Genomic DNA, 288,358 nt, shown 5'->3' with positions numbered 1-288,358 from the left:
CTACCTAGCAGAGGAGGAGATTTTAAACGTCTAGTGAGATTGAGAGAAGCCTTCTGGATTTTCAAATTGAACACCAGGCATCCTAATGGCCTGAATATGAAAAAAGAGCTCTTGTATTTCTATTGACCAATGGTCTCTTTTTGCATCATATTACCTTTTACACTGCAATTGAGAGTACTAGCGGGAGCGGGGAGAGGGAAAGAGCCTATGTCAGATATAGCAGTGGAACACTGTCACATATGGATCCATGCATGGATGCGTTTTTATATAGCTGGTGTGGTGTTCTACTGCTATCATGACATTTGATACTCTACCTTAATTTTATTATGTATACTGTTTTTATTGATGTTATATTTCACGTTTGATTTAATTGACAAACTGATGACTATATGTGGATGCATAAATTATCAATGCATATTGTAAAACACATGAGCACTGCTACATCTGGAAAATAAGAGGTTAAAGTGTGCTTTGCCTCCTCTGCTCCCCCGCCCTGCAGGTGGGGGGCAGTGAGTAATTACTCTACAAACCAACATAAAACCACCAGAGATAACACAGCTCATTGTTACGACTAAGAACTATTGTTCGAAACGCGTCAAAGTTGCTACACTTGTGGGTGGATGTCCTGTCTAAACTGTCTACTGCCTGAATAAAAGACGAAGATTTTAGCTACCAAAATCGTGAGTGCTGGAATTTTGTTGTGTTTCATACTAAAGATATACAGGCTCACCAGCCTTTTCCGTGCACGCAGGTGTTTGGATAATTGGGTTGAGCTGGACTTTTCTTTGTGCATATTCACAAAATTCCACACCTCCTGGCGCCACTTAGGCCACCAGAACCGACGAGACACTAATTCAGAGGTTGCCTTACTACCTGGGTGTCCTGCCAGTGTGGAGTTATGGTGTTCTTTTAGTATCTCCAGGCGTAAATTTTCTGGCACAAACAGTTTACCCGAGGGGCAGGAGGCCGGGGCGTCCCCCTGAGCTTCCAACACCCTCCCCTCTAAACCTGAGTGTAATGCAGAGACCACCACCCCCTTTTGCAAAATGGGCTCTGGTACATCAACATCACCCCCTGCAGGAAAACTTCGAGACAATGCATCCGCCTTAGTATTTTTTGCCCCCGGGCGATAGGTTATTACAAAATTAAACCTAGTAAAAAATAACGACCACCGAGCCTGTCTAGGGGTGAGACGTTTAGCAGACTCCAGATATAATAAGTTTTTGTGATCAGTAATCACCGTGACGGGATGAACCGCCCCCTCCAAAAAATGACGCCACTCCTCAAAGGCCAACTTAATAGCCAAAAGTTCCCTGTTGCCAATATCATAGTTCCTTTCTGCAGTAGACAATTTCTTCGAAAAGAAAGCACACGGACGCCATTCACCAGGGGACGGGCCCTGAGATAGTACCGCTCCCACCCCCTCCTCTGATGCGTCAACCTCTACAATAAAAGGAAGCAAGACATCTGGCTGTACGAGAATAGGGGCCGAGGTGAATCTCTCCTTCAGAGATGCAAAGGCAGTTTTGGAAAAATCGGATCCCTTTCGGGTCATGTCCGTCAGTGGTTTGACCACCAAGGAATAGTTCTTTATAAACTTTCTATAAAAATTGGCAAACCCCAGGAAGCGTTGCAATGCCTTCAGGTTCTCAGGCAGATCCCAGTCCATAATCGCCCGGACTTTCTCTGGATCCATGCGGAAACCTGAATCTGACAACACATACCCCAGAAATGGCAGTTCTTTTACGGCGAACACACATTTCTCTAATTTAGCAAACAATTTGTTGGCCCTTAATATCTGCAGCACTTGTCTCACATGGATCTTATGTGTATCCAGATCCGGGGAATAGACCAGGATGTCATCAAGATATATCAGAACAAATCTCCCAATAAGGTGACTAAAAATATCGTTAACAAAATGTTGGAACACCGCAGGCGCATTAGTAAGACCAAATGGCATGACCAGATTTTCATAATGCCCTTCCGGAGTATTAAAAGCCGTCTTCCACTCATCCCCCTCTTTGATGCAAACCAGGTTATAGGCTCCTCTGAGATCCATTTTGGAGAACCATTTAGCACCAGCAACCTGATTAAAGAGGTCGGGAATGAGAGGAAGAGGATAGGGATCTCGGATAGTTATCCGGTTTATTTCCCGGAAATCCAGGCAAGGACGCAGGCCCCCATCTTTCTTTTTAACGAAAAAGAACCCTGCAGCCACGGGTGAAGAAGAGGGTCTGATGTGTCCCTTAGCCAAACTTTCCGAAATATAATCTTGCATAGCCTTCCTCTCCGGGCCGGAAAGATTGTATAACCGGGTTTTAGGTAGTTTTGCCCCAGGTAATAGATTAATCGGGCAATCATATGGACGATGAGGTGGTAACCCCTGACAACCCTTCTCAGAGAACACATCCATAAAATCTGACAGAAAGGCAGGTAAAGATGTTACAGAGAGTGTATAGCACCTACTACTCAAGCAGTTGTCCTTACAATGTTCACTCCACTCTACAATCTCCCCGGCCTGCCAATCCACCACTGGATTGTGAGTCACCAGCCAGGGAAGCCCCAATACCATAGGAGCCGGAAGACCGTCCAGGACATAACAAGAGATATGCTCTTTATGGAGGTCCCCTACCTGCAGATGGATAATATGGATGATCTGAGTTAACTTTCTCTGAGTAAGAGGGGAGGAGTCGATGGCAAAAACAGGAATAGTTCTGCGTACCGGTTCCGGAGTAAAACCCAGACCCTGAGCAAACCGTGAATCCACCAAGTTGACCCCCGCCCCACTGTCCAAAAAGACGGAACAGATCTCAGTCTTATTGCCCGCCTCAACGGTAGAGGACAACAAAAACTGAGACATGCGTATGGAGGAAACGAATACACCCAGACTGTTATCCTCCGCACAATCTGGGGACTCTAGTTTTCCGGCGGCTCCTTTGTTTGTGGTCTCTTGGGTTCTGAGGGACATACCTTTACAAAATGACCCCTCCCCCCACAACGAAAACAAACCTCTGACCTACGGCGGACCTTAGGAGGATTCACCCGTCTAGTGGCTCCCCCTATTTGCATTGGTTCGACTGGATCATAACAAACCGATCCCTGCCCTATAGAGGCCTCCGTAAAATTTAATAGTCTCTCCCTGAGTCGTCTGTCGATTCTTATGGACAGAAACAAACAAGCAAACAATCTACAGCAGAGATAGACTTATCCAGTCACGAGCAGAGAAGGCGATCCCAATAACGACAGTCCACGCCAGACAAGAGCTCCACAGCAATACCGTCAAACGATCTCCTTCAAAGGTCAGAATAGCACTGGAAGTAAGGACTATATCTGGCAATGACTGCAAGTGAAACCGAAACTAATATAGTAGCTGGGAGGGGCAGACAGGACTCACCTGAGAAGGATGCCTACAAACTCCCAGTCAGGACAAAAAGGTTCACAAGGCAAAACCCGGATGACATACCCTGAACCACGGAGCAAACTCACAAGCTATCGCGAGTAGCAAGTCGCTGCGACCTACTCCTCCCAGACCTGTCTGGACCAGTCACAGTCGTGACAGCCTTCTTGTTTTCTGGCGACGACATCTCTTAGGTGGTGATACTTTATTCTTAAAATGTGGCAGGACTATGGCGTCGCGGACGTGCTTTCTTTTCTGTGTTTTTTTGCGAATTTGCACAACGCCGGAGCCTTCCTGCGTTTGAGCAGGCCTATTTATTTGATCCATAAAGGCAGTCGATGCCGTAGCGACAACATCTTTAGCTATATTCCTAGCGGCCATTTTTACGCGCGTTTTTTTCAAGTTCTACGCCTTTTCTGAATAGGGGAACGACTCGTCGGAACAAACCACGAAATAAACCTACATAAATTAGTCGCCGTGAAACCCTTCCAAACCATAACCGGCTTGCGTTATGTAATAATGCGTATATGCCTCCGGGTCGCCATACACTCTCTGAGACAACATTTTAATACGTCGTCGCAGCGCGAGGTCTAAAGTGTAATCGTACGATAGTTTTACCGTATTTGAATTTAACGGGTTTAGCTTGATCCGTGAGTATCGAAATTGTAACTGTATCAAAGTATCTCTTGCAGAGAGGTATATAGTCCGGTCTGTTATACTTTTGCGTGACTATTTCGGTATTTTTACCGCCTAATTCCACAGTTCTTAAAAGCTGAATGTAACTATTGCCGATAAGTTGATGTTGAATGATGTCGGTACAAACAAACATTGTATAAAATCCGGCTTTAATATCGGGATGAATTTTTCTCTTTATAGGTAAAGAATCATTATCTTTTGTTGGAGCTAAATCAGCGTCCACGAAGCGCTCTAAAACAGGTAAACCAGAGTCATTGTAGCACAAAACGATGTGCTCAGAGTCTACATTCTTGATCAAGCGATCGCGCAAATAACCCTGAAGGCCCAATATATTGCCCAATCTTTCACAAGGCATGAACGTGTATAAGCGCGATTTCGTTACATAAACGGTTCTGTCAATATCGTCGTATCTTAACCGCAATTGATCAGGCGGCATTTTTATAGATTCAAGTTTGTTATTAATTGCTTTGATCAGTTCGTGCATATTAGGGTAATAACCCAATTTAACAAAATACTCTCTGAGCGGTTCGTCGCGACACGCGATGTAGAATACGCCATCTCCGGGACCGAAGGTTTCCCATGTATGGGGGTACTGAATCTCCACTAAAGCCACTTCATAAGGGCCTTGAAGATGAACGGCTTTTTTCTAATTTAGTGGTGTAATCGGCAATGGTATTTTCGGGGTAAAGTTTGGTCGAGGCGTTGCAGGGCAGCGTGATAAAAAACTATCCGTCTTCCATAGTTTACACGCTCGTCAACTGTTTTTCAGACACCCAAGAGTTAAACTTTTCGTGGTATCTGACCCACTTTACCAAATACAACGTTTCTCCCCTAACCTTCTTCTTTTTCACGATTTTTTCTATCCGATAAACGCGTCTCTTATCGAGGGGTACTTTTTGGACCTCTTCAGGGTAGAACGAGCCTTCAATGAGCTCGTCAGCCAGATCTTTCAACTTATAAAGGGTCTGAGTCCCCTAGTGTTTACAGCGTAAATGGTAAATATCTCGTCCGTATAGGTTTGATCATACCCCTTCGCGAACGTTCCCTTATAGCGAACAATTCTGATGTGATCACCTATTTTTAACAACGGTTTATCTTTTTTAATAGCGGCGTAATGTCCGTAGATATTTCTCCAAATGGTTAAAGAGTTTTCTTTCGTCACATCAACGGGTCGACACCTTATGGTTCTGTGATACGCGCGATTATAACTATATACCAGGTCTTGTAACTTGTCGATGTATCTGTACGTGTTTTGTTCTCTAAGATAACGCCACATTCTGGTTTTCAGAGTTCTATTAAAACGCTCAACTAACAACGCCTTAACTGCGTTTGAAGTAAATAAATGATGTATTTTATAGGCGTCACAAAGCCGTCTCATAGGCTTGTTTATATACTCACGACCCCGATCAGTCTGTAGTTTCCTAGGGGTCTGGCCGCTTAACTTAAATATCTGCTCAAAAGCCGCCGACACTGTCACCCCGGATTTATTGGTAAGTCCGGATACCCAAGCGTGATTTCGAAAGAATATCGACGACTGTCAACAAGTATTTTACACCGTTATTTTCTTTAGAAAAATCTATCATTGACACAAGATTGGCCTGCCATTGATCATCTATATCAGAAACCATAACTCTGTTTCTTCTAAATTATTTTTTTAACAGGTCTGTACAGCGTGTAAGTATCCTCGTTGCGCAACCAATTTTTTACAGCTTCTTCTCTTATTCCAAATTTTCTCTGAATAAGGGCTATACGCCGCCATAAGAGCCGACAGTACTGTTTTCTCAATATCGCGGCAATACCCGTCATTTTAGCAACGTTTTTAAGCAGCGTCTATCAATCAATGCGACCCAACTGTTTATGCGATTTTAACTAATCAAGATAGTGGATTTATTGTAAAAAGAAAAAAGCAGACTACATTTTATTTAAAAATAGTTTATGTAAAACGAATAAAAACATTACAAGACGTTGCGTACAAACACATTTTTTATACATTCAAAGTAAAAAAATGTATGCAAAACAAATAAAAACATTATAATGCGTTACATACAAATACATTTTATATACATTCAAAGTAAAAAAATGTACGTTAACCACGGCGTCTGTGACAACGGAGACGCTCTTTTTAGGTAAAAAATTCCCCCACGTTATTGGCGATGTTACAAACAACGGCTGCCTAAAAGGAGTACGAGGTGCATCAAAGGGTTCTGCCCGACGAACCTCTTTTTCAAATTATCGAAAAGTTCTCTCGTTCTGTATTACCGATAACGGTTGACGGAATGTTCAGCTCTGCGATAGTTTCCATAAAACTATTTCAACCGTGAGGCGCTTTAGACACGATTTGGCTCTGCGTAGCTGTGCGAATCAGGTTGATAATGTTGGAACCGGGTATAGCTTGATCTTTGTAAATGAATTCGCCCCTAGAGTTTCAGTACCACTTGTCACCTGAGCGCCAGAGTTTGTTCAACAAAAGTTCAGAATTTTTTCTATAACGTATATTATCATTGTCGAGTATCTCTTTAGTATCGGGGTTGATTGAGGCATCATTTGTCAATCGCTGTTGATCGGGCTGCGGCTGTGTAATCAGAGTTAAGGTTGACATTTCTTTACCGGACTGTTTGTTGAGCATCAAGTATCTCTGTAACACGGTAGTGTAGCTCTTCATTTTTTCATCATCTGAAAGGTCATTTCTGTGTAGTATTTTGCCAATTTCATTGTCTAAACGCCGTATGGCGGTTTGACGTATGTCATTTGTTTCTACAACGTTTTTTTAAGCCGGTCCAATACGCTTTTGGAAACCAGGAACATTTTCTCAGCATACTGCATTATGAACCACCAGCTGTGTTGGCTATCAAGCTAGTGATTAAAGGTATTGCAAAACCGAGCAGCGCTCCTATAAAACCGCCGCTCTGGTTCACAACGTGCTTCTTTCCTTTAATGGGGTACTTTTTATCGCTTAATTTCATTATAGCCGCACACCATCTTTTCAGTATATTTTTTTGCAGCTCTTTAAGAGGTATCTTTCCTTTAAGGATATTGAGAGCGATCTCATTATTAGCAGCTATTAAATCATTACTGGCGTTACATAATACTGATTTTCGGGTCTTCAGATTTGTTTTGACTAGCACTTTTAAAAGCTCCCAATTACGTTGGATTCTGTTCGACATCTTTGCAGGTGCAGCGACACTACCGTGAATAACCGTAGAGGTGTGAAACAGTGCATTTTAGAGCTTCTTTTTGCACACATAAGCCATGGAAGATCTGGCGGGAACAAACCAGTTCTAAGTCGTAGTTCCTCAAGCGTGTCAGATCTTAAATCTATGAGTAAATAGCCAAAGGCTTGTGTGTAGCATCTTCAAAAGCTTCTAAAAAGAAACGTGTTTTACCGGGGTACATTTGCCGCGCCAACGTAATAATCTGTAATTTATCACGAGGGTTCTTAAAAAGGACCATGTATTTAGTGTTTAAATTTATTGTTTCGGCTTTTCTTACCCTGACAAAAAACGTTTTGAACGAGATACATAATGCTCAAGTTTTTGTGGTGTACGTATTTGGTGAATGCGTTTTGCATTTCAAGATTGCCAAATTTACCTTGTCCGGCGGGAATAGATCAGCGTCTGTAAAAATTTAGCAGTATTCCCTCGATAAGCCTGATATTTGTAAACAAACGGGTTAGTTCATTGTACAATTTCTGCCAACAAGCGTAAAACCAAATGACGTTATCAGGTTTGTGCGACATTAACGTATCCGCTTGTATTAACAAACGTTTAACAAAAAAAACTCTTTCCGGAATTTGAGGGGCCTGCTAAAATAGATGAAAAAGGGTGTTGAAATTGAGCTGCCATGCTTAATAGCCGAAAGGTAGCGTTGTAAAGTTGTCAGTCAGACGTCTCTTTGTGTAGACGCACTTTTGCGTTTTACGTAACGGTCTTGTCTCTACGGTCAAACATTTTCTGTTTCTGAAAATTTAGTTTTGCTCGATACCTGTTTTCTGCGTCTCGGGATCGGAGTTACGTGAGTAGTCCAGTACTAGGTCTTTTAAACTGTCAAAATTAACAAGTCGGGTATTAGCGACGTTGAGTGTTATACCCTTAACCTTTTATACAGTTTTACCGTTGTTGAATTTGTAACCGTACATCTTTGGACCTGCGGATACAAACTCGGTAATGTACGTGTCGTCAGGTATTTCGCTAGTTAGATCGCCGAGAAAATCACCCAGGGGAGGCGTCCAATCACCGACTCTACTTATGAATATGACGAAGTCTGTGTCGTGGTAAAGACAACATTCTTGCAGTCTGTCTAGAAGATTGTATAATTCGAGTCTGGCATAGGCGGTTGTAAAACAGGCAATAAAAATGTTTGTGTTTTTGTTGAGGGTGTAACGTTCTTTTACATAGCGCCAATTGACCACGGCCGTCTCTTCATTGATTAAATTAACCTCAGAGAGGTCGTAATACGGTACAAAAGCTAATTTTAAAAGCTCGTCCGTGACTATACTGGTACGCGGCAAATTAGAACGCTGCCCAAACTTCCCCCACAAAGAGTTTAGGAAGAGTTTTGAAATTTGTCTTTTTGCAGGATTTACAGCTATTTTATCAGGGGGCAAGCGAACACCTTTTTTTTTTAAAATGCCTCTATGTACGCTGTTTTTTCTGAATCAGTTTTACACCAGCTGGGATAGCCGGAAGCCTCCTGTTTATCTCTGAGGTGTAGCTTGATGTACGGCGCAAACAGCTCGTCTGTTGTGTTCGGGAAATGCCAGATCTTGTAGATCTCTGCGATCCTGTAACCTTTTTCAATGGCTAAAATTAGTTCTACTGTGCACCATGTACCGGTCAGGGAACGTTCTTTGTCTGTATGTTCGCAAATGTCTTTCTGGCAATTCAGGGCGCATGTGTAGCATAGCGGAAACATTAGTTTTTTATTTAGTTTTACGGGCAGGACCGGAAAAAATTTATCTCTGGGCGGGTATACTTTAACTTTGGCAATACCAAAGTATTTTTTGACATACCCAAAATGTTCATAAATTATTTCTGGGTGTCCTACGGGGTATGTCCTAGTTTTATTAACAAAAAGATACAGGGCTGTACCTTGTGATAAAGTTTAATGGCGTTAGTGCGGCCTCCGTAAAGCGAGTCACGAGGGTCCAAAGGTATTGGGAATTTCATTTTAATCATAAAGTTTTTGACCCCCTCATCACTCGTGATCATTTCGTTCCACTCGTGTTCCCACAGAACGGGAACCGTAAATCCCTGCCTCTGTAGTTGGCTTTTTCTGACTAGGAAAGATTGCGATCATTGCGATCGTGTTCGTTATAGCACCCGGGGCAACCGTGATAAAAACATCCCTGGAATTCAAAAACGGTTTGTTTACCATTCGCAATCGCATAACCGTCCAAAAAGTATTTACCAACTTTTTTTTCACCACTCTTTAAGGCGTGTTGTATGGAAATACCCTCAGTGTGTTCAATGTACATGAGCCACTGTATAACGGGTGTTGAGAATCGTTTCTGGGTCTTGTGGTAAATATCTGCAGGGACTATCGCTATGGTATTTTCGGGAAGAAATTTAAACCGATACATAACCATACACACTGACGCCAACGTGATAAATTGAAATGGGTCGATAAATTTAGTGACTGTTCTGTATTTCTTTTCACGTTTAAAGTATTGCGTCACTTTTTTTTCAGTCATGGCCATAATCTTGTCCCTGTAACATTCACAAGCCCTTCTCAAGACCTCAACATCCTGCTTACAGTAAGCTCTTAGCTCTTCTGAAAATTAAAGGTGTCATTTTTATGTTCTTCGTACCACACCATGAATTCTTTTTTCTCGCCAGGCATCATATAATCACAGCCGTAAAACCGCGCATCCGGGACGACGCCTATGTAATTTTGTATTGAAAAAATGCGGGAAGTGACCCTTGATGCCTGAAAAGCCCATAGCTTCGGGCATCTTAGTGAGCTTCATCGGTATGAAATTCAACGAATCTAAATTTTAAATCAGTCAGGGTAACGCACATTAACCGGCCGCCTTGGTTTATAATGTCATTTTTAAGTTTTTCGTTGATCAGCTCCTGTATAACAAAATAAGCGTCGTAACGACCGGCATTATGCGCTATGAACGTGTAGCCGGAAAAATCTCTGTCGATAATAAAGCGTACAAAATCGCACGTACAGGATTTACCGCTAAATTGCCAGGAATTAGGGCTGTATAATGTAGTCGCGAAAATGTAATTGGGTATATGTATGCCTGTTTCTTGCATGTACTCAAAGTCGTAAAAGATGCACTTGTCAGTCGCTTGCTTGGGGTTGTAAGGCTGCATGTAACAGACGTGGTCGTCAAATTTGCCAACCAGTCCGCTGCAGGCGCTGCATTTTAGACCGCTACACTTGTGCTCAGCGCCCCAGTCTATATATCTGTAACAAAAACCGAAAAAAGTTTTTTCTTACAAAACGCATTATCACTAAGTGATAGGTTTCTATGCGTTTCAAAGCACGTCCCTGAACGACAAAGCACCATGTCGTCGGATCAACGCAATCCGTCCGCTGACATGCTTTGCAAAACTGTATACAGCTGTGTTGGTGTTTATTGTTGTATACAGAGCAGCACGGACGCATAAATATTTGGCTCCGATAAAAGCTTTTAGATTTTTAATGCCGTAATAATGATTTTCATGATGCAGTATATAAACCGTCTTTTCTTTAGCGGTGTTGCCTGTATGATAATAACGCCACTGGCCCCTATTGTGATACAAAACTTTAATTGTTATGTTTAAATATTTTTCAAACTCAATAATTTCGCTAAAAGATACCAAACGCCCTTCAGGTATTTGTAAATCGCGATGCAGTTGTTGGGCTTTCGCTAACAACACGGCGTCGCTCAAAGCGGCCCCCTCCAAAATAGCGTAAACACTAGCGGCCAGACAAACGTTATTATCAGAATTGTTAAAGTCATATAAATGTTACTTTTTGCGTTCAATAATACGGCTATACGCTATGCCCCCCAAACGCCTTCGGGCACCACTGCGACAGTCCCTGACAATGATGACGACACGTTTAAGTGAATTACCGGCTATGCACTCCACGTTGCTCTGTAAAGCGTTAGCAATATTGTTCAAAAATGTTTCGGCGCTAAATTTATCTCTAGAATATCTATTTGAAAAAACGGAGTCCAACGTTGTGGCGAAACCAACCTCGCCACTGGGTGCTGAAGAAGCCTGGTTACCAGCCTCTTGCCCCAGGATTATGGGCCCTCTCATCAGCCCATGCTAAACTTAAACCCCATGGCGATTTGACTGTGTTTGTGGCATCTGAGCGCTGTTCGGATATTGAGCGCTCAGATCCAAGCCATCTGGGGATAAGTTGAATGTGGGGGTTCTGTTCAGTTTGATAGGAGTTATGTATTTTTGTGTAGTTTTGCTGTTGTGAATAGAGGTATTTTCTGTACCTAGTTGGCTTATCACACCCAGTTAAGCTAATTATCTCACACAGCCTAAGGCCTCTTTCACACTACGTTTTTTTTTTTCCGTTTTGCGGGCCGTTTTTTGCGTTCCGTATACGGTCCGTATACGGAACCATTCATTTCAATGGTTCCGCAAAAAAACCTGAATGTACTCTGTATGCATTCCGTTTCCATATTTCCGTTCCGTTGAAAGATAGAACATGTCCTATATTTGGCTGCAAATCACATTCCGTGGCTCCATTAAAGTCAATGGGTCCGCAAAAAAAACGGAACACATACGGAAATGCATCCGTATGTCTTCCGTATCCGTTCCGTTTTTTGCGGAACCATCTATTGAAAATGTTATGCCCAGCCCAATTTTCTCTATGTAATTACTGTATACTGTATATGCCATACGGAAAAGCAGAACGGAAAAACGGAACCGAAACGGAAAAACAACGGAAACAAAAAAACAGAACAACGGATCCGTGAAAAACGGAACGCAAAACACTGAAATCGACATACTGTAGTGTGAAAGAGGCCTAACTCTGTAAAAACTGGTTTTGGGAAGAAAAGCCATGCTTCCTTTGTTCACAAAGGACTTTTACAAACTTTTGAACCCCTGGTCTAATTCGTGCCATTTTGGGATATGTTAAATGTCTGTGTTTACTGTAATGTTGTGACATTGTATATTTAAAAAGTGATGTCTGCCCTATTGTCCCCACGTGTGTATTGGCGATTTCCCTTTGTCCTGAGAGATAATTGAATTACTCCTCGGTTGTCTCCAGGACAGAAGAAGTTTTGTTTAAAAACGATGTATCCTCCTGCTTGTGATAATTACATCAACCCATTGTGTAAGTTAATTGTATCACAGGCAGAGGGGAGGATTTTGTGTGGGAGTGTTTTACTGTATTGTACGTGTTTATTGGTTGTTTTTACAAAACCCTGTGGGTGGTACTAGTGTGTAACAATGTTATATAAGAACAATAAACACACAGCTCTGGCTGACCACTGCTTGACCCTCAACACGGAGCCTCGTCTCGTTCTTGGGGGGATTCACTGTATGCTGTTAGAGGCTGATTGCTAGGAGTGTAAGGCCTCTTTCACACTTGCGTTGTCCGGATCCGTCGTGCACTCCATTTGCCGGAGGTGCCCGCCGGATCCGTAACAACGCAAGTGAACTGAAAGCATTTCAAAATGCGTTCAGTGTTACTATGGCACCCAGGACGCTATTAAAGTCCTGGCTGCCATAGTAGTAGTGGGGAGCAGGAGAGCAGTATACTTACAGTCCGTGCGGCTCCCGGGGCGCTCCAGAATGACGTCAGAGCGCCCCATGCGCATGGATGCCGTGATCCATGCGATCACGTCATCCATGCGCGTGGGGCGCCCTGACGTCACTTTGAAGCGCCCTGGGAGCCACACGGACGGTAAGTATACTGCTCCCCCGCTCCCCACTACACTTTACTATGGCAAACAGGACTTTAGCGTCCTGGCAGCCATGGTAACCATTCAGAAAAAGCTTAAGGCCGGATCCGGATTAATGCTTTTGAATGGGCATTAATTCCGGATCCGGCCTTGCAGCAAGTGTTCAGGATTTTTGACCGGAGCAAAAAGCGCAGCATGCTGCGGTATTTTCTCCGGCCAAAAAAACTTTCCGTTCCGGAACTGAAGACATCCTGATGCATCCTGAACGGATTTCTCTCCATTCAGAATGCATTGGGATAATCGTGATCAGGATTCTTCCGGCATAGAGCCCCGACGACGGAACTCTATGCCGGAAAAGAACAACGCAAGTGTGAAAGAGCCCTAAGCCGCTTGGGTGCGGTTCCTATTCGTCTGCTAGCAGCTATTCGTGAGGTTCCGTTCGGGAGTTTGGAGTATTCCCTTGTATGCCGTTACAAACGTCTCGCCACCGTCTTAGCGCAGTTGGATATAATCACCCAGCTCGGCGGCCTGTAAAACTCTATCTAGCAAAGATTGTATAGCTGCGTGTATAGCATCAAGAGCATCGACAAATGAACGAATGGCTTCGAGGTTAGCGAATCTAAAATATTCTGTGTACATGGTACTGTTAAAATTCACTAAGTCGCGCTGTTGATGGAATACACGTTCTAGATAAACGGTTCTAACATTGTGGGGATCAGGGGGTTCGTCTGTGACGACTGTGTTACCGGGCATTTTGTCAGATTGCGAGTCGCTGCCTCGAGAACGATTTGTTTGGTCATTTGAACGCCTGTTCGTTTGTGTGCTTTTGGCTGAATGTGCGCTGCTTGCGATACCTTGTTACGCAGGCGTCGTCTTTTTAACCTAACTATTTTAGAGCGTTTAACCGCAAAGTACATTTTTATAGCCCGTTTGAACTTTCTAGCTCTAACGCTTACAGATGTTTTTGCGCTTTTAAAAGGCCATCCCTCGCCAACCATGTCTAGTCAGTACCTGCCTAACATCTCTTTTTCAATAGCGTCAAGTTGAGTAATCAGTCTACCGTATTTGCCGTGCGTAGCGTGTATTTTCAGCGCAGTAATTTTGTTGGGTCTGTTAAACGCTAAAGAGAAAGAGTCTTTAACGCAACATTCGAAATACCTCGCTACGCATAACATTTGTCGTTGCATATTGAGGGAGAACTCGTCGTACGTATTCTCGTCCCAACAAATGCAAGAACAAGCATGAGGTGTGTGTGCCTGTTGGTCGTCGTGCGTCTGTCCTAGTTCAGTCTGTTGTACGTCATAGGGCGAATCTGGCATGTCAAATGTGATGCGCCTTTTAAAAAACGTTGCACCTTGTGTGTCGAATGCCGGCGATATGTCGCAAAAATCTGTAACATCATTTACCACTCTGCGGAACCGGCTGTGGGGTTGTTAGAATTTCCGAAATCGGCGTTAACAGTTCCGGCTGCTTTGCGCTTGTTTGTCATTTCTCTTTAACAGAACAAAATTTTGCGCTTTCTTTTCTTTTGGCTAAAATTTAAAAGATATAACATTAAGCTCTAACTATTAAGAATTTCAAACATAGTAATTAAGTTATATTAGTGCGCCGTGATATCTTAACTCACGCGCATTAGGGCATTGGATAATCGGTATCGCCGGATCTTCATTCCGCCAACTGTCGCGGGCGCTGGTGCATGGTTCTGGCGCTTCTGTGGCCCAAGTATTTCTAATGACATTTGCATCACTACAGGGAGTCTGAAGAACTTAAATGACAAGATTCGAATAAACATTAATGTTTATACACGTTTAAAGCTATAGACGTTGTTATTTCAGAGGTAGTCAGAGAACCTTACCGATCGTGTTCGATTTCTTTGACCGCGCTCTGGAAACACCGGTAGCGTCCATTTTTCTTTTCAACGCTGCCATTTTAGAAAAGCGTATTAGGATTATAGATAATGCTTAAAATTTGAATACATCGACAATACGGGTTACGCCTTACTCTGTTTGTTGTAAATCATCGTCCGTGAGATCCGTTAGATCATGAAAAGTATACATTTTTCTTTTCAGCGCTGCGATTTTAAAAAGAGTATTAGAAATATAGACAGTGTTTAAAAATAGAGTACATCAACAATGTGGACCGCTACTTTCTCTGATTGGGGCGCTTGCACCGCTGTTTTATGGCACCCGGCGTTGGTGTACATAGATCGATAATAGCTGGCGGTTCATTCTCTTTTAGCTTGTCAGAATTGTTGGTGGTACTACCTGCCGCGCTTGAATACTTTGTATTTTCTCCACCGGTAACGCCATTCAAGGTTCTTAGAATGTTATCAATGTGCTCGTCTATAATAAACATATATGAAATATAACAAGCACCGCTATAAACTATGTATATATATAATAAAAGATTATAACGGTTACGCTTACCGGCCTGTTGCAGCAACGTAGTCATGTAGTCGTCGTCGTCGTCGATTGAAATATGTTGCTGCGCTAACGCCGGACCGCATGCGTCGTCATCTGAAATCATTCGCGGACAGCCGTCGCTGATGAACGATTCATAAAAGTCTTCCTCCACTATAAGCATTTGAGCATTGGGGATGATATCATCGCCCCATAAAGTATCTTGGTAAGCTGACATCTAAAAACAATTTGAATATTGTAAATGATTGTATAAATAACAAAAATAATATACGGTCCAAATAAATGTGTGGTATATAGCGGTGCAATAATCGTTGTGAAATAAACAAAATTATACATGTATATAAAAATAGTCGGGCGTTATAAGCAGTTAATACGCCCATATAGCTATTACATATTACAACCATTTTTCAGACTGTGTTAGATAGATAAAGTGGATAGATAGATAGATAGATAGATAGATAGATAGATAGATAGATAGATAGATACAGTAGATGGAAAGTTCTATAGATAGGCTAGATAGATACATAGATAAATGCATGACACGACCCAACGTAATAATCGCTGAGAAATTTGTCAAATGTTGCGTGTTATATTGCATCAATAAAGAATTTAAAACAGGCATGTTAAAAATAGTAAAAAAGAAGGGTCATATGGCGATACTCTTACCTTGAAATAAGTTTTCTTGCAGAGCCTCAATGTCAAATGATTACGCCCTGTTGTGCTCTGTCCACATGTATATATACAGATCCTGCCTGATCCTAGGTGGTGGCGGTGATACAGCCAATCACGATCATTTTGTTTCGTGAAAAGAGATGCTATAAAAATATGGATAGATACAGCTTAGTGTTTGCCGCAGCTGTTGCGGCGATGCCAATAGTTTTTGTGTTAACTCTCCTATAAACAGATCCCGAGAAAATTAACACCTCTCAGGTTGTCACAGCTGCGACCTGAAACTCATGTGTGGGGTCTTGTAGGAAATGAAAAGTTTGATGTTAGGATGTATGGACCGTGAGTTTCAGGTGCTATAGACAGATCCCGAGAAAATTAACACATCTCAGGTTGTCACAGCTGCGACCTGAAACTCATGTGTGTGGTCTTGTAGGAAATGAAAAGTTTCATTTGGACCGTGATTTTCAGGTAAGTCATTTCAGGTTTTTATTTCAAATTCAGTGTGTTGACTCAGCTGTCCAGTGTCGTGGGAGTTAAATTACACTCAGGCACTCACAGGGAGTTAAATTACACTCAGGCACTCACAATGGAGTTAAATTGAACTTACTTTTCATAGATATACATACACTGTAAGCTGTATATGAAAGGCTGCAGTTATAAGAGCGCTTTTAATTTACATGGTATAGCATTATAATTAAATTAATAAAACATTTTAAAATTATAGGCTGCAGTTATAAGAGCGCTTTTAATTTACATAGTATAGCATTATAATAAAATTAATAAAACTTTTTAAAATGATTGAAATTTTGTCATCCTTGATTTTTTTATCGTTGCTATTATAATTAAAAGACGCCCTGCCGTGTAGTATACGTCTTTTGGACATGTCCAGGCATGCCAATATATAAAAGGCATATCAAAATGAAATCAAAGTGATATCAAATCACAAAATGACATAAAAGTGGTATAAAACTGTATCAAAATGTTATAAATGGGATAAAATGTGTTAATAAAAGATTATCATTTGATAAGGACTTATAAAGTGACATAAAAAGCTTATCATTTGATATAAAATTTATATAAAAACCATATAAAATGATATGAAAATCATATCAAAGTGGGAGTCATTTAGGCGTGGTTTGGGGTGGCGAGGGGAGAGAAATGGGCGGATCTGGGTGGGGTTAGGGCATTTCTGGGAGGGGTTATGGTGTGAAAAGGGGGCGGGGCACCTGTCACTTTGAGTTTGACGAGACATGTCCCACTATACTACTATCATATGCTTGTTTAAATATTAATATTAGCTACAGCAACAACTTTCGGAATTGAACATATTCTTCTCAAACTTTATCACAGGAAGCTCCATTTGGGATTTTCTTCATTTTTTCATTTTATTTATATTTTGATTCTATTTATTGTATATATACATTTCTTTAAATTATTTCCGCTTTGCGTTTTCAGCAGATTTTTTTAACCTATATATCAGAATAAATGGATTTTATTAATTACCGTATATACCGGCGTATAAGACGACTTTTGAGCCCTAGAAAATATTTTCTAGAGTGGGGGGTCGTCTTATACGCCGGGTATGGCGGGCGCTGCAGTCCCGGGATGCCCGAATCAGGGCCGGCCTTTGGGGTGTGCGGGCTGTGCGGCCGACAGCTCGCAATGTAATATGCGGCAGGCGAGGCGGTACTTGTGTTCTCCCTCGGGGCGGGACCCCCGCCCCCTCCATCTCCCCCTCCCCTGTATTTAGCAGGGGGCGCCCGGCGCCCGTTGCGGTTTAAAAAAAAAAAGTTGCTTACCGTATATAAGTTCGGGCGGCCGGCGGCGCCCCTCATGCTGCGCCGCCTGAGCGGCTGAGGCTGAGCGCTTGCCGCTCTAAAGAATCCTGCCTGCGCCTGCTGTGTGCTGTTAATGTAGCGTGGCCGAGCTCTGTTCGATCCGCGGTACAGGAGCTTTTGTTTCCTGTACCCGTCCGGACTGACAGGAAGTGCTCACTTAGTGAGCACTTCCTGTCAGTCCAGCCGGGTACAGGAAACAAATGCTCCTGTACCGCGGATCGAACAGAGCTCGGCCACGCTACACTAGAGGTGGAGGTGGGAGTAGAATGAGAGTGACAAGGGGGGAGGAAATAATGAGAGTGAAAAGGGGGGAGGGGGGAGGAAATAATGAGAGTGAAAAGGGGGGAGGGGGGAGGAAATAATGAGAGTGACAAGGGGGGAGGGGGGAGGAAATAATGAGAGTGACAAGGGGGGAGGGGGGGGGAAATAATGAGAGTGACAAGGGGGGAGGGAGGGGAAATAATGAGAGTGACAAGGGGGGGGGTGGAATAATGAGAGTGACAAGGGAGGGGGGGTGGAATAATGAGAGTGACAAGGGAGAGGGGGGGAATAATGAGAGTGACAAGGGAGAGGGGGGGAATAATGAGAGTGACAAGGGAGGGGGGGTGGAATAATGAGAGTGACAAGGGAGAGGGGGGAATAATGAGAGTGACAAGGGAGGGGGGTGGAATAATGAGAGTGACAAGGGAGGGGGGGGGGAATAATGAGAGTGACAAGGGAGAGGGGGGGGAATAATGAGAGTGACAAGGGAAGGGGGGAAAGAGAGTGACAAGGGAGGGAGGGGGGGAAGAGAGTGACAATGGAGTCCCCAGAGCCAGACTGCAGCCAGAGTGTCACAACTAGACAGCTGAGAAGCTCTGACAGGAGCTTTCCAGATCCTCCTCCTTGAGTTTCTTTGTTTTGGTTAAGTTCCTAATCTCGTTAGTCTATCTCAGCTGTCATGCAGTTGGACTGATTGCTTCCCTTTAAGTTCCTCCCCATGATGCATTAGGTTGCAGCTTATACAACTTCCTGGAGTGTGTGCGCATGCTGTTTCTATTCCTCAGTCCTCTGCAAGATAAGTGCTGTTCCTTTATTTGTGATTTTCTGTCTGCTGGATTTTCAGGTGACCCTGACTCCCTCCGTGTCTTGTGTAGGGAGCCGGTGGTCGTGTCCCCTCACTATTGTAGGGTCTTCAGGTATTAGATAGCCGAGGTACGTGGATATGCGCCCATCCACCTTTGGGGTGTTCGCATAGGCTGAGCAATTAGGGAGAGTGGCAGGTCTCATGTAGGGGTCTCCCTTTTGTTCCTTAGTTGTGGATCCAGTGAGTCATTAATTGTATTGCATTGTCTTGTTTCCTGTACACCATCCGTGACATTATAAGCTGCCAAAACCGTCTCAAGCATGGATCCGGTTTAACTTTTGGCTGATCGCTTCCAGGGTCTTTCATTGGAGGTAGCTGATCTCCGTAAGACTTTTTCTCAGTTTCAAGTGACCGGTTCAGCTTGCGTTCATGGAGTTTGTTCTGAGCCTAAGATCTCGCTCCCGGATTCGTTCTCCGGGGGTAGTGAGTATTTTGTGCGTTTTAGAGAGGCTTGCAAACTCCATTTTCGCCTTCTTCCCCATTTCTCTGGTGATGAAGAACGGAGAGTGGGGATCATTATATCGCTGCTCAGGGGTAACGCTCAATCCTGGGCCTTTTCGCTGCCGGAGGGGGCACGGCCCCTCCGTTCAGTGGATGAATTCTTTTTAGCCCTGGGTCAGATATATGATGATCCGGATCGTATTGCTCTGGCTGAGTCTAGACTACGTCTGTTATGCCAGGGTAAACAATCCGCAGAGATATACTGCTCAGAATTTCGGAGATGGGCAGCTGATACTGGTTGGAATGATGCTGCACTCCGAAGTCAATTTTGCCATGGTCTTTCAGAGGGATTGAAAGATGCATTTGCCTTTCATGAGAGACCTACCTCCTTGGATTCTGCTATGTCTCAGGCCGTTCGTATTGACAGGCGTCTTAGAGAGAGAGGAGAGATCTCTCCTTCCTGTCATACTCAGTCCCGGGACAGTGCAGCGGTCTCATTCTGTGCGCAGGGGTCTCAGTCGCTGTCAGCCCCTTCTGAGCAGGAGCCCATGCAGCTGGGGTTGATTGCCTCTGACAATAGAAGATTCAGCCCGCATGGGAGGGTTTGTTTTTGTTGTGGAGGTATAAATCATTTGGCAAATGTTTGTCCCTCTAGGAGATTCAGGCAGTCTTCTGGGAATAATAAACAAACAAAAAGGAAAAAATCTTTTAAAAATGTTCCGTCTGTTACTATTGGCAGGGTTGAGGCGGAAATTGAAGGTTTTCCGTTTGCTTGTAGTTCCCGTTTTGTCCTGCCTGCTAGGGTGGCGCTAGAGAGCAAGAGCATTTTTTGTGGATAGTGGAGCAGCTGTCAATCTCATTGATAATCAATTTGCAATAACTCATGGTTTCCAGGTATGCACTTTGGGAAAGGATATTCCTGTTTTTGCTATTGATTCAGCTCCACTTTCTCAGAAATCATTAAAGGGCATAGTTCACAATATTCGTTTAATTGTGAGTGATGCTCATGTTGAGGATGTGTCATGTTTCGTCCTTAGCGGTTTGCCTACTCCTCTAGTGTTGGGGCTACCCTGGCTCACTAAACACAACCCCACCATTGATTGGCAAGCGAGGCAAAAAATGGTTGGAGTGACTTTTGCAGAGAGAATTGCCTCATGACATCTGTTTCTGAGGTTTCTACTAAGACTGTACCACCTTTCCTCTCTGAATTTTCGGATGTCTTCTCTGAGAGTGGAGTTCAGGATTTGCCCCCGCACAGGGAGTATGATTGCCCTATTAATCTCATCCCAGGCGCCAAACTGCCTAAATCTCGTTTATACAATCTTTCCCAACCTGAGAGGGTCGCTATGCGTGCTTATATCTCTGAGAGTCTGAGAAAAGGACACATACGACCCTCGAAGTCACCTGTTGCCGCTGGTTTTTTCTTTGTTAAGAAAAAAGATGGTTCTTTAAGACCTTGTCTGGATTTCAGGGAGCTGAACAGTATCACTATTCGTGACCCTTATCCGCTTCCTCTGATCCCGGACCTGTTTAACCAGGTTGTTGGGGCTAAAGTCTTTTCCAAATTAGACCTAAGAGGGGCATACAACCTGGTCAGGGTCAGAGAAGGAGACGAATGGAAGACGGCTTTCAATACCCCTGAGGGCCATTTTGAGAATTTGGTTATGCCTTTTGGTTTGATGAATGCCCCAGCCGTTTTTCAGCATTTCGTGAACAGCATTTTTTATCATTTAATGGGAAAATTTGTATTAGTGTATTTGGATGACATTTAGATTTTTTCTCCTGATTTCAAGACTCATAAGGAACACTTACGCCAGGTCTTGCTCATCCTGCGGGAGAATAAATTATACGCGAAACTGGAAAAATGTGTGTTTGCGGTTCCAGAAATTCAATTTCTGGGGTTTCTTCTCTCCGCTTCTGGTTTTCGCATGGACCCCGAGAAGGTCCGCGCTGTGCTTGAGTGGGAGCTTCCTGAGAATCAGAAGGCGCTGATGCGTTTTTTGGGCTTTGCCAATTATTACAGGAAATTTATTTTGAATTATTCCTCTGTTGTTGAACCACTCACTGATATGACCAGAAAGGGGGTAGATTTTTCTTCCTGGTCGGTAGAGGCGTGTAAGGCCTTTTCTAATATCAAGGAGAGTTTTGCTTCCGCTCCCATCCTGGTACAACCTGATATTTCGTTACCCTTCATAGTTGAGGTTGATGCTTCTGAGGTAGGGGTGGGTGCGGTCTTGTCTCAGGGTTCCTCTCCTGCCAAATGGCAACCATGTGCCTTTTTCTCGAAGAAACTCTCCTCCGCAGAGAGAAATTATGATGTGGGAGATAGGGAATTGTTGGCCATCAAGTTGGCTTTTGAGGAATGGCGCCATTGGCTAGAGGGAGCCAGACACCCTATTACCGTGTTTACTGACCATAAAAATCTCGCCTACTTGGAGTCAGCCAAGCGTCTGAACCCGAGACAGGCCAGATGGTCTTTGTTCTTTTCAAGGTTTAATTTTGTTGTCACGTTCCGCCCTGGGGTTAAGAATGTGAAGGCAGATGCCCTGTCACGTTGTTTTCCGGGAGGTGGGAATTTTGAAGACCCGGGTCCCATTTTGGCTGAAGGTGTGGTGGTCTCTGCTCTTTTTCCTGAATTGGAGGCAGAGGTGCAGGCAGCCCAGTCAGAGGCTCCTGATCTTTGTCCTCCTGGGAGGTTGTTTGTGCCTTTCGCTTTGAGACACAAGATTTTTAAGGAACACCACGATACGGTCCTTGCTGGGCACCCGGGGGCAAGAGCCACACTGGATCTCATCGCTCGGAGATTCTGGTGGCCTGCGCTTCGTAAGTCGGTTGAGGGTTTTGTGGCAGCTTGCGAGACTTGCGCTCGTGCCAAAGTCCCTCCTTCACGGCCATCAGGTCCTCTCCTTCCCTTACCCATTCCTTCCCATCCTTGGACACATCTGTCCATGGACTTCATAACGGACTTGCCTCGTTCCTCGGGGAAGACTGTGATTCTGATGGTGGTGGACCGTTTTAGCAAAATGGTGCATTTCATCCCTTTTCCTGGTTTGCCCAATGCTAAGACGCTGGCGCAGGCATTTATTGACCACATTGTCAAATTGCATGGTATTCCTTCAGACATAGTCTCTGATAGGGGCACACAGTTTGTTTCCAGATTCTGGAAGGCTTTCTGTTCTCGCTTGGGGGTTCGGTTGTCATTCTCTTCTGCTTTCCACCCGCAGTCGAATGGCCAGACAGAGCGCATCAATCAGAATCTGGAGACATATCTGCGCTGTTTTGTGTCGGAGAATCAGGAGGATTGGTGTTCTTTTTTGCCCCTTGCTGAGTTTGCTTTAAATAACCGTCGTCAGGAGTCCTCTGATAAGTCACCATTTTTTGGTGCATATGGGTTTCATCCGCAGTTTGGGACTTTCTCGGGAGAGGGGTCTTCTGGTTTACCTGATAAGGACAGATTCTCCTCGTCTTTGTCATCTATTTGGCAAAAGATTCAGGATAATCCAAAGAGCATGAGTGAGAGATATAAGTGTGTGGCAGATAAGAGACGTGTGCCTGGTCCGGACCTGAATGTTGGTGATCTGGTGTGGTTGTCTACCAAGAATATCAAATTGAAGGTTCCCTCCTGGAAGTTGGGTCCTAGGTTTATTGGGCCTTACAAGATCCTGTCTGTCATCAATCCTGTTGCCTACCGTCTTGATCTTCCTCAGACTTGGAAGATCCATAATGTTTTTCATAAGTCCTTATTGAAGCCTTATGTTCAACCTATTGTACCCTCGCCTTTGCCTCCTCCTCCGATTATGGTTGATGGAAATCTTGAATTTCAGGTCTCTAGGATTGTGGATTCTCGTCTTGTCCGCGGTTCCCTCCAGTACCTCATTCATTGGGAGGGTTATGGTCCTGAGGAGAGGATGTGGGTCCCAGTGACGGACATTAAGGCCACTCGTCTCATCAGGGATTTCCATAGGTCCCATCCTGAGAAGGTGGGCCCTGAGTGTCCGGAGTCCACTCGTAGAGGGAGGGGTACTGTCACAACTAGACAGCTGAGAAGCTCTGACAGGAGCTTTCCAGATCCTCCTCCTTGAGTTTCTTTGTTTTGGTTAAGTTCCTCATCTCGTTAGTCTATCTCAGCTGTCATGCAGTTGGACTGATTGCTTCCCTTTAAGTTCCTCCCCATGATGCATTAGGTTGCAGCTTATACAACTTCCTGGAGTGTGTGCGCATGCTGTTTCTATTCCTCAGTCCTCTGCAAGATAAGTGCTGTTCCTTTATTTGTGATTTTCTGTCTGCTGGATTTTCAGGTGACCCTGACTCCCTCCGTGTCTTATGTAGGGAGCCGGTGGTCATGTCCCCTCACTATTGTAGGGTCTTCAGGTATTAGATAGCCGAGGTACGTGGATATGCGCCCATCCACCTTTGGGGTGTTCGCATAGGCTGAGCAATTAGGGAGAGTGGCAGGTCTCATGTAGGGGTCTCCCTTTTGTTCCTTAGTTGGGGATCCAGTGAGTCATTAATTGTATTGCATTGTCTTGTTTCCTGTACACCATCCGTGACACATAGTCCAGATCATCTTATTGTCCTGGTGGTAAGTAGACAATGCAATATGTTTATTATTTAATTGTTTAGTTATTAATACTACATTGGAAACAAATTTTCTCAGCTGGACACCGGCCGAGCCTCACCAGCGGTTAGGGTAGGGAAAAAGCACTGGCCCGTACGTAATTTTTCCCTTCCCTAACCGCTGGTGAGGCTCCCGGTGCATGCGCAGTGTCGCCCGGTGTTCAGCTGAGAACATCCATCCGATCACTGCGCCTGCGCATTGGCCCATAGTTTTTCCCTACCCTAACCGCCGGCGAGGCTCCTGGCCCATGCGCACTCTGCTGTGAAATTTCCCTAACCTGTCGTTGTGCGCCTGCGCGGCGCTGCACACCTCCTCACGTCATGTCCGGTGCGACCGGAAGTGACGAGGGTAGGGAAATCTCACGAAGTAGGGAAGTATAACATTACACCGGCCTTTGGGGTGTGTGGGCTGGTAACTACTTGGTTGGATAGTCAGACAGCCTATGCCATGATGCCAGCAACAAGCAGTGTTTTTATTTTTTTTGGGGGGGGGGCGCCACAAGGTTAGCTCGCACAGGGCGCCTGAACACCTAAGGCCGGCCCTGGCCCAAATTATCAACAGAGAGAGCCCGGGCTATTGCCTTGTATCCCCAGCAGCTGAGAGCTGCGATGTAACCCACGGCATATGCCCCCCCTGCGCTGTACCTTGTATACCGCCCCCTGCTCTGTACCTTGCATGCCTCCCCCTGCTCTGTACCTTGTATGCTCCTTGTACCGCCATCCTCCCGGCCGCTCGCATCTCGCTCCTGCGCATGTGCGAGATCTCCGTGCGGCGTATCTAAGTGCGGCGCAGATGTGCATATGTGAATGTGAATATGAAGAATAACATAACAAAAACATGTTCAGGGTATAGGTGGCACATGTTTAGGGTCTGGGAGGCAGGGAGGGAGGACAAGGAAGGTGGTTTTTACATGTTTGATGACAAACAGCATGTCATACTTATTTGAATTAAAATTACCATATTGAAATCAGATCTAATGCTTTTTAAATTTTTCTTTGGTGTGTGTTGAAAAAGGGGTAGTCTTATACGGCGAGTATATCCCAAACTCTATATTTTCAGTGTAAATGTTGGGGGTCGTCTTATACGCCCAGTCGTCTTATACGCCGGCATATACGGTACTTAAATTATATATGTTGGACCAGATGCTGAGTGCCTGCCTACTGTTTTCTATATAGAAAAACCTTCTGATACACACTTGCATTTACTATGCCATGTAGCTGTATGAGAGGTCCATCTCCTGCTGCAGAAAACATTCCCCAAACCATGACACTTCCTCCTCCACCTTTCACTGACTTCTTTACACACTCTGGGTTCAGTCTTTCCCCAGTTTGTCGACGAACATAATGTTTCCCATCAGACCCAAATAAATTAAACTTGCTTTTATCACTAAAATGAACTCTGGACCACTTCTCCTCTGTCCACACAACATGCTCCTCGGCAAAGGTGAGTCTAGCCTTTTGATTTTTTCTGCTAATGAGAGGTTTGGTCACTGCAGAGTGGGCTTTCAGTTAAAATGCTCTTAAACGTCGAGACAATGTATGACGAGATAGATCCTTGCCCTGTTCAGTGCTGCACTGGCGAACAATTCCAGCTGCAGTGTTGAAACGATTACCCATGGAGATTCTCTGCATTATCCTGTCCTCTCTTGCATTTGTCTTTCGAGGGCGACCAGCCTTCTGGGTGGACTTGAATGAGTTTGTGATGTTGTAAAGATGCAATATTCTAGAAATCACAGACTTGGAACAACCAACTTCTCTTGCTATGGCTGATAGGGTCACCCCTTTGGCCTTCATCTGGACAACCTGCTGCCGGAGGGTTTCAGTCACTTTGGAACGGCACATTATTTTGGCAAAGTCAGTGAAAACTGGAAAGTTAGACTGCCAGTTACATAGGGTTTGTCAGATCATTAAGGAAATTAGCACCAGTTGCCAGATTAACACCAATAACTTGCAGGTATCTGAAAGTGTTCTCTAATTTTGATCAATGTTCTTTTTCAATTATCTCATTTACATTTTAATTCTGTGCCTTAGAATAAATACAATTTATGAAATAATCTTAAAATACAGCTATTTTACTCATGTTAGGATATATTCACATAGGACTACACTATGACCTTGACATTTCGGAAATTGTGTGTTGTTCTCTAATTTTGATCGCCACTGTGTGTATATATATATATACACTCACCTAAAGAATTATTAGGAACACCATACTAATACGGCGTTGGACCCCCTTTTGCCTTCAGAACTGCCTTAATTCTACGTGGCATTGATTCAACAAGGTGCTGATAGCATTCTTTAGAAATGTTGGCCCATATTGATAGGATAGCATCTTGCAGTTGATGGAGATTTGAGGGATGCACATCCAGGGCACGAAGCTCCCGTTCCACCACATCCCAAAGATGCTATATTGGGTTGAGATCTGGTGACTGTGGGGGCCATTTTAGTACAGTGAACTCATTGTCATGTTCAAGAAACCAATTTGAAATGAATCGAGCTTTGTGACATGGTGCATTATCCTGCTGGAAGTAGCCATCAGAGGATGCATACATGTTCTCATTCTGTTTACGCCAAATTCGGACTCTACCATTTGAATGTCTCAACAGAAATCGAGACTCATCAGACCAGGCAACATTTTCCAGTCTTCAACAGTCCAATTTTGGTGAGCTCGTGCAAATTGTAGCCTCTTTTTCCTATTTGTAGTGGAGATGAGTGGTACCCGGTGGGGTTTTCTGCTGTTGTAGCCCATCCGCCTCAAGGTTGTGCATGTTGTGGCTTAACAAATGCTTTGCTGCATACCTCGGTGGTAACGAGTGGTTATTTCAGTCAACGTTGCTCTTCTATCAGTTTGAATCAGTCGGCCCATTCTCCTCTGACCTCTAGCATCCACAAGGCATTTTCGCCCACAGGACTGCTGCATACTGGATGTTTTTCCCTTTTCACACCATTCTTTGTAAACCCTAGAAATGGTTGTGCGTGAAAATCCCAGTAACTGAGCAGATTGTGAAATACTCAGACCGGCCCGTCTGGCACCAACAACCATGCCACGCTCAAAATTGCTTATATCACCTTTCTTTCCCATTCTGACATTCAGTTTGGAGTTCAGGAGATTGTCTTGACCAGGACCACCCCCCTAAATGCATTGAAGCAACTGCCATGTGATTGGTTGACTAGATAATTGCATTAATGAGAAATAGAAGAGGTGTTCCTAATAATTCTTTAGGTGAGTGTATATAGTTGAGAAACACACATTTGTATACTTGTCTCACTCACATATCATCTCTATCTCTTTTGGGACAAATCAAAACAGCATACTTAAAATGAACCGAATCTTGCCTGGTTCGCTCATCTCTACCCAGTTCCAGCTTCCAACTGCCACTAGCTGCAGCAGACAGGACATGCCCTCTAAGGCCTCTTTCACACGGGCGTTGCGGGAAAATGTGCGGGTGCGTTGCGGGAACACATTTTTCCGCGCGAGTGCAAAACATTGTAATGCGTTTTGCACGCGCGTGAGAAAAATCGCGCATGTTTGGTACCCAAACCCGAACTTCTTCACAGAAATTCGGGCTTGGGATCGGTGTTCTGTAAATAGTATTATTTTCCCTTATAACATGGTTATGAGGGAAAATAATAAGCTGAAAATAGCGCTGGAGGGGTTAAAAAAATATAAAAAAATGTTTAACTCACCTTAGTCCACTTGATAGCGCAGCTGGCATCTGCTTCTGTCTCCTTTCTTTAGGACCTGGGTAAAGGACCTTTGATGACGTCACGCCGGTCATCACATGGTATGTCACATGATCTTTTACCATGGTGACTCACCATGGTAAAAGATCATGTGACGTACCATGTGATGACCAGAGTGATGTCATCAAAGGTTCTGTAACTGTATTTAATGCTCACCATAGGTCCTTCAACAAAGGAGACACAAGGAGATGCCGGGCTGCGCGAGCAAGTGGATTAAGGTGAGTTAAATTTTTTTATTTTTTTTTTAACCCCTCCAGCGCTATTGTACTATGCATTTTGTATTCAGAATGCTATTATTTTCCCTTATAACCATGTTATAAGGGAAAATAATAATGATCGGGTCTCCATCCCGATCGTCTCCTAGCAACCGTGCGTGAAAATCGCACTGCATCCGCACTTGCTTGCGGATGCTTGCGATTTTCACGCAACCCCAATCACTTCTATGGGGCCTGCGTTGCGTGAAAAACGCAGAATATAGAACATGCTGCGATTTTCACGCAACGCATAAGTGATGCGTGAAAATCACCGCTCATGTGAACAGCCCCATAGAAATGAATGGGTCGGTATTCAGTGCGGGTGCAATGCGTTCAACTCACGCATCGCATCCGCGCGGAATACTCGCCCGTGTGAAAGGGGCCTAAGAAAGAACACAACCCTTAAGCTGCCAGCTTGAAATAAATCTAGCAGAACTATTGGAGCAATGAATGGGGAGATAGATCTCTGGATCTATTTGAGGTACAGGGCTGGTTCTATCTTTGTCATTAAAGGGTTTCTGTCACCCCACAAAACTCTTTTTTTTTTTTTTGGATAGTTATATTCCTTATAGCGCGATATAGGAGAATATAATAGTCTTACTTACTTTCATGCGGCTGATTCTTTAGAAAACGAAGTTTTATAATATGCAAATCAGGGCTCTACCAGCAAGTAGGGCGTCTACTTGCTGGTAGCCGCAGCAGAAATCCGCCCCCTCCTCTTGTTGATTGACAGGGCCAGCCGTGATCTCCTCCTCCGGCCGGCCCTGTCAGTATTTCAAAAATCGCGCGCCTCTGGTCATTCGGCGCAGGCGCTCTGAGATGAGGAGGCTCGTCTCCTCAGCACTCCCTCAGTGCGCCTGCGCCGATGACGTCTTCTCTTTCGGTGCACTGAGGGAGTGCTGAGGAGACGAGCCTCCTCATCTCAGAGCGCCTGCGCCGAATTTAAATTTAAATTTGCAGACTGGACCATTGTTCCTCAACGGTGGAGCTTCATCATAATGAGTAGGTCAATAATAATGTGCTTTTTTTATTTTTCCCTAGCGCAAAGAGTTTCATATCGGCCTCCAGCTTTTGGTAAGTAATTCTTACATAAAGCCTCTCAGCACCATACAACTGCCAAGACTTTGATATATTTATACACAGGATTACTATATAAAATGTACATATCCCTTAAACAAGTTGTGAAGTTAAGTTCTGTAATTGACTAAAGGGATTGTTCAGCTTTGGAGCCAACAACCCCTTTGGTCCAGAACTGTGTACCTGAAACCCCTGAACATAAGAAAAGGAAGACTCACCTGTCTGCGGTCCTGCTGCTGCTCCATTTTGGGCCACTTCTGGTCTTGACAGGACCAGAAAGCAGCTGTGTCCTGTGACCATTGTGGCCAATCACAGGCCTCAGTGGCCCTAGAAGCTTGAATGGTACATCACTACTGTGACTTAGTGTTGAAGCCACTGTGACCTCTGAGGCCTGTGACCGCTTGGTCCTGGTCCTATAGGGATCGGAAGCAACCAGGAACAGACTAGCGGTGGTGGGACCATGGACAGGTGAGTCTTCTTTTTTTTATATTTTTTGGCTTTAGGGGCACAGGTCTGCACCAAATGGGTTGTCAGATCCAAGGTTTGGCAACCCCTTTAAAACTGGCTATATGATATATGAAATACTGTAGTGTAAGTGTTCTTAAAGAAATAAATTCCCTTAATAAATATGGTTGTTAAAGGGGTTCTACGGGACATATCTTTCTTTTATTTAGTCCAATTTTTTTTCAAGAGTGGGCTTCGCAATATAATGTTTGTCGTGTGTGTGACACTGTTGCATTGGGTTGGACTTGGGTACCTCTGCAGTGTTTGCATGAAGTGCCACTTTTTTATTATTGCATTGTACTTATTTTAAAGGGGTTGCCCCATGAAAAATATTCTACAGTTTTAAAACCAGCACCTGGATCTGAATTATTTAGTAATTCCATGTAATTAAAAATTTAGTATAGTCACTGAGTTATTCAATAAAATATATCCGTATAGCACCACCTGCTCTTTTTTTTATTTATTTCTTTGACCTGCTCACTGAGATGTCCGCACATGCTCATTTTCATCCTTCAACTGCCTCCTGAGCTGTGATAGGGAGAGCTGAGACACGCCCCTTAGCTGTGATAGGGAGAGCTGAGACACGCCCCCTTAGCTCCAGCAGGACAGACACTCCCCCTGAACTGCCAGCTTGATATAAATTGAGCAGAGTAATGAATGTGGAGATCTCTGGATCCATGTGAGGTACAGGGCTGGTTCTAGCTTTGTTAGAAAGGTATTATCATGGACTATATGATGTCTGATTTTAATATTTTTACATTATTCGTGGGACTACCCCTTTAAGCTAAAAATATTTTTTTCTATTGGTCTTTATTAAAAATATGGCTTCCTTTTTTGTGTACATAGCTGAGATGCTGTAGTAGCAGCCTGTGGATTTTTAGTCTTTTCCGTCATCTGGGGAGCAGACGGACTCCTTATTTCTGTACTCTGCCCTTATAAAAACTCATTATAGCTCAGTTCTTATCTTAGGGTACTTTCACACTTGCGGCAGAGGATTTCGGCAGGCAGTTCAGTCGGCAATCCTGACGCAAACGGATGGCATTTGTCAAACGGATCCGGATCCGTCTCTCCGGTGTCATCCGGAAAAACGGATCTGGTATTTATTTTTACATTTCTAAAGGTCTGCGCATGCGAAGACCAGGAAACCGGATCCATTTTGCCGGAACACTTAATGCTCGATCCAGCACTAATACATTTCAATGGTCCGGCATTCCGATAAGTGTTCAGGATTTTTGGCTGGAGAGAAAACTGCAGCATGGTGCAGTATTTTCTCCGGCCAAAAAACGCAAGATGGACTGAACTGATGCATCCTGATGCATACTGAACGGAATGCTCTCCATTCATAATACATTAGGATAAAACTGATACGTTTTTTTCCGGTATTGAGCTCCTGCGACGGAACTCAACACCGGAAAAGAAAAACGCTAGTGTGAAAGTACCCTAACTGATAAGAATATGGTTTAAATTAAATAAATATGTAAATATATTTTTGACGCTTTAGATGCCATGATCTCACTTGATCACGGCATCTAAAGGATTTAATTACCGCAATCTGCATTATGTTCGGCGCCGGTAGCGAAAGGGTTAAAGACCTTTTGGGGGACATATTGTGTGGCAAAAGTACAAGAAAAAAATAAAAAGGAAAAAGTGCAAAATAAAATTGTTCACTGTCTTATTTTTTCTCTTTTAAAAATAAGTAATAAAGTGATTATTAGAAAAAAAATATATACAAAATAAATAAAATACAGATAAAAGGAAAAAAGGAAAATGTGCAAAATAAAAAAGTCTGTGTCCAAGGTCTTTTTTTTTTTTTTTAGCAGAAATCTATTTTAAAAGAAAGAAAAAATAATAAAATACATAAAAGAAAAAAAACACCCACACCAACCAAAACCATCACAACTATCACCCAATTCATGTGAAACTATACATGTTATATAATAAAACGATACAACACAAAATAGGTAACTAATTATAAAAATTTGCATATTTAAAGAATGAGCTATAGTTTGAAAAAAAATGACTTAAATTTTTTTTTGTACAGTTTCCCCCCCCCCCTAATAAAACTAAAAAATATATTAAAAAGCACAGTGTCATGTAATAAAAAGCTGCAAAAGTTATTTTGGTAGTCCAACAAATAAAAAAGTTACAAATGTTTGAACCATATGCGCTAAATCACAAAAAAGTGACTGGTCAGTAAGGCCTTTTCAGGCCCGGTCATTAAAGGGTTAACCAATAAGTGCTTTCCCCACTAGTAAGGCCTCATACACAATGCTGCGCATTTTGCGGAACGGAGCATAGTATGTGGATAGCACACGGAGTGCTGTCTGCATCTTTTGTGGCCCCATTAAAGCGAATGGGTCTGCATCCAAGCCACAAAAAAAGCGGCTCGGATGCGGACCAAAACAACGGTCGTGTGCATGAGCCCTTAGGGAAAGTGCTTACTGGGTATTTCAAGGCAACTACAGTATATTGGGGGGCAGGAGGCGGTAAGAACCAGTGAGCGCCGTCCTCTGCGGTGAATGAAAGCACTCAATTTTGAATAGAAGGCAGGAAAGAAATGTCGCTACTTAAAGGGGTTTCCCAGTAAAAATGATTTTTTGACAAGTTACTGTAACATGGTCCCTGAAACTTAAGGTTCATAGTTTCCTGCTCCACGTTGCTCCCACTATCTCCATCTTCCAGTCCGGAGCACCTCTCCAGCAAATGACTGACTTCCGCTGTGAAGCGCTTCTTGTGGCCACATAATCGCTGAATCCAGTCATTGGCTGGAGCGGAGCAAGTGACTATGCCCATATCCAACCAGATGTAAACAGGGTCGGGATCGGAAGATGGGGAGAGCGGCAGGGAGCAGGAAAGTATGAATCTTCTGTTTCAGGGCCATGCTGCAGGAACGTGTTAAAAATCATTTTTTACCGGGAAATATCTAAGTTCCTATTACACTCCACGATATTCGGGACAATAACTGGGAACAAGTGTACAGATATATGCTCATTCCTGATATCTGGTCGGCTGATTTACATGTTATATCAGGATGAAAGGTGTACGATAATTTCATGATTTTCCTATTCCATGTTGTAAAGTCATGATTTTATTAAAGACACGGAGGCGAGTATTGCATCAACTCTCTTTACTGTTACCATAGCAGCAAAGAATGAACAGTCAATCACAAGAAGAAAAACCATAGTAACCAAACTCCTCCCACCATCCCAGTATATAATGGCTCAGCCCCTGGGATCATCCTCTTTCTTTGTACAGCTGCTCCGAACTGTAAATCTTCCAAAACTAGCCATCTTGGACCGAAACTCTTGACCACGCAGACAGGATAACACCTTCAACAGAAAGGAAAACGAACCTTGACGGCGTAGTAACACGGGACCTGTTCTTGGAACCAAATCTGGAAACAAATCGTCGTCTCAACCTGTGGAATCGAAACACACGGCAGCGATAGAATCAAAAGGTAAAGGAATGCACCAAACAGAATTAAACTATAATTCACTAAATAACTGAGATGAAAGAGAGACGAGGATACATAATACAATCCGAACATCCTACAATCTAAGTTAGGGAGGGTAGGGTGGGCAATACTCGCCTCCGTGTCTTTAATAAAATCATGACTTTACGTCATGGAATAGGAAAATCATGAAATTTTATGACAAGACACAGAGGCTCCTATTGCAAGTTTAAAGCTGAGAAACAACAGAAGTAAATGCATGTGACATGGGACGGAAATAAAATTCCCGAAACGTGGATACCCTGGACCAATCCGCTAAGCGCATTACATCTTCCAAACGGGCTCCAGAAACCGACATGGACGTAGCGGAAGCACTACGAACCGAATGGGCCGTAAAGGTATTAGTATCAATGCCTGCCAGACCCAGAATCTCTTTAACCCAGCGTGACAAGGTGACACTGGAGACGGGGGCATAAGGTCTCCGAAAAGATATAAATAAATGCGGAAATTCTGGAGAACGCAGAGCCAAAGTACGGGACTCGTACTCCTGTAAGCAAGCAACTGGGCAAAGTTGCGGGAGCTGCCGGAAGGAAGGGTAGGATACCAAACGGATGCCTGTTTTAGTACGCCTGGAGATGTTAAATTGGACACCTTCCGGAATAAATGACCGCGCATCGTAGTCTAGGGCGCGAACATCCGAAACCCTCTTACAAGAAATGAGACATAACAAAGTTACTAATTTCGCCGATAATTGGCGTAGGGACAGTTGAGCATTAGGAGACCAAGAGGATAAGAAATCTAACACCAATTCCACATCCCAAGTTGTAGAAAAACGAGGTCTGGGAGGACGAGATAGACGAGAGCCTTTAAGCAAGCGACACACCAAAGGATGTTGGCCCACCGGGTATCCCTCAACACCCTCGTGTCTAGAGAAAATCGCTGACCTATAAAGGTTAATCGTGCGATAGGCCTTACCTGAATCATAAAGGGAAGACAAAAAGGACAAGACAGAAGCTACAGGGGCACGAAAGGGATCCAGAGAGTGTCCTCCGCACCAACGAGCCCAAGCGTCCCAGGCGGAACGATAAGCCCGTCTGGTTCCGGGGGCCCATGCGCTCTCCAGTAGGAAAATAGTCGTGTTTGAAACTCCAGACAGTGAGCTGGGACACCCGAGATCCTGCAAGCTAGCAGTCGGAGGAGACCTGCTTGTAGAAGGGGATGGGATTCCCCCGTCGGACTCCGCAGGAGGGAGAGTTGGTCCGGAAGGAGAAGCGGGAAATCCACCAATAGCTCCAGAACCAGCGGGAACCAAGACTGTGACCTCCATAGGGGTAGGACCAAGATGAGTTCCGCTGCTTGGTATTGAACCTGTAGGAGAACTCGAGGGATCAGAGCAAATGGGGGAAAAGCGTACATTAACGCTCCTCCCCAGTGTTGCAGGAACGCGTCCACTGCTTCCGCCAGAGGATCTGGACGCCAGCTGAAGAATCTGGGAAGCTGGGTATTCAAACGGTTCGCGAATAAATCCACAGAGGGGGAACCCCACCGAGATGACAAACCTAGGAATATCCTCTCGTCTAACTTCCAATCGCTGGAATCCGAAATGTATAGTGAATTCCAGTCCGCTAACACATTGTGAAGGCCCGGGAGGTGTTCTGCAATCACCACGATACCCCTGTTGAGACAGAACTCCCAAAAGTCTTTCGCCAGGTAGGTCAGGACTGATGAGCGTGTGCCTCCCATACCGTTGACGTAACGGACCGCGGAGACATTGTCCATCCGCAGCCTGATACAGGTTGTGACCGTGTCGTTGGCGAAACTGCGAATCGCCAAAGACCCTGCCAGCAGTTCCAGACCATTGATATGGAGACGAGCCTCCTCGGGGGACCAGGGGCCTCCTGTGGATACCCCATTGCAGTGCGCTCCCCAGCCGTGCAAGCTGGCGTCCGACTCTATCACCAGATCCGGAAGAGGGCCGAATAGGGCTTTGCCATTCCAGACCGATAGGTTCTGGATCCACCATTGAATCTCGTCCTTCGTCTCCTTGTCCAGAATGATCATGTCGGAATAGGCGGCTCCTGCCTGGAGGTGGGCAATCTTGAGTCGCTGGAGGGCCCTGTAATGCAAGGGGGCAGAAAAATGGCTTGTATGGACGATGCCAGAAGTCCTATTAGTCGTGCCAAGTGCCGTAGAGACAATTGCGGTCGAAGCAGAGCATGGCGCAGCTCCTTGCGAATCGACCGGACTTTGGATAGGGGAAGATGAAGGGTCAGGGAAGAGGAGTCTATCCTGAACCCCAGAAATTCTATCGAATTATCTGGTGTGAGGCACGATTTCTCCTGGTTTATGATAAAACCCAGCCCTGAGAGAAGGTTGATGGACATGGAAAGATGTCTGAGGAGAAGGGACGGGGTTTGTGCCATGATAAGAATATCGTCTAGATAAATTATCATGCGTACACCCCTGCTGCGGAGCCAAGCAACAACCGGTTTCATTACCTTGGTGAAGCACCAAGGGGCGGAGGACAGGCCGAAAGGTAGGCAGGTGAACCGCCAGACTTGATCTCTCCAAAGGAAACGGAGTAGATCCCTGGATGCAGGGGCCACTGGGACTGTGAGATACGCATCTTTTAGGTCTAGTTTGACCATCCAGTCGCTGGCCAGGAGCATGTCCCTTAAAAGATGGATGTCCTCCATCTTGAAGTGACGATACTGAACTAACGCGTTGAGGGGTTTCAAATTGATGACTGGGCGCATCTGACCTCCTTTTTTGTGTACTAGAAACATATTGCTGATCACACCAGTGGTGTGAGTCGTGACACGTTCTATTGCCTGTTTGTGGAATAACTCCATAAGTTCCCTGTGAAGGTGTAATTGGAGAGCACCGGTTAGGTGAATAGGGTGGGGAGAAGGCAAGAGGTCTGGGGGGGCTACCAAGTCTATTGTGAAACCTCTGACGGTGTTCAGAACCCACCGGTCTGAGGTAATCGCGGACCAAGCATGGAAAAAGAGACGGAGTCTGCCTCCGACACAATCTGTTGAAGAAGACAACCTGAGAGCGGGATGGAGACTTACCGACTGGACGGCGAAAGGAGGGTGCTCCTCGATAACCTCTGGAACGTCCTGGTGTACCCCGGGAGGGGAAAAAGGAAGGTTGGTGTCTGGGGTCTTGAAGGGAGGATCTGTAATTAAAGGAGCCTCTCCCCGTGCCGCGGGGATGGAAGTTAGAGCGGCCGGACAGTCGGCCCCTAGAGCTGCCAGCCCTGTTGGAAAAAACGGTTATTAAATACTCTTTTCATTGAGGACTGAGCTTTGTCAAGAGCCGTGAAAGCTCTGACATATCTGCCCAATTCTTTTATAAATGAATCCCCGAATAGGAGACCCTGCGCATCTTTACCCGCCTCAGACAGGGCAAGGTTGGAGAGTTTTGGCTCCACCTTAATCAGAATGGCCTTCCGCCTCTCTATGGCCAACGAGGTGTTTACGTTACCCGTAATACAAATGGCCCTCTGAATCCATCCCCCTAATTCAATGGGGTCCACGGATGTACCTTCTGCTTTGGCGGACTCCGCCATGTCAAATATCCTGGCAAGTGGGCCTGTAATATCCAGGAGTTTATCCTGGACAGCTCTCAGAGCCGAATCTAACCCTTTTTTGGGGTTAAACCCCGTCTTTGACAGGAATTGGACCATTTTAGGATCCACTGTCGGCGTCTCACACACCTTGTGGGGAATGAGAGGACGTAGGCACTCTGCTCGCAATTTGTTGCGTGACTCTTTACTTAACGGGGTGCGGATCTTAGATTCCAGATATTGCACTACATGAGTAGCTGGGAGCCATTCTGCAGAGCGGGGGTGATGGAGCTCATCAGGGTTAAATAATGGATCGCCCAGGGGATCAATCAAAAGATTGTCCCGAGTGGGGTGCCCTTCTGGTATAGCAGCCGTTGCCGTAGTGGGGACTGGGTTAGGCAAAAGGTCAAGAGGATCAAGAATCACATCCTCAAGTTCCTCATTAGAGTCATAATTGGACTCGTTCTGAGCCTCCTCTATGGATTCTTTATCAGAATCAGACAATGGCTCAGGTAAGGTCCTGGCCGTCTTCCAAGCGCGATGGCGTTCTGCCTGTCGCGAGCAGGCTCTTTTACGCGGGACAACCGCGTGATCATATGATGGCTCACCATCAGTCATAGAGGTTCTGGAGGCTGAGGGCAAGTTAGTATCAACCCCTGCATTCTGGGCAGACTGAGAGCATAAGACCTGGGAAATAGACTGTGACAGGGCAGAGGACATAGATTCCATGGCTGCCCTGATCGCATTAGAAATAGATTGTTGTAAAACGGCATTCTGCCTATCCTGTGAGGAAGTTTCTATGCGGTTGTCTACAGCAGGAGGAGTTGTAGGGACAGAGGGGTCACCCTGTCTAGGGGTCGAACTAGCACTGCGGCGGGACATAATGGGTAAAGTGGCAGGAGTAATTTACCCCAGACCACCAGAAGCTGCAGCAGAAAAAACGACCTAGGAAAGAAAGAAAGAAAGGCAATGAGGGCCTGAAGATGTAAATAAGCGCAAGTATAGGCGCATGAGGGGAGAACTTACCGAAAGAAAACCGGCGACAGGAGACTCCAGAAGGGTGCCGTGCAGTGCTGAGGAGATGGTGCCGAGATGTCGCGAGATCTCGGTGAAAACGGCGGCAAAGAGCGCTAAATCCCGCGGGATCGCGGGGAGAGAATGAGGGAGTACCAAGATGGCGGCCGAAGTCTCGCGATAGCGGGAGTTCGGCCGGCAGAGAACGGAGAGCAAGGGGAGACGAATAGAGGGCCTAAGGGGGACCGGAGCGTCCGGTGAGTAGAAACAAGGCGGCGAATAGATGTGGGGAGCTACCCCCAGGTATGCTGGCCGATATAGGGATGAAAGTAGGTTAAAACAATGCAATACAAAATATGACCGAAATTAACCCATGGGAGAAACGGGATAACGGTACGATAATAATAGGGAATTAACCCTGAGGGAAAATAAGCAAAATCACAATGCAAGAAAAAAAACATATGATAGCAAGGATACTCATCTGCCATTGCAGCAGCAAAGAAAGAGGATGATCCCAGGGGCTGAGCCATTATATACTGGGATGGTGGGAGGAGTTTGGTTACTATGGTTTTTCTTCTTGTGATTGACTGTTCATTCTTTGCTGCTATGGTAACAGTAAAGAGAGTTGATGCAATAGGAGCCTCCGTGTCTTGTCATAAAATCGTCAGCACATCTCCCTGTGTAATCCGGAATGTACTGCCGATAATCAAGAGAACTGAATGAGGGAGGAATTACTGTGGTAGTGATCATTCTCCCCATTCACTTTGCATCGGACTGTGTAATAGGCTGGTGCAAATGAACACTGATTAACTTTTTTCTTTCTTTTTGCGGCCCCTTGAAATAGAACAATGTGACCATGCGGCCCACAGACCAAAAAAGGTTGGGCACCTCTGCTTTAAAGGAACACTATGTGTGATGTGTGTAGATTTTTAGGTCACTTTTTCACAATGCACAACACATGGAAAATAAAGTTTTAGCTGGAATGCAGATTCTGGCAAAAATAAATTATGAAATATCACTGCATGCAGTGGTGGTTCATCCGAGAAAATGCCAGTATTCACCACATTATAGGAAGGGCCGCATCCACCAGGAGGAGAGATGAGATGGCCAACCCATGCAGAATTACTGTATATTGTTTCACGGTAACAAATAGTGGAAAAGATCTGTGCAGCCATAATCCTTTCCATTTAACACCTGCAGTGTTCCTAACCATCATCATCATCATTTGTAACAGTGATGCCCAACCTACAGCCCGCGGGCCAAATGCGGCCCGCGAAGCCGTGTCATGCGGCCCGCGCAGTGACCGGACTTTATCAGCGCAGGGCGCGCTGCGAACGGCACAGGCAGCAAAGCGATGCTGCCTGTGCCTGCAATCTCCCCGCCCAGCACCACCTCCTAGCTAAATTATTCACTGCACTTGCCTCTGTGAAATTGAAGAGAAGCGCCGTAATCTCGCACAGGCGCACTGGCAGAGGCATCAAAGTGCGCATGCACCGTCTTCCTGGCCTCTGCCAGTGCGCCTGTGCGAGATAACGGCGCTTCTCTTCAATTTCACAGAGGCAAGTGCAGTGAATAAATTAGCTAGGAAGCGGCTCTGGGTGGGGGGGGGGGAATATCTGTGGATGACACTGAGGGGGGGGATCTGTGGATGACACTGAGGGGGGGATCTGTGGAGGACACTGAAGGGGGGATATCTGTGGAGGACACTGAAGGGGGGATCTGTGGAGGACACTGAAGGGGGGATCTGTGGAGGACACTGAAGGGGGGATCTGTGGAGGACACTGAGGGGGGGGATCTGTGAAATACACTGAAGGGGGGATCTGAGGAGGACACTGAAGGGGGGGGATCTGTGGAGGACACTGAAGGGGGGGATCTGTGGAGGACACTGAAGGGGGGGATCTGTGGACGACACTTAGGGGGATGTTGGGGTGGGAGGTCCTGGAGGGGTGTTTAGGTGGGAGCTCTGGAAGGGGTGGGAGGTCCGATAGGTATGTGGGGGTGGGAGATTGTCACAAGCAGACAGCTGAGAGGCTCTGACAGGAGCCGTTCAGATCCTCCCCCTTGAGTTTCTTTGTTTTGGTTTCTGTTCCTCACCTCGTTAGGCTATCTCAGCTGTCATGCAGTCAGACTCATTACCTCCCTTTATATTCTCCCCCATAAGGTAGTTGGGTGTGGCTGATACTACTTCCTGGAATGAGTGTGCATGCTGACTTCAGCTCCCAGCTACCAGTTCTCAGTCGTCTTCAGATAAGTGCTGTTTTGTATTTATGATTTTCTGTTGTCTGGATCCAGGTGACACTGACTCCCTCCGTGTCTGTGTAGGGAGCCGGTGGTCGTGTCCCCTCACTATTGTAGGGCCTTCAGGTTAAGATAGCCGAGGTACGTGGATATGCGCCCATTCACCTTTAGAGTGGTCGCATAGGCTGAGCATTAAGGGAGAGCGGCAGGTCGATTGCAGGGGTCTCCCTTTATGTTCCTTAGTTGTGGATCCAGTGAGTCATCATTTGTTATTTGTATCATCTTGTTTCCTGTACACCATCCGTGACATTATCAGCCACCAAAACCGTCTCAAGCATGGATCCGGTTTCACTTTTGGCTGAACGCTTCCAGGGTCTTTCATTGGAGGTAGCTGATCTCCGTAAGACTTTTTCTCAGTTTCAAGTGACCGGTTCAGCTTGCGTTCATGGAGTTTGTGCTGAGCCTAAGATTTCGCTCCCGGATACGTTTTCCGGGGGTAGTGAGAATTTTGTACGTTTTAGAGAGGCTTGCAAACTCCATTTTCGCCTTCTTCCCCATTCTTCCGGTGATGAAGAACGGAGGGTGGGGATCATTATATCGCTGCTCAGGGGTAATGCTCAGTCCTGGGCCTTTTCCCTGCCGGAGGGGGCACAACCCCTCCGTTCAGTGGATGAATTCTTTTTAGCCCTGGGTCAGATATATGATGATCCGGATCGTATTGCTCTGGCTGAGTCTAGACTACGTCTGTTATGCCAGGGTAAACAATCCGCAGAGATATACTGCTCAGAATTTCGGAGATGGGCAGCAGATACGGGTTGGAATGATGCTGCACTCCGAAGTCAATTTTGCTATGGTCTTTCTGAGGGATTGAAAGATGCATTTGCCTTTCATGAAAGACCTACCTCCTTGAATTCTGCTATGTCTCAGGCTGTTCGTATTGACAGGCGTCTTAGAGAAAGAGGAGAGATTTCTCCTTCTTGTCATGCTCAGTCCCGGGACAGTGCACCGGTGTCATTCTGTGCACAGGGGTCTCAGTCGCTGTCAGCCCCTTCTGAGCAGGAGCCCATGCAGCTGGGGTTGATTGCCTCTGACAATAGAGGATTCAGCCCGCAGGGGAGGGTTTGCTTTTGTTGTGGAGGTATAAATCATCTGGCAAATGTTTGTCCCTCTAGGAGATTCAGGCAGTTTTCTGGGAGTAATAAAGAGACAAAAAGGAGGAAATCTTTTAAGAATATTCCGTCTGTTACTATTGGCAGGGTTGAGGCGGAAATTGAAGAATTGTCTTTTGCTTGTAGTTCCCGTTTTGTCCTGCCTGCTAGGGTGGCGCTAGAGAGCAAGAGCATTTTTTGTGAGATTTTTGTGGATAGTGGAGCAGCTGTCAACCTCATTGATAACCAATTTGCAATAACTCATGGTTTCCAGGTTTGCACTTTGCGAAAAAATATTCCTGTTTTTTCTATTGATTCAGCTCCACTTTCTCAGAAATCATTAAAGGGCATAGTTCACAATATCCGTTTAATTGTGAATGATACTCATGTTGAGGATGTGTCATGTTTCGTCCTTAGCGGTTTGCCTACTCCTCTAGTGTTGGGGCTACCCTGGCTCTCTAAACATAACCCCACCATTGATTGGCCAGCGAGGCAAATAAATGGTTGGAGTGACTTTTGCAGAGAGAATTGCCTCATAACATCTATTTCTGAGGTTTCTACTAAAACTGTACCACCTTTCCTCTCTGAATTTTTGGATGTTTTCTCTGAGAATGGAGTTCAGGATTTGCCTCCGCACAGGGAGTATGATTGCCCTATTGATCTCATCCCAGGTGCCAAGCTGCCTAAATCTCGTTTATACAATCTTTCCCAACCTGAGAGGGTCGCGATGCGTGCTTATATCTCTGAGAGTCTGAGAAAAGGACACATACGACCCTCAAAGTCACCTGTTGCCGCTGGTTTTTTCTTTGTTAAGAAAAAAGATGGTTCTTTAAGACCTTGTCTGGATTTCAGGGAGCTGAACAGTATCACTATTCGTGATCCGTATCCGCTTCCTTTAATCCCAGATTTGTTTAACCAGGTTGTTGGGGCTAAAGTCTTTTCCAAATTAGACCTAAGAGGGGCATACAACCTGGTTAGGGTCAGAGAAGGAGACGAATGGAAGACGGCTTTCAATACCCCTGAGGGCCATTTTGAGAATTTAGTTATGCCTTTTGGTTTGATGAATGCCCCAGCCGTTTTTCAGCATTTCGTTAACAGCATTTTTTATCATTTAATGGGAAAATTTGTATTAGTGTATTTGGATGACATTTTGATTTTTTCTCCTGATTTCAAAACTCATAAGGAACACTTATGTCAGGTCTTACTCATCCTGCGGGAGAATAAATTATACGCGAAACTGGAAAAATGTGTGTTTGCGGTTCCAGAGATCCAATTTCTGGGGTTTCTTGTCTCCGCTTCTGGTTTTCGCATGGACCCCGAGAAGGTCCGTGCTGTGCTTGAGTGGGAGCTTCCTGAGAATCAGAAGGCGCTGATGCGTTTTTTGGGCTTTGCTAATTATTACAGGAAATTTATTTTGAATTATTCCTCTGTTGTTAAACCACTCACGGATATGACCAGAAAGGGGGTAGATTTTTCTTCCTGGTCGGTAGAGGCGCGTAAGGCCTTTTCTGATATCAAGGAGAGTTTTGCTTCCGCTCCCATCCTAGTACAACCTGATGTTTCCTTACCCTTCATAGTTGAGGTTGATGCTTCTGAGGTGGGGGTGGGGGCGGTCTTGTCTCAGGGTTCCTCTCCTGCCAAATGGCAACCGTGTGCCTTTTTCTCAAAGAAGCTCTCCTCCGCAGAGAGAAATTATGATGTGGGAGATAGGGAATTGTTGGCCATCAAGTTGGCTTTTGAGGAATGGCGCCATTGGCTAGAGGGAGCCAGACACCCTATTACCGTGTTTACTGACCATAAAATCTGGCCTACTTGGAGTCAGCCAAGCGTCTGAACCCGAGACAGGCCAGATGGTCTTTGTTCTTTTCAAGGTTTAATTTTGTTGTTACGTTCCGCCCTGGGGTTAAGAATGTGAAGGCAGATGCCCTGTCACGTTGTTTCCCAGGAGGTGGGAATTTTGAAGACCCGGGTCCCATTTTAGCTGAAGGTGTGGTGGTCTCTGCTCTTTTTCCTGAATTGGAGGCAGAGGTGCAGGCAGCCCAGTCAGAAGCTCCTGATCTTTGTCCTCCTGGGAGGTTGTTTGTGCCTCTCGCTTTGAGACACAAGATTTTTAAAGAACACCATGATACGGTCCTTGCTGGGCACCCGGGGACAAGAGCCACACTGGATCTCATTGCTCGGAGATTCTGGTGGCCTGCGCTTCGTAAGTCAGTTGAGGGTTTTGTGGCAGCTTGCGAGACTTGCGCTCGTGCCAAGGTCCCTCACTCACGGCCATCAGGTCCTCTCCTTCCTTTGCCCATTCCTTCCCGTCCTTGGACACATCTGTCCATGGACTTCATAACGGACTTGCCTCGTTCCTCGGGGAAGTCTGTGATTCTGGTGGTGGTGGACCGTTTTAGCAAAATGGTGCACTTTATCCCTTTTCCCGGTTTGCCCAATGCTAAGACGCTGGCGCAGGCATTTGTTGACCACATTGTCAATTGCATGGGATTCCTTCTGACATAGTCTCTGATAGGGGCACGCAGTTTGTTTCCAGATTCTGGAAGGCTTTCTGTTCTCGCTTGGGGGTTCGCTTGTCATTCTCTTCTGCTTTCCATCCGCAGTCGAATGGCCAGACAGAGCGTGTCAATCAGAATCTGGAGACATATCTGCGCTGTTTTGTGGCGGAGAATCAGGAGGATTGGTGTTCGTTTTTGTCCCTTGCTGAGTTTGCTTTAAATAACCGTCGTCAGGAGTCCTCTGATAAGTCACCATTTTTTGGTGCATATGGGTTTCATCCGCAGTTTGGGACTTTCTCTGGAGAGGGCTCTTCTGGTTTGCCTGATGAGGACAGATTCTCCTCGTCTTTGTCATCTATTTGGCAAAATATTCAGGATAATCTAAAGAATATGAGTGAGAGATATAAGCGTGTGGCGGATAAGAGACGTATGCCTGGTCCGGACCTGAATGTTGGTGATTTGGTGTGGCTGTCTACCAAGAATATCAAATTGAAGGTTCCCTCCTGGAAGTTGGGTCCTAGGTTTATTGGGCCTTACAAGATCCTGTCTGTCATCAATCCTGTTGCCTACCGTCTTGATCTTCCTCAGACTTGGAAGATCCATAATGTTTTCCATAAGTCCTTATTGAAACCTTATGTTCAACCTATTGTACCTTCTCCTTTGCCTCCTCCTCCGATTATGGTTGATGGGAATCTTGAATTTCAGGTCTCTAGGATTGTGGATTCTCGTCTTGTCCGCGGTTCCCTCCAGTACCTCGTTCATTGGGAGGGTTATGGTCCTGAGGAGAGGATGTGGCTCCCAGTGACGGACATTAAGGCCTCTCGCCTCATCAGGGCTTTCCATAGGTCCCATCCTGAGAAGGTGGGCCCTGAGTGTCCGGAGTCCACTCCTAGAGGGAGGGGTACTGTCACAAGCAGACAGCTGAGAGGCTCTGACAGGAGCCGTTCAGATCCTCCCCCTTGAGTTTCTTTGTTTTGGTTTCTGTTCCTCACCTCGTTAGGCTATCTCAGCTGTCATGCAGTCAGACTCATTACCTCCCTTTATATTCTCCCCCATAAGGTAGTTGGGTGTGGCTGATACTACTTCCTGGAATGAGTGTGCATGCTGACTTCAGCTCCCAGCTCCCAGCTACCAGTTCTCAGTTCACAGTCGTCTTCAGATAAGTGCTGTTTTGTATTTATGATTTTCTGTTGTCTGGATCCAGGTGACCCTGACTCCCTCCGTGTCTGTGTAGGGAGCCGGTGGTCGTGTCCCCTCACTATTGTAGGGCCTTCAGGTTAAGATAGCCGAGGTACGTGGATATGCGCCCATTCACCTTTAGAGTGGTCGCATAGGCTGAGCATTAAGGGAGAGCGGCAGGTCGATTGCAGGGGTCTCCCTTTATGTTCCTTAGTTGTGGATCCAGTGAGTCATCATTTGTTATTTGTATCATCTTGTTTCCTGTACACCATCCGTGACATTGATCCGGGATGGGGGGGCCCATAATTTTTTTTGCTATGGGGCCCAGTCATTTCTAGCTACGCCCCCGATTGTTAAGATTGGGCGGGCACTGGAGCGATAGAGCGCTCTGCTGTAGGAGAAGCCGGCGGGAGATGAAAGGAGGAGGGGCCAGCTCCTGGTGGTGTCGGGCACACAGCACAAGCATGGCGGTCGAGGATCTGACTGAAGCCTAAAGACCAGACATCAAGGTAGACCTGCAGAAGAAGGTGACAGCGCAGTATGTGATGTATACATGTGTGTAATGTATGTAGTGCAGTGTGTGATAATCACATACTGCAATACATACATTACACACATGTATACATCACATGTCTCCTCACAGTAATAATGCCAAGATATGTGCCCTCTTCACAGACTTAATGCTCACACATTCACACATGCCCCCTCACAGTAGTTATGCCCAGATATATGCCCCCTCACAGTAATAATGCCAAGATATGTGCCCATTTTACAGATGTAATGCTCACACATGCCCCCTCACAGTAGTTATGCCCAGATATGTGCCCCCTCACAGTAGTTATGCCCATATATGTGACCTCTTCACAGTAGTTATGCCCTGATATGTGCCCTCCTCACAGTAGTTATGCCCTGATATGTGACCTCCTCACAGTAGTTATGCCCAGATATCTGCCCCCTTACAGTAGTTATGCCCAGATATGTGCCCCCTCACAGTAGTTATGCCAGATATGTGCCCTCTTCACAGTAGTAATGCTCACTCGTGCCCCCTCACAGTAGTTATGCCCTGATATGTACCCTCCTCACAGCTCACAGTAGTTATACCCTGATATGTGCCCCCTCACAGTAGTTATGCCAGATATGTGCCCTCTTCACAGTAGTAATGCTCACACGTGCCCCCTATTCTCTTCAATATATTTATTATTGATCTTGTAGAAGGCTTGCATAGTAAAATAAATTTTTTTGCAGATGACACTAAACTGTGCAAAGTAATTAACACGGAAGAGGACAATATACTGCTACAGAGGGATCTGGATAGATTGGAGGCTTGGGCAGATAAGTGGCAGATGAGGTTTAACACTGACAAATGTAAGGTTATGCACATGGGAAGGAGTAATGCAAGTCACCCGTACATACTAAATGGTAAAACACTGGGTAACACTGACATGGAAAAGGACCTCAGAATTTTAGTAAACAGCAAACTAAGCTGTAAAAACCAGTGTCAGGCAGCTGCTGCCAAGGCCAATAAGATAATGGGTTGCATCAGAAGGGGCATAGATGCCCGTGATGAGAACACAGTCCTACCACTTTACAAATCACTAGTCAGACCACACATGGAGTACTGTGTACAGTTCTGGGCTCCTGTGAACAAGGCAGACATAGCAGAGCTGGAGAGGGTTCAGAGGAGGGCAACTAAAGTAATAACTGGAATGGGTGGACTACAGTACCCTGAAAGATTATCAAAATTAGGGTTATTCACTTAGAAAAAAGACGACTGAGGGGAGATCTAATTAATATGTATAAATATATCAGGGGTCAGTACAGAGATCTCTCCCATCATCTATTTATCCCCAGGACTGTGACTGTAACGAGGGGACATCCTCTGCGTCTGGGGAAAAGAAGGTTTGTACACAAACATAGAAGAGGATTCTTTACGGTAAGAGCAGTGAGACTATGGAACTCTCTGCCTGAGGAGGTGGTGATGGTGAGTACAATAAAGGAATTCAAGAGGGGCCTGGTGTCACAGCCTCGGTGTTGTGTGTGTTACACATTGCCGTGCATGCCGGTTGCCTGGGGCAATGCATTCATGTCGGTTTGTATGTGCCTTTCTCCCCTTCTCCTGGTTCCTCCCCTGTTTGGTGCTGGAGGGGTTAACTACCTTGCTAGGTGGGGTCACTAGGTGCTTCTTATACCTGTGGCTTTAGGTCAGGAGTCAGTTGTACTCCAGCCTTGGTGTGTGCTGGAGTTATGCTCCTTGTCTGGATGTTCCATCTTCCAGTGTGAGGGCCCCCTAGTGGAACATCGATGTCTCCAGCGATGTCTTCCTTATGTCTCTTCCATTTTCCCTACCTTACCGGTTGTTATGTTTGGTGTGGGTTTATGTCCAGGGTGTGGTGTCTTGTTGTTGTTACATGTCTGGTCAGTTGATGTTTTATGTCCGGCATGTATGCAAGTCGTACCCTGTTTGTTGTGCCTCCGGAAGGGGGCTCCATGGTTTCCCAGAGGGGTGAACCAAAAGTCAAGTCTGTGAGCTGTTGCTGGAGAGCTGGTTCCTGTGTGTCAGTACGTACTGCATCCGTTTGGTGTTTGGATTGCAGTACGTGTATATGGGTTCCAGTTTACCTTGGTGTGGTCTTCTGTTGTGCCATCCAGCAGCTGCGGCAGGTACGGTAAGTTACCATGCCTTCCTGGGTTCTTGGTTCAGTGGTTATCCCCGCCACTGGATACTTACCTGCCGTACCACTTGGCTTCCTCTCCTTGCTGTTAGGCCTGCAGAGACTCCTGCTCTTCCATGTCTTGGAAGAACAGGTCGTCTCTCCCCTGCTCTTATGTGACCGGATTATCAGGGCGACTCAGGGTCCTAGGTATCCTGGGTATGAGCCGTCCTACCATCCAGGTCTGCTCAAACGGTGAGGAGTTAGGGCGAGGATTAGGGATGCTTTAGGAGGTGACCTGATCCCGGCGTCCTGGCTTAGCTGCTTCCCCGCTTGCCTAATATCTTAGGTGGAGAGTTTCCCCCACTCCCCACCGTGACACCTGGATGTATTTCTGGAGTGTAATAATATTACAGGCTATAGCTACTAGAGAGGGGTCGTTGATCCAGGGAGTTATTCTGATTGCCTGATTGGAGTTGGGAAGGAATTTTTTTCCCCTTAAGTGGAGAAAATTGGCTTCTACCTCACAGGGGTTTTCTTTTGCCTTCCTCTGGATCAACTTGCAGAATAACAGGCCGAACTGGATGGACAAATGTCTTTTTTTGGCCATATATACTATGTTACTTGAAAAAGGATTTAAAAAAAAAAAAAAAGGTGCATCTGTCAGCAGATTTGTACCTATGACACTGGCTGACCTGTTACATGTGCGCTTGGCAGCTGAAGGCGTCTGTGTTGGTCCCATATACTGTACATATGTGCCCGCATTGCTGAGAAAAGTGATGTTTTAATATATGCAAATGAGCTTCTAGGAGCAATGGGGGCGTTGGCATTACACCTAGAGCCTCAGCTCTCCATGCAAATGCCGCACCCTCTGCACTGTGATTGACGGGACCAGACAAGTGTTAACCCTGACTTGTCCATACAATGCTGCTGTGTACACAAATACAGTAAATGAGAACATTTTACTTGAACATTTAACTTGACATTAGAATACCTTTCTGGGGTACTGCATCCCATATATATATATATATATATATATATATATATATATAAAAACAACCATAATGGAAAGGGAACACAATTTAAAAAAGTATTTAAGTTGCATTTTGTGCTATTAAAATAATTTAAAAAGTGAAAATCTGAATCCTTTCCAAACTTTTTTTTACACTTTTCCCAGTGTAACAGTATTAAAAATACAAAAATAAAAATCCCTTAAAATTAAAGCCCCATGTAACAAAGATGCAAAAACTGTTTGAATAACTGAACTGAAAAACTGCTATTGCTTTCAATTTCACATGTACTAAAAATAAAACCAAAATGTGTCTGGTCTTGAACTGGTAAATGAATCATATACATAGATATTTCCATATAAAATTACAAAAATCCACATGCTAAATTAGTTTATCCTCAAAAGAGCAGTCAAATTGGTTGTTTCGCAAAGCCGCTGAGTCAGGCTCTACATTACAGTGATGTTGCTATAAACCATGTAATATATTTTTGACCTAGTGAAGCAAACACGTTCCACTCATGTACATGAAATGCAATCAATCTTTATCTCTTTTGCAAATATTTTAAATATACTGAGATTTCCTAATAGTTTAGGGTCAAAGTAAAATAGTGTTTTCTCTGCGGGAGCAATATATTGTCACGACCATGGTCATGGCCGTGACTTCTGGAACCGCATGCAGTTGCCTGCGGTCTTGTCTTGTTGTCAATCACAGGTGAAGGCTGTAGTATGTTGCCTCTGGCAACATAATGTATGTGGCAGTATAGCAGCCTGAGCTGGTGCTAGGCAGCTTGCTGTAAAGTGCATGCGGTTGCAACAGGCAACCTGTCCTTGTATGTATGCACTTTGTATGTCTGGTGTGCACGAGGTTTATATAGGTGTGCACTGTGACACTTCCCTTCACGTGTGGCTGCCCGTGGCAACGTGTTTTGTGTACATGTGGTGGCAGTGTCTCGGCCTTCTGGCTGACTCCCAGGACATGGTTGCCACGCATGTCGTTGCCTGCGGTAACAGCTGCAGTGTGCTTGTTTATTGCGCACTTCCCCTTTAAGTAGCTTTTTCCCTTACCTGGTGTAGGAAGGGTTAACTTCCTTCTTTGTGTGAACACTGGGTGTGACTGTGTGTTGGTGTGGCTACATGGGCTATAAAGCCTCAGTTAAGATCAGAAGTCTGAGGGGTACTCCTGCCTTGTTTGTAAGCTGGAGTCATCCTCCTGGTCTTCTACCATCTGCCAGTGAGGGCCACCCTTGTGGTCATAAATGTTTATATGTGATGTTAAGTTGATGTTGGTTTCCTTTCATGTTTAATGCAGCTATGGATCTGGGTTCCTGTGTGTGTATGTGTGTTTGCTGTGTCCATTTATGTATGGTCTGGACATCAGCTTGTGAGCATGGGACCCAGTCAGCAAGGCTGTGGCAGGTAGGTTTGAACTAGAGTTGTTCTCCTGCCATATCCATAGGTCTGTTTATGTACCCCATCTCCTTGCAGCTTGGCCACTTTAGACTCCTGTTTCTCCGCGTCCAGGAGGAACGGGCTGTCTACCCAGCTCCTAGCTCAGGGATCTGCGGAGGGTTAGTAGGGATCCGAGGTTCTGGAGCATGAGCCCTCCTACCATCAAGGTCGGCTCATGCAGCTAGGAGTCAGGGTCAGATTAGGGATGCGATAGGAGGTGACCTGCTCCCTTATTCTGTGGTCCTGGCCAAGTAGCGACCTACCATCTCCTGGCATCGCACGGCTGAGGGTTTCCCCCATCCTCAGCCGTGACATATATGGCTGCAGGAGAGGCGTATACATGAAAAATCTGTAGCACGGCTTCTCACCCATCATGTCCCATTTATTATATAATTATAATAATTTGAAAAATTAAAGATTACTTCAAGTATAAAAAGTGGTGTTTCCTATGGCAACCAATAAGAATTCTTTTGGTTGGATACCACACGTTTGATCGGATAATACTGATATTTCTATGCGCTGTTTTTCATCCTATGGCAGGCGGCAGGGTTGCCAACCGTCCAGAAATTTCTGGACAATCCGTAAATATAAACAACTTTTTTTCTAGAGTCCGTGAAAAAAAAAAAAAAAAGATGTTTCCGTAATGTTTTTGATGCTGGTGGTACTTGAGTACCGTAGTTTCTTTTAATGGTAATTATCATTTTACAGCACACAGTACATGCTGGTAATCAGTTCTTATCAGTATATTGAGCGATAGTCAGGTGTAAATCTTTATCATTCATTATGGTTTTCTAGTTTGTTCATAAAAAATGTCCGTGAGTTTTGCAGAGTTTGGCCTCATGCACACGGCCGTATGTATTTTGCGGTCCCCAAAAAATACAGATGATATCTGTGTGCATTCCGTATTTTGCGGAACGGAACAGCTAGCCCCTAATAGAACAGTACTATCCTTGTCCGTAATGCAGAAAATAATAATAGGACATTTTGTATTTTTTTGCGGAACGAACATACGGAAACGGAATGCACACTGAGTACTTTAATTTTTTTTGCGGACCCATTGAAATGAATGGTTCCGCATATAGTACGCAAAAAAAAAACCGGAACTGACGCGGAAAGAAAATACGTTCGTGTCCATGAGGCCTTTTCCAGAAAAAAAAAGAAAAATTCTGGTTGGCAACAATGGCCAGCGGCTGTCTGTTGTCACCAGCAGCGATTGTCAACATTTTCACCATTACCCCCTGTCATTGTACAATGTAGACTGTATGGTAAATCTGTGGGGTGTTGCTCTGCATGCATTATTACATGGTACTCAATCCAGCCCTAGTTCAGTCCATATTCCCTCTGAGTCAAATATCCCTGGGATTGTACAATCCATACCAGGGGCAGACACAGACAGCAGAGGGCCCCTGTGCAAGGAATGTACCTGCCCCCCCCCCACTTACTGTGCTGTTCCTTTCATATTGAATTTCTGCACTGTATTATTTCTTGTTTTACCTATGTTGTTTAAGTCTATTGTTCTCTGCTGCCATCTGCTGGCCGGAATTTGTATGCTGCACGCCTCGTTCGTTGTCTATAAAGTTTATCTCTGGGCGTGGTTTTAGCAGCCTTGGGCCTGGTCACTTCCTGTAGCCTTTTTCAGTGCTGCATTCTTTGTGACTGGAGACACACACCTTGGCTTGTGAAGGCATCAGTTTTTGACCAGCAGTTGCCTCAGCAGTTAGCATCAGGAAAGACATCCACATCACAGCATCTACTGCATTCCTGTATTCCATCACCGTATGTCACTGCTCTGGATCAAATAAACCCACGTTTGATTGCATCCTCATGTCTACGTCTGGATCCATCTAACCTGAGCATCTGCCGGTCCGGTCTGCTCCACTGCTTGGATACGAAGGTAGGACAGTCACAAAGCCATTACCAGTTACACCTTCACTCGCCTTCATGTGGGGACAGAACAGTCAAAAACTGCCTTAAAGCCTTATACCCCAGTCAATATCCGTCTGAATGTCCAACGCCGGCTACAGGTTCCCTCAGAGCCCAGTGCCACACTCAGGAACCTCCCCTGCAACAGGCCCAATCCCAGCAAATCTGCCCAGCAACAGTGCATGTCCCATAAGCCCAAGGGGAAGCACGGCGTGTCCGCAGTAGATATACTCTCGCCTGGAAGTCCTCCACCACTCGCCAAGCCACTTTCTACATCCTACGTTAACCCTTGCTCGCATGATATAAGAATTGTTCACGCACGCAGGGCCTCCCTTAAACCAAAACCCCGCAATCCACTAAAAGGACTTTGGGAAACTCATCAGGGTGCCTCATCTGAGCCGCACTGCAATTTTCAGCCCCCAATTCAAAAGTTCATTTTCTTAAAGAGACAGCGCACCTTAAATCAAAATGGCCGAAAAGGACCTCGTACAGTTCCCCAGTGATGAAACAAAGCAAATGCAACCTGATACTGATCATTATGAAGAGCTGGAGGTAGAACCCACACTTCCAGCAGACCAAGTCACGCGACCAAGGCGCTCTCTCAAACCAACTATAAAGATCACAGAAAATTATCACACCAGGAAAGATGAGCTATGTGACAACCTGGAAGAGCTATGGGAATGAGTTTCCAGGACTTAAGTCCTCCTCAGGCGATGCCACCAGCTTACAAGTTACCGTCGGGCGGCTGAACGCAGCCCATGAAAGATACAAGAGACTGTCCACAAGGTATATAACCTTTCTAAAAGACTCTAATATAGAAGAAGCCCCGTCAGAATTCTGCAAGGCAGAATCAATAGACAGACAAAGAGACGCCATGGTGCTGGACGCTAAAGATAAAGTGGAACTCCGCATCTCTCATTTGCAAGAAACCAGATCACACAGATCGCATTCATCCAAACATTCCTCGCGGTCCTACAGATCATCATGCTCTAGAAGCTCCGCCCTGAGCGACAGATTACTAGAGGCCCGCATAAATGCAGAGCAATCCAAAGTGAGGCGTTCCTTCACCGAAAAAGAAGTCCTTGCGAGGGCAGAAGCAGAAGCCAAGAGGGCAGAAGCAGAGGCTCGAATGAAGATCCTTGAATCAGAGAGGGAAGAGGAAATCGCATTAGCAAAAGTAAGACTACTTGAGCAAGCATTGAGCCAAGGCCTTGATTCAGTCTGCTTGCCACCAGAGGAGATAGACGATCCAGTTGACCGCACCAGCGACTACGTACTGAAACGGTTATCTGCACCACCCCCAGTGTGCAGTACGGTCCAAGCCAACAACACTGAAACCTCCAAGTCAGCTCTACCTGCAGTGCCAGCGATACCCACAGCACCCGAGCAATCCAATAACAGTCACTCAGACGCGCCCTCTCAAGGGCAGTTATTACAGCAAGATGGCTACCAGGTGTTTCCTGGCCTACCTCCACAGCTCAAGCAGCAGTCATCAGAATCTACAGAGGCTAGACCACAGCTCAACCCTGCAGCAACATCATTCTACCCGGAAGCATCTCACCCTTTCACGCCACGCAGCCTATACGCCCCAGGGGCATCACAAGTTGTCATGGCAACAAGCAGTGAGAAATCAGATATGTCTGAGTTTGCCAGGTTTATGGTGAGCAGAGAGCTAATTAACACCAGTCTCTCAAAATTTGATGACCATGCGGAGAGCTACAGAGCCTGGAAGGCAACCTTCAAAGCCGCCATCGCCAACCTCAACCTAACCGCAGAGCAGGAGCTCGACCTCTTGATCAAATGGCTGGGCCCAGGCTCCACAAATCGCATCAAGAGCCTTAGAACTGTCTATGTGGGACAAGCAGAAGCAGGTCTCGCTGCAGCCTGGCAGAGACTCGAACACACATTTGGCAGTGGAGAAGCAATAGAGAAGGCACTATTCAGGAGACTGCAGAACGTCCCCAAGATCAGTCTCAAGGATGTCCACAAGCTTCAGGATTTAAGTGATTTGCTCATGGAACTGGAGCTCGCCAAAAGAGACCCTCGTCTGTCCGGGCTGTGCTACCTGGATACAGCCCATGGGGTGAACCCAATTGTCGTGAAGTTACCATACAGCCTGCAAGAGAAGTGGGCGGCATCAGTCTCAAGGTACAAAAGAGTGCATGACGTCACTTTTCCTCCATTCATTCATTTCTGTAGGTTCATCGATGAACAGTCCCAGATGAGGAATGACCCCAGCCTCGACTTCCTGGAGTTCAATACTACAGCTTCAGTGACACCATCATCAAGGTATGAAAGTATTGTGCATAAACACAGAGACTTTAAGAGCAGCGTGAATGTTAGAAAGACTAACCTACCATCATCTGCAGTACCCACTGGTAGACAGTACACTACCTCAACAGGAGACAAGGCCTTCAATCGTGAATGTCCCATTCATAAAAAACGAGGATTTAGATCCAAAACCATACAGGAGCGCAAGAAAGTCCTCACCGAGCTTGGGGTATGTTTCAGGTGCTGCGCTTCATTGGAGCACATGGCTAAGGACTGTAAATCCATTATCAAATGTGAGGAGTGTCATAGTGATAGACATGCCTCAGCTATGCACCCAACTCCACTCACAAGGGATTCACCTGCCGCTGTCACCACCAGTCCTGCTCAAAGTCATGGCGGGGAGCCCCAGAACCACGCTAACACAGCCACTGCTGTTTCCTGCTCATGCTTGGACGTATGTGGGGAGGGCCAAAGTGAGAAATGTTGTGCCCGCATATGCCTAATAAAGGTCTACCCGAAGGGGCTACCAGAAAAGGCAGTAAAAATGTATGCCATCATTGACGACCAAAGCAACCGCTCCCTAGCAGGACCTAAATTCTTTGAAGCCTTTGGAATAAAGGGACCGTCAGAACCCTACATCTTAAACACCTGCTCGGGTCGCATAGAGACTAGCGGCAGGAGGGCACAAGGATTCATCGCTTGTTCCGTCAGTGGAAATACGGAAATACCTCTACCGACGCTGATCGAATGCGATCAAATACCCAACCATAGGGATGAAATTCCTACCCCGGAAGCTGCATTTCACCATCCACACCTAAGGCACCTAGCCAACGTTATCCCACCTATGGACAACAACGCCGAGATTCTACTCCTGCTTGGCAGAGACAATCTAAGGGTACACAAGGTGCGTCAACAGTGTAATGGTCCCGACTATGCACCATACGCCCAGAGACTGGACTTGGGATGGGTAGTCATAGGAAATGTATGCTTGGATCAGCCAAAAATCCACTCATTCAAAACGTACGTGCGTGGAGATGGACGCACAACTTGCATTAAGCCTTGTCCTCATCACTATGAGGTGAAAGAGAAGCCTCCAGACCTCATACAACCACCTGACGACATTCCTCCCTTTGCCGACAACTTGGGAAGATTAGTCTTTCATACCAGCAAGGACGATGATAAAGTAGCTTTGTCAGTAGAGGACAGAGAATTTATCAAGATAATGGACAATGAGTTCCTTAAAGACGAAACCAATCACTGGGTTTTTCCATTACCCTTCCGAGCTACCAGGGTGAGACTCCCGAACAATAGGGAACAAGCTCTGTCTAGATTTAACTCTCTTCAGCGTACCATGAACAGTAAGCCTGAGATGAGAGAACACATCGTTGCCTTTATCGACAAAATATTCCGCAACAACCATGCAGAACCAGCTCCATCCTTAGGGAAGAATGACGAGTGCTGGTACTTGCCTTCATTTGGAGTGTATCACCCACGGAAACCTAATCAAATTAGGGTCGTTTTCGACTCAAGTGCCAAACATCAAGATGTATCTCTTAATGATGTCCTTCTCACAGGTCCTAATCTGACGAATAACCTAGTTGGAGTGCTGATGAGGTTCAGAAAAGAGCTCGTTGCCATCACCGCTGACATTGAACAGATGTTCCACTGTTTCGTAGTGAGAGAGGACCACCGGAATTTCCTCAGGTTTCTGTGGTACAAGAATAACGACACCAACGCAGAGATGGCAGAATATCGAATGAGGGTACACGTATTTGGAAACAGCCCTTCACCTGCCGTGGCAACTTACGGCCTTCGGCGAACTGCATTAGAGGGAGAATCAGAGTACGGTAAAGACGCCAGAGACTTTGTAGAAAAGGACTTCTACGTAGACGATGGACTCAAATCACTACCTACTGAAGAAGCGGCTATCGATCTGCTCAAAAGGACTCAAAGTATGTTGTACCAAGCTAAACTTAGACTACACAAAATTGCTTCAAACAGCCTGGCCGTTATGAGGGCCTTCGAATCAGGCGATCATGCACCAGGATTCAAGGACATTAACTTGGGACTGGACAGTCCACCTGTGCAGAGGAGCTTGGGCCTCAGATGGGATCTCTCGGCTGAGTCCTTCGGTTTTCAGATAAGTTGTGCAGACAAGCCATTCACAAAACGAGGCGTCCTATCAGTGGTAAACAGCCTATTTGATCCGCTGGGATTTGTAGCGCCCATCACCATACAAGGTAAATCTCTACTGAGACAGTTTTCTGAAACAGTCAAGGATTGGGATACCCCACTTCCCTCCGAGAAAGAGCAAAAATGGGAAGCCTGGAAGCGATCCTTGTGTGCCTTGGATGAGATCCATATCCCGAGATGCTATATTAAAACCTCACTTTCCTCTAGCATAAAGAAAGAACTCCACGTGTTTTTGGACGCCTCCACGGAGGCCATCGCAGCGGTTTCCTATCTGAAAGTCACAGGACCCAACAACCAAAATCACGTTGGATTCGTCTTTGGTAAGGCTAAGTTAGCCCCCAAGCCCGATCATACTATTCCCAGACTGGAACTTTGTGGGACTGTGTTGGCAGTGGAGATCGCGGATTTCATACAACAAGAACTGGGTGTCAACATAGCTGAAGTCCAGTATTACACCGACAGTAAGGTCGTTTTAGGTTACATCCACAATCGGACCAAGCGATTCTATGTGTACGTTAGTAACCGCATAGAGAGAATCGGGAGGTCCTCCAAACCTGAGCAATGGCACTATGTACCATCCGAACTTAATCCAGCAGATCACGCCACTAGGCCTATGTCTATAGGTTCCTTTATTAACTCTACTTGGCTTACAGGTTCAGAGTTTCTGCCTGAAGAGGCGGACGAATGTGTACAGGAAGTTTTCAGCATCCAGGATCCGGATAATGATCCAGAAATCCGCGCTGAAGTTAGTGCATTAGTCACTGGAACAAAGCAAACCGCCAGCTTCGGTTGTCAGCGCTTTGAACGTTTCTCCAGTTGGATGAGACCCATCGAGAACGTCCCTGATGGGTGAACAGGACTGTATCTAGCTTCGCAGATCTCCATTCCAAGTTGGAAAACAGGACTAATCTATGTTTGCATTCTAACATGTTTTTCTTTTACAGGTTGTTTATATTTTATGGACATTCGTCATAGTGAAATCCCCTAAGTGAATTTCAGACGGGGAGTGTGCTGTTCCTTTCATATTGAATTCCTGCACTGCATTATTATTTCTTCTTTACCTATGTTGTTTAAGTCTATTGTTCTCTGCTGCCATCTGCTGGCCGGAATTTGTATGCTGCACGCCTCGTTCGTTGTCTATAAAGTTTTATCTTTGGGCGTGGTTTTAGCAGCCTTGGGCCTGGTCACTTCCTGTAGCCTTTTTCAGTGCTGCATCCTTTGTGACTGGAGACACACACCTTGGCTTGTGAAGGCATCAGTTTTTGACCAGCAGTTAGCCTCAGGAAAGACATCCACATCACAGCATCTACTGCATTCCTGTATTCCATCACCGTATGTCACTGCTCTGGATCAAATAAACCCACGTTTGATTGCATCCTCATGTCTACGTCTGGATCCATCTAACCTGAGCATCTGCCGGTCCGGTCTGCTCCACTGCTTGGATACGAAGGTAGGACAGTCACAAAGCCATTATCAGTTACACCTTCATTCGCCTTCATGTGGGGACAGAACACAAATATAAACATATACCTGCAAATAAAAAACATCTTGTTAATATGGGTCAATATGTGTGTGTGTGTGTGTGTGTGTGTGTGTATATGTATATATATATATATATATATATATATATATATATATATATATTTTCATACTAGGTCATGACTCTAACTCTGCCCAAAGCATAACTATACACACCCAGTCCCCTTAGGACCCCCACATAGTAATTATTCCCACTTTGTACCTGCACATAGTTGTAATGCCCACACTGTGCCCCTTCACAGTAGCTATGTCCAGATGTGCCCCCTTTACAGTAGTTATGCCCAGAGATTCCCACTTCACAGCAGTTATGCCCAGATATGCGCCCCCTTCACAGCAGTTATGCCCAGATCTGTGCCCATTTCACAGTAGCTATGCCCAGATATATGTCCCCTTCACAGTAGTTATGCCTAGATATGTGCCCCCTTCACAGAAGCTATGCCCATATTAGGGCTGAAACTATTAGTCAAATTAATCGATTAACTCAACATAAAAAATCCTCGATGATCCGTTTGTGCCATGGGACCACGAAGTGTGAGTGAAGAGCTTCCTATTACTCACACTACGTGGTCACTCGTCTGCCCGCCCAGTGCTGCACTGGATACTAACATACACACATCGTCAGGACATTTTAGTTCACTGGCGCTGCGGCTGGGCACTGATGGCTAGGAGGGGGAGTGGGGGAACTGATGGCAGTGGGGGGAGCTGGTGGCATTGGAGGGGGAGCTGATGGCACTGAGAGGGGAAGTAACTGATGACATAAGGAAGCTGGTGGCATTGGAGGGGGAACTGATGGCACAAGGGAGGGGAACTGATGGCACAAGGGCGGGGGAACTGATGCTACTGGGGGGGAGCTGATGGCACGGTAAGGAGACTGATGACAGGGGGGGCTGATGAGTTTTTATAGAAAACTTTCTTTTAATAGTTGGATTAATCGGTAGAATACTTGATTACTAAAATAATCGATAGCTGAAGCCCTAGCCCAGAGATGTTCCCCCTCACAGTAGTTATACCCAGAGATGTTCCCCCTCACAGTAGTTATACCCAGAGATGTTCCCCCTCACAGTAGTTATACCCAGAGATGTTCCCCCTCACAGTAGTTATACCCAGAGATGTTCCCCCTCACAGTAGTTATACCCAGAGATGTTCCCACTCACAGTAGTTATGCCCAGATATGTGCCCCCTCGCAGTAGTTATGCCAAGATATTTGCCCTCTTCACAGCACTTATGCCCAGATATGCGCCCCTTCACAGCAGTTATGCCCAGATCTGTGCCCTCTTCACAGTAGTTATGCCCAGATATGTGCCCCCTTCACAGTAGTTATGCCCAAATATGTGCTCCTTCACAGTAGTTATGCCCAAATATGTGCCCCCCTCACAGTAGTTATGCCCAGATATGTGCGCCCTCACAGTAGTTATGTCCAGATATGGGCCCACTTCACAGTAGTTATGTCCAGATATGGGCCCACTTCACAGTAGTTATGTCCAGATATGGGCCCACTTCACAGTAGTTATGTCCAGATATTGTCCCCCCCTTCACAGTAGCAGTGTGATGTCTGACACTACATTGTGCTTCTGCTGTGGAGCCAGGGCAATATTTCGTTTTTATGCTGCCCTAGGCACTTTAGTGCCGGCTTCCTCCCCCCACTGAAGTCCATATTTTTTACATAGCTGATGCTCCCTAGGCTTTCAGCTATTCCTCAGGACTCCCTCATACGCTTGCACAATTAAAGGGCTGACGTGTTACATGTGCACTTGGCAACTGAAGGCATCTGTGTTGGTCCTATGTTCATATGTGCCCGCATTACTGAGAAAAATGATATTTTATTATATGCAAACAGGGGCGTTATCATTACTCCTAGAGGCTCTGCTCTTTCTGTAACTGCCGCGCTCCCTGTACTTTGACATGGCCAGTTGTGATAACATTTTCACTGCTAGGCCCTGTCAAAGTACGTTGAAAAGAAGATAAAGGAGGGTGGTGGAGCGCCAGGAAGAAGTCAGAGGAATAGATGCTGTGGGAACTAGATCAGTCAGAGGGAGGACTCCCTGGTGGTGAGATAGAGACCCAAATTGTTAGACAGTTGTTAAACACCCACTATAGAGTGATAGGTGCCAAATAACCAAGTACTGTCAGGGGTTAGGTTAAATACACAAGATAAAATCAAATCACTTCCAGGAATAATGCCAGATAAAATCAAAGTATGTCCGTGTGCGCAGACTCAAACGGATCCATACACACTACAATAGGTACTCGCTTCACCAGGGAGGGGGGCGCAAGATAAGCTCAAGACACTTGAGTAAACTCCCTCGCCGAGATCGCATGTAGATTTAAACTCCTTGGTGTCCTCCAAACAGATGACCCGATGGACTCTTAAGATATAGCAAGGTAGTTCTTTATTAAAGGTAAGCTCAACGCGTTTCGGGGTATCAAACCCCCTTCATCAGGAGCAGAGTATAAAGACAACAGTACACTGTGAGTTCTATAAGTACTATAATCAATTAATGGGAGAAATTTGTATCACATGATAAGACATGCACTTCCGGTGACATGACACCGGAACCGGAAGTGCGTTTGCGCATCTAAAAATATATTGGAAAGTACACATCAAATTACTTAAAGAGACCCTCTCTTAGTTGGAACAAAGCGAAATGACGAAATTAAACGATAAAATTAAACTTAGGATCACTCTCTGGGTTAACTTATGATCGCTCTCTGGGATGTAGGCCCTGCTCCCCTGTCACATGCCCGGAGGCCCGGCGGTGCACTCAATCCGTACAGCGATCTCGGCCACCCGACCGGAAGTCAGGGCATGCGTTCGAGAGGTGCAGGAGGGGTATTATTATATATATATATATATATATATATATATACAGTACAGACCAAAAGTTTGGACACACCTTCTCATTCAAAGAGTTTTCTTTATTTTCATGACTATGAAAATTGTAGCTTCACACTGAAGGCATCAAAACTATGAATTAACACATGTGGAATTATATACATAACAAACAAGTGTGAAACAACTGAAAATATGTCAGATTCTAGGTTCTTCAAAGTAGCCACCTTTTGCTTTGATTACTGCTTTGCACACTCTTCGCATTCTCTTGATGAGCTTCAAGAGGTAGTCCCCTGAAATGGTTTTCACTTCACAGGTGTGCCCTGTCAGGTTTAATAAGTGGGATTTCTTGCCTTATAAATGGGGTTGGGACCATCAGTTGCGTTGAGGAGAAGTCAGGTGGATACACAGCTGATAGTCCTACTGAATAGACTGTTAGAATTTGTATTATGGCAAGAAAAAAAGCTGCTAATTAAAGAAAAACGAGTGGCCATCATTACTTTTAGAAATGAAGGTCAGTCAGCCGAAAAATTGGGAAAACTTTGAAAGTAAGGACTATTTGACCATGAAGGAGAGTGATGGGGTGCTGCGCCAGATGACCTGGCCTCCACAGTCACCGGACCTGAACCCAATCGAGATGGTTTGAGGTGAGCTGGACTGCAGAGTGAAGGCAAAAGGGCCAACAAGTGCTAAGCATCTCTGGGAACTCCTTCAAGACTGTTGGAAGACCATTTCAGGTGACTACCTCTTGAAGCTCATCAAGAGAATGCCAAGAGTGTGCAAAGCAGTAATCAAAGCAAAAGGTGGCTACTTTGAAGAACCTAGAATATGACATATTTTCAGTTGTTTCACACTTGTTTGTTATGTATATAATTCCACATGTGTTAATTCATAGTTTTGATGCCTTCATAGTCATGAAAATAAAGAAAACTCTTTGAATGAGAAGGTGTGTCCAAACTTTTGGTCTGTACTGTATATATATATATATATATATATATATATATATATATATATGTCTATCCTGTTACTGGTTGAATGGGATAGTACAGTCGTGGCCAAAAGTTTTGAGAATTACATAAATATTGGAAATTGGAAAAGTTGCTGCTTAAGTTTTTATAATAGCAATTTGCATATACTCCAGAATGTTATGAAGAGTGATCAGATGAATTGCATTGTCCTTCTTTGCCATGAAAATTAACTTAATCCCAAAAAAACCTTTCCACTGCATTTCATTGCTGTCATTAAAGGACCTGCTGAGATCATTTCAGCATCGTGCCATAAGGCAAAAGTGATAACTAAGTGGCTCGGGGACCAAAACGTTGACATTTTGGGTCCATGGCCTGGAAACTCCCCAGATCTTAATCCCATTGAGAACTTGTGTACAATCCTCAAGAGGCGGGCGGACAAACAAAAACCCACTAATCCTGACAAACTCCAAGAAGTGATTATGAAAGAATGGGTTGCTATCAGTCAGGAATTGGCCCAGAAGTTGATTGAGAGCATGCCCAGTCGAATTGCAGAGGTCCTGAAAAAGAAGGGCCAACACTGCAAATACTGACTCTTTGCATAAATGTCATGTAATTGTCGATAAAAGCCTTTGAAACGTATGAAGTGCGTGTAATTATACTACAAAGAAAAAATGTGGGGGATTCAGTCAGCACAACCCTGTATGCAGGTGCACATCGCTATGGCGAAATACATATACAAACGCAAAATACAAATGCAATAGCACTCTGCAACCAGCATTCTGCCCTGCCTCCATGCTGGATGAGGCATTGGTGTACATTTTGGCCAAAGCGTAATAAGCCACTCACCACGTCAAGGTCGCCTCTATGGAGTGGTCCCTAACACTAGTTCCTACCTGTTTATGGGCCATGACAGCCACATAAAGTCCAGGGAATGCAGGTGCAGCATGCACGCCAAACACACTCTGCTTTTAACCCCGTCCGGTGCCATTACAGCTTTCATCGGATTCAGGGATGCAAGTACCAACATGCATGCTGAGCCCACTATATACTTCTCCTGGAGCCAAATGGCTACTGGTAGGTTCTATATAAGCAGACTCAGTTTTATACTGACTTTAAAACCAGCCTCCAGGACAGATTGACTGGTCAGGTGTGCATGACTGCATGGAGATCGCCACGCCTCCAATATATACTACAAAGAAAAAATGTGGGGGATTCAGTCAGCACAACCCTGCTAAAAATACAAACGCAAAATACAAATGCAATAGCACTCTGCAACCAGCATTCTGCCCTGCAGAGTGCTATTGCATTTGTATTTTGTGTTTGTATATGTATTTCGCCATAGCGATGTGCACCTGCATATAGGGTTGTGCTGACTGAATCCCCCACATTTTTTCTTTGTAGTATATATTGGAGGCGTGGCGATCTCCATGCAGTCATGTTGCATGTTGGTACCTGCATCCCGGCGGGGGAGGTACAAGTACAGGTGTTATGTGCTTAGCCTATACTCCCCTCCCCGGTAAAGTCCTTTACCAGTGCTTATTTTATGCTCATAAAGGTGATACACTGAGATTTGTTGATCTACACCAAGTGGAGTATATTTAAATACATTCCATGTATCCTATTATGGATTTTTAGATATGATTTTATACTACAATTACTAATTTTTACTGTCTATTTGTCACTTAGAGACTTTTTATTCACTTTCTGGTACACTTTTACCTTACTACTCAATTAAGAGTTAATTTTGTTCACCACTCTGGCATTGGACGATAAATAAATACTGCAGACCGGTGTCTGGCCCTCTGGCGCCCCCACTGTGCTCCCAGGATATACCTGCAACAGCACTGTAAGTGCCTTTCTTATCTCCTATGGAGTATAGGCAGCAGATCCCCCCCCCCCCAAGGTGACCAGGTTACCCTGGCAGAGGAATGGAGGTAAATAATAATAATAAAATAAAACACCTCAGATGTCACTGGGAAGGGCTCTCTGGGCCGCCCCTGGTCCATACCATTGACACGCTCCTCTTGCATTACCGAGCGTGTCCTGTAGAGGTCACTGTGTTCTCTAGTCCTACAGTGGTAAAGTTCATGCTGTTCTAGCTGTTGGTTTCCGGTCTCCGTTTTCCGGTTGCTTGGTTACCGTGACGCTGCCGGAAGTTGTGGTGAAGAGTGGGGCTCCACGGTTCTACGGGGATGCCGTAAATAGTAAACGAGATGGATGAGGACAAGTTGCGGCCGGGTCTGGACGCTTATAGGATAGTACGAGTTGTGGGCAAGGGGAGCTATGGGGAGGTCAGCCTGGCCTCACACCGAGCAGAGGGGAAGCAGGTAATACGGGGGTAACGGGTCCTGCCATGTAATGTACACAGCTGTGCAGCCTGTATCACTGTGCAATCCTATTCTACTGTTCTATATAGAATCTACACTATTTGTATACCCACAGTGTGTGTGTGTGTATATATATATATACTACAACATCGTCTCACTGCTACATTGCTGATGATCTGCACCTACCAAGTGAGAAGGACCACAGTAAAGTTCATGCTGGGAAATGTAGTTCTCATCAGCTGGAGATCCACAGGTTGGAGACCTCTGCAGTGTCATAGTATACTGTTTATTAAAGTTTGATCTCTGAGCAGGGGCTGCGCTTGCGGCTCCATGGTGTATAAGCATGTCTCCCATTGAAGGTGTAGGTGCAGGTCAGGCGCTGTTCACATTTGTGTTACTCTCTAACCTGCTCTGTTGGTTGATGTAAAAAAAGTAGATAAATATTTCTGTTCTTAGCCATTTACTTTAGTTTAATTTTTGGTTATTACCATCAGGTATCTACTGTGATTTCTGTGACACAAGTGTGAACATCCCAGAGAGAGCTTCTCGGAGATTTAGTCAGGGGCCACAACGCCAAAGCTCGCTGTGTAGCAATGCAACCAATCAAGTGAATGGGGTTGCAGCATGACTCCTAGATTGCCCCAACCCTAGAGTCACCAAAAATCCGTTCAGTTCAGTGGCTGCCCCGCTACACAACCATTCTTAGGCCTCTTTCACACGAGCGTTGGTGTCCGGTGCCCATGCTGTGGACCGCAAATTGAGGTCCGCAGTGCACAGGCACCTTCCGTGGGGCAGGCGCATGGGGATCGCAGACCTATTTACTTGAATGGGTCCGCGATCCGTGCGTTCCGCAAAAAGATTGAACATGCTCTATCTTTTTGCAGTGCGGAGGCACGGAACAGAACCCCAGAAAGCACTCCGTAGTCTTCCGTTCCGTGCTTCTGTTCCGCATCTCCGGATTTGCAAACCCATTGAAATGAATGGGTCCGCATCCGTGATGTGGAATGACAACAGAACGGTGCCCATATATTGCGGATCGGGCACGGGACACCAACGGTCTTGTGCATGAGCCCTTAGGCTACTTTCCCATCTGCGATTTCCCTTTCCGCTATTAAGATTCTATGGGGACAAAACTGAATGAAACAGAGAGAACCAGAATGTATTCCGTTCCATTTGGTTGCGTCCCCATCGCAGACGGAATAACGCAGCAAGCAGCATTTTTCTGTCTGCGATGTGTTGCGGAGGGATCCATTTTCTCTGACACAATAGAAAACTGATCCGGAGTTCATGACGGATCCGTCTTGGGTATGTTAAAGATAATACAATCGGATCTGTTCATAACGGATGCAGACGGTTGTATTATCAGTAACAGAAGCGTTTTTGCGGATCCATGATGGACTCAGTAAAAACTCTGGTGTGAAAGTAGCCATAGCCTTAAAGGGGTTTTCAGTAATAATTACTTTTTATCAAATGCCCTCATCCTGCCTCCTGATACAAAAACGTAGTAAACTGCTCCCCGCCGCTCCAGCCCTCAGTACTGCCCCGCTGTGTCCATGTCCGATCCCTGGAGTGTTTACAAGTGTGGCTGCTTGTTGCCACATCACCCCTGAAGCCATTTATCGGCTGCAGTGGAGCATGTGACCACGTCCATAGTGGTCCGGATGTAAATACTACGGGGACCGGAACATGGACACAGCGGAGGCAGAGCGGCGGGAAGCAGGTAAGCATGAATTTTCAGATTCAGGAGGCAAGCATTAGATAAAAAGTAATTATTACCAGAAAATCCCTTTAAATGTATTCTGGCAGAATTCTGAAGTTGCTCCTAAGCATTTACCAGCAGATGGCTCTCTGTCTTATTAATAGTGAATTATGAGAAGGTGTGTCGCCAGATGCCGAGGATTGTCAAATGTCATATAGCAAATTCAGAAAGGGTACGACCACACGGCGTGAGCGTATGACATAAAAAAGCACCCCATCTTCTAAAATGAACTATAGGGGAAAAACATTGGGGGGGGGGGGGGATTTACCGTATGTATTTTGCGGTCCGCAAAAAATACGGATGACGTCCGTGCGCATTCCATATTTTGCGGAACGGAACAGCTGGCCCCTAATAGAACAGAGCTATCCTTGTCAATAATAGGACATGTTCTATTTTTTTGCGGGAAGGAAATACAGATGTACGGAAACGGAATGCACGCGGAGTAACTTCTGTTTGAAGTTGAAATGAATGGTTCCATATACGGTCCGCAAGGAAGAAAAAAAAAGGAACAGGCACGGAAAGAAAATACGTTCATGTGCATGAACCCTAAGGCTTAGTTCACACCATCTGAGATCCGTTATTTTAGACGGGAAATTCAGTCTAAAATAACAGATCTCAGACGGAAGTAGCTAAAACGGATGCCAAATGTGCGTAACTGAGCAGAATGGATGCTTGAAATACAGGATCCGTTTTTTGTTTGTTTCTGTTCTTCTGACAGATCAGAGGAATAGACGGTGATGTGAACGCTCCATGAGCCAGCTTTCCGTTGTATCACTTTTGATAAATCTTCCCCATTGAGTGTCAAGTTGTTCAAAATGTGTGCACTTGATGACAGCGGTCCCTCAAGTTACAATATTAATTGGTTCCAGGACGACCATTGTATGTTGAGTAATCGGTTCCAAAGCCCCAAAATGTCATCCAAGATAAGAGAAAATAGGGAGATAACTGATAAATAAAGCAAGGAATAGCTGCTACATCTAATACATCTGTTTTACCTTTGGGCTGAGTCTGAGACATTGTGTGTTGAGTCTGGTTTCAACTTACGATGGGTCAGAAAAGACCATTGTATCCTGAGGCCATTGTATCCTGAGGGATCACTGTATTAGGTGCTTCTGTTTCTGTGACAGATGGTGGTGACGCTTGTGACAATCCAATCCTGCGAGGGTTGTCATTCAGCCTTTAGACAATACAGCTGGGATAGAAGCCAGGCCACCGTCCTGCTGCAGATTCACCACGTGTGGTCTGGGAAGGTTGGCTACCAACTCCTTTTATTAGCGCTGTAGTGATGATCCCTTTTCCTCCAGTTTTTCCAGCTGGGATTTATACCTCACGTGCAAAATCCTAAGGTTTACTTCTCACAAGCGACACGGAATGAGTCGGGGTCTGTTCAGGGAAAAATGGCTGGTTTTGCATCTAAGTTTAATCATTTTTGTCTGCAATTGCATTTAGTGTTTCAGTTCAATTGCATGAAGAAAAACGGAAGAATAACAATCTACGTTGCGTCCAGGTGCCTTCAGTTTTTCACGCGAGTCCCATTCACTTCTGTGGAGCCAGGGCTGTGTGAAAAATGCACAATATAGAAGATGCTGCGTTTTTTTTTTTTTTTTCCCTAAACGCAGAGATGATGCGTGAAAAACGACGCTCATGTGCACAGACCCATTGAAATAAATGGTATGTGTTCACTATTGCACCCTGACAGAAAACTCGCTTGTGTGAAATTAGCCCATGCTCCTATAGTTTATTCCCTGCTTGTATGATGTCTCATACACCAAGCACCATCTCCCCCTCCTTGAAGTACAGGACCTCACCCATCACATACCACTTTTCTCCACTGCTTACTGTTCTCCCCCTCCATCTCTGTCTAAAGAGAGATTGTGTTTCACATGCTGGGCAGCAGATACTGAAGTCTTCACTGAGTAGGGGAACAACTAACCAGTCAGGGAGTGATAATAACAGTAATAGATGGCCCAGCAACAAGCCCCGCCCATGCAACAAGCCCCACCCTTGCCGAGCGGCAGCTCCGATCCTCTCCCTATCTGATGCGGCATGAATGTTCTAATGCGCATGCGTGGGTGCCGGCGTGCGCGCTCCTGAGCAACAGACCGGCTCAGAGATGCGACAGAGGAGCGGGCCGTATCCTTTGGATACAGGATACAACTGTGGCACTACATAAACAGAATAATTAGAACATGGGTGAGTTTTTTTTAATGACATTAAATTAGAAAAATGACGGAGGGCATCAGTTGGATCATATGAGATATGATCTTAAAGATGAGAATACCCCTTTAAGACAGCTGTACACACCAGCAATGTCTGTGAGGGAAGATCAGTCGCGAAACCCAGACAGCATCAAAATAAAGGCACAGCACATATCTGGGGCAGATGACGAAAATGAAATATAAAACCTTCTGAGCTACGGTAGCATCATCTTGGGGAGCGTTTGAAAACACATAGAGTGCGTTCAGAAAGTCTTCAGACCCTTTCACTTTTTTCACATTTTGTTATCTTGCGACCTTGTGCTAAAATAAAAAAAAGTTTACATTTTCCACCATCATTATGCAAGCAGTGCCCCATAATGAGTGAAGACAGAATGTTAGAAATCTTTGCTAATTTATTGAAAAGGGAAAAACTAAAATTTTGCATTGAAATACCGAATTTTTCGCACTATAAGACGCACCTAGGTTATAGAGGATAATAAGAAAACAATATTTCCCATTACGCCTCGGGTCAGACCAGCAATCAGACCTCAGATCAGACCCCCAATTACTCAGATCAGCCCCCCATGTCATTCATCAGCGCAAATAAAATAAAGAAAAAAATTACTTACCAAAATGGAAGCGCTTCATTAGTATTTTGCCACTTTGGGCGAAAAAAACTGCGTCTTATGGGGCGAAAAAATACGGTAAGTATTCACACCCTTTACTCAGGACTTAGGGCTGTTTCACATGAGAGTGTGCAGTGCGGGAATCGCACTCCTTGTGTGAGTGTGATCCGCCGGTCTGTACACTGCTCGTCTTGCAGGAGCGCATGGCATTCTACTGCTTTATAGTGCTGTGTGCCTCTGCATGACCTTATTACTACAGAATCATAGTGACATAAAGATGTCGGTATGATTCTGTAGCAATAAGGTCATGCAGAGGCACACAGCATTTTAAAGTATTATAATGTCATGCGTTCCTGAAAGACGAGCAGTGTCCAGAACGGAGGATCGCGCTAAGGGCTCATGCTCACGAACATATATTTTTTTTTCCGTGTCTGTTCTGTTTTTGTGTGTCCTGTATGCAGAACCATTCATTTCTATGGGACAGCTCCTTCCTATTCAATTGAACAGGAAGGAGCTGTCCCATAGAAGTGAATGGGGACACCATACTTGTAATTACACCTACTCACCACTACAATTGCTGCGTCGAGCAAGTAAACAGCAGAGACGGTAGCACTACTTTCTCATTGGACCCCCGCTGATCTGATATTGATGACCTATCCAGAGGATAGGTCATAAATAGTGCAGGGTTTCGCTCTGGTAGATAGGGTAAGCGGAGCAGTACAGAGGCAAAAGACAACTTCTTAACGCAAAACTTCAGTGTTTATTCACACTTGAGGCAAATGCACAAAACAATGCTTTACTTTGCAGTCTTGGTGTTTACTTCACACAAATTGTAAAGTTCATATAAGACAAGTCACCTTGGTGTCAGTTCTGCCTCCAGCAGTCCACGGCAGGCTTTAGAAAGCCTGTTTCCTCGGCCCATGGGTCTCAACCCTCCAGCCTGGCACCGAGCCTCAGATCCCAACACAGAGATCCTGCTGCTGAGCCCAGCTGCCTATTTAAGGACAGCCAGGTGCTGCAAATAAACCTGGACTGGCAATTTAAATCCAGTCCGGTATTTGACCTCACCTGGCTGCAAATTAGCCCAGCAGCACACGCTGGGAGGAAAATACCTGTTTTAACAGACCATTCCCCTCACTGTGTCACAGTAGTAAAAAGTGGACAACCCCTTTAAGAATATCTGTGTTTTGCTCCATTCAGCTTTCCCTCAACCCTGACCAGTCTCCCTGTCCCAGTCGCTGTAGAACACCCCCACAGGATGATGCTGCCACCTACTTACTTCACTGTAGGGATGGTATTGATCTTATTTCTCATATGTTTTACTGAGGAGAGGCTTCTTTCTCGCGTCTCGCCACTCTACTATAAAACCTAGATTGGTGGAGTGCTGCAGTGATTGTTGAGGTTCTAGAAGATTCTCCATTCTACACACAGGATCTTTGGAGCTCATTGGGTTCTTGATCACCTCTGTTACCAAGTCTCTTCTTCCCAGATTGCGTAGTTTGATGGGGCAGCCACTTCTAGGAAGAATCCTGGTTCTTCCATACTTCTTCCACATAAGATGTATGGAGGCCACTCTTACTTTCAGTGCAACAGAATATTTTCTGCAGATCTGTGCATCCACAAAATCCTGTCTCTGAGCTCTACAGGCAGTTCCTATTCATGGATTGGTTTTTGCTGTGATATGCATTGTCAGCTTTGAGACCTTATATAAACAGGGCTGTGTCTTTCCAAATAATGCCCAATCAACTGAAGTTACCACAGGTGGACTCCAATTAAGGTGTAGAAACATCTCAAAGATTATGAAGAAAAAATTGGAGGCCCCCAGGGCTAAATTTCAAGTGTCATAGCAAATTGTCTGAATAATTATGTCCATGTGAAATTTTAGTTTTTGCCTTTTTCATAAATGAACAAAAAATTCTAAAATTATTTTTTCACATTCTCACTATGGGGTATTGAGTGCACATTGATAAGGTAAAAACATTTATTTTTATTTATTTTTTAATTTTAGTACAAGGCCGCAACATAAAATGTGAAAAAAAGTGAATACTTTCTGAATGCACTGTAGGTACTTTTCTGTATTCTGTATAATTGCATAAAACCCCTTTCACTTTTTAGATTTCTTTTTACACATGTATAATTTGTTTTGTTCTAATTCAGTATGTGATTAAGAAACTGAGTCTCCGCAACGCTCCTCGCAGAGAACGGAAAGCAGCAGAGCAAGAGGCCCAGCTACTCTCTCAGCTGAAACACCCGAACATTGTGGCATATAAGGAATCCTGGGAGGGTGAAGATGGCCTGCTGTATATTGTCATGGGCTTCTGTGAAGGTGGAGACTTGTACCATAAACTTAAGGAGCAAAAGGGCAAACTTCTTCCAGAAAGCCAAGTAGTGGAGTGGTTTGTACAGATTTCCATGGCACTGCAGGTACAGTAATAAAAAGTTTGGGTATTTTCTGAACAGTACTTTATTGATTCTTTCTCCTGTTCTGTCAGGGCCAACTCCAAGGGCACATAGTCCATTGGGTGACGGAGTGAACCCCTATCCTTGGCTTTACCAGCATAGATTATGTTTACTCATTCCATAATCGCCGCCCTTATCCCATTGTCCTCTGAAATCTGCCCAGGCTTGCTTGTGGCTGATGCTCGGCCTAGCCATAATGACGATTCCTGGCCGTACTGTAGCTATGCAGAATTTGGAATGCGTCTGGAAGCATGTCGCAGGATCCTTTTCAGGACTGTGACACACGAGTCACAATAAATCCAGCAGTGCTTTATGAGTCGGCCTAGCCATAATGACGGGAGGGAGGAATCTGGCAACTATAGGCCAGTAAGCCTGACATCAATAGTGGGGAAATTAATGGAAACCATACTTAAGGAGAGGATTGTGGAACATCTAAAATCCCATGGATTGAAAGATGAAAACCAGCCTGGGTTTACTTCAGGGAGATCATGTCAAACTAATCTTATTGATTTTTTTGATTGGGTGACTAAAATAATAGATGGCGGAGGTGCAGTAGACATCGCTTATCTAGACTTTAGTAAGGCTTTCGATACTGTCCCACACAGAAGGCTTATCAATAAATTGCAGTCTTTGGGCTTGGACTCCCATATTGTTGAATGGATTAGGCAGTGGCTGAGGGACAGGCAACAGAGTTGTAGTCAATGGAGTATATTCAGACCAAGGTTTTGTTACCAGTGGGGTACCTCAGGGATCTGTTCTGGGACCCATATTGTTTAATATCTTTATCAGCGAAATTGCAGAAGGCCTCGATGGTAAGGTGTGTCTTTTTGCTGATGACACAAAGATTTGTAACAGGGTTGATGTTCCTGGAGGGATACACCAAATGGAAAAGGATTTAGGAAAACTAGAGGAATGGTCAAAAATCCGGCAACTAAAATTTAATGTGGATAAGTGCAAAATAATGCACCTGGGGCATAAAAACCCAAGAGCAGAATATAAAATCAGTGATACAGTCCTAACCTCAGTATCTGAGGAAAGGGATTTAGGGGGTCATTATTTCAGAAGACTTAAAGGTAGGCAGACAATGTCATAGAGCAGCAGGAAATGCTAGCAGAATGCTTGGGTGTATAGGGAGAGGCATTACCAGTAGAAAGAGGGAGGTGCTCATGCCGCTCTACAGAGCACTAGTGAGACCTCATTTGGAGTATTGTGCTCAGTACTGGAGACCATATCTCCAGAAGGATATTGATACTTTGGAGAGAGTTCAGAGAAGAGCTACTAAACTAGTACATGGATTGCAGGATAAAACTTACCAGGAAAGATTAAAGGACCTTAACATGTATAGCTTGGAAGAAAGACGAGACAGAGGGGATATGATAGAAACTTTTAAATACATAAAGGGAATCAACAAGGTAAAAGAGGAGAGAATATTTAAAAGAAGAAAAACTGCTACAAGAGGACATAGTTTTAAATTAGAGGGGCAAAGATTTAAAAGTAATATCAGGAAGTATTACTTTACTGAGAGAGTAGTGGATGCATGGAACAGCCTTCCTGCAGAAGTGGTAGCTGCAAATACAGTGGAGGAGTTTAAGCATGCATGGGATAGGCATAAGGCCATCCTTCATATAAGATAGGGCCAGGGGCTATCGATAGTATTTAGTATATTGGGCAGATTAGATGGGCCAAATGATTCTTATCTGCCGACACATTCTATGTTTCTATGAGTCCGGTGTTGCAGTTTCAGCCAATGTACAAGTCACACTGCGGCCCCTTTTCATTCCTATGGCAGCCCCGCCACACTGCGATTTTTGGTCACACGAAAGGTGTCTCAATCAAAATCTCAATGTAGATGTACCCCAACTCTGAATGTATGATGTGCATGGTTCCAGTGGATACAGCTTTTTCATGCAATGTCCTTATCGTCTACCTTTTTAACTTTTATTTAATTATCTTTTTACAGTATTTGCACGATTTACACATTATGCATCGTGACTTGAAAACGCAGAATATATTCCTGACCAAATCAAACATCATCAAAGTAGGAGACCTGGGGATTGCACGAGTCCTGGAAAGCCAGTATGATATGGCCAGCACTCTTATTGGGACCCCTTACTACATGAGTCCAGAGCTGTTTTCCAATAAACCGTACAATTATAAGGTATGGCCCCACTTGGGACACTATGGCCCTGATGTATCAACAGGGGACAATTTGTAGTTTGTCTTCACATTTGTCTACACTGCGTGCAGAATTATTAGGCAAATGAGTATTTTGACCACATCATCCTCTTTATGCATGTTGTCTTACTCCAAGCTGTATAGGCTCGAAAGCCTACTACCAATTAAGCATATTAGGTGATGTGCATCTCTGTAATGAGAAGGGGTGTGGTCTAATGACATCAACACCCTATATTAGGTGTGCATAATTATTAGGCAACTTCCTTTCCTTTGGCAAAATGGGTCAAAAGAAGGACTTGACAGGCTCAGAAAAGTCAAAAATAGAGAGATATCTTGCAGAGGGATGCAGCACTCTTAAAATTGCAAAGCTTCTGAAGCGTGATCATCGAACAATCAAGCGTTTCATTCAAAATAGTCAACAGGGTCGCAAGAAGCGTGTGGAAAAACCAAGGCGCAAAATAACTGCCCATGAACTGAGAAAAGTCAAGCGTGCAGCTGCCAAGATGCCACTTGCCACCAGTTTGGCCATATTTCAGAGCTGCAACATCACTGGAGTGCCCAAAAGCACAAGGTGTGCAATACTCAGAGACATGGCCAAGGTAAGAAAGGCTGAAAGACGACCACCACTGAACAAGACACACAAGCTGAAACGTCAAGACTGGGCCAAGAAATATCTCAAGACTGATTTTTCTAAGGTTTTATGGACTGATGAAATGAGAGTGAGTCTTGATGGGCCAGATGGATGGGCCCGTGGCTGGATTGGTAAAGGGCAGAGAGCTCCAGTCCAACTCAGACGCCAGCAAGGTGGAGGTGGAGTACTGGTTTGTACTGGTATCATCAAAGATGAGCTTGTGGGGCCTTTTCGGGTTGAGGATGGAGTCAAGCTCAACTCCCAGTCCTACTGCCAGTTTCTGGAAGACACCTTCTTCAAGCAGTGGTACAGGAAGAAGTCTGCATCCTTCAAGAAAAACATGATTTTCATGCAGGACAATGCTCCATCACACGCGTCCAAGTACTCCACAGCGTGGCTGGCAAGAAAGGGTATAAAAGAAGAAAATCTAATGACATGGCCTCCTTGTTCACCTGATCTGAACCCCATTGAGAACCTGTGGTCCATCATCAAATGTGAGATTTACAAGGAGGGAAAACAGTACACCTCTCTGAACAGTGTCTGGGAGGCTGTGGTTGCTGCTGCACGCAATGTTGATGGTGAACAGATCAAAACACTGACAGAATCCATGGATGGCAGGCTTTTGAGTGTCCTTGCAAAGAAAGGTGGCTATATTGGTCACTGATTTGTTTTTGTTTTTGAATGTCAGAAATGTATATTTGTGAATGTTGAGATGTTATATTGGTTTCACTGGTAAAAATAAATAATTGAAATGGGTATATATTTGTTTTTTGTTAAGTTGCCTAATAATTATGCACAGTAATAGTCACCTGCACACCAGATATCCCCCTAAAATAGCTAAAACTAAAAACAAACTAAAAACTACTTCCAAAAATATTCAGCTTTGATATTAATGAGTTTTTTTGGTTCATTGAGAACATGGTTGTTGTTCAATAATAAAATTAATCCTCAAAAATACAACTTGCCTAATAATTCTGCACTCCCTGTTTTTGTGTAAAGGTAATAGGCAGGATGCTGAATCTCCTTAAAGAGACCAGTCCTGTATGGAGATTTACTGGAACTACTCCAGGGTAAGGAGACTTGGCAATGCTCTATGGCAGGCATCCTCAACCTGCGGCCCTCCAGCTGTTGTAAAACTACAACTCCCACAATGCCCTGCTGTAGGCTGATACCTGTAGGCAGTCTGGGCATGCTGGGAGTCGTAGTTTTGCAACAGCTGGAGGGCCGCAGTTTGAGGATGCCTTCTCTATGGTAAAAGAATATGCAAAGAGGTATCTCAATTCACTGAGATTTTATAATATAGAACACCAAACAACAAAAATAAGTCACTGGGAATGTCAGACTATTCAGACCATGGGGTGTCCCAGTGCGTGTCCCCCATTGAAGATCTCCTCAGGGGACCACAATAAACATGACAGGCATGTTATAATCCTAGTTCGAATTGATGATAAAATAAACTAGACAAAGAAATGCTCCACAGATGAGCAGTCCCAGGATGGGTGGTCAAATGATCAGGGCAATCGGTACGTCCCTTGCATCCAGGTCAAGATAAATCCTCCAAATACTTCCAGATGGGGAGATTGGTTCTTAGGTCCTCTGGTATGAATCCGATGTTTTAAGATACAGGGAGGGCGCTGGTATTATAAGTCTGCATCTTATGTTGGAGATTATGGGTTATAATTATGTCCTGTTTTTGTGGATGGTCATGAATCAGTCAAAGCACTTTTTTGACTCTACATTTGTGGCTGTGGACGATATTTATCGTAGGGGACCTTCACCCCCCTTACCTGTTATTAATTATAGTCGTGACTATTGTATGTATCAATGGTCTACATTTCCAGTGACTTCTTTTGCAAAGAGGTATCTCCAAAAAAAAGAGAACCATCTCGCTATCGTCACCTCTAGGAAACGGCTCCTTGTGAGTGAAAATCCGACTTTCCACCAAGCCTTGGAATATTCCCTTGTCATGTTTCAAGGCTTGATGGAAAGTCGGATTTTGACTCCTAAGTAGCCACTTCCAAGAGGTGGTGCTAGCAAGATGGTTCTCTTCCTACCTCTTTGCATGTACAGGTAATAGTCTATACGCCAGGTTTATAAATGGAGAAGTAGAGAGCAGTTGAGTTTTTGAGAATTTCCTTATGGTGAATAAGATCAAAAACCATCTTGCTCCATATGAATTCCCAAAAAACGGCTGGATTTTTGAAGTTGAATTAGCAGGAGAAAAAAAATAACGTTGGCCCAGCGCACGCTATTGATAAATGTATCCTAAAATGAAAAGAACAGAATAGTCATAGTTTACTCCAAAATAAAGACAAAATCAGTTTGATAAATGAGGGCCTATATTTTATTTCTATTACTTTTTTCCCCTGTAATGAAACCGTATTTTTCTTGTACATAGTATTTTTATGGATGTGTTTCTATGGTCATAGTGTGCCTGGAACCAGGTTACCTCTTGTTGCTTCTGACAGCCTTTAGACAGTAGTAATGAATGCCTCTTAACTCTATGATCTTGCAGTCTGATGTGTGGGCCCTGGGATGCTGTGTGTACGAGATGGCGACTCTAAAGCACGCCTTCAATGCCAAGGACATGAACTCTTTAGTGTATCGGATCATCGAAGGAAAGGTAACTTCTAGTACTGTGCTTAAATTTACACTATTTTGTTAATTTATCATATATACAGTGGATATAAATAGTCTACACACCACTGTTAAAATGTCAGATTTCTGTGATGTAAAAAAAATTGGACAAAGATAAATCCTTTCAAAACTTTTTCCACCTTTAGTGTGACCTATAAACTGTACCACTCAATAGAAAAACAAACTGAAATATAAAAATAAAATAATATAGTTGCATAAGTGGGCACACCCTTAAACTAATACTTTGTTGAAGCACCTTTTGATTTTATTACAGCACTCAGTCTTTTTGAGTCTACATCTTGACTTGGCAAGATTTGCCCGCTCTTCTTGGCAAAAACACTCCAAATCTGTCAGATTGCGAGGGCATCTCCTGTGCACAGCCCTCTTCAGATCACCCCACAGATTTTCAATCGGATTCAGGTCTGGGCTCTGACTGGGCCATTCCAAAACTTTAATCTTCTTCTGGTGAAGCCATTCCTTTGTTGATTTGGATGTATGCTTTGGGTCGTTGTCATGCTGAAAGATGAAGTTCCTCTTCATGTTCAGCTTTCTAGCAGAAGCCTGAAGGTTTTGTGCCAATATTGACTGGTATTTGGAACTGTTCATAATTCACTCTAGCTTAACTAAGGCCCCAGTTCCAGCTGAAGAAAAACAGCCCCTCGGCATGATGCTGCCACCGCCATGCTTCACTGTGGGTATAGTGTTCTTTTGGTGATGTGCAGTGTTGTTTTTGCGCCCAACATATCTTTTGGAATTATGGCCAAAAAGTTCAACCTTGGTTTCATCAGACCATAACACCTTTTCCCACATGCTTTTGGGAGACTTCAGATGTGTTTTTGCAAAGTGTAGCCTGGCTTGGATGTTTTTCTTCGTAAGAAAAGGCTTTCATCTTGCCACTCTACCCCATAGCCCAGACATATGAAGAATACGGGAGATTGTTGTCACATGTACCACACAGCCAGTACTTGCCAGATATTCCTGCAGCTCCTTTAATGTTGCTGTAGGCCTCTTGGTAGCCTCCCAGTCCAGTTTTCTTCTCGTCTTTTCATCAATTTTGGAGGGAGATTCAGTTCTTGGTAATGTCACTGTTGTGCCATATTTTCTCCACTTGATGATGACGGTCTTCACTGTGTTCCATGGTAGATCTAATGCCTTGGAAATTATTTTGTACCCTTCTCCTGACTGATACATTTTAACAATGAGATCCCTCTGATGCTTTGGACGCTCTCTGTGGACCATGGCTTTTGCTGTGGGATGCGACTAAGAAAATTTCAGGAAAGACCAAGTAGAGCAGCTTAACTTTATCTGGGGTTAATCAGAGGCACATTAAATGATGGCCGGTGTATGCTGACTCCTATTTAACATGATTTTGAATGTGATTGCTTAATACTGGACACAGCTACATCCCCAGTTATAAGAGGGTGTGCACACTTATGCAACCACATTATTTTAGTTTTTTTGTTTTCTTCCCTCCACCTAAAATATTTCAGTTTGGTTTTTCAATTGAGTTGTACAGTTTATAGGTCACATTAAAGGTGGAAAAAATTCTGAAATGATTTATCTTTGTCTCATTTTTTTACATCACAGAAACCTGACATTTTAACAGGGGTATGTACACTTTTTATATCCACTGTGTGTGTGTGTGTGTGTGTGTGTGTGTGTGTGTGTGTATATATATATATATATATATATATATATATATATATATATATATATCCTATAGATAGGCTGCACATATAGTGCTTACATCAAAGTCATGAACATTGTGCCATTTGTACGGATGAAAAAGTTGAGAGCAAAAATGCTATTTTAAAGGGATTTTCTGAGATGCCGCGGCCTTCTCTCAGCTCACCAAGCACAATGCAGTACATTTTATAGCGGCTGTGCTTGGTATCGCAGCTCAGCTCCATTGAAGTGAGCTGCGCCTAGGCCATGTGACCGATGAAAGTGACATCACATGGCCTAAGGAAAGCTGCGTGCCTTCTTAAACTGCTGATCGGGTGTCCAGAGGATAGGTCATCAGTTAATAAATCTCAGAAAACCCCTTTAGTGTCCCAGTGGCCCCCTCAGTTGCCTGACAGTGGCACAAGTAGCCTACTACTTAAAACATAGCTGGCTTTCCCATGTCAGCCCCATAAATCTGCATACTTAGATTAACTGAGTTTAAGTGTTTACTGCCAAGGCTACTTTCAGACCTCTGGTTTGAATTCCGGCAGGCTGTTCCAGCAGAGAACAGCCTGACTGAATTCTCCAGGAATGGCACTGCCAGATGTGGACAGAATGTCCGCTGGCCCCATTAAGAACCGGCCTGAGCGGCCATGCCGGAGATTCACATTGTGGATGTATCTTGCCACGGTCAGCAAGTTACGCCTGGTGTATATATCAGCCGTGTAGCACTGTTATCTTTTTCTCCTTACTTTCCAGCTGCCTCCAATGCCTAAAGATTACAGTAATGAACTGAGGGATTTGATTGGAACAATGCTGAGTCGACAGCCGGAAAAGAGACCAACAGTAAGGCAGATACTAAGAAAGCAATTCATCAAGCAGCACATTTCTCTGTTCTTACAGAAATCAAAACAGTAAGTAATAATGTGTATTGTACTAATCTTAATTTATGTCACAAGGTGTGAGGAATATGGATTATTGTTCAATGTCAGCCATGTTCCCACACCAGTCATCTGCTGTCAGATAGCAGAGGTAATAAACTCCACAGCGGGGCCCTGCTTCAAAGCCCAGCCAAATGGCAGAGAACTTCTTGCAGGCCACCTTTGTTTACAATTTCTCACCTCCATTCAGCCAGCCAGGAACCCAGCTAATGGAACAGGAAAAAAACTCTCTGCAGGGGTCTAGGCCATTCCCCAGTTCAATGAACATTATAAGACATCATGGAACCGGCGATTCATAAGGAATTAATGAATCACCCGCCCATCACAGACATAAACCAGAATACATATTTTTGTCCCTGTGGCCACGATGAACAGGCCCATGTAACGGTACCATGCTTGGACTCTACTGGTAGCCGGAACCCAGGCAGACCCATTGGTCCCAGAACCACCTCCCTGCGACATTCTGGTTTGGAGCCATGAGCCTTAACCGGTTTTGTGGCTCATTTGCTGCGAGCCCCAGCAGAGGGGGAGTGGACCCCTCCCAGAGGCTGGGAGGGGCCGGCTACAGGTTAAAAGGCTTGTTCCAGCAAGCGGGCGTGTCTTTTCTCTGAAGGGAGGTCACATCGTGCAACCAGCTGACATCCCTGCTTCCCATGTGAATACAGCTAAGAACTTATCACAACCCAAAGAACTCATATACCTGGTAAACTGACCTTTTTGTTTTGCATAGCCCTGTTTGTACCACGCCATCTGTATTTACCACTCAGACCACTGTATATATTTTCTGTGTATATTGTGTTATGTCTAGTGACCGCTTAAGGCAATTAAATATATAATTTAATCTTGTGCTGTTCTGGTATCTCGATCACGAATCCCCACGTCCGTGTTTCGGCCTAGTTATACGCTACTGCGGGTTGGTTTCTTATCATATATAATCCTGTTAGCAGACCGGGCTTATATCAAACAAGAAACTGGTGTCAGTATACTCGGGGTGAGGAAGCGCTGTTTCACTGGGGCAGTGAAAAGGCTCCCTCAGCTTGTTGCCTCTCTGTGTCCGTGTGGACAGGAAGAGTCTGTGAACACTGTACCAAGCTGACCTTACCTGCTCCTCAGGGACGGCGTAACGTCACGCCTTGGTAACCAGTGACTATGCCGTATCTCGCTGGCTCTAGGTAGTTGACATCCAACGTCAGTCGGGGTACGGTATTCGTCACACAACGTCCCACACATCTGGTGCTAATGGCTTGTAATATACTGAGGACAGACCCAAACTGCATGGGGTAGTAGAGAGCTGGCAGAGTGGCTGCATGCTTATTCTTGTGAGCTGTCATACAGATGAGTCTGCTTTAATACCTAATGGAAATAGGATAATTATGTGGCGGCTCTGCACCTTTTTTCAGTCCTCTTGTCTCCTAGCCTAAAGGCGCATTTAGACTCCACCAATGAGCAGACGATTGTCATGAAAGAAGCTTTCCTTCCTGATAATTGCCTGCTCGTTAGTGGAAGTGAAGAGCTGCATTTACATGCAGCGATCACCACCAAAGTATGAGAACGAGCGATGACTACTGCTATCGCTTGTCCTCATATAGCTGCATGGTTTCTGGCAGCGGAGTGCGGTTTAGACATCACATCTGAGACTCTTCCGACACATACACATCAGGCGTTCTCTCCCGCATATATTTCCAACTGAAGGTTCTGACATGTTCCACTGTTTAGCCATACAGTGGCATACAGTGCCTTGAAGAAGTATTCATACCCGTTCAACGTTTCCAATTTTTTTCACATTACACGTACAAACTTTAAAGGCATCTGTCAGCAGATTTGTACCTATGACACTGGCTGACCTGTTGCGTTTGCATTTGGCAGCTGAAGGCATCTGTGTTGGTCCCATGTTCATATGTGCCTGCATTAATGAGATAAATTATGTTTTAATATATGCAAATGAGCCTCTAGCCGCAAAAGTGGTGTCACCTTTACTCCTTGAGTTATCCGCACAGCCTCTAGGTGTAACGGCAACGCCCTTGTTGCTCCTAGAGTCTCATTTGCATATATTAAAACATAATTTTTCTCAGCAATGTGGACTGTAGAGGGAAGTGCCAGAATTAACACACACAAAAAAATATATATATATACAGTACAGACCAAAAGTTTGGACACACCGCATTTCTTTATTTTCATGACTATGAAAATTGTAGGTTCACACTGAAGGCATCAAAACTATGAATTAACACATGTGGTATTATATACATAACAAACAAGTGTGAAAAAACTGAAAATAAGTCATATTCTAGGTTCTTCAAAGTAGCCACCTTTTGCTTTGATTACTGCTTTGCACACTCTTGGCATTCTCTTGATGAGCTTCAAGAGGTAGTCCCCTGATATGGTTTTCACTTCACAGGTGTGCCCTGTCAGGTTTAATAAGTGGGATTTCTTGCCTTATAAATGGGGTTGGGACCATCAGTTGCGTTGAGGAGAAGTCAGGTGGATACACAGCTTATAGTCCTACTGAATAGACTGTTAGAATTTGTATTATGGCAAGAAAAAAGCTGCTAATTAAAAAAAAACGAGTGGCCATCATTACTTTTAGAAATGAAGGTCAGTCAGTCAGCCGAAAAATTGGGAAAACTTTGAAAGTAAGGGCTATTTGACCATGAAGGAGAGTGATGGGGTGCTGCGCCAGATGACCTGGCCTCCACAGTCACCGCACCCGAACCCAATCGAGATGGTTTGGGATGAGCTGGACCGCAGAATGAAGACAAAAGGGCCAACAAGTGCTAAGCATCTCTGGGAACTCCTTCAAGACTGTTGGAAGACCATTTCAGGGGACTACCTCTTGAAGCTCATCCAGAGAATGCCAAGAGTGTGCAAAGCAGTAATCAAAGCAAAAGGTGGCTACTTTGAAGAACCTAGAATATGACATATTTTCAGTTGTTTCACACTTGTTCGTTATGTATATAATTCCACATGTGTTAATTCATAGTTTTGATGCCTTCATAGTCATGAAAATAAAGAAAACTCTTTGAATGAGAAGGTGTGTCCAAACTTTTGGTCTGTACTGTATATCTCTATCTCTCTATCTCCAGAGATGTGTATATTACATATATACACACCAGAATGCACGCCAGCAGGAGAGAGATGCCGCCCGGACAACTGGACAAATGTGTCCAGTTTCGGGCACATCAAAGGCAGTGGATCAAAGAGATCCTCTGCCTGGAATGCCACACACCTTGGGCACTGTAATTCATAACCCTTTCCTTACCCTATATCCCACTGCCACCAATGCTCCAGACCCCCTTCCCACTGCCACCAATTAACCCTTTACCATACCCTGCATTAACCTCACAGTGCCCTGAATTTACAACCTACATTGCCATACCACTGCATTTCCCTGCCATCCCTGATTTAACTCCTGAAAGTTAGCGATAGGTCGGAGGGAACAGTCATAGAGTGTATGTGTATGTTTAGCAAAATTTTGGGGTGGAATTATAGTGGAGATTGTGTTTTGTGTAGTTAGATTTATTATAGTGTATATTGTATTGCTGTGTGCTTCTATACACTGCGTGCAGAATTATTAGGCAAATGAGTATTTTGACCACATCATCCTCTTTATGCATGTTGTCTTACTCCAAGCTGTATAGGCTCGAAAGCCTACTACCAATTAAGCATATTAGGTGATGTGCATCTCTGTAATGAGAAGGGGTGTGGTCTAATGACATCAACACCCTATATTAGGTGTGCATAATTATTAGGCAACTTCCTTTCCTTTGGCAAAATGGGTCAAAAGAAGGACTTGACAGGCTCAGAAAAGTCAAAAATAGTGAGATATCTTGCAGAGGGATGCAGCACTCTTAAAATTGCAAAGCTTCTGAAGCGTGATCATCGAACAATCAAGCGTTTCATTCAAAATAGTCAACAGGGTCGCAAGAAGCGTGTGGAAAAACCAAGGCGCAAAATAACTGCCCATGAACTGAGAAAAGTCAAGCGTGCAGCTGCCAAGATGCCACTTGCCACCAGTTTGGCCATATTTCAGAGCTGCAACATCACTGGAGTGCCCAAAAGACATGGCCAAGGTAAGAAAGGCTGAAAGACGACAACCACTGAACAAGACACACAAGCTGAAACGTCAAGACTGGGCCAAGAAATATCTCAAGACTGATTTTTCTAAGGTTTTATGGACTGATGAAATGAGAGTGAGTCTTGATGGGCGAGATGGATGGGCCCGTGGCTGGATTGGTAAAGGGCAGAGAGCTCCAGTCCGACTCAGACGCCAGCAAGGTGGAGGTGGAGTACTGGTTTGGGCTGGTATCATCAAAGATGAGCTTGTGGGGCCTTTTCGGGTTGAGGATGGAGTCAAGCTCAACTCCCAGTCCTACTGCCAGTTTCTGGAAGACACCTTCTTCAAGCAGTGGTACAGGAAGAAGTCTGCATCCTTCAAGAAAAACATGATTTTCATGCAGGACAATGCTCCATCACACGCGTCCAAGTACTCCACAGCGTGGCTGGCAAGAAAGGGTATAAAAGAAGAAAATCTAATGACATGGCCTCCTTGTTCACCTGATCTGAACCCCATTGAGAACCTGTGGTCCATCATCAAATGTGAGATTTAAGGAGGGAAAACAGTACACCTCTCTGAACAGTGTCTGGGAGGCTGTGGTTGCTGCTGCACGCAATGTTGATGGTGAACAGATCAAAACACTGACAGAATCCATGGATGGCAGGCTTTTGAGTGTCCTTGCAAAGAAAGGTGGCTATATTGGTCACTGATTTGTTTTTGTTTTGTTTTTGAATGTCAGAAATGTATATTTGTGAATGTTGAGATGTTATATTGGTTTCACTGGTAAAAATAAATAATTGAAATGGGTATATATTTGTTTTTTGTTAAGTTGCCTAATAATTATGCACAGTAATAGTCACCTGCACACACAGATATCCCCCTAAAATAGCTAAAACTAAAAACAAACTAAAAACTACTTCCAAAAATATTCAACTTTGATATTAATGAGTTTTTTGGGTTCATTGAGAACATGGTTGTTGTTCAATAAAAAAATTAATCCTCAAAAATACAATTTGCCTAATAATTCTGCACTCCCTGTATATATGTGTGTGTGTGGCAAAAAATCATATTTTACATTGTTGGATCTTAACAAGGTTCCAAGTAGAGCTTCAACATGCAACAAGAAGAAATGAGAGTGAGACAAAACATTTTTTGAGCATTCAATTAATTGAAAATAACGATTAAACTGAAACAGGCTGTTTTTCAGCTGATCCAAATTTTAGGACCACATGCCTTTAAAAGGCCAAATCTGTGCAAAGATGTGGATTCATTGTCATTTTCTGTCAGGTAGTCACACGTTGTGATGGCAAAGGCAAAAAAACTCTCCCTTTTTTAACGTGGTTGGGTTGTTGAACTGCATAAGCAGGGTCTCTCACAGCGCGCCATTGCTGCTGAGGTGGGACGCAGTAAGACAGTCATTTGAAATTTCTTAAATGTTCCTGAGGGTTATGGAACAAAAAAGTCAAGTAGAAGACCCAAAAAAATTTCATCAGCGCTGAGCCGGAGAATCCAATTGGCTGTCCGTCAAGACACTGGACGATCCTCGACCCAAATTAAGGCCCTTACTGGTGCTGACTGACGGCATCTGAGACTGAAGGGCTTCAAAAACAAAAAACGTCTTCAAAGACCTCGTCTCCTTGAACGCCACAGAACTGCTCGTTTGGACTTTGCAAGAGAGCACCAAACATGGGACATTCAAAGGTGGAAGAAAGTTTTATTCTCTGATGAGAAAAAATTTAACCTTGATGGTCCTGATAGTTTCCAACGTTACTGGCATGACAAGCAGATCCCACCTGAGATGTTTTCTACGCGCCACAGTGGAGGGGGCGCCATAATGGTCTGGGGTGCTTTTTCCTTCAGTGGAACAATGGAGCTTCAGGAAGTGCAGGGGGCGTCAAATGGCCGCTGGCTATGTCCAGATGTTGCAGAGAGCATTCCTCATGACTGAGGGCCCTCGTCTGTGTGGTAACGACTGGGTTTTTCAACAGGACAACGCTACAGTACACAATGCCCGCAGGACAAGGGACTTCTTCCAGGAGAATAACAACACTCTTTTGGCCCATCCTGCGTGTTCCCCTGATCTAAATCCAATTGAGAACCTTTGGGGATGGATGGCAAGGGAAGTTTACAAAAATGGACAGCAGTTCCAGACAGTAGATGGCCTTCGTGTGGCCGTCTTCACCACTTGGAGAAATGTTCCCACTCACCTCATGGAAATGCTTGCATCAAGCATGCCGAAACGAATTTTTGAAGTGATAAACAATAACGGCGGAGCTACTCATTACTGAGTTCATGGTTGGAAGTTGGATTTCTGTTTTTTTTTTTTTTTTTTTTTTTTTTTTTTTTGGAGGTGTGGTCCTGTGTGTGTATGTATGTATGTATGTATGTGTGTGTGTATATGTGTGTGTGTGTATATATATATATATATATATATATATATATATATATAAAATATTATTGTGGTGATGTGCACAGTAAAGTGCATGGTAGAGATATGGTGAAGGTGGTGTATCTCACCCGTTTTTCAGTTTAGCTGGGTGAGAACTGAAATCCAGAAATGATATGGCTTCAGCAAGACATAGTTGCTGGAGCTGTTTTTTATTTAACGTTGTATGGGCAGGATTTCTTTGGACTTGGAGAAAGGTTGGTAGTGGGAGTCTTCCAGTCCACCCCCTAGTCCATTACAGGTTCCCTGGCTCCAGGTGAGGCCAGCTGGGTTAATCAAGCTGGGATAAGTCAACCCTCTGTGTATGAGTCTGGGGGAGAGGAAGTGACCCTACAGAGAGGGACGCCTGAGAGGCTTGTGTGGTCACAGCCAGGTGGGTTGGTAGACCGTATGGCTTAGTGAAGCCGGATCTCTCCCCTGGACTTGTGTTTGGTGAGCTGACCTGCTAAGGGTTGGAACCTGAGACCCTGTGTATAAACTGTGCTTTAGAGGTGAGTCAGGGAGAAGACCTCTGTATTAGATAGTGCCTAGACGGGCAGGTGTTTATTTCATTATGTTTATAATTGTGCTGGTGCTGAAGTGCCAAAATAAAGCACCATTTGGACTTGAACCCTGTTGTCAGAGGAGAAGTCTGTGATTGCGACCCCCTATGAAAGAGCGATCCCTTACAAAATAAATATAGCAGAAATAATTGACTATCGGACTTGTTCTTGTTGTAATAAATATAGTTTATTGTTATATACAGTTTTCAGTCTTTTGTCGTCACCGTTATACAGCGCACGCAGTTCAGGAAAAAGGCAGAGAAACGGGTAGAAAGAGCAAATAGGCGGAGTTAACAGTAGCAGGTTTACGCCTATTCATTAATATTAATTATTAATATTAACCACCTCCGGACCGCCTAACGCAGGATCGCGTTCCGGAGGTGGCAGCCCTGCGCAGAGTCACGCATATATGCGTCATCTCGCGATGGCCGAGATTTCCTGTGAACGCGCGCACACAGGCGCGCGCGCTCACAGGAACGGAAGGTAAGAGAGTTGATCTCCAGCCTGCCAGCGGCGATCGTTCGCTGGCAGGCTGGAGATGTGTTTTTTTTAACCCCTAACAGGTATATTAGACGCTGTTTTGATAACAGCGTCTAATATACCTGCTACCTGGTCCTCTGGTGGTCCCCTTTGTTTGGATCGACCACCAGAGGACACAGGTAGCTCAGTAAAGTAGCACCAAGCACCACTACACTACACTACACCCCCCCCCCGTCACTTATTAACCCCTTATTAGCCCCTGATCACCCCATATAGACTCCCTGATCACCCCCCTGTCATTGATTACCCCCCTGTCATTGATCAACCCCCTGTAAAGTTCCATTCAGACGTCCGCATGATTTTTACGGATCCACTGATAGATGGATCGGATCCGCAAAACGCATCCGGACGTCTGAATGAAGCCTTACAGGGGCATGATCAATGACTATGGTTATCACCCCATATAGACTCCCTGATCACCCCCCTGTCATTGATTACCCCCCTGTAAAGCTCCATTCAGATGTCCGCATGATTTTTACAGATGCACTGATAGATGGATCCGATCCGCAAAACGCATCCGGACGTCTGAATGAAGCCTTACAGGGGCATGATCAATGACTGTGGTGATCACCCCATATAGACTCCCTGATCACCCCCCTGTAAAGCTCCATTCAGATGTCCGCATGATTTTTACGGATGCACTGATAGATGGATCCGATCCGCAAAACGCATCCGGACGTCTGAATGAAGCCTTACAGGGGCATGATCAATGACTGTGGTGATCACCCCATATAGACTCCCTGATCACCCCCCTGTAAAGCTCCATTCAGATGTCCGCATGATTTTTACGGATGCACTGATAGATGGATCCGATCCGCAAAACGCATCCGGACGTCTGAATGAAGCCTTACAGGGGCATGATCAATGACTGTGGTGATCACCCCATATAGACTCCCTGATCACCCCCCTGTAAAGCTCCATTCAGATGTCCGCATGATTTTTACGGATGCACTGATAGATGGATCCGATCCGCAAAACGCATCCGGACGTCTGAATGAAGCCTTACAGGGGCATGATCAATGACTGTGGTGATCACCCCATATAGACTCCCTGATCACCCCCCTGTAAAGCTCCATTCAGACGTCCGCATGATTTTTACGGATGCACTGATAGATGGATCCGATCCGCAAAACGCATCCGGACGTCTGAATGAAGCCTTACAGGGGCATGATCAATGACTGTGGTGATCACCCCCCTGTCATTGATTACCCCCCTGTAAAGCTCCATTCAGATGTCCGCATGATTTTTACGGATGCACTGATAGATGGATCGGATCCGCAAAACGCATCCGGACGTCTGAATGAAGCCTTACAGGGGCATGATCAATGACTGTGGTGATCACCCCATATAGACTCCCTGATCACCCCCCTGTCATTGATCACCCCCCCTGTCATTGATCACCCCCCCTGTCATTGATCACCCCCCTGTCATTGATCACCCCCCCTGTCATTGATCACCCCCCCTGTCATTGATCACCCCCCCTGTCATTGATCACCCCCCCTGTCATTGATCACCCCCCCTGTCATTGATCACCCCCCCTGTCATTGATCACCCCCCCTGTCATTGATCACCCCCCTGTCATTGATCACCACCCCTGTCATTGATCACTCCCCTGTCATTGATCACTCTCTGTAAGGCTCCATTCAGAAATTTTTTTGGCCCAAGTTAGCGGAATTTTTTTTGTTTTTTCTTACAAAGTCTCATATTCCACTAACTTGTGTCAAAAAATAAAATCTCACATGAACTCACCATACCCCTCACGGAATCCAAATGCGTAAAATTTTTTAGACATTTATATTCCAGACTTCTTCTCACGCTTTAGGGCCCCTAGAATGCCAGGGCAGTATAAATACCCCACATGTGACCCCATTTCGGAAAGAAGACACCCCCAGGTATTCCGTGAGGGGCATATTGAGTCCATGAAAGATTTAAATTTTTGTCCCAAGTTAGCGGAACGGGAGACTTTGTGAGAAAAAAATTAAAAATATCAATTTCCGCTAACTTGTGCCAAAAAAAAAAAATTTCTATGAACTCGCCATGCCCCTCATTGAATACCTTGGGGTGTCTTATTTCCAAAATGGGGTCACATGTGGGGTATTTATACTGCCCTGGCATTCTAGGGGCCCCAAAGCGTGAGAAGAAGTCTGGTATCCAAATGTCTAAAAATGCCCCCCTAAAAGGAATTTGGGCACCTTTGCGCATCTAGGCTGCAAAAAAGTGTCACACATCTGGTATCGCCGTACTCAGGAGAAGTTGGGGAATGTGTTTTGGGGTGTCATTTTACATATACCCATGCTGGGTGAGAGAAATATCTTGGTCAAATGCCAACTTTGTATAAAAAAATGGGAAAAGTTGTCTTTTGCCAAGATATTTCTCTCACCCAGCAAGGGTATATGTAAAATGACACCCCAAAACACATTCCCCAACTTCTCCTGAATACGGCGATACCACATGTGTGACACTTTTTTGCAGCCTAGGTGGGCAAAGGGGCCCATATTCCAAAGAGCACCTTTAGGATTTCACAGGTCATTTACCTACTTACCACACATTAGGGCCCCTGGAAAATGCCAGGGCAGTATAACTACCCCACAAGTGACCCCATTTTGGAAAGAAGACACCCCAAGGTATTCCGTGAGGGGCATGGCGAGTTCCTAGAATTTTTTTTTTTTTGTCACAAGTTAGTGGAAAATGATGATTTTTTTTTTTTTTTTTTTTTTTTTCATACAAAGTCTCATATTCCACTAACTTGTGACAAAAAATAAAAACTTCCATGAACTCACTATGCCCATCAGCGAATACCTTGTGGTCTCTTCTTTCCAAAATGGGGTCACTTGTGGGGTAGTTATACTGCCCTGGCATTCTAGGGGCCCAAATGTGTGGTAAGGAGTTTGAAATCAAATTCTGTAAAAAATGACCAGTGAAATCCGAAAGGTGCTCTTTGGAATATGGGCCCCTTTGCCCACCTAGGCTGCAAAAAAGTGTCACACATCTGGTATCTCCGTACTCAGGAGAAGGTGGGGAATGTGTTTTGGGGTGTCATTTTACATATACCCATGCTGGGTGAGAGAAATATCTTGGCAAAAGACAACTTTTCCCATTTTTTTATACAAAGTTGGCATTTGACCAAGATATTTATCTCACCCAGCATGGGTATATGTAAAAAGACACCCCAAAACACATTCCCCACCTTCTCCTGAGTACGGAGATACCAGATGTGTGACACTTGTTTGCAGCCTAGGTGGGCAAAGGGGCCCATATTCCAATGAGCACCTTTCGGATTTCACAGGTCATTTATTACAGAATTTGATTTTAAACTCCTTACCACACATTTGGGCCCCTAGAATGCCAGGGCAGTATAACTATCCCACAAGTGACCCCATTTTGGAAAGAAGAGACCCCAAGGTATTTCGTGATGGGCATAGTGAGTTCATAGAAGTTTTTATTTTTTGTCACAAGTTAGTGGAATATGAGACTTTGTAAGAAAAAAAAAAAAAAAAAAAAAATCATCATTTTCCGCTAACTTGTGACAAAAAATAAAAAGTTCTATGAACTCACTATGCCCATCAGCGAATACCTTAGGGTGTGTACTTTCCGAAATGGGGTCATTTGTGGGGTGTTTGTACTGTCTGGCCATTGTAGAACCTCAGGAAACATGACAGGTGCTCAGAAAGTCAGAGCTGCTTCAAAAAGCGGAAATTCACATTTTTGTACCATAGTTTGTAAACGCTATAACTTTTACCCAAACCATTTTTTTTTTACCCAAACATTTTTTTTTTATCAAAGACATGTAGAACTATAAATTTAGAGCAAAATTTCTCTATGGATCTCGTGTTTTTTTTGCAAAATTTTACAACTGAAAGTGAAAAATGTCATTTTTTTGCAAAAAAATCGTTAAATTTCGATTAATAACAAAAAAAGTAAAAATGTCAGCAGCAATGAAATACCACCAAATGAAAGCTCTATTAGTGAGAAGAAAAGGAGGTAAAATTCATTTGGGTGGTAAGTTGCATGACCGAGCAATAAATGGTGAAAGTAGTGTAGGTCAGAAGTGTAAAAAGTGGCCTGGTCTTTCAAGGTGTTTAAGCACTGGGGGCTGAAGTGGTTAAATCCCAAATAAAAAAAAATTAGATTTCCTTTAACATGGATATATACGAACATGAGACCAACACAGATGCCTTCAGCTACCAAGCACACATGTAAAAGGTCAGCCAGTTCCATAGGTATAAATCTGCTTTTATATGATAGACCAACTTAAAGTAACAAGTATGTGTGAAGTGAAAATAAAATTATACGTGTTTAATAAATAAAAATCTGAAAAGTGTGGCGTGCACTTGTCTTTAGCCCCTTGTACTCTGATACCACTAAATAAAATCCAGTGTGACCAATTGCCTTCAGAAGTCACCTAATTAGTAAGTAGAGTCCACCTGTGTGTAATTTATTCTCAGTATAACTACAGCTGTTCTGTGAAGGCCTCAGATGTTTGTTAGAGAACATAAGTGAACAAACAGCATCACGAAAACCAAGGAACACACCAGACAGGTCAAGGAAAAAGTTGTGGAGAAGTGTAAAGCAGGGTTAGGTTATAAAAAAAATAATAAATAAAAAAAATCTCAAACTCTGAACATGTCACGGAGCACTGTTCAATCCATAATCCTAAAATGGAAGGAGTATGGCACAAACCTACCAAGACATGCCTGTCCAACGAAACGGATAAAAAAAAATAATGGCTGCATGCACATATAAGCAGTAAAGCTGAGAAATGGGGATCATTCTAAATTAAAGTGGTATTATACCTACTATAAATGGATCAATGGAAGCTCTTAGTGCACATTTTGATCAAACTTGTGTCTGGCCCATCTACCAAGCGTCAAGATGGCTTCCGCAGACAGGTCCCTATCACTAATATACCGCCTCTCTTGGACTTATCCAAGTCCACATTTTTAGGGCAGTGTAGGAACCAGTTACATTTATACTTTGCTCAGAAGCCCCAGGCAGATGAGCGTTTGCTCAGTCTAAAAAAGGTGCTACCCTCAATAAATACTACAAGAAGATTTAGACTAGCACATTCTTATTCATAGTCATAGGTGCATATCCATAAAGCAAACATAGTTTTATCAACTATGTTTGCTTTATGGATATGCACCTATGACTATGAATAAGAATTTGCCAGTCAAAATTTTCTTGTAGTGTCTAATGAAACTGACAGGCCAGGCAAGGAGAGCACTAATTAGAGAAGCAGCCAAGAGACCCCTGGTTATTCTGGAGCAACTGCAGAGATCCACAGCTTAGGTAGGAGAATCTGTCCACAGGACAACTATTAGTCGTGTACTCCACAAATCAGTTTTTTTATGGAAGAGTGGCAGGAAGAAAGCCATTTTTGGAAGCAAGCCATAAGAAGTCCCATTTGCAGTTTTCCACAAGCCATATAGGGGGCACAGCAAACGTGTGGAAGAAGGTACTGTGGTCAGATGAGACCAAAGGTAACCTTTTTGGCCTAAATGCAAAATACTATGTGTGGCGGAAAACTAGGACTGCACATCACCTTGAACACACCATCTCCACCGTGAAACATGGTGGTGGCTGCATCATGCTGTGGGGATGCTTTTCTTCAGCAGGGACAGGGAAGTTGGTCAGAATTGACGGGAAGCTGGATGGAGCTAAATACAGGACAATCCTGGAGGAAAACCTGGTAGTGACTGGGGCGGATGTTCACCTTCCAGCAAGACAACGCCCCAAAACATACAGCTACAATGGAATGGTTTAGAGCAAAGCATATTCATTTACTAGAATGGCCCAGTCAAAGTCCAGACCTGAATCCCATTGAGAATCTATTGCAAGATTTGAAAATTGCTGTCCACAGACGCTCTCCATACAATATGACGGAACTTGAGCTATTTTGCAAAGAAGAATGGGCAAAAAATTTCAGCCTCTAGGTGTAGAGACATACCCCAAAAGACCTGCAGCTGTAATGCAGTGAAAGGTGGTCCTACAAAGTATTGACTCAGGGGGGCTGAATACAAATGCACGCCACACTTTCCAGATTTTTATTTATAAAAAATGTTAAAACCATGCATCATTATCTTTTCACTTCCCACATACTTGCTACTTTGTGTTTGGTCTATCACATAAAATACATTTAAGGCTACTTTCACACTTGCGGCAGTGTGATCCGGAAAGCAGTTCAGTCGTTGGAACTTTCTGCCGGATCCGCCGATCCGCATGTGACTAAAAGCATTTGTGAGACGCATCCGGATGCGGATCCGTCTCACAAATGCATTGCAAGAACGGATCCATCTCTCCGCTTGTCATGTGGACAGACTGATCCGTCTTGTATCTTTTTTCACATTTTACCGGTCTGTGCACTCGCAGACCGGAAGGACGGATCCGGCACTAATACATTCCTAGGGGGGAAAAATGCCGGATCCGGCATTCAGGCAAGTCTTCAGGTTTTTTTTTGCCGGAGATAAAACCTTAGCATGCTACAGTTTTCTCTTTTGCCTGATCAGTCAAAACGACTGAACTGAAGACGTCCTGATGCATCCTGAACAGATCCATTCAGAATGCATGGGGATATGCCTGATCAGTTCTTTTCCGGTATAGAGCCCCTGTGACAGAACTCTATGCCGGAAAAGAAAAATGCTAGTGTGAAAGTACCCTAAGTTTGTGGGTGTACCGTGGAAAAGTTCAAGGGGTATGAATACTTTCAATGCACTATATAAAGCTTTTCTGAACAGTAAAAAAAATAAAAATAGAAAATATATATGCTGATGCCACAGTCTCCCATTGGGTAAGTAGGAACCTATGGATGTGTTTGGCTTACGCGACAGGACCTTTCCTAGTACATTCCTTGAATGTATGTGAACAGAGCCTTAGTCTGTGGTTCATGAAGTTGGAAGATCAGGAAGAACATTCACATAAGTCATATGAAACAGGTTTGCCCTTTTTATGTTTTTTTTTAAGAAAACAAGTTAAACGGCGGAAAAAAGTTGAAGATTCCCGCCATAATAGTGTCTCGAAAGACGACCTGGATGAGCCAGAAGTCCAAGCAGAAAAATCTCCTGATGGCAGAAAAAAGCATAAAGTGGTAAAAATATTAGCTATTTATTTGTATGCGCTTGCATGCGGCATCATTTGGTTTAAAAAATAAAGGAGATTTTTTTAATTTTTTTTCCTAACTCTGTCGTTTTAGAAAAATGAATCTCTGCTTCTTTATTAGTTTGTCTATCTTTTCATTTGTATTCTGTTCCATTGCTCGTTATATTAAAAAGAAAATGCATACAATGTTAGAGGTTGTGTCACCTCACACTTTTGTAGCATATCGCTAGGGTATGCCACCAATGCCAGATAGCTGTAAGCCCCACCACTAGGACCCTCACCTATCTGTAGAATGTGGCCCGCAAAGTAAACGAGAGCCAGGGGTGGATTGGCCATAAACCCTACAGGGAAATTCCCCAGTGGGCCGATGCCCAGGGGGCCACTCAAGCCCTCTTGATGGCCGCAGGCCAGGTACATAATGATCTGATGCTCAACGGCCACAGGTGCCCTCATGAAGTCAATTGTATTACCGTCCTCATGACGGTTGAATACTGTGGTTGGTGTGGCAGTATTTTGTGCTGCACTACAGTATTGCCGGCCCTGCCTACTTCACTTGGCCCTGCCTACTTGTTTTGTCCTGTCTTCTGTCTTTTTGGACCCGCCTACAACATGGGGCGACTTTTTTTTTTTTTTTTTTTTTTCCAGGGCCACTTTAAGTTCCCAATCCGCCCCTGACGAGAGCGCACCACACATGCGCAGCATACTTTCCATTCATTTCTATGAGAGTTCTGAAATTCCCATAGTAATAAATGGAGGGCATACCACGCAATCGCGGACACCACTCCATTCACTTTTATGGGACTGTGAAATAGTCGAGCCAACGCTTGACTATTTTCGGAATTCGCATAGAAATGAATGGAGGGCGGCCAGGCACGAGTGGTGTGCTCTTGTTCACTTTGCGCTCTCTGTTGTAGAGATAGGTGCAGGTCCCAATGTCTGAGGTGAGATAACACCTTTATGGCTACGACTACACAGCATATTTGCTTGTGGTCCTACAGATTCCATTTCATCACAGAGCATAATGTAAAGGGAACCTGTCAGTAGGTTTGAGGCCATTAAGTGTGCAGTGAAATGAGTTACTGTCCTTAGCTTAATCTGTGCAATGCTCATGCGCCCGTTGTTGCTGGGCTAAAGTCCCAAACTCCGTTTTTAAGTTCTTCCGCACCCTAATGCCACAGATGATTTTCACATAGACATTTTGGAAAGCTAAATGATGTGCTAGTGGTTTAGTGACCTCAAACCTACTGACGGGTTCCATTTCAAGGGTAGAAAAAAGGCTGTGATTCTTTTCTAGAAACAACACTTCTTCTCTTTATTGGATGTGCCCGCAGTACCAGATATAGACCATGACAGATCCTTATTTTTTTTTTTTTTTTATAACTTGGACTACCCCTTTAATGTGTCAATGAATAAAGGGGGCAAGTGGCTTACCGACTAGAACTTAAAGGAGTTCTTTTCCATTAACAACCTTTATCACCTATCCTCAGCAGTGGCCTACATAAAGAAGTAAGGGCCCCATAGCAAGGATCAAACCAGGCCCCCCACACAGGACAGAAGGGTTTCTGCCTAAACCCTTTTCAATGACCCTTGGGCCATTTTTCCACCGCCTCATTTGCTAAAAATTGTTCCTTTAGAGAGTAGAGTCCTGACCAAGTTTTCTCCTACAGTAGAAGAGGAGATAATCCCAACCAAAACTGGGCCCCCTATTACCTTTGGCCCCATAGCAGTCGCATGGTCTGCCGTTATGGTAGTTACGCCCCTGATCCTCAGTATATGTGATCTCTGAGACCCCATCAATCACGAGAATAAGTGGTCTCCGAGTCCCCTCTGTGAATGAAGCAGTAGTGCGCATACTTGATTAATTGACTATAATGGGACCTGCCGGGGATCTGGCCTATTACTGGAATTAGTGCCGGGATTTGGCCAGACCAAAACTGCTGCAAGCACTGGTTTTTGTCTGGCCGAATCCTGGCACTAATGCCTGAAATAAGCCAGATCCTCACCAGGTTACAATATAATCAATGGCGCCTGGAGGTGCTCCAGCCCTTTCCGGCTATGTTGGATACGATGAGCTCCAGCAGGCTGTTCCTCTGCAGTAAGATCTTAAAGCTAACGTGGAACTAACCTTACCTGTTTGGTGGTAGTCCTGACACCATATAGGCTCTGAATGTATATAGATACTGCGTAAACCAGGAAAATGGTAACATAAAACGTGTAACCAAATAGCGTCTTGCCCTGGTATGAAGTAAGAGATCCTTATCAGGTGCCTTGCTAAACCAGGCAATATTTCTGTCAAGGGCAATAATTCAATTTTATTTTCTTAATATTTAGGGGGTACTCTCTCTACTTGAGGAGAGAGCGCCTTAATCGTCATGAGGAGACTTATAGGCCATACCTGCTCCTCTGGAATTCTGGGAAGAAAGGGATGCAAATGAGCTCTTAACAAGCTCTGCCTCTGATTCCACCAGATGTAAGGTCGCTACTATCCTATAAGTCACTGTTCAACCCTTTAACTAGGCCTTGAGACATGACTCGGATATTAAATAAGCCAGCACCTCATCTGCAGACAGCTGTTTTGGGGTGATTTCCCCTCATCAGTGCAGAGCAGAGAGTACTGGCTTAACTGGGTGAAAGGTCAGGATTTGGGGGGTACTATCTCTTCTTGGGGAGCCAGCGCCTTAATTGGCATGAGGAGACTTATAGGCCATATGTGCTCCTCTGGAATTCTGGGAAGAAAGGCATGCAAATGAGCTCTTAACTAGCTTTTTTGTTTCTTTTTATTTTATTTATTTTTTCTTTCTTTTTTTATTTTCTTAATACAAACTACTTGTATAAACATAAGGCCTTTTTAATGCACCGTTGTTAATTTCCTACCCAGAATAAAGGAAAAAGCCCAGTAAAGACGAAAGCAAGCTGTATTCCTCCAGTGGTTCCTGACCTCCCGCACATGAACAATACAGCAGCTTCTATTTCAACTCTCAGCAAGGTGGATATCAGTATCCTGCCCAATGACAAAAGAGCAGCATGTGATGAGCATTTGATACCCGCGCTCCAGAATGATTGCATGCCAGGTAAAATGACACCAAGCAGTCCAGAAGAGAAGAATATCAAAGAAAAACCGAATCCAGCGTTAAACTCCAACATGGAAGATAAAATGTTGCCAGTAGCATCTCCTGCTAGCATGGAGGATGAAGAAGACACCATTAAACTTTTGCAGCCAGTGATCACAGATGACCAACAGACAAACCAGGTAGGGTATATAATAATTACTTCCATGCTTTGTCATGTATATTTATACAATTGTAGAATAGAATATTTCATATTTTAATGAGGGTAATGAAAACTTGGTCTTAAATTGTCTAACAGTCCATCAAATTATCACCCTTTGTAAAAAAAAAAAAAAAAAAATGTAATTTGTAGCTAAATTGTAAAACCTCCATCTTTTCAGAGGACACATATAGATGTTGGAATTTCACATTTTTTTTTATTTTAAATTTTTATTTTAGTGTATTTATTTAAAGCATCTTTCTAATTCCATTCTAGTGCACTTTCGTTGGTAATGTAAACTTTCAGCAGGAGCAGTGAGATTTTTATAAAAGGGGATACGCTTTAAATGTGTAATCGGACGTTTTTTAAATAGCCTGTTAAATGCTTTTTTTTCTTATTTCCTTTTAGGAATGTTTGGATTCTACAGAAAAACTCCTTGAGGCATTTGTACCTGTTACAGAACCCGTACGTATAACTTACATGTTTTTATATAAAAAAAAAAATTTGACCAATATTGTAATGTAGAGATGTAGATTAAAATTGTTTTTTGGCACAATTTGCACCAAAAAAGTGGTGTACGTGTTTTGCATTTATGATTTATTTTAGATGCTTTTCTAACTTTTTTTTTTTTTTTACACCTTGTCCAACAAGGGACATGGCTTTGCAAGAAGTGGTTGTGGCTTAACAAGAAAGGGGTGTGTGACCTAAACGTGTTGGCACATTTTTGGAGTAAAACTAAGCAAACTTATAGGTGGCATAATCTTAGACCAGACAATCAGATCATGTAACAGAGTTATCATCCAGCATCAACCACTATGATAAATGTGGTGCAGTTTAAACCTGTCTAATAAGTTTACACTGTCTTACTAGTTTTAGTATTGTATTAAAGTTTTCTGGACTACCACCAATCAGCAAAACAGATGGGCAATGGCGCTCACGTGACATTCCTGTGCTGGGTTCCTGCCGTGGCTGCTGCTACGCCCTTTGTTCTGTTGATCATTGGCGGCCCTGGGGTGCAATCCTTAGAATAGGTCATCAACGAAAAATCCCAGAAACCCTCTTTAAAATTATCTTTTATTGTAACAAGTTTCTGGTGACATAATTTATAAACCATTTTCTTGTTTTGGTGCAGGATGGAGTAGTGGCAAAAATTGAAATACAGCCCCATAATTCCGTATCTGAGCCATCTTTATCCAGACATCGAAGACACAAGATCAGAGAAGATATGTCCTCACACTATGAGCAGGTGAAGATTGTGTACAGATTACGGGTATTGCTTTTAGTTAACAATTTATTAATAATCTCCCTATCATTAGACGAGACCATGATGGCTAGTACTGAATTTGCATCTCTGAAAATTTGTAGTTAAATGACGGCATCCATCATTTTCGACCCGATTTGCAAGTTCAAATTCAAAGCTACACTTTATATTATAGAACGAGAACCATAATCTGTAACGTCATTATTAGCAAAGAGAGCTATAGCACATGTATAAAGTACATTTAAAAATCGGAGCATCCCATAACATTTATGGACCCCCCTCCCCTCAATAAGACAAAACTAAGGGTGGAGGGGTTGATAGTCTAGTGTAGTGATAGAGTTAAAGGGACAGTTTCACTTCAGCAAATGTTTTTTATCATGTAAGGAAAGTTAATACAAGGCACTTGCTAATGTATTGTGATTGTCCATATTGCCTGCTTTGTTGGCTTAATTCATTTTTCCATCACATTATACACTGCTCGTTTCCAAGGTTTACGACCACCCTGTAATCCAGCAGCGGTGGCCGTGCTTGTACACTTTAGGAAACAGTGCCAGCCTCTGGTGGCCAGAACCGTGACAGTGCACATAGACACCCATGGGCAACAGCTCCCATACAGGCCACCTCATATCTGCAATGCAGAGGTGGCAGTAACAAGAAGTGTATAATGCAATAGAAAAATGAATTAAGCCAGCAAAGGAGGCAATATGGACAATCGCAATGCATTAGTAAGAGCCTTGTATTAACTTTCTCTACATGATAAATGGCATTTGCCTAAGTGAGAGAACCCCCCCTTAATATATTTGGTGGTCTAGAGCATAAAAAGGGGTTAATGCCAAAATTCATAGAGGTCAAATGTGGTAAGGAGGTTTATTTTATTTTTTTATTAAGGAATAATATTTCCATACAAAATGAAACCTCAAAATTAATCATTTCCAATTTTTTCCCTTATACCTTATCCCCCCACCCCCGAGGCGGAATTGAGAAATTGAAAAGGTGAGGCAGGAATCATTAAGATTTCCATTCTCCCCATATCTTAAGCCATTTATCCTCAGCGTTTCTTTGCTTTTAATCTTGTTAACGAGGGTTTAGCCATGTATCTATGCTTGGAGCATTAGATGAAAACCGAGCCTGTGCAATCAAAAGTCTTGCCAGAAACATTATCTTTAGCAAAATGATCCTTTTATGTTCATGGCACCCAACTTTGGAAAGATCATTCAACATCCAGGACTCTACCATAAATTGAATCGCCACTTTCAATTTTTGAGTGGTATAATTGTGTACTGTACCTCCAGTACTTTTGTAATTCTATACAGGTCCAAAACATATGTAAATGATCAGCCTCAGGTGTATTACATCGTGGGCAAGTAGACGTGTTACTTAAACACCATTTATTAAGCCAGAAAGGTGTAATATAATTTCTGTGTAAAATATTAAATTGAACCAGTGTATGATTGAAATTCTAAGAAGCTAATGCTACATTCCCTAGTATATTATCCCAATCAGCCGGTTGAATCATTGGACAGTCCCTTCTCCAGGCTTTTTGCCCAGGGAACTGGGAATTAATAAATCGTGCTTTAAGTAAATATTTTTAGCATTAAGAAATCTTAACCCTCTGTGCCACCTTTACTATCAAATTATGCAAACACATGGAAGTAGCAATATCAAAAACATTTTTTCTTTTATACTAGAAAGGTCAGTCTAGTGGTAAGAATCCGTGAGAGCTTCACATCAGTGTTAAGTAGAGAAATCGGCCTATATGAGCCCATATCTAAGGGAACTTTACCTTTTTTTTTTTTTTTTTTATTGATTTTGGAAGACTGCCATCCTCTATTGCCTCAATAAATACCTTCAAAAGACGGGGAAAGACCACCTCCCTATATTTACGATAGAATTCATATGGGAGTCCATCAGATTCCAGAGAAGAGTTTCCCACACAAGCCTTCAAGGCGGCTTCTAGCTCTTGCAAGGAGAGGTCCGCATCTCTCCGATTCTCTTTGGATATCCGTAAGGACTGGAAGAGATATAGAGTCCAAATATGAATCAATCGTTTCATCTGGAACACTATTTTCTGATTTATATAATTCCAGAAAAAAATGCTTCTCTAATGGATTCCTGATCTCAAATCATTATGCCTTTAGGAGAGCGAATGCTAACTTTATCTTTTTTGGGATCCTGACTGGAAATTACCATAGCCAGTATTTTCCCTGGGCGATCTGATTCAGAAAAATATTTCTGTCCCTTTTTAAAAAAAAAAAAAAAAAAAAAGCCTTTGCTGAGCCTTATCCAAGAGAGTGTCAGAAAAAGCCTGACTTGTCCTCTGCATATTTTCACTGGTTTGTTCTGTATTGTTGATGGAAAAGTCCTCCATAGCGGCCGCCGCTGCTTCTTGAAGCTCTCTCTCTTTCTTGACATAACTCTTTCTTAAAGGGACACTGACAGGCCCAATAAGCATATTTAGGTATATATATGACAGTACAGGTCTTCTAAAGTGTATTAAAAGCATATAAGTATACCCCCTGTCCACCTTATAAATACAGTAAACTGAAGTTTTATAACCTGGTTGAATCGTCTTCATTCTGCCCAAGGGGCGGCGTTTCATCTCCACTTCTGCCCAGCCAGCCGCCCCAACTGCCGTTTTGAAGCGCCGCCCAGCTCATCAATATTCACTTCGCTGGGCGGCTACTACTGTCCCCGACGCAAGATCCGGCGCATGCCCAATACAGTCCTATGGGCATCGGCCTCCGGCTCATCTTCAGCGCATGCGCCTGTCACCTTCACTGGCCGGGATCACATCGCGCCTGCGTTCAGTCTGCATCTTAGAGGCCGCTACAGCCTCTGCGTTATGCGCATGCGCCGGGCACTGTTCAGAGCAGCGCTAGTGCTGCTCTCTTACACCTCAGAAGGGGTTAATACTAGTGCTGAAGATGAGACGGAGGCCGATGCCCATAGGACTGTATTGGGCATGCGCCAGATCTTGTGAAGTCGGGGACAGTAGTAGCCGCCCAGCGAAGTGAATATTGATGAGCTGGGCGGCGCTTCAAAACGGCAGTTGGGGCGGCTGGCTGGGCAGAAGTGGAGATGAAACGCCGCCCCTTGGGCAGAATGAAGACGATTCAACCAGGTTATAAAACTTCAGTTTACTGTAGTTATAAGGTGGACAGGGGGGATATTTAGATGCTTTTAATACACTTTATAAGACCTGTACTGTCATATATATACCTAAATATGCTATTGGGCCTGTCAGTGTCCCTTTAAGTTGGAGATATTGCTGAGAAACACCCCCCTCATATAGGCCTTAAATGCATCCCATACCAAATGGGTCCTTCCTGAATTATAATTGGTATCCCAAAAGAATTCTATCTCTTGTTTAATCAATTCATGGTTGTCTATTATAGAGATCCAATGGGGATTTAATCTGAACATAGGCCTAACACTATATTTTGTTATGGACCAAACATAATTCAATTACGAGAGGTAGATGGTCGGATAGAGACCTAGCTTCGTATTTCATACATTTTATATATTTCAAATAGTTTTTATTTATCAAAGCTAGATCTATCCTAGACATCGACCTCCCAGATTTACTAACACAAGAATATACTTGCTTCCCCTTCCCTAAGTATCCCCAAATGTCCACAAAGCCAGATTCCTGGCAAAAGCGGAACAAAGGAGAACCTTGGCGCGCTACATACGTATCTCTCTGAAGAAACCCTATCCTTTTCTGGATCAATAACACAATTAAAGTCCCCCATCACAATGACTGGGCATTCAGGACACCGATCCATAAAGGTTAATAAACAGTTAAAGGGAGTCTGTCACCAGATTGTGACCTTATAGACCGCTTACATAGCGCTCTAGCATAGCAGTCTATGATTCTAATGGTACCTTTGATGTTTGCTTGTGAAGTTCCCCCAAGGAAAAAACTGACTTTTATTCATATGTAAATTAGGGCTCGCAAGTGCCCAGGGTGGCGTTCACCTCGTTGGAGCCCAGGCTGTTCTGCCTCTTTTCGTCATATCCCCGCCCCAGCCTCTTCCTCTGCCCGCCCCGCTCTTCCTTTGCGTCCTCCTTCTCTGCAGCGAGATCCCGCACCTGCACTATCCATTGCTTGGCCGGGGCATGCGCACTGCGATGCCCATTGTGGGCACGGCATCGCAGTAGCTACTACGCATGCGCCGGCCAACGGCGAGAAACAGTGGCGAGGAGGCGGACCAGAGACACCCACAATGGGCATCGCAGTGCGCATGCCCCGGCCAAGCAATGGATAGCGCAGGTGCGGGATCTCACTGCAGAGAAGGAGGACTTCACAAGCAAACATCAAAGGTACCATTAGAATCATAGACTGCTATGCTAGAGCGCTATGTAAGCGGTCTATAAGGTCACAATCTGGTGACAGACTCCCTTTAAGTACATGAGGAGAAGAAGGGGGAGGAATATAAATAAAAGCCAAAATACATATTTTTCCATATAAATTACCATGAAGAAAAACAAATCTCCCCTGCTTATCGATGGAGGAGGCCCGGCAGACAAAATCAATCCCTTTATGAATTACCGTAATACTGTTACTCCTCTTGAATAACTAGTAAAGGTGGAGTGATAAGTCTGAGAAGCCAATCCCCCACCGAGTCGAGGGATCTCCCCCTCGGTAAAGTGGGTCTCTACTAAACTAACAATCGCTGGAAGATATCTCCGAACCCGGTCATTAACTGCCTGTCTTTTTAATTTATTACCAAGCCCCTGAACATTCCAGGTTAGAATTCTAACCGACATCAATTAACAAGAGAAACAAGAGCAAGACACAATTCCTACCTCTTCCCCTCCAACCAGGTAGACGCATCGCAACCCACCACTCAATTTATAACCCCCCCCCCCCCCCCCCCGACTCTTGATCCGCCACCGTCTTGGACAGATCTCTCAACTAAGACCACCTCCCCTCACTTCCCCCTCACCCGCCACAATGAGAAAAAGAAAAAAAAGTTCAGATGTTATTCTGATCAAGCCAGTCCACCACAAGGCCAGGAGCATCAAAAAAATGAGTCTCATTGTTAAAAATTATCCCCAGTTTGGCCGGGTATACAAATGAATATTTAATATTCTTTTGACAAAGTCGTCTCTTAACCTCGATGTAGCTACGTCTTTTATCTTGAATGTCCTTGGAAAAATCTGGAAAAAAAGCTATTCTAGTCTATTTCCATTATAAAAAATGGGATGGCACTCCCTTGCCCTTCTAAGGATCATGTCCCTATCTCGTGAGACGAGTATCTTCACAAGAAGCATCCGCAATTGCCTTCCAGGAATTGGTTTACCCCCTGGTACTCGATAGGCCCTTTCCACAAAAAATAATGGAGAAAAATGCTCCTTTCCAAACTTCTCCAAGATTAAATTCTGAATCATATCACAGGGATTATCCCCTTCCATACCTTCTGGAAGGCCAGTTTATTTTCACATTGCTTTGCCTAGACCTGTCTTCGAGATCCACCATCTTTTTTTTAAGGTTATTACCCTCTGATCTCAAAGTAGGGATTTTCATTTAAAATATTTTAACTTCCTTCTCCAGGACCTCTACAGATTTTTCTATGGTAGTTACTCTGTTATGTATTCTAGAGACATCATCTCTTATAGGGAGCACATCGGTCCGGATCACCCCAAGTTGAGTTGAAAGATCTTTTATTAACTCTCCATTTTTTTTTGACCACACTTAAAATTTCATTACGTGGTGACATTTCATCTTTAGACATGGCTTTTAAATCATCTCTCTCCACCCAACCTCCTGAATATCATGATCCGGTACTTCTGCCCTTCTAGCTCCATCCTTTTTTTTTTTTCTACATCTGAGTCGTGTAGCCCTTTTTGTCCTGCTCTTATAATTACAAGCTTTGGGAACTTCAAGAATTGTTCAATTTTAGCAGTTTCTGTAAATTTCTGACCAATTTTGGCGGATGTATATTCGGCAGAACGTCCATTTTGCTTAGGGGCCATTTTCCTTCTTTTTCTTTTTCCTCCTCTTTTTTTCCTTTTTTGTGTGACAAAGACATGTTCAGCTTCTTTTATGTTGTCCTGCTCTGATCATACAGACCATTGCTGGGTGGGGGATAGATATGATCATGTGGCTATGATTTAACACCCACAGAGAGCTTTGCAAGCCCTCTGCCAATCATTAAGAAACCGTCAAGAAACTGGCGCACGCTTTGGGAGAAGGTTTGTGACGCACAGTAGCTGTACTGCCTAATGGGGACAGTGGTTATTTTCTGTGAAATTGACTTTAATATTTGTGTTGGTGAGAGAGAAATTCAGATCTTGCCACTGGGTAAGGGTATAATCTCAGTGAATACAACGGGGCAGATTTACAAAACGGTCAAATTTGTAGACCATGTAAACTTAGGCTAGACAGTCTAAAACTGTGCCAGATATACAGTATCCCAAAAATCTGGTTCATCATTAGACTGTCTAGTCTGAGTTCACACCACCTATTTACTTTACACAAAATTTTGGCACATTTTTGACACGTATTGTCACATATTGCGCCACACGCCTTTCCAAAAGGACACACTGCTTTTCATATTTTGATTGGTAAATCTCCCCCACTGTGTGCAGCATTGTGCAATATGTTAGTGCATAAATAAATGATCAGATATCAATGTGTTTCTAGTCTCCTGTGGTTTGTCCAAGACCTCTACCTTCTCCTCCAGCCATACAACAACGAGCTGCCAATAGGAAGGGCACTTCAGCAGAATCCGGCGGTGGTTCAAAACCTGACATTGTGCTATCTCAGGTACCTAATGAAACTGCCCAGATTTTCTACAGGGCATCACTGCAAGGTCATGAAAATTGGTGGTCATAAACTTTGGTCTGTCCACGGCTAAACTGTCTTTCTTTTTACTATTACAAAGGATCATCGACCTTTATCAGCAAGAGAAAGACGACGGCTAAAACAGTCCCAAGAAGAAGTATCGCTATCTGGTGAGAAATCTGTATACCATACAGGCTTATATGTAGGAACTAGGAATGAGCCAACGTGTGTTTTCAAGTAGGGACTTGACCATAACGAAATTCTTAGATAACCCGGACCTTGTATGCCGAACTTCCAACACGAGTTCACTCATCCCTAGTAGGGCCAAATTTTGATCTGCACAAAACAGTGACTTCCGTAGCAGTTAATGTATAACTGGTATTTTATAACATTTTTGACATATCAGACGTTTTGATTGCTGACGGTCAGGGTGCTGAGACTCCCACAAAAACAAAAAGCACAAGTGCTCAGCAGAGATCATTGTATTGCGTACAACCCCCCTGTTTATCGAACAGCAATATTCTGTTAAAATGCATGAAATTTCATGGATGACACAAGCAGAGGCACAGGATATGTTCTATGGAGTAGACACTCATTGGGTGCCAACATCATCCACCAGTATCTGCCTGCCCCACTCAACACTGCAGCACCAGAGAGAAGACCAGGTAAGTATTGATTTGTATCTTCTATACCACCTTGAATCTTGTAGCCAAGTTCTTGAAGCCAACAGTACTCTTTATGTGTAAACTACAGGGATGTTTTACATTGATCTTTAGAGGATTGGTGGCCCAGTTCTCTTACCCAGGGAGATGGAAAACCAGGGGCGTTGGTTCTGGAGTCATTTTCTTTGTCCCTTTTCTCCTTGGTGAGAATAAATCCGTACACCACAGATATAGCATGTTGAGCAGAGGAAGCCATACATATTTGTCAAAAGGGGTTAACTTGCTGTGCAGTTGTGTCTCGGGTGTCAGTGATGAAATGAAGCTGAGTAATTAGAAATAATGGAACCATGTTTCCAGGGATTGGGAAAATAGCTCTCTGATGTCTGAAAGAGGGTGTAAACCGCAAGGGTTCAACACATCCTTTATCTTGTATATAGAGCCTCTGATGGGATTCCGGAGAGGTAGATCCTAGAGACCTGGAGGTGAGGATTTCCTGACAATGGGGTGAGGGGACCAGGGGACTTTATCAACCGCGTCTTAGGAGCAAAACTGTTCCAGGCCTTCAGTAAGCATGCCAGGAAAGGGGAGACCTCCAAGTTGGACCTATTGGTGGAGATAGGAAGCCAGAAGACCCCTGTGATTAGGGCTGGGGCAAGTTTATGCTCAATCTCAACCCATAGTTTTGAAGAACGATCCTGTAGAAGGTCTAACATGCAGTTACATATCACCGCTCCATAGTAAAGAATTACGTTAGGAAGTACCGTTCCCCCTGAAAGTTTGAAGCAAGCCAGCAACTTATAACCCAATCTTGGGCAGGTCTGTTTTCATATGAAGTGGCTAATCTCTTGAGGTGTAGGAAATATGCTTGGGGTACCTCCCAAGGAATAGTCTGGAACAAATATAAGGACATTAAAGGGAACCTGTCACCGGGATTTTGTGTATAGAGCTGAGGACACGGGTTGCTAGATGGCCGCTAGCACATCCGCAATACCCAGTCCCCATAGCTCTGTGTGCTTTTATTGTGTAAAAAAAACGATTTGATACAGATGCAAATTAACCTGAGATGAGTCCTGTACGTGAGATGAGTCAGGGACAGGACTCATCTCAGGTTAATTTGCATATGTATCAAATCGTTTTTTTACACAATAAAAGCACACAGAGCTATGGGAACTGGGTATTCCGGATGTGCTAGCGGCCATCTAGCAACCCATGTACTCATCTTTATACACAAAATCCAGGTGACAGGTTCCCTTTAATTCTACTAAATCACAATTGAAGGTTGTCCCGTTTTTGAAGATCAACCTCAATGGAATGTAGCAAAGGTTTGTAATGCCCATTTAATGTATTTGGTAGCCCGTCTGAATAGGAAAGCCCCTCTCAGACTATCAACCTCTCGTTTGGGTAAGGTGACATTTAGTATTTTAGATTTCTGGACATTAACCTTAAAGTTACTTATCTTACCAAATTTTTCAAACTGGGGGAGAACCGTAGGAAGGCCTATTCTAGGCGCCAAGAGATGAATGAGATGATTGTCCGCAAATAAGGAAAGTTTATGTTCCATTTCCCCAACCAAAATTCCCTGTGTTGAGGGGTTACACATGAGGGCACGGCTATTTTGTCCTGTTGCGATTGGGAAATGGTTCCTCCTAACCTGTGCTGCCGAGTAAGGGTAAAGAGCTAAAATCTATTCCCTCATGCACGTACCTAGTCCGAGAAATCCCCATTGAACCTGATCAAAGGCTTTTTCTGCGTCGACAGTGCTGTTCTTGTGTGACAGGCCAAAGCAATTAGGCCATTGGATTTTAGGTTGTTGTCGCAAGCTTCTCGACCTGGAACAAAGCCCACCTGCACTCTGTGTATACAGCCAGGTATAAGCGGTGGCAGTCTATGGACTATAGATTTGGTAAATAGCATTATGTTCAGGTTGAGTAGTAAAATGGGCCTATAGTCGAAAGCTACTCTATAAACGCCAAATATAATTCAAAGCAAAACTTTCACTGTTACACTACTTGATATTTTTTTTTACTATTAGAAGCCTAAATTAAAGGGGTTGTTTTACTTTAGCAAGTGGCATTTATCATGTAGAGAAAGTTAATACAAGGCACTTACTAAATTATTGTGATTGTCCATATTGCCTGCTCTACTGGCTGGATTCATTTTTCCATCACATTATGCACTGCTCGTATCCATGGTTATAACCACCCTGCAATCCAGCAGTGGTGGTCGTGCTTGTACACTATAGGAAAAAGCATCAGCCTCTCTGGTGGCCGGGACCATGGGAATGCACATGGGCTGGTGCCTTTTTTATAGCGTGCAAGCACGACCACCGCTGATGGACTACAGGGTGGTCGTAACCATGGATACGAGCAGTGTATAATGTGATGGAAAAATGAATCCAGCCAGCAAAGGAAGCAATATGGACAATCGCAATACATTAGTAAGTGCCTTGTATTAACTTCATCAAATAGCATTTATTATGTAGATAAAGAGAGACAACCCCTTTAAATAGGATCAAAACAAAACCGTCAAAGACAAATGAATTCTTTGCTTCTTTCTCAAGCACCATCCGTCAGTATGGGCTCTGTGCAAGCTGTTAACAGAGGGCAAGCAATACATCCTGCCTGTCAGTCATTGCCAAGTTTACATGAGGTGAGTTATGCCTTCCTACAATTGATTTAGAATGAATATTACAACATGGCGAATAGGAGACGTTATGAGTTTTAGATTTGCCAAAGTTACTGTAAATCTTCAAATGTTTGCGATTTGCTACATAAGTATTATTGTCTGTTTTCTTAAAGGGATTTTCAGTGATTTTAAAGGGGTTGGTCCATCTTATATAATGGAGGCATATATCTAGGACATACCCCCCAATGTCTGATATGTGCGGGTCCCACCTCTGGGACCTGTACCTACCTCTAGAACGGAGCCCGCATAGTGAAGGAGAGTGGGCCGCAAATATACGGGGGCGCCCTCCATTCATTTCTATGGGAGCCCTGGCTTGGCTATTTCTTTTAACCCCAATAGAAGCAATTGCAATGGTGGCTGAGCTTGCGCGGTGCGCTTCCCATTCATTTCTATGGGACTTCCTAAAATAACCGAGCGGCAGTCCCATAGGAATGAATGGAGGGTGGCCTCACATGCGCAGTCCACTCTTCTTCGCTTTGCAGGCTCTGTTCTATAGACAGGTGCGGGTCCTAGAGGTGGGACCTGCACCTATCAGACATTAGGGGCACATTCTAGCCATATGCCCCTAATGTATAAGATGGGCCAATCCCTTTAATATTGATGACCTTTGCTTAGGGTAGGTCATCAGTATCTGGTGGGAATTTGACACCTGGCACCCCCGCCGATGGGGTGGCTGTGGCGCTCTAGTCAGTGCTGCCGTCTCCTCACAGAGTGCCAAGCACAGCACCGTACATTGTTTAGGGGTTGTGCTTGGTATTTCAGCTCGTGCCTAGTCACTTGGCCGTGTGACTGATGAACGTGATTAATTATAATGACAAACAGAAGGATCCCTCAGGAGGTTGCCACGCTATATAAAGTTTGCAAAATAGGGTTAAATGGTCACTTGGACCTTAGCGTGACTTTGCAGCCTCTCTGACTAATAAATAGTAAAATAAATCTTTATTAATCACGATATTAAAAAACATAATACTTCTTGGGAACTTAATATTTAAAACTCTCAGGAATTGTGGAATCAGGGAAATCAATGACACTTCTAGTTATATGTATGTTCTCATATCGGACTTGTCCGAACATAGAGGGTTAACCACCCCCTGAGTCTCCAAATTCTCCAGATCTGTGTGTATATTTCACTCACTACATTGCATATCCCATTGCGGGATCTCTGCCTTCCATTCCTGACCTAAAAGCTAGAATCCTGTATCCCTACATGTTTTGCCAATAGATTCGGCGTCTTCAGGGGATACTATACAGGCCTGTCAATAAAAACTGGTGCACTAGAAACAGCGGGGCACATTTACTGTTGAAGATGCACCAGAATTTTGGAACATTTTGTGCCATACTAGTGGCGCGCGTGACTTGCATCACATTTATTAGCCGCTTTAGACATTGTTCCCTTACTTGTCTGACAAGGGAACTGGCTTAGCAGAAAAGGGTGTAGCTTTATGGGAAAGGGCGTGGCCTAGGCCTAAGCCAACTTAAAGGTGGTGTAAAGTTATACTAGACGGTCTCAAAAGGCAGCAGATTTATCATTCAGCATCTAGAGGAATCGCTGGGACCATTTTTTATGTGGTAGAGGAAAACAGGAGGAGTTAGCAGGAGCTGAGTGCAATGCACTTCTGGGAGAGGCAGCTGCTTAATGGTCACATTGGACAAACTGCTGCCTGACTGCAGACACTGCAGAGACCAAAACTGCAGAGAGGTGAGTAAAGAAGCTAAAAAGAGTGAAAATTACACTGGAGAGTAGTGTGTTTTGCATTGATATAGTTAAAATAACTCCAGATGTTTTTTTATTTATTTTTTAATTCGGAGGAGATTCTATGGGGGATATATATCAAGACTGGCATTCCCATAGGCAAGTCTTGATCCCCCTGGACTAAGATGCGCCTGATTTATTAAGAGGCAGATGCCAGTTTCTGGCACAAGTTATAGTAAATCCAGTGGGCTGCTCCAAGTCCCGCCCTCCCTCTAAGCCACACCCTTTTTTATCACCACTTCAGTTAAGTCTCAAACATGGCCTGCACCATCATTTTTTACACCACAGGTGTAATTTTGTTATGATAAGTAGATAAAAAGTTAAATGATGCACATTTTTGTTTTTTAAACAAGCAAATTTTAGATGAACGTCATGTTATTTCTTGTACACCTCTTTTTTGGTATACTAACCAAAGCATGTTCTTATCATAAAGGAAAGGCATCATTCTGCACATGGCTTTTCTGCTGAGGATGATCTAAGCTCTTCCACCAATTCCACCAAGTCTGAAGGAGAATGTAAAGAGAGGTAATTACCGAACAGTGTAGGATCTGTGATCACACACAATGAGCTCATGATGTTAAGAGAGGTCTTGTACCTAAAATGAAAACTTTTTCTTGTCATATTTATTAGCAATAAATCAGAAGTTACCGCAGTAGACAAAGTTTGATACTTAGGTTTGCATACGTTATACAGCCATATTGAATGTAACTTTTGAATTTAGGGGGTCATTTATGAATCTGAAATATGCCTACATTAGGCATATTTCAGGCGCAGATTGCGGCGCAATGGAACCTGCGACTTTGTCCTGCTCACGCCAGGTCTGAAAAGTGGACATGGCGGGGATAGGCCAGCAGATCCGTCTCATTTACCATTTTCTATGCCTGTTTTAGGCATAGAAAAAGGTCTAAATGTAAGACAGCTAGGAAGCGGTCTTACTTTTTTTAGAAGCAGCGGTGGATCTGCCGAAGTTATGAAGAGGCCTGCGCCTCTTCATGACTCCGGCGGATCCACCGCCAGCTTAGGGGTTTATTAGGACTGGTGTCTAAAACGCCGGTCTTAATAAATGTGCCCCTTAGTTTCATGGAAACCAAAGGTAAAATTGGCACTCTCTTGTTTATTGAACATAATGCTAATATGCGACCTCTACTACCCTGTGTAGTTCTTGTGCCGATTTTCAGCGACAGTGCTACAGCTGATTGGTGTGGGATGTCGGACCCAGAGGTCAGCAAGAAAAGGTATGTCCTGAGGTTAGGCCATCACTTAGTAAAGGGTTAGACAACCCCTCTATAGTTCAAAAGTGACAACAAATATGGCTGCTGCAACAACAAAGTGCTGTCATCGCTAAATTTAACAATAAACATATAAAATTACAAAACTTTGGGGAGGATTCTAATGATTTACTTAGAAATCTTTTGGAAGAATGATCTCCAGGGTACTTGAAAACCTTTGAAAAATAATGCTTCTATGTAGATGAAAATGCACAAAGGCACACATAGGGCATTACCCAAATAAACAAAATAAGGAATGCACAAATGGCTATGCTCACCTTGCTACATTGTGCTGGGAGCACGACGTCCTTAAAGGGGTAGTCTCACTTGGCACATTTATGGCAAATTCACAGGATATGCCTTAAATATCCGATAGGTGCAGGTCCCACCTTTGGGACCACTTCTTTTTCAAGAACTGGGCCAGTCACTCTCAGCCAGAAATAGAGAAGAGGGAATGCATGTGTGGCTCACTCTATTTACTTTAGTAGCACTTCCGAAAATAGCCGAGCACTCTGGACATTTATGGCCTATCCTGTGGACATGTCATTAAAGGGCATCTGTCAGCAGATTTGTCCCTCTGACACTGGCTGACCTGTTACATGTGCACTTGGCAGCTGAAGGCATCTGTGTTGGTCCCATGTTCATATGTGCCCTCATTAATGAGATATTTGCATATATTAAAACATCATTTGAGCCTATAGGAGCAACAGGGGCGTTGCCATTACTCCTAGATGCTCTGCTCTCTCTGCAACTGCTGCGCCCTCTCCACTTTGACAGGGCCTGGCAGTGAAAAGATCATCACCTGGCCCTGTCAATGAAAGTGGAGAGGACGCTGCAGAGAGAGCTGAGCCTCTAGGTGTAATGGCAACTGGGGCTAATTTGCATCTATTAAAACTTAATTTTCAGCAATGCGGGCACATATGAAGATGGGACCAACACAGATGCCTTTAGCTGCCAAGTGCACATGTAACAGGTCAGCCAGTGTCATAGGGACAAATCTGCTGACAGATGTCCTTTGATGTTCCAGCTGCGACTACCCCTTTAATAGAGTAGTAGTAATGACTGAAGCCTTGCGTCCAACAGACAACACTTGGTATCCAGTGATGAAGAAAATGTACGTATAGAACAAAAAAAGGACTTTGCCAGGCATTGCTGAGGATCTGGAGACACATTTATCAAGTCTTCTACACCAGTTTTGTGGCCTAAAAATGTCACAAGTGATGCGTGCGGCATTTGGCGATCTCGCCACTTTAGGAAGTGGAGTGAAAAGTAGGTCAGGATTTCAGATTAGTCTCACTTATTATGTGCGATTACCGGTATTTTTTTTTATGGTCGTATCTCCACACCAGACAACCCCCTAGTGTACTTTTACAGACATAGGCGTACACAACATTGCAGATGCGCCAAATATATTATTACTGTGCACCATTTCATAAATGTCGTGCAACCTCACAAAGCAAAGACAGACTTAAAACTAACACCAAAACCACCGCAAATGATAAATTTGCCCGTGTCTTTAAATATTTATTCCACATTGGAATAAATATTTAAAGACAGTGTTCTCCAGATCCTCTTACTTTGGGAGCTCCTGACCAAGTCCATGTTTGTTACATCCGTACATGGTCGTGAAGAATAATGTTCAGAGAACTACAGTTTTTGTGATCTTACAGTAAAAAAAAAAAAAAAATGGATGCTTTTTTTTTTTCAAAGGGGTTGTCTCACTTCGGCAAGTGGCATTTATCATACAGAGAAAGTTAATACAATATTAAGAGAAATACCACTGCACACTCAAGGTTTACATGCAAATAAAAAAAATCTTTTATTATGGCATATCCTCCGTATGGTATATAGGCAAGTGAGAGAAGAATGCCTGCTATTTTTATGTGACTGTAAATCTTGATGTTTCGATCAAATCCAGACCTTGGTCACAAAAGTCACTAATGAAAAAGGAAACAAAAAGACAGACATTAGTTGTGAGGCAAAAAGGAAATAACATATAACATGATTGGTTACTAATGTATTGTGATTGTCCATATTGCTTCCTTTGCTGGCTGGATTCATTTTTCCATCTCATTATACACTGCTCGTATCCAGGGGTACGACCACCCTGCAATCCAGCAACGGTGGCCGTGCTTGCACACTATAGGAAAAAGCACTAGCCTCTGTGCGCACCCGCAGTCCTGGCCACCAGAGAGGCCGGCGGTTTTCCTATAGTGTGCACGCACGACTGCCACTGATGGATTGCAGGGTGGTCGTAACCATAGAAATGAGCAGTGTATAATGTGATGGAAAAATGAATCCAGCCAGCAAAGGAGACAATATGGAAAACAACAATACATTAGTAGGTGCCTTGTATTGGCTTCCTCTGCATAATAAATGCCATTTGCTGAAGTGAGACAACCCCTTTAAGCAGATAATGTCGTATATCCTTGTACTTCCTTTGAACGTAATTATACCTTTTGCCTCCAGGGCATATTTTAGGGCATAGTTGACTGATATTCGCCATTTTTTTTTATCCAATGTCATTAATGTACCATTAATATTTATCTATGATCTGTGACTTCGTAGCAGAGCTTTTTACCCACATTTTGCTATACATTTTATTTTCATATACTTTATTGGCCAGTTTCTTCAAATGTTTCTGTTGTGTAATATCATGCACCAGATATTCTGAAGTCTAGCTTATTTTATCATGACGTGTAGTGATATATGTGGAGTCGTGATTTTTCATCCCCTTAGGCCTCTTGCACACGAACATATTTTCTTTCCGTGTCTGTTACGTTTTTTGTTTGCGGACCGTATGCGGAACCATTCACTTCAATGGGTCCGCAAAAAAAAAAATGGAAGTGACTCTGTGTGCATTCCGTTTCCGTATTTCCGTTCTGCAAAAAAATAGAACATGTCCTATTATTGTCCGCATTACGGACAAGGATAGTACTGTTCTATGAAGGGCCAGCTGTTCCGTTCTCGCAAAATACAGAATGCACACAGATGTCATTGTTTTTTTTGCGGATCTGTTTTTTACGGACCATGTGCAAGAGGCCTTAGATGAGGAAAATTTGCTTTTACCTAATGGGGTTTTTTGTGTTCCCCTGGATCAACATCCAAGTATACTATACTATGCTGTACTGGATTTTTTTTTTTTTTTCAGCCGTACAAATTGTTACATACACCTTTAATAGCTGTCGGCTGAATGCTTGGCCAACAGCTATTCCTCTCAATCCCCCATCATACACAGGTATGCTCAGTTCAGCCAAGCATGCACGTGTTCTCAATTAATTGCAGCTTAACTTCCTATGAAAACAAAGCGTCTGTCATATTGAAATTCAACATGCCTGATCCTTTTGTTAACTGACATCATCTGTGGTGGAGGGTTGGCACACCTCCATACACGAAAGTTGTCCTGTTCCGCTGAAATCAGTGGGTTTGTATCTGTATGGCCACGATCTGTCACGTTTCAGTAAGGGAGGGAAAACCATCCCGAACGTAGGAGGGAAAGGGGTGAGGGGAAAAGGCCTGGAAACTAGGGAAAGGAGCTGGTCACTTCCTAGAGAAACCCTAGTCAAAGTCCAGACTGACTGCAAATATGAACTAACCCTAGAGGTAGGTGAGTTCATACACAGGAACCTAAAGTCCTAATTCACCCTGTAGGACCCTGGAACTAATGTCAGGACAAGAGACAACTTGTTCTTCCAAACGGTAGGACGAACAGGAGTCTCCCTCAGGCCTAAACACATATGACAGGGAAAAGAGTAAAACAAGATAACCCAAACAATCAACAAAAGAGGAAGAAGACACTTATTTTCAAATAGCAATGGAAGCACAGGAACTCCGCCGAGATCCAAACACCAGCAATCCAAAACCAGACTGAAGCTATAAACCGCACAGCATGGTGGGAGAAGCCACAATACATAGGGAAGTATAAATGACCACATAAGCAACACCTGAGGCATGGGTTGTAGCCATCACCAGAAACAACACAGACACGAATTGATCCATAAGGAACCTGTCAGATCAAACCACGTGTTGCCAGTCTCGCTGATCTCCTGGCACCTGTCTCAGGAACGTCCGTGACACGATCACTATGTTACAATGATTTCTCTAAAATGCTGCAGTACTTTTGGAAAAAAAACTGGAATTTGGGCGCTATGAACCTGGTCGCAGGTTCTATTTAACCACTTCCCGCTACGCTAACGCCGAAAGGCGTCATTGCTGCAGCGCTCCCAGGCTACACTAACGCTGATTGGCGTCATCTCGCGTGAGCCGAGATTTTCATGTGAACGCGCGCACACAGGCGCGTGCGTTCACAGGATCGGAAGGTAAGCGAGTGGAGTCGCTGTAGATGCGATTTTTTTTTAACCCCTAACAGGTATATTAGACGCTGTTTTGATAACCGCGTCTAATATACCTGCTACCTGGTCCTCTGGTGGTCCCTTTTGCTTGGATCGACCACCAGAGGACACAGGCAGCTCAGTAATAAGTAGCACCAAACACCACTACACTACACCCCCCCCCCTGTCACTTATTAACCCCTGATCACCCCATATAGACTCCCTGATCACCCCCCTGTCATTGATCACCCCCCTGTCATTGATCACCCCCTTGTAAGGCTCCATTCAGACGTCCGTATGATTTTTACGGATCCACTGATACATGGATCGGATCCGCAAAACACATACGGACGTCTGAATGGAGCCTTACAGGGGGGTGATCAATGACGGGGGTGATCACCCCATATAGACTCCCTGATCACCCCCCTGTCATTGATCACCCCCAGTCATTGATCACCCCCCTGTAAGGCTCCATTCAGACGTCCTTATGATTTTTACGGATCCACTGATACATGGATCGGATCCGCAAAACACATACGGACATCTGAATGGAGCCTTACAGGGGGGTGATCAATGACAGGGGGGTGATCACCCCATATAGACTCCCTGATCACCCCCCTGTCATTGATCACCCCCAGTCATTGATCACCCCCCTGTAAGGTTCCATTCAGACGTCCGTATGTTTTTTACGGATCCACGGATACATGGATCGGATCCGCAAAACACATACGGACATCTGAATGGAGCCTTACAGGGGGGTGATCAATGACAGGGGGCTGATCACCCCCCTGTCATTGATCACCCCCCTGTCATTGATCACCCCCCTGTAAGGCTCCATTCAGATGTCCGTATGTGTTTTGCGGATCCGATCCATGTATCCGTGGATCCGTAAAAAACATACGGACGTCTGAATGTAGCCTTACAGGGGGGTGATCAATGACAGGAGGGGTGATCACCCCATATAGACTCCCTGATCACCCCCCTGTCATTGATCACCCCCCTGTAAGGCTCCATTCAGACATTTTTTTGGCCCAAGTTAGCGGAATTTTTTATTTTATTTTTTTCTTACAAAGTCTCATATTCCACTAACTTGTGTCAAAAAATAAAATCTCACATGAACTCACCATACCCCTCACGGAATCCAAATGCGTAAAATTTTTTAGACATTTATATTCCAGACTTCTCACGCTTTAGGGCCCCTAAAATGCCAGGGCAGTATAAATACCCCACATGTGACCCCATTTCGGAAAGTAGACACCCCAAGGTATTCGCTGAGGGGCATATTGAGTCCATGAAAGATTGCAATTTTTGTCCCAAGTTAGCGGAAAGGGAGACTTTGTGAGAAAAAAAATAAAATAAAAAATTTCCGCTAACTTGTGGCAAAAAAATAAAATTTCTATGAACTCGCCATGCCCCTCATTGAATACCTTGGGGTGTCTTCTTTCCAAAATGGGGTCACATGTGGGGTATTTATACTGCCCTGGCATTTTAGGGGCCCTAAAGCGTGAGAAGAAGTCTGGGATCCAAATGTCTAAAAATGCCCTCCTAAAAGGAATGTGGGCCCCTTTGCGCATCTAGGCTGCAAAAAAGTGTCACACATCTGGTATTGCCGTACTCAGGAGAAGTTGGGGAATGTGTTTTGGGATATAATTTTACATATACCTATGCTGGGTGAGATAAATATCTTGGTCAAATGCCAACTTTGTATAAAAAAATTGGAAAAGTTGTCTTTTGCCAAGATATTTCTCTCACCCAGCATGAGTATATGTAAAAAGACACCCCAAAACACATTGCCCAACTTCTCCTGAGTACGGCAATACCACATGTGTGACACTTTTTTGCAGCCTAGGTGGGCAAAGGGGCCCACATTCCAAAGAGCACCTTTCGGATTTCACCGGCCATTTTTTACAGATTTTGATTTCAAACTACTTTGCACGCATTTGGGCCCCTAAAATGCCAGGGCAGTATAACTACCCCACAAGTGACCCCATTTTGGAAAGAAGACACCCCTAGGTATTTCGTGATGGGCATAGTGAGTTCATGGAAGTTTTTATTTTTTGTCACAAGTTAGTGGAATATGAGACTTTGTAAGAAAAAATAAAAAATAAAAAGAAATCATCATTTTCCGCTAACTTGTGACAAAAAATAAAAAATTCTAGGAACTCGCCATGCCCCTCACGGAATACCTTGGGGTGTCTTATTTCCAAAATGGGGTCACTTGTGGGGTAGTTATACTGCCCTGGCATTCTAGGGGCCCTAATGTGTGGTAAGTAGTTTGAAATCAAAATGTGTAAAAAATAACCTGTGAAATCCTAAAGGTGCTCTTTGGAATGTGGGCCCCTTTGCCCACCTAGGCTGCAAAAAAGTGTCACACATGTGGTAATGCCGTACTCAGGAGAAGTTGGGGAATGTGTTTTGGGATATAATTTTACATATACCTATGCTGGGTGAGATAAATATCTTGGTCAAATGCCAACTTTGTATAAAAAAATTGGAAAAGTTGTCTTTTGCCAAGATATTTCTCTCACCCAGCATGAGTATATGTAAAAAGACACCCCAAAACACATTGCCCAACTTCTCCTGAGTACGGCAATACCACATGTGTGACACGTTTTTGCAGCCTAGGTGGGCAAAGGGGCCCACATTCCAAAGAGCACCTTTCGGATTTCACCGGCCATTTTTTACAGATTTTGATTTCAAACTACTTCGCACGCATTTGTACGTATAACTACCCCACAAGTGACCCCATTTTGGAAAGAAGACACCCTAAGGTATTTCGTGATGGGCATAGTGAGTTCATGGAAGTTTTTATTTCTGTCACAAGTTAGTGGAATATGAGACTTTGTAAGAAAAAAATTATAAAAATCATCATTTTCCGCTAACTTGTGACAAAAAATAAAAAGTTCTATGAACTCACTATGCCCATCAGCGAATACCTTAGGGTGTCTACTTTCCGAAATGGGGTCATTTGTGGGGTGTTTGTACTGTCTGGCCATTGTAGAACCTCAGGAAACATGACAGGTGCTCAGAAAGTCAGAGCTGCTTCAAAAAGCGGAAATTCACATTTTTGTACCATAGTTTGTAAACGCTATAACTTTTACCCAAACCATTTTTTTTTTTTACCCAAACATTTTTTTTTTATCAAAGACATGTAGAACAATAAATTTAGAGAAAAATTTATATATGGATGTCGTTTTTTTTGCAAAATTTTACAACTGAAAGTGAAAAATTTCATTTTTTTGCAAAAAAAATCGGTAAATTTTGATTAATAACAAAAAATGTAAAAATGTCAGCAGCAATGAAATACCACCAAATGAAAGCTCTATTAGTGAGAAGAAAAGGAGGTAAAATTCATTTGGGTGGTAAGTTGCATGACCGAGCAATAAACCGCTAAAGTTGTGGAGTGCCGATTTGTAAAAAAGGGCCTGGTCACTAGGGGAGTATAAACCTGTGGTCCTTAAGTGTTTAAGGGGTTTACTTGCCCTGTCCAACATATTCAAGCATTGACTTGAAATAGTTGCAAAAGAACAGGTCTTGTTTTAACTGTAAAACATTTTTTTTCTCAGAAAATACTCAGACTCTGGAGAAATGAACGATCTTGTAAATCTGATGACACAGACGTTGCACATGGAGAAAGACGACGGTCAAATGCCACAAGCTGCTTGTAAAGAATTCCGACTCAACAAAAGATACCGAGATACATTAATGTTACATAAAAGAACATCTGAGGAGCAAGAAGATATCTGCTTTCAAGACTTGGCGTTAGGTGGGCATATTCCTAATGATTGGCTAAATTATTCATATGGTGTACGACATATACGACGTAACACTGTCAACCACTAAACACAATAGGGTACGACAGGAAAGAGACATGAAGACGCTTTTAGGGTGCATTCACATGATCGTTAGTATTTTGCAGTCCTCGAAATGCAGATCCGCAAAAAATACAGATGACATCCATGTTGCATCCATTTTTTTTTTTGTAACAATGCCTATTCTTGTCTAGAAAATAGAAAAGAATCGGACTTGTTCTATCTTTTATTTTTGTAGGACTGCAGAACAGACATACATGGTGTGCTGTCCCCATTGAAATGAACCGGTCCGCATCCAATCCCCAAAAATTGCGTATCGGATGTGGAGCAAAAATACGGACGTGTGAATGGGGCCTTTGGCTGTGGACTAAAACTTCTGAAAAGTCTTCCAAAGGACTCATGCACACGACCGTTGCCTGGGTCCGCAAACAGCGGGTCCGCAATACCCGGGCACCGGCCGCGTGCACCCCGCATCACAGATGCGGACCCATTCAATGTGCGGTTTCTCTCTGTGCCTCCCCACCGCAAAAAAAATAGAACATGTTCTATTTTTTGGCGGTGTGGACAGATCACGGACATATTCAAGTTGAATGGTCTGGATCCATCTGTGGAATACGCATGGATGTTGCCCATGCACTGGGGACGCATGGTTAGGCATGGTTGGATAGCTTACCAGCAGAAACCAAACCTACATGGATCAGCTCAAGATTTAGGAGAAGCCGCAGTGAGACACCCATGACTGAACCAGTCTCCAGCAAAATTACATCTCCCAGCATTTCTTGACAGCCTGCGGATATCCGAGTGAGCTGGGAGTTGTAGTTTTGCAATAACTGAAGAGCCACAGGTTGGGGACCATGGCACTACGGCTGTACATTGGGTGCACCGCATGCAAAGGAGGTTACATGTGCCTACAGATATAGTAAATCAGACTCCAGTGTCCAAAGCTGTGGGACAGATTAAGCAGGTTTAAAGCAGCGTTTCATATTTCAAGGGCTCATTCAGACGTCCGTATTCTGTCCGCAAAAAAGCAGATCAGTTTTTTTGCGGACAGTTCAGCATGTCCGCAAAAAAAAACGGATTGCAATCCGTAGACTATAATAGGGCCATGTCCTGATTTTTCACTGACAAGTATAGGACATGTTTCATTTTTTTGCTGAGCCGTGCAATGGAAGAAAAGGGCCCCATAGAACTGAATGGGACAGCATCTAATCCGCAAAAAAACGGATCTGCATTTTTGCGAACAGCATACGGCCGTCTGAATGAGCCTCATTTAATAATGGCACCTAAGCCAGTTCTCCTTTGTACCAGTTTGATAAATGACCCCCATTGTTTTGCTCTTTTGCTCAGATAATTTAACAGTCCCAGAAAAATTCCGCAGAATGATAGAAGCTTTGAGGACTGATGTTGTGCAGGGACTGGGAATTAAAGTTCTGGAGGCAGTGTACAACGTCATGGATGAGGACGATGATTATCTAAAAGAGGTAAGTGATCGGATTTCTGCGTAGCAACATAAGCTGCATCCTTATCCGTGTCACAGGATTTGCCCTCGGTAATGGGACATGATAGCTTGGTGTCCTTATAATATCACATGGTAACACCCCAACTTAGAAACCGGTGAATGTCCAACCTGAAGTATCAAAATTATGTAGATCCAAAATGAAGTGCTGATTAGTTTCTTAACATGCCGCTATATCTTTTTACAGTAGGCTTAGGGTGCTTTCACACTTGCGGCAGAGAATTCCGGCAGGATCCGGCAATCTGGACGCAAACGGATGGCATTTGTCAGACGGATCTGGATGCGGATCCGTCTGACAAATGCATTGAAATAAAAAATGTTTGCATTTTGAAAGATCTGCGCATGCGCAGACTGGAAAGCCGGATCCGTTTTGCCGGAACACTTAATGCCGGATGCGGCACTAACACACTTCAATGTAAATTAATGCCGGATCCGGCATTCCAGAAAGTGATCAGCATTTTTGGCCGGAGATAAAACTGCAGCATGCTGCGGTATTTTCTCCGTCCAAAAAAACGTAAGAGGGACTGAACTGATGCATCCTGAGCGGATTGCTCTCCATTCAGAATGCATTAGCATAAAACTGATCAGTTTTTTTCCGGTATTGAGCCCCTGTGACGGAACTCAACACCGGAAAAAAAAACGCTAGTGTTAAAGTACCCTTATCTGAAACAAAGCTCCAAAACCCCTGCACAGGCATAGATAAAAAATAGTTATAAAAAGATGGAGCTGACAAGCTTACTGCATACTGTTATACACTGAACTCCATAAGGCTAGGTTCACATATGTGGCGCATTTTCAGTTTTTCTGTTGCAGTATAGAAACGAAAAAAAAAAAAAAAAAAGGAAGCGTTGGATCTGGCATATGCCAAACACCGCGTTGGACCCCATTAATGATAAGGGGGTCCATCAGGTTTCTGCAGCCTCTTCATTGTATGCCAGGCACAGCGCCGTACTCAGTCCCGTTTACTTGAATTTGACTGAGCTGCAAAAAGGCCATGAGACCTATGGATATGATGTAAGAGGTGCTTGGTCGAGCGACATGGGCCCTTCCAACGCTTATCTGCAGGGGTGTTGGGAATTGGACTCCCACTGATCAGATACTGTGGGGGCTCGACACTCGGATGGCGCCATCCATTGGATAGTGGGTGTGCTTGGTATTGCAGTTCAGCCGCATTCGCTTAAATAGGACTGAGCTGCGCCTAGGTCATGCGACTAAGGCCTCTTTCACACTACCGTTTTTTGTTTTTTTTCGTTTTGCGGGACGTTTTTTGCGTTCCGTATACGGTCCGTATACGGAACCATTCATTTTAATGGTTCCGCGAAAAAACCCGGAATGTACTCCGTATGCTTTCCGTATTTCCGTTCCGTTGAAAGATAGAACATGTCCTATTATTGCCCTCAAATCACGTTCCGTGGCTCCATTCAAGTCAATGGGTCCGCAAAAAAAACGGAACACATACGGAAATGCATCCGTATGTCTTCCGTATCCGTTCCGTTTTTGCGGAACCATCTATTGAAAATGTTATGCCCAGCCCAATTTTTTCTATGTACTTACTGTATACTGTATATGCCATACGGAAAAACGAAACGGAAACAAAAAAAAACTGAACAACGGATCCGTGAAAAACAGACCGCAAAACACTGAAATAGCCATACGGTCGTGTGAAAGAGGCCTAATGAAGGTGACATCACTGGCCTAGGGAGAGGCCACAGCACTGGGAACTCAAGCTGCTATCTGACGTCATCTGGAGCATATTATACAAGGCTGAAGCAGCTATACTATAGTGAACTGAGTGCACGAAAATGAAAGAGGACTTGTCGGCTCTGCTGACATGCCTATTCTAATCTTAGGACCCTGCATTGTATCGTCCCTCTGCTATTCCTCCTGGAAGTTTCTAAATAGACAGCAGGCAGTTATGTACGTAGTAAGGTAATGATTGGACTATGTCAGTGTGTTAGGACATGTCCAGCCATGAATGTATTCTTGCATTTTAAAGAGGAATAACAGAGGAGCAGCACTGCAAAGTGTTCTACGGAAAGATGAAACATTATTTGTACTTTCTCAGGCCTCATGCACACGGCCGTTGTGCGGCCGTTCCGTGCCTTGGGGGCCGCAATTTGCGGTCCCCAATGCACGGGTAACGGCCGTGCAACGGCCGGGACGGATTGAGACCGATTTCAACTTGAATGGGTCCGTGATCCGTCTGCGCCGCAAAAAAATAGAACATGTTCTATTTTTTTGCGGTGCGGAGGCACGGAGAGAAACACCACGGAAGCACCACGGAGTGCTTCCGTGCCTCCGTTCCGCACCGCAGCTCCGGATTGGGTCCGCATCTGTGATGCGGGGGGCACACGCACGTGTGCATGAGGCCTAAATCAGACATGCCAGGAGAGCTGTGAAACAGGTTGGAGCAGCCAGTTTCACATGATTGCAAGGAATTTTATTTCACATACTGAGGCCTAAAAAAGTTTGGTTCTGCCCTTCTTTAAAGGCGACTTGATCTGCTTTGTGATCCTCCGTTTCTGCTCCTCTATCCACTTCTAAATGCTTGTCTTTTTTTCCCTTCCAGTTGCAGTTACAGAAACTCCTGGGAGAGAAGTACAGCAACTACAACCTGAAAGTTCGGCAACTTAAGTTTTTTGAAGAGAATTCAAAATTTTAAATGACCATACGTTTTGACACTTTTTTTTTTTTTCAAGAGGTCATTTCCTCCCTGTGTTGAGGGAATATATAAATGGCAATATATTTTAATATTGTCAGATTTATACAGAATTTGTTGGATGGCCGCAGAGCTTTTTTATGAAGATTTGTAATGGACTGTGAAGTGCATGCTGCGATTGCACGCTTATTTGACTCAACCTATCAATGTCTGTGTTTTTTTTATATTAAAATCAATGTAACCCACTATGTACCTGTATTTACTACCGGTTACATCTGCATTTTCTGTAACATTGATCATCTGTGATGTACTATATGGCAGTAAATGATTACTAATGTACAAAGTCGTCCTGGATGTCTAATAAGTGAATTGTGCCATCTGTAATAACAGCCTGTGAGTATATAACACTTTCATGGTTTACCCAGCTATACCGATATGCATTGCCCATTGGTTAGTCCACTGCTCAGATGGATCACTTAGGCCTCATGCACATGACTGTGTCTGTATTGCAGTCTGCAGACCACGCATCTGCAAAATGCGGATACCATCTGAGGACATTCTGCAATTGTCACACTCCCATCACCAGAAATGGCTGTTTTTGTCCGCAAAACGGATGCAGATAGCGCTAGCATGACATCAGTGTGCTGTCTGATTTTTTTTTTCTGCAGATGACCGTCCAAACCGCCAAAAATAAGGATCAGATGTGGATCCTAAATATGGTCACGTGCATTAGGCTTAATAGTCTGTTCACATCCTGTAAAAATAGCGCTGTACGCAATGCTATTTTTCTGTCAAATGTGACAAACCCTCTAACACATGCTGTGAATCTGCCATCACTGCTTTCTCCAGCACAGAGGTAATCACTGATTTAGGCCTCATGCACACGACCGTTGTGTGTGTCCGTTGTTCCGTTTTCCGTGATTTTCTGCGGACCCATTGACTTTCAATAGGTCCGTTGAAAACTCTGAAAATGCACCGTTTGTCATCCGCGTCCGTGATCCGTGTTTCCAGTCCGTCAAAAAAATATGACCTGTCCTATTTTTTTGACGGACAACGGTTCGCGGACCCATTCAAGTCATTGGGTCCGTGAAAAAACACAGAGGCACACAAGATTGTCATCCGCGTCCGTGATCTGTGTCCGTTTTTTTCCTATCATTTTCAAGGCAAACTTGACTTTTTTCACTTTTCATGTCTGGTGATCCTCCAAAAATCAAGGAAGACACACAGAAAAAAAAACGGACACGGATCACGGAACAACGGAACCCCGTTTTGCGGACCGTCAAAAAATACTGTCGTGTGCATGAGGCCTTAAAGGGATTGTCTGGGTTAAAGGGAACCTGTCACCGGGATTTTGTGTATAGAACTGAGGACATGGGTTTCTAGATCGCCGCTAGTACATCCGCAATACCCAGTCCCCATAGCTCTGTGTGCTTTTATTGTGTAAAAAAACGATTTGATACAGATGCAAATTAACCTGAGATGAGTCCAGCGTGAAGGAGCCCAGTACCGCCCCGCATCCTCAGAATCTCCTCCTTGCTCCCCGACATCAGAAAGCTAGAGCGCCATAATCTCGCGATGCGCGAGCTAACGCATGTGCAGTTTGTTCCCTTAAGCTGATGCCAGCACAGGGAAGCAACACTATGCCGACACTGCGCATGCGCTAGCTCGCGCATTGCGAGATTACGGCGCTCTAGCTTTCTGACGTCGGGGAGCAAGGAGGAGATTCTGAGGATGCGGGGCGGTGCTGGGATCCTTCACGCTGGACCCATCTCACTTACAGGACTCATCTCGGGTTAATTTGCATATGGATCAAATCAGATCAAATTTTTTTACGCAATAAAAGCACACAGAGCTATGGGGACTGGGTATTGCGGATCTGCTAGCGGCGATCTAGCAACCCATGTCCTCAGCTCTATACACAAAATCCCGGTGACAGGTTCCCTTTAAAGGAGAAGTTGCTAAAGAGGTAAGGAGTAAATGTGTTTTAATGGTAAACTGTACAACTTCTACTTAAAGGGAACCTGTCAACCTGGAATTGCTGTGCAACTTATGTGCGGCATGTTATAGAGCAGGAGGAGCTGAGCAGATTGATATATAGTTTTGTGGGAAATTGTTCAGTAGAACTTGTCATTTAATTAAAATTCCTCTTTTCATTCTGAACTTAGAAGTCCAGCGGGCTGTCCTACTTATTGACCCCCTCTGTGACTGTGCATAGAGGAAGCAGTCAGTCCCTGAGAAGGACCGACCACTGGACTCCTAAGCCCAGAATGAACAGAGTTTAAAATGAAAAAAATTACAAGTTATACTGAATATTTTCCGACAAACCTAGATATCCTTCTGCTCAGCTCCTCCTGCTCTATAGCAGGTTTCCTGCAGACTGGGCTGCATGTTCAATGTGGCAGGTTCCCTTTAAATAGACTTACAGGTACACCCACCAATCACCGTGGAAAAGATGGAGCATTTTCTATTATGGTTGCCGCTATGTGCGGTCCGCAAATTGAGAAATGCACATGGCCGGTATCCATGTTTTGCGGATTCGCAATGCACTATGGCCGTAAAGCTGTCTTAGTTGCCTATAGCAATCAATCAGAGCGCAGATTTCATTTCCCTAAGGGCTCTAAAAAATTTTTAAAAAGAATTAAAGCTGAGCTCTGATTGGCTGCTCTGGGCCCTGATAAATATAAACTTCTACACATAGAAAATGCATAATTTTTGTAGCAATTTCCACTGTCTGTCAAAATGTGCGACTCGTGTAAAACGGGGCAGGGACCTCAGCGGCTTGTCACATTTACCAATATGTGCACCAGAAATCTACGCCAGCTCCTTGCCGGCATAGATTTCATTCTCTGGTGAATGGACCTGCTGAAAAAGTAACAACATTTTTAAGAGGCCACGCCATGTTTTTTTATTTAGACTGACATAAGAAATACCAGCTGTAATAAATTTCCCCAAAGAACTGGACTTTCTTTCTAGGCCACACTGATTAGACAAGATGGTGAATGAGACTTTAGCTTATTATTTAACACCCTATTTTTTGTTACTTCATCTCCACTTTTCAAAAGCCGTAAGTTTTAAATTTTCCGACAACATAGCTGTGTGAAGGCTGGTTATATAGTAATAGTTTAGCACTGAGCGGGAAGGGGTTAAAGTCCAACTGTGCATTTGATGAGTTGCCTTTGGTGTAGCATAGGTACATTTTTGTGACATATTTGCAAGGAACTATCACTTTCTTTGCAGAATCGTATTCATTTTGTCTTTTGGTATTCAAGAGAACTGCATAGAGATGCAATTAACATCTCAGTATGATAGGAAAAAAAAAAGAAAAAAAATATGATAGAAAAAAAATTAAATCTATGCAACGTACTCCATTCAGTAGGGGGATATGCACTAGAAACAGTACAGATGGGATACCTTCTTGGCGCAAACACAACTTCAATGGATGTTGGTAAAACTCTTCTTTTATTTTGATATTAGATAATAAGCGACAACGCGTTTCGGAGTAATTATACCCCTTTCTCAAGTCTGTGGGGTCCGTGCTGATGCAGCAGTTTGGATCATCCATATGTGAGAAACTACCTTCTCTGCATCAGCATGGACCCCACAGACTTGAGAAAGGGGTATAATTACTCCGAAACGCGTTGCCGCTTATCCAATATCAAAATAAATAAAAAAGTTTTACCAACATCCATTGAAGTCGTGTTTGCGCCAAGAAGGTACCCCATCTGTACTGTTTCTAGTACATATCCCCCTACTGAATCTCACATCACTCCCCTGGAGTACCGGTTACTCCACTCATGAGGATTGAGAAGTACCGGCAGCACCGACCTACCGCCAACACGAGTATTGTGCCCTTTAGATGCACAACAATTAGCAACCACCCCTTTTTTGTTTTCTTCTTTTTAATCTACTACTCCATGAGCGCCTCTCCCTTTCTCGCCACACGTACCATCAATTCAAAAGTGGTAAGTGTCCGAATTATGACTGATATACTTGCCAAGGAAAAGATCACCAGCTCAGCCCAGAATGGCACCTCAGCTTTAGGGTCCATACACATGTCCGTAGAATGAGTCCGGATTTCGTTCCGCAGCGTTGCGGAACGAATCCGGACCTACTCATTCTCTATGGGGCCGGAGCGCGGCCCCCGAAAAAAATAGAACATGTTCTGTTCTGTTTTCCGCAATTGCGGACAAGGATAGGCAGTAGTATGGGGGTGCCGGCCAGGTGTATTGAGGATCTGCAATACACTACGGATGTGTGAATGGAGTCGGACCCTAAGACAGACCCTAGCTCAAAGAACAAATTAAATGTAACAGGCCAAAAGAACAACAAAGTGTAAATGTAAAACAAATGACAGCTCAGCTTCTTTATTGGACATGTAGACAATACCCGGAACACAAACCCTATAAGCACAATGTTCTGCTTAGCAGAAAACATATCAGTTCAAGTTCATTCTCCATAGGTGGTCCTCTGAATTGGTGGTGATGGCCTTAGGGGGGCAGTTATTTGTGCTTCTTGGATTTCTTATCCTGCTGTTTCTTGTCATCTGTAGCAGAGTCCTGGACGGGCAGCCACTTTAATGGATGGCGGCGATACATTGGCCATGGAGGCAGAGTTAACTGGGATAGAGACAAGAAAGAAGGATTGTGGTCAATGAGGACAATATTTCGCTGATTTTCAATCCATGAACATCCATGCTGCTCCACATGCAAGATGTAATCTATGCACACCGAGATCTAGATATATCATCAGTTAAGGTCCCATCCTTATAGACAGTCATCTGCCTCTATTCCAAATTCTCTTTAAGTGCACAAGGAATTAGAGACGGAGGAGGCCTGATGTGTAAGATGGAAAATACATACTGTATTTCCTGCACCATGACACTTTATATCCTTCGAAAGTGGAGAGAAAATGGCAGTGCGTCTTATGAAGCGAATACTAAAGCGCGCTTCTATTATGGAAGCGCTCAATAGTACAGTAGGACCAGGGAGCAGTGAATACAGCGCTCCTGGTCTTCTCCGGGCACCGCATTGTGCTGTGTCCTGACAGCGCCAGGAAGTTGTGCGCAGACTGCACAATGACATGATGCTGTGCACCGTCAGATCTCAGCGCTGCAGGAAAAGCGTGCTGGATCTCTCGAGTGGCGCATTTTGTATGATGTGAGGTCTGCTTTAGATTGGGAGTGTGATCTGAAGAAATATATTTATTTTTTCCTCCTTTAAAATCTAGGTGCGTCTTATAGTCCAGGTGCAACTTATAGTGCCGGAAATACGGTAATCCATTTATACAACAATTATAAAATCAAGGTAACCTACCAAGCAAGACACAGCAAAGCCTGCAATTACTATGTACACTGTCCAGCCAAACTGCTCAATCACATAGCCGTAAAGGAAGCCGATCACCTGGAAGACACAAAAGGGCAGTCAAAATTTTGGTTACATACCACTGTTGCAGCCTGTTTTCGCCATTTTTACCATTACCTTAATTCCTTTTTCAGTGAAGATAATTAGTGTAGTTGAGCAACTTTAATAATATTAAAATACATAAAATAAGCTATATTCATTTATTTTGTACTGATCCCAAGTTACACCCTGTATCATACCCCAGGGCTGTATTCAGAATTCCACTAGTCGATGGAAACAGTCAAGTTAGCTTAAAGGGATTCTGTCACCTTGTTTTAGGCTATAGAGATGCGGACATGCACGGCTAGATCGCCGCTAGCATGTCCGCAATATACCTGTCCTATAGGGCTGTGTGCTTTTGTTTAGGTAAAAAAATGATTTTAGAGATATGTAAATGAGCCTTGTAAGGTGCCCAAGGGGCTGTACTAACCTTCCTGGTGCCCAGCCATGCCCGCCTGTGAAGGAGCCCAGCACCGCCTATGTCCTCCGAATCTCTTCCTTTCTTCACAGCTAGATTGCCGTAATCTTGCGATGCGCGAGTTCGTGCATGCGCAGTGCCGGTATAGTGTTCCTTCCCTATGCTGGCATCAGCCTCAGGGAAAGAACTGCGCATGCGCGAGCTCCCGGCAATCTAGCTGTGAAGAAAGGAGGAGATTCGGAGGACATAGGCGGTGCTGGGGTCCTTCACAGGGGGGCGTGGCTGGGCTCCAAGAAGGTTCGTACAGCCCCTTGGGCTCCTTACCAGGGTCATTTACATATCTCTAAAATCATTTTTTAAACTAAATAAAAGCACACAGCCCTATAGGACCGGGATATATTGCGGACATGCTAGCGGCGATCTAGACGTGCATGTCCGCATCTCTATAACCTAAAACGAGGTGACAGAATCTCTTTAACTAAGATTCTATAATAATGGTGGAAAAATGAGTGACTGCACTTTCCAGAACACATCACTTGAACCCACTCTGTGCAGACCCTGAAACGGCAGAGGGGGGAGATTTCAGCTCTGAAGCCTGTAAAATTGCAGCTCTGGGCTCTAGCTGTGAAAAAGGCTCAGCCAGCCATGCAGACTCTGCAAACCACTGCAGCTCACTTCACGTTCCTTAGATCTTGTGAACACGACTGTGTCCGTATCTCAGTATGAAAGAAACTGATCTTTCCATGTGCATTCTGTATTTTTCTCACTCCCATCATTAGAGAGGGCTAATCTCAATCGCAATATGACATGCCTTATCTGCGGAACAGAAAGCAGGATCTACCAAAAACAGTGATGTGTGCACGTCCCCATAGAAATGATCAGGTCAACATGCTATGCACAAAAATGTGGATCGCACACAAATGAAAAAATACTGTTGTGTGCATGAAGCTTTAAAGGTTTTTCGTTATAACTATAAGCCTAATTACTAAACTACTTAAAAGTGTGTGTTTTATGGAAAAAGGCAATTTTAGGTAGGCCTCCCCTGCACGATAATCGTGCTTTGTGAAAGTAGTTATAATTTTTTTTTTTTATTGGTCTTTATTAAAAATGTTGAGCCCCTTTCTCGGTACAGCCTTGAGATTCTCTAGTAGCATGCTCTGTATTTTTACTGTGTACCATCAGGCAGCTCAGCTGATGGCTCCTCACCTCCTAAACACTCATTATAGCTCAATTCTTATCTTACTGATAAGAATGTGGCTTAAATAAGCGTTAATATGACCTTTTAGTAATAAAGGTTATTAGATGACCGGCACAAAGTGAAAGTACCAGTCACACATCTAAACAGTTTACCCTTTGTGACAGAACGGCTGAATATTTTTAATAAAGACCAATTGAACAAATTATTTTTAGTCCCAAATGAGTAAAATGCAATCATGAAAAAAAATTGTCTCTAAAAGGTGTACATAGCCTTTAAGTAGAGAAGACATGTCACTGTGCTAAAAGACTACACTGCCCATCATCCATGTCTCCTCTCATCTATCTTGGCTTGTTCTTCCTCCTCACTCCCCTCCCCGTGAATGTCAGCCGTCTCTGACCGCGTCAGAAATGTCATGGTTACAACATGCGCTAGATCAGGGGCTTGGGGACCATTTCTATGCGCTTGCTGGAGGTTTCCTTAAAATAGTGTTGTCTTGTAATACTTACGGCAGAAAATAGGATTATTCCTTGAAATATCTGTTCAGCAAGTTTTTGACCTTTATAGTCCTGTGAAGGGAAAGAATTTAGGAAAATATTATGTAAAACATGTCACAAAGTACACACTCTGTTGGGTATTAGGGGCTATTCACACTGCGCACAGGGGATGTTGCAGGACTTCCTGATGGATGCCTGCGAGCCATAGCATTTTCTAGGCATACCGCGGTATATGTTCCCATGGGTTTTCCTGTTAATAAAGTATAGTTCTGCAGGATGCCTCTGGTATAGACGGCAGACTACTCTATTCCATACCCTAGAAAAAAATACAAAAAAACACTGGGGCACATTTATTAAGACCGGCGTTTTAGTTGCCGGTCTTAATAAGCCCTATACCTGGCGGTGGTTCTGCCGGAGTTATGATGAGGCACCGGCCTCTACTTAACTTCGGCGCATACAGCGGCAGCTTTCTTGCCGCCTTACATTTAGACCATTTTCTAGGCCTAAGGCTCCATTCACACATCCGTAATAATGGGTCCGCAATTTGCGGAACGGGTGCGGACCCATTCATTCTCTATGGGGACGGAATGGATGCGGACAGAGCGGGTCTGGACAAAAATAGAACATGTCCTATTCTTGTCCGCAATGGCGGACAAGAATAGGCATTTCTATGGGGGGGGGTGCCGGCCGGGTGTATTTTCGGATCCACAATGCACTATGGACGTGTGAATGGACCCTAAACCATGGGTAGAAAATTATGAATGAGACATGTCTTATCTTTTGCGAGCCATGGAGCAGGAAGCCCACAGAAGTGCATCCGCGTGTTTCCATGGGTTTCGTGGTCCGTGCCCCTGCACCGCAAAAGATAGGACATGTCCTATCTTTGGCCGTATCTTGCGGATCGTGGACCCATTCAAGTCAAAGGGTCCGCAGCGCAATGCGGAGTTCACGCTGCCAGTGTCTGCGTTTTGCTGTCCCCAACACAGGCACAACTACATCACGGTCACGTGAATGTAGCCTAAATCTTTTTACGGGGCCCTCCAAGCCTGTTTTTGTACATATGGTTTTATTTGTTAGGCCTCAGTCACACAGCCGTGTCCGTATCTCTGTCTGCAAAGAATATTTAACAAATCCACAAAATACGGTTACTATCTGTGTGCATTCCTCGTGGACCAGAACCGCCAAAAACCAAATTGCGAGCAAAGTCCCATAGAAATGAAGGGGTCAGTGTAAATCCGCAAAAAAAAAGAAAGAAAAAGTACACGGATGCAACATACGGAGATGTGCATGAGGCCTTAGCAGATGTTTGGTCATGTAATGGGGGCATCATTGTGTGTTTCCTATGGGTTAGTGCTATATACATTGTGTACATAGGGGCTGGTATTCTGGCCACCATCACTTCAGGAGCTAGCCCTGCGCCGTGTATACTCTATATCCCATCTATAAGGAGTGCACAGTGCAGGGTCCTCCCTCCAGCCCCCCGGGCATCCGTCAGGAGCCGCTCACCATCTGCGTAGGGATAGAGGAGAATATATCCAACATGATGACAGCTGAACGGTTCCCTTCCACACACAGGACTCCAATCCGGAAACACAAGACCACCGAGCAGCGTCACCCCAAGCAAGGACCCTTAGGTGACCCTGGCACCGCCTGACAGGAAGGACGCGGCTTGGCGCTCAACAATTTGGCGCACAGTAGTTTACCAGCGGAAGGCTGCCATTAATATAAACACAAGTAAATGGTGCTATAATCCAGGCTCCGATATCATACAGGCTCTCTCAACCTGGCCGAAGGGTCCTTCGGCAGCGCCATGTTTTTTTAGGGCAAATCTTCTTAAAAGGACTATTTGTTCACTGGCCCGCGCCGAAGAATGAATTAGGAGTCTGCACCGCATTCTATTTTAAACCTTATTTTTTTTGGTCAGAAGAATGTGAAATAGTTTAACGCTCTTATTAGAAAAAGAGAGAGCCCACAACCAAGATGGCGACCGGCGGCTCAGAGCGTTCCAAAGCGGTCATGTGGTGCCGCGTTCTAGTCACGTGACGGGGCAGAGGGGCGTGGAAGTGCTGCTGGTATATTGTTGATGTTGAGTTGGCAATTCGGCTGCGTGTAGTTTAGTATTGGGAGGCGGGTCCTGAGTGCTGCGGCCGCTGCACTGTATGTATGCATGTACTATGTCATGTGTGTGCATGCACGTTCATACGTGTCTGCGTCATGTCTCCTTTTCCAATTAGTGTTTGTTTCTTCCTTTCCCGTTATCTACTAATTTGACTAACCAGGGCTCTCATTAACTGAATGACCATTCACATGCCAGTAATTCATCGAACCGTGGGTTGCAATGATAATTGGTCCTTCTGTGTTGATGAGTAGTTTGGTTCCGTTCAATGTATAACTACAGATGTAGCAGTGTTGGGGCCGTTAGACGTGGCGGAGCCGGAGCAGTTAGACGTAGCAAAGCTGTAGCCGTTAGACGTGGTGGAGCTGTAGCCGTTAGACGTGGCGGCGCTGTAGCCGTGGCAGCGCTGGAGCCGTTAGACGTGGCGGAGCTGGAGCCGTTAGACGTGGCGGCGCTGTAGCCGTTAGACGTGGCGGAGCTGTTAGATGTAGCGGAGTCTGTTGGCCTTGTGGTATCCCGATGTGGTGTTTTCTGTGGTTTAGCAGGGATGGAGGGTAACAAACAACCATCAGATTATATGTATAAAGTTTATTATTATATTCCTAGCAGCGATCACTCTGACTTAATCTGCACAATAATGATTGACACGATGATTGGTCGTCATTAATAAAGCGTTGACTAATCTCCCATGTAGAGAGCCGGTTGTTCCACATGTGACATATGGTGTGTCGTCTGTGCTTGGAGATTATGGGGAGATTTTTCAAAACTGGTATAAAGGAAAATTGATTAAGTTGCCCAAAGCAACCATTCAGATTCCACCTTTCATTTTGCAAAGTAGCTCTGAAAAATTAACGGTGGATTCTGATTGGTTGCTATGGGCAACTAAGCCAGTTCTACTTCACACCAGATTCGATCAATCTCCCCACATGTGTACTGGAGATTGCCCAATGTAGATACAAGGTTATTCAGGGACAAACTCGGCTCTGCTGTGCCTGTATTCCATCAGGCAGAACCTTTTCTGTCCTGTGCTGACCTGTCAGGTACAACATGATGCTGTTCCTTGCAGGCGGCGTGTTGGAGAGCAGGAGGATATGAATTTATCGATTTAGAGTTTCTTGGGAGAAGATCCAATATAAGGCCTCTTTCACATGTCAGTGAATGGAGGACGTGTGCTGTAAGGTCTCCGCCGATCGCTCACGTATCCATTGACTTTAACGTGTGTATTCACACATCAGTCGTTTACTATGGGTCCACCATGGCAGCACAACCTGTTTTGTCCGTGATTACAGATCCCTTTATGCACATTATAGTCTATGGGTCCGTGAAAACCACTGACAACGTGGATGCGATCCGTGGATTTCACAGATTGTTGCTTGAATATGCTTTGGAAATTAAAGGGCTTCGGTCAGCAGTTTTGTCCCTATGACACTGGCTGACCCGTTACATGTGCACTTGGCAGGTGAAGACATCTGTGTTGGCCCCATGTTCATATGTGCCCGCATTACTGAGAAAAATGATGTTTTATTATATGCAAATGAGCCTCTAGGAGCAATGGGGGCGTTGCCATTACACCTAGAGGCTCTGTTCTCTCTGCAACTGCCGCTCCCTCTACACTTTGACAGGAGCAGGTGTGATGACGTTTTCACTGCCTGCTCCTGTCAGTCAAAGTGGAGAGGGCCTGACTGTTCCAGAGAGAGCTGAGCCTCTAGGTGTAACAGTAACGCCCCCATTGCTCCTAGAGGCTCATTTTCATGTATTAAAACATCACTTCTCTCAGTAATGCGGGCACATATGAACATGGAACTAACACAGACGCCTTCAGCTGCCAAGCGCACATGTAACAGGTCAGCCAGTGTCATAGGTACAAATCTGCTGACAGATGCCCTTTAATTTTCAGCCTAGCATTGTCCACGGAATTTGGATGACACAAAAAATGGTCACATGGATCCTTGATGGGTGAACCGCTCCACATCTTGTCACGGACGTGTGAAAGAGGCCTAACGTGTATTTTCTGATAGAAGTCCTTGCTCGCTCTGTGACTGGCTGTCCTACTTAGTGATTGACCAGTATCTCAGCTGTAAAGATGCTGAAATTAATCGATAATTTAGGATTATGCTTTTCCACCTTCCCATTGTCACTTTTGAATAGAACAATTGATTGTGTGTGGTCCCTCTGTTATCCCTCCTATAAAAGTATTGAAAGGGGAAGTGTTTTAGTTGAGTTTTTCCCTATCCAGGTCGACACGGTCAGGGTTAGACAGTGTCAGGCTGTGTACGGACACATCCCATTGATAAGAGAAGTGCTTATATACATTTCCAGGAGGAATAAGAAGGGGATGACAATGCAGAGTCCTAGAAAGAAAATGCTTCAGTATTGTATTTGTGTAGGGAATGAAAGTATTTACTAAGAATCAGATCCTTTCTCTTTTACATAAGCTTCTCTAGCCCTGTGGCTGTCACATATTGGAAAGCTAATCCCGACTGACCCGTTTTCTCTTCTTACAGATTGGAAAACTTGCCATAGAGGAGCCAAGAGAGACAATCCAAAATGACCTGCCGCAAAGGTGAGACCCCAGGCCTGTGGTGACTGAGTAGTTCTGGTACCAGTACATGTGTAGTGGATGGAGCTGGTCCCAGCCAAAGGAAACTATTGGCTCTTCTTGCATATTCATAACCAATGCGTGATCCTTGTTTCCCCAAATAATAATTCGGTTATTGGTGAATATGTGTCACCAGTGGAAGGTACCAGCAATGACTCAATCTATGGCCTAGGTTCAGCTGCAAAGGCACAAAACGTGTTCAGATTTAAACAGAATTCTTGATAAAGGTGGAATCACGCTGGGGGCCATTTACAAAGGCCGGTGTCTTATACGGGACTTTGATTCCCCCCTGCTCTGCTGGATGATGCGGCTAATTTATTACAAGGAGCAAGCCTCGTCATAAACCAGGCGCATCCGCCGGCAGTCCTTGCACCTGGAGTAAAAAGTACTTCACCGCCTGAGGGGAGTCGTTTTCACCCACATTTTACATAATCATAAATGTTAGTGAATTTGCCAGGGTTGTGGAACCCGGCCTGGATACACCCCCGCTACTCCCCAGTGGTCAGGACGGCCTAAATATTGTTGTGCGGGTGTCAAAAAGTCGCTTGCATTTTTTACACCGAATTGGCATACCTAAATGACCCCCACTGTGGTGTATGGTTTGTAACCTCACAAGACTAGAGGATGATGCCGGAGCTGCAATAACCTCAGAACAGGCCATCATTAGGCGCTTATTTTATAAAAAGTGTTTCTCGCCCAATTCCTTGGGGGACACAGAAGACCTTGGGTATAGCTCATCTCCATAGGAGGCGTGACACTAAGTGAAGGCTGTTAAGCCCCTCCTCCACAGCTATACCCTCAGCCTGGAGAGAGAGACTGCCATTTTTTTGCTTGGTGTCCAAGGAGGCAAGACACTCCCTGCTCTGCAGAGCTGTCTTTTCTCTTTCATTTTTTCAATTTTATTTATTTTATGTTATTTTTTCTGCTTTTCACAGGGACAACAGAGACGCCTGGACCTCTCTGTTTCTCCCGGGGTCGAGCTGCGCCAGTGGCGGCTATCCGCACTGCTGCCTCCCCCACTGAAGAAAAGGAGGACCAGGGCAGCCCAGCTCCCCTGCATCCCGCCAGCGCAAGGGTCGCCCACACGCCAAGCCCCTCTCCAGCTTCCTGCCACTTCGGTGCCAGTGGCTGAAGGGAAGACCTTGCTGGAGTGGACAGAGGGTGACGACATCTGGATGGTGAGAGTGGCTGTTCCAGCCCTGCTCCTGCTCCCCACCACCTTCCCTCTCTCTCTCTCCCCACTCCCCCTCCTGCACCGAGGCCTGCACCCCTTACTATCAGGATGCAAATTGTTCTGGGACTACAGGCTGCTTGCACTCCTTCGGGGGGGGGGGGCGATATGCAGGGGGGACGAGGGGACGAACCGGTGGCGTTGGGCAGAATTCTACAATGGTACAAGGGGATAGTGCTCCTTGACCGTGCTTAATTCGTCGCAGGGACTGCTGCGGCGGCCCCAGAATGCGCCGGTAGGCTTGCCTGCCTCGGCGCTAGGACCGAGCACCCCTTATATGCCGGTCGGCAGCGCGACGGATGCTCAGGGATCGCGGCGGCGCACTTGTGCCGGTGCGGTCGGTACCTTGCGCCGCTTACCGCTCCAGTTTCGTGGGATACAGGGGGCAGAAGGGTTGAAATCGGCGCCATTACGGTGCCACAGGCCGTCAATTCCGGCCTTATGTATATATTTAAATCGCGCGAAAGATACTGAGGGGGGCGGAGCTTTGCTTCCAGCTCTTCTCTTATCCCGCCTCCCGATCATCCCAAGTGCCCAGCAATCTCTGCTGCCGCTCCTAACCTGAGGAGGGATCGCGCTTGTGCTCCTGTTCTGCTCCGGTGCCTGCTGCCTGCGGTATGCTGTTGGTCTGGTAGGACTGTTAACCCCTTTCTAGTGCCAGCAGCCCCTAGTCTGGAAGGCCATACCATACTTTCTAGCCAACATGTCTGATCCCTCAGGGGCCTCTAGACCCTGGTACCAGGCCTGTACCGCCTGTAATGCACCCTTTCCACAGGGGCAATCAGACCCACATTGCGCTGCATGCCAGGTCCCAATACAGGGTCCGCCACTTGTTGTGCCGCCCCCTGTCCTCTTAGATCCTCCTGAATGGGCTAAATCCCTCTCCCTGGCCGCGGAAAGCCTCACTAATGTCGTGGGCCGCCTTGCGAATGCACAGCCTACCACGCAGCCGGATACGCCCCCTGCTGTACCCTCCGGCTCCGCTACTTCGGCCGACCCGTGTGAGTCCCTCGCTCCCAGCGACGCCTCCAGGGCCCGGCACCCCCAGAAGTGGTCCAGGGCGGAATGCGTGTCATCCTCGGATGCTTCCCTGTCACCTCCAAGGGTACGGTCTCAGTCGGGCCCCTCCTCCTCACAGGACATGCCCTCAGAGGATTGGGATATGGACTCGGCCTTACCGTCCAAGCTGGCCTCTGCTGTGGGCCATCTCATTACCAGCATTCGTGATACTTTTAAAATTTACAATGATCCTCCCAGCTCTGACAAGGCCGGTGTGTCGTTTTTCCGCCTCAAGCAGGCGTCCACAGTATTCCCTCTCTATGCCGACTTCTCGTCGGTAGTCTCTAAGGCTTGGTCTCGCCCTGATGCCCGCTTTACCCCCCCTAAGAAGTTGGATATCTGTTATCCCTTCCCGGCGGATTGCATCTCCACTCCGCCTCAGGTTGACCCTCCTGTTGACCCCCGCTTGTCTAAAAGCACGGCCATTCCTGTGGTGGACGGCTCCTCTTTTCAGTCCGCTGAGGACCGGCGCATGGAATCAATTACTAAGGGCATATTTGCCGCCTCCGGTTCAGCCCTCAGGCCGGTTTTTGCTTCCGCCTGGGCCGGAAAAGCTGTTTCAGAATGGGCCTCACAGCTGGATCAGGAACTTGATTCAGACGTCTCCATTCAGGACCTCCGTGCTTTGGCCCAACTCGTTGTTCAGGCAGGGAAATTTATTTGTGAGGCCTCCCTTGATGCAGGTGCCCTCATGGCACGTTCATCTGCCCTGGCCGTTTCGGCTAGAAGGGAACTTTGGCTAAAGGTTTGGACGGCGGATGCCACTTCCAAACGGTCTCTTGCTGGCCTTCCCTTCGCGGGTTCTCGCTTATTCGGGACCCGCCTGGATGAAATCATTTCCGAAGCCACGGGCGGGAAGAGCACCCATCTTCCCCAGCCTAGGACCAAGAGCGCCATTCGAGGCCGTCCTGGTTTTTCTCGCTTTAGGTCCTCCCGCAGGGCTTCCACTTCTCGATCCGCGTCTGGTCCGTCATCTAATTCTTCCCGGGATAGGCGTAAGAAGCCTTTTTTTCGGACTCGGCCCTCCTGGCGTAAGTCCCAGCCTACTCGCCCTCCCTCGGCCAAGCAGAACCCCGCCTGAAGGTGCGCCCCCACGCACCCGGGTGGGGGGACGACTCCTCCTGTTCAGGGACATCTGGCAGGCGCACGTCTCCGACGCCTGGGCCCTCGAAGTTGTATCTTCCGGGTACAAACTCGAATTTGTGTCCCTCCCCCCAGTTCGCTTCTTTCGCTCCCGTGTCCCGAGGGATCCCCAAAGTGCGGCCGACTTCTCCGAAGCCATTCGCATTCTTCTGGAAAAAGGAGTGATCACTCCTGTTCCTCTAGAGGACCGATTCAGGGGGTTCTATTCGAACCTTTTTGTGGTCCCCAAAAAGGAAGGTTCGGTAAGACCCATTTTGGACCTCAAGCTGTTGAACTGTTTCCTCCGTCTTCGGCGGTTCCGGATGGAGTCCCTCAGATCAGTGGTGGCCTCTCTGAAAAAAGGGGAGTTTCTGTCGTCTATCGACATCCAGGATGCTTACCTACACGTCCCGATCGCTCGGTGTTACCAGTGTTTCCTTCGCTTTACGGTGGGGAATGACCATTACCAATTTGTCGCCCTCCCCTTCGGCCTGGCGACGGCTCCTCGGGTGTTCACCAAGGTCCTTGCCCCTGTCCTGGCCTTGCTCCGCTCCAGGGGCGTTTTTCTGCTTCCCTACTTGGACGATTTGCTCATCAAGGCGCCCTCCTTTTCGCTGACGTCCACCAGCGTGAACCTCACGCTGCAAACCTTGGAGCGGTTCGGGTGGATAATCAACCTTCCCAAGTCCTCGCTTATCCCGTCCAGGCAACTCATCTTTCTGGGGATGCTTCTGGATACAGAAGCGGCGGAGGTTCGGCTCCCACCGGAGAAGCGCCTGCTCCTTCACCAGTCGGTTCGGACCCTGCTTCTCCATTGCTGTCCGTCCTTCCGGCTCAGCATGCGGGTATTAGGACACATGGTGTCCTGTTTCGAAGCGATTCCCTTCGCGCAGTATCACTCCCGCATCTTCCAGATGGCAATTCTATCTGCCTGGGACAAGTCCTAGGAGAGTCTGGATCGGTCCTCCCTTCTCTGGTGGTTACGGACTCCCCTCCAGGGAAAATCCTTTCTGCCAATGACCTGGTTGGTGGTTACCACCGATGCCAGTCTGCAGGGTTGGGGGGGGGGGGGGGTGTTTCCTCCCCAGTCCGTTCAGGGCACTTGGTCTCCATCGGAGTCCAAACTGCCGATAAACATTCTGGAACTGAGGGCGATTCTCCTATCGCTCCGGCATTGGACTCCCCTGCTTCGGGGTCATCCCGTTCGTGTCCAGTCGGACAATGCCACGGCTGTGGCGTATATAAATCATCAAGGGGGCATTCGCAGCGCAGCGGCTATGCGAGAGGTGTCTCGCATCCTCCACTGGGCGGAGAGTCATGTTCCGGCCCTGTCAGCCATTTACATTCCGGGGGTGGACAACTGGGCGGCGGACTTCCTTAGCCGGACGACGATCGACCCGGGCGAGTGGTCTCTGCACCCCGACGTGTTCGAGTCCATTTGCCGCCGTTGGGGCTGTCCGGACTTGGATCTCATGGCCTCCAGACTCAACCACAAGCTCCCCACCTTCCTGTCCAGGTCCAAGGACCCAAGGGCGTACGGAATTCTCCCTCCTCTACATTTTTCCGCCCCTCCCTCTTCTACCACGGGTTCTCCGGAAGATTGCGGCAGAGGGCATGCCTACAGTTCTGATAGCCCCGGATTGGCCTCGACGGCTTTGGTACGCCGACCTAATGCTGCTCCTGGGAGACGCGCCTTGGCCGCTGCCTCTAAGAGAAGACCTCCTCTCTCAAGGGCCGATCTTCCACCAGCATTTAGGGTCACTATGTTTAACGGCATGGCTATTGAGACCGCAGTTTTAACGCAACGGGGGTTTTCTGCGGATGTGGTTCGTACCATGATCCGCGCACGAAAGCCGGCCTCGTCCAGGATTTATTACCGAACCTGGCGGGCCTACCTGTTTTTTTTGCGAAACCCTGGATGTTCATCCTCTTAGTTTTTCCCTTCCCACGGTCTTGTCCTTCTTGCAGTCTGGTCTGGACCTGGGTCTCAGTTCGTTAAAGGGTCAGATCTCGGTGCTTTCCATCCTCTTCCAGCGTCCTCTGGCTCCTCTCGGTCCTGTCAAGACCTTTCTCCAGGGAGTCGCTCACTCTGTCCCCCCGTATCGCACTCCCATTCCACCCTGGGACATTAATGTGGTGCTTGCGGCTCTCCAGTCTGCCCCCTTTGAGCCCTTGCGGAAGGTTTCTCTTCGTCTTTTGTCCTGCCAGGTCATTTTCCTTGTGGCCATCACGTCCCTTCGGGTCCCTCGGCGGGTGTCTGAATTGGCGGCACTTTCTTGCACGGAACCCCTTTTGGTCTTCCACCAGGATAAGGTGGTTCTCCGTCTGGTACCTGACTTCCTTCCGAAGGTGGTATCCGCTTTTCACCTCAATGAGGACATCGTCCTCCCTTCCCTTTGTCCGTTCCCTTCTCATCCTCGAGAACGGGAGCTTTACCGCCTGGATGTTGTTAGGGCCTTGAGGATTTACCTGGAAGTCACTGGTCCCTTTCGGCGCACGGACTCTCTCTTTGTGGTTCCGGAAGGTCCGCGCAAGGGGTTGGCGGCGTCCAGGGTGCTTCTTGCCCGCTTCATCAAGATGGCTATTGCTGAAGCTTACCGCACCAAGGGCAAGGAGACGCCCTTTGGTATTACCGCTTATTCTACCAGAGCGGTTGGTGCCTCTTGGGCTCAGAGGCATCAGGCTTCGGCTGAACAACTGTGTAAGGCGGCCACCTGGTCTTGCTTGCACACTTTCACCAAGTTCTACAGGGTGAACACCTATGCATCGGCGGATGCTGCTTTGGGCCGCCTGGTCTTGCAGGCGGCGGTTTCTTGATTTTTCCGGTGGTTTTCATCTTGGGCTGTGGTCCCTCCCCTCTTGGACTGCTTTTGAACGTCCCAAGGTTTCCTGTGTCCCCCAAGGAATTGGGCGAGAAAACAAGATTTTTGTATAACTTACCAGTAAAATCTCTTTCTCGCTCTTCCTTGGGGGACACAGCACCCACCCATTGTTTTGGTTTGCCGTTACGGTTTGGTTGCTCCTGTCGGGTAGTTGACTTTGGTTTTACATGGTTGGCCATTGCCTTTATTTCACTACTTGGGCACGCAACTGGTAGTCTCTCTCTCCAGGCTGGGGGTATAGCTGCTGGAGGAGGGTCTTAACAGTTTTCACTTAGTGTCACGCCTCCTAGAGAGCTGAGCTATACCAAGGTCTCCTGTGTCCCCCAAGGAAGAGCGAGAAAGAGATTTTACTGGTAAGTTATACAAAAATCTTGTTTTTGCTCAGATTTACTAAGCTTAAAGGGGTTTTCTGACACTTCATATCCCCGCTCATCTGTGTGAACGTGTCTGATGTACTCGCTGTTTCAAAGTGATGTGGATCCTCTGACCTTTTTGCTGGTCCCATTACCTGCCCCTCTGGAAAATCTTCACTTCCGCTGACATTACATTCCTTTCTGGAATGGACGGGAACGTCATTTCTGGGACCGTCACAGGACGGTGCGGTGGATGAGGCTACAATTTTGTGGACAGAATCCTCCCTCATCTGTGGACACATGTGCACCACAGACTGACTGCGTTAATGCCGGAGCCGATAGAGGCGGGGGGGATTCCATCCACAGGATTACGCCCCATCCACCGCACCACCCCTGTCCTGGTCCCGCCAATGACATTCCTATCCATTCCAGGGACAAGGTAAGAAAATGGATGGGACGTTGGTAGAAGGGAAGATTTTTCCGGTAAGACAGGTCACGTAACCGATTCAGAAAGCATCAAATCCACAGCATGTTGAAATTGTGAGTACATTAGAATTTTTTTTTTTTTAAATGTCATGCCATTGCTGAATAAAATACTTACACCTGTAACTTCATGCCTTTCAGTGAATATAGTGATTATAGTGTTGGCGGCCGTGATCTTCCTCCTCATTCTCCATCATAATCTGCTGGGTCTGAGCGATATACTGAAAAGGCAAAGTTCAGGTAAGAGGAATTTTTTAGAAACATCACTGAATTCATGTTTTTTTTCCTGGGATTATTGACTCTCTGTTCCATACTTCTCTGGATTTGTCTAATCGTGTGTGCCAGTCTGTATGCTCTTTGCTGTGGGTTCATTTTACTACGTGTGGTCTTTATTACTTTTCTAGATTTCGGCCTTGTAGGATTTCAGAGGATTGATTTCCTCCCAGAAGCTCCAGACGAGAAAAAAATAGCAGAGGTCCCTGTAGTTATCACTGCCGTAGAAAGTAGACTCGGAGGGGTCATTGCTGCAATCAACAGTATTTCCAGTAATACACAGTCCACTGTCACTTTCTACATTGTGACCATGAATGATACCAAGGAACATCTCAGGTACACCTATCACCACTGGGTAGATCGGGCCAGGCTGTGTGAGCCATTGATTAAATGTTTTATATCAGGGATCAGCAACCTCTGGCACTCCATCTTTTCAGAAACTACAACTCCTAGAATGCTTCATTTACTTCTATGGGGTTTAGAAGAACAGCCAAATATTGTTGCTTGCTGGGAGTTGTAGTTTCACAGGAAGCTGGAGTGCCGGAGGTTGCTGATCCCCATTTTATATGTATGAGAAATGGTGGCCTTCTCCCTGACAAAGCTTAAAGAGGACCTGTCACAATTACTTGTATTCTTCATGGGTTAACCATTCTGGAACACCTTTCCGCTCTGATCCTGGAAGAAAGAGGCCAAACGCACCAAGAAGGTCGGCGTTGTGGGTAAATATGGGACCCGTTTATGGTGCTTCCCTAAGGAAGGTGGTCAATAAAATTAAAACTAGCCTACATGTTCCTCCTGTGGCAAGACCAAGATGAAGAAGTAGGCTGTTGGAATCTGGCATTGTGGTTCTTGCATGGAAGTCTTAGCAAGAGAAGCCTGGACCTATAGCACCACGGTAAAGTCTGCCATCAGAAGACTGGAGGAGCTGAAAGATCAGTAGATCAATCCTTCCTGTGGAATCTGCTCTTCATCTTTCTCTGGGCTTTTCTTTCTTCAAGAAATGTCTAGGAAAATGGGGAAAAAAAACTATTTTGGAGCATCTGTGGAGTTTGACACTGGCAGCATTGATTGCACAGTGTCACCCCCCCCAAGTGGTAACACACAGCTGAACTTTCATTCCAAACTGCTAGCAATTCATTCATAATTTCTAGCAGGAATAATAAAGGGATGTCACATTCTAGTGTCCTAAGAATAGATGCTTTTAAAATTGTTATTACATGGGGATTGCAATTAGAAACTACAACAGACATGTTAGGAGAGGTAACGGGTCCGCTTCAAAACCCCACCTAAGACTAAAAGGTCACATACTAGTGAATCAGAAGTTTGAGCAGCTTGGTAACTAGTTATCTTATTCTTCCTCCAGGACCTGGCTTAGTGACCCTAAGCTTAAAAATGTCAAGTATAAAATTCTGGACTTCGATCCTCGGGTCCTTGAGGGGAAAATCCGAGCGGAAGAGCGCGCCAAACCTGTACGTAAATGTGGATTATTTTATAGTGTGTATGAAAACCTTGTCTGAGATCACCACTTGTATTCTTGTCTCTTTAGTTAACATTTGCAAGATTTTACCTTCCTGCTTTGGTCCCTGGGGTAGAGAAAATCATATATCTGGATGATGACGTAATTGTTCAAGGTATTTTTTTTATATCTTTTTTTACAATTTGATATATGTAAAGGACAATGCTTTCCTCTAGTTACAGCTCATATGAGGAGGTGTTATATACTGAGTTTTTCTAGCCACCAGAAAATGTATATTGACCGTATTAGTGCAAGGCACAGCGCTGCCCTCCAGCAGTAGCATGCCGATAAAAGTCTAGAAAATATCTTGGAAGAAATATTTTCTTACACACAAGCTGCAGGTTGCAATTATATACGGTTAATGTGTTTTAAAATTGTTTCCCGTAGGTGACATTGTGGAACTCTACAAGACCCCTCTAAAAGTGGGACATGCAGCTGCATTCTCTGAGGATTGTGATTCAGTCACCACGAAATACTTGGTCAGAGGAGCCGGCAGTCAGGTATGATGAAACTTTGTAACCATGCACCGATCACTGCTGCATGATGAGCCATTCAGTATAATAGACCAGCCATGCGGCTGGAGACAGCCCCTTAAAGGGCACCGGTCAGTAGATTTGTACCTATGACACTGGCTGACCTGTTACATGTGCACTTGGCAGCTGAAGGCATCCGTGTTGGTCCCATGTTCAGATGTGCCCGCATTACTGAGAAAAGTGATGTTTTAATATATGCAAATGAGCCTCTAGGAGCAACGGGGGCGTTACCTTTACACCTAGAGGCTCCGCTCCTTCTCCACTTTGATTGACAGGGCCAGAGAGGACAGACAGATTGTGGTAACGTGGGGCTGTGGAAATGGAGACTGCATACTAGTGCTGCTGTTCATCAGCCACATCCCCACCTCTCTGTACTTCATGTCTCCTCATGAACTCCATTCCTACAGAGATTCAGCTGAGGATCTTATCTGTATTCAGGACCATAATCCCTGACATGTAGAGCAGAGAGGAGGACGAGGCAGCTCTTTAGCTCAGTGTTGAGAAGTAACTTGTCCTGCTGGGTGATTAGAACAGGTTTTGTGTGTACTAATAGGACGCGGCCATTTTATTTCTCCTAATGATTGCTCCCCTGACAAAACAAGTCATTGTGGATGAAAGGTATTTGGGAATATATTTATAATAAAGTATTATTTAAGTATTTTCATTTTCTTCATTCCTGGAGAACCCCTTTAAAGAAGTTGTACGTTATATTCAGGTGCTGCTTGATCTAGCATAAAACCAACGTGCAGCTTTCTAATATCTACTCTATTGCTGACACACTTGCGTGTCTAAGGCCTCTTTCACACAAGTGATATGGAACCTGTCAGTCTGCTCAGTGAAAAATGGATGATTTTGCATAAAAATTGAATCAGTTTTGCCCGCGATTGCATTCCATCTTTCCATTTTTTTTTCACCCAGGTTGTAACAGTTTCTTTTTATTTATTTATTTATTTATTTAATATTTTTTTAAATGGATGTGAAGGAAAACTGAAGAGTAGGGTATGTTCACACGAACATACTGCAAAATTCAACATTAACTTTTTTCAGCGTGTTTTATTTATTATTTTTTTCTTCAGTTCAAAACTGCATTTTCTTCAGCTCATGTCTTCTGCTTCAGATTTTCGCAAAAAACAGCACAAAGAATGCACGGACACATAAAGCATTTATTTTTATTTTATTTTTTTGTAATTTAAGCTTTCCATTCATTTCAATGGGCGATTGAACGTAGATTCCGCCCCAAGATAGGGTTGCTGCTTTTTCTTCTTCTTCCACTTAGAAAAAAAAAAGCTCTGCTTCCCCTTCTAATGAATGGGAGGGTGTTTTGAGTCAGAAACGCACCCAAGAACTCTGTGCGAACTGACTCTAAGGGCTCATTCACACGACCAGGGTTTTGTTCCGCATCCGAGCCGCATTTTTTTTTGCGGCTCGGGTGCGGACCCATTCACTTCAATGGGGCCGCAAAAGATGCAGACAGCACTCAGTGTGCTGTCCGCATCTGTTGCTCTGTTCCGTAGCCCCGTAAAAATGATGAGTCATTTCCTATTCTTGATATATGAAAGGGAGCTCGTCTGCACTTGGTTCGTGCGGTGAGCGGATGGACACAAGGCGCAATTCACAACCCAATTGAGGATACAAAGTATTTTTTATTTTTTGTTTAGTAATGACGACGCGTTTCGGGGTACGCAGGACCCCTTTATCAAGTCTGTATCCTTGTCACCGTAGGCTGCACGTGCAGAAGCGCTACCATATGAGGACACCCACTGGCCGCATCTTCAAGCTGTGCGGACCGCCATACCCTTTAAAAGGGATTTCCAACAGGAGTGCTCCCCATTAAGCCTACGGTGACAAGGATACAGACTTGATAAAGGGGTCCTGCGTACCCCGAAACGCGTTGTCTTTACTAAATAAAAAATGCTTTGTATCCTCAATTGGGTTGTGAATTGCGCCTTGTGTCCATCCGCTCACCGCACGAACCAAGTGCAGACGAGCTCCCTTTCATATATCCCAATACGCACCAAAGCGGCGGCTTTGCTCCCGCCCATGGTCAACTTGGACGATATTCGGCTGCACCAACCCAGATCACCCCTACGATTTTAACTCTACCGGAACAGTGCAACTAAACCAAGGTGAGTAGCAATCACTCACCCTGGTTAGGAGTAAGTAATAACATATCTTGTCCACCACCACCTATAAGCGCCTTCTCCCCTTTCTTTTTGGGCATTTAATCATTTCCTATTCTTGTCTGTTTTGCGGACAAGAATGGGCATTTCTACAATGGGCCTCCTGTTCCGTTCCGCAAATTGCGGAAGGCACACGGGCGGCATCCATGTTTTGCGGACCGCAAAACACGGCCCGGTTGTGTGAACAAGCCCTAACACACAGCATCTCCTAGAAACCATCCTTGAAAAACTGACTTCAGACTGCACATTGATGACATCCATGAATGGACCCGTTTTGGAAGAAAAATGGATGACCATAGAACAGGCCCTGATTTTTTTAATTTTTTTTTTTTTAACAGACAGGCGGTCAGTGAAAAACAAAGCGCATGTGAACATACCCATTGAAATGAGTGGGTCAGTCTGGATGCTGTGCATTGCAAAAACATAATGGATGCAAACCGCGCTTCTGTGATATAAGCCTAAGAAGTGCGGTGTCCACACAGCATGTGTAAGGGAGTGTCTGACAGCACTTGTGCTCTCTTACCCCCTTCTCTAATGCAGAATCGACCCCCTTCCAGCCTACGATGCAGTATAGTGCAGGACATCCCTATGAAAAGGTCTTGTTATTGCAAAATGATTGACATGAGAACATGAGCATATAAAGTTATAATGTTCCAAGCCTCAGAACATTCTCCAACATTTCTGGGTAAAGAAGGATCAGGCATGTGGGATTTCAACCTGCCCGATCCTATGTTCCCACAGGAGATCTGCTGATGCCAGAGGGCTCTGACAGTGGCGTCATCCACTAACCCCTTTGAAAGAACTTTAGGAGAAATGATTTGTCAGTAAAGTCTGTCTTGTGTTAGAGAAGAGACGCTGACGCCTGCTTATCTTTATATTTTACAGTATAACTACATAGGATATTTTGACTACAAGAAGGAAGCCATCAAGAAGCTGGGCATGAAAGCTAGTACCTGCTCCTTTAATCCAGGTGTTTTTGTAGCCAATCTAACTGAATGGAAGCAACAGAATATTACCAGGCAGCTTGAAAAATGGATGGAGTTAGACATGGCGTAAGTATTGTAGGTGCTTCAGTGTAGGCATCTTATTTATGTTACTTTTAAGGCCTGTTCACACTGCAGAGAGTTATCGTTAAATTGTAACTGTTTTACGTGGAAAAAATGTGGAACTGGGCCCTCCCAAGGTATCCGGACCATAAAGAATTTATTAACACATAAAATAAATAAATAAAAAGTATCAATATGCGCAACCTATGTTATACATTGACATCCTAATATAAAACAAAACTAATCAGCAAAAATTGATAATGTATAAGAATGTATAAAATATAAAAGCAATATCAAAGTCCAGTAGATATAATAATGAGATAAATGACGTATGGGCTCCAATAGTGAATAATCCCAAGTATAAATAATAGCAGAAAAAATGTCTTGGGATAAGGCCAATGAGTTATCCTGGTATGATACCACAAAAGGAGGTCCTGTATGCCACAGTAGAAACCATATATGCAGACAGAGGTAGCGGCGTCCCGCTCTATGCAATTACCAGCGGCGTCCAACTGGAATACTTCAACTGTAATCGTTATGAAAGCCTGCCGGAGAAGATTGGAACGGTCTTACCGTATCACTTTTTGTCCCAAAATCGCTCAACTGGATGGTCCTGTACCTGTAGAGACCAATGCTCACGAGCATTGTTCGTCCTCACTCTCCCTCGCTGCCAGTTGTTTAACACAGGCAGCTAGACTCTCTCTTGTGTTGCCGGTCTTACGCTGTATAATTCAAACTCCCATTTGCGCAGCGGACGATATCTTTGTATAAATCCAGCAGGCTATTTATATATATATATATATATATATATATATATATATTATACACAGTTGCAAGAAAAAGTATGTGAACCCTTTGGAATGATATGGATTTCTGCACAAATTGCTCATAAAATGTGATCTGATCTTCATCTAAGTCACAACAATAGACAATCACAGTCTGCTTAAACTAATAAAACACAAAGAATTAAATGTTACCATGTTTTTATTGAACACACCATGTAAACATTCACAGTGCAGGTGGAAAAAGTATGTGAACCCCTAGACTAATGACATCTCCAAGAGCTAATTAGAGTGAGGTGTCAGCCAACTGGAGTCCAATCAATGAGATGAGATTGGAGGTGTTGGTTACAGCTGCCCTGCCCTTTAAAAAACACACACCAGTTCTGGGTTTGCTTTTCACAAGAAGCATTGCCTGATGTGAATGATGCCTCGCACAAAAGAGCTCTCAGAAGACCTACGATTAAGAATTGTTGACTTGCATAAAGCTGGAAAGGGTTATAAAAGTATCTCCAAAAGCCTTGCTGTTCATCAGTCCACGGTAAGACAAATTGTCTATAAATGGAGAAAGTTCAGCACTGCTGCTACTCTCCCTAGGAGTGGCCGTCCTGTAAAGATGACTGCAAGAGCACAGCGCAGACTGCTCAATGAGGTGAAGAAGAATCCTAGAGTGTCAGCTAAAGACTTACAAAAGTCTCTGGCATATGCTAACATCTCTGTTAGCGAATCTACGATACGTAAAACACTAAACAAGAATGGATTTCATGAGATGAACCCACTGCTGTCCAAAATAAACATTGCTGCACGTTTACAGTTTGCACAAGAGCACCTGGATGTTCCACAGCAGTACTGGCAAAATATTCTGTGGACAGATGAAACCAAAGTTTAGTTGTTCGGAAGAAACACACAACACTGTGTGTGGAGAAAAAGAGGCACAGCATCCCAACTGTGAAGTATGGTGGTGGGGGCATCATGGTTTTGGGCTGCTTTGCTGCGTCAGGGCCTGGACGGATTGCTATCATCGAAGGAAAAATGAATTCCCAAGTTTATCAAGACATTTTGCAGGAGAACTTAAGGCCATCTGTCCACCAGCTTAAGCTCAACAGAAGATGGGTGTTGCAACAGGACAACGACCCAAAGCATAGAAATAAATCAACAACAGAATGGCTTAAACAGAAGAAAATACGCCTTCTGGAGTGGCCCAGTCAGAGTCCTGACCTCAACCCGATTTGAGATGCTGTGCCATGACCTCAAGAAAGCGATTCACACCAGACATCCCAAGAATATTGCTGAACTGAAACAGTTCTGTAAAGAGGAATGGTCAAGAATTACTCCTGACCGTTGTGCACGTCTGATCTGCAACTACAGGAAACGTTTGGTTGAAGTTATTGCTGCCAAAGGAGGTTCAACCAGTTATTAAATCCAAGGGTTCACATACTTTTTCCATCTGCACTGTGAATGTTTACATGGTGTGTTCAATAAAAACATGGTAACATTTAATTCTTTGTGTGTTATTAGTTTAAGCAGAATGTGATTGTCTATTGTTGTGACTTAGATGAAGATCAGATCACATTTTATGACCAATTTGTCCATAAATCCATATCATTCCAAGGGGTTCACATACTTTTTCTTGCAACTGTGTGTGTGTGTGTATATATCTATATATATCGGGTGGTCACAAAACTTGGGGGTCCTAGCTAGATGTGTTTTCGGGGTATCCAGTCACTCCTTCCTCAGTAGCTGACAGACCCCTCAAAGAATCCTTTCTTTTATAGTATGTAAGCTACCCCAAAACCCAAAATGGATTTTGGGCAAATAGCCTGTCCTTCCACTTATTTCTCCGGGCTTCACAATCTTAGATATTGCTCATAATGCTCATAAACCTTATTTAAAATAGTCACCCCATACTAAAATATCACATAGGAAGAATTGTTCCAGATGTATACCCTACACATGTAGAGGCACTTATAACTCTATTTTCATATAGTACAAGACTACTGGTTGCCTACTCTTGACATGTGTATACTGGATTATGGCATTAAAATATAACTTTTATTGATCACTTATCAAATCTTAAAAATATCTATCTAACCTACTATTAAAACTATCTAATAGAACCTCTAGTGTGCTATATTGCTTACTAGCTGTGCTATTATTATAGTAGCCTGGTAGCGGCGCGCTTGCTCCAGTCACTACTTGTTTGTTTTTAACGGCGTCTAGATTTGTCACATGCAGAGGTCTATACAGTCTAAAACCTTATACACTGCCCCCCGCCATGTTTCGCCATGTACATGGCGTCTTCAGGGGCACGGGCAGTCTAGGTCGGGGGGCAGTGTATAAGGTTTTAGACTGTATAGACCTCTGCATGTGACAAATCTAGACGCCGTTAAAAACAAACAAGTAGTGACTGGAGCAAGCGCGCCGCTACCAGGCTACTATAATAATAGCAAAGCTAGTAAGCAATATAGCACACTAGAGGTTCTATTAGATAGTTTTAATAGTAGGTTAGATAGATATATTTAAGATTTAATAAGTGATCAATAAAAGTTATATTTTAATGCCATAATCCAGTATACACATGTCAAGAGTAGGCAACCAGTAGTCTTGTACTATATGAAAATAGAATCACATAGGAAGTACACCTCATAAAAATTACACCTCATAAAAATATATATTCAAAGTATATATATCAAAAATAAAATGAACGCAACTCTCTAAATACAAATCCTCCTATACATCTATTTATAAGTGTCCACTAATTCTATACCACTCAAAATCGCATCAGAACCCATGCGGTATTGATGCGGTTCCGTTGCGATTCTTCCTATATCCACTGCAGACACCAGTACTATATCCATTAATATATTACATTGTAAAATGGAGAAATAATCGTTCCCTTACGTCCTACCAGCAGCACATATGGGGGTTAACTGCCCCCCGTGGACTGGTAGGACCGGCGGAATTTTTAATGAGCCCAAAGAATAACCAATGAAAGAACTCCAGCTCCCCTAAAGGGAGGGGTTCGCCCCCCAGCACACCGTGTTTTTTTCTGTCCTTTGGACAGGTGGCCATGGATTTCCCTTGTGACACATCCCAGCTACAGCTAAAGTTGGCAGCCAAGACAATGGCTCTGGTGTCAGCTGCTAGGAGACCTCTATGGCTAAAGCCCTGAAATGCGGATAACGCATCCAAATATAATCTCTGTGGGCTCCCCTTCGAACCGGACCGCTTATTCGGTTCGGAACTGGACACCATCATGGAGGGACTCTCCGATAAAAAGGGAAAGAGTCTCCCCCCAACAACCCTTTCGGGCCCGGGGCAGGCAAGATCGCGGAGGCAGATCCAGACAGCAGGCCAGGCGTAGAGATTGGTGGGGGGCAGTCTGGAAGATTTTCCAGACACTCCCGTAAACCCACCAAGGAGGCAAAACCCTCCTGACTATGGGCCTCTCAGAGGCTCTTGGTTAAACCCTGCTACCCCTGTCGTTACGCCTCTGGATTTTCCCGTACCCCTCCCTCAGCTCCCTGTAGGGGGTCGTCTTTTCCATTTCCAGCACGTATGGGCCCAGGAAATCTTAAATCCCTGAGGGCAAAGCATAGTGGCTATTGGCTATCTAATAGACCTCGTTTCTCTCCCCCCAGAAAGATTCGTTGCCACTCGAAGTTTCCTGCCGGACAGACAGAAGATCCTAGAATCTTATATTCAGGACTACATTTCCAAGGGAGCCCTGGAGGAGGTACCGGCAGGGGAGAAGGGTCTAGGGATATATTCTCCAGTATTCCTGGTACCCAAGAAAACAGGAGATCTCCGGATGATCATAGATTTGAGACTCCTCAATCGATTTGTAAGGAGAACCAGGTTCCGGATGGAAACCATAAGGTCAGTCAGCCACATCCTCAGTCCTGGGGACGTGATGGCTACTCTGGACCTCAAGGATGCTTACCTCCACATCCCGATCCATCCTTCCTCTCGGAAATTTCTCAGGATCGCGGTCCAGATTTCAGGGGTGCGCAGGGATTTTCAATTTGCCGCTCTCCCCTTCGGAATATCTTCTGCCCCTCTTATCTTCACCAAGGTGGTAGTGTCGGTGGTGGCAGCTCTGAGACTCCAGGGACTGACCATTGTTCCCTACCTGGACGATTGGCTTATTCTAGCCTCTTCGGTCCCTATACTTACTCATCATCTTCATGTCGCAATTTCATTTCTGCTCTGCCTCGGCTGGATCATCAACTGGCAGAAGTCGAACGTGAGCCCTTCGACTTCAATCCATTATTAAGGATTCGTGGTCACCTCTCTGGAGATGTCCCTCCAGTTGACTCCAGAAAGAGGAGCACGGATTCGGGACCTGGCAAGGTTCCTCTCCGTCCCACGACGAGTCTCCATCCGGACTCTCATGAAGATGTTGGGGCTCATGTCAGCGGCTGCGGATGCAGTCCCTTGGGCTTTATGGCACCTCCGTCCTCTTCAATCGGAGGTTCTAGACAAATGGAACGGCAGCCCTGCGGGGCTAGTATCCCTGTGCTCCCTATCCAACCAAACCCGGAATTCCCTCAGATGGTGGTTCCATCTACCAGCAGGGAAGTCTGACCCAACCAGGTTGGCTCATATTGACAACAGACTCGTCCCTTGTAGGCTGGGGCGCCCATTTAGACGGATCCCCGGTCCGGGGATCTTGGTCTTCTCAGGAGTGGCATCTTTCTTCAAATCTCCGCGAGATGCGTGCTATCCGGGTAGCCCTCCTCCACTTCGCCCCTCAAATCTGGGGCAAAGCAGTGAAAGTCCAGTCAGACAACATGACTGCAGTGCTTTACATAAACAAGCAGGGAGGCACAAGATCCTTGCCCCGTCTTTCAGAGATCGGGGTTATCTTGCGGTGGGCAGAGCTGAACCTATCCCATCTATCTGCCACTCACATCCGAGGCTCCCTCAACATCATTGCGGATCGCCTAAGTCGCGGCTTACCGACCATGGAGTGGTCACTACATCCGGAGATCTTCAGGCAGCTAGTCCTCAGATGGGGCATGCCAGAGGTGGATCTCATGGCAACCAGGTTCAACGCCAAGGTGCAGAGGTTCTGTTCCCTATACAGGGAGGACAACCCCCTGGCGATAGACGCTCTGACGATACCGTGGAGGTTCAGGCTGGCCTACATCTTCCCTCCCTTTTACATGATTCCGAGGGTATTGATGAAAATCCGTCAGGATCAGGCCTCTGTAATAGCCATCATACCATTTTGGCCCAGGAGATCCTGGTTTACCCAGCTCATTCAGATGAGTCGGGGACAATATTGGAGACTCCCCCCGGAGCAGACCCTGGTGTCGTGGGACACTCATCTCTGCCCAGATCTGCACAGATTCAACCTGACAGCCTGGAGGTTGATCAGTCCCTTCCCAGAGTGGATGGGCTCTTTGAGTCGGTCCTGAGAACCCTGTCGCATTTCAGAGCAGAGTCTACCAAGAAGGCCTCCCGGATCATGAGGATCTTCACATCATGGTGTAGTTCCAACCAGGTGGTGTCTGCAGATCCGCCACTCTCTGCGATCTTACAGTTCCTCCAGGATTGGTTAGACAGTGGTCTCTCCCCATCTACCCTGAAGGTTCAAGTTTTTGCCATCTCGGCCTGTCTCAACAGACCATATTCTCGGGACCCGCCAAAGTGGTTTTTCTTCTGGCTATAACCTCAGCCAAAAGAATTTCTGAGCTGCAAGCTTTCTCTGCTTTACACCCATACATCATCTTTTTACAGGACAGAGTCCTTCTAAAATTTCTACCTTATTTTAGACCTAAGGTTCTAACTTTTCAAAATATTAACTAGGTAATTTCTCTACCTGTATTATTCTCTGCCTCCTCCTCTGATGTTCCAGTTAGACATCCACTGGACATATAGAGATGCCTCCAGATCTATGTGGATAGATCCAGAGAATTCAGGATAGATGAAAACCTCTTCATCCTGTTTGCCGGTAAGTCTAAAGGCCGTAAGGCGTCTAAAACTATTATTAGTCGCTGGGTCAAGGAAGCCATTAGGGAAGCTTTCACCTCCCAATCCTTAGATCCTCCGGAGTTTGTGAGGGCCCATTCTACTAGGGCCGTAGCTACCTCTGTCGCGGAGAGAAGTCTTCTCCCCCTAGAGTTGATCTGTAAGGCGGCTTCCTGGAGCTCTGAATCAACCTTCATCTCTCATTATAGAATAGATGCTAAGGTAGCAGAGTTTTCGGCCTTTGGGCAGACAGTTCTTACTTCTGCCAGGCATGAGGACCCTCCCTAGGGGATTCTTCTTGCTATCTCCCCATCTGTGCTGCTGGTAGGACGTAAGGGAATCGTTAATTTCTTAATCGTTTGTTTTCCCTTAGTCCTAACAGCAGCACACAAATTTTCTCGCCCTAAGTACTTTCTTGCTATAGACACGGTGGGCTGGGGGGCGAACCCCTCCCTTTAGGGGAGCTGGAGTTCTTTCATTGGTTATTCTTTGGGCTCATAAAAAATTCTGCCGGTCCTACCAGTCCATGGGGGGCAGTTAACCCCCATCTGTCTGCTGTTAGGACTAAGGGAAAACAAATTATCGTTAGAAATTAACGATAGAATGTAGAAACATTAATGACAGGCAATATTACAATGTTCTCATAAAAAATTCTCATAAAAATTCTTCAGACCAATAAGGGATAATGGATGGAAGCCCACTGCCAAAGTGGATTTTCCACTTATTGAACATACTCACCCTATGAGCGCCTTTCTCTACCCTGGCCATCATTTCCCATGCCTCTCAGTTCAGACCCCAGCAGCCTCAGAACATATAAAGTAAAGAAACCACTTACCCTTCCTACTCCTGGACGCCGCCGCTCCTCACCGCCCGCGCTCTTCATCCTCCTCCTGTCGGCTGTGCTGTGAACTGAGCGCCCTCACGGTCCTCCGGTGCTAATGAGCGCTTCCATAATTCGCCTCATAAGATCATAAGACGCAAGGACATTTCCCCCCCACTTAGGGGGAAAAAACGGTGTCTTATGGGGCGAAAAATACAGTAATTAAAAAAACAAAACAGTTAGACTTTAAGACTTGATCAGCTGCAGCCATACGTTTCCTCTGCAGTGAAATGTGTTATTGCATGCTGTCTATTCAAATGTATGGATGTGCTGGACCTGCCAACGTGAGAGTGGCTCATAGATAGGGAATCCCTAGTGGGGACCCCCTCTGTGATGTTCTTATACACTAGTGGGGCATATGGAAAAGAGTTGTCTGCACCCAGTGGATTTTGACTTTTTATCAGTTATTAAAATTGTTCCACCTGGTTGTCAGATGCTAATGTAGGGCACTGTCTGGTTACAGGGAAGAACTGTATAGCAAGACCCTCGCTGGCAGCATCACCGCACCGCCACTGCTGATTGTCTTCTACAAGATGCACTCCAGTATTGACCCCATGTGGCACGTCAGGCACCTGGGTAAGTATAAATGACATTTCATGTCTCATTGTAACATGGAGAGAGTTACTCCTTGTATAAAGGATAACCAATGGTTCACAACCTTCCGAGCAGTGTGCTTCTCTCTTCCTACAAAATCACTACAAAAGTTCTAGACTACTGGAGAGCCATAGCTTGGAGACCACTGATGTGAATTATGGGCTGGGCATGATGGCTTACATATCCAAAGTAGTTTTTTTTTTTGCAAACGGCGAAAAAAAGACCCAAAAGATGATGTCTGACTATTTATTGGTAACGTTTTGTTTTTGTCCATACTTACCGAATTTGGTAATGCAAACAAAGTCAGCGTGGTTTAAGGAAATATAATTTAGGCCACTTTGAGCAAATTTTGGGGCACCTCTAATTATTTGCATGTGCAGTGAAGCAAAGTGTGCTGTTCTCAAGTTTATAGAGCCCAGGGACATGAGTCTCAGAGTCTCCAGTAACTTTTTCTAGGTAATCCCATAATGGCTGGGTTTTACAAAAGCATTCTTAGAAACTCCGCTACATAACAGCATGTTGGTGGTTTAGCGGCCCCATTAAAGGGAAATTCTATTTTGGTTCTTGTTTTAGAGCAGGGATCAGCAACCTCTAGCACTCCAGCTGTTGTGAAACTACAATTCCCAGCATGCTCCATTCATTTCTATGAGAGTTCTGAGAAGAGCAGAGCAAGTATGCATGCTGGGAGTTGTAGTTTTACAACACCTGGAGTGCCGGAGGTTGCCTACCCCTGTTTTAGAGCATTCCACATCTATATGGAATGGTTTATGACTTTGACAAGATTTTGCTTTACTTTTGTGTAGGTTTAAAGGGGTTGTTCAGCGGTATTCATTTAGAAATATGGCTCACAGGTGGTTAAAAATATTAAAAAAAATAAGTCCTACATTCCCTCACCAATCCCTTGCCCCGCCACTGCTTTTCCACTTCCTGGTCCCAGCTCGACCAGCCGGAAACACCAGGAATGCTAAACAAGTCGCTGGCTGTAATGGTGATCCGCCTGTTGTTTCCAGTAGGTCAAGCCGGAACCAAGAAACTGAGAGCAGTGGGGACTAGAACAGTGGCAGAAAGGCGTAGGTGATCGCTTATGATCCATATGTATATTTAAAAAAAAATTAGAATAGTGGACAACCCCTTTTAAATGGTGAAATAGTGCTAAAAGCTAGGCTACACGTAATGACAATTTCTTTATTTCAGGCTCAAGTACCGGGAAGCGTTATTCCTTTCAGTTTGTGAATGCTGCCAGGCTTCTTCACTGGAACGGACACTTTAAACCATGGGGACGGGCCGCCTCATATTCTGAAATTTGGGAAAAATGGTATATTCCGGACCCCACTGGTAAATTTTCCATCATTAGAAGAAACGCAGAAGCTGATAGAGCCAAATGATGGAATTACACTGATCAGGAAATCTCATGAACTGCGGTATGTTACGGAGCATGGTCAAGCAGTATTTTCTCAGGAATCTGCAGCTATTTTTTTTTTTTTTTTCCGCCATTACAACTCCAAGACACTACAGTGGATCCTGGTCCTTCTAGTATATTAGGTTTTTAGTGTGTTTTCTTGTATTCTTTATGTATTATCCTATGGTGTTTCAGCTGCTCTTTCCTACATGATTCAGTCCAAATCTTCTTGTCGGTATATTGTATAAGAGAGCTGGCTGGTGGCACCGCTACGCTTCTCTCCCGTAGTCCTGAACTTATGCACAACATATTGCTGTCCTCCTAGCAGGAACCTGTCCATTGTAGTGGGGTGCTCAGAAAGAAAGCTCCAAAAAGCTGTGCGGATTCCTACTATGGGGACTACTTTTTGCACAGTGCAGATGTAGGAGATCTGAGTTTGTCATTTGGCACGAGTCGTTGTCGTAATGCAGTATGTTATGATCTGATTCTTCATGATGCACAAATACTCATTTCTGTTCCATCTGGACATGCATTGCAGAGCCTAGTGAATTGTTCATACGAAACCTGTCAGCAGTCACTATCTGCGTGCAGCAGTATTTGTCCGGCCGCCTCTCGGCATATTTGCCGTGCTGTGGCCGGATCTCCGCTGGTCCCCATTATAGTGAATGAAGCCAGACGGACTCCCGGCAGAGCATGGTAGTTCCGGAGCTGGCAGGCTGTTCTCCTTCCGGAACCATTAACACCAGTCTGAAACAGGCCTTATAGTCTGAAAAATACAGCATCTGGCATTGATCTTGGGCACAGCTCTTTTTGTTTGGAGAAAGTTTTGGTTTTATATGATACAATTTTCTGCTTATATGTGTATGTAAAGAGGTATCTCCCCAAGGAAAGAGTAGGATTCTCACTCCGTACTGACGAGGAGTAAGCATCCCGAAACAGCGATCTATAGATGGATATTTGGCTTGGCAGTATTACCTTGTCCTATCAAGGCTTAGTTAAAAAGTCGGATTTTTACTCCTAGGGAGCCAGTTCTGCAAGGTGGCGATAGTGAGATGGTTCTCTTTCCTTTTGGAGATGCCTCTTTCATAGTATTTTACCATGGAGGACTTCCAGTAAGTCTCTATACACAGCTGGTCTCTTGAAGGAGACCCAGCACCCCACCTAAGCTGCTTATATGTGTATAAGGAATATTCTCTGGTTGTTCACTTTATAAGTGTCATGACCAGTATATTGTGAATTTATTGGTCAAGCGATCAATTCATGGATCATAAACCTTGCATTGTTGATAGGACGCTAATATTTGTTCCATTGTTCAGATCTCTTTGCTAATAAGACGGCATGTACAGCGCAATATACTCGACGGGTGGACGGGGAATCCTCGCTTTGTAAGTTGTAGGAGGTAGATGATTATAGTGACCCAGAGCTGCATCCACCTTCATGTTACTGTATGACAACCTTCTATACAAAGCCCATAGTACACGACGTGGTGCATGCTACAATCCTACACCAGAGACATAGGATTAGTGTTGAAACCACTGGCAACATGGAATGTGTATGGGACTCCTGAAAAATAGCTGCCTTTTGTATCATTTATTGCTATGTACTGATTTGGCTACTACGTGATGCTACTTTGTAGTGAGAAGGTAAAAATAATTTCATTCATTCAGTGTGGGTTTTAAAAAAAACACTACTTCACCAAGGGTAGGGCGCTCTTACTGGACTTTAAAAAGAGTCTGTTGGCTACATTATCCCAATAAAAGTACCCCCCAGCGAGAGGCAGAAGAACACCCTGGATTGCGCACTCGCAATACATGCCCTCCTGTGGGTGTCTGCAACATTCACTGTGCTGCACACATGCAGTGCAAAGGATAATGCAGATACTGACAGAAGGGAATGTACTGCGCATGCACAATCCTGAGTTTTTCACCGTGCTTACACAATTTGGGCTGGGGCTCGCTACACGGTGACTTGTGCCACACAGCGTAATAGAAGTCAGTGCAAGTGCTGGATTTTTTTTGCTTGGGTCACATTCTCAGCAACTTGCAAATCAAACTGTGACCCTGATCTTTGGTCATGCAATGATTGTTGTGACCAAAGTTGCCAATTCTACTTATAATATATAAGAACAGGGCACTCAAAAGAAACCGCGACCATGTGGTTTGAACAAATCTGAGCTTTTATTTAATGTTAAAACAGATAAATTAACAATTTATTGTACTGTTATCATAAAACTAAATTAGGCACCAGTCCACCTTATGTTTTCTATTAACAATATGCAATTGGGTGTTCAGTCCACAACAATAGACAATCAATTGCAATATTCCATATAGTGGTAGTAGCTGAAAAAAAACGGACTAGATATTCGATATTGTAAGAAGCAAAATATTCGATATAACGCCAAGAAATAATCGGTCCAATGGTTATGAGCAGCCTAAGAAATGTCACTGAGTATCGATAAAATATATTCCACTTATTATCGAGACCAAGACCAAATGTCCCACACCTGGTTACAGCGGCGTCCCGCCGGAGAAGAGTGGGTACTAGTCAATTCTACTTACATTGCAGAATACTATTTTGTGTGTGGATTCCCATGCAGTATCAGCAAACTTTAAGAACAAATCTCTTGTATACTTTGCAGATTTTTTTCATTGTGGAAATTGGCCTGCCATCAAGATTTCAAAATTCACAGCATAATTACGCTTGCGATTTTAGTTAGATTTCACCCTTTCCAAATGAAGGGCGAGATCTGCGGAAAAAAATTGACTTTTGTACTCACCGTAAAATCCTTTTCTCGTGGGATGCATTGGGGAACACAGCACCATGGGTATATGCCCGGCTGACACTAGAAAGAAAAGTGTTAGCTCCACCTCTCTGGGCTATACCCTCTGCACATGCAGAAGCTAGCCAGTAGGTAGAAAAGCAGTGAGAGCACCAAACTGAAAAAAAGGAAAAGCCAACATGTCCCGAATCGGAGAGAGTCGATTACAAAAAACCCTGGAGAAAAAAAATAACCTGAAGGCTTGAACTGAAAACGAACCAGAGCGGGCGGGATCTGTGTCTCCCAATGCATCCTACGAGAAAAGGATTTTACAGTGAGTACAAAAATCAATTTTTCTTGTGAATGGCATTGGGGGACACAGCACCATGGGACGTCCTAAAGCAGTCCACGAGGGAGGGAAGAAACAGCCATGCGAGGCAACTAACACACAGCTTCTTGCAGAACCTTGCGACCCAGACTGGCATCAGTAAAGGCCAAGGAATGGATGTAATGGAACTTTAAGAAGGTATGAACAGAAGCCCAGCTGGCGGCCTTGCAGACCTGGGAAGCCGAGGCCTGATGCCGGACCGCCCAAGAGGCCGCGACTGCCCTAGTGGAGTGAGCGGTCAACCGAAAAGGGGGAACACGACCCTTTGCAACATAGGCCTCCTTGACAGCCGACCAAATCCAACGGGAGATGGTGGCCTTGGAAGCTTGCAGACCCTTAGGAGGGCCCTCAGGAACCACAAAGAGGGAGTCAGAACGTCGGAAAGACTCCGATAACCGAAGGTACAGGCGGAGCGCCCGAACAACATCCAGACGGTGGAGGGATCACTCTTTGGGATAAGAGGGATTAGGACAGAAGGACAATCTCCTCATTAATATGAAATAAGGACACCACCTTGGGGAGAAAAGAGGGAACCGGACGTAGGAAAACACCAGGTAGGGGGACCTGCAAGAAAGCGCTGCAAGCTCAGAGACTCTGCGGATTGAAGTAATTGCCACAAGGAAGGCAACCTTCAACGATGTGAAGGAAAGAGAGATATCCTTCAAGGGCTCAAAAGGGGGGGACTGAAGAGCGTCAAGGACAAGATTCAAGTTCCACGGGGGAGCATGGTGAGCGACCTCCCTGGAGAAAGGTCTTCAAGTGAGGACGAGAAGCCAGGGCCGATATCTGACCCTTAAGAGAGGCCAGCCGAAGACCCTTGTCAAACCCAGCCTGGAGAAAAGACAGGATCCAGGGAACAGGAAAAACAGAGAGGTTGAATCTGGCCAGATTCACACCAGGAAAAGTACGCCCTCCAGGTACAGTGGTAAATCCTGGCCGATTGGGGTTTGCGCGTGTGAAGCAGAGTCTGGATGACTCTTGAGAGACCACAGAACCTCAGGACGGCAGCCTCAACGTTAAATGAAGCCGAGGTAAACTCTGGTGGAACAGCGGACCTTTGGAAAGGAGGTCGGGACGCAGAGGAAGCTGCCATGGAGCATCAGTGAGCAGAGTACCTGGGGAAGAAGCTGAATTGGAGGGAAGAGGCAAGGGAGGCTGAACTGGGATCATGAAAGGACCAGAGCATCTACCGCCAGAGCATCCCGGCGACGTAAACTGGAAGCTTGTGTTTTTTCAGACGGGAGGCGAACAGATCCACGTCTGGGGTTCCCCACCGGTGGCAGAGTTGTAGAAACACCTCTGGATTGGAGGGACCACTCGCCCAGGTTGAGATGTTGGTGGCTGAGAAAATCTACTGCCCAATTATCGACCCCGGGGATGTGTTCCTCTGCCCACTGCAGGATGTGTGATGTTTCCTTGAGGACTGTCCCGCTTCTGGTGCCCCCTTGGTGGTTCAAGTAAGCCACGGCAGTGGAATTGTCAGACTAGATCCGGATTGGGAGACCGCTGAGGGAGTCCAGCGGGAGAGAGCTAGGAAGATGGCCCTGAGCTCCAAGACATTGACAGGGAGGACTTCTCCGCTGACCACTGGCCCTGGTCAGTGAGGGACCCAAAGACAGCCCCCAACCCGTCAGGATGCCATCGGTGGTAATCACCTGCCAACTTGGAAGAAGGAAGGACCTGCCGGGGGAGACCGTGCAAAGGAGCAGCCACCAATGCAAGTCCAGGTGGACCTTGAGAGGAAGACGGATCAGGCAATCAAGGCCTGACGGGACTTGTCCCACCTGGAGAGGATTGACAGTTGAAGAAGACTGGTGTACAATTGGGCATAGGGAATTGCCTTGAAGGAGGCAACCATCCGGCCCAGAACATGCATGCACGTCCCGATGGGCAGAGGGGAGTCACCAACAACTGGAAAGACGCTACCTTGTCCTGGGGAAGAAACACCCGCCTGAGGCGAGTGTCGAAGACCATGCCCAGGAAATTCATCCTCTGGCAGGGGACAAGAGAGGATTTGGGGAGGTTCACCAGCCACCCGAACTGGGACAGAACAGAAAGGGTGATGCGGAGACTGGACAGATTGCCGTCCCGGGAAGGGGCCTTCAGTAGAAGATAGTCTAGGTAGGGTATTACTGAAACTCCCCTGGCACGGAGAAAAGCGATGAGAGTGCCAATACCTTTGTGAAGACCCTCGGGTCAGATGCCAGACCAAAGGGTAGGGCCACAAACTAAAAATGTAGAGAACCCACCGCGAAGCAAAGGAATCTTTGATGGGACAGGGCTATGGGTACATGGAGATATGCGTCCTGTATGTCGATGGACGACAAACTCGCCCTCTTTCAGGTAAGCAATCACCGACCTGAGGGACTCCATTAGAAAGTGGCGGACTCGGACGAACTGGTTGAGGACCTTTAGATCTTGGGAACCGTGAATAGGTTCGAGTAAAACCCTTGAAAACTTTCCGAGTTTGGGACTGGAACGATGACTCCGAGAGAATGAATGGCCTGAAAATAATTGGCCGCCCCGATGGGAGGGCAGAAAATTCTATTTTGCATCCGGAAGAAACCACCTCCCGAACCCATGTGTTGTCCACACTTGCCTGCCAGACTTCTTGAAAGGCAACCAAGCCGATGCAGATCTGGGTGACCGGCGTAGGTACCGAAGTACGCGCCCGCAAGGGGTGCTACTAAAGTGGTGTCCCATCCTGCAGCAGGCCGAAACCTGCAGAAGAGAGAAGAAAAAAATAAAAGAAAAAAATTAGCAGGTCATGTCTGCCTCCTATAGACACTAGAAAAACAACGGTCTAGCTTCTGCACGTGCAGAGGGGCGGAGCCAACACTTTTTTCTTTCTAGTGTCAGCTGGGCATATGTCCCCCCATGCCATTCAGGAGAAATCCATTATATATTGCAGTTTTTGGTGCATAAACGCACAAATCAGTACGTTGACCTGCATCCATGTACAGATACACTAAGGCCACCAGCACACGAGTGCGGGTGAACACACAAATTTACATGCGTTACTGCACAATATCCTCAATTTCTAACAGCAGTTTTTGGTGTGGATCTCAGCCTTCATTGGAAAAGGGTGAAATCCCCAGCTAAAACCACAAACACAATTGACATGCTGTGGATTTGGAAGTTCACACTGCAGGTCAGTTTCCGCACAGAAAAAATTCTAAGTGTACATGAGATGTGTAATTTCATACACTTTGCTGGTACTGTATTACACTGCAGTTTTTCTGCAACGTGTGCAGGTGGGCTAATAGGTAAAATGGAGCTGACAAACTCTTAAGGCCAGCAAAACTGCATTTGGGCTCATGCACACGGCCGTTGCTAGGCTGGGCCCATATTGCCGCCTGCAAACAGCGGGTCCACAATATGTGGGCCCTGGTTGTTTTTGCACCGCATCATGGATGTGAACCCATTCACATAAATGGGTCCTCATTCCGGAAGGGGCAGAATGGAGGAGTATCTCACCATGCTTCCGCATCGCAAAAAAGTCGTGTGTGCACTACTTTTTTGCAGTGCGGACGGATCACGGACCCATTTGAGTTTGAATGGGTCTGGATCCGTCTGGGGAATACGCACGGATGTTGCCTGTGCATTGGGGGAACTGCAAATTGCGGTCCTCAATGCACGCAATGGCCATGTGCATGAGCCCTTATATAAAAGTGATGAAAATCCCAGTAATAGGACCCCACTGTATAGAAATGTTTTGGGCCTGATGAATGATGTGTATTGCCATTTACTGTGCTAGCTGACTATGAGCAATTGTCAGATGTGATTTACAGGTGTATGCCAGTATCCTGATCACTGAATTGTACTTTAAACCACTTGTACCAAGCAATGTATTTGCACACACAATTTTATGCAAAGAAATAAAACCTAAGTTTGCTCATGTCTGCATTGTCATTAGATGCTGTTCACTAAAAGTCATCTCCATAAGGTAAAATGAGTGTGAAGGCTAAGAACTTCTCCTCAGGAGAGGTGATCACTATTAAGGCTGTTGACACTGGTGTAAGAGAAAACAGGCTTACTTGCCCAGAGCAACCAATCATATTCCACCTTTAATTTTCCAAAGGAGCACTATAGAATGAAAGCTGGAATCTGATTGGTTGCTAGGGGCAACTAAGCCTGTTTTTCCTCAGTCGGCAGCTGCTCAGGACAGGTGAAGGGTGCAGGGTCTACCACCAATCTGATGTTGATTACCTAGCCCGAGGAGGTCATCCATGTCTAGAACCCAGACAACCCCTTTAAGCATCTAATCTCCCCCCACCCACCCACCCAATAGAATCATTTTTTTTTTTTTTAAATCTGATCTTTGCGTGTTTACAGTGTAAATACATTGTTGTACAGATCTTACATAAAAATTGATATACAGACATAACTTATATAATGCTGACAACAATCAGGCTACCAAACAATCAGCATTACACTAATTTTCACCGTTCCCCCCCACCCTTCCCCTCCCGCCCCACTATAGCACAAAAATACAATATTAGACGTTGTTCAGATTTTGATGGGCATCCACTCTTCTGGTATACCACCCGTTCATAACTTAACATCGTGTCTACTGCCCCTAAGAATTCACCTAGGGTGGGTGGCGCTGTCTGTATCCAATGCAGGGCAATTAATTTCCTAGCTACATATAGCACTCTGCCTATCGCTATTTTATGTACCTGACTAGTGGCCAGTTCAGAAACATAGCCCAGCGCACACACTCTAGGATCAAGCGATATCCGTACCTCGTATACGTCATGTATAGTCTGAGTTACCATTTTCCAGTATCTCCCTAGCCTCTCACACTTCCATAGCATATGCATCAAGTCCGCAGCTTCCACAGAGCACCTTGGACAGTCATCCGTAGGTCTATAACTTATGCAGAACAAAAAAAACGGTGTCTTGTAGACCCTATGGACTATAAACAGCTGCGAGAGTTTACGACCCTCGCTTAAGGAAGAGAGAGGTATTGCCTCTAGTATGTCAGACCATTGCTCATCCGTTATTTCGCCCACATCCTTTTCCCACTTGCCCCTAGCCACCAGCGGGTGTAATAGCAAAAACTTGTCTAGATAGCAACTTGTATACACTGGAGATCATCCCTCTTTTCTCCCCTTTGGAGAGAATTTGATGTAGTGCGATATCTCTCCCAGCCATCACAGTCGGACCCTTAAATGTGGAATTGTATGCGTGCCTCACTTGAAGGTACTTATAGAAGTGAGTCCTAGGTAGCTCATACATCTCTTGCAGCCTGGAGAAGGACATGAAATTTTTATCTTCCAGCAAGTGGCCTAATCTCAGGATTCCTTTCCTTTTCCATGCTCCAAAATCTGACAGAGAAAGGAACTCCGGCAGCACAGGATTGCCCCACAGTGGAGTGTATTCTGTATTGCCAACAATTCCCCTTAGCTGCTTAACCCTGTTCCATGTAGACTGCATCAAATACCCCAGATCCCCCATCGGACCACCTTTCCGGGCACCTTTAGTCTCCAGGAGCAACATTAGGTCCCTAGTTGACAAGCAATGAGTAAACAACTGACATGTCACCTCACTCGGCTCCGGGTCCATCCACCCTTTTTGAAGTGCTGGCATTGTGCAGCTAGGAAATATACCCAAGGGTTCGGTATTGCAAGACCCCCTTCTGTTTTAGGATATTGCAGTGTTTCAGTTTTAATTCTCGGTTGCCCCTTGCGCCAGATGAGCTCCCTGAAAATAGTATTAATCTGATCAAATTTAGACTTTGACAGCCAGACCTGGGAATTATGCAAAATATAAAGTAACTGGGGCATCAACACCATTTTAATAAGATTTGCTCTTCCCGCCACCGATAAATATAGTTTACACCACGCCCTAACTTTACTCCTAAACTTAATAACTAGCGGATCAAAGTTAAGGCGTTCAAAGTCCCGAAGTCTGGGAGATACATGTATACCCAGGTACTTAAAGGATACCACGCACTGAATATTTCTTTCATGCACAATCTGCGACTGCGCTTGCCCGTCAAGCAGCATAATTGCCGACTTACTCCAATTTATAGTCAGACCCGACAGGGCACCGAAGCGGTCAATAATTGTCATAGCCGTTGCCAGGGATGAGCCAGTGCCCCCTAAAAAGAGCAAGGTGTCATCTGCATACATCGCCACTTTATTGTTAACTGCCCCATATTGGAACCCCCGAATGTCTAAGCACCTGCGAATCGCTGCAGCTAGAGGCTCAATCACAACTGCAAATAGCAGGAGTGACAACGGGCACCCCTGTCTAGTGCCCCGGCCCAAACAGAACTTGGGGGACACCCCACCATTCGCCCTAATACATGCTTTTGGACTAGAATATAGCACCCTGACCCAGGATATGTACTCTTCTCCAAATCCCATACACACCAAAACTCTCCACAGGAATCGCCATTCAATGCTGTCAAAGGCCTTGGCCGCGTCTAAAGAAAGGATTGCTCTATCTCCAACGTTTTCAGCTGGGAGTTGAATACTGGCAAACACTCTTCTTATATTAATTGACGTGGATTTCTGAGGCATGAAGCCAGTCTGATCAGAGTGTATGATAGACAAAATAACTTTAGATAGACGCGTGGCCAATACCTTCGCAAGCACCTTAACATCTGTGGAGAGCAAGGAGATCGGTCTATATGAGTCAGGGAGAGAGTGATCCTTGTCCGGCTTAGGAATGACGACTATAAGTGCCTCCTGCATAGACGGAGGTAACACCCAGGGCCGGCGTCATAACCCGGCATCCCCGGGCAAGTGCCGGGGCCCAATGCTCCTGGGGGGGCCCACTGAGCTGCTATGAGCACTTCCATCAATACAGATGGGAGCTCTCACTGCTGTCATTTCACCTACGCAGTACCCCTTTGGTGGGCCCCCTGAGCTGCAGAGACTCAGGACACGCCCCCTCTACACAGGACACGTGCTGCCTGAGGAGACTGGAGAGAGACCGCAAGGCTGGAGCTGGAGCAGAGAAGTGTGGAGACAGTCTGTGAGTCTGCACTGTGACTGTCTCTTCTCTGTGGGATAGAAGGAAAGGAAGGGGGACACTGCTGCTTCATTCTATTTAGTGGTTTTACTGTTTCATTAAGCTGTTTGTCTCCATGACACCTGCCCCCCCCCCCCCCATCCTGTCCTATCTCATCCTCATGGAGCCCCTGCTGTCTCCTTTCCTCCCTCATGTATCCAGAGCTCCTGTCCCACCTTCCTATTTCTGCCCTGCACAGACCTCCTGCCACTACTTCTTGTATGAATCCCCCTCAGAGCCCCTTCCACCTACTTGCTGTGTCCACCCCTCCTGTCCATCCAGGGCCCTTGTCTCACTCCTCTGCCTCTCATTATGGTGGCATCTGAACCGCATTCACCATAAGGACCTTCTAACGTCACAGGGTCAAGTGACTGTGCCCCCCACCCTGTACAGTGCCCCCCACCCAGTACTGTGCCCCTCACCCCGTACGGTGCCCCCTTATACACTGCATTGTGCCCTCCTACCACACCCTGTGCAGTGCCCATAGTCATTCCCTGTACTATGCCCTCTTATACCCTTTTATCCGGTCACTATATGGCGGTGTTATCACTATATGGCGGTGGTATCCAATAACTGAATGGCTATAACTGTATCCCTTTTCCTGCCCACACCACTTTTTTTAGACCTGGCATGAGCGGGAAAAGATAGATTGCGGTGCTAAGGACCTTTGCGCCACAATCTGTGTCAGAAATACGCCTAACAGAGGTATTTCTATATAATAAATGACCACCTAATTGTATTATTATTCGGGGGTAGGGCTAATATCTTTATAGTATAAAGATTCTAGTGTATTATACTGCGCCCTGTATTTCCCAGTAGAAAATGATCCTTGGGAAGCACAGTCCTCACCCCTGACCACCAGGACCAGGTAGCGCTCTGTCAGTACATGGCGGCCTCCCTGAGTTCCGTCACAGGGGCTCTATACCGGAAAAGACCTGATCAGCTTTATCCTCATGCATTCTGAATGGAGAGTAATCCGTTCAGTTTGCATCAGGATGTCTTCAGTTCAGTCGTTTTGACTGATCAGGCAAAAGAGAAAACCGCAGCATGCTACGGTTTTATTTCCGGCTAAAAAAACTGAAGACTTGCCTGAATACATTTTCCCATAGGAATGTATTAGTGCCGGATCCGTCCTTCCGGTATGCGCATGCGCAGACTGAAAAAAAGGTGAAAAAATAAATGCCGGATCCGTTTTTGCCGGATGACACCGGAAAGACGGATCCGGCATTTCAATGCATTTTTTCGACTGATCAGGCATTTTTAAGACTGATCAGGATCCTGATCAGTCTTACTAATACCATCAGTTAGCATACGTTTTGCCTGATCCGGCAGGCAGTTACGGCGACGGAACTGCTTGCCGGATCTCTCTGCCGCAAGTGTGAAAGTAGCCTTATTCTGACACTGGGGCTGGGTTCACATCCTATTTTTTCCATCCATTTAATGAATACCAAAAATGTATGCATTAACAGATGCCTCAGACTGATGCCGTACAGTGGTGTCCGTTCACCGTACAGTTCCATGGTAAAAAAAACATATACCTTAACGTCTGCATTTTTTACTTGACTCTGCAGGATACAAAAACGTGGAGTGCTGCACATTTGTATACATCAAACCGATAGGAAAAACGTAATGTGAACACACATTGGGGGGGGAGGGGGGCGTACTAAATTTCGCTGTGGGGCCCAGTCAGTTCTAGCTACATCACTGCACATCTTCTCTCCTCCAGGCCTGGCTCACTGCTGCAGCGGGCCGCCGTAGAGAAGGAGCGCAGGGAGCTGCGGTTAGTGAATGACAGGACCACCAGCTCCCCTGCAATGATAGGTATGTGAGGGGGCCACTGGGGGGTCATTCATCACACTGTGAGGGCCCCTTACACAGTATAATGACTCCCAGTGCCCCCCATTTAGTATAATGATCCCCATTGACCCTCCATTTAGCATAATGACCACCAGAGCCCCTATTAAATATAATAACCCCTTGTGCCCCCTCCATACAGTATAACCCCCAGTGTGGGGGCGACTGGGGGTCATTATTCTGAATGGAGGGTCACTGTGGGGTCATTATACTGTGAGGGCCCTTTACATAGTATAATGACCCTCAGTGTCCCCCATTTAGTATAATGATCACCAATGACCCTCCATTCAGTATAATGACCCCCAGAGCCCCCACCATACAGTATTCCCCCAGTGTGGGGGCTACTGGGGGTCATTATTCTAAATGGGGGGGGACTGGGGGTTATTATTCTGAATGCAGGGCCACAGGTGGTCATTATACAGTGGGGGGGGGGGAATTGGGGGTTCATTATACTGTGTGAAGGGCCACTAGTAGTCATTATACTGTATAGGGGCCACTGGGGGTCATTATACCGTGTAGGAGCCACAGGGGGACATGTCAATGTAAAAAAATGCCTCATGGGGGCCCACTGGGATTTATCGCCCAAGGGCCCACATGAACCTGGAGCCAGCCCTGGTAACACCCCCCTTTCCTTGGAGTAATTAAGTACCTTCAAAAGCTCCGGGAGCAGTACTTCCGCAAAGGTTTTATAAACTTCCGCTGGAATCCCATCTAAACCTGGCGCTTTGTCGTTAGCCATAGCACTCAGTGCCGCCCTCATTTCCTCCAACTCAATCGGCTCCTCTAATCGCATGCTATTCTCCCTTGACAACGTAGGCAGATCCAATGTATTCAAAAAGGCGTCAATCTCCTCATCTGAACATGACACCTTGGAAGTATACAGAGAGGAATAAAAATGGTTTAGTATATTTAAGATGTTCTCAGTATCACGCCTCAAGATGCCATTGGAATCTATCAGGCCAGTAATACATTGCACACCTTGCTGAGCTTTCGCTATAATCGAGAGCATATGACGACACTCTCCCCTTCTGTAAAAAAATTTTGCTTGTAAAAGAGCCGTTTCCTCTCCGCTACCTCCAAGAGGTGACACCTCAGCTCCTCCTGCCTAGCCTTCAAAGCATTACTTGTTAGGATAGATGGGGTCAGCACAAAGGTTTCCTCCGCAAGCTTCATATTCACATGTTTTTGTACATCAAGCTCTCTAGATTTAGATTTAATCCGACTGACTGATTTAATTAGGGAAGGCCTTCATCGCCTCCCAAACAACTATCGGAGATGCAGTTCCCTCATTTAGGCGGAAGTATTCCCTAAGGGATTGAAGCGTATCAGACATATCACCCATCAGTGTTAACCAGAAAGTGTTCAAACTCCAGTATTTTGCCCCCGGTCTGGCTGTCTCAGAAATCTGAAGGGTGACACTAAATATGGAGTGGTCCGATAAGGTCCTGGCAAGATACTCTGAGTTCCGTACAAGTGGAAACATGGGAGCATTCACCAAACCCATATCTATACGCGACAGGGAGCCATAGGTCGAGGAGCAACACGAGTACTTCCTGTCCAGGGGGTGGGTCTCCCTCCATACGTCCGTCAGACCTACTTCCCTCAGTAGTCTCGCAAATGGAGTTTCACCAGAATTACCATCACTAGGTGTGACCTGGCATCTATCACGCAAGTTATTAAAGTCTCCCACTATTAGCATTGGAAGCTCAGAAAACTCTGCCATAAAACCCAGAAGCTTTCTCAAAGGTACCGAGGAAAATGGTGGGGGTATATAGATTGTCGCCAAAACCATTCTCAACCCTTGGACCACACAATGCACCCCTATAAACCTTCCCTCATCCACACACTCCCTAAGGCATTCAAATTGAATGTTTTTATGGACCAGGATACTAACCCCCCTGGAATGTGAGGAGAAGACGGAATGCACCGAATAACCGGACCACGGCTTTTGCAGAACATGTATAGATTGTTTGGTCATATGCGTTTCTTGCAAGCATATTATTGCTGGCTGATATCTAGCTAAGTAACGAAATAAGCCGTGTCTCTTTGTAGCATCCGCCATTCCCCTCACATTCCAGCTAAGTATTCTTGTAACAGATCCCATAAGAGCGTGTACAAAAATAAAAGTAGGTTAAGGTCACATACATCTCCAAATCCCACAAGCTGCAAGAAAAAGTAATGTTAATGAACATAGCATAGTCTCCCATCTCTTCCTCATTTCCCCCTTCTAGGTGAACAAGGACTGTACGTCTCAACATCTTATAATTACTATCATTAGTACATTTGGCAGTAATAACCTTCAATAAACCCTTCCCCACACAAGAAACATGAGTAGCATAACCAGATTTGTTAGTGAACCTGGGACCAATAGTGAGAACCTGGCCCAACAGCGCCTGGAGCAGCACATCATCCAACACAATACCGCTCTCAGGCACAGTGAGAAAGTGGGGAGCGTCCAAGGGCGTACGCTCTGCCCACGAATTGTCTCCAGCAACCGGCTAAAGACAGAAGAGAAATGTCAACAGCGGTGAATGGATAGTCCAGGGGACACCAAAAACTCCATCCAAGATCAAACATATCCAGCTGTCTCAGGTGTCAGTCGATGGGATCCTAAGGAGACGCTCATTTTGATCTAGCCACTTGACCGCAGCATCTGAATCTTCAAAGAACACAGCGGATCCAAACGCCACCACTCTGAGCCTGGCCGGGAACATCATGGAATACTGGACTTGCAAGTCCCTCAGCCTCCTTTTAATATCTACAAATCGAGCCCTTTTCTTCTGTACATCTGACGAATAGTCCGGGAACAGTGACACCTGTACCCCATTGATTTTCAAATCAGGGTGGGACCTTGCGGCCCTCAGTATAGTGTCTCTGTCGCGATAGTGCAGGATTTTAGCGAGTATTGGGCGTGGTGGACGCCCTGGTGGTAGGGGTCTGGTGGGGACCCAATGTGCCCGTTCAACCGCATAGAGTGCAGAAAGTCCTCTCACGGAATTTATCCGCAAACCACTTTTCAATGAATTCAGTAGGATCTGGGCCTTCTGACTTCTCTGGTATTCCCACCAGCCGAATATTATTGCGGCGAGAGCGGTTTTCAAGATCATCGGTTTTGGCATAAAGTGCCACTATGTCTTTAGACACGGTACGGCTCTCTTTCTGTAGGGTAGCAGTCCCATCTTCCAGGTCCGAGACCCTCCTCTCTACCTCCGAGGTGCGTTCAGCCACCTTATGTAGATCATGGCGAATAATGGAGATATCAGCCTTTAGGCTTCCAATATTTATATTCATGGATTTGAGGGTAACGTTACAGTTAGCAATAGCTGCCATCACATCCTTTAAGTTGGGCTCAGGAGTAGTGATCTCTGGCAGGCCTTCTTCAGTGCTGTATAGGCTATTGCCCGCCTCCCCCTCTTTCTGGCCGAGGGGCTGCTGTTCATCAGCACAGGGGCCTTCCTGCTCCCCTATGCCCTCATCTGATGGAGTCAGGGTGCCATCTCTTGCACCCCAGTCATGCCTAGGGGAATGTTGTGTTTTGTGAGCAAAGCGCTCCAGCCGCGCTGCAGCTCCCTGACTCACCGCCGACCGCAAGTCCGGCCAGTCCTCTTCATCGGCGCCATCTTGGGAGCGGCTCTCCTTCTCCTGTCGGCTCAGTGTTTTGCCTCTTTTCACCGGCATGATCTCTGAGCCGGATCGCTTGTAGAGTATGTCCCCTGCCTCTGAGTAGTTACAGCACGAATCGCCACCGCGGAAGGTGAAAAATACAGGATGCTTGCCGGAGCTGATGCGATGTGCGCCTTACTCCATGCGCCGCTAGGCTCCGCCCCCCCCCCCAATAGAATCATTTTAATAAATTAAACACACATCTTGGATACACTGAATATTTATTACATGGAGTAATCGCAGGCTTTGCATACACATCAATGAGCAGAGATTCACAGAATCCACATTACAGAATGTCATTCTATATACAGTGACCACTGTTGTCTTCCAACAGACTCAAACGTCTAATAGGAGTTTCCGCTTTATAACCACTCGCACACGACCAGAATCCTTTTGCTGTTTCAGTTAAAATCGGCGTTGAAGTCATAATCATCCTCTACTGCAGCGGGTTTATCAAAGCTGACCGCCTTTATGGATTTCTTTCTTGGTGCTGAAAAGTAAAAAAAAAAAGTCTAAATAAGAGATTCTTGGTGCCACTACACACGATATAGAAGGGAACAGACAACACAAGCCGTATTCTTCTCATAGCCAAAAAACATCAGACTAGAGAATCAACTCAACTTCTTCTCACACCAGTGCTGTGAAGGCTTACACGTGGCAGCGCCGTGTCCACTGTTCCTGTATGACTGCACACTGTCTACTGGAAAGCTGTAAGTTTGTCGGCAGAGGAAATCTTATTTTAAAGAGACGATTCAAAACTGCCGACTGTGCTAGGTAGGAGGTGTGGGGGGGGGGGGGGGGGGGGGGTGCGTCTGCATTGTGCTGCTTCACAGTCCAGTTTCAGGAGGAAATCAAAAAACACAGGGGATCTGCCAATCAAGAAGTGATCGTTACCTAGTTACCGTTCCAGTTTCCCAGCTGGGATCCGCTCACCCAGCTGCAGCAGTGATGTCACACCGACCACACACGACCACTACAGCCACCAAAGCAGACAGTGATTGGCTGCAGCAGTCCTGGCCGGAAGAACCAAAGTGGGATCTGCCATGTAAGTATAGATCACTTCTTTATAGCAGATGGATCCCCTGTATTGTCCAGTTTCCTTCTGAAACCAGACAATCCCTTTCAGCTCTCTATTACATGAAAATACTGAATCACAAATGGAGCTACATGTCCAAGAACACCATGTTTCCTTCTACCCTACATTACCCTCAGACAGGAGACCTCAATCCGTTTTAACAATTCAAGCGTAAAAATTAAAGCAACACTCCGATTCGAGAGAGGAAAAAAAGAAAAAGGGTCACAGTAGCTGGAGAATGAACAGAACACATACCTGATGCCTCTCTGGCTCCTTTTCTGTCATCCAAGATGGCTGCACCACTTCTCAGACTACCTGATGTACACTAATAGTCCAAGACGCTTCCTGCTTTGTCCAGCCCTGATCTTTGAAGTGGGAGCAGCAGTGTCTTGGACTAGTAAAAGCACAGTAGGCAGTTTGAGAAGCAGTGCAGCCATCTTGGATGATAGGAGTCCAGGAATTAATGGATCTGCAGCTGAAAAGGAGGGCACCGGGTAAGTGTTCTGTTCGTTCACCAGTTAAAGGGGTTGTCTATGTGACATAAGCTCCCCTCCCCTCATCTACCATGTATGAGTGGACCATTTCTAGCTCTGGTGGTCCACCTTGCATAGTGCAGGACAAGGACTGTTTGTTTACTGCCAGTGCCGTAACCAGCTTTTTCTCAGTATACTAGGTGGAGGCTTCCTCCTAGCAGTGATTTCATAAACATCCATGTTTTTTTCTTCTATATATAATGAAAAAACAAGTGGCATAGTTTTTTTTGTCTGCTTTTATACTGTTCACTTGTCACCTGCACTGCCTGCCAGTGGGCAGTCACCATGCAACTTGGCATAAATCACAAAAACAACAATTTACAGGATTATAAAGTCAGGAAAAACAGTGCCATATCTGAAGAGAAGGAGTACATACCGGGCTCTTCTACTGCCTCTGGGGTCTCGTTCTGTAAATCACAATAAGATATGTATTAAAATTTCATATGGAATGTGTGTTTTTTATTCAAGTTTAACACCATCTGCAAATTCACTGTATGCAACAATAAAAAACCTTAAAACTGGATGCTGTTTGTTACCCCATAGATCCCCTCCAGATTATAATGACCCTTTCTCCCTCCAGCTTTCATAAGGTGACCTCAAATTCTTATAGTGCTCCCTAGGCCCTACCACTATCCGCAACAAAACCAAAATTGGCGGACGAACATTTTGTGAAATACAAAAATAGTACATGGATGTACATATAGAGCAATCCATGCAAATTTTCTAACATACATCTATATCTCCCCCCCCTTAAACTTGCCTCATCAACTTCACCGATAGCCTCATCCTCTTCACCAATGGCCTCATCCTCTTCCATTTCATCCTCTTCACTCTCCACGTCAGTGGGTTCTTGGTCCTGCTCTTTGACTTCATTTTCGTCAACTATACCATTGGACATTTCGGAAAAATGAAAACCGATACTGCTGGAAAGCCCTGGGTTTTTAACACCTATGCAAAACAGAAAAAACGGCTCATCAGTACGCTCGGCAACTGGGCATTGGGTCAGAACCATCCTTCCATCATGTGTAACTTGGTTTTGTTTTACAACATTTGGATTAACAAAATATATACCTCTAATATTTCTTTTATTTTCACCATTGAGAAGTTTACGGTTAACAGCTTCCATCATGGCAGATGTCTGCTTGCAATCGATGTGAGATTTAAATGATGTAGGCGGCCGAGTGTAGTAAGGAAGTTTGGATCTAGGAATACACAAGTGTTTTAGCAAAACATACAATGAACAATTGTGAAGTATTCGCTCTTGATGAGTAAGGGCTCACGCACACGACCATATGTATTTTGCGATCCACGGTATTTTACGGAACAGCTGGCCCCTGATAGAACAGTACTATCCTTGTCTGTAATGCGGACAATAATAAATCATGTTCTATCTTTTTTGCGAAATGAAAATATGGACATATGGAAACAGAATGCACACGGAGTACCTTCAATTTTTTTTGCGGACCCATTGAAATGAATGGTTCAACATACGGTTCGCAAAAAAACGTAACGGACACGGAAAGAAAATACGTTCATGTGCATGAGCCCTAAGAATGTATTTTGGGCTTACCCGATCCAATCCCCCAAGAAGATTTTCGCAGCTGCCTCCAGGTCGGCCAAACCTTTTTTTTTCAAAAGTCCTCTTTTATGAGCAAATAAATCTAAGAATTCTAGGGGGCTTCTGTAGTCTGCAATATTGTACCGCAACATAACCTGCAAAAGCGCAAGAGAAAAATATTACATGTAAAAAATTCTGCAATGTCTCAATATATAGGGAAACGAATAATCATGAAATCAAATATGACTCAGTTATTGGTGATGGGCAAAAAAGTTAAACGTGTGCAATATTATATCAGAATAGTCTTCTTAAATGTAATATGTTCACATTGGATGTACCATAATAACCTTGTCTTGCTGCAGTGAGATACTGATTGTGTAAATGTGAATTTGCTGATCAGCTGTTTGAGGAGGCCACAGCACTCCATTGAGTTACGTGGCCTCTTCCTCATGTTCATCCGTCACTTGGCCTATTTGCAGCTTAGTCCCATTTAAGTGAATAGGCCTGGGATGCAATACAAAAACACAGCTGCTATACAATGTATGGCGCAGTGCTTAGAAAATTGCCAGGAGGCAGCAGCCTCTTCAAACAGCTGGTCGGCAGGGGAGCCAGGTGTCAGAACCCCACCTATCCTGAGGCTAGTACATGAACATTAAACTCCTGGAAAATCCCTTTAAACTTTTAATAGAATACTGCATGTAAAGTGTTCCCTTAGAAATCCTCTGAGCGTTACTAAGGAAATTCCAACTTCTGAATCTAAAACAGTAAGGTGCAGAGACAGGCATCTCAGCCTGCCTCCCTACATTTGTAATGTACCTTTAGAATGGTGGTAAAAAAAACCAGATTTTACAAGTTTCCCTGCATATTTTCCCTGTTGCCAGCACTGATCACTGGCAGCAGCACTCCCCTTACTTCCTAGGGTCCTTAGTTAAGTGCTGGAAAGATAAGAGGACTGCTGCTGCCAGCGATCAGCACTGACAGCTAGTGTTGAGCGCGAATATTTGAATCGCGAATATTACCACTTCGAGAATTCGCGAATATGTAGAATATAGTGCTATATATTCGTATTCGCAAATAGTGTTGAAAATTCTAATCGCGAATATGCTACATTGCCGATTTTCGAATATTCGCGAATTCGAATATTGCCTATGCCGCTCATCACTACTGACAGGAAATATACAGGAACACAGTACACTTGCCATCACCTCCACTCCTCTCCTTCCCAGCTGTGGAAAATCGGCAGCATATCTGACATGCATGGCTGCACCTTAAGGCTAGGGCTACACTGGTCGTTCGACACCTTTTGCAGTCAGGATTGCAGAGTAGGGTAATCCCATAGAAATGAATGGGATCACCGCGGCAGTCGCGAGAAATCCAGCCGTGTTGGATTTCTTGCAACCGCTGCGGCAATCCCTTTCATTGTTATGGGATCACTGCTACTCAGTAATCCTGGCTGCGACCAATGTCGCCCTAGACTTAATGCTGTCCGAGATTCAGGTGAACTTTGGGAAAACTCTAGGTTGGCCAAATACTTTAGTCAGCTGCCAGCGTAAAGAGAGCTACCTCTCCCCCATACATATGCACGCTTTACTGAGTGAGTATATGTTGTCAACAGGCTGAGGGGAATAGGCCACTGTCAGACATCGGGCAGTCTCTCCCTTGAGAATAAAATATCGGGCATTTTGAAATCCAATATACCTGACCCTTTTACCTAAAACACCTTGTGGGGGAGAGTTGGGACACCCCATACACAATAGATGGTTGGCTGGTCCCACTGAAATCAGCAGGTTAAGCCAACATACCAGGTACCACTTGGAACCGAACCGGAGTTCGGGAAATGTTTTTTTTTTTTTTACAGTACAAATTAATTTATGAAGTTATTACCTGAAGTCTCGCGAGACTTCGCAAAGCAATGACTTCAGCTCAGCTGAGCCAATACATTTTAATACTGGAACAAAGTTTTATGCGAATCAACTTCTCGCAAAGTTGATTCGCTCATCCCTAATACCAGATAATTCTAAGCACATCCTACAGGAAGGAGGAGATCAGAGTTGGATCTGACAGTCATCAGAAACATCAGACTGTTAGGAGTTCTCCTCATATCTCCATCTATATCTGGTAAAACACTCAGATGTAACAGTACCAGGATTATATTCACCAAAATTCATATATAATTCCTGTACTGGATAAACCTTTACCAGCCCAGGCTGACTGCATACCTGCTTTTTATCACAATGTTTTAAAATCTTAGTGAGGTTGCCCACGTGATCAACGTCGTCATTCTGAAAAGCGCTTCTCACGCAGAGAATCACAGGCGAGTTCTCAGGAGACACGACGAGGCTGGGACTGTCAATTATCCTGATTCGGTTGTCAATTTTCACCTCTTGCATTATCCTGAGGGAGGAATGAACCAGTGTGTAACATCAGCGTTCAAGTAAGAAAACGCAGGAAAATAAATAAAATAAATAAAAGATTCAGAGTTGGATTGATCGGACGCTCCATGGGAATGTCAGCTCCAGTTACACATCATGTATGAATGCATCTACCATAACCCAGTGGTCTCCAACCTGTGGCTCAAAGTTACTGTGAAACTACAACCCCCAGCATGCCAGAAGCTCTGGTTTCACAGCAGCTGCTGAGCTACTGGTTGGAGAACTCTCCCCTAGACTAATCTTACCTCGTTGTTCCTTTTGATGTCCCCACATTGCAGGCTTTATATTGCTTCAATGTGTTGATTAGACTGCTCTTCCCTGCATTTGCAAACCCTAAATAAAAAATAAAAAAAAAACTGAATGCCGATTTGGATAAATGACATAAATCCATGTCAAATCTACATTAATAAGATAGAGATCAGAGTTGGATCTGACGGTCATCAGAAACATCAGACTGTTAGGATTTGTCCTCATATCTCCACCTATTCAGGTGTCAATGTGCCACAATTTACAAACAACTGGCCAAAAAAAAAAAATTTGCTAAATGCCCCTCCATTCCAGCGACACTGCTCCAAACAGTCCCCACTGGACCAGGAGAGAGATCGTCCTGGTGATGAGACTGCTGCAGCCACGTGTGTAAGAGCGGCACCTCACTGCTGCGGCGATTAGAGGGCGTGTATACGGTTTTGTTCGTTTTTCTAATGCAAGCCATTTCTTTTTAAATTATGCATATAAACATATGTAACATCAGGAATACTGGTAATGCATATACAATTACTTGTGCACAGGCTGGCTGCAGGTCATTTTGCGGAACATATAAATTGCTCAGTGTATAGAGTCACCGCATGTTCAAATTGCATATTGAAGTCTACAGAGGCCACGTGGTATATGCTGAAGTCCTGCCACCAGCATGGTGGCTCAGTGGTCAGCGCTAGTGCCTTGCAGTGCTGGGTCAGTATCTGTATGGAGTTTGTATGTGCTGCCGTGTTTGTGTGGGTTTCCACCTGGAATTCGGTTTCCTTCCTCGTTATAAGGGTCCATTCACACGTCCGTTGTTTCTTTCCTGATCTGTTCCGTTTTTTGCGGAACAGATCTGGACCCATTCATTTTCAATGGGTCCTGAAACAAAAACGGACAGCTCAATGTCTGATTTTTTTTCAGGACCCATTGAAAATGAATGGGTCCAGATCTGTTCCGCAAAAAACGGAACAGATCAGGAAAGAAATAACAGACATGTGAATGGAGCCTAAAGACAGCAAGTGATGACCACGTCTGTAAAGCACTGCTGAATATGTAAGTAAATGAGATGAATAAATGTAAATCTAACATTGCAGCTCGATGTAACCCCACCAGCCTTTCACACTTCCCCAGTACAAGATTCAGTTCCAAGGACAGGACACCATGCATTCTTACCGATTAAGCCAACTTTAATAGGCTCACTTTGAGGGGGACACAAACTGTGAAGGACCTTCAGTAGGGAAACTGCTCTGTGGCACACCGTTCCTGTAGTCCCCTGAATACATTCAGGATTCTCTTTCTTTCCAGGCATGCAAAAAATAAATAAATAAGGAAATAGATATCAAATCTTTAAAAGTTTAAAAACTATTTCAGGTTATATGGAAAAAAAAAAGTGCTAATTTCAGAGTTGGATCTTGTGCTCATCAAAGAGTCAGAACAACAGCTCATCACACAGCACATACTCTGCGTATGACCTAACGCATGCTATTGTCGGGTGATGGGATAACCCCTTTAAAAATATCTACCCGTTCATATTTTTGAATAGTTCCATTAGTAGACTGACTCCTGAAAAATTCTAGTTTTTTTTACACTCATTTTATACATGATTATGTGTTGAGAGGGGTCCCCATCTCTTGGCCAGCTACCAACAGTTACTCCCTCTGGAGGACCTGCCCTGTCTGGCATTACTCAAGCAACCCACTGGACACTGTGTATGTTTAAAGGGGTTCTGCAGTTTGTTTAAACGGATTATCCTCTGGAAAGATCATCAGCATCTGATTGGCGGGGGTCCGACACACGGCTCTGTTCACTTGAATGGAGCTTAGTCCCGCCCAGGCCAGTTGATAATGGTCGTGACGTCACTGGACCAGCGATAAACAGCGAGAAGGCCGCGGCACCTCAAACAGCTGATCGGCGGGGTCCCCGGGTGTCAGACCCCCACCAATCAGATGCTGATGATGTATCCAGGAGGACAGATCATCAAATTAACACTTACTGCAAGGTTTCCTCAAAAATTACAGCTGATTGCTGGGGGACTTTTTGATCAGCTTGTTTTCTAGGGACCCTTCTAACAAGTAGGGATTTCACAAAGCTGAGAACCCCTTTAAGGTACCGAAACAGATGATTTGTTAGCGTTTGTGATTTTTCAGACCTTATGAACCCATGAAGCTTGTTGGTGCTACCAGTAAATCTCCAATACTTATTGGATGGCCTATACATAAACATATGTGTACAAGTCAGCTCCAGGACATACTTACCAGACTTTTTTCTTGCACTTGTGTTGAACACTTGAAGGCAATAGTTGGAAGTTGATTGCTTAAAAATTGCAGCCACTTTTCAACAATTTCTCTGGGCACTAGATCTAGAACAAGACCAATATTTTAATTAAAATGGCATTGAACGAATGGCAGGTAGCAACTCTGCTATCAGTGTGTGTGTGTGGCTGTTCTGTGCTGGCCAGACAGATGAGATCAGAGTTGGATCTGAAAGTCCTCACCATGAGATAGGACTTCAAGAATTGTCCTCATTTCTCCAATAGCACTGGTCTACCACATGAGGTCACAAACATCTAATGTATAAAATTTACCAATTTTGTTGAGCACAAGCAGGAGTTTTTTGTTCGGAGACTGGAGCACGGCTTGCTCTGCTTGCACACATCGGCTGCCCAGAGGATCTCTTGCATCCAACACTTCTAAGATGACATCAGCTGCCTCGATCACCTACAGAAAATATAGGTTAATGCTATGTGTGTACACCATTTACCTTGTCTGGCTGAATTCATGAGAGTCACTGGTTTCCAAGCAAAATGCTAGGTTCAGATAAGGGTTCAAATTCCAGTATAGGAATAGAATGCCGGCATACACCTGACTGATCTCATTCACTATAATGGGGTTTGTTGGGTCTCCAGCATGTATACCAGCATTCTGCAGTAAAAGATACTGCATGTCTCCACTTTTTGATGGAGGTACCTGTCGGAACCTCCACTATAAGCGTGTGAACCTAGTCTTATGGTGTATAACCGATATATGCTACACAAGACAGACTACTCATGGAGGTCAAACCTGTGGTAGCTGATCTAGCCACAGAATGACTATGCACAGTAACTGCCTATTAAAGTCAAGAGAAGATAAGGAAGCAGAGTGAGATGCCACCCACATTCTTTGGATTGGGGTCAGATGCCATCATTTTTTCTTTTGCACAAAGTGCATATTGTACTGATCATGACTTACAACCTGTATCATGGTCTTGCGGGGTCTTACAGCATCCAAAACAACCAGCTAAACCACTTAAAAAAAAATGCTAATTTTGTAGCATATTTTACTGTGGATTCTCCCTGCTACACTGAAAGGGGTGAAAATCCACAGAAGGAATTAACATGCTGTGAATTTAAATACCGTACTGCATGTCCGCCACCAAACTGATTTTTGTCTGCTATATGCGCATGAGACGTGTTAAAAATCTCATCCGCTTTTATGCCACTGTAATCCATTGAGTCAGCAAGGTCTGCTCGGAGATTATGTCCCGGCATGCATCCTGTGTGTGCTGCCATATAGTGCTTCGGGAAGCGACTGTATTTTCTGCTAGATACAATGCTTCCAGGGTACAAGGGGAGCCTCTTTACAGCAAGGGACATGGCAGCCAAAATCACGATCCTTTATGGATCCTATGTGATTTGCCCCTTGACAATTGAGTGGGTAAGGTAAGCAGCTGGCTCATTTTACACCCAAAGATAGGTTATTTCAATTGTAACTCATTATTCATACCTTGTTCACTTCTCTGCAGAGAGATTTGGTCAAGTTCTTAATGGATGGTTTCTTTGGTTTTGCCACAACCACCTTCTTCTTCTTCTCCTTGGAGAAAAATAAATCATGTTAAAAGGGGTTGTCAGGCTTCTGATATTGGTCATCTATTCTCAGGATAGGTCATCAATATCAGAACGGTAAAGGTCCGACTTCCGGCACCCCCGCCGATCAGCTGTTTGAAGAGAGCGCAGTGTTCCGGTCTCTTCCCTGTCTACTAGTCTGCCATCGGCAATGCCGACAGTAAGCAGGTGTAATTCATTCTCCCGTCACATTCACTTGAATTGGACGGGAGTGTAACAACTGCGCTCCTTCCCTTTCAAGTAAATTGGAAGAGGAGCTGTAATCACACCTGTTTCCATTCAGCCTCACAGGAGTGCTACAATCCCTTCAAACAGCTGATCGGCAGGGGTGAGACGAACCCCTCCGTCAATCTAATATTGATAACTTATCCTGAGGATCGGTCATCAGTATCGGAATCCGGACATTCTTTTTCATCTTAAAAATACAGTAAGACCCGGGTAAATAAAAAAAACAACTGTGCTAAAAGCAGATTGCACCCAGTTACCTCAGCTTTTTTCTTGACAGGTTTCTCTTTCTTGTCTTCCAGTGTTTTATTCAAATCTCTTCTTTTTGCAACTTCCTTCTGTCTTTCAAGTTTCTGTTGTTTCCTCAACTCTTCTCTCTTAAACAAAAGGGGTGCAGGTTATTTGGTGATGCACGGGACGTAAAGTCAAAACTGTCACAATGAGGTACAGTTAACGAGCGGCAGATCTTCTATGACTGTACCATCCATCAGAAATCCGGTGCCTGCTGCGGAAGCAACCCCGCTCAGATGAACCAAACAGATTTTCAGTCGAAGACATTTTTGCAACAAACCTTCTTTCACCAGACCAAGAAGAATAAAAAAACTAACCAATTGTTTTCTTTGCTCTGCCTCCCGCAAGATATCCTCCTTGAATGGGGCATCATTCGGAATGCGGAGATCTCTCTTTGGCTTTCTAGTTCCAACACCTTTCTTCGACTCCTTTTTGACTTTCCGTTTATGTTCTCTCACCTTATAAAAGAAAGTTCTCATAGTTAACATATGGAATGTCCATGAAAGTGTCTGTCACCAGTAACCCCCAAAACAATCCTTACACAAGAACACCAGTCCAGCAGAAACTTGTGATGGTTGGCCAGTCCTGCAAAACTTCATGTGTTCGTCCGACATTCATATAATATGTACAGACACCGTCATGGGTGTAATCTGATTGTTGCTATGGACAACTACCGTACTTCACTTTTTGTAAAGGTGTTCCACCGGAGAGGAGACAACTATTATACTGATGGTAGTTTGGTCGCTTGGATTCCACCCGTTCACAAAAACAGGGGTAAAGAGTCCCCTATTTGACAGGAGCAATGACCAAGCATCTGCACCCCCATTCCATTTAAAGTCTATGAGATTGCCAGAGATAGGCAAGTGCAGCACTCAGCTATATCTGGCAGTCCTATGGTTTGAATAGAGTGAGGTGTGCACTCATCAGTCACACGGCCTCAGCTTAAAGGGGTATTCCGGTTATTTCAAATTATCCCCTATCTACAGGATGGGGCCAACTATTAGACTGATTGGACCCCGGATGATCACGAGAATGGAGGCCCTGTATCCCTGGCAGCTTCTCTGAAATGAGCAGAGCGGCCAGTTGTACATGTGCGTGGCAGCTCCATTCATCTCTATGAGACTGACGCAGATACTCGAGCATTTGGGTATTCTGGTTATCCACAGGATAGAGGATAATTATTAGATTGTGGGGGTCCTACCACTGGGACCCCCACCGATCTAATAGTTATCCCCTATTCTGTGATATACAACTTTGCGCTTGGCAAGCTGTGAGGAGGCCGCGTCACTAACAGGAGAGCTTCAGCCTCAAACAGCTGGAGGTGGAGGTGCCGGGAGTCGGACCCCCGCCGATATATTGATCACCTATCCTGAGGATTAATTATCAGTATATAAATCCTGGAGCACCCTTTTCAGTGTTACTGCTGTGAAAAATCTGATTTACATTATTGGTCGCTATACAGTAAGCATGTATAAAATTCCTATATACTCCCTATATATTTCTCACACACAATATACACTATACTAGCTGATGGCCCGGCATTGCCCGGGTATTTATTTATTGCAATTTTATATTAAATAACAGTGACTTTCACAATGGCCGCCCCTTTAACGGTGACCGCTCCTTTTACAGCGACATTCACAATGGCCGCCCCTTTAACAGTGAACCCCACGGTGCCAGCCCCTTTAACAGTGAACCCCACAGCGCCCGTCTGTTTAATAGTGGCCCCTGCCCCCCCATGCATGTAGCAGTATAGTTATGCTGTCATACGTCATATGACTGAATATTTCAGAACCTGCAAACTGCTAAAACTTGTGATCAGTTGTTATGGAAACCTGGAGTAGGACCTGCAAGCTTCTATTGGCTGATAAGGGACATGTGACCGTGTGTATGGCAGTTTAAGGTTGGTAGGCTTGTATTCGCTAATGCAGGTCATTTTTTGGGAATATCTAAGGAACGGTACGTCCTAGAGAGCCGAGACCCCCACAAGATTTCTTTCCAGGCAGCAAGGGATGTGTATACCAAGTTTTGTTCAAATGGATGGTTGCGTTTTTGAGTTTTCATGGAACATAACACACACATACGTTATTACACACACTACATTTCACATACATGATATACACTATTTTACATACATGGTATACACTAATAGAGATATATACAGTACAGACCAAAAGTTTGGACACACCTCAAAGAGTTTTCTTTATTTTCATGACTATGAAAATTGTAGATTCACACTGAAGGCATCAAAACTATGAATTAACACATGTGGAATTATATACATAACAAACAAGTGTGAAACAACTGAAAATATGTCATATTCTTCAAAGTAGCCACCTTTTGCTTTGATTACTGCTTTGCACACTCTTGGCATTCTCTTGATGAGCTTCAAGAGGTAGTCCCCTGAAATGGTTTTCACTTCACAGGTGTGCCCTGTCAGGTTTAATAAGTGGGATTTCTTGCCTTATAAATGGGGTTGGGACCATCAGTTGCGTTGAGGAGAAGTCAGGTGGATACACAGCTTATAGTCCTACTGAATAGACTGTTAGAATTTGTATTATGGCAAGAAAAAAGCAGTTAAGTAAAGAAAAGACGAGTGGCCATCATTAATTTAAGAAATGAAGTCAGCCGAAAAATTGGGAAAACTTTGAAAGTAAGGGCTATTTGACCATGAAGGAGAGTGATTGGGTGCTGCGCCAGATGACCTGGCCTACACAGTCACCGGACCTGAACCCAATCAAGATGGTTTGGGGTGAGCTGGACCGCAGAGTGAAGGCAAAAGGGCCAACAAGTGCTAAGCATCTCTGGGAACTCCTTCAAGACTGTTGGAAGACCATTTCAGGGGACTACCTCTTGAAGCTCATCAAGAGAATGCCAAGAGTGTGCAAAGCAGTAATCAAAGCAAAAGGTGGCTACTTTGAAGAACCTAGAATATGACATATTTTCAGTTGTTTTACACTTGTTTGTTATGTATATAATTCCACATGTGTTAATTCATAGTTTTGATGCCTTCATAGTCATGAAAATAAAGAAAACTCTTTGAATGAGAAAGTGTGTCCAAACTTTTGGCCTGTACTGTATATATATATATATATATATATATATATATATATATATATATATAAAGCTGAGTGTATGTGTATGTCCGTTAAAGGAATCCGCACCGTCGCATTTACAATCACAACATTTAGCACACACGTATCACATCAGGTGTACGGGAAGGTTGTAGACCAGGTCTCAGCTCTCTAGGACATATCATTCCTGAGATATTCCCAAAAAATGCAAATGTGGCACATCACATGACCTACATTAGCCAACAGAAGCCTGCAGGTCTTTCACTTCATATCCCAACTGCCATGCATACGGTCACATGTCCCTCATCAGCCAATAGACGCTCGCAGGCCCTTAGGCTCCACATACACACAGTTTTACACCAGGTTTCCATAACAACCCATCCATTTTTCTTCGCTGCTGTAGGTCAGCTTTAAAGGGGCAGGACGCTGTGGATGACACTGTTAAGGGAGCAGAGTGCTGTGGAGGTCACAGTTCAGGGGCAGGTAGGGTGGGCATTCAGGCCACCCCCAAAAGACGGACTTAAAACCCCGCCCCTAGGTCACGCTAAGCCACGCACCTGATATGGTTAAGCCACACACCCTCCCACTCCGCAGCCGACGGGGATTGAAAAAATCAACTTCTGTCAGCTGCAAGAGCGGGAGGGAGGGCGACTTTCTTCCTGAAGCTCATGCTCAGACAGCAGTGCTGTTGTCTGAGAGTGAGCTGTTCAAAAGAACACTCGTGTCCGCCCAGGCCCTGCACCGGACGGAGGACAGGGAGTCTGAAAGCCGGACTGTCCAGCCTAAAACCGGACCTCTGGCCATCCTAGGGGCAGGCTGTTATGGAGGTCACAGTTAAGGGGGCGGTACACTATGGAGGTCAGTGTTAAGGGGCAGATTGCTGTAGAGGCCACTGTTAAGGGGACGGGTTGTTGTGGAAATCACTGTTAACCACTTCCCGCAACTGTAACGCCGAAAGGCGTCATTGCGGCGGCTCCCCCAGGCTACGCTAACGCCAATAGGCGTCATCTCGCGTGAGCCGAGATTTCCTGTGAACGCGCGCACACAGGCGCGCGCGCTCACAGGAACGGAAGGTAAGAGAGTTGATCTCCAGCCTGCCAGCGGCGATCGTTCGCTGGCAGGCTGGAGATGTGTTTTTTTTAACCCCTAACAGGTATATTAGACGCTGTTTTGATAACAGCGTCTAATATACCTGCTACCTGGTCCTCTGGTGGTCCCCTTTGTTTGGATCGACCACCAGAGGACACAGGTAGCTCAGTAAAGTAGCACCAAGCACCACTACACTACACTACACCCCCCCCCCCCCCCCCCCCCCGGTCACTTATTAACCCCTTATTAGCCCCTGATCACCCCTGATCACCCCATATAGACTCCCTGATCACCCCCCTGTCATTGATCACCCCCCTGTCATTGATCACCCCCCTGTAAAGCTCCATTCAGACGTCCGCATGATTTTTACGGATCCACTGATAGATGGATCGGATCCGCAAAACGCATCCGGACGTCTGAATGAAGCCTTACAGGGGCGTGATCAATGACTGTGGTGATCACCCCATATAGACTCCCTGATCACCCCCCTGTCATTGATTACCCCCCTGTCATTGATTACCCCCCTGTAAAGCTCCATTCAGACGTCCGCATGATTTTTACGGATCCACTGATAGATGGATCGGATCCGCAAAACGCATCCGGACGTCTGAATGAAGCCTTACAGGGGCATGATCAATGACTGTGGTGATCACCCCATATAGACTCCCTGATCACCCCCCTGTAAAGCTCCATTCAGATGTCCGCATGATTTTTACGGATGCACTGATAGATGGATCGGATCCGCAAAACGCATCCGGACGTCTGAATGAAGCCTTACAGGGGCGTGATCAATGACTGTGGTTATCACCCCATATAGACTCCCTGATCACCCCCCTGTCATTGATTACACCCCTGTCATTGATCACCCCCCTGTAAAGCTCCATTCAGATGTCCGCATGATTTTTACGGATCCACTGATAGATGGATGGGATCCGCAAAACGCATCCGGACGTCTGAATGAAGCCTTACAGGGGCGTGATCAATGACTGTGGTGATCACCCCATATAGACTCCCTGATCACCCCCCTGTCATTGATTACCCCCCCTGTCATTGATTACCCCCCTGTAAAGCTCCATTCAGACGTCCGCATGATTTTTACGGATCCACTGATAGATGGATCGGATCCGCAAAACGCATCCGGACGTCTGAATGAAGCCTTACAGGGGCATGATCAATGACTGTGGTGATCACCCCATATAGACTCCCTGATCACCCCCCTGTCATTGATTACCCCCCTGTAAAGCTCCATTCAGATGTCCGCATGATTTTTACGGATGCACTGATAGATGGATCGGATCCGCAAAACGCATACGGACGTCTGAATGAAGCCTTACACGGGCGTGATCAATGACTGTGGTTATCACCCCATATAGACTCCCTGATCACCCCCCTGTCATTGATTACCCCCCTGTAAAGCTCCATTCAGATGTCCGCATGATTTTTACGGATGCACTGATAGATGGATCGGATCCGCAAAACGCATACGGACGTCTGAATGAAGCCTTACACGGGCGTGATCAATGACTGTGGTTATCACCCCATATAGACTCCCTGATCACCCCCCTGTCATTGATCACCCCCCCCCCTGTCATTGATCACCCCTCTGTAAGGCTCCAGACATTTTTTTGGCCCAAGTTAGCGGAATTATTATTATTTTTTTCTTACAAAGTCTCATATTCCACTAACTTGTGTCAAAAAATAAAATCTCACATGAACTCACCATACCCCTCACGGAAACCAAATGCGTAAAATTTTTTAGACATTTATATTCCAGACTTCTTCTCACGCTTTAGGGCCCCTAGAATGCCAGGGCAGTATAAATACCCCACATGTGACCCCATTTCGGAAAGAAGACACCCCCAGGTATTCCGTGAGGGGCATATTGAGTCCATGAAAGATTTAAATTTTTGTCCCAAGTTAGCGGAACGGGAGACTTTGTGAGAAAAAAAATTAAAAATATCAATTTCCGCTAACTTGTGCCAAAAAAAAAAAAATTCTATGAACTCGCCATGCCCCTCATTGAATACCTTGGGGTGTCTTCTTTCCAAAATGGGGTCACATGTGGGGTATTTATACTGCCCTGGCATTCTAGGGGCCCCAAAGCATGAGAAGAAGTCTGGTATCCAAATGTCTAAAAATGCCCTCCTAAAAGGAATTTGGGCACCTTTGCGCATCTAGGCTGCAATAAAGTGTCACACATCTGGTATCGCCGTACTCAGGAGAAGTTGGGGAATGTGTTTTGGGGTGTCATTTTACATATACCCATGCTGGGTGAGAGAAATATCTTGGTCAAATGCCAACTTTGTATAAAAAAATGGTAAAAGTTGTCTTTTGCCAAGATATTTCTCTCACCCAGCATGGGTATATGTAAAATGACACCCCAAAACACATTCCCCAACTTCTCCTGAATACAGAGATACCACATGTGTGACACTTTTTTGCAGCCTAGGTGGGCAAAGGGGCCCATATTCCAAAGAGCACCTTTAGGATTTTACTGGTCATTTACCTACTTACCACACATTAGGGCCCCTGGAAAATGCCAGGGCAGTATAACTACCCCACAAGTGACCCCATTTTGGAAAGAAGACACCCCAAGGTATTCGCTGATGGGCATAGTGAGTTCATGGAAGTTTTTATTTTTTGTCACAAGTTAGTGGAAAATGCTGATTTTTTTTTTTTTTTTTTCATACAAAGTCTCATTTTCCACTAACTTGTGACAAAAAATAAAAAATTCTAGGAACTTGCCATGCCCCTCACGGAATACCTTGGGGTCTCTTCTTTCCAAAATGGGGTCACTTGTGGGGTAGTTATACTGCCCTGGCATTCTAGGGGCCCGAATGTGTGGTAAGGAGTTTGAAATCAAATTCTGTAAAAAATGACCTGTGAAATCCGAAAGGTGCTCTTTGGAATATGGGCCCCTTTGCCCACCTAGGCTGCAAAAAAGTGTCACACATCTGGTATTGCCGTACTCAGGAGAAGGTGGGGAATGTGTTTTGGGGTGTCATTTTACATATACCCATGCTGGGTGAGAGAAATATCTTGGCAAAAGACAACTTTTCCCATTTTTTTTATACAAAGTTGGCATTTGACCAAGATATTTATCTCACCCAGCATGGGTATATGTAAAATGACACCCCAAAACACATTCCTCAACTTCTCCTGAGTACGTAGATACCAGATGTGTGACACTTTTTTGCAGCCTAGGTGGGCAAAGGGGCCCATATTCCAAAGAGCACCTTTCGGATTTCACTGGTCATTTTTTACAGAATTTGATTTCAAACTCCTTACCACACATTTGGGCCCCTAGAATGCCAGGGCAGTATAACTACCCCACAAGTGACCCCATTTTGGAAAGAAGAGACCCCAAGGTATTTCGTGATGGGCATAGTGAGTTCATAGAAGTTTTTATTTTTTGTCACAAGTTAGTGGAATATGAGACTTTGTAGGAAAAAAAATAAAATAAAAAAAAAATCATCATTTTCCGCTAACTTGTGACAAAAAATAAAAAGTTCTATGAACTCACTATGCCCATCAGCGAATACCTTAGGGTGTGTACTTTCCGAAATGGGGTCATTTGTGGGGTGTTTGTACTGTCTGGCCATTGTAGAACCTCAGGAAACATGACAGGTGCTCAGAAAGTCAGAGCTGCTTCAAAAAGCGGAAATTCACATTTTTGTACCATAGTTTGTAAACGCTATAACTTTTACCCAAACCATTTTTTTTTTACCCAAACATTTTTTTTTTATCAAAGACATGTAGAACTATAAATTTAGAGCAAAATTTCTATATGGATCTCGTTTTTTTTGCAAAATTTTACAACTGAAAGTGAAAAATGTCATTTTTTTGCAAAAAAATCGTTAAATTTCGATTAATAACAAAAAAAGTAAAAATGTCAGCAGCAATGAAATACCACCAAATGAAAGCTCTATTAGTGAGAAGAAAAGGAGGTAAAATTCATTTGGGTGGTAAGTTGCATGACCAAGCAATAAACGGTGAAAGTAGTGTAGTGCCGATTTGTAAAAAAGGGCCTGGTCTTTAGGGGGGTATAAACCTGTGGTCCTTAAGTGGTTAAGGAGATGGGATACTGTGGAAATCACTAATAAAAGGGGCGGGCTGCTGTGGAGGTCACTTTTAAGGGGGCGGGATGCTGTGGAGGTCTCTGTTAAGGGGACAGGGAATTGTGGAGGTCACAGTTAAGGGGACGGTCCGCTATGGAGGTCAGTGTTAAGGGGTGGGGTGCTGTAGAGGTCACATTTTAAGGGAACAGAGCTCTGTAGGAGGTCACTGTTAAGAGGGCGGGTTATTGTGGAAATCACTGTTAAGACATGGTACTGTGGAGGTCACTAATAAAAGGGCAGCCGCTGTGGAGGTCACTGTTAGGCCGGCAACTGATATTGGAATGGCAGCGGGGCCCGGTGCAGTCACTGTATTCTATTACACCGGACCCCGCTCACTGTAGTAATCATATCGAACGTGTAGGCATGGGCGCTTTGTTCAACTATAGCAATTCTTTGCAGCAGTAGAGAAATCCACTGTAGTACTCACTTGAAACTCCCGTAGCAGGCCGGCCGGGCGGCAGCGTAACGTCACGCGCCTGCTCCATTCATAAAGTGGGAGTAGCAGGCGCGTGACATAGTGAGTGACGTTACGCTGCCGCCCGGCCGGCCTGCTACGGGAGTTTCAAGTGAGTACTACAGTGGATTTCTCTACTGCTGCAAAGAATTGCTATAGTTGAACAAAGCGCCCATGCCTACACGTTCGATATGATTACTACAGTGAGCGGGGTCCGGTGTAATAGAATACAGTGACTGCACCGGGCCCCGCTGCCATTCCAATATCAGTTGCCGGCCCCCAGGCCCTGTATTGGGGGTCATTCACTATTTACACAGGGACACTTATTGAGGGGAGGGATCTGTGGATGACACATATATAGCATAAGATGCTATATATGTGCCATCCACAGATCGCCTCCCCCCCGATAACAGTGCGTATCCACAGATCCCCTCCCCCCGATAACAGTGCGTATCCACAGATCCCCTCCCCCCGATAACAGTGCGTATCCACAGATCCCCTCCCCCCCATAACAGTGCGTATCTCCTCCCAGACCTGGACTAAAGCATCTGCCAACTCCTGGACAGTCTGTGGTGCAACGTGACATTGGTGGATAGAGCGAGACATGATGTCCCAGATGTGCTCAATTGGATTTAGGTCTGGGGAACGGGCGGGCCAGTCCATAGCATCAATGCCTTCGTCTTGCAGGAACTGCTGACACACTCCAGCCACATGAGGTCTAGCATTGTCTTGCATTAGGAGGAACCCAGGGCCAACCGCACCAACATATGGTCTCACAAGGGGTCTGAGGATCTCATCTCGGTACCTAATGGCAGTCAGGCTACCTCTGGCGAGCACATGGAGGGCTGTGCGGTCCTCCAAAGAAATGCCACCCCACACCATTACTGACCCAATGCCAAACCGGTCATGCTGGAGGATGTTGCAGGCAGCAGAACGTTCTCCACGGCGTCTCCAGACTCTGTCACGTCTGTCACATGTGCTCAGTGTGACCTGCTTTCATCTGTGAAGAGCACAGGGCGCCAGTGGCGAATTTGCCAATCTTGGTGTTCTCTGGCAAATGCCAAACGTCCTGCACGGTGTTGTAAGCACAATCCCCACCTGTGGACGTCGGACCCTCATAGAGTCTGTTTCTGACCGTTTGAGCAGACACATGCACATTTGTGGCCTGCTGGAGGTCATTTTGCAGGGTTCTGGCAGTGCTCCTCCTGTTCCTCCTTGCACAAAGGCGGAGGTAGCAGTCCTGCTGCTGGGTTGTTGCCCTCCTACGGCCTCCTCCACGTCTCCTGATGTACTGGCCTGTCTCCTGGTAGCGCCTCCATGCTCTGGACACTACGCTGACAGACACAGCAAACCTTTCTGCCACAGCTCGCATTGATGTGCCATCCTGGATAAGCTGCACTACCTGAGCCACTTGTGTGGGTTGTAGACTCAGTCTCATGCTACCACTAGAGTGAAAGCACCGCCAGCATTCAAAAGTGACCAAAACATCAGCCAGGAAGCATAGGAACTGAGAAGTGATCTGTGGTCACCACCTGCAGAACCACTTCTTTATTGGGGGTGTCTTGCTAATTGCCTATAATTTCCACCTGTTGTCTATCCCATTTGCACAACATCATGTGAAATTGATTGTCACTCAGTGTTGCTTCCTAAGTGGACAGTTTGATTTCACAGAAGTGTGATTGACTTGGAGTTACATTGTGTTGTTTAAGTGTTCCCTTTATTTTTTGGAGCAGTGTATATATATATATTCATACATACACACACAAACGCAGATATTATATTTCACATACAACACATCTGATGAGGAACACTTCTCTATACAGTGATGACAGCTCCCGAAAGAAGCACAATGAATCAAACTGCAGCCCCATCTCCATTCAGATGCTTCCGCTATAAATAGGGGCAGCCAAACAGTAGCTATTATTTTTTTAGGGCACAGTTTTGTTTTTCTGTATTTTACTATCATGGAATGCCATAAGGTATATTCCCAGACAACACCAGATCAGAAAACACTATGAAATTTCAGCCTTTATACACTTACATACGCTTACCTTTTTTTGGATTTTGAACCGTTTGCTGCATGACATGCGCTTACTCGCGCTCTTTAACTCTAAAACAGAACAAAAAAATTGAAAAGTTTATTCCTGACTTATACACAGCAACCAAAATAATAAAAAGAAACAATTCTGAATCTTTGAAGATGTTTACAGGACAGTGTCACAGATCTAGAGGATGAGGCACTTGACCACAGGCACATGTCCGAATACCAACCGGCAAAATGGCGAGATCGCTGTCAGATTAAAGGGTTTGTCTGTTCCTTTACTATTATTGATGACCTATCTGAGGGCACAGCCTCATTTCACGATTTCTCAAGCAGTTTTGGAAGCCAAAATCAAGAGTGGATGAACGAGAGATAAATTATGGACAGATACGACTTTTTGGAATTCACTCCTGGTTTTGGCCGCCGCAACTGCGCGAGGAAACCTGACTGTGTGGCCAGACCCTTAGGTTAGACCATCAATCTCAGATCAGTGGGGGTCTGAAACCAGGCACCTACACCAATCAGCTGTTTAAGCAGTAGTTCCGCCACTGCCAGAGTTACACAGCGCCATCCATTGTACAGTGGACGGAGCCGATTACTGCACCACTGAAGGGATTGGGAGCGATGCTGCAGTTTTAAGCTCTGTCAACTACTGGAGCTACTCTGAAACAGGTGGCGGTGTCAGAAGCCCATCGATCAGATATTAATGGCTAAGAGGCGTGATCATGTCAGATTATTGTTAAAGGGGCTCCCCGGGTTATACCATATATCTTTCGCCCTATAAGACACACCTAGGTTTAAAAGGAGGAAATTGTCATCAGACCTCAGCTCAGAGCCCCACTCAGACCCTCAATGGTAATAAGACCCCGGCGCCGCCCAGTGTAAGCTGAGGACCAGGAAGCGGGGAGTACAGAGCCCGGGAAGCGCTGCATTTACCGCTTTCCGGTCCTCCTGTACTAATGAGAACATAATGGGAGCGCTCATTACTATTCGCACTGGCATTTCTCCCCCCACACACACACACACACACACTTTGGTGAGAAAAAGTGCGTCTTTTAGGGTGAAAAATACAGTATAACTTGGGCAAACCCTGTGAATGGCCTAAGGTTAGTTTCACTGGATCCGGCATTGTCGGATGACGATGGAATGCCCGTCGGCCCCATTAAATATAATGGAGTCTGCACGATTCCCGGCACTGTCAGACGGAAGAGTGAAATTAGCCTAAATCATCAAATAAATGGATTATCACCCATTTTCCCCGTTTTTCAAGCGCTTCAACTTCCTGGCTGCAGCGGTGACATTCTGTGCACAGCCGGCAGTGACGATCAGAGGCTCAGCAAGTAGCAGAGGAGAAAACTGCGAGGTATATTCATTTGTTATGTCAGGCAGTTCACGGGGGTCGTCTGAGTTTTTATAAAACAAACATTTTTTAAAGGGGTTGGGCCAAGTTTTTAACTTATCCTCTATCCACAGGTTAACAAATAACCGGTTGGTGGGCGTCCAACCACTGGGCCCCCACTGATCCCAGGATTGGGCCCCGTTCCACTGATGTGATGACATGGCAGGTCGGACATATGTCCATTCTCTACATGTGCACCGCAGAGCCAACCTACCCCGGGGCCCCGTCCTCTGGATCAGAGGGGGTCTCAGTGGTCAGACCCCCAGCAATCAGGTATCCCCTATCCTGTGGATAGAATGTAACTACAAATCGTGTTGCCCACAAGCCAGTTATCCCCTCCCCATATGATGAAGCGGTGGAACCACTGCGCCCCCCGCAGATCACAGGTAGGACAGCCCCGTGAGTGGAGCCCTGGTCACACATGCGTGCTACGGCTGAGCGCCATTTCCATCATTCCCATAGAGATCAAACGGCGCAGTAGTGCAATCAATAGAGACAGCATGTAGGGGGCGCAGCCTTCTGTATCCCACCGAGATGATGCCCCTGCACTATTCCCCTCACACTGGGCGCCTTGCCCTCCCCTTATATACACGGGCCGCTCACTTACTGGGGCGCCTCATGGCTCCCGACTCGTCTCAGCAACACCACGTGTGGAAAGACCGAGCTCGCTCCCGACCACCAACGTCACATCCGGTCCATCCCCAGGGCCGCGCCGGGATGTCAGGCTCACGCGAGAGCACAGTTCTGGGCGGAGCCGGACATACAGCCTCCCCGCGTTACCATATGCGGCTGACATAGGCCATAACGCAGTACAAGTCTCCAGTGTAACGTCCTGAGTATAAAAAAAATAAAATAATAATCCTCCCAAGAACCTACCGAGAAAAATCACCCACCGCCGTGGCCCCGCCCCTGGAGCGGCCGTCTCGCTGGTAGTCCCGCCCACCTGTTGATAGTCTGTAGCTCCTCCCCCCGGTGTGCTGCGGATGCTGCCCTCTGCTGGCAGGCCGGTGTGGGGTTCGCGGCCTGTTTGTTTCGCACACAGCTCATTGAACTCGGTTTTGTGTGTAGATACAGGCCGGAGCTTTGTGCAGACCTGGCGACTCCTGGGTGGCAGCGGCAGCGCCTGTCCGGATGGCGGCGGCGTTCGGTGAGTGCTGGGGGGGCACGGGCAGGGTGGGCTTCTATGGAGGGGGTCACCGTCTTCCTTTGTGTGGCTGGTTGGGCTCTGTTACTATGGTAATTTCATTCATATCACCCTGGTTAGTTGTTATCTGGTGTTCCTGCTTAGGGTGTTGGTGGTGCCCCCTGTTTAACCCCCTCTACCTGGTGCCCCCATATGTGGGTCCTTCCAAAACACAGACTACTACTACTACCCCCAGTATGCACTGTTCTCCCTTCTCTGTACTGCTGCCCCATTCATCATGTATGTGATATGTAATCCATCTATATACATGGCTCTGTGGAGAGCGGGGGATGCAGACTCCAGGGTTGAGATTACAACCCCAGTGGTCAGCTGGTGAGGCATGCTGGGAGTTGTAGTACTACTAGTTGCAGACCTCTGATGAAGCTGCTGTATATCGAGGCAGAGATGGCTCAGCACATATGTGTATGTCTGCGGTGGACGGTGTCGTGAGACGCTCAGCACATATGTGTATGTCTGCGGTGGACGCTGTCGTGAGACGCTCAGCACATATGTGTATGTCTGCGGTGGACGGTGTCGTGAGACGCTCAGCACATATGTGTATGTCTGCGGTGGACGCTGTCGTGAGACGCTCAGCACATACGTGTATGTCTGCGGTGGACGCTGTCGTGAGACGCTCAGCACATATGTGTATGTCTGCGGTGGACGCTGTCGTGAGACGGCTCAGCACATATGTGTATGTCTGCGGTGGACGGTGTCGTGAGACGCTCAGCACTTATGTGTATGTCTGCGGTGGACGGTGTCGTGAGACGGCTCAGCACATATGTGTATGTCTGACGTGGACGGTGTCGTGAGACGCTCAGCACTTATGTGTATGTCTGCGGTGGACGGTGTCGTGAGACGCTCAGCACATATGTGTATGTCTGCGGTGGACGCTGTCGTGAGACGCTCAGCACATATGTGTATGTCTGCGGTGGACGGTGTCGTGAGACGCTCAGCACTTATGTGTATGTCTGCGGTGGACGCTGTCGTGAGACGCTCAGCACATATGTGTATGTCTGCGGTGGACGCTGTCGTGAGACGCTCAGCACATGTGTATGTCTGCGGTGGACGCTGTCGTGAGACGCTCAGCACTTATGTGTATGTCTGTGGTGGACGGTGTCGTGAGACGCTCAGCACTTATGTGTATGTCTGTGGTGGACGGTGTCGTGAGACGCTCAGCACATATGTGTATGTCTGCGGTGGACGCTGTCGTGAGACGCTCAGCACATATGTGTATGTCTGCGGTGGACGGTGTCGTGAGACGCTCAGCACTTATGTGTATGTCTGCGGTGGACGGTGTCGTGAGACGCTCAGCACATATGTGTATGTCTGCGGTGGACGGTGTCGTGAGACGCTCAGCACATATGTGTATGTCTGCGGTGGACGGTGTCGTGAGACGCTCAGCACATGTGTATGTCTGTGGTGGACGGTGTCGTGAGACGCTCAGCACATATGTGTATGTCTGCGGTGGACGGTGTCGTGAGACGCTCAGCACATATGTGTATGTCTGTGGTGGACGGTGTCGTGAGACGCTCAGCACATATGTGTATGTCTGCGGTGGACGGTGTCGTGAGACGGCTCAGCACATATGTGTATGTCTGCGGTGGACGGTGTCGTGAGACGGCTCAGCACATATGTGTATGTCTGTGGTGGACGGTGTCGTGAGACGCTCAGCACATGTGTATGTCTGTGGTGGACGGTGTCGTGAGACGCTCAGCACATATGTGTATGTCTGCGGTGGACGGTGTCGTGAGACGGCTCAGCACATATGTGTATGTCTGCGGTGGACGGTGTCGTGAGACGGCTCAGCACATATGTGTATGTCTGCGGTGGACGCTGTCGTGAGACGCTCAGCACATATGTGTATGTCTGCGGTGGACGGTGTCGTGAGACGCTCAGCACATATGTGTATGTCTGCGGTGGACGGTGTCGTGAGACGCTCAGCACATATGTGTATGTCTGCGGTGGACGCTGTCGTGAGACGCTCAGCACATATGTGTATGTCTGCGGTGGACGCTGTCGTGAGACGCTCAGCACATATGTGTATGTCTGCGGTGGACGGTGTCGTGAGACGCTCAGCACATATGTGTATGTCTGCGGTGGACGGTGTCGTGAGACGCTCAGCACTTATGTGTATGTCTGCGGTGGACGCTGTCGTCAGGGTGGGTTTTCTGGGCATTATTGATGACCTATCCTTCCCGTAGAGGTCATCAATATCTGATCAGTGGGGGTCCGACTCCCGAAACCCCCACCAGTCGACTATTAGGTTCTATGCACACAGCGGCGTAATCTATGCGCGTTTTCCACATGGTTTTCATTTGGATTTTGCCGCGTGTCCGCACTCATTCACGTTTCTGTTAGGAGATCCGGCAGCCTGTTGGATCTTGCAGGAGGTCCGGTGGTGATCCAGCTGATTTCCAGCCTAAATGTCGGTTTTCGGGCGGACAAAACCTGTTGCGTGCAACGTTTTTTGTCTGGCTGACAGCCAGCATTTGCGCCAGATCAGGAAGCCGGAACATTAACGCGGCCTAATTTGCAGGTATGTCGCAGATTTTACCCTCTCTGTCGCAAGGGGTGGGATCTGCATTAAAAATCCATACAAAGAATTGACATGCTGCAGATCTCAAAATCCGCACCACAGGTAAAATTTCCTAGGCCACGGATGTTATGTTCATCAGTCACGTGAGCTCCCTTCAAGTGAATGGGCCTGAGCTACATTGCCAAGCACAGCTGCCATACAATGTACAGCCCTGTGAGGAGGCCATAGCCCTCGCCCGAGCACCGTGGCCTCTTCAGACCCTGACCGATCCTGACCAAATTATGTCAGTGTTATCCAATGCATTCCAGAACTGTTAGTCCCCTTTCACACGGACAAGTTTTCGAGCGCGGGTGCAATGCGTGACGTGAACGCATAGCACCCGCACTGAATCCTGACCCATTCATTTCAATGTGTCTGTGTACATTAGTTCTGTGTTGCGTGAAAAACGCAGCATGTTCTATATTCAAAGTTTTTCACGCAGCCTTGGCCCCATAGAAGTGAATGGGGCTTCAGTAAAAAACGCATTGTATCCGCAAGCAAGTGCAGGTGCGATGCGTTTTTCACGGATGGTTGCTAAGAAATGTTGTTTGTAAACCTTCAGTTTTTTATCACGCGCGTGAAAAACTCATCAAAACGCATTGCACCCGCGCGGAACTGACTGCACTTTCTGGCAAAATGGTGTGAGTTTCACTGAACGCATCCGGAGCCAATCTGTCACGCTCGTGTGAAAGAGGCCTAAGGCCTCTTTCAGATGGGCATCCCGGATTTGCATCGGGTGCATTGCGGGAAACTTGCGCGAGTGCGCACACAATTTCACTCAGTTTTGACTGCGATTGCGTTGTTCAGTTTTTATCACACGCGTGATAATAAACTGAATGTGGTACCCAGACCCGAACCCAGACTTCTTCACTGAAGTTCGGGTTCGGTGTTGTGGAGATGTTATTATTTTCCCTTATAACATGGTTATAAGGGAAAATAATAGTATTCTGAATACAGAATGCTTAGAAAAATGTTGCTTGAGGGGTTAAAAAATAAAAAACAATTAACTCCCTTCATCCTCTTGTTCGCGCAGCCGGCATGGTCTTCTTTCTTCTTCTTTGAGGACCTGCAAAAGGACCTTTGATGACGTAATCACGCTCACCACGTGAGCAGGTCTTGCGTGGAATTCTCGCCCGTGTGAAAGGGGCCTAAGGGTTAGGCCTCATGCACACGACCGTTGTGTTCCGTTCCGCAAAATGGGGTTCCGTTTCCGTGTCTTCCTTTATTTTTGGAGGATCACCAGACAAAAGTCTAAGTCAAGTTTGCCATGCAAATGATAGGAAAAAAACGTCCGCGGACGACAATCTTGTGTGCCTCCGCGTTTTTTCACGGTCCCATTGACTTGAATGGGTCCGCAAACCGTTTTCCGTGAAAAAAATAGGACAGGTTATATTTTTTTGACGGACTGGAACCACAGATCACGGACGTGGATGACAAACGGTGCATTAGCCGAGTTTTCAACTGACCCATTGAAAGTCAATGGGTCCTCAGAAATTCACGAAAAATGGAACAACGGACACGGAATAAAACAACGGTCGTGTGCATGAGGCCTAACATAGCATCATAAATCAATTTAAAGCTATGCTGGGAGGTCAGGACGGGTACTGCTGCATACTCGCATTGCAAGTCCAGAGTGTGCTACTCGCTCGTCTGAAAGGGGTCTAAGGAAGCCTTTCCAGATTTGTGTGAATAAAAAGCAGTCATTACATAGCGACATTTACTTCAACTTTCTCTTGTGCTTCTTGTTACAATACTGCTAAACCACAACTTCTGATAGCTGTCAGTGAATGGAATCACTGCTTAAAGAGGACCTTTCACCGATTCTTACCCTATGAACTAACTATACAGATAGGTAGAGCGGCACCCGGGGACCTCACTGCACTTACTATTATCCCCGGGCGCCGCTCCGTTCTCCTGCTATGCCCTCCGGTATCTCCGTTCCCTAAGTTATAGTAGGCGGAGTCTGCCCTAGCGCTGGCCAATCGCACTGCAGAGCTCACAGCCTGGGAGAAAATAACCTCCCAGGCTGTGAGCTCTGCGCTGCGATTGGCCAGCGCTAGGGCAGACTCCGCCTACCATAACTTAGGGACTGGTATCTCCGCCTACTATAACTTAGTGAGCGGAGATACCGGAGGGCATAGCGGCAGAACGGAGCGGCGCCCGGGGATAATAGTAAGTGCAGTGAGGTCCCCGGGTGCCGCTCTACCTATCTGTATAGTTAGTTCATAGGGTAAGAATCGGTGAAAGGTCCTCTTTAAACCCAAATGCTCAAAACCTCTAAAGAACTAAACTGCTGCCATGGACCAGAAAGGCATCATTCACATCTCCGTTTTGGAGATCCGGCGCAAATGTCTACCGGGCAAAAAAAAACTTTGCATGCCATGCCAAAACCTGGCATTTGTACTGCCCTGCAGACTAAAAACTTACCATGCCGCTTATACAACCATTTGAACAACTTCCCATGGTGGTGAATTTTTGGGTTGCTTATAATGTCTGTCATTATTTTGTTTGACATGTTACCCCGATCTTTTATTATTGCAGGACAATATTGAACCAATGAGCTCCAAGAGGCGCAGGGCCACGTCCCCATCCAGCAGTGTCAGCGGGGGGGACTTTGACGATTCCCCGCACACCACAAGTACCCCAAGCTCTGGCAGGAAACGCAGGAGACTCGCTACCGTGCCAAATGTGGACCCAGTGAGTTAATGCGGTGGGATGAGGATGAGGGGTGCGGCTGTTTTACGGCTTACCGTTCCTTATGTCTTTGTGTCTTTAGATCGCCGTGTGCCATGAACTGTACAACACGGTCAGGGACTATAAAGACGAGCAAGGTCGCATTCTTTGTGAGCTTTTTATTAGAGCACCGAAACGCAGGTAAGCAGCATTGCTAGACAAGTCTAAAAGCTAAGTCCTCTAGTTTCTCGACACCTAGCGAGCCGTAGGGTGCCGGCGCTGTGCGCAGCTTTTTGGCAGTTGCAGCCCACTTGTCAGTTGTGCAGCTGGTCTTGGCCCAATCCATATGGTCAGAAAAAGGCGAAAGCTGTGAACAGGTGCAGTGATCGTTGTGTGTCTAGAGAGAAAAAAGTAAACTTGTCGAGGGAAAGTCGATGTTTGTAATTTTGTTCTAGAACAGAAATGCTTAATACGACATACTTGGAGATTGCGGAGAAAAAAACTATGGTTTTATATTTCCGAAGAAGCCCTATCTTTTCAGACTGCCTCCATGTGACTGCTCAGTCTTCTGGTTTCATCGCCATACGTTGTTTTCAGCACTTCTGACGATATCGTGTGTGCATCATATTATTTACTGAAGATTTTTCTTACCTAGTCCTTAACCCCTTCAGCACCGGGCCACTTTTCAGGACCAGGCCATTGTTTGCAAATCCGACATGTCTCGCTTTATGTGGTAATAACTTTGGAACGCTTTTACTTATCCAAGCTATTCTGAGATGGTTTTCTCGTGACACATTGTACTTTATGACAGTGGTAAATTTGAGTCAAAATATTTCATTTTTATTTATAAAACAAAATACCAAATTTACCAAAAATTTGGAAAAATTCGCAATTTTCAAAATTTCAGTTTCTCTGCTTTTAAAAACGGATAGTAATACCTCCTAAAATTATTACTTTACATTTCCCATATGTCTACTTCATGTTTGGATCATTTTGTAAATGACATTTTCTTTTTTTGGGGCATTAGAAGGCTTAGAAGTTTAGAAGCAAATCTTGAAATTTTTCTGAAAATTTCCAAAACCCACTTTTTAAGGACCAGTTCAGTTATGAAGTCACTTTGTGAGGCTTACTTAACAGAAACCACCCATAAATGGCCCCATTTTAGAAAATACACCCCTCAAGGTATTCAAAACTGATTTTACAAATTTTGTTAACCATTTAGGTGTTTCACAAGAATTAATGGAAAATGTAGATGAAATTTCAGAATTTCACTTTTTTGGCAGATTTTCTATTTTAATCCATTTTTTCCAGTAACAAAGCAAGGGTTAACAGCCAAACAAAACTCAATATTTATTACCCTGTAGTTTACAAAAACACCCCATATGTGCTCGTAAACTGCTGTACGGGCTCACGGCAGGGCGCAGAAGGAAAGGAACGCCATATGGTTTTTGGAAGGCAGATTTCACTGGGATAATGTTAAGCTGCCATGTCACATTTGAAGACCCCCTGATGAACCCCTAGAGTAGAAACTCCAAAAAATGACCCCATTTTGGAAACTACGGGTTAAGTTGGCAGTTTTGTGGGTACTATCTTAGGGTACATATGATTTTTGGTTGCTCTATATTACACTTTTTTTGAGGCAAGGTAACAAAAAATAGCTGTTTTGGCACCGTTTTTTATTTTTTTGTTATTTACAATGTTCATCTGACAGGTTAGATTATGGGGTATTTTTATAGAGCAGATTGTTATGGATGCGACAATACCAAATATGACAACTTTTTTTGTTGTTTTACTTTTACATAATAAAGCATTTTTGAAAAATATGATTATTTTAGTGTCTCCATATTCTGAAAGCCAGTTTATTTTTTGGGCTTTGGGCGATTGTCTTATGTAGGGGCTCATTTTCTTCGGTATAAGATGACGGTTTGATTGGTAATATTTTAGGGTGCATATGACTTTTTTATCGCTTGGTATTACACTTTTTGTGATGTAAGGTGGCTTTTTTGACACACTTTTATTTTTTTTACGGTGTTCACCTGAGGGCTTAGGTCATGTGATATTGTTATACAGGTTCTTACGGACGCGGCTATACCTAATATGTATACTTTGGTTTTACACAATAACAGCATTTTTGAAACAAAAAAAAATCATGTTTGTGTCTCTATATTCTAAAAGCCATAGTTTTTTTTATTTTTTTGGCGATTGTCCTAGGTGTAGGGACTCATTTTTTGCAGGATGAGATGATTGATTTGTACTATTTTGGGGTGTGTATGACTTTTTGATCGCTTGATATTACACTTTTTGTGATGTACGGTGACAAAAAAATGTTTTTTTTTTACACCATTTTGTTTTTATGTTCACTTGAGTTAGATCATGTGATATTTTTATAGAGCAGGTTGTTACGGACGCGGCAATACCTATTATGTATACTTTTATTTATAATATTTTTAAAATAAAAATAAATAAATCATGTTTTAATGTCTCCATATTCTGAGAGCCATAGTTTTTATTATTTTAATTTTTTTTTTTTTTAGTTTAGTTTTTTTTTGGCCGATTGTCTTAGGGGCTAGTTTTTTGCTGGATGAGGTGACTGTTAGGTTGATACTATTTTGGGGGCATACGCCTTTTTGATCGCTTGGTGTTGCACGTTTAGTGATGTAAGGTGACAAAAAATAGTTTTTTTAGCACAGTTTTTATTTAATTTTTTTGACGGTGTTCATCTGAGGGGTCATGTGATATTTTTATAGAGCTGGTCGATACGGACGCGGTGATACCTAATATGTCTACTTTTCTTTTTTTTCCCTTTTATAAAAACTTTATTTTCTTCTTTTTTCACTTTATTTTTTGTCCCACTCTGGGATTTTAACTTTTGGGGGTCTGATCCCCTTTACAATGCATTACAATACTTCTGTATTGTCATGCACTGGCTGTAAGTGTATACAGTGTATACACTTACAGCTTCCTGCCTGTGAGATCCAGGGGGCTGGATCTCACAGGCTGTCACGGAAGGCAGCCACGATGCCTAAGGAAGGCATCAGGCTGCCTTCCCTGCCATCGGGTCCCCGTCACAACAGCGCAGGGACCCGATGGACACGCGTATCCGGCAGGATACCGCACGTGCCGCGGTCAGCGCTGACCATGGCCGTGCAAGGGTAATGCGCCGGAATCTGTGTTTTCACTGATGCCGGCGCATACAGCAGGGGTCCGGCTATCAGTGACTGCCGGACCCCTGCCGCTGATCTCCTACATGTACGGCGCTGGGATTTGTGTCCCGCTTTTCTGCGCGGTACATGTACGGCGCTGGTATCATACGGGTTAAAGCGGTTGTCGGCTTTTTTGCTATTGATGACCTATTCTCGCTATAGGTCAATGATATCAGATCAGCAGAGGTCTGACTCCCGACAACCCCGCCAATCAGCTGTTTGAAGAGACCACAGCGTTGATACAAGCGCTGCCTTCTCTGCTGTGTTTACCTGCTCTCCCCAGTAATTGCAGCGGTAAGCAGGTGTAATTACAAGTATGGCGTGCCCTTTCACTTCTATGAGATGGCTGTGTAGTATTCACTTGAACAGACGGAGCCGTCCAATACAAGTGAATTGGGACGCCATACTTGTAATTACAAACGGAAAATGCAAATGTGATCGCACACTACATCCAGCACTCTGCCCTCCATGCTGGATGAGACATTGGTTTATATTTTGGCCAAAGCATAGTAAGCCACTCACCACGTCAAGGCTGTCTCATGAGTGGTCCCTAACTCTTGTTCCTACCTGTTCATGGGCCATGACAGCCACATAAAATCCAGGGAATGCAGGTCAGCATGCAAGCCAAGTACACTTTGCTTGTAACCCCGTCCGGTGCCATTACAGCTTTCATCGGATCCAGGGATGCAAGTACCAACATGCATGCTGAACCCACCATATACTTCTCCTGGAGCCAGATGGCTAATGGTAGGTTCTATACAAGCAGACTCAGTTTTATACTGACTTTAAAACCAGCCTCAAGGACAGATTAACTGGTCAGGTGTGCATGACTGCATAGAGATCGCCACGCCTCCAATATATACTACAAAGAAAAAAATAAGGGGTTGGGTCAGCACAGATTACAAGCAAAGTGTACTTGGCTTGCATGCTGACCTGCATTCCCTGGATTTTATGTGGCTGTCATGGCCCATGAACAGGTAGGAACAAGAGTTAGGGACCACTCATGAGACAGCCTTGACGCGGTGAGTGGCTTACTATGCTTTGGCCAAAATATAAACCAATGTCTCATCCAGCATGGAGGGCAGAGTGCTGGATGTAGTGTGCGATCACATTTGCATTTTCCGTTTGTATATGTATTTCGCCATAGTGATGTGCACCTGCAGGCAGGTTGTGCTGACCCAACCCCTTATTTTATACTTGTAATTACACCTGCTCACCACTGCAATTTCTGCAGCAAGCAGGTAAACAGAGCAGATAAGGCAGTGCTCTCCTTCTCTTCAAACAGCTGAACAGCGGGGGTGCTGAGAGTCGGACCTCTGCCGATCTGATATTGATGACCTATCCTGAGTATAGGTCATCAATAATAAAAAGCAGACAACCCCTTTAACCCTTAGGCTCCTAGCACCGTACATGTACAGCGATAGGAGGTTCTTTAAACATGGTGGCTGCTCAAGCGTGCAGCGAGGGCCATAGCCAGCAGATCTCTGCTGTTTCAAACAGTGGAGGCCAGCAGCTAATGTCTGCGACCAGTAATAATGCCGATTGCAGTCATTTAAGCTTTTAGATGACGTGGTCAAGTGTCACCACTGCATATAAATAGCGAAAAACCCAGAAGTAGCAATCAGGGAGGACAATCATTGATTCTAATACTCCAAGTCTATCTGGAGAGACCCAGCGTGTTAGAGGTACAATTTCTATGTTGGCCACCAGGTGGCAGGCCAACATAGGATATATGCAAAATCAGCTTGTACTGTCGTTCTATGGGAATTCAGTATAAGCTGTAATAAATCTGAGTACTGCATATTGTAGCCTCCTAGAGGGGCTGTAAAAAAATAAATAAACTAAAGTAAAAAGTATAAAAATTTAAATATACCCCCCCCCCCTCCCCCCCTTAAATGAAATTAAAGCGAACCGGTCACCTGGATTTTGGGTATTGAGCTGAAGACATGGGCTGATAGATGACCACTAGAACATCCGCAATATCCAGTCCCCATAGCTCTGTGTGCTTTTATTGTGTAAAAAAAACTATTTTATAGATATGTAAATTAACCTTAGATGAGTCCTGTCTCCTCTATGCTTGAGAGATGAGTCCAGCGTTCTCTGACTCTGAGCCCAACATCACAAAGCTAGAGCGCCGTAATCTCGCGATGCCCGAGCTAGCGCATGCGCAGTTCGTTCCCTGAGGCTGATGCCAGCACAGGGAAGGAACACTATGCTGACACTGCACATGCGCTAGCTCGCACATCGCGAGATTACGGCACTCTAGCTTTGTGATGTTGGGGAGCAAGGAGGAGATTCGGAGTATGCGAGGCGGTGCTGGGCTCCTTCACAGTCGGTGTGGCTGGGCTCCGGAAATGTTAGTAACAGCTCCTTGGGCTTCTTACTTGCCTCATTTACATATATATAAAATCGTTTTTTTGACGCAATAAAGCTATGGGGACTGAATATTGCGGATGTGTTAGCGGCCATCTAGCAGCCCATGTCCTCAGCTCTGTACACAAAATCCCGGTGACAGAATCCCTATAATACAGAAACAATAAAAAGAAACACGATACGGGGAATCTCCCCCTTACCAGTCCAATCAGAGAACCACAATATCCACAAGGCTGTCGGCGTGTCACAGTGAGCAGAGACTCAAAGGGCGTGGGTGCCTGAAACGCTGCAAGAAGGTTATGTTTTTTTATTGCTTGAGTGTTTTTTCTTCCAATAAAGTGACCAGTTTAGAATACAGCAGTGCTGGGTTTTTTCTCACTTAGAAACAATAAAAAAAATATATAAACTTCATGGGCATCGCCACGTCTGAAAATGCTCGTACTTGTACAATATAAAAAATATTTATCCTATATGGTAAATGAAGTTACAGAAAAAAGTATCCTAGCAGATTCAATATTTTTTCAATGATTCTCACCCCCAAAAATTTTATGAAATGTGATCAGAAAGTCACACACACTCCAAAATGGTATCAATAAAAACTACAGATCATCCTGCAAAAATGAGCTTCCACACAGTTCTGTAGATATAACTACAAAAAAGTTATGAGGGGGGGGGGGAATATGGCAATGTAAAACGTTTTTTCTTTTTTTCAGTATTAAAGCACAACAAAACTTACATGTACAGTAGTCCCTCAAGTTGCAATATTGGTTCCAGGACGACCATTGTATGTTGAAACCATTGTAAGTTGAGTATTTGGTTCCAAAGCCCCAAAATGTCATCCAAGATAAGAGAAAATGAAGATTTAAGAAAAATAAGCAGATGACGAAGGCAGATAAAACAAGTCCTTACATGTAACAGTCAGGAATAGCTGATAACTAGAAACTAATCCAGCTATTTTACCAGAGAAGTGACCTTGACTGGTTGGGTCTGACTCTGAGACATTGTATGTTGAGTCTGGTTTCAACTTACGATGGGTCAGAAAAGACCATTGTATCCTGAAAATATTGTATCCTGGGGCCATTGTATCTTGAGGAAGCACTGTATGTGGTATGGTTGTAATCGTATCAAGAATTAAGGGCTCGGGTCAGTTTTTCTGCATAAATTGCGTTGTCTTTTTCAATTCCCACTACATTGTATGCTTTATTAAATGGTGGCATTAAAAAGTACAATTTATCCCTGCAAAAAACAAGCCCTCATACGGCTATGTGATCAGAAAAGTAAAAAAGTTATGGCTGTGGGAAAACAGGGAAGAAAAACAAATGAAAAAAAACCTCCAGTATCCAAGGGGTTAAATGAAATGTAATGTCACCAACAGGAACCAGCCAGATTATTATAACATCATTTCCCAACCCATTGACTTGATGAAAATCCAGCAGAAGCTGAAGATGGATGAGTATGAGGATGTCGGCCTGCTGACTGCAGACTTCCAGTTACTCTTTCAGAATGCAAAGACGTATTATAAGGTGAGGTCCTAAGATTTCTTACTTCCTTGCTTTGAAAATGTCTGTTTGGATGGAAGAATAGTGGTGAAACTTAAAGGGGTTTTCCGGGTTAGAGATATTGATGACCTATCCTTAACAGAGGTGTTCGGTGTCTGATTGGTGGGGGTCTGACACATGGCACTTGAATGAGACCCCTGCTTTTGACACCTCTCTGTGTTCGTTCTGATGCTGGGGGCTGCTCTGATCAATGGGGGTTTGACACTCAGTGAGTCTTTAGTATCTATAACTTGGAAAGCCCCTTTTAAAGATTGTCCTTATAGCAAATCAATTTGGGGGATGGGTGTCACTGCTGAGACGCCTACAGATCTTGGTCCCTGATCTGGTTATTTCTGATCCCTGTCACAGTACAGGACTGTCTGTGTCACAGCCCGACCCTGCAGATGTCACTGCATGCAGGTATACCAGAATAGGCAGCACATTCGTTAATGGGCTTTTGATCGTTATTGCAGCCCTGATGCTTGCCAAGGCTAAATTCGTCTGTACTTTGCAACCCTGGCATGCTGCAGGACTGTACTGCGCATGTGCGGATTACTTTAGCGCAAGAACACAGGAAACAAGGATTGGACAACGATTGGGATGGGGGGGGCGTTGAAATCAGGAGAACAGAGCACATCTGACGATTGACTTGAATTAAAGGGAATGTGTCATCAGAAAATGGCCTATTGTTTAAATCGCATTTTTATGTTTAACATATTTTTTATGAATTTTTTTGGTGGTTATTTTTAATTTTCCATGTCAGTATCTGTATTTGAACAAAAACCTTATTTTTTATTTTTTGTCCTGCCAGTCTGATACTTCAGAATACAAAGCAGCTTGTAAGTTGTGGGACCTTTACCTACGCACACGTAATGAGTTTATCCAGAAGGGTGAATGTGAAGATGATGAGGATGACGAAGAGGATACACAGGACACTCCAGAAGTAGAGGTTAGTGGTCAAGGGGTTTCAGTTCCATATATTTAAAGTAATTGTATAAGATGAGATGCTCTGCTTCTCTACCCCATCATGTGGTGTTTTGCATTTTAGCTCAATTTAAAGGGGAGTTCCAGTAGGGAGAAGATTGGTGGGGGTCCTACTGCTGGTCAAGAGAACGGGAATCACGTATCCCTCGTGCCCCCCAAAATGAATGGAGTGGCAGGTCAGACATGCACACTGGGGCTGCATTCATCACTTTGGGGTTCCGGAATTAGCCAAGCGCTATACTCGCCAGTCTCAACAACTCCCTTAGAGTGCAGCGACAGAGCACATGTATGTTCGCCTCTCCATTCCAGCAAGGGAACACAGGCCCATCTTCTTGTGATCGGACACCTATCCCTTAACCAGTCAATAGGGGATAAGTTGTTGTAATGGGGCAACCCTAATGGCCAAAAATTCCTAAGCACACATTAAAAGGTAAAATAAAGCAGCTTACTAATAGATTCAGATTGGAGCTTCCTCCCCATTGTCTGCATGGTGCTAGCGAGGTCTCCGGAGGGGTTGGCTGTCTGGCTCCGCTCATTAGCTGGCTGCTCTGCACACTTTTGAAAATAAAAGTCAAGTTGTTTAAAATTTTGAGACCTTGAGAAAGTGCAAATTCACATGAGACGACCTTTGCTGAAGTTTTTATCTTCACCCTGCGATCATTCTTTTATAATTCTCTGTGGCCTTATTCTCTGCGGACTAGATTTGCTACGTTTTACGTGCTCCTACCACTTCCTATGAGATTTTGCTATTGATAAGTCTTTTTATTTAACAGCATGTGAAAAGCTTCATAGTAGTCATAACTGCAGGAAGCCAGGGTTTTATCTTTGAACTCTGTATTTGTCACGGATTTAGAATTTTATGACAGAATCTCAAGCCTGTGTAGAAGAAAAAAATTTAAAAGGGAAGATTTACTAATCCTGTCTAATAGACAGTGTAAATGTAAGATTTCACATCCTAAACATCTGCTTGATTTATCACTGTGGCTAATGTGTTCCCATTCATCAGCACCCACGCTGCCCATACATCGGGCAGTGTAATCACACCTTGACATTGGATGATTAATCTGATGCATCTTTAGGCCTCATGCACACGACCTTTCCGTTTTTCGCGGTCCGCGGATCCGCAAAAAGCGGAAGCTGTCCGTGTGCCTTCCGCAATTTGCGGAACGGGCGGCCCATTGTTAGAAATGCCTATTCTTGTCCGCCAAACGGACAAGAATAGGACATGTTCTATTTTGTTTGCGGGGCCACGGAACGGATCAACGGATGCGGACAGCACTCCGCGTGCTGTCCGCATCTTTTGCAGCCCCATTTAAGTGAATGGGTCCGCATCCGAGCCGCAAAAACGGCGGCTCGAATGCGGACCCAAACAACGGCCGTGTGCATGAGGCCTTAGACTGTCTAGTGTAAGTTTATATTAACTACTGCATGACCTACTTGCAATAGAATTTTTCTGCCAAAATTTGGGCACGAAATGGTGCAACTTAAGCCATGGTTACTTTCCTTTTCCAATTACCAAACACCTTTCCCCACAAAGTCACACCTGTGTGATCCACAAATCTGGCCTTTAACGGGGTTGTCCGGGAATTAAGAAAATGAAAATACTTAAATATTACTTGGCAATAAATATATTCCCAAATGCCTTTCATTAGTTATAACTGCGTTTTCATTGCAGACCGCAAAACAGATACGGTCGTGTGCATGTAGCCTAAGTGAGCGCTGCTGTAAAACACAATACAGAGCGCTGACTTGCTGCCTAAAACCTCACTGGTATAGACTGGGCTGTTTACTACCGCGGCTGGTCGCCATTGTTGCTCTTTGTAGCAGCTGATACGTAGCTGAGGTGTATACCAGTGTTGGAAAACTACCTGGCTGACGCACTGTTAGTGTATCTTTACACTTCATTGGGAGCAGTAGGATTGAAGGGAATATTTATAGGCATACCTCTGATTAAGGGTCCATTCACACGTCTAAGTGTTTTGCGGATCCGCAAAACACGGACACCTGCAATGTGCGATCCGCAATTTGCGGACCGCACATCACAGACACTATAATAGAAAATGCCTTTTCTGGTCCGCAATTGCGGACAAGAATAGGACATGTTCTATTTTTTCAAGAACGGAATTTTGGATCCTGAAAAAACGGATGCGGATCCCGAAAATGCGGATTTGCATTCGTTCCAGCCCTATTGAAAGTGAATGGGTCCGCAAATTGCGGAACGAATGCGGACCCAAATTACGGACATGTGAATGGACCCTATAATCCACAATAAAGTTAGTTTTTGTTTTATTTTAACGTTCGTTACCAGCCTACAAAGTATTGACTCAGGGGGCTGATTACAAATGCACGCCACTTTCCAGATTTTTATTTATTAAAAATTTTGAAAACTATGTATCATTTTATTTTGACTTTACACATACTTGCTACTGTGTGTTGGTCTATTACATAAACTACCAATAAAATACATTTAAGTTTGTGGGTGTAAAAGTTCAAAGGGGATGAATACTTTTTCAGGGTACTGTATTTTTAAAATAAAATGCACTACATTTTGGCACAAATCGCAGCATTCAGGCGCAGCCAAGATAGTAAATGTGGGTGCACACTCTTTCAAGGTTCCATTTTCGTTTCTTTTTTTTTTTTTTTGTTATTTTTAATTTAAAAATTTTACACACGATTTTTTTTTTTCTTTCTTTAATTTTCTTAGACTTCACAGAAATACTTAAAGCCCATCTTGGAACAGCTGCTGGAATCTGTAACCACTGCTGCGGATCCGAATGGCAGACTGATAAGTGAACTCTTTCAGAAAGTCCCTTCTAAAGTGGTAAGTGATTAGCTATAAATAGAATATTCCCTGCCCACATTGATTGGGTTTAAGAAAAGGACGCCTAGATATTTTGGTTATTTCATCCTTTAATTCATAATATTTAATCCGTGGAATTGACATGTGAAATGCTAAATTAGAATTTAGTTTCCTTTTGATAAATATCCGGTTTAAGGAAAAAAAATACGGTTGTTTCATGAGGTCAAGACAGGCTGCTGTAAGACGTACACTATAAGGGTACCTGAAAATCTGCAAGAAATCTGCACAAAAAAAAACGCACATAAGGCTACTTTCACACCTGCGTTAGGTGCGGATCCGTCTTGTATCTGCACAGACGGATCCGCACCTATAATGCAAACGCTTGTATCTGTTCAGAACGGACCCGTTTGCATTACCATGAAAAAAAAAAATACAAATTTATTTATTTCTTTTTTTGTTCATGATAATGCAAACGGATCCGTTTTGACTTACACTGAAAGTCAATAGGAGGCGGATCCGTTTTCAATTGCACCATATTGTCAGTGAAAACGGATCCGTCCCCATTGACTTACATTGTAAGTCAGGACGGATCCATTTGGCTCCGCATAGTCAGGCTGCAAGCAGCGTTTTGGTGTCCGCCTCCAGAGCGGAATGGAGGCTGAACGGAGGCAAACTGATGCATTCTGAGCGGATCCTTATCCTTACAGAATGCATTGGGGCTGAACTGATCCGTTTTGGGCCGATTGTGAGAACCCTGAAACGGATCTCACAAGCGGACCCAGAAACGCCAGTGTGAAAGTAGCCTAAATCCTTCACTATTCATCCCAGTTTTAGTGCGTTTTTTTTTTTTTTAGCACAGATTTTCATGCAGATTTTATTTTTATGTTAACAACCTATTGAAATTTTTGGGAAAAACCATTATATAGAAGATGCGGACTCTTGCAAACAATTGATATGCTGCCGATTTCAAAATTCACACAACAGGCCAATTTCCTAATCTAAGAAAAAAGCAAAGTGTACATGAGATTTGTCTAAACTGATAACCTTTGCTGGTACTGTACCGCGCTGCGTTTTTTCCCGCACTAAATCCACACGGAGAAACTGTGTGTAATCCGCACCTTGTGCAGGTACCCTGAGGCATATATACGGCACCTTCAAAGGGGTTGATCATTGAACAAACTTTAAGGCCGAGTGTGTGACCCGTGCCCATGCTGCAGCCCGCAAATTGCGAGCCGCAATGCACGATCACCGGCCGTAGGTCAGCCGCATCGGATCGCGGACCCATTCACTTTAATGGGTCCGCGATCCGCCCATTCCGCAAAAAGATAGGACATGTTCTATCTTTTTGCAGAACGGAAGTACGGGACGCAACCCCACGGAAGCACTCCGTAGTGCTTCCGAGGGGTCCCGTTCCGTGTGGCCGTTCCGCAATTCCGGATTTGTGGACCCATTGGAGTGAATGGGTCCGCATCCGTGATGCGGAATGCACACGGAACTGTGGCCGTGTATTGCGGCCCGCAATACGGCCACGGATCACACACGTTCGTGTGAACTAGGCCTAAACAGGAGATGTGCTGCCGACAGTGTCATGTATGACACGATATTCGCTAGGTGAAAATGCAGGGAGGTCTGCCTCCTACAGACACTAAGCTAAATACTGATATGCTCTCTCCTGGCTGGATGGGGTATAGCCTGCTGGGGAGGAGTTAACAGTTCTAGCCTAGTGTCGCCTCCTAGTGGCAGCAGCAAGCTATACCCACGGTCCTGTGTCCCCCAATGATAACGAGCGAGAAAATATAACATGAAAAAAAACCAGACGTATGAAAACACAGCAGCACTTCCATGTATAGCAGATAAGCAAGGTTAAAAGCACTTAAAAAATGAAGAAAACCGATCCTGATCCATGGTTGCGCAAGTTACCAAAATTGTTTATAGGGGTTTGCCTCTGTCCTTGTGGGCAATAGGAACCCCCAAGCATATAGCCGCAGACTGAACTATCCACTTCTAAATGCAGGGGAACATTTAGGGCTCATGCAAACAAACATTTTCTTTCCTTGTCCGTTCCATTTATTTATTTTGCGGACTGTATGCAGAACCATTCATTTCAGTGGGTCTGCAAAAACAATGGAAGTTACTCATTCCGTTTCCCTATGTCCGTTCTGCAAAAAAATAGAACATGTCCCATTATGGGCTGCATTACGGACAAGGATAGGACTGTTCTATTAGGGGTCAGCTGTCCCATACCGCAAAATACGGAATGCACACGGACGTCATCCGTATTTTCATCCGTTTCAATCCATTTTTTGCGGACTGCAAAATACATACGGTCGTGTGCATGAGCCCTTAATCACTTGGCTGCCCACACCAGTTTTGCAGGGACTATAAACCCCTTTAAAATAGTGATAGGTAGCATTTTAAAAGGCAGTTGTTGATGGTATTACTGACATTTTAGAGTTGCATGTTAATTTGCATTGACCCTTCATAATTTACATTAATGTTCTGCTGTATTTTACAGCATTACCCAGACTACTACGCCATAATAAAAGATCCGATTGATCTGAAATCAATTGCCCAAAGGATTCAGGTATGTAAGCTGACTATATTGCAGATTTGATACCAGTGAAAGGGGTTTTCTGGATGTTAACCTATTCTGAGTATTTTAATCAATATCATACAGCCAGCACCCCTGCTGATCAGCTGTGCAGTGCTCATTGCATAGTGGCTGTGCTTGGAATTGCAGCTCATCCCCATTCACTTGAATTGGACGGAGCTGCCCCTAGGCCATGTGACTGGTGAACGTGACATCACTGGCCTAGGGTGAGGCTGCAGCGCTCACTGGAGTACTGCTGCCTCTGCAAGCAGCAGATCGGGAGGGCGGCCAGGAGTCGGACTTCTGCCAATCTGATACGGATATGCTCTCTTGACGATAGGCTACCAGTATCAAAATCTCTGACAAGCTCTTTTACTTTTTATACATCTTGGGGCTTAAATCACATGTTCTGTCTGTCATTTACAGTCGGGTCATTACAAAAACTTAAATGCAATGGCCAAGGATATTGATCTACTAGCAAAGAATGCCAAGACCTATAACGAACCAGGTTCCCAGGTGTTCAAGGTGAGTGAATGACTGCTTTTATTTTGCTTTTTAGATTTTTTTTTCACTAATACAAGGACACCTTATACTTCTCATGTTCATTATGCATTATCTATAGTTATGATTTTACACGTATCGCTTTCATGAATTTTGCCTATATGTTGTAGTTTATGTTGCTGTTGTTTTTCTTAGGACGCCAACACAATCAAGAAACTGTTTGCACTTAAAAAGTCTGAACTGGACTGCACTGAGTACTCCAAATCAAGTCTCCGCAGCAGGTAAGAACCCAAGAGTTAGGCCTCATTCACACATACGTGGACCACGGTCCGTGAAAACCCGGCTTTCTGTTCTGCTGAGTGCACGGCGTCACTGGTTGCTATGACGCCGTGCGCTTTGTGCTGCTGTAGAGTAATACACTCATATATATCATACGAGTGTATTACTGTACAGCGGCGGCACGAAGCACACGGCGTCATAGCAACCAGTGACGCCGTGCACTCAGCAGAACAGCAAGCCGGGTTTTCACGGACCGTGGTCCACGTAGGTGTGAAAGAGGCCTTATTATTTATATAAAAAGATATCGGTCCATCAAGTGTGGTCTTTGTAAGAGGGGACATGGATGAAAGGGATGAGTGGTTAAATCATAGTTTCCCTTTCATAGTCCCCACTGTTGCCTGTGGAACATAAAGGAAGTACCACGTTTTGCAGAGACCTTAATATATCTTTTAGGTGTCATGCACATGACCGTATCAGTTTTTTTGCAGGCCACATACCACGTATCCACAAAACATGGGCACTGGCTATGTGGGCTCCTCACTTTACTATTCCGCACGTCCCACACTATTGTAGAAATACCCATTCTTGTCCAAAATACAGACCAGAATAGGACATGGTGTACTTTTTTTTTTTTTTGGTCGCGGGATGGACATAGACATGCGGACAGTAGACAGTGTGCTGTCCGCATCTTTTGCAGCCACATAGAAATGAATGGATGCAGGCAAAAAAATATGGCTGTGTGCATGGGGCCTTATGCTGTGATATGTTTGGGTCTTGAACCCACTGCTGAGTGTGTACTGACACTGCTATGAATCAGCAGCCCCCCAGGGATAGCCCTGTGCTAGTGATGTGAGCCATTCATAGTGCAGCTCCTAACAATGAGGCTGCGTGCTGCCATTCTCATCTAGTGGTTATGTTGTGAATAGTTCATAGCAGCTATTATTTCATTATAATGCATTCCATAGTGGAGCTGCATTTTGTCCTGGTGAGCCGTCCTATGCTTCCAATGAAATGTCCTGATAGACAGAGTTTAATAATCTACTTCTAGTAACAAGTTGCACGTCTAACTTTTTAGGAACAAGAGGCCGGCACAAGGGGATCGATTATCTGCCATCACAATGGCTCTCCAGTACGGCTCAGAGAGTGAGGACGATGCTTCTCTAAACGGTAAGCAATAAAAACGATTATGAACAAAAGGGTAGAAGGCATGTGTGAAGGGGTTCCAACGCTTGGATGAGACCTTGTGACTGTGACGTTGCATCCACCAGTCACATGGTCTTTGTGCAGCTGGGACTGAAGTGCAATATCAGGAACAGCTGGCCCACAAGGACTGTGCATAAAGGGGTTGTTTACCCCTTGGGTGCTTTTTTGTTTTAAAAACCTGCCTGCATGGACGGACCTATGGTGGTGAGCATACTTACCTGGTCCCCGCCACTGGATTCCAGCCTCATCGCTTGGGCACCGAAGGTCGCAGGTCTCCCCACATCATCATCCCGTTTGATGCAGGCTGAATCACCGCAGCAGTGACACGGCACATGACACACTGTTGACATGTTCCCACTGTGGTCATTTATTGGCTGTGGTGGTTACGTGACCTGCGACAAACAGGATGACGCTGAAGAGAAACCTGGGACCTGCATCCTCCAAGGTGGTGTGATAGAGCTAAAATCCAGCTGTGGGGACCAGGAAAGTGTGCTCACCACCGCGGGTCAGGTCACGCTGTAGCGTCTGGGGGGGGGGGAAGGAACAACCCATTTAATATACAATGAAGATACCACAGCGCTCATCCAAGCACAACATGGCTCTGCCAAACAGCTGATGAGTTAGGATTCACTGATGTGGAGGTCTATCTTGAGAAATCGTTATCTAGGTCCTGGACAAGCCCTTTTGATTGTAAATCTAATGATAGTAACAACTTGGTATCTTTTGTCTGTGTAGCAGCACCATCCATCCGCTATGAGGAAGGAGAGTCAGAAGGAGAAAGCATCACCTCATTCATGGATATATCCAGCCCATTATATCAGCTTTATGAGACCGTTCGATCTTGTCGAAATAACCAGGGTCAACTGATTGCTGAACCGTTCTTCCACCTCCCGTCAAAGAAGAAGTATCCAGATTATTACCAGCAGATCAAGAACCCCATAGCTCTACAGCAGATTAGGTAAATCCTCTTCATGTGGTCATTGATGAAAATCCAGATGACAATATCTGCCTCACTAAATAGACGTTCCTTAATTTTATGATTATTAGCTGCATTGCTCCTCTGTTCATTCTCTATGGGACTGCCAATAGTAGCTGAGCGCTGTACTTGACTATCTGGCAGGCCAGTGGAAGGGGATAGTTTGCGGTAACCGAACTACCCCACCAACCTTTTTATATAAACCAGTGTCTCCTTATGGCATACATTAATGTACATTTTCTTAGCAGACCGCTGAATACGTCATGAAATGCACTTTAAAGGGGTTGTCTCACTTCAACAAATGGCATTTATCATGTAGAGAAAGTTACTACAAGGCACTTACTAATGTATTGTGATTGTCCATATTGCCTCCTTTGCTGGCTGTAAGCTTTTTTCCATCTCATTATACACTGGTCATATCCAGGGGTTACGACCACCCTGCAATCCATCAGTGGTGGTCATGCTTGCACAGTATACGAAAAATCGCATTTCTGTGTGCACTCCCAGGGTCCCAGCTGCCAGAGAGGCCGGCACTTTTTCCTATAGTGTGCAAGCATGACCACCGCTGCTGGATTAAAGGGTGGTCGTAACCATGGAAACGAGCAGTGTATAATGTGATGGAAGTAAAGGAGGCAATATGGACAATCACAGTACATTAGTAAGTGCCTTGTATTAACGTTCTCTACATGATAAATGCCATTTGCTTTAGTCAGACAACCCCTTTAAATCCCCTCAATGCTTCTCTCGATTTATGCAAGTGTATTATTATTTTGCCCCAGCAGAACTCTGCAGATGTGTGAGTGCCGGGTAGCTACTGATTAATAGCAGCAGCTTCTCCCCCTACTCCAATGTGCCACATCTAGGTTGGCTCTGATCCTATCTGGTTAACCCCCTCAGATGCCATCATTGCTGACTGCAGCACATAAGTAGTTTTACAGAGGCCCATTGGTGCCCACGATCAGAGGGTACCGGTGGGTTGCCCTGGAAGCCACAGCAACCTGATTTTTAATATGTGTTTTAGGTATTACAAATGTCTGACCTGTGTGTTTTTTTTCTTCTCCAGAACAAAACTAAAGAACCAAGACTATGATAATCTGGATCATCTGGAGGCAGATTTAAATTTGATGTTTGAGAATGCAAAGCGCTATAATGTCCCAAATTCAGCAATTTACAAGCGGGTCTTTAAACTGCAGCAGCTAATGCAGGTAAGTTCCCCAACAATGCCACGTATTTCTTAATTCGGTAGCTGAAGGAATTAAGAAGGGTCTGATGAGCAGCATTGAGGCTGTTGAAGCTGCTTGGACTTGTAGTGATCTGTGCCGAGGGACGGAGGACTGCGCTGCACACCGTTTTACTGACATATATTTGAAACTGATGTTCAAACGCTCTTCACCTGTCCGTGCTGCACTGCCAAAAACCTCCATCACAAATTTGGGCAATCTGCTTTAGGCCTCGTGCACACGACCGTTTACGCTATTTCTTTTCATTATTAGTTACTTAGTCTTTTCTTTATTTCATGTTGTAAAGTGGAGATCTATAATGGGAAATGAAAGGGTTTCATGCATTTTATAAACGTCAAGTGAAACTCAAGGTAATTCTGCTACTAAGATGGCTAACATGGAGCTCTCCTTATTACCAGTGTAAAGCTGGGGCTCCACGGCAATCTTGCCTGCAACACCTCTTGCGTGACTAGCGATCACTGTAGCAGTGCAGCGACTGAACTGAATAGGGTCACAAGTTACCGCTACCCCAGAATTGTGAAAAGTACAGCAGTCCTTGATTTCTTCTGAGACTGGGGTGGCAGCTGCAGGAACTTGTGAGTCACCATGTGACCCTATTTAGTTCATTGGCAACGCAGTGATTGTTGGACGCACTATATATGTGTCAGACAAGATGGCTACATGCACACGACCGTATGTTTTTGCGGTCCGCAAATTGCAGATCTGCTTCAAAAATTTTTTTTTTAAAAGATGACATCCTTATGCCATCCGTTTTTTTTTTTGGCGGATCCATTGTAACAATGCCTAAAACGGACAAGAATAGGACATGTTCTATTTTTTTTGCGGGGCTACGGAACGGACATACTGATGCGGACAGCACACGGTGTGCTGTCCGCGTTTTTTGCGGACCCATTGAAATGAATGGGTCCGTATCCTATCTGCAAAAAAAAAAAACACGGAAACAAACAACGTTCGTGTGCATGTAGCCTTATATGCAGGGGCAGACTGAACAGGACGCCTGTGAATTTCAGCTTCAGCCAATAGCTACAAAGCTGGAAATGATGGCAAAGATGGGGTGTCATTTTGGTAACTTTCTTGTCCATCCGTTTTATTTCCAGTGGTGATAAGGATATAGTGTATAAATCGCAGAATTAAAGGGGTTGTCTGGGTTCGGAGCTGAATTTGGACATATCCCCATCTTCACCCCTCTGCCCTCCCCTGATATGAGCATTGGAGTACCGGGCTCTCCATGGGTTCTACTAGACGGAGGCTTCTGCCTAGCAGTGAGCCCGGTGACGTCACTGGCACTAAATGGGCAGGCTTTAGCACTGGATCATAAAACAGCTAGGGCAGCACTAAAACCTACCCATCAGAGCCGGTGACATCATCCGCCTAGTAGTGTGCAAATGTAAACAAAAAAGCCCTTGACCTGCTCTGTGCAGCATTTATACATTTTACATATATACAGCCATACATTTCATGCTCCAATGCTCATATTAAGTGGGCTGGAGGGGTAAAGATGGGGATAACCCCTTTAACATCCCTGATGTCAAATGACCCCAGTTATTGAAATTTAGTAATTATGAGCGTTTACCTGGAGCTTTCACAAGTTCATGTACTGCTCTCCTTGTATAATGTATTTTATGCCCAAACTGCTGCCGATATTTGGTTATTGTGGGGCAGCCTTGTCTGTGAGTGGTGTGGCTCCTTATGAGTGTTGAAGTCATTAAAGGGGTTGTCCAGGATAAGGAAAACGTAGCTGCTTTCTTCCTAAAACAGCATCTCACCTGTCCACAGGTTATGCATTATATTGCAACTCAGCTCCATTCACTTCAGTGGAGCTCAGCTGCAATACCGCACACAGCCTTTTTTTATCCTGGACAACCCCTTAAAAAAAGAAGAAAAAAAAAGCTGGACATAGATAAATATTGGGCCAAATGTAAGTGATCTTAGTGTTGTATTATGCTTTCTTAAGATGGAGATCTCATGGGCAATACATTTATACTTCTTATTGCCAAACACCTGCTCTGTGCAGCATTTACACATTTACATATATACAACTTCATTCATAAAGTAGGCGGCGCAGGCACGTGACGTCAGTGAGTTATGGCCAGCCGCCCGCTCTGCCTGCTACAGGACATTTAGTAAGTAGTACAGATGGGGCTGGGGATCGGAACTTCAATTAAAGTTATTATTATAAAAGGTTTAGGCAATAAAGCAGTGAGTGAGCGGCAGGGCCGGAGTACAGTGACCGCAACGGCCCCGCCGCATTTGCATGCCACTGGCCCCTCCCACAGGTTTAGCTCCGGTATATTGGGGCATCTGCGGATGCCACTATTATGGGGTGGGGGATCTGTGGATGGCACTGTTATGGGGGGGGTGATCTGTGGGTGACACATGTATAGCAGTGCCATCCACAGATCACCCCCCCCCCCCCCCATAACAGTGCCATCCACAGATCACCCCCCCCCCCCCCATAACAGTGCCATCCACAGATCACCCCCCCCCCCCATAACAGTGCCATCCACAGATCACCCCCCCATAACAGTGCCATCCACAGATCACCCCCCCCATAACAGTGCCATCCACAGATCACCCCCCCATAACAGTGCCATCCACAGATCACCCCCCCCATAACAGTGCCATCCACAGATCACCCCCCCATAACAGTGCCATCCACAGATCACCCCCCCCCATAACAGTGCCATCCACAGATCACCCCCCCGTAACAGTGCCATCCACAGATCACCCCCCCATAACAGTGCCATCCACAGATCACCCCCCCCCCCCATAACAGTGCCAACCACAGATCCCCCCATAACAGTGCCATCCACAGATCCCCCCCCATAACAGTGCCATCCACAGATCCCCCCCCCATAACAGTGCCATCCACAGATCCCCCCCCATAACAGTGCCATCCACAGATCACCCCCCATAACAGTGCCATCCACAGATCCCCCCCCATAACAGTGCCATCCACAGATCCCCCCCATAACAGTGCCATCCACAGATCCCCCCCATAACAGTGTCATCCACAGACCCCCCCCCCATAACAGTGCCATCCACAGATCCCCCCCCCCATAACAGTGCCATCCACAGATCCCCCCCCCCATAACAGTGCCATCCTCAGATCCCCCCCCCCCCCCATAACAGTGCCATCCACAGATCCCTCCCCCCCCATAACAGTGCCATCCACAGATTCCCCCCCCCATAACAGTGCCATCCACAGATCCCCCCCCCCCCATAACAGTGCCATCCACAGATCCCCCCCCCCATAACAGTGCCATCCACAGATCCCCCCCCATAACAGTGCCATCCACAGATCCCCCCCCCCCATAACAGTGCCATCCACAGACCCCCCCCCCATAACAGTGCCATCCACAGATCCCCCCCCCCATAACAGTGCCATCCACAGATCCCCCCCCCATAACAGTGCCATCCACAGATCCCCCCCCCATAACAGTGCCATCCACAGATCGCCCCCCCCATAACAGTGCCATCCACAGATCCCCCCCCCCATAACAGTGCCATCCACAGATCTCCCCCCCCCCCCCATAACAGTGCCATCCACAGATCCCCCCCCCCCCATAACAGTGCCATCCACAGATCCCCCCCCCCCCATAACAGTGCCATCCACAGATCCCCCCCCCCCATAACAGTGCCATCCACAGATCCCCCCCCCATAACAGTGCCATCCACAGATCCCCCCCCCCATAACAGTGCCATCCACAGATCTCCCCCCCCCCCCATCACAGTGCCATCCACAGATCCCCCCCCCCATAACAGTGCCATCCACAGATCCCCCCCCCCCCATAACAGTGCCATCCACAGATCCCCCCCCCCCCCCATAACAGTGCCATCCACAGATCCCCCCCCCCCCCCATAACAGTGCCATCCACAGATCCCCCCCCCCCCCCATAACAGTGCCATCCACAGATCCCCCCCCCCCCATAACTGTCACGGCGGACAGGGTATAGAAACACAGATAAATAAACAAACAAGTTTCTAGACGAGAAGCTGGGGATCAAGGTCACCTCCTGATAAATCCCTACCAGCTCTCCCTATTCTGCTAAGCCCACGTTCAGACCCTTAAGGTGGGAATAACGTGTCCTCGTGCCTGGGCTGAGAATACCCTAAAAATCCCTAAGATGATGAAAGGGGGAATAGAGGCAGCCTGCTCCCTCCGCACCTGGAGGGGCAGGCGTCTCTCTAACAGCCTAGATAGCAAACCACAAGAGAACAAAAAACCAACTTATCTTTTGAGCAGGAACAGCCAATCCTTCCTTGCAAACACAGAGCCAGACAGAAGCTATAACCCGCAGGGAACAGTGGGTGTGATTTAAACTGAAACCAACGACCCCACCCAGTGCACTTGAAGGAAGGCGGATCTAGCTTGACTCCAAAACAAAAGGCTAGACACGTGCTGCTAATCTGGCAGACCTCCGCACATAGCCTGAGCAGGGCATGACAATAACAGTGCCATCCACAGATCCCCCATAGTAGTGTCATGCACAGACCACCATTAGTTCAAAACCCACCAAAAGCACACCTTTTGGTTAAAAAATTTTTTTTTCTTATTTTCTTTCTCAAAAACCTAGGTGCGTCTTATAGGGCGAAAAATACGGTACATATTTGGTATTGCCATAATCATACTGACCCACAGAATAAAGGTCTAACACTTCATTTCTGACACTAGGTGAAAGGCATTCATTTAAAAACCCAGGGAACCATGGTGGAATTGCTTTGTTTGTCATTCTCCCAAAATGAGTAATTAAAAGTTAATCAATAAGTTATGTCCCCCACAGTAGTGCTATGCAAAAATGCAACTTATTTCACAAAAGACAAACCATCACATGGCTTTCTTAATTTAGCTACATAAAAACAAAAAACAAAATCTACTAAAACAGGCTTGGTAATGAAGAGGTGTAAACTTTCCGGTACTGGACTGGTCAGAGGGACACTTCTGTCAGAAAAGGGCATTTAAAAAATAATAATAATGCAATATTCATAGAAAACAGTTTCATTTTGGCAGTACTATGCCATTAAAAATTAAATACACAATCAAATACAAAAAGTCAGCAGATAAAGATATAAAATTACTATATAGATATATTGTTAGTTTACTGCTGCTGCGAGGTAAGATGTTATCTGTTAGTATAATAGTAGATTAGTAGAATTGGGATAACTGATAGCTGTTTTGTTCTGTTGTTGGGCCTAGATAAAGATGCCCACAGAGAATTGTACCGATCAGTGTGATGCTTTATTTAAAGGGAATATGTCGTCAGAAAATGACCTATTGTTTAAATCACGTTTTTAAAAAATTTTTGATGGTATTTTAAATTTTCCATGTCTATATTTAAACAAAAACCATAAAATCCTGCAGTTTCTCACTGGCTACTAAGCCACATAATAGGTGCCACGTTTTGGTCTGCACAGATCACTTTATTGCAGTTATCATTATAGGCAGGATTAGAATAATATATATATATCACCTCTGTGTACAGATAATACAGGATCCACCATTTGCAATAGGTGATTTTCAAAGCTTATCTATTTCGTGCACAGGTCACAGAGCATGCCCAGAAAACTCCCCCATAGAAGTCAATGAGGGCTGCCATAAAGCAAATTTTTTTTTTTTTTTAATACCGCGTAATGCTGTTAAGAACAGATCAGGCAAGATGGGCACCCTGCATAATCAGGTTCAGGAAATAGAATAAAAAAAAATAATCTGAAAATAAAAACAGATTAGATAAAAAGGGTGTGTGACTATCTGGTTTAGGGCTGCAACGAGTACTCGATTAAATCGAGTAATTGGACACAAAAAAATCCTCGATGCAAATTTTTTGCATCGAGGATTCGTTTGTGTCACGTGACCACGGAGCGGGAGTGAAGCGCTTGCTTTTATTCCCGCTCCGTGGTCTTCTGCTGGCCCTCAGTGCGCTCGGAATACTCTCCTTTCCAGCAGGGGGCCTCCAGACACTCCACAGCATGTCCATGGTCCCGCTGTGTGACGCCAGACGCAGAGCAGCGCGGAACAATGTAGTGTCGGCGGCGCTCCTGCTGGAAACGTAAGTTGGTGACACTGAGGGGGTGGGGGTGCGACTAAGGCCGGGCGCCCAGAGTGCACAGTGTCATAGCAACCAATGACGCTGTGCACTCCGGGTGTCAGGAGGAGGGCAGGCTGGGCTTTCACGGACCGTACGTTCGTGGTTTAACTGAAGTGTGGCCTGGCCTTAGGGGAGAGATGGCACAAGGGGGAGCAGAGACAATGGCACAAGGGGGAGCAGAGACAATGGCACAAGGTGGAGCAGAGACAATGGCACTGGGTGGGGAGAGCTGAAGGCACTGAGGGAGTGGAGCTGAAGCCATTCCTTTGTAAAAACTCATCAGACCTCCTGCCATCAGTCCCCAACACCCTTCTTTCCCCCCTGTGCGATCACTTGGGCTGATCGCACAGGGGGGAAAGAAGGGTGTTGGGGACTGATGGCAGGGGGTCTGATGAGTTTTTACAAAGGAAAACAGTCTATTAAAGGGAACCTGTCATCAGCTTTATGCTGACCGTACTGAGGGCAGTATAAAATAGTGACAGAAATGCTGATGTCAGCGGTGTGTCACTCATGAGCTAAAAGTAAGTGGTTGCTGAGAACCAGCATCATAATCATTGCAGCCCAGGCCTTGACAAGAGTCCCGGCCACCTGAGAAGAGTCCTGGTTATTCATGACTTCCTGCCCACCTGCTGATGACAGTCTTCTACCTAGTTTTCTCCCTTTCGCTCTAGGAGAGAACTGCCAATCATCAGCAGATAGTGCAGGAGATTATGTACAGTTGTGTTCAAAATTATTCAACCCCCAATGCTGTAAAGGGTTTTAGGGAATTTAGTGTACATTTGTAATTGTGTTCAGAATGAAATCTTACAAGGACTTTTTAAAGAACCAAATGCAACTAAAATGACATGAATTGTTTTTGTAATACAGTATTAAATGTTTTTTTGTGATTTCTTCATTGACACAATTATTTAACCCCTTAAAGACTACCACTCTTGAGAACAGAGGTTCATTCAAGTGTTTTCGATCAAGTATTGAAAACACCTGTGGATGTCAAGGAGCAGCAATCAAGCATAATAAGCACCAATTAGGCAGATTTAAAAGGACTGTGATACTCAGCTCCTTCTAGATATTTACTGGTGTGTTTACAAACATGGTGAAGACAAGAGAAGAGGTGATTTCTCTTCACAGGAAGGGCAATGACTATAAGAAGATTGCAAAGATGTTAAACATACCAAGAGACACCATAGGAAGCATCATTCGCAAATTCAAGGCAAAGGGCACTGTTGAAACGCTACCTGGTCGTGGCAGAAAGAAGATGCTGACTTCGACTGCTGTGCGCTACCTGAAGCGCAAAGTGGAGAAAAGTCCCCGTGTGACTGCTGAGGAACTGAAAAAAGATTTGTCAGATGTGGGTACTGATGTTTCAGCTCAGACAATAAGGCGCACACTGCGTAATGAAGGCCTCCATGCCAGAACTCCCAGGCGCCCCCCCTTGCTGTCTCCAAAGAATAAGAAGAGTCGACTGCAGTATGCCAAAAGTCATGTGGACAAACCACAAAAGTTTTGGGATAGTGTTCTGTGGACTGATGAAACAAAATTAGAACTGTTTGGGCCCATGGCTCAACGCTATGTTTGGAGGAGGAAGAACAAGGCCTATGAAGAAAAGAACACCTTGCCTACTGTGAAGCATGGCGGGGGGTAAATCATGCTTTGGGGCTGTTTTGCTTCTACAGGTACAGGGAAGCTTCAGCGTGTGCAAGGTACCATGAATTCTCTTCAGTACCAGGAGATATTGGATGAAAATGTGATGCAGTCCGTCACAAACCTGAGGCTTGGGAGACGTTGGACCTTTCAACAGGACAATGATCCCAAGCATACCTCCAAGTCCACTAGAGCATGGTTGCAGATTAAAGGCTGGAACATTTTGAAGTGGCCATCGCAGTCACCAGACTTAAATCCGATTGAGAACCTCTGGTGGGACTTAAAGAAAGCAGTTGCAGCACGCAAGCCTAAGAATGTGACTGAACTGGAGGCTTTTGCCCATGAAGAATGGGCGAAGATACCCGTAGATCGCTGCAAGACACTTGTGTCAAGATATGCTTCACGTTTAAAAGCTGTTATAACTGGAAAAGGATGTTGTACTAAGTACTAAGATTGAATGTCACTTGGGGGTTGAATAAAACTGATAATGATGTGAGCACAGAAAAGACATTTGTGGTTATTTCATTATAAATGTTATGTTATATTTGTCTGACTTAGGCCTCTTTCACACTTGCGTTGTCCGGATCCGTCGTACACTCCATTTGCCGGAGGTGCCCGCCGGATCCGTAACAACGCAAGTGAACTAAAAGCATTTGAAGACGGATCCGTCTTCAAAATGCGTTCAGTGTTACTATGGCACCCAGTACGCTATTAAAGTCCTGGTTGCCATAGTAGTAGTGGGGAGCGGGGGAGCAGTATACTTACCGTCCATGCGGCTCCCGGGGCGCTCCAGAATGATGTCAGAGCGCCCCATGCGCATGGATGACGTGATCCATGCGACACGTCATCCATGCGCGTGGGGCGCCCTGACGTCACTCTGGAGCGCCCCGGGAGCCGCACGGACGGTAAGTATACTGCTCCCCCGCTCCCCACTACACTTTACCATGGCAAACAGGACTTTAGCGTCCTGGCAGCCATGGTAACCATTCAGAAAAAGCTAAACGTCGGATCCGGTAATGCGCCGAAACAACGTTTAGCTTAAGGCCGGATCCGGATTAATGCCTTTCAATGGGCATTAATTCCGGATCCGGCCTTGCGGCAAGTGTTCAGGATTTTTGGCCGGAGCAAAAAGCGCAGCATGCTGCGGTATTTTCTCCGGCCAAAAAACGTTCCGGTCCGGAACTGAAGACATCCTGATGCATCCTGAACGGATTTCTCTCCATTCAGAATGCATGGGGATAATCCTGATCAGGATTCTTCCGGCATAGAGCCCCGACGACGGAACTCTATGCCGGAACACAACAACGCAAGTGTGAAAGAGCCCTAACAAGTGCCTCTTTGATTTAATTGTAAACAAGATGACTGAAATTATCAAAATTAATGTCAAACTGGCCAAAACACTCAATTTCAGTGGGGGTTGAATAATTTTGAATACAACTGTATAACCATGACTCTTCTCAGGTAGATTTGACTCTTTTCAAGGCTTGAGCTGCAATGATTATGATGCTGGTTCTCAGCAACCACTTACTTTTAGCTCATGAGTGACACACCGCTGACATCAGCATTTCTGTCAGTACTTTATACTGCCCTCAGTGAGGTCAGCATAAAGTTGATGACAGGTTCCCTTTAATTAATTTTTTCTTATTAGAGTACTCTATTAATCGTAAAAATAATCGGTAGAATACTCGATTGCTAAAATAATCATTAGCTGCAGCCCTAATCTGGTTTTCATTGTCAGATAAAAAAATTTGGTGACACATTTGCTTTAGATCACAAAAGGAGGATGGCAAACAGCTGTCCTGAGAGGAAGAGGCAGGGGGCCTCTTCCTCTCAGGACAGCTGTTTGCCATCCTCCTTTATTTAAACTTTTAGGAAGTTGAGAGACAGGACATGAAGTAGAATACATGGAGTGACTTAAATTAAAGATTATATCCAGAAAACCATCCTCCTGGTACATATTTACATATAGGCTGTTAATATGTGATGAAACAAATGATGGTAGTGTCGCTTTTTCTTTTTTAGGGTTATATGTGGAATATGTGCCATCATTTACATGTATTTTTAGGATTTGAAATGTGCTTATAGAAGTGTGTCAAGCGCTTGGCTGAAACTGATATTGCTAAAATGCACTCCAGATACCCTTGTTTGCTATTTGGTGTATATTTTTCAGGCATTTACCCCTTTAGGACCTTGCAATTTTTCATATTTGCATTTTCATTTCTTACTCTGTTGCCTTCCCAATGCCATAACGTTTTTATTTTGCCATTCACGTTGGCGTATGAGGGCTTGTTGTTTTTAAGGATGTAATGGGAATCTGAAAAAGAAAATTCCAAATGGGATGAAGCTGGAAAAAAAGCAATTCTGCAACAGTTTTATCTGTTTCTTTTTTATGGCATTCTCTATGCAGTAAAACGGACCTTATACCCTAATTCTTTGGGTCACTACGATTACCTCAATACCACATTTATATCGTTTTTTTTCCCGTGTTTTAATACATAAATATATTTATTTTTTTTTAAGAACAGATTTTTTGCTTCACCATATTCTGACCCCCCATAACTTTTTTATGGTAACAACATCTACCGAGTTGTGTGAGGGCTCATTTAGTTTTATTGATACCATTTTGGAGTGTGTATGACATTTTGATCATGTTTTATTCAATTTACCGTATTTATTGCTTTATAAAAGGCACCTAGGAGAATCAAATATTTTTCATCAGACCTCAAATCCCCAATCTTCATCAGACCCCCATATCGGACCTCAGATCAGTCTCAAAATAAATAAACTAATTAACCTCTCTGATATTCACATCCAACTGCTCTTTTTGCACTCATGAATAGGCATTTCTAACATTGGCGAAATGTGCGGTCCGCAAAAATGGATACTGTCGTGTGAATAGGCCCTTAGAACCAGCCCTGTTGATCCAGAGCTCACCCCATTCATTGCCTCAATTGCTCTGCTAGATGTATTTCACACTAGCAGCCCTGTGGGCTTGTCTTTTTTTTTTTTTTCAGGCGGCATGTTCTTTCTGCTGCAGCTCTTTCTCTGTAACTATTAGAAGCTCTAATAGAAGAATCTGCTGGTTGCAGTTGAAGGATGGAACAAGCATGTGCATCCACCTCCACCAGTGATATTACTTAGGTAGACCGGGAAATAAGAAAGGAACAAACAGCAGGTGGCGGTATATAGATGATAGATTTTATTGAATAACTCAGTGGCTATGCTAAATTTTTAATTACATGCAATCACAAAAGCATTCCAATCCCTGTATTCACACCGCTACTGGAGCTAATAAAACCCCTGGTCAAAACTGATGACAGCCTCCCTGTTCCTTAAAAAAATGGAAAAAAATATATTGTTAAATGATGAATGGTTGCAGACACTTTTTAGGGTGTGTGTGTATATATATATATATATATATATATATATATATATATATATAATATTTTTTTATTTTTTAAAGAGGACCTTTCACCGATCCTGACATTGTGAACTACCGTAAGTATCATGACATATACAGCGGCGCCCAGGGATCTCACTGCACTTACTATTATCCTTGGGCGCCGCTCCGTTCTCCTGTTATGTCCTCCGGTATGTTCGGGGACTTGGTTATAGTAGGAGGAGTCTGCCCTTGTTCTGCTGGGCGTCTCCTTCTCCTAGGCTGTAGCTCTGGCCAATCATAGCGCAGAGCTCACAGCTTGGGAGAAAAAAAAACCCAGGCTGTGAGCTCTGCGCTGCGATTGGCCCGCGCTACAGCCTAGGAGAAGGAGACGCCCAGCAGAACAAGGGCAGACTCCGCCTACTATAACCAAGTCCCCTAAGTCTCCGCCTACTATAACCAAGTCCCCGAACATACCGGAGGACATAACGGGAGAACGGAGCGGCGCCCAGGGATAATAGTAAGTGCAGTGAGATCCCTGGGCGCCGCTGTATATGTCATGATACTTAGTTCACAATGTCAGGATCGGTGAAAGGTCCTCTTTAAAGAAATCTCATCCGTATGCTGTGAAAAAAAATCAGCAGCTTAAATTGACCCGCCGTGCCGGTTTTAAATCCACAACATGTCAATTTATGCTGCTGAATTCGACCGAGGATTTCACTCTTTGAAATGTGTAGGGTGAAATCTGCTGTGAAATTTCGCCTCATGTGGGCCTACCCTAAGTACCCTTTTCCTAATTATTGTGAGATTTTAGATATCCTAAGTGACCTTTCTCATGTAACAGGGCTTTAAGCAGAGACTGACCATGCGTGCAGTCAGCTGAATGTGTTTTATGTAGTAGCAGGCCGGTCATGGTCAAGTCACTGTGCATGTAATCTACCATTAGAGCTTCTTACTAGACTACTTGTTACGTCCATGGTAAAATCAAAAAACAAAATCTTCTGATACGTTACCCGGATAGATAACCGCAGCAGATCCAAAAGTGATGTGGGTACAATTCACACTCGGTTCAATGCGTTTTAGTAAACCGCGTGTGTTGCAAGGTAACCACTCCAAATCAGAGTATCCACTTCTGCACGTATGGGTAAAACGTTAGTCTCCACAGGAATCTTTCTTCCTCCACTGATTCTTATGGAATACCAAAATCACACTCATAGTGAAGTACTGCTACTGTCGATCGCAAGCACACCTGATGATATTCTCACAGGCGCACAGCAGTATGCAGGCGCTTCAAACAGGCGCTATAGAAGCGAGTGCATCAAGGTCCTCCTTCCCGATGGAAATCCTATAAGGAGTTCGCTACAATAGTGAAGCACCGTCTCCAATGTGTGTAAAACAAGTATTTATTAAGGATGTTCTAAACATTTTAAGGATGTGCACAATTGTGATCCCTCCACTCTTACCTTCATAGCTATCGAAAAGGTCAGGAGGTCATGGAGGGGAGGGATCACATTATTAATATGTCGAGACAAGAATCTCGCTGAATAATTGAGTTTGAGACTCTTATACCCAAGGGACACAATGCAGAGATGGAACTGTTTGGATTCTTGTAATGGGGGGGGGCTGTCTGCCGGTGACATGTGGTCCAAGTCTGGCTGTTAATCAGCACTTGGACCTCCTCTCGCCGACAGATCGCCCCTCCCACTCCAACACTTCCACCTCTTCCCAAGCTCTTGACTTGCCTTGATTTTGGTATTCCATAGGAATCAGTGGAGGAAGAAAGACTAATGTTTTACCCATACGTGCAGGAGTGAATACTTGTTACGTCCAGTTTTCTCAAATAACAACTTGCCATTCACTTAAAGGGGATCTCCAGGCATTGAAAATTGATGACCTATCCTCAGGATAGGTCATCAATATCAGATCGGCGGGGGTCAGTCACCTGACACCCCGGCCAATCAGCTGCTATGTCTATGGCAAAGCAGTAGCGAGCACGAAGAGAGAAGGGAGACGGCACGTGCGCATGTCGTCTACTCATACAGCTGATTGGCGGGGTGCAAGGCGTCGGGCCCCCACGATCTGATATTGGGGGAACCTCTCCTGATCGAGCATCTGCATACATAGCCTCATTGGCCTTATTATTCTTCCCGCTTACACACTTCCATAGCCTTCTCAATTTTAAAGGTTTCCTTGCTTGGGCCACACAGACTTGGCTGCATCCTTCTGGTCACCCTGCTCCACTCATGTGGTGGACAGCCTTGCTGTCATTCACCTCATCATTTGGCCTCTCCCAGTTGTCCACTGCATCCGCTTATAAGGTGGATCGTATAGAACCATCTACAAAAAATACCACACCCACATTTTAAGTTGCTACTAGTGTTGAGGGAATCGAGCTTCGGATCAAAGATCCAAAGTCGATTTGTTCAAACACTTTGGTTTTAATGCTGTCTCCGTACAGCATCGAAATGGATTGTCTCCATGTAGGCGAAATTCTTTTCAGCCGAAGTCGCGTGACACTTTGAAATAATTCGGTAATCATTTCTACATGTTTAAAAACATTTTAAAGTTGCAATCCGAATTCTGGTTTCGTACTGAGGTACCAGCCTGTACCAAACCCGACTTCGGATTTCTAATTTTAAATGTTTTTAAAGATGCAGAAATTAATACTGAATTCATTCACCGAAGTTTCACACAACTTCAGCTGAAACAAAGTTTGGCTCCACAGAGCCAATATATTTTAATGCTGTACGGAGACAGCATTAAAATCAAAGTTTTTGGACCAATGATCCGAAGCTTGATTCGCTCAAGATTATTTGCTACATAACTCGCCATGCAGTTATGTCTCAAGCAGATATGTAAATGATTAAAGGGGTTATCCGAGTTATATAAATGTATGCTGAGAGCTGTTATATTACTAGAAATAAACACTTTTTTGTAAATCACTTATTTTATTGATTTTGCGCTGTATCGCCACTGCCGATTTGGGTCATGTGACCCACGACGTAATCAACCCTGCTCAGGCGCTGACGTCTCGTTTACAAGCTTCTCCCGGCTCCGTAAACGAGACGTCAGAGCCTTTGGTGCCCGCCCCTCTCTCGCTTTCCTCACACAGCCTCTGCAATTGTAAGCGATCGCGCATGCGCGATCCTTACCAGAGCCGTGGTGATAGATTGATTCGGCAGCAGGGTATGTGTCTGGCTCCTTTCCTCACTTCCATGGATCAGTTTACCCGTTACCCTGGCCCCCTCAACAAGTCCTTATTACACTCCTGATACCACCCCCAGGACACAAAAAGTAAATAATTGTCCATCATATAGATATAGCTATATCTGTATCTAAGCTTGAACTGTATCCAAGATATATATCTATAATATAGATATTGCTTAGATACAGATAATAATTATTATTATTATTATTATTTATTTATTTTTTTATAAAAATGTGACCGGAAGATCTGCCTGTGTGAGCTAGAAGATGATCATGTGACTATTTTTTAATGCAAAGTTAGGATATGCAGAGCAGGGGGCGGGAAAGGTCAGATTATTCACGCCCACAAATATTCATGAGGGAGAGCTCAGGCATTGTTATACGCCCCCTCAGCATTACACACAGCAATAACAGAACCTTGAAAAGGTGTAAGTATGGGTTTTTCTCTTAAGAAATCAAGCTTAACCAATGAAAAAGCTGACGGCGAAACGCGCGTCGGGGCACAGACTGTCAGTGCCGTGGTAGAGATTGTGGTCAGTATGCTTTCTCATTCATGTCATTATTTGTTTAGAGTCACTGATGTAAGTAATAGGTCCTTTTAGTTTATGGTCCAATATTTACCGTTTGCTATATAGTATAGACAGGACTTAACTTGGTGTTTGGCACTGACCAATCTCTTGGCTGTAAAGTTTTTTAGCACTTGCACTTTACGCATTATCATTGTAACTACCACATATCTGCGGTCTGTATGGCATTTTAAGTGTTCTTAAATGTCTGTGTGGCCAGTGATCACAACTCTAATTTTGTACCAATAAAAAGATCTGTGATTTTGTATAAAATTTTGTTGCTTGAGTTGTGATTTGATACTTATAGATCCATATATCTTTTATTGGTTTTGTAATGAATAATTGTGGATCATTTACTTATTTGAAATAAGGAAACAGTGTTGGTTTATCAATGTATATGTAAGTCCTGATGAGTTTTCTGAGGTTTTAATATTTTTTTGCATAACTTGGATAACCCCTTTAAAGCAGTGGTCTGCTTAGACTTTGGGTCTTAAAGGGAAGCGGTCATCAACTTTATGCTGACCTCACTGAGGGCAGTATAAAGTACTGACAGAAATGCTGATGTCAGCGGTGTGTCACTCATGAGCTAATAGTAAGTGGTTGCTGAGAACCAGCATCATAATCATTGCAGCCCAGGCCTTGAAAATAGTCAAATCTACCTGAGAAGAGTCCTGGTTATTCCTAATCTCCTGCTCTCTCGCCCATCTGCTGATGATTGGCAGTTCTCTCCTAGAGAGAAAGGGAGAAAACTAGGTAGAAGACTGTCAGTCGTCAGCAGGTGGGCGGGAGAGCAGGAATTCATGAATAACCAGGACTCTTCTCAGGAGGCCAGGACTCTTTTCCAGGCCCAGTCTGCAATGATTGTGATGTTGGTTCCCGGCAATCACTTACTTTTAACTTTTAAATGACCGACCGCTGAAATCATCTCGCCTGTCTCTTCTTTATGCTGCCGTTAGTATGGGCAGCACAAAGTTGATGACAGGTTCCCTTTAAGTCACCGGAGGAAATATAACTGTTTGCGTCTGTGATTAAAGGGCTTGTCTCATCTTTCCGTTACTAAGGCGAGTTGATACACAGTCCCGAACACCTCCCGGTCGGGAAACATATCCCCCATTGCGGCGCATGACAGCTATGGGAACAGCTATGCTGTTTTAGAGTTAGGCAAGCAGCATAGCTTGCTGTGCTACGCTGTTTCTGTAGCTCTCATGCACCTCAATGAAAGCTAATGAAACAGCAGAGCCGCTGGTCAGGACTGTGTCCTCATCTCGTCTTAGTAACGGCGAGATGCGACAACCCCTTTTTAAGGTATTACACATTTAGGCTCCATTCACACGTCCGCAAATGGGTCCGCATCCGTTCCGCAATTTTGTGGAACGGGTGCGGACCCATTAATTTTGCGGAATGGATGCGGACAGCACACAGTGTGCTGTCAGCATCCGCATTTGCGGAACGCGGCCCCGATTCTTCAGGTCCGCAGCTCCGCAAAAGATAGAACATGTCCTATTCTTGTCCGCAGCTTGTGGACAAGAATAGGCATTTCTATAGGGGTGCCGGGCGGGTGTGTTGCGGATCCGCAATTTGCGGGTCCGCAACACACCACGGACGTGTGAATGGAGCCTTAGTGTAAATTAATTAACCACCTCCGGACCGCCTAACGCAGGATCGCGTTCCGGAGGTGGCAGCCCTGCGCAGAGTCACGCATATATGCGTCATCTCGCGATGGGCGAGATTTCCTGTGAACGCGCGCACACAGGCGCGCGCGCTCACAGGAACGGAAGGTAAGAGAGTTGATCTCCAGCCTGCCAGCGGCGATCGTTCGCTGGCAGGCTGGAGATGTGTTTTTTTTAACCCCTAACAGGTATATTAGACGCTGTTTTGATAACAGCGTCTAATATACCTGCTACCTGGTCCTCTGGTGGTCCCCTTTGTTTGGATCGACCACCAGAGGACACAGGTAGCTCAGTAAAGTCCCACCAAGCACCACTACACTACACTACACCCCCCCCCCGTCACTTATTAACCCCTTATTAGCCCCTGATCACCCCTGATCACCCCATATAGACTCCCTGATCACCCCCCTGTCATTGATCACCCCCCTGTCATTGATTACCCCCCTGTAAAGCTCCATTCAGATGTCCGCATGATTTTTACGGATCCACTGATAGATGGATCGGATCCGCAAAACGCATCCGGACGTCTGAATGAAGCCTTACAGGGGCGTGATCAATGACTGTGGTTATCACCCCATATAGACTCCCTGATCACCCCCCCTGTCATTGATTACACCCCTGTCATTGATCAACCCCCTGTAAAGCTCCATTCAGATGTCCGCATGATTTTTACGGATGCACTGATAGATGGATCCGATCCGCAAAACGCATCCGGACGTCTGAATGAAGCCTTACAGGGGCGTGATCAATGACTGTGGTGATCACCCCATATAGACTCCCTGATCACCCCCCTGTAAAGCTCCATTCAGATGTCCGCATGATTTTTACGGATGCACTGATAGATGGATCCGATCCGCAAAACGCATCCGGACGTCTGAATGAAGCCTTACAGGGGAGTGATCAATGACTGTGGTGATCACCCCATATAGACTCCCTGATCACCCCCCTGTCATTGATTACCCCCCTGTAAAGCTCCATTCAGATGTCCGCATGATTTTTACGGATGCACTGATAGATGGATCGGATCCGCAAAACGCATGCGGACGTCTGAATGAAGCCTTACAGGGGCGTGATCAATGACTGTGGTGATCACCCCATATAGACTCCCTGATCACCCCCCTGTCATTGATCAACCCCCCTGTCATTGATCACCCCCCCTGTCATTGATCACCCCCCTGTCATTGATCACCCCCCTGTCATTGATCACCCCTCTGTAAGGCTCCATTCAGATATTTTTTTGGCCCAAGTTAGCAGAATTTATTTTTTTTTTCTTACAAAGTCTCATATTCCACTAACTTGTGTCAAAAAATAAAATCTCACATGAACTCACCATACCCCTCACGGAATCCAAATGCGTAAAATTTTTTAGACATTTATATTCCAGACTTCTTCTCACGCTTTAGGGCCCCTAGAATGCCAGGGCAGTATAAATACCCCACATGTGACCCCATTTCGGAAAGAAGACACCCCCAGGTATTCCGTGAGGGGCATATTGAGTCCATGAAAGATTGAAATTTTTGTCCCAAGTTAGCGGAACGGGAGACTTTGTGAGAAAAAAATTAAAAATATCAATTTCCGCTAACTTGTGCCAAAAAAAAAAAATTTCTATGAACTCGCCATGCCCCTCATTGAATACCTTGGGGTGTCTTCTTTCCAAAATGGGGTCACATGTGGGGTATTTATACTGCTCTGGCATTCTAGGGGCCCCAAAGCGTGAGAAGAAGTCTGGTATCCAAATGTCTAAAAATGCCCTCCTAAAAGGAATTTGGGCACCTTTGCGCATCTAGGCTGCAAAAAAGTGTCACACATCTGGTATCGCCGTACTCAGGAGAAGTTGGGGAATGTGTTTTGGGGTGTCATTTTACATATACCCATGCTGGGTGAGAGAAATATCTTGGTCAAATGCCAACTTTGTATAAAAAAATGGGAAAAGTTGTCTTTTGCCAAGATATTTCTCTCACCCAGCATGGGTATATGTAAAATGACACCCCAAAACACATTCCCCAACTTCTCCTGAATACGGCGATACCACATGTGTGACACTTTTTTGCAGCCTAGGTGGGCAAAGGGGCCCATATTCCAAAGAGCACCTTTAGGATTTCACAGGTCATTTACCTACTTACCACACATTAGGGCCCCTGGAAAATGCCAGGGCAGTATAACTACCCCACAAGTGACCCCATTTTGGAAAGAAGACACCCCAAGGTATTCCGTGAGGGGCATGGCGAGTTCCTAGAATTTTTTATTTTTTGTCACAAGTTAGTGGAAAATGATGATTTTTTTTTTTTTTTTTTTCATACAAAGTCTCATATTCCACTAACTTGTGACAAAAAATAAAAAGTTCCATGAACTCACTATGCCCATCAGCGAATACCTTGGGGTCTCTTCTTTCCAAAATGGGGTCACTTGTGGGGTAGTTATACTGCCCTGGCATTCTAGGGGCCCAAATGTGTGGTAAGGAGTTTGAAATCAAATTCTGTAAAAAATGACCTGTGAAATCCGAAAGGTGCTCTTTTGAATATGGGCCCCTTTGCCCACCTAGGCTGCAAAAAAGTGTCACACATCTGGTATCTCCGTAATCGGGAGAAGTTGGGGAATGTGTTTTGGGGTGTCATTTTACATATACCCATGCTGGGTGAGAGAAATATCTTGGCAAAAGACAACTTTTCCCATTTTTTTATACAAAGTTGGCATTTGACCAAGATATTTATCTCACCCAGCATGGGTATATGTAAAAAGACACCCCAAAACACATTCCTCAACTTCTCCTGAATACAGAGATACCAGATGTGTGACACTTTTTTGCAGCCTAGGTGGGCAAAGGGGCCCACATTCCAAAGAGCACCTTTCGGATTTCACAGGTCATTTACCTACTTACCACACATTTGGGCCCCTAGAATACCAGGGCAGTATAACTACCCCACAAGTGACCCCATTTTGGAAAGAAGACACCCCAAGGTATTCGCTGATGGGCATAGTGAGTTCATGGAAGTTTTTATTTTTTGTCACAAGTTTGTGGAATATGAGACTTTGTATGAAAAAAAAAATAAAAAAAAAATCATCATTTTCCACTAACTTGTGACAAAAAATAAAAAATTCTAGGAACTCGCCATGCCCCTCACGGAATACCTTGGGGTGTCTTCTTTCCAAAATGGGGTCACTTGTGGGGTAGTTATACTGCCCTGGTATTCTAGGGGCCCAAATGTGTGGTAAGGAGTTTGAAATCAAATTCAGGAAAAAATGAGGAGTGAAATCCGAAAGGTGCTCTTTGGAATATGGGCCCCTTTGCCCACCTAGGCTGCAAAAAAGTGTCACACATCTGGTATCCCCGTACTCAGGAGAAGTTGAGGAATGTGTTTTGGGGTGTCTTTTTACATATACCCATGCTGGGTGAGATAAATATCTTGGTCAAATGACAACTTTGTATAAAAAAATGGGAAAAGTTGTCTTTTGCCAAGATATTTCTCTCACCCAGCATGGGTATATATAAAATGACACCCCAAAACACATTCCCCACCTTCTCCTGAGTACGGAGATACCAGATGTGTGACACTTTTTTGCAGCCTAGGTGGGCAAAGGGGCCCATATTCCAAAGAGCACCTTTCGGATTTCACTGGTCATTTTTTACAGAATTTGATTTCAAACTCCTTACCACACATTTGGGCCCCTAGAATGCCAGGGCAGTATAACTTCCCCACAAGTGACCCCATTTTGGAAAGAAGAGACCCCAAGGTATTCGCTGATGGGCATAGTGAGTTCATAGAACTTTTTATTTTTTGTCACAAGTTAGTGGAATATGAGACTTTGTAAGAAAAAAAAAAAAAAAAAATCATAATTTTCCGCTAACTTGTGACAAAAAATAAAAAGTTCTATGAACTCACTATGCCCATCAGTGAATACCTTAGTGTGTGTACTTTCAGAAATGGGGTCATTTGTGGGGTGTTTGTACTGTCTGGGCATTATAGAACCTCAGGAAACATGACAGGTGCTCAGAAAGTCAGAGCTGCTTCAAAAAGCGGAAATTCACATTTTTGTACCATAGTTTGTAAACGCTATAACTTTTACCCAAACCATTTTTTTTTTACCCAAACATTTTTTTTTTATCAAAGACATGTAGAACTATAAATTTAGAGCAAAATTTCTATATGGATGTCGTTTTTTTTGCAAAATTTTACAACTGAAAGTGAAAAATGTCATTTTTTTGCAAAAAAATCGTTAAATTTCGATTAATAACAAAAAAAGTAAAAATGTCAGCAGCAATGAAATACCACCAAATGAAAGCTCTATTAGTGAGAAGAAAAGGAGGTAAAATTCATTTGGGTGGTAAGTTGCATGACCGAGCAATAAATGGTGAAAGTAGTGTAGGTCAGAAGTGTAAAAAGTGGCCTGGTCTTTCAGGGTGTTTAAGCACTGGGGGCTGAGGTGGTTAAAGTACTTGTTTCATGTCAGCAAATAGCATTTATTATGTGGGAGAAAGTTAATACAAGGCACTTACTAATGTATTGTGATTGTCCATATTGCCGCCTTTGCTGACTGGATTCATTTTTCTCTCAAAAAATCTGCGATCAAGCTGCTGCCAGCTTCCCTAGCTGCCCCTATTCACCTCATAACTCCACACAAGCACTCATTGATAGTAAGAAGCCGCCTGTCAGTCTATATAAAGGGGTGGCCCCTCCCCTCCTGATGAGCCAAGCCCACACTCTGACGAATCAGAGTAGAGGAGGTGTGGCTACTGTGCTGTGTGCCTCCTCCCTTTATGCGCCATGCCTGTCTGTGGGAGGCTTGTTACAGCGGTACAAACGCTGTGAAGTAAAGCAGGGACTTATCAGGCGGTTATAGGCCGGAGGAATATATGTAGGGGGTAATATAGAGGACAACTGAATGATTGTAGTAATTGTAAGCAGCAATGTATGAAGGGGATACTAAAGAGGACATCCTAATGGGAAAATTATAAACCCACAATGCAGGCTTATTAAATGGGTTGTGTCACTTCAGCAAATGGAATTTATCCTGTAGAGAAAGTTAAAGGGAACCTGTCACCGGGATTTTGGGTATAGAGCTGAGGACATGGGTTGCTATGCACATGATGAGGACATGATGGCCGCTAGCACATCCGCAATATCCAGTCCCCATAGCTCTGCGTGCTTTTATTGTGTGAAAAAAAACGATTTGATACATATGCAAATTAACGTGAGATGACTCAGGGACAGGACTCATCTCAGGTTAATTTGCATATATATAAAATCGCTTTTTGACACAATAAAAGCACACAGAGCTATGAGGACTGGGTTTTGCGGATGTGCTAGCGGCGATCTAGCAACCTATGTCCTCAGCTCTATGCACAAAATCCCGGTGACAGGTTCCCTTTAATACAAACCACTTACTAATGTATTGTGATTGTCCATATTGCCTCCTTTGCTGGTTTGGTCCACTTTTCCTTCACATTATACACTGATCGTTTCCATGGCTACGACCACCCTGCAATCCATCAATGGTGGCCACGCTTGCACACTACAGGAAAAAGTTCTGGCATCTCTAGTGGCTGGGACTGTGGGAGCGCACATAGGCTGGTGCGTTTTTTCTATAGTGTACAAGCATGGCCACCGCTGATGGATTGCAGGGTGGTCGTAACCATGGAAACAAGCATTGTATAATGTCATGGGAAAATGAATCTAGCCAGCAAAGGAAGCAATATGGACAATCACAATACATTAGCAATGTGGATAATAACAATACATTAGTAAGTGCCTTGTATTAACTTTCTCACTTAAAAGTGATGATCCGTATACATACATTTTGCATGAAGCGGGGTTACTCAGGCAGGACGCTCCATGTCTGGGCGTCACTCGTGCACAGTGTGTATAGGAAATAAGCATGATAACCCCAGGGGACCAGGAGGTCTAGTGCTACCAGCGGACCAACAATGCTATACACGGCAGGGCTTCCATCTAGCATTTTTTTCAGCAGCATAATGCTCACCGACACACGGCAAAGGTTTCCCAGGAATGTCTCCACCCGATTCCAACACTTCCTTGGCTGCCAGGTTGCCAGATTATCACTAACTGATCATTTAGGGGAACAGCTGTGATGCCAGCTTCAGCAACTTACAGTATGAGTGTGCAGGATCTAGAGGCTCAGCTGCAACATGTGTGGACAAATAATGTGCATTATTATTTTTTGTTTTGTCAGTGAGTGTACCTGACCTCATCTTCACTTTATTCTTGAATCTTCTTGAACATCCCCAATTTCCTTCTTTCTATCTTTGAATATAATCTTCCTGCATTTGTTTCCCTACACCCTAAACTCCTTCTAGGGATCAACCGATTATCGGGAGTTACTGATATTATCGGCCGATATTCATGATATTCAAAGTTATCGGCATCTAACCTTGCCGATAATGCGTCCTGCGCGCTATCACAGAACATGAGTGCACCCCCCTCCCCAGTATTAAAATCATGGGGGGCTCCTCTTCATTGGTGGCAGTGGCAGCTTCTGATCGGAGCCCCAGCTGTGTAATCCTGGGGCTCCGATCGGTTACCAGCCAGGTAAAGAAGCCGGACGGCACTCGCTGTGTGCACGGGAATGGAGCGGACTCCAACGTTTAACTTCTAAGGAATCCCAGCAGCTGTGTCTTTTAAAGGGGTTCTGCACTTTCATTTAACTGATAATCTATCCTCTGGATAGATCATCAGCATCTGATCGGCGGGGGTCCGACACCCGGGACCCCCGCCGATCAGCTGTTTGAGAAGGCAGCGGCGGGGTCTTCTCACTGTTTACCGCCGGCCTACTGACGTCACGACTAGTATCAACTAGCGTGGGGGGGGGGGGCTAAGCTCTGTACACTTGAATATTTTCTCAGCATGTCCTACAATCAGCTGATTGTTGGACATACTGAGAAAATATTACAATAAAAGAATATATCTTTAAATACACAGCTGCTGGGATTCCTTATATGTTAAACCATGGCAGCCAGGACGCTACTGAAGCCCTGGCTGCCATGGTAAGCTTTCTGCTGCCATGTGTACAAAGCACAGGGCAGCATTGAGATTGTGAAGTCCTATTCACCCTATGAGGCCAATAGAGCTCTATTAGGGTGAATACGAGAAGGGATTAAAAGATTCCAGGTTCTAGCCCCTAAGGCCTCTTTCACACGGGCGTCGCGGATTTGGGCCGGATAAGATGCGGGTGCGTCGTGGGAAAATGCACGGAAAAATCTTGCAAGTGCGAAACATTTTAATGCGTTTTGCACACGCGTGAGAAAAATCGGCATGTTTGGTACCCGGACTTCTTCACAGAAGTTCGGTGTTGTGTAGATTTTATTATTTTCCCTTATAACCTGTTTATAAGGGGAAATAATAGCATTCTTGATACAGAATGCTAAGTAAAATAGTGATGGAGGGGTTAAAAAAAATTATTTAGCTCACCCTTATCCACTTGTTCGCGCAGCCCGGCTTCTCTTCTGTCTTCTTCTTTGCTGTCCAGGAGGAAAAGGACCTGTGGTGACGTCACTGCGCTCATTACATGGTCCATCACATGATCCATCACAATGGTGATGGATCATGTGATGGACCATGTGGTGAGCGCAGTGACGTCACCACAGGTCCTTTTCCTCAAAGAAGAAGACAGAAGAGAAGCCGGGCTGCGCGAACAAGTGGACAAGGGTCCATTCACACGTCCGTGTGTGTTTTGTGGATCCACGGATCCGCAAAACACGGACATCGGCGATGTGCGTTCCACATTTTGCGGACCGCACATCGCCGGCACTTAATAGAAAATGCCTAATCTTGTCCGCAATTCCGGACAAGAATAGGACATGTTCTATTTTTTTCGGGAACCGAAGTGCGGATCTGCAATTCTGGATCTGGGCAGCAGATCGTGCGGCCCCATAGAAATGAATGGGTCCGCAATTCCGTTCCGCAAAATGCGGAACAGAATTGCGGATTTGTGAATGGACCCAGTTAAATTATTTTAAAAAATATATATTGTTTAACCCCTCCATCACTATTTTACTGACCATGTTATAAGGGAAAATAATAATGATCGGGTCTCCATCCCGATCATCTCCTAGCAACCATGCGTGAAAATCGCACCGCATCCGCACTTGCTTCTGGATGCTTGCGATTTTCACGCAGCCCTATTCACTTCTACGGGGCCTGCGTTGTGTGAAAAACGCACAAAATAGAGCATGCTGCTATTTTCACGCAACGCACAAGTGATGCGTGAAAATCACCGCTCATGTGCACAGCCCATAGAAATGAATGCGTCCGGATTCAGTGCGGGTGTAATGCGTTCACTTCACGCATTGCACCCGCGCGGAAATCTCGTCCGTGTGAAAGAGGCCTAAGGGGAAAAAAAAAACACCAAAATATTAGGTGTAAATCACCCCCTTTTCCAATTTTATATATAAACAATAAATAAATAAATATCACGTATTGCCACGTCCGAAAAGTCCAAACTATTAAAATAATATTATTTTTTTTAAATCTCCTATGTGCTGAACACCGTAACAGATTTTTTTTTTTTTTTTCAAAGATGAAAATGCACAGAATATCAGTATAAGTTATCGGCCTGAATGTTCACAGGTTATCAGTATCGGCTCTAAAAAATCTATATCAGTCGATCCCTAACTCTTTCAGCTCAGATACTCCCACAATCATGCAGAAACCTCTAAAACTAGAAGGGAGTGTCTCAGAGTTAAAATAAAACACCAGTAGCAAATGTAATAAAATAAAGCACACAGTACTTGGCCCTAAAAGAATGCAAGAAACCAAAAAATGCACAAAAGAAAAAAAAAACATCCCAAAGTTCTCTCTTCTATTGAATTGATCATGTTTGGTCACAGCTTACAAGTAAGGCCTCTTTCACACGACCGTTGTGTGCACCCGTGGCCGTTGTGCCGTTTTCCGTTTTTTTTCGCGGACCTATTGACTTTCAATGGGTCCGTGGAAAAAACGGAAAATGCACCGTTTTGCAGCCGCATCCGAGATCCGTGTTTCCTGGCCGTGAAAAAAATATGACCTGTCCTATTTTTTTCACGGCCAACGGTTCACGGACCCATTCAAGTCAATGGGTCCGTGAAAGAACATGGATGCACACAAGATTGGCATCAGTGTCCGTCATCCGTGGCCGTAGGTTACTTTTTATACAGACGGATCCGAAGATCCGTCTGCATAAAAGCTTTTTCATAGCTGAGTTTTCACTTCGTGAAAACTCAGAACCGACAGTATATTCTAACACAGAGGCGTCCCCATGGTGATGGGGACGCTTCTAGTTAGAATACACTACAAACTGTGTACAAGACTGCCCCCTGCTGCCTGGCAGCACCCGATCTCTTACAGGGGGCCGTGATCAGCACAATTAACCCCTTCAGGTGCTGCACCTGAAGGGGTTAATTGTACTATCATATCCCCCTGTAAGAGATCAGGGCTGCCAGACAGCAGGGGGCAGACCCTCCCCCCCTCCCCAGTTTGAATATCATTGGTGGCCAGTGCGGCCCCCCCCCCTCTATTGTGATAATAGGTTGGTGGCCAGTCCGTATTCCCCCCCCCCTCCCTCTATTGTAATTATTCGTTGGTGGCACAGTGTGTGCCCCCCCCCCCTCCCTCCCTCTATTGTAATAATTCGTTGGTGGCACAGTGTGCGCCCCCCATCGGCCCCCCCTCCCTCTATAGCATTAGCAACATTGGTGGCCAGTGTGCGGCCTCCCATCTCCCCCCCCCCCCCCCCCCCCCCATCATTGGTGGCAGCGGAGTTCCGATCGGAGTCCCAGTTTAATCGCTGGGGCTCCGATCGGTAACCGTGGCAACCAGGACGCTACTACAGTCCAGGTTGCCATGGTTACTTAGCATACTTAGCAATAGTAGAAGATTCATACTTACCTGCTGGTGGCTGCTGCGATGTTCGTGTCCGGCCGGGAGCTTCACCTACTGGTAAGTGACAGGTCTGTGCGGCGCATTGCTAAATGAACTGTCACTTACCAGTAGGAGGAGCTCCCGGCCGGACACAGACATCGCAGCTCCCAGGTAAGTATGAATCTTTTACTATTGTACTATTGCTAGTAACCCGCTGCCACCAATGATCGGGTAGGGGGGGGGCACCTGAGGGGTTAATTGTGCTGATCACGGCCCCCTGTAAGAGATCGGATGCTGCTAGGCAGCAGGGGGCAGTCATGTACACAGTTTGTAGTATATTCTAACTAGAAGCGTCCCCATCACCATGGGAACGCCTCTGTGTTAGAATATACTGTCGGAAATGAGGTTTCACGATCTAACTCATATCCGACAGTATATTCTAACATAGAGGCGTTCCCATGGTGATGGGGACGCTTCAAGTTAAAATATACCATCGGATTGGAGAAAACTCCGATCCGATGGTATAAAAGGGTATCCAGACTTTACATTGAAAGTCAATGGGGACGGATCCGTTTGAAATGGCACCATATTGTGTCAACGTCAAACTGATCCGTCCCCATTGACTTGCATTGTAATTCAGGACGGATCCGTTTGGCTCCGCACGGCCAGGCGGACACCAAAACGACTTTTTTTTTATGTCCGTGGATCCTCCAAAAATCAAGGAAGACCCACGGACGAAAAAACGGTCACGGATCACGGAAAAACGGAACCCCGTTTTGCGGACCGTGAAAATATACTGTCGTGTGCAATAAGCCTAAAATGTAGAATTATCTAATGAACATGTCGAAGGAGCTCAGCCATGCCAACCTCTCCTTTGTCTGACCTATAAGGTCTCATGCACACGGCTGTTGCCCGGGCGTGGCCGTATTGCGGGTCGCAAACAGCGGGTCCGCAATACACGGGCGCGGCCGTGTCCACCACGGATGCGGACCTATTCACTTGGAAGCACTACGGAGTGCTTCTGTGGGGTTTCTCTCCATGCCTCCGCACCGCTAAAAACTTGTGCATGCGCAGTAGGGCTTCACATCACTATGCTAGGCGGAAACTTCCGCCTAGCAATGAGCCCGGTGATGTCACCGGCACAGATGGGCGGTCTGTATCGCTGTTTTAGAGGCGGGTACCAGCTGAAGAGCTGGGTTTACATGCAGCGATCACCTGTACAATATAAGAACGAGGGATAACTATTGCGTTCGCTCGTCATCATACAGCAGCGCTGTTTCCCGAAAGCAGATTGCTGTTTAGACCGCACAATCTGCTGCCCAGAAGCCATGATTTGTGGTGCCTGCAGGAACGACAGGATCACCCGATGAGCGAGCGCTTCGCACGTTCATCGTGTGATCTGCTGCATCTTTAGACGGCAGATTGACGGGAACGAGCGTTCGCAGGAACAATCGTTCCCAATAATCTGCCCGATTATCTGGGTGTCTAATCCCAGCTTTATTGTGCTTCAGTGATGCAGACAGACACTTATGACCTGGCTATCTGCATTAGAATCGCTCCCTTTGCTGGATACCAGGTGAGCTCGAGCTGTCTAGTGCAGTATTTCTTTTGTAGGTGTTCAATATTAAAGGGTTCAGGAACCTTGGAGGAAATGGGAGAAGTGACTTGTTTGTCCGTACCTAGGTGTGCACGCCAAGAACTTTACCCTAGTGCCCAGCAGCGGTGTGCGGCGTCCAGGTGGCTTCTGCTCCCTGTGGACACACGGCTGGTGGACAGGCTTTCTGTTTGATACTTCAGCATAGTAATGGTTGAAGAGCTCTGGGTATCATGGACTGGACTATAAATGGTTGTGTGCTGGTGCCATTAATTCACATATATTCTATGCGGTATCATTTTATATATATATCTATACGTTTTGGTATAAAATTGGCCATTTTTGAACCCTACCTATTTTTTAAGCCACCAGGCCTCGTCAGAAGAGGCCTTTTTATGGCTTTGCCTGCAGCTGGAGGAGAGGCACACCGCACACAATACAGTATTTGATGACAAATGTGAGGCACGGCTGCGTCTGATGAAATGTAAATGTTCCTGAGCCGCTGTATCACAGATCCGTGACTCTTTTAATATTTATACACTGACACCAGTTGTAGAGTGAAACCGATCTATGCAGCTGTTTAATATTCATGTATTCTGGGAACGCTTGGCAGAGCGAGGCTGACTCTGGAGATTTGTTCTTTATTTCAGGCTAAAAAGAAAGAGCTGGCTCGCAGAGACCTCGATATAGAGGACGGAGACAGCATGATTTCCTCCGCCACATCTGACACCGGCAGCGCAAAGAGGAAGAGGTAAACGTTTCGCTCAGCTGGAATTCCCAGCGTCTTTGTATCCATTGTCATCCGGTTTTTGTAGCACGGAGGCCAGTGCCTGTACTCAATTGTGCTGGATGTGGATCCTTTATGCTCGTATAAGGGGGGGGGTGACACTGCTGGTAGGATTATGCTCCATGATGACCGGTAGTTGGGATCTAGTGCAAAGTAATAGGGGTGCAGTGGGACCTCTTAATTCTAGAACGTCTTATACGCGGAACGCAACATGGCAGCGGACATTTCGATGGATATTTCACGTAGGCCGCGAGTCGTCTGGGAATTGTCCTAATGGACGAGGTGTTCCCCTGTATACTAGTTCACACATCTGTCCTTGCGGCTAGCAGAACATTGTGCAGTCCTCGTGAGAAGATGATTTGCATGAAAATTTGCTTTGATTTTATCATTAGCCAAATACATGAGTCACATTGTTACCATGGTCACACGTTTTTGGCATTTGAGCTCTTCTTATTGGTGTGCGCGCGTTCTAGGAGTTAAAGCGGTGGGCGCTAAGTTCACTCTCCAGACATCTCCCCGAACTGCTGATCAGAACACTGTCATTTACTGGTGACTACTTGAACTAAGGCTACATGCACACGACTGTATGCGTTTTGCGGTCCGCAAATTGCGGATCCGCAAAAAAAAAAAAAACAGATGCCATCCGTTTTATTTTTTTGTGGATCCATTGTAACAATGCCTAAAAAGGACAAGAATTGGACATGTTCTATTTTTTTTTTTGTGCGGGGCTACAGAACGGACATACTGATGTGGACAGCACATGGAAACAAACAACGTTCGTGTGCATGTAGCCTAAGGCCGCAAGCACACTGCCGTTGTGCGGCCGCTCCGTGCATTGGGTCCCCAATGCATAGGCAACATCCGTGCAGCGGGCCGGACCCATTCAACTTGAATAGGTCCGTGGTCTGTCCGTACCGCAAAAAAATATGACATGTCATATTTATTTGCGGTGCGGAACAACGGAAAGAAACACCACAGAAGCGCTCCGTAGTGCTTCCAGTGTTCCGTTCCGTGACTCTGTTCCGCATCTCCGGAATTGCGGAGCCATTCAAGTGAATGTGTCTGCATCTGTAATGCGGGGTGCACACGGCCGGCCGCCGTGGATTGCTGACCGGCCATTTGCGGGCTGCAATACGGCCACGGCCGCACAACGGCCGTGTGCATGAGGCCTAATAGTGAGGGGTGAGGGAATCCCCACACCATGATGGGTGCTGGGACTGATAAAATCCACATGTCTATAGGAAAAAAAAATTATAGTAATTCTACTTCCCATTTAGGTAAGGGATCCTGTCTAGCGGGAAAAATCTTTAAATAGGGGTTGTCCTATTTTTATTTTATTTTTTATTAGATTTTTTTAAACCAACACCAAGATCTAAATACTTTTGTAATTGCATATAATTAAAGGGGTTTTCCAATACTTAGACACTTAGCCATGTCCAGTCCTCAGGATAGGTCAGTACTAGATTGGTTGACCAACAGCCGTCTACTCTACCAATCAGCTGTTGCTGGCATCCACTGCCGACGAGATCCGTACAGTGGATGGGAATGCTCCATCTACTGCGTAGCTTCCAGCGCTGCTTACGTTTACTTGGATGCTTGTGCTTAACACTCTGTTCACTGTATAGATGACCGGTGGGGGTTCCTGGTGGCAGATGCCTGCCAATATGATATTGATGATTTATCCTGAGGATATGCCATCAAAATCCTAGTACTGGAAAACCCCTTTCAAATTTTAGTGTAGCCAATGACTTATTCAATGAGATTTCTCTATATAGAGCCACTTGTTTGCTCTTTTCCTTATTTCATAGTCCACCTCAGTAACATCGCAGAGGTGGTCGCACATGCTCCCTTCCATCCTTCAACTGCCACCACTACTGATGGAAGCTCTGTCAGTTACATGGAGAGAGCTGCAGTGAAAGGACACGTTCCCGGAGCTGCAGTGAAAGGACACGTTCCCGGAGCTGCAGTGAAAGGACACGTTCCCGGAGCTGCAGTGAAAGGACACGTTCCCGGAGCTGCAGTGAAAGGACACGTTCCCGGAGCTGCAGTGAAAGGACTCGTTCCCGGAGCTGCAGTGAAAGGACACGTTCCCGGAGCTGCAGTGAAAGGACACGTTCCCGGAGCTGCAGTGAAAGGACACGTTCCCGGAGCTGCAGTGAAAGGACACGTTCCCGGAGCTGCAGTGAAAGGACTCGTTCCCGGAGCTGCAGTGAAAGGACTCGTTCCCGGAGCTGCAGTGAAAGGACACGTTCCCGGAGCTGCAGTGAAAGGACACGTTCCCGGAGCTGCAGTGAAAGGACACGTTCCCGGAGCTGCAGTGAAAGGACACGTTCCCGGAGCTGCAGTGAAAGGACACGTTCCCGGAGCTGCAGTGAAAGGACACGTTCCCGGAGCTGCAGTGAAAGGACACGTTCCCGGAGCTGCAGTCTGAAATAAATGTAGTAGAGCAATTGGGTAATGAATAAGGAGATCCATGTGAGGTACAGGCTGGTTCTGCCATGTACTATATGATGTCTGATTTTCTTTTTGTTTACATTAATCACATAATAACCTCTTTAAGGGAAAATATAGAGAATATAATGACTTCATTGAAAGTGAATTGCAGATGTATGCAACTATATGACGTGTATTGGGCTTCACATCTAACATATACATTGGGAAAATTCTCCCTGAATGTACACAAAGCAGAGACGCAAACAGGGTGTGAACAGGGCTTTACGTTGGTGGCCATCTGTAAACTGGACTGCCCATATATTCCCAGAATGTAGTCTACACCAGAGCCCCTCTAAGATTCTCTTCACCCCTTAAAGTGTTTCACAGCCCTGTGTCCTTGGTACCGAAGGGTTCTCTGGCAAAACCTTTTACCTTACCTGCATGGACATTTCTTCAGCTTCCACAAGAATCCACGGCGTGGACAGAACTTTGTAGCAAGTCTAAACTGTTGAATGCTGTCTCTGCTTTGATATTGGTTGTGTCTGATCGTGGCATGCACATGGTGGATACAGCAGTATCGGAGAGACTGAGAAGAGTGCGCATTGTATGTTCATTTCTGGGGTGATAGGAGTGACTGATTCATGTAGGAATGGATTCCTCAGGCTGAGGGCTCATACACACGACCGTGGTTTGGTTCCGCATCCGAGCTGCATTTTTTGCGGCTCGGGTGCGGAGCCGTTCACTTCATTGGGGCTGCAAGAGATGCAGACAGCACTCTGTGTGCTGTCCGCATCCGTAGCTCTGTTCCTTGGCCACGAGAAAATTATAGATCATGTCCTATTGTCCGTTTTGCGGACAAGAATAGGTATTTCTATAATGGGCCGCCTGTTCCGTTCCGCAAATTGCGGAAGGCACACTGGCGGCATCCGTGTTTTGCGGCCCGCAAAACACTGCACGGTCGTGTGAATGAGCCCTGAGAAAAATGTTTGTTAGCCGGCGCTCCGTGAGTGTCGCTGCCTCTTCATAGGCTTTGTGACAATACCGTACATCAGTCACATGGCCTAGTTGCAACTCATTCAACCCATTCAAGCCTGGGGGGCTGGGCTGCAATACTAAGCACTACCACTATACGATGTACTGGAAAGCTGCTGGGAGCCGGCTGAGGATAGGTCAGAGGGGTAGTCCAAGTTATTTTTTATTGATGACCTATCCTCAGGATCGGTGGGGGTCCGACACCCTGCACCCCCGCCGATCAGTTGTTTGGTAAGAAGGCCGTGTTGTTTACCTGCTCACCGTCGCATCCGCAGTGGTGAGCAGGTGTGATTACTCCTAAGCCGTCCCATTCATTTCAATGGGATGGCTCGTTCCTATACACTCCTCTCATAGTGTGGTAAGATGCCCTATGAGAGGAGCACCTGCATGTTAGGCTACTTTCACACTAGCAGCAGGACGGATCCAACAGGCTGTTCACCCTGTCGGATCCGTCCTGCCGCTATTTCGCCGTGCCACCGGACCGCCGCTCCGTCCCCATTGACTATAATGGGGATGAGGCGGAGCTCCGGCGCAGTACGGCGAAAGGCCTCCTGACTAAAAGTACTGCATGTCTGACTTTTTAGTCCGGCGACCTCTCACCGCGAACTGCCGTGCTGTGCCGGAGCTCCGCCCCCGTCCCCATTATAGTCAATGGGGACGGAGCGGTGGCGCGGCGAAATAGCGGCAGGACGGATCCGACAGGGTAAACAGCCTGTCTGATCCGTTCTGCCGCTAGTGTGAAAGTACCCTTAGAACCAATAAGTAGAACTGGGCAATAGACCCCAATACTGTCCAGTTCTCTGCATCGGATCCACTTCTAATCCGAGGCGGTCACGCGTTTGTTTCAGATGAATCTGGTGCCGCAGAGTCACCGGGTTCTAATAAAACAGATAAATTGATCATGGGCAGTGGTGTCCAGTGTTTCATATGATGTGACCAAGTCATTTCTGCTCCTGCAGCTCCATAGCAGTCAGATACGATCCAGTCCTTTGAGGTCTTATTCAGTTTATTTGGCGGTTTGATCGTCTAGCTGTGACCTGTAATATCTGCCTGGGGGGGCGAGCGTCCTCCCGTATGTCACTGTGCAGCAGTAAGGAAACCAATCATTGCTAATTTCCCTGCAAGATTTTGAAGCTTCTGCTGTATTTTTAGCACATTTATCTGGAAAGGGATGTTGGATGTGATTTTTATATTTATTTTTTTCTATTTGATTGCTTTCCCTACAGCTGCGGGGAAAAGTCACTGGGAGATGAGACAATGCATTTTACCTTTTATATATGAAAATCTCAGTTTAGTGCTTTTGTTGTCTTTTGGGGTATTTTATGGCATTGGTATAGTTGAAGTATAAATACATTCTGCATCTATTAGCATCTGAATTGCTTTTTTACATTATTCTGTTCCATCAGATCTGGGATACACATGTTTCTATTGTCATCCATTCACTATGATGTTAAAAAAATAATAATACAGAAAGCTCCTTTGCATCGTGTATCTATTGATTTTGATGGAAAGACAGGGGGGAGATTTATCAAGATATGCGCTTTCTGTACCGGTCTTGGTATCCCCTGTGCTCCCTGAGGATGCGCCTAACTTAAAGGGAACCTGTCACCGGGATTTTGCGTATAGAGCTGAGGACATGGGTTGCTAGATGGCCACTAGCACATCCGCCATACCCAATCCCCATAGCTCTGTGTGCTTCTATTGTGTAAAAAAACCGATTTGTTACATATGCAAATTACCCTGAGATGAGTCAGAGCTTGAAAATATGACTCTTCTCTGGTCAGACAAGTAAGATATGACTCTTTTATGTTAATTTGCATATGGATATAGTTTTTTTTACACAATAAAAGCACACAGAGCTATGGGGACTGGGTATTGCGGATGTGCTAGCGGCCATCTAGCAACCCATGTCCTCAGCTCTATACACAAAATCCAGGTGACAGGTTCCCTTTAAGACGGGGCATAGACCTAGTCACAAATTAGGCGCATCCTCCTGCGGTCCGTGCTCCTAACCAGATATCCACGAGAGCTTAGAGGTGCCTTCGATTTCTGGCTTCATTTACGCCAGATAACTGGTGTAAATGGCAATACATTTGTTGGGACAGCTGGCTATGCCCCCTTGCCATGCCCCCTTTCAGAAAAGTGGTGAGGGTGGCAAAAAAGTGAGATGTACCATTTTTTTTTTTTAAGTTTCGCTAGCAGCCTTTTTGTGGTACCTGTTAAAAAAAAAATCATACTCGCCTGTTCCCCGCCACACTGTCCATCTCCATGGCCCCATTCAGTGGTCTTCTGGTTCCTGTCCTGTAAACTTCTGGATAGATCACATAGATGGTCACATCCACCACTGACTGGCCTCTGCTTTGACATGGGGCAAATGACCTGTTTCAGCGGCTGCAACAGGCTGCTAACAAAAGTGAAAGTCCAAAAAGCTAGACAAGCCCTTTTATTCCAGTCCTTTTATATTGATGGCCTCTCCTCAGTGCTGTAAGTTTTGGCGTAGACTATCATTGGCGCAACTCAAGCCATGATAATCGGCTACACGTCAACAGTTGTCACACAAAAGTCCTGCAACAATTTTTATAATGATAGTCTATGGTGTCGCACTGCGACTCGGCAGTCACAAAAAATCCATCCAAGTGCGACACCATTGTTGCAGTGTCGCACGACACATGTTGCAGTGTAGTTGTACCCTATGTGTCACACAACTAATTGTCGTGGGACACATGTCGCCATGTACCCCTAGCCTAAAAGTGATGGCGCAGCGTAGCGATACATCGTGACTTTTTAAGATGGGAAAACTTCTGGAATGCTTTAAATTGTAAAACCCCCAAGCCTTGACTTGTTTTCCTATGGGCCGTATTTGCACGGCTATCTGAATGTTTCACCCTTGTGGTAACAATCATCTTCATTATATGCAGCAAGAAAAACGTTCGGAAACAGAGGATGAAGATTCTGTTCAACGCGGTCCTAGAGGCCCGGGAGACTATTAGCAATCGTCGCCTTTGTGAACTTTTCATGTTTAAACCATCTAAAAAAGACTACCCAGATTATTATAAGATTATCCTGGAACCCATGGACTTAAAAACGATCGAACACAATATCCGCACTGACAAATATGCCACAGAGGACGCCATGATGGACGACATGAAGCTGATGTTCCGGAACGCCTGGCACTATAATGAAGAAGCTCACAGGTAAGATGGTCTCAGACACGATAATAGAGGGAAAACTTTTCCTAGAACACACCTCCGACACTGTCCTATGAGTGCTGACAATTAGTACCCAACCTACTGACAAGAGGAATGTAACGCAAGTTGTCCGTTTATTTGTATCCTTCCCGAGAGGAATTGCAGACCAGTAGCACAGCACAGAGCTCTAAAGGCCCCTTTGCGTACAGGCAGTGTTTGCTAAACTGTTAAAAAGGATCTGTCTGCAGGATCAACCCTACGAATCCAGGCATACTACACGGTAGGGTTGACCCATGCTATCTGCCTTGGTTGCAATAAAGGAAAGAGAAGAAGCGCAGTGGGTAGAACCGCAAGGACACAGGGCAGACACGGTGCCAAATGGATGCCAATTTTTATGGGTTGTGCAAGAGGCACAACACCCTGCAGGGCTTTGAAATATATCTGTTCCGGGCTGCTGCATGCACTTGATCCGAACCCATGGCTGGGCCTGATGCAGTAGAGTATAGAAGAAGGTACTTCGGCACTGCTCACTACAGTGACACAGAAGGATGGTTTCAACAGGTTTATCGAGATGTGAACAATGCGTTTCGAAGCCAAACAAGCCCTTTATCAGGCACGGGATTTGAACCTGAAGAAGGGGCCTGTTCAGCCCTGAAACGTGTTGTTCTAATCTTAAAGAAGTCGTTGAAACGATCCTTCTATGCCTCTGTACTGAGCACTGTGGTACCGTCGTCTATCCTCAGAAAATCGGCTGCGGCCTCCCAGGAAAACAAATGCAGTCTTTTGTTCTTGGAAACCCCACAGCTATCATTTTAATCGCGCTACCTGGCGGCATGTCTGGTTTAGTAGGGTTGATCCTGGTGACAATAGAAAGGAAAGCTGACCAGTCGCAAAGTACATATTCTAAAGTGAAGATTACCCTTTAATACAAGGATAGTCATGACCAATCCCTTTAAGTGGCAGTTTTTCATAATTTTTGGAGAAGAGGTGAGATGACTTTCAATCTGAAATAGAAGGTCGTAAAAAATATGACTTTGCTAATGACATCTAAGTGCATTGCTCTGGGCATATTATATGCATCACACCCATATATTTCAATTACTTGTTGTGCGACCATAAAATTCTGTAGAACAGCGTGTGAAAGCCGAGCTACCGCAGCATGGTCGCTGCCAAGGAGACAAGTTATTGCTCTCTCTGCAAATGTGGAATAAAAAAAAATCTACGTGTATTTTACACTGACACTGGAGCAATTGTGCAGAAGGCTCTCTGCTTGTACAGAGCATGTCCCCAGGAAGGTCATGTGCTGTGGTCAAGTAGGTTTTCCATTTCTGTGGTGCAGTGATTATTGGCTTTCTGATCTGAAGTACGAGGCAGTAAATGCTCTTAATGCCATGTTAGGTCTACAACGATGCTCACGTTTTGGAGAAGATCCTCAAGGAGAAAAGGAAAGAGCTTGGTACTTTGCCAGATGACGACGATGTGGCTTCACCGAAGCTCAAGCTAAGTAAGTGATTTGTGTCTTTGTGCCTGTGTGGGGAAGCAGAGGAGCCACGTAGAGGTAGAAGGGCCTCCTGAAATAAAAGCAGTTGAAAGGGGTTCTCCGGGATTTACATATCCATGACCTATCCCGAGAATAGGCGATCAATATGAGATCAGTGGGGGTCCGGCCTTCCGCCGATCAGCTGATACGAAGAGGCTGCGGCACTAAGTGAGTGCTTAGGCCTCTTCCTATGCCATGTGACTTCACGTACATAGGTTACATAGCCTAAGCACAAGCTGAGTCGCATTCTAGTGAGCTGAGCTGCAATACCAAGCACAGCCACTATCCGGGTATAGCGCTGTGCTTGGTCAGCTGCAAGGAGGTTGCAGTGCTCACTGGAGCAATGTGGCCTCCTCAAACAGGGTGTCATAAGTCAATCTGATATTGATGACCTATCCTGAGGATAGGTCATCAATATGTAAATCCCAGAGAACCCCTTTAAGTTTGGGGCTTCTGACAGATTATACCATGGTCTCCGTCTCCCAGAGTATAGTAGCTACAGTTCTTGGTGCATTATTAACCCCCTTCCATCTACCATGGTAGTACTGGTAAATAAAACCCCCACATGTATTCTGGCATATGCCTGGTGTAAATGCTGTGGCTTTATGGCTGTATTTCCATATTACTGAGAAGCAATGATGCGGCATCCCTAAAGGTGTTGTCCAACCCTTTGCAAGTGATGGCCAATCCTCAGGATAGGTCACCACTATATGGTCACCGGAGGTCCGACAGCCGTGCGCTTATCAGTGGTTCTCAGTAGCTCTGTTGCCAAAACTACAGTCGTGGTCAAAGGGTTTGACAATTTTGGTTTTCACAAAGTTTGCTGTTTCAGTTTTTATGGTGGCAATTTGCATTAACTCCAGATTATTATAAAGAGCAATTAGATAAACTTGCAATTAAGTGTAAATTAATTCCTTGCCATGAAAATTAAAGGGTTGTTCACTTTATTTATATTGTTGACCTATCCTGGGATAGGTCATCAATATCAGATTGGCGGGGGTCGACACCCCCGCCGATCAACTGTTTGAAGGAAGGCCGCACTCATAATAGCGCTGCGTTCTCTTCATTGTTTACCCTGCTCGCCGTCGCAATCGCAGCGGTGAGCAGGTGTAATTACACCTAAGCCGTCCCATTCAGTTCAATGGGACGGCTCTCTAGTAGTCACTTGAATGGGAAGGAGCTGTCCCAGAGAAGTGAATGGACAGCTTAGGTGTACTTACACCTGCTCGCCACAGCGTTTCGATGGCGAGACAGTCACTGATGTTCCCACAGAGGTAAATTTGTGATCAGCTTCTTCTATAAGTAGGGATTGACCGCAGTGGAAAACCCCTAAATGGTTGTCCAACTCTTTGAAAGCGATGGCCTATCTTCAGGATGGACTATTTACTATCTGATCAGCCAGGATCAGATACCCCCTGCGCCTCTACAGATCAGAGCTCACTTTCCCTACAGCGCCACCATAGGGGATATTAAGCATTACACATTGCCCATTCATATATAGTAGGCTGTCTGTATATTCAGGAGAGGACGGGTCCTCCAGAGCGAGAGACGCTCTTTGTAACTACTCTTCGATTTGGCCCATGAGCAGAGAATACCTAAACGGTGCATCCGCTCTTAGTCGGTCAGAATTCTCTTACAGGATGTATGAACTTGGTTTTATAAACCCAGAAAACCCCTTGAAGGTCATATGCCAAAATCTGAGGGTTACTTTTTATTCAATTGTATTCCAAAGTTTTTCTGTGTGTAGTATATTTTTTCTTTTTTTTACTGCACTGATAATGTACAGTCTATAAGATCTAGTGTGTGTGTAAGAAAAAACTTTCCTTCCCCAAAATGTAAAAAGGTTTCTTTATTTAGGTAGAAAAAGTGGAATATCTCCAAAGAAACCAAATATCTGAGCCCCATGCAGCTAAAACTGAATGAAGTGTATGAAGCCGTAAAGAATTACACAGATAAGCGTGGCAGACGTCTCAGCGCCATCTTTCTGCGTCTTCCTTCCCGCTCCGAGCTCCCAGACTACTATGTGACCATCAAAAAGCCCATCGACATGGAAAAGATCCGGAGTCACATAATGGCCAACAAGTACCAAGACATAGATGCCATGTTCGAGGACTTTGTCATCATGTTCAATAACGCATGCACTTACAATGAGCCAGAGTCCTTAATTTACAAGGATGCTTTGGTTCTTCATAAGGTGTACTGGAGACCCGTAGAGATATTGAAGGCGATGAGGATTCCCATGTTCCTAATGTAACTTTGCTCATCCAGGACCTCATACACATCTGTTTTGTGTCCATGATGAGCCATCAGGATGATGAAGGAAGATGTTATAGTGATTCTCTGGCTGAAATTCCTCTGCAGTTGATCTAAATTCCAAAGAGGCCTCCTCTGACATTTGAGATTATCGAAAGAACGTGGAAAACAATCGCTATCGAGACTCGACCTTTTCCAGGAGCACAGGTTTGAGGTTCTGGAAAGAGCACGGCGAATGAATAGGTAAATGCGGTCAGATTTTTTTTTTAAATATATATATATATAATTGATCATATCTTTCCTGGGTATTTATGTTAGGGCAGTCGCTTTCTTTAGCATGTTGGCAAACAGATTGTCCACAATCTTATAATAATTCTAAAATAAATTACTATTTTACATGTATGTGGAATCTAAAAAAGACAATCCAGTGAGGAGTTGTGTCATTTATTTACAAAGTATAGCTCCACCTGGTGTTCAAAGTGTATAGCAGTCTGCACATCCTCCTAATGAGCGGAGTGCGGTCTCCTCACAGCCAGGTCTCTGCGTATGGACCCTCTGTACGCTGCAGCTGATAGACATAGCTTTCTGTCAAGGAAAGAGCAAAGCCTCTTGCAAACAGCACAGGCAGGGAAAGTAAGAAGGGACTATATTGTCAGCTGCCAGAGGTAGAAGGAGGACTGATCCTCCCAGAGCCCATCCACAGCAGCACAAGTTAGCGGGCAAAAAATGGAAGCAAAAAGATAATTTTAATGCTAAAAAAACTAAACTAGTCTTCAATGTGCTTATGAGCTTCTTATTTTCTACGAAGGACGGACTCTGAAATCTACGAGGACTCTGTCGAGCTTCAACAGTTCTTTATTAAGATACGAGATGAACTTTGCAAGAATGGCGAGATCCTCCTTTCTCCAGCCTTGAGCTATACTACCAAGCACCTGCACAATGATGTCGAAAAAGAGAGAAGGAGAAAGCTACCTAAAGAACTAGAAGAAGACAAAGTCAAAAGAGAGGAAGAGAAAAAAGGTATGTACATCTTCGTGGTGGGGGTAAGGTCGTCCAGAACTTCCTCATTGATGACCTGCTCCCATCTCAGCACACCTGGGTCCCAATCTTGGCACGCTTGGGAATCAACTGTTTCAGATGCACCCATCACCAGAACCAGGCATCAGAACTACACCATTCTATCCGCTTTGTGGTGCCAGGCCTGGTTACTGCAGTGCTGCTCACATTCACTTGAATGGAGCAGCGCTTAGTAACCGGACTCGGTCGATACACAGTCTTTCTATGGAGCCATTGCCAGTATTGAGCGGTAAAGGGTTATCCTGTTAATTGAAAATTGCCACATGCCAGAAAATAAACCACTTTCCTGGTGTTGGTATACACATCTGCAGTGGGAACGTGTTGTGGTGGCCGCAGTCATTCCCTTGCCTCAATCAGTGGTCTCCGTGCTGTGTACCACTGAAGCCAGTGAATGGCTGCAGCAGTCACATGCCAAATACCTCTATCCACCGCTGCAGCCTTTTATACGGTGCTGAAATGACTAGGAAAAATAGATGAATATAGAATTATTATTATTTTATGCCGTTTACTGCATAGGACACATTTTCAGTTAACTCAGACAAGCCCTTTAAGTTTACTAAGGGCCTGTAAAGGGCAGTTTTTACAACTATTTTGCCAGGAAAACCAAGAAGGAATTATGAACTGTAAGTGCATATTTTAGTCCAAGTCTTCTGTGCTGACCGCACGCCGCTCTGTCTCAAAAAATGGACAATGATGAGAGGCATGTGATGCCACCAGTCCATCAGCGCCTCCTAGGTAAAATGCACTGCGTCTGCACTACTTGGGTTCCTGACATCTGAGAAAACACAATGTAACAAGTACCTGTTAGAACCATCTACAGGTTTAACATACCTTCATGTTATCTCTGTTCATTAAAATTTTATTTTTTCCTTCCTCGTTAAGAAGCTGAGAAGAGTGAAGATCCCGGAGGAGTTTCTGGTCAGTCTGGACAATACCGAACCTACAGCCAAGACTGCAGTTTTCAAGAACAGCATTACATGTTGGGGATTATGTGTATGTGGATTACCTGCAGAGGCAAACCTCCTCCACACATTGTCCTTTATTGAGCGCCTCTGGAGGACAATGCAGGTACTGATATCAGTCTTGACTTTCCTTTACTATGAACAACAAGGGAACATGAACACGGTAGCAAGCTCCATACTCCATGGTTTATTTTCAGAATGAAAACACAGGTAGTAACACATAAACCGTAGTAAGTAAAACATTTGTGCTTCCTATAGACATTAGACAGCTTTCAGCTTAAAGGGGTTGTCCTGCCATTGATATTGATGACCTATGTCCTTTCTCAGAGTCGTATTCTTTCTGCTGCAGCTCTCTCCTTATAACAGCTCTGTGGGAGTGTCCTTTTTCAGTGGGCTGTGTCTTTTCCGCTGCAGATCTCTCCTGTAACTGCCACACAGTCTCTAACAGTAGATACGGCCGGTGGCAGTCGAAGGAGCATGTGCGACCACCTCAGTATGTGGACGTGCACAATACTATACAGATTACACACCAGAGGCCACCATTATAATGAAAACAGAATTTCTCACAACTGGAGTGTTTTTGTAACAAAAAGTAAATTACCAAAGTAAGTTTTTCATGCTGAATAATATTCAAATGACATTTAATGCAGCACAATCCCTTTAAATTCTTAAAAGGACATTAAAAAAGCATGGGGTTTAAAAAAATATATATATATATATATTTAGTACAATAAATAATGGCTACCCTTTTCACTAGTAAAATGCATTTTAAGTACAACTGTGAACAAGTGACAATTTGCTTCTTTTTTTTTGTTGCTAAATTTAGCCATAAAATAGAAAAAGATATAACAAAATATATTTTTTCTTTTTTTTTTGCAGGTGAGAAGTGGTTGTACGGCTGTTGGTTCTATCGTCCCAAGGAAACGTTTCACCTCGCCACTCGTAAATTCCTACAGAAGGAAGTCTTTCAAGAGTGACTACTATAACAAGGTCCCTGTAAATAAAATCCTTGGCAAGTTGTGTGATGTTTGTGAAGGTAAGAATTACTTCTCCTTCATCTGGCCTCTTGATAAGCAGCGTCCCCTTGTGACATCCACAAGCTGGTGTCTGCTTTTATGCTTGCAACCAATTATTGCCATCTGTTGAATTGTGCTCATTTCTAATCCACAGGAAGACTTCAAAATTTGGCCCCGAAAAACTTTCGAGATGAGGATGTGTATGTATGTGAATCTAGGTATTCTGCCAAAACCAAATCCTTAAGAAGATTAAGTTATGGACCATGCCCGGTCAGGTTCAGTGCGCTTCAGGCCCAGAGAAATACCTCTGCCCGTTGTGAGAGTGGCTTCAGTGTTTGCACATAAAGATAAGGTAGACGAGATGCAGCCTCAGAAAACATGGAGGACACAAAGGATGAGGATATCACACTCTGTCTGGAAAAGGTTTGCTCATACTTCTTTTACGATGCTGCACTATTACGGCTGATTCACAAGTCCACATTCCTGACTTGAGTCAAGTAACTGATTTTAATAATTTGTATTACTTTTATTTCCACCAGTCTGTAGAAAAGCGTCACATAATTCAGTGTAAGCCAAAGAGATTCACTTCCACAGCAGTTTTTGCCTGCAGTTTAGCTAGGATGACCTAGATAGGTTTCACACACTGTGGGGCACATTTATTAACAAAGCCCTAAACTGGAGGTGGATCCTCCCAAGTTATGAAAAGACATAACTTCGGCGCATCCAGCGCCAGTTCTAAATGTAAGACAGCTTCTGAGCGGTCTTACATGTAGGCCTCTTTCACACGGGCGACATTTCCGCGCGGGTGCAATGCGTGAGGTGAACGCACTGAATCCGGACCCATTCATTTTTTATGGGGCTGTGCACTTGAGCGGTGATTTTCACGCATCGCTTGTGCGTTGCGTGAAAATCGCAGCATGCTCTATATTGTGCACGCAACGCAGGCCCCATAGAAGTGAAAATCGCAAGCAAGTGCAGATGCGGTGCGATTTTCACGCATGGTTATTAGGAGATGATCGGGATGGGGATCCAATCATTATTATTTTCCCTTATAACATGGTTATAAGGGAAAATAATAGCATTCTTACTACCGAATGCTTAGTAAAATGGGGATGAAGGGGTTAAAAATAAATAATTTAACTCACCTCATCCACTTGTTCGCGCAGCCCCGGCTTCTCTTCTGTCTTCTTCTTTCATGACAGGAGGAAAAGGACCTGTGGTGACGTCACTGCGCTCATCACATGGTCCATCACATGATCCGTCACCATGAGCACTACTGTGAGCAGATGTTTGTCGATAGGAAATTATGAAAGTCTTTACACACAGCATAGTTGTGTGTTTTGTTGGGGTTTGTGTTTTTCTGCTGGGGCTTTGTTGAATGCTCAGATCTACTTTGAGAATGAAAATGCTGGTTCCCATCGGAAACATTGGGCTGTGGATTTGCCAGTTTTCATACACACCAAAATCCATGTGAAATTAAAGCAGTGTAAACATACCCTTAGGCTACCTGCTCACAGTGCGGATTTGTAAAATCCTCTTGAAATCCACACCAAAGCCACATAAACAACGCACATAAATCTGCACTATTGATTGCGTTAGTACTGTTTTTGGTACGTTTTTTTCCTGTTTGTTAACAATCTCATTTGCAGTTACCTTTAGCGGCGATTTTCACGCATCACTCGTGCGTTGCGTGAAAATCGCAGCATGCTCTATACTGTGCTTTTTTCACGCAACGCAGGCCCCATAGAAGTAAATGGGGCTGCGTGAAAATCGCAAGCATCCGCAAGCAAGTGCAGATGCGGTGCGATTTTCAAGCATGGTTGCTAAGATGAAAGTCTATTCACTGTATTATTTCCCCTTATAACATGGTTATAAGGGAAAATAATAGCATTCTTTAATACAGAATGCTTAGTAGAAGGTCAATTGAGGGTTAAAAAAAATAAAAATAAATTAACTCGCCTCCTCCAATTGATCACGTAGTTGCCGATCTCTTCTTACTTCTTTAATCATGAGCTACCGGCTAAAGGACCTGTGGTGACGTCACATCACATGGTCCATCACTGTGGTGATTGGACCATGTGATGAGCTCAGTAACATCACCACAGGTCCTGAAGAAAGAACAGGGGATCGGCAGCTACGCGATCAATTGGAGGAGGTGAGTTAATTTTTTTCTATTATTTAACCCTCAATTGACCTTCTATTAAGCATTCTGTATTAAAGAATGCTATTATTTTCCCTTATAACCAGTTATAAGGGAAAATAATTACATCTACACAACCTTGAACCCAAACCTGAACTTCAGTGAAGAAGTTCGGGTCTGGGTACACATTCAGTTTTTTATCACGCGCGTGCAAAACGCATTGCACCTGCGCAATAAAAAACTGAACAACGGAACGCAATCACAGTCAAAACTGACTGGAAATTGCGTACCTACTCGCGCGGGTTAGCCGCAATGCACCCGGGACGCATCCTGAGCCAAAACGTGACGCCCGTGTGAACCCAGCCTTAGAGTGTTTAAGTGGTTATTTTTGATTCAGCTTTTTGTGCCTAAGTCAGAATGGGTTTAAAAGAACTGGGAAATATAAAAGAAGGACTAATACACTCCCTGCTGGATCCATTCCTGGTTTTGGCTCCAAAAACTCCATTGAAAACTGATTTGGCTTTTTACAAAAGACAAGGGGCCAGATTTATCATTAGCTCAAGTCAAAATAATGTGAGTGAAAAAGCTGCAAATTTGCAACTTTTATTGGCTCTGCGCTATGTTCGCCATTTTTCTGAAAGTGGGCGTGTTTCTTATGTAAATTAATCTCTAGAAAGATTACTATTGCGACAATTAAAAAAGTCGCAAAAATTGCGCAATTTCACTCCAGCGAGGACCATGCTTATCTTATGCGCCTTTTTATAGAACATGCGACTTTTTCGTAAGACGTGCGACTTTGTAAAGCCGCTTACTGAAGGATAAACTGCTACTGTCAAACCACATTTATCACAGTATTAAAGGACCATTAATAATCTGACTTGGCCAAAAGTGACTTTGGACATATGTAAAAGTGGAGTAAGATGTAAGTGTAATGATAAATCTGGCCCAAGGGTGTAAAAACACACTTGGACTTCTAAACTTCACTGCTTTATTTGCCTTCCTTTTAGCTACTGTATAAGGGTACTTTCACACTAGCGTTTTTCTTTTCCGGTATGAGTTCCGTCACAGGGGCTCAATACTGTAAAAAACTGATCAGTTTTATCCTAATGCATTCTGAATGGAGAGCATTCCGTATGCATCAGTTCAGTCCCTCTTACGTTTTTTGGCCGGAGAAAATACTGCAGCATGCATTGAAATGCATTAATGCCGGATCCGGCCCCAAGTGTTCTGGAAAAACTGATTCGGTTTTGCGGTCTGCGCATGCGCAGACCTTTAAAAATGAGGAAAAAAAAATAATGGATCCTTTTTTCTGGATGACAACCGGAAAGACCGATCCGGTATTGCAATGCATTTGTGAGACAGATCCGGATCCGTCTCACAAATGCATCTGTTTGCGTCCGGATTGCCGCATCGGCATGCAGTTCTGGCGACGGGGACTGCCTGCCGGAATCCTCTGCCGCAAGTGTGAAAGTACCCTAATATAAGTCAGTTAATTGCTATATCTATAAACAACCATCCATATATACATTGTTGAATCAAATGTTTATTTTCTCTCTAGGAAAAAGAAGATGTACCTGTTGATATGCCCAATGGGGAACCTGGGTGCTATTATTATGAGCAGCTTCGGTACAATGACATGTGGCTGAAGGTTGGAGACTGTGTATTTATCAAGTCACATGGATTAGTTAGGCCAAGAGTGGGCAGGTAAGAAATGTCTGTGCTAGCAGTGATGCATAAAGTGAATAAAATATCCATTGGTGTAGTTTTCTCTGCTGTACCAAACTTTTTTTTATTAATCAAAGTAAAGGGTTTATTGACCATATAAAATATAGAAAAGTACCTGAATGTCTGAATTCTTCCAAATAATGACATCTTAGATAAGAAGTAGTTATTTTTCATTATCATTATCTTGGCTAGTTCTGTGATGCACCTTTTGTTTGATGCTGCCAGGGCTTGCTGTGGAATTGCTATGTAAAGAACTGCAACTCTCTTGATTCCTCTTCCCCCTTACCCCTCTCACTGACTTTTACAGCTGCCTGCCCCTCTATTATAAGGTGTACAATCACTAACACTGCGTTATCTGCTGCCAAGCATGTGCAACATGATCCCTCCTGACACAGGGACACAGTGAAAATAAATGTGATGTCCCAAACTGTAGAGAGATAGGAGATAACCACATGTTCATTGTATGGGGCATTACACAAGCAGAAGCACAGTCATATGGCTATGTAAGACTGGCTTACAGAAGCATCCCGACTATAGTCAGTACATGTGTACGTAATCATTTTTAAAGCTTAAAAATCTTTGCAATGAAATGAAAAATAAATGTCAGAATAGACCTAGCATATATCAAAAACATTGCTACACCTGACCACATAAGAGTTCCAAAGTGAATTACAAAACATTTTCATATCGAGTGGTAGATCTCACGCTTCATAAATCGTAAGATCTCACGCTTCATCATAAATTGTAAAAAAAAAAAAAAAACTAAAAACTTGTGTGAGTGTGCAATTCATCAAAAATAAATTAAGCAAAGAGGAGCCATATACTGTCACCTTCAGCAACTAACCTTAATGGGGTTGTCATTGGTGCGTTAACGTTTAAAAAAAATAAAAGGGCCAGAATGGGTTACATACAAAAAATAAGCATTTCTCGTCTCCCTGATTTCTCCCGATGCTGCTGTTGAGACTCTGCTCTGGTTTCTTGCTGCTCTCTACTTGACTGTCCCAGCCTGACACACTGGGAATGCATGATCAGCCTATAACTGGCTGACGCCAAAGAATTGGTGACTGAAACATGAATTCAAAAGATTTGAGAATGAATAAGCTTATGCAGGTTGAGTGAATAAATATATTTACTAAGTGTGATTAAATATAACATAACACCGACAAATCACATACAGTATAATAAGTAAATAAACATCACTAGCCTAAATTTGCAATATGGGGTAGGGCTCCAGTCGGCCATGTTATAACACATGGCTGTCTACCACGTTATAACACATGACCGACACCCCAGGGTGTACAAGAGATAGGGAAAATCAATACTTACATCCTATCTAGGATGAAGTTTGAAGTGGAGTTCCACCTAATTTATGGTGCAGACCACAGTTATTCCCATCAATCCCTCCTCCAGTGTGCATCACGCATGTCTCTGAGATCACTTAGGAATGTGGTCTTATCAGCACAATGGGGGATGGGTACTAACTATGCCTAACCCACTACATTACAAGAAAACCTTTATTATACAGAATACAAAAAGTAATATAAAAGAGCCATAATTAAAGGGGACAAAACCAATCAGTACTTAAAAATACCCTTACAATATAGTGGCTGAGTGGATATTTTCTGTATGGCGAGCCTGGACAGTGTCTAATAAGCAGAAGTGGGTGAGGAGAGTATGGCTTATTCTTCATTTTTAACCCATTCTGGCCTTTAAAAAATGTTCCCCCAGACAACCCCTTTTAACAACTTAAAATATGTAATCTAATTAGAGTCAATGGAGTTAGCCCAGGTGTGTGCAGCAAAAGTGTCCATGGATCATCACATTTCTTTACTATTCCCTCTTTTTAGGTATACACACGAAAGAAACAAGTTAATTGTTCTACTTTGCAAAATCTGAACTTGACCTAATAGATCACATTGCTCAATTTTGTAATTTTTTTTTTTTTCCTTTTAGAATCGAAAAAATGTGGCTTCGAGATGGGGCAGCTTATTTCTTTGGCCCAATATTTATTCATCCCGAAGAAACAATCCATGAGCCAACCAAAATGTTCTACAAGAAGGAAGTGTTCTTGAGTAATTTAGAAGAAACCTGCCCCATGACCTGTATTTTAGGTGTGTGCGCGCGCCTTATTTCTATGCTTACATTACCGGTGCTTATACTAGGGTTTCTTTGTTAGAACTTAAGATTTAGGATCAAAAAATTATAATATAAAAATTTATATTGCTAATCAGTTTTAACGCACGAGTATCCAGGTCTTCATGAACAAAGTATCTGCTGTTTTTTATCTTTTCCTAGGAAAGTGTGGAGTCTTATCCTTCAAAGATTTTCTGTCTTGCCGTCCAACGGAAATCCCTGAAAATGATGTACTGCTTTGTGAGAGTCGCTACAATGAGAGCGACAAGCAAATGAAGAGGTTTAAAGGGTTAAAAAGGTTTTCTCTGTCTGCTAAAGTTGTGGATGATGAAATCTATTATTTTAGGTAAAATACAATTATATATATATATATTTATTTATTTATTTTTGGGGGGGGGTCCCATTCCTTCTTCAAGTTTTACATGACTGTATCTAAGTTGTGTGCATGAGTACATTTCAGGTGAAAATGGTAGATGTAAATTCACTTAGTAACTGTAAACTCTGCTTATTCTGGCTCACATAATTTCCTCTAAAGTTTTCCAGCTAGAGGCATAAATGTAGAAGGATAAAAAACTAAAAAATGTGGCCATCACTGGGCTATGTCCCAAGTAATAGTAACTTTATCTAGCCTTTTTTTGCCAACTCCCGCCGATCTGATATTTTGTGAACTATCTTGAGGGTAGGTCATCAATATAGGAAACTGGACAACCCTTTAAAGAGGTTTCCTCGTTTGTTTGTTTTTTATTCTTCCCCACACCCCACCTAGCAGGACCTGTGAAGAGGAGTATACTTGCCTACTCCCTGCTGCTTAGTTCTGGGTCTGTGGGACCTGGGTTGTCTTCACTACACTTACTGTCCCCACATATGAACGTTTTGTGTGGACGATGTCACGTGTGCCTCTGCAGCCAATAACTGGCCTCAGTGGTGATGTCCACCAAGTGGCACGTGACCCATCTTTGACATGCTGCGTGGGAGCATGTCACCACTGAGGCCAGTCATTGGCTGCAGTGGTGCATGAGTTTACATGCTGAGACCAGAGGTGCACTGAAGACGGTCAAGAACCCCATTGAGCCGGAACCACTTTGTACCCTGTTCTAGTGATTAGTGAGGACCCCAGTGGTCAGACCTTTATCACCTATGCTTTTGAGTAAGTTATAAATGTTATTTTTGTGAAAACCCCGTTCATTTTATGTTTAAGATGAAATGAGGAAAGAACTGGATAGATGACCTGATTAGATTAAGATATTACAAAATGAACATCTGGAATCATGCTGGTCCTGTAGATGAAGAACAATCTGGTGCATATTCTACTGATGGCACTGCTTTGGGATATTGGTTGAAGGATGCAAATTATTTTATGGGCAAAGTCAGGAGGCCCTTCCGACAGTACACAATTAGATAGTCGGCCAGTTCTGCAGCAGTTGGCGGTTTGGCCAACATACTTCTAATGTGTAAGACCAGCATAAGTGAAAGTATAGTTATATTCACCTGAGCTAGCCTAGCAGCAGTGCCTCCTCAACCCTTGGGCCTTTAATTGTGAGTGATCAACATCAGCAGAGAAATTTAGACAATAGGTCTCCCTTAAAGTTTATCTCCAAGCTTGGATAGTGTGATGTCATAATAGTAAAACGGGCTAAATAGCTATTGATATACCCTTGACACTAGTCGTTAATTGAGGAGTCTTCCTATCATTGCACATTGCTATGGAAGACCAGCACTGGTGCAGCAAGATCTGGTGTTTGTAGAAGAAATATTTGTTGTCCATAGATCTTCCTGACAAGTGATTGTAAGCACTGGCACACGAGAAAATAGGAGTTTAATATTGTGTTTATCCGGTGGACCATGTATGGGCAAGTGATATGTGATGTCTATCTACTTTAGGAAACATTTAATAATGAGGTAAAAAATAGAAATGATTATGGCAAGTTCATATTAGTTTTTTTGTTTTGTTTTTTTCATTAGGAAACCCATTGTCCCTCAAAAAGAGCCGTCTCCACTTTTGGAAAAGAAGATCCAAGATTTGGAGGCGAAATTTGCAGAGTTGGAGGGCGGTGATGACGATATTGAAGATATGGGAGATGATGATGGAGAGATGTTGGAGGCCCCATCCCTCCCACAGCTCCAAACGCCCATGACTAGTGAATTAGAGCTCTTGCAATACACTCCCCAACAGGTAAAGGAAAGAAAGCAAAGGGGAATGTACAAATCAACTTGTTCCTAAGCAGTATTGATGGGTTTATGTTGTGAAGTACATGTAGCCCTCATCAGGCTTGCACCTCTGTCCAGATGCCATACAGCCAGAACTTCAGACCAGGTTTAACATATGTTTATCCCCCAGGGCCATAAAGTGGACTTAACATTAGATATTGGAAGTGATATGGTTCTATGTTTTGTCCCCCCTGTTTACTCATTGTGCAGGTAACGTTTTTATTGTATTTGTCTGTCGTACTCACACTGAAAATGGACAAAGTGTATGACCAGAATTTTTTTTTTTTTTTTAAGCTTCACAATTTTTTATTTTTTAAGGGGATTCTGTTTGTCTCTATGTTGGAAATAATGACCATTATACCCTTCTTCTGATCTGACTTCTGCAGTAATGTATGTATTGTGGTTGCTCTAAGGTTGCCACGGTTGCATCAACATAGTAACTGTTTTGTGCATACACCTGTTGTCACGTGAGAGTCTGGTAACGCTACCATGGCAACTCCAGAGCAAGCATAAGGTTTATAATACTGCAGCACTTAAGAAAATCAGGATGAGAGAAAAGCAATGTATTCGAAAACATAATTCTTATTTATTAAAGTTTACTGGGCTACATCTTAAGCAGAGCCCTTTAAAAAGATTACATATGGTTCCGTCAGTATGATGTGCCTGCTGTTATAGGAACCTGTTTCATTTGGGTGAATGTAATGGGTACTTACAGGTGTTACCACATTTCTAATAACTTGCTTTTCTTATGTCAATATAGGCCCACAATAGTATCCACTAACAAGATTTGGGGTTCAACCATATTTAAATTCAAACATGAAAGAAAACTGTCAATATTAAAGAGGTTTTATGGGAGTACAATATTGCCGACTTACCTACAGGTCTGACATTCTGCATCCCTGCCGATCAGTTGTTTAAAAGGGCCCAGATGCTACGGCTTTCTCAGAGCATACCAAGCACAGCGCCGTACATCGTATTCCGGATGTGCTTGGTGTTGCAGCACAGGACAATTCACTTAAATGGGACAGAACTGTACCTAGGCCATGTAACCAGGTCTCTGGCCTAGGAAGAGGCCACGGTCTCTTCAAACAGCTAATCGGCGGAGGTGCCGGGAGTTGGACCCAGACTGATTTGATATTGATGGTACTTAACAATCAGGATATCCGGATAGGTCATCAATATTTTGTTACTGGGAACCCCCTTTAATTACACATGGGCACATGCCTAAACTGAAAGTCAAACAAAATATAAGTCTACTTTCACACTGGCATTTTGGCTTTCCGGTTGTGAGATCCGTTCAGGGCTCTCACAAGCGGTCCAAAACAGATCAGTTTTGCCCTAATGCATTCTGAATGGAAAAGGATCCGCTCAGAATGCCTCAGTTTGCCTCCGTTCCGTCTCCATTCCGCTCTGGAGGCTGAGACCAAAACACTGTTTGCAGCGTTTTGGTGTCCGTTTGACGAAACGTAGCCAAACGGATCCGTTCTGACACACAATGTAAGTCAATGGGGACGGATCCATTTTCTATGACACAATAGAAAACTGATCAGTCCTCCATTGACTTTCAATGGCGTTCAAGATGGATCCATCTTGGCTATGTTAAAGATAATACAAACTGATCCGTTCTGAACGGATGCAGACGTTTGTATTATCTGAACGGATCCGTCTGTGCAGATCCATGACTGATCCTCACCAAACGCAAGTGTGAAAGTAGCCTAACATGTTTAGAAATAATATAAAAGCAACTGCAACAATTAGGCAGAATGCTAATGCTTGGAAAATATGCCTTCAGGGCTAACCTTTGGGACAAAGTTTCGTGGGGCAGGAGTGAAGAAGAGAAAGGGAAACTGGGACAGTGAAAAAAGTTTTAAGAAGCGGGCTGAAGAAGTTGGGAAATATATATATACCGAGATATATTTATATTATATATATTTATATTATATTATATTATATATATATATATATATATATATAATTATTAATAATAATAATAAAATATTATTTTTATTTTTATTTTTTTATTCCCTCGGCAGCTCAACCCTAAAAATGTTTGGTGCCATAATGAAAATGCATATAACAGACCAAATGCATGTTGTCCAGCATTTTACAAGTAATGGCCTGTCCTCAGGATAGGCCATCACTATCTGAACAGTGGAGTCCCAACACCCCACCGATCAGCTGTTTCCTAGCTCTGTCCGTTTTGTGGATGTAGCAGGTAACTGCAGCCCCCCTCCCATTCACTTCATTGTGAGCAGCGCTACAGTAACCAGTTCCATTCACCAGTGGATGGAGCTGTGTAGTTCTGGCTCCGGTGCATTATCAGTCTATATGCAGACTGTGTCTCCTGAGTTCCATCAGCTGACGGCTCATGTGAAGCCTTATCTCTAATCTCCTGACCTCATAAACGCTCATAGCTAAAGTCTTACTAAACTGATGGCTTACTTGAGTGTTTATGAGGTCAGGAGATCAGAACTGCGGCTACACATGAGCCTTCAGCTGACGGAATCCAGGAGTGACAGTCTGCAAACAGACTGATTACTAACCCCTGTATCACAAAAACTGTTGAAAATTTTTAATAAAGACTAATTGAAAAAATTTATTTTAGTCAAAAATGAGCAAAATGCAATAAAAAAAATAGCCCCTAAGGTGTCCATAGCCTTTAAAGTACCCAAGTGTCTCTGAAGAAGTTGTGAGCTGTGATTTATTTTATTATTAACACAACTGGAAAAATCCATTATTTGATTTCTGTGGATTTTAAGTATAAAAAAAAAAAAATAAACCAGGCAGATGGTCGCTCTTTATACGATGCTGGTGAACTGATGATGCTTTTCCATTTTCTGTGTGATGTGCGGTCATTAGCAGGGTGCTTTCTGCTCATCTTATGGCATTAGATGGGGTGCCATGTCTGTTGCAGGGTCTTGGTTTGCAGAGGCTTTGCCGCTTGGACAAAATAAAGAAAAGCAGCAATACCACGTATACATATATGTTGTCTCATAGCTCATGCTATTCCCTGTCTGAACAAAGAAGTTTCTTTCTTACAAATGCAGAATTTTTTTTTTTTGTTAATCCTTTGCAATTGGTGTTTTAAAACACTAAATCAGGGCGCCGCTCAACCAAGCTCCCCCCGATGCACCGACGACCTGACGCCAGCGGTCAGGCTGCCCTCCCCTTCCTCATTGACGCAAGGGGAAAACCTAACAGAGGCAGAACCCACTGAGACACCCAGTGACAGACAAACGAAAGATGGCGAACCAGGGGAGACAGTGGACAGCAAATTACCCAAACAGGTGTTAGACATCGTAAAGGTAAATTCTCAGAGCCGAGGTCAGGCCCACTGTTCTTTTTCCAGTATTTAGATGGATAGTAATCTCTTCTCTCTGGGGCGGGAGGGCAGATTGCGTGGTATTGCTGCTTTGTCGTGGCTGTGCTTGCGTATCTGCTGAATGTCTTCCTAGCTTGTTTTTTTTTTTTTTCCTTATGTGTCTCCATTTCCTAGATCTCATCTAACATAGAACCATACCAAAACTGTCCACTCTCTAACCACAGATAGCATAAGACTGCCTGGTGTCAGCAACAGCCACCGGAAAAAAAAAAAAAAGGCTTTTTCACTGGGTTTCAGTAATTCTAAATGATCCCTTTTTTTTTTTTTTTTAAGAGCAGTGTTACTTTTTGAACATCTGAAAGAAATATCTAACGTTTTCTCCATTCTAGTCAACACCTAAGTCTGGCAAGAACAGCACTAAGAAAGAAGGAGGCAAGAGGAAGATTAACATGAGCGGTTACATCCTCTTCAGTAGCGAAATGAGGGCAATTATAAAAGCTCAACATCCCGACTACTCCTTTGGTGAACTCAGCAGATTGGTAGGAACAGAGTGGCGGAACCTGGAGGCAACAAAAAAAGCAGATTATGAAGGTAAAATACGGAGCTGACTGCAGTATGACCTCGCTTCAGAATCTCTGTCCATATAGTATGACCGTCAACGTAAGGAGGCAGGAAAAGGAGCAATATCTCTCATATTATACAGACACCTTATCTATAATCAACTATATCTATATCGAAATATAGAATGTCCGTTCATAAGTATACAAACTCATACATTAGGGAACTGCTCTATATGTAGTTCTCTATTATACTTAAAGAGCCTCTGTAAGCATGATCAGCCCTATTAAACCAGGCATATTGCCTGGTAGGGTTCATCGTGCTGAGTAAACGGTTTCTATAAAGGCTTAATAATGGCTGAGATATTAACTTTTATATTTTATGCAAATTACCTAGTCGGAGCACCAGGGGGGCTGGACATAGCGCTCAAAGCTCTGGCACTAGCGCAAGGCCCCCTCTACGCTCTGTACTTCCCCCTCCCCTTTGAGTGACAGGGCTGGACATCTCATCTAGCCCTGTGATCTCGCAGCAGCGCCGAGGCCCATGACTTGGTGCTTGCGCGGTGAATCAGATGCCGATTCCTAAGCTTAGGAAGCAGCATAAGATCCATTGCCCCAGCGCCGAGTTGGTTCAGTGTCTCGTCATCTGCACAGTGGATCTGATGAGTGCTGGATCTCTCGGGTCCTTTATACCCCCCTGTCTGCAGGTAACATATGATGGAGAGGGCTGAGCTCTGTGATATATTGTTTTCTGTGTAATTAGTTTAAATGCTGCAAGGACATAGAGTAAACCAACGAGTCCTGCTTACCCCGCCCACCCAGAGCAATAGGGCCTCTGTAATCTGATCCTTCATTGAGCTAATAGTCCATCTTTGTATCGCAAGACAGGTTTAGCTGAGAATTGAGAGTGAAGTGCCTGATAAGTGGAAACTGAGGCATTTTTCTCTGATAAGATATATTCTAAAGTTTTTTTTATTTTTATCTTCACTTGTACTTTGTTGAAAAGTCAGTGACCATTAAAGTATTGATGGCCCATCCTGCTTGTGCATGTGGGTTTGTCATCTGGGACCACCGCCAATAAACACAATGAAAGGACTGTAGTCTCCCTTATTGTGAATACAAATACAGCAGCTGAATTTTTACTTCACACTAAAGACGTCATTGATTATATATTTGTTTTTTACAGAACGTGCTGCCAAAGTAGCAGAGCAGCAAGAAAGGGAGCGAGCAGCACAGCAGCAACAGCAGCAGCAGAACTCTTCTCCCAGAGCTGGCACTCCTGTGGGAGCTCTAATGGGAGTTGTACCTCCACCAACACCGATGGGAATGCTTAACCAGCAGATGACACCGGCCTCAGGTAGACTATGCATGAACGTGTGCACGTTCCAGTCCTGCAGTGGCAGAAATACATGATTTGCACTGTATGCCCATATTTAATTAGAAACTTGATATTATTAATGTGTTGCCAAAATATTGGTGGTGTTATTACCCAGTGAACTGATGGAGTTAAAATACTTTTCCAAGATATTTTTACTGATGACCTATTCTCTGACCCTGCGGCTTTCTCTCGGCCTCACCAAGCGCAGCACATTCTATTCGATAGCGGCCGTGCTTGGTATCACAGCTCAGCCGCATTCATTTCAGTGGGACTGAGCTGCGCCTAGGCCATGTAACCAATGAATGTGCCATCACATGGCCTAGGAAAAGCTGCGAGAAGTCTGTGGCGCTGCCTTCTCAAACAGCTGAAAGAGTGAGGGTCCCGGGTGTTGGACCCCCACCAGTCTGATACTAATAACGCATCCAAAGGATAGGTCACCAGTAAAATATCTTTGAAAACCCCTTTAAGCCTTGAACATCTTTGCTGATATGTTGCATTGTTAACTGATGTATAGACAGTGGCTACTGCTGTCCTATGATTCACTTTGCTGAAAGATTGACAAATGAAATTGTGTAAGGGTGCTACCACAGATTCAGGCTTTTTATGCCTCGCAAAAGTATAAGCACAGATACTATTTTACTTGTCTGTTGGAATCCACTCCTGGTTTTGGCTTCAAAAACTGCATCAAAAACCCTGACTGGGTCTGATCAGACCTCCATGTTAATAATCCCTGCATGCGAATCAGACCTCAGATAAATAAATCAGCTCACCCCTGCGATCTAGCGCTCTTCCTGGTCTTCCTGCTGCACTGTGCTGAGGTCACAGCACCGCGTGAGGAGCATGCAGGAGAAGACCAGGAAGCGGTGAGTACAGAGCCCCCACAGGGAGCGCTGCATTCACCGTTTGCCGGTCCTCCTGTACTAATGAGCACTTCCACAATGGAAGTGCTCATTAGTATTTGCCCCATAAGACGCACTGACCCCCACCCCATCCCACTTTTTTTTTGGGGGGGGTTGAGTCTTACAGGGTTAAAAGTACAGTAGGATACTTCACACAGACACATACCATGGGATCTTCCACAGTTCAAGTGAACCAAATGAGTCTGGTTAAAGGACTATAGCAAATGTAGGGAAAGTTAATACAAGGCACTTAGGGTGGGTTCACACTAGGGTTATGGAGTCCGTTATGGCTTTTACGTTATAACAGGGTTATAACGGAACATAACGGAATCCATAGGATGGAATGCAAAACGGAAGCCTTTAAGAGGCATTCCGTTTTGCTCCGTCCTAATAGAAGTCTATGGGAAAACATAACGGATCCGTCTGGGTCTCGTTATGCAAGACGGAAAACAAAGTCCTGTCGACAGGACTTTGTTTTCCGTCTTGCATAACGGGAACCAGACGGATCCGTTTTGATTCCCATAGACTTCTATTAGGACGGACAAACGGAATGCCTTTTAAAGGCGTCCGTTTTGCATTCCATCATAATGCAAGTCTATGGGCTGCAAAACGGATCCGCCCTTCTGTCTTATGGATTCCGTTATAACCCTGTTATAACGGGAAACCATAACGCAATCCCTAACGCTAGTGTGAACCCACCCTAACTAATGTATTGTGATTGTCCATATTGCCTTCTTTGCTGGCTTGATTTATTTTTTCATTTCATTGTACACTGCTCAGGTCTAGAGGTTATGACCACTGCTGCAGCACAGATACGAGGTGGCTGGGACGGAAGCAGCTGCACATGTGTGCCTATGCGCTCTCCCATGGTCCTGGCCACCAGAGAGGCCCACCCTTTTTCCTACAGTGTGCAAGCGGGACCACCACTGCTGGATTGCAGGGTGGTCATAATCCCTGGATACAAGTGCATAATGTTATAGAAAGGAGGCCATATGGACAATCGCAATACTGTGGACACTAAATTGCACCAATATTTCAATCGCTACATATCCTGATGGTTCATTAGGCCGGTATGACTAGCCATGATATCTGTGTCCTTATTTCTAATAGTGGATAGAAATCCCCATCAAGGGTAATTTATACTGAGTGTAATATTTCTTGCTGGTGTGTGGGTTTTTTAATGGGTATTTAATTGAAGATACATCTACAAATGGTCCGTAGCTTCACGCTCTTCATGTATTGCTGGTAGGGGAGGCCGTCTGGATAGCAGTGGCTTGGTATAAATGGCTTTTATTTTCATTTTGACCACAAAACTGAATCTCTCAAAGGTGAAATATTATAGATGGAGAACCTCCCTGTAGAACTGATGGTCTGTGTGGTGCTTTGGAGACTCTGCTTTTAATCTTACCATTTCATCCCACTCAATATAGTTATGAAGAACCATCAGTCTCTGTGGGGGACCTGTTCTAAACATTGCTGACACATTTGAATAATTTCCATCCTCTCATTATGTAGTTATTAACGTGACATGTTTTATTCCTTGTTAAAATGCTAACTCATTTATATCTGTTCACAACATTAATATCACTAAACTAAAGCCATTTTTTTCATGGTAGTGCATGTTTGTATTAATCCATTGTATTGCATGTTATTGATGCACGTTTGTTCTTCAAGGCATGATAGGGGGCTATCCGCCTGGCCTGCCACCCATGCAGGGCCCAGTTGATGGCATTATTAGCATGGGCAGCATGCAGCCTCATCATCATGGGGTGTTACCACCTCACCACCTCCTTCCTCCAGGTATACCAGGCCTACCGGGCATCCCGCTGCAGGGTAAGAATGTCATAAATCAATCGCCTCAATTCCACCTCTCACTTCGGATGCTTGTGTGTATACAGAATCATGACGGCTCATTTCTTAGCATTTCCGTATCCACATCTGCACAACATTATTGCTTCTCATCTACCTTGTATAAAATTATAAAATGGTTCCCTAGTAAATTTGTGCATTTCTAAGGATCTCTCCTCGTGGAATATTCCGAGCCCTAGCCGGTTAGACTTGATGTCAGAATCTGATAACCCTGAGGAGGCCACTTTCTATAGGAGACCTATTTGTTTGAGGTGTATGGTCACCTTAAAGGGATTGTGTGAGATAATTAAAAATCTCAGACAAGCCCCCTAGTTGGCTACCACTGAGGACAATGATTGGCTGCAGCAGTCACATGCCATACACCTGCGTGTCCATTAAGAAGCAGCATCAGGAAAACACGAATCGCGGCGCAGAGAATAACGGTGAAAAAATAAACAAGTTTAACATTGTTTATTATTTTACAGCATTTGGGGACATGTCCGAGATTTTTAATTATCTCGATCAAAGCCCTTTTATTAAAATTTTTGTGTGTTAATGCATTTCCCCAACTATAAACTTTCTTCATCTTCAATGGTGCTGTTAGATCTCTATAGCTGATGCCACATGTGGCTCATTGGTATTGTTTATCCCGTTATTTATCCACAATATATATGCGCTGTTTAAAACGGTTTTCCGGGCCGTTAATGTGGATGACCTCTCCTTAGGATAGGTCTTCAATATCGGGTTGTCTAGGGTTCAGTTCCTGGCACCTCTGTTGCGGGAGCTGCAGTACACTGGAACACCACAGTGCCGTTCACTGTGTAGTGGCCGTGCCTGGTTACTGCAGCGCTGGATACCATTCAAGTAAATTAGTCCACTAATACTGCACAATAACTACTATACTAACCAAGTAACAGAAAATTTTGAAACCGCTTCTAGGTAATCACTTAAGCTTTATCTACATGGTGATCACTGCATAAAGCGCAACCATGCTGGAATGTTTGTGGTAGTCACCAGGTCGCTTGCAACATTTTCCCCTACCATAAAACATGCAGGAAGCATCCCATAAGTCTTACCATGTGGCTTTCTCTGTGCCCTTAGAATGAGATGGCTGGCAGCTAATGTAATGAGTGTAGCCCCATCTCTTCCGCCTATGTAGCCAGATATGCTGTGGCAGGTGCCTGATGTCTTAGTTGGTGAAGTATATAAAGTGTAAAATCAGGCTGCATTTACATCATCGCTACGATTTCCATTCTTCTGCACAAGAACGGAAATAACGAAAGTGCCTGATTCGGCAAATAACTGACCGGAAAGGAGTCTAACAGATCCCATTGACTATAATATGATCTGTTAGGTTTCCGTTCGGGAGATTTATTTTTTTCTTTTAGCGGAGAAAAAAGTCTCGCATACAGGACTTTTCACTCAGCTATTTTTGCTGCCTTCTGTGATGGAGGCTCCGAATGGAGCTTCCGACGTGATTGTGAAAGCAGCTCAAGAGCGATAAAACGCTGTTTCTGCCATGATCGGTGTTAATAGCAGTAGACGTAATCTGTGGGGATATAGTTGCCTGAACCCTAATAATCGTTAAAATGAAGGTTGGGGTCTGAAATAAAGAGACTTCAGTCAGGTTCTCTGTGGGTTAAAAGTGCAGGGTGCTCACCAGATTCTGCAGCCCTGTCATTATAATAATATGTGCGATACCAATATGTCCACAGAGGTGCACATACTCTAAAACCTATATATTAAAGAAGCACTCTGTTGTTGTTTTTTTTTTCTTTGCCTATATAGTGCAGGATAGGCCATTATTAATTAAAGGACTGAACAAAACCCCCAAACCACCCACAACAATACCCAGTCCTGCGATACTGACCATACTTACCTGGTCGCAGATGCAGGTTTCCTTCCCAACAGGCCATGGAGCAAACCGGAAGGAAACCAACGTCAGGGACCAGGGAAGTATGCTCAGTATAGCGGGTACGGGCATTGTGGGGTTGGGGAGGGGGGCAGTCTTGGATAACCCCCTTTAAATATGTGTATGCCTTGTGTACACTTGTACCAAACTGCACTACTCTGTGTCCTCTGAGGGCAGCCATGACAGATCAGTGACACAGCTGTGCAGGGTCTCCATGTTCTCCTATATGATCCAGCTTGAGTCTGTCTGCCTGTCCTCTCTCTTTACCTTGTCAGCTCTTACATGCAGGAGGCAGGGAGACCAGTGTGAAGCTACAGCCCATAGAACTACACTGGAGAGTCAGCACACACAGATAGTACAGACAGGCAGTGTGAGTCAAGAAGATTATGTAACTGCAGCTAATCACTGTATAGACTTACCTACTATATATCTGAACTCCTGGTCCTTTATATGGGGGAGACATTATATCTCCAGCAGAATACAGGGATATACAGAGGAAAATGGAGGGTGGGGAGGGGCCTGAGAGCTGCCAGGAGGGATCTGATTGGTGATGATGTCATCCTGTAGTTCACAGGAAGTCACCCACAGGGAGAGATTGAGTTCCTGTTTACACATTAGAGTAAGGTGTCAGACTTGAGGTCACATGACCAGGTCCCCATAATGATTATTATGAATGTATGGACGTAACCAAGTCAGGTTGTAATAAAGTGCACTGCTAGAATACTGGTGGTGAGCTAGTAATATATGTCAAATAAAAAAAAACTTGGAGTGCTTGATAATTTGGTCCAGAAAATACAGTAAGCCTACATTCACATGACCATATGAATGGGTCTACATCCGTTCTGCAATTTTGCTGAACGGGTCTGGCGCTATTAATTTCAATAGGGCCGCAACAGATGTGGACAGCACACAGTGTGCTGTCCGCATCCGTAGTTTAGTTCCGCAGTCCTGCAAAAATATAGAGCATGTCCTAATCTAGTCCGCGGACAGGAATAGGCATTTTCTATATAGCGCTGGCCCTGTGCGTTCCTCAAAATGCGGAACGCACACAGCCGGTATCCTTGTTTTGCAGATCCGCAATTTGCGGACCTCAAAACATAGCACAGTCGTGTGAATGTACCCTAAAACTGATTATTTATTTAGGTAGTATAGACTGCATTTTAATGAAAATAAATAAAATAGTAATCTGTTACCGCAAGATTTGGGGGTATGCAGCTGAACTATGTCATCATATCTTATACAGTACACGTGAAATGGACAATATAATACTGCTGGACCAAGTGTCCTCATACTAGACCCTTAGGGGAGATTTATCAAAACTGGAGTAAAGGAAAACTGGCTAAGATGCCCATAGGAACCAATCAGATTCCATCTTTCATTTTACAGAGCTGCTTTGGAAAATGTATTTGGACAGTGGATGTCTGTATGAGACGATCTGCTTCATGGGCACATACAGGATTATCCAATCTGAGCTCTTCAGTCATTTTGTGTTGCAGCAGTGAAGACCTCTAGATGTTCATTATTTACCGGTATCTGCTTTTCTATTAGATCTCACCTCTGTGTATTGCACATAGAGATGGACCTTTAGGGCACCTTTACACGAAGAGTAAAAATTCTGCAGGTGTGTGCGGCAAGTCCGCAGTGTTTTACAGCACCAGCAGTGTGGAGGAGATTTTAAGAAATTCTATGCACATGCTGCAAAGAAAGCACACAGAGTAAAGTGACATGAGGCGCAGATTTTAAATCCGCAGAATGTCCATTTATGCTGCAGATTTCCACAGCAGAGTTCGCCCTTTGCGGTAAAAATCAGCAGCAAAATCTGCTTGATTCTTTTTCTACTGCATTCTACATCCTATGTGGACGTACCCTAAAGTAAAAAAAAATGGTTATCTAACATTGTATTACATATAAAATTTCGTTTTTTTTATCCTGCATATAGGCCACGAAAAGTGTAAGTGCTGTATCTACAGCTTAAAGGGGTTGTCCGGGCTTTTACTATTGATGACCCATGCTCAATATCAGATCGGCAGGGGTCCGACACCTGGCACCCCCGCTGATCAGCTGTATGAGGAGACGGCACGTGCGGTGCATATGTCCTCTCTCTCTTCTTGCTCACCATAGACAGCAGCAGCGGACTGGAAGAGAGGAGGGAGACTTCACGTGCGCACCGCGCATGCTGTCTCCTCATATTCCTGATCAGCGGGAGTGCCAGGTGTCAGACCCCACCAATCTGATCCTGAGGATAGGTCATCAATAGTAAAAGCCCGGACAACCCCTTTAACACCAGTACAAGTGGCTGTTGCTCTTTAAAGAAGAGAAGCCTGTCTTATGACGGTTCCTGTATTACAAGCACAGAGAGTACAGTGAAATGGTTTTGGGTCCACTATGAAATGTTTTGATGGTTTAGATTTAAGGCCTGTTTTTTTTAGTTTTGTTTTTTAAATTAGGGCTATGTATAGCATGATTATGTTGGACTGAGTAAGTTTAAAGCGTACCTGAGTTAAAAAAAAATAAAAAAAGTTTGCATGATGGCCGTGCTTCTTTGTACAATCACTAAGATGTAGGTCTTTTTTGGGCTTCCCTATTGTCTCCCTCAGCCATATTATTTCCTGTTTCAGCTAGATGCATTTCACTCAGAAGCGGGGTGGCCTCCTTCTGTGACATCTGCCAGCACTGTTTTGCTGTGAAATGTTTTCCCTTGCTTCGGTCTCACAGAACAGATAAGGAAGGATAAATCACACTTCCAGACAGACAGGAGGCTCTGTAGAAGCAGTTCTTTTATCAGTCTCCGGATCGGAGCTAGCTCTGACATGCCCCCATTTCCTGTGAGCCTCTTCTGTGTCTCTGTTACCAGGGACGGATCTTGCCTGCAAATTAGGTGGAAGTGAGACTCCTAGTGGCCATGACTTTACAGCTTTTTCAGGTAGATGCAGGCAGATTGTTTTTCAAATCAAGTGATTTAGAAATTCGCTAGTTACACCATTCTTTATTAAATGAAATTTACATTATGTGAAAGTACAGTGACTCTTTAACATTAATGTTAAATATCTATGTATTCATTCCAGGGGTCATGGCCCAAGGGGTGTCTTCTATGGTAGGGACAACTGCAGCTGGAAACAACCCTTACAATCAGCAGGTAAGTCCAGGCAGTTTTATAATATATTAATGGGAGAATATTTTTTTAACACTTATAGGGTATGGCCGAACGTAGAGTAAATGCTGCAGAATTGCATGTGAAAAATCTTTAGCCGTTTACAGTAGCAGAGAAGTGGATGAAAATAAATCTCATTCGCACTGCAGATATTTTCTGTGACCGTATCCACACACCTCGACCTGCAGTGCAGATAAATCTGCAGGATGTCAATTTATTGTTGCGGATGTCTCCCATGGATTTCCACCCTGAAATTCTGGATTTCAGCCGGATACACTTTGCATCTACTACATGTGGCATACCCATATTAACCTAGCTGAAAGTATTAGTTGGAAGTCTGTGTTCCGTTCTCAGACATTGATGGCATATCACTAGGTTACATAGGTGCAGTCCCACCTCTGTGACCCGCTCCTATCTCCAGAATCGGCCCCCTAAAGCAAAGTAGAGCGCACAGCGCAAGCGTGGCCACTCTTCATTCACTGATATAGAAATTCCCAAAATAGCCCAGCGTTGGCTCAGCTATTTCTGACAGTCCCATAGAGGTGAATGGAGAGGTGGCCATGCATGTGCGGTGCGCTCTCCATCCACCGCTATGGGTGTTCCGAAAATAGCAGGAGCGCTCTCGCTTGGCTATTTTCGTAACTCCAGTAGAAGTGAATGGAGGACATGCCCCGCATGTGTCGTGCGCTCTTCTTCGCCTTGGGGGCCCTGTTCTGGAGATGGGTCCTGTCTCTGGGACACGCTTCTATGTCTATGACATTGATGTTATATATTAGCGATAGGCCACCATTGCCTGAGAAGACACAACCCCTTTAAGTACTATAGTGCCCTGATAATGTACAAAGCACAGTCAGAGAAGACAGAAACCATACACCAGAGACCACACATTACAACGTCTAATACAATTTCCAACATATTTTCTGTTTGCTTCAGAGATAAATGAAAATGACAAAAAATGGTCTCCCACCATTGCAACAATGAGACCAGTTGGTATTGAGGTTTTTTTTCTCATCTGCATTGGAGGTTTCTTTCGGATCCTCCTTTATAGATCCCAATAAAAAGCTGGACAAAATATCATGCTGCATCACTACTTTGTCACAAAAATGCCAGACTCCCTGACATAAACTCAAAAGACCCCATTATTGTTGATGCCATTGGCATCCATCATGCCGTCGTTCTGTACCCATAGCAGAGCAGAACCGACGTACAATTACCTTATCATGTTAACATTGTGCACGTAGACCAGCTAATGTACATACATCAGTCTATACATTATATGGAAGTAAGTAACCAGTTACCCCTTATAGCAACAATCCTGGACCTGGAGGTCTGCGTTCGAGGGAACCATTTGACACGTGGTTTTACCGCACACCGCAGCACAGTCTGAACATGTATGTTGTTAGATATCCAAAAGCTCTTCAAATAATGTTAATCTCAGTCATCTTCCTGCTTAATTTCTAGATTGGTCTTCTAGTCCAACCCGGGCAGCAGGCACCGCCGCCTTATCCAGGTCAGACTCAAGCTAATCAGCCTGTCATGCAGCAGCCATCAACCCCAATATTTGTTGCACCCCCTCCAAGGACTCAAAGGTTACTCCATTCTGAAGCGTACTTGAAATATATTGAAGGCTTAACAGCAGAATCTAATTGCATCAGCAAATGGGACCAGACATTGTCAGGTGAGAGTCGAAACCAAGATCCGCTATGTTCAAATGGGTCACTTCTTTAACCCCTTCCTCACCCATGACAAAGATACATGTCCTAAGTGGCTATCGGTACTTAGCATACATTTCCATCATCACAATATCGCAGGTAATGCTAGTGTACCAGTAAAATCCACTGTGGTGGCTGGGTTGTGACGAAAGTGCCAGTGCTGGCAATTAACCTCTTAGGCTACTTTCACACTCGCGTTTTGGGCGGATCCGTCATGGATCTGCAAAAACGGATCCGTTACAATAATACAACCGCATGCATCCGTCATGAACAGATCCGTTTGTATTATCTGTAACATAGCGAAGACGGATCCGTCATGAACCCCATTGAAAGTCAATAGGGACGAATCAGTTTCTATTGTGTCAGAGAAAACGGATCCGTCCCCATTGACTTACATTGTGTGCCAGGACGGATCCGTTTGGCTCAGTTTAGTCAAGCGGACAGCAAAACGCTGCAGGCAGTGTTTTGGTGTCCGCCTCCAGAGCAGAATGGAGACTGATCGGAGGCAAACTGATGCATTCTGAGCGGTTCCTTTTCCATTTAGAATGCATTGGACCGCTTGTGAGAGCCCATGACGGATCTCACAAACGGAAAGCCAAAACGCGAGTGTGAAAGTAGCCTTATGTGCTGCACTCAGTGCCAGGGGAGTTTCAGGATTAATTTGTTCATAGTCCTTGACCATAGAGATGCTTTAGGACCGCATAGGGGTTGTAGAAAAAAAAGACAATAGGAAATTTGTAAGAGGAGTTACTTTACTTTTTATTTCATTTTGAATATGGACATTGAAAAGAGATTCCAGACCAAAGAAGATCACAGCTTTGTTTCTTGTTTCTTGTCACAAAATACACTAAACACACAGTGCTCAAATTGAGTGATATTTTCTGCAGTGAGATCCAAAATGCAGGAAGCTTCCATAGTTTCCAGCAGTCTTATGTGGGAGAGGAACATGGTGGGATCACTGTTAGCAGTGATAACACATATCGTCTTATCCCAGTTTCTGCCCAAAAATATTTAAAAAAAAGCAAAAAGTAAAATATATATATGTGTGTGTATATTTACAAATTATAAAAAATTAAATAAAAAATAAAGCCTGTGAAATAAAAAAAAAACAGCTCCCCAATGCACCTGCACCATCAGAGATTACTTTCAGCGACATGGATGCATTTTATATGGACATCTTGGACAAACCTAATGTGTACGTGGTATAGTATCCGCACTAATTTACTTGACACTATTTTTTGTCTTCTTAGCCCAGCCTGTAACTGCTCCTACGCCTCCGATATAAAGTTTTCTGTACACGTTTGAAAAACATGACCTTGTGTTCTCAGGAGTGGTACTGGTGATCTGGTTAAACTTATTATGTTAAATTACAAAGGGGAAAAAGAATCAAAGTTTTTCCCCTATCGTCTCTATATAAAATATGTAAAGGCACAGTTTTTTTTTTTCTTGGTACCACATTAAAGCGATCTGCTGCCCCCCAAACTTGATTCTTATTATCTCTCATTTCTCATTTCAGCTCGGAGACGAGATATCCACTTATCCAAAGAACAGGAGAGCCGACTTCCTTCCCACTGGTTGAAGAGCAAAGGGGCCCACACAACCATGGCCAACGCCTTGTGGCGCCTGCGAGATCTCATGCTTAGAGACACCCTAAACATCCGCCAGGCGTACAACATTGAAAACGTCTAACCTCTCACTACTGTTTTCCCTTTCATACCAAGATACTTTTTGTGGATCAATTGATGTTTTTAGTGACTGGAGGCCAATATTTTTTATTGCATTTCTGTACATTGTAAGACCATTTTGATATGAGGACATTTTTAATGATCTTATTTTGATTGCATTGCTTTTTTTCGTTATGTATTAAGTTGTCAAATACAAAGTTTTTACATGTTTTCGGTTGTGTTTCTGGGGTTCAGTGTCCACGATGCTCATGGCTGGTGTGTTGGGTGCATAGTTTTTTATTGTAATTGTGGGTTCAGCTGTACCACACACTGCCATTATTTTAAATTAAATGTTTTTGTCACTACACTGGCCTATGGTCTTACTGCATTTATGTACTTTTATCCTTGCCAGGCTTATTACACCACCATCATTCAAGGGCTGCACATGCATTATATTTTGAATACGTCCCTTTTATCCATATTAAAGGGTTTATCTGAAAATTAAAGAAAATATTTATCTAGAGTACTGTAAACCAGTGTTTTGTTTTTTACAATGGAACTCTATGGTGATGGATCCCACTGTTTGGCATCTGTCTGAGGCATCCATTGTTATTATTTATTTGAAAGCGCCATTAACCCCTTAAGGACCATGCCATTTTTCATCTTAAGCACCAGGACATTTTTTGGAAATCTGACATGTGTCACTTTATGTGGTGATAACTTTAAAACACTTTTACTTATCCAGGCCATTCTGAGACTATTTTCTGGTCACATACTATTTATAAAAACATATCAAATTTACCAAAATTTCAATTTCTCTGCTTTTAAAACAGATAGTGATACCTCATAAAATAGTTATTACTTTACATTTCCCATATGTCTTCCTAATGTTTGGATTATTTTGCAAATGACATCTTCTTCTTTTGGATGTTACAAGGCTTAGAAGTTTAGAAGCAAATCTTGAAATTTTTCTGAAAATTTCCAAAACCCACTTTTTAAGGA

The 288,358-nt window shown here is 44.8% G+C and overlaps 5 protein-coding genes, 3 non-coding genes and 1 pseudogene across 8 annotated transcripts; 4 read left to right on the top strand and 5 right to left on the bottom strand.

Annotated features, from left to right (window-relative positions):
- The first annotated feature begins 63,724 nt into the window (after positions 1-63,724).
- Positions 63,725-123,882, top strand: NEK4 (NIMA related kinase 4). Its single transcript, XM_040407715.1, has 16 exons — positions 63,725-63,905; positions 70,646-70,912; positions 72,909-73,106; positions 76,270-76,377; positions 78,816-78,970; positions 93,540-93,663; positions 96,553-96,924; positions 97,350-97,406; positions 98,074-98,187; positions 104,852-104,974; positions 105,093-105,162; positions 108,215-108,303; positions 110,526-110,617; positions 119,258-119,457; positions 120,851-120,984; positions 123,589-123,882. Exons 1-16 carry the CDS (start codon positions 63,792-63,794, stop codon positions 123,679-123,681), a joined length of 2,310 nt encoding a protein of 769 aa, XP_040263649.1. The 5' UTR covers positions 63,725-63,791; the 3' UTR covers positions 123,682-123,882.
- Positions 123,883-128,011: 4,129 nt separating this feature from the next.
- Positions 128,012-132,832, bottom strand: SPCS1 (signal peptidase complex subunit 1). Its single transcript, XM_040407073.1, has 4 exons — positions 132,694-132,832; positions 131,200-131,259; positions 128,991-129,077; positions 128,012-128,294 (listed from the first exon to the last, which is right to left on the bottom strand). The coding sequence occupies exons 1-4, from the start codon at positions 132,727-132,729 to the stop codon at positions 128,178-128,180; spliced, it is 300 nt and encodes a 99-aa protein (XP_040263007.1). The 5' UTR covers positions 132,730-132,832; the 3' UTR covers positions 128,012-128,177.
- Positions 132,833-133,232: 400 nt separating this feature from the next.
- Positions 133,233-161,154, top strand: GLT8D1 (glycosyltransferase 8 domain containing 1). Its single transcript, XM_040407907.1, has 10 exons — positions 133,233-133,344; positions 135,808-135,866; positions 143,174-143,272; positions 143,437-143,641; positions 144,669-144,774; positions 144,852-144,936; positions 145,209-145,321; positions 148,420-148,586; positions 156,679-156,791; positions 158,004-161,154. The coding sequence occupies exons 2-10, from the start codon at positions 135,851-135,853 to the stop codon at positions 158,192-158,194; spliced, it is 1,095 nt and encodes a 364-aa protein (XP_040263841.1). The 5' UTR covers positions 133,233-133,344; positions 135,808-135,850; the 3' UTR covers positions 158,195-161,154.
- On the top strand, positions 143,979-144,245 carry LOC120979261 (annotated as a pseudogene).
- A 12,950-nt stretch (positions 161,155-174,104) lies between the features above and the next one.
- GNL3 (G protein nucleolar 3) lies at positions 174,105-197,012 on the bottom strand. The gene is made up of 15 exons (XM_040407906.1): positions 196,911-197,012; positions 194,915-194,973; positions 184,446-184,586; positions 184,098-184,214; positions 183,494-183,580; positions 182,317-182,449; positions 181,988-182,091; positions 180,906-181,029; positions 179,738-179,825; positions 179,280-179,454; positions 177,073-177,215; positions 176,574-176,704; positions 176,263-176,450; positions 175,879-175,909; positions 174,105-174,384 (listed from the first exon to the last, which is right to left on the bottom strand). Exons 1-15 carry the CDS (start codon positions 196,921-196,923, stop codon positions 174,296-174,298), a joined length of 1,623 nt encoding a protein of 540 aa, XP_040263840.1. The 5' UTR covers positions 196,924-197,012; the 3' UTR covers positions 174,105-174,295.
- On the bottom strand, positions 179,093-179,166 carry LOC120979934. Its single transcript, XR_005774434.1, has one exon. It is a non-coding gene; the product is annotated as a small nucleolar RNA SNORD19 (small nucleolar RNA).
- LOC120979935 lies at positions 179,898-179,971 on the bottom strand. Its single transcript, XR_005774435.1, has one exon. It is a non-coding gene; the product is annotated as a small nucleolar RNA SNORD19 (small nucleolar RNA).
- LOC120979936 lies at positions 182,188-182,262 on the bottom strand. Its single transcript, XR_005774436.1, has one exon. It is a non-coding gene; the product is annotated as a small nucleolar RNA SNORD19 (small nucleolar RNA).
- Positions 197,013-197,318: 306 nt separating the features above from the next.
- PBRM1 (polybromo 1) lies at positions 197,319-287,886 on the top strand. The gene is given in 41 exon segments (XM_040408786.1): positions 197,319-197,450; positions 202,606-202,761; positions 202,841-202,938; positions 209,689-209,836; positions 210,663-210,800; positions 213,540-213,656; positions 216,151-216,219; positions 216,652-216,750; positions 216,922-217,007; positions 218,081-218,172; positions 218,944-219,166; positions 220,248-220,389; positions 249,070-249,170; positions 255,590-255,865; positions 256,792-256,846; positions 257,258-257,363; positions 259,257-259,283; positions 259,286-259,594; positions 259,597-259,800; positions 259,803-259,829; positions 259,832-259,895; positions 260,461-260,672; positions 261,612-261,692; positions 261,695-261,732; positions 261,735-261,787; positions 262,636-262,741; positions 262,873-262,945; positions 262,948-262,976; positions 262,979-263,072; positions 263,075-263,130; positions 266,406-266,551; positions 268,526-268,683; positions 268,868-269,051; positions 270,668-270,878; positions 274,015-274,218; positions 274,625-274,826; positions 275,979-276,149; positions 278,744-278,902; positions 283,895-283,965; positions 285,442-285,658; positions 287,209-287,886. Coding segments are annotated over 40 exon segments (5,160 nt in total). The 5' UTR covers positions 197,319-197,450; positions 202,606-202,620; the 3' UTR covers positions 287,382-287,886.
- Positions 287,887-288,358: the final 472 nt, after the last annotated feature.

The sequence above is a fragment of the Bufo bufo genome, chromosome 9 (assembly GCF_905171765.1).
Source record: "Bufo bufo chromosome 9, aBufBuf1.1, whole genome shotgun sequence".
Lineage (NCBI taxonomy): Eukaryota > Metazoa > Chordata > Amphibia > Anura > Bufonidae > Bufo > Bufo bufo.
The sequence above is the reverse complement of the archived record's forward strand: the minus strand, read 5'-3'. Positions and strand labels throughout refer to the sequence as shown.

What these genes read in the sequence shown, in the direction of transcription:
- NEK4 (XM_040407715.1), top strand. Translation starts at nt 63,792, where the DNA reads ATGGATGAGGACAAGTTGCGGCCGGGTCTGGACGCTTATAGGATAGTA. An exon ending in TGTCCTCACACTATGAGCAG is followed by an intron (nt 98,188 to 104,851) that starts GTGAAGATTGTG and finishes ATGTGTTTCTAG; the next exon opens with TCTCCTGTGGTTTGTCCAAG. An exon ending in CATTGCCAAGTTTACATGAG is followed by an intron (nt 108,304 to 110,525) that starts GTGAGTTATGCC and finishes CTTATCATAAAG; the next exon opens with GAAAGGCATCATTCTGCACA.
- SPCS1 (XM_040407073.1), bottom strand. Translation starts at nt 132,729, where the DNA reads ATGTTGGATATATTCTCCTCTATCCCTACGCAGATG. An exon ending in CCTCTATCCCTACGCAGATG is followed by an intron (nt 131,260 to 132,693) that starts GTGAGCGGCTCC and finishes TTCCCTTCACAG; the next exon opens with GACTATAAAGGTCAAAAACT. An exon ending in GCTTTGCTGTGTCTTGCTTG is followed by an intron (nt 128,295 to 128,990) that starts GTAGGTTACCTT and finishes TCTCTATCCCAG; the next exon opens with TTAACTCTGCCTCCATGGCC.
- GLT8D1 (XM_040407907.1), top strand. An exon ending in TGATGACGTAATTGTTCAAG is followed by an intron (nt 144,937 to 145,208) that starts GTATTTTTTTTA and finishes TGTTTCCCGTAG; the next exon opens with GTGACATTGTGGAACTCTAC. An exon ending in TGGATGGAGTTAGACATGGC is followed by an intron (nt 148,587 to 156,678) that starts GTAAGTATTGTA and finishes GTCTGGTTACAG; the next exon opens with GGAAGAACTGTATAGCAAGA.
- GNL3 (XM_040407906.1), bottom strand. An exon ending in CTGTCAAGAAAAAAGCTGAG is followed by an intron (nt 183,581 to 184,097) that starts GTAACTGGGTGC and finishes TTTTTCTCCAAG; the next exon opens with GAGAAGAAGAAGAAGGTGGT. An exon ending in TATTAAAGTTGGCTTAATCG is followed by an intron (nt 179,826 to 180,905) that starts GTAAGAATGCAT and finishes TTTTTTATTTAG; the next exon opens with GGTTTGCAAATGCAGGGAAG.